Source organism: Hyaena hyaena, unplaced genomic scaffold (assembly GCF_003009895.1).
Source record: "Hyaena hyaena isolate Hyena2069 unplaced genomic scaffold, ASM300989v1 scaffold_24, whole genome shotgun sequence".
NCBI classification, from domain to species: Eukaryota; Metazoa; Chordata; class Mammalia; order Carnivora; family Hyaenidae; genus Hyaena; species Hyaena hyaena.
The window spans coordinates 3112387-3341726 of record NW_024080656.1 but is presented as its reverse complement, the minus strand read 5'-3'; the positions used below and the strand labels follow the sequence as shown (position 1 = coordinate 3341726).

The 229340-nt window shown below is 37.3% G+C and overlaps 1 protein-coding gene across 2 annotated transcripts; it reads left to right on the top strand.

The window, feature by feature from the left end:
- The first annotated feature begins 55777 nt into the window (after positions 1-55777).
- On the top strand, positions 55778-193806 carry PDS5A (PDS5 cohesin associated factor A). 2 transcript variants are annotated; one of them, XM_039226984.1, is made up of 33 exons: positions 55778-56223; positions 57082-57259; positions 102477-102680; positions 103737-103823; positions 104319-104416; positions 108858-108984; positions 111081-111161; positions 113120-113260; positions 116000-116115; positions 118601-118695; positions 119416-119561; positions 121715-121866; positions 123270-123383; positions 125822-125903; positions 127167-127215; positions 127392-127531; positions 134415-134530; positions 145362-145467; positions 147221-147381; positions 151141-151264; positions 152105-152263; positions 155219-155287; positions 156400-156536; positions 160365-160488; positions 160799-161003; positions 161513-161627; positions 173806-173938; positions 174556-174675; positions 177899-177961; positions 178691-178836; positions 180176-180284; positions 185339-185691; positions 191120-193806. In XM_039226984.1, the coding sequence occupies exons 2-33, from the start codon at positions 57122-57124 to the stop codon at positions 191121-191123; spliced, it is 4014 nt and encodes a 1337-aa protein (XP_039082915.1). In that variant the 5' UTR covers positions 55778-56223; positions 57082-57121; the 3' UTR covers positions 191124-193806. The 2 variants fall into 2 exon arrangements, with proteins under 2 accessions (XP_039082915.1, XP_039082916.1); XM_039226985.1 differs by lacking the exon at positions 55778-56223 and adding an exon at positions 56243-56262.
- Positions 193807-229340: the final 35534 nt, after the last annotated feature.

The following is a 229340-nucleotide window of genomic DNA, read 5'->3' as shown; positions in this document are numbered from 1 at the left end:
TCCTAATAAGATTAAAAAAAAAAAATCAGACACTTAACCAATTGAGGCACCCAGGTACCCCTGGTTTTTTTATACTGGCCATCCTACTGGGTATGAGGTAATAACTCAATGTGGTTTTGATTTCCTTTTCACTGATAATTAGTGATGCCAATAATCTTTTCATATGTGTATTGACCATTTGTATATTATCTTCAGAGAAATGTCTAGTCAAATTCTTTCTCCATTTTTTAATTGGATTATTTGACATTTTTATAGTTGAGTTGTAGGAGTTCTTTATATTTTTAAGACATTAATCTCTTATCAGATATATCAGATATATGATATGCAAATATTATTTCCCGTTTAGTAGGTTGCCTTTTCACTTTGTTGACTGTATCCTTTGATGCACAAAAGTGTTAGTTTGAAGTAGTCCCATTTGTCTATTTTTGCCATTTGTCTGTGCTTTTGCTGTCATAGCCAAGACTATTGTCAAGTTCAGTATCATGGAAGACTTTGACTCTTTTGAATCTTAAGAAAGAATGCTCTCCAGATACAGATTCTTCAAATTATCTATGATAAAAGCCTACTTTTTTCTTTGCAACCCATTGCCAACTAATAGTTTTATAAAATATGATAAGCATTAATTATTAGAAAATGAATTGAAAAACAGACATCAGAGGCACCTGCGTGGCTCAGTCAGTTTAGCGCCCCACTTTGGCTCAGGTCATGATCTTGTGGCTCATGGGTTTGAGTCCCAAGTAGGGTTCTGTACTGACAGCTTGAGGCCTGCTGCGGGTTCTCTGTCTCCCTCTCTCTTTCTGCCCCTCCCCTGCTCACATTCTCTCTTTCTCAATAATAAATAAATAAACATTTAAAAAACACAGACATCAAAATACAAGCTGACATTAAAAAATTTTTTAGTGTTTATTTTTGAGAGTGTGCATGCGAGTGAGGGAGGGGCAGAGAGAGAGAATCTGAAACAGGCTCCGCACTGTCAGTGCAAAGATGTGAGCCTCAAACCCACCACCTCGATCATGACCTGAGCCGCAATCTGTTCTTCAACTGACTGAGCCACCCAGGTGCTCCCAAGCTGCCATTTTCATTATTAAACTAAACAGACATAAGTTATTCTATCAAACTGCTATGAAAGTTTCTAAATGCTTGCTCTCAATTTCTACGATTATCTGGACACAGACAGGTAACACTAATTTAAGAACTAATTCTAGCCCATAGTGCATACTCTTAAGACTTTGAGTAGCAGTTCTCTAGACCTTCCTCAAGGTGTAATAAGGAAAGGTGAGGTAACCATCGTGCCTCTCTGGCTTACAGACAGAAATCCCAAAATAGTTATAATTTCCTATAAGCACACAAGGACTGAGGATGCCTTTGAAGGAGAGTGAAATATGCCACTCCAAAATCTGCCACTTCGGCACTTGGATCGTTTTGAGCTGAAGTCAGTTAAGACCCAGCAGACTCAAGAAAAACTTTTACCTTTTCCTTTAATTACCAAAAAGAATCTAAATAGGGGGCTTGGCCCAGAAAGAGACCTATTACCAGAAACAACTTTTTATCTGCAAGACTTATCTGGCAGGACAACACCTGATTACCAAACGTGCTTTTCTTATCTCCTGAGAATCCCCCTCCTCTCCTTTGAAGCCCCAGGCCACTATCCCATTCCTTAGCTGAGGGTGGCATACAAACATCAGCTATCTGACATGCTCTTGAGTCTCATATCTTTGGGGCTCTGGTATACAGGAAACTTAATTTGTTTTTGTCCTGTTAATCTGTCTTATGTCAATTTGATTATTAGACCAGCCAAAGAACTTACAAAGGAAGAATGGGATATTTTTCTACCTTTGCAGTTGGTGATCGTAAAGGGATTTTTCACAGATTGGACACTGCTCGCTCTGGGACTGCTCAGCTGAGAGATCCTAGGACCTCTGAAAAAAAGCCAGCAGAAGGTAAGAATTCTGACACTTCAGTCTCCCAAATCTCTACCTGCAGGATATGATGGAAGCAAGGCGGGTGAGAGTCCTTTTCTTTTTCTAAAAATAGATTAGCAGGAGGGGAGCGTGGGTGACTCAGTCGGTTGAGCATCGGATTCTTAATTTCTGCTCAGATCATGATCTTGCACCTCATGGGATCCAGCCCCATGTAGTGCTCCGAGCTAACAGCACCGAACCTGCCTGGGCTTCTCTCTCCTTCTCTCTCTCTGCCCCTCCCCGACTCACACTCTCTCTCTCTCTCTCTCTCTCTCTCTCTCAAATAAATAAACTTAAAAAAAAAAGGTTAGCAGGAGAAACGATCTGTATGAACTAAGTTCCTTGGGTATAGCGACCCTGGAAAAGATTTGGTATGAGTACTGTTGATCCCTATTGATCCCATTCCTCCCAGAGATGGTCATTGCTCTTTTGTTTCTGCCATTGTGGGCTTGGCTTTATGACCAATGAGACTACTCTGTCTGGTTTCGATCAATTACAGGATGCATGCACCAGTATGCACCTGGCAGACAGCCAAATAGGCTGTGGCTCCAATATGAAAAACCGGACTGGTTCCGAGTTGAGCTGGACTAGGTCCAGTGTGAGGCAGCATTCCCTTTGTCTAACTGTGCCAGCTCTTAGAAGACTTTGTTATAAGGAGTCCAGTCTGTAAAGGGCCTTTCTCGTCTTCATTGCCTTGGTCGTGCTAAAAGTCCTATTCTGGTGTCATCTGCCTGGTGTCACAGAGGCACCCCTGTGAATGGGGGCATCTCACATTCTTGTGGGAAAACAAGGAACTGTGTTTACTCTATCATTCTTATCACCTCTGACAATGGGTGCTTCTGCTTCCTTAGGCTAACTCTGGGAGTGAACTTACTGGATCTTGCGAGGGACTCATCTTTTGCACTGTCCTTTGAAATGTCTCTTTTGTTCTTGGTTGAGCCATAAAAAGGCATATTGGTTTGAATCACTATTGAGATTAATATAAGATTCTATTTGTCAATGGCCATATGATGTAATGGATCTCTTGAATTGGCTATTTTTTTTACATTTTCCTTCTTAATGTTCTATTTACCTCCGAGAGAGAAACAGTGTGAGCAGGGGAGGGTCAGAGAGAGAGGGAGACACAGAATGTGAAGAAGGCTCCAGTCTCTGAGCTAGCTGTCAGCACAGAGCCCGACACGGGACTCCAACCCATGAACCATGAGATCATGACCTGAGCTAAAGTCAGACGCTCAACTGACTGAGCCACCCAGACGCCCCTGAATTAGCTATTTTTGAAAGAAAAAAATTTTAAAGAGCTCTCATCCTAAGCAATTGTCTTTTTGGTACTAATGGAAGCACCAAATTAAAGAGAGGACACAAAGGAGTATCACAGCCAGTTTTAGAGACTCCCTTAACAAGATGAAAGAACAGAAATTGGACTTAGAACAAAAATTAATGTTCACATCCAATGTAAATTCCCCTTCTTAAAAATCTGGCCCCATTTGCCTATTGTAGCTTCCCTCTTCCCACAAGATTTGCAGAGAGCACTCCAGGTTAATCTTCAGGCCCAATGCATATAAGTTACTCATGTAAATGCTGAAAGCCTGGAATTGAATTTAGCAGAAATACCTGAAACAGGCAATAGGGCTCACTTTGATGTTTCCTGTAACTTCTACTTCCCAGAGCTCTGTAATCTGGCTCTGCCAGCTTCAGGCCTTCCTATGCAATGTCCTTTGTGGATTTATCCTGGACCCCTACTACAAAGATTCATGTTCTATGTACAGCAGCAGACCTTTTAAAATATAAAGTATAAAGCCATGTTATCTCCACTTTCAAAAGCTCATACCAAATTTAGAGAAGAGCTAGAAAGATCAGTGGCCATTTACAATTCCACTCACAGCCACCTTGATTATCTGCTAAGGGATGTCCTTCCCATCCACAGTTATATGTAGTCAGAAGAAATCAGACTGCTCCCTGAAGAAATCACCCACCCTCACCATTAACAGAGGAAACAGATAACCAGAATTTCTCCTGGGACTTCCTACAAGTGATCAGCTGAAGGTCAATGTTTAGGGGCCGACAGAAGCAATAATAGAGGCTCTTCCCGCTAAGGTAAAGTGGTACAAGGTTAAATTGTGAAGCAAATCAAAGGTAACATAGTTAAATGGATAAATCAACCTACAATGTCATTTAGGCTGCAACCCAACTGTTTGAAGAATTGAGACCAACTGTCCTTCTCTTACAAAATTTTGCAAAACTACAAATGCAGCTCTAGAAGCAGTTCAAAGTTCACCTATTCCTTTTTATCAATTCCCAAATCTCTCCAATTTATATCAAAGGCTTTATAAATATTGGCCTCAGAAAACCAAAGTCCTTCTTGGAGAAGTGTATATTCTTTCTCTATGCCTTTGTGATGTAAATGTTAATTTATCTAGGCCATTTCTATAAAGTACAAACTTCAGGGAAGTAATTCTTACCAGATGAAGAATGAAAGAGGGAAAGGTCATATGAAACTTAGACAAATGAAAAAATTCTTAAAGTGCCTTCTCCATAAATATTTAGGTTTTTTAAAATGTTTATTTATTTTTGAAAGAGAGAGAGAGGAAGGGAGGGAGAGAGAGAGAATCTCACGTAGACTCCATGCTGAGCATGGAGCCTGAGGTCGTACTTGATCTCACCACCCTGAGTTCAGGACCTGAGCCAAAATCAAAAGTCAGATATTTAACTGACTGAAACATACAGGTGCTCCTCATGACAATAATTTTAAAACAGAAGCTATAACATCTCTGTTTCTGTCTGTTTGTCTATATATACATGTGCTATAAATATACGGCATTTTCCTACCTCCAGATGGTATACAAAAATTAACTTGTAAAAGACTTCTAATTGAGTTAGAGAATTTTTTTATATAAATTAAGTATTACTAAAAATTTCAGAAATAGAATAGAAAGTAACCCAAACACTTTTGAGGTTCATGTAATCTGGGAAAATAAACTTAAGCCAGTTTGAGTTGATTGGTTTAATTAAAATATGTACATCTTTAGGCTTACCAGCATTAAATAAAATATTTTTATTCTACCTAGGGTTACTAAAGGTCAAATGAGTTCATGTTATCTCTTAGAAAATTTATCAGCAAGAAAAATAGATTAGTATGATGGATGCCTTTTGTCTAATGTCTCAGGAAGTTTGTGTGGGTAGCCTAAGCATTATTGTTGTTAAGAACAAGTAAATTAAATGGATATAAGTAGGATTGAAAGGTTTTAGGTGAACTTTTTAAGTAGTTTCCCCAAGTCTTTTTGGTAACTTGAAGCCTTAAATTTTGCTATGATAAGTTAAAGAATGAGTTACATTCATTAACTATCCTGATCATTTCCAAATAAGATAAAATATTGAAACATTAATAACTGAGCATAGGCTTATCCACTTTTTGCTTCCTTTTACAGAGGAACTAAAGATAATTGGATGTATTAGTAAACATGTTTTGTGTCATGCTAAGAAATTTGCCATGAGAAATCACATTTCAAAAAATTATAAAGTGTTCATTAATTTGCCAAGCTGCAGAATGCTAATATAAAAGGAAGTTCATAATAGTTTAGTTCTTTATTTTCACTAAAAATGAAGGTTATTAAGGGTTAAAATTTTTTTTTTTTAACATTTATTTATTTTTGAGACAGAGAGAGACAGAGCACGAGCTGGGGAGGAGCAGAGAGAGGGAGACAATGAATCTGAAACAGGCTCCAGGCTCTGAGCTGTCAGCACAGAGACTGATGGGGGGCTCGAACCCACAGACTCCAAGATCATGACCTGAGCCAAAGTTGGCCACTTAACCGACTGAGCCACCCAGGCACCCCTCTTTTTTTTTTTTAATGTTTATTTTTGAGAGAGAGAGACAGAGTGTGAGCAGGGGAGGGGCAGAGAGAAGGAGACACAGAATCTGAAGCAGGCTCCAGGCTTTGAGCTGTCAGCACAGAGCCCAACTCAGGGCTTGAATTCACAAACTGTGAGATCATGACCTGAGCTGAAGTTGGACACTTAACCAATTGAGCCACCCAGGCACCCCAAAAGGTTAAAAAATATTCCAATGTATGTATTCGGCCAAACATTTAAGGAAGACTTAATAACTATTCTCAAACTATTACAAAAAGAGAAGAGAAAGAAAAGCTTACAAATTCATTCTATAAAGCCAACATTACCCTGATACCAAAACAAGATAGACACTACAAAAAAAGAACTACAGGCCAATATCCCTGATGAACATAGATTCAAATATCCTCAACAAAATATTGGCAAACTGAAAAAAATATATTGGCAAACTGAATCCAATAATACATTTAAAAAATCATTCACCATGATCAAGTAGGATTTATTCCCGGAATGCAAGTGTGGTTCAATATTCACAATCAATCAATGTGGTACATCACATCAACAAGAGAAAGGATAAAAAACATATGATCATTTCAATTGTGCATAAAAAGCATCTTACAGAATATAATGTCCATTCATGATAAAAACCCTCAACAAAGTAGGTTTAGAGGAAATACACTTCAACACAATAAAGACCATATATGAAAAACCCACAGCTAACATCATATTCAATGGTGAAGAACTGAGAGCTTTTGCCCTATGATTAAGAACAAGATAAGGATGTCCACTCTTACCTCTTTTATTCAGCATAGTGCTGGAAGTCCTAGCCACAGCAATCAGACAAGGGAAAAATGGTATCCGATTGGTAAGGAAGAAGTGAAACTCTCACTATTTATAGATGACATGATACTATATATAGAAAACCCTGAAGACTCCACCCAAAAACTACTAGAACTGATAAATGAATTCAGTAAATTTGCAGAATACAAAATCAATGTACAGAAATCTGCTACATTTCTATATACTAATAACAAAGTAGCAGAAAGTGAAATTAAGAAAACAATTCATTTAGGGGCACTTGGGTGGCTCAGTCAGTTAAGCATCCAACTTTTGATTTTAGTTCAAGTCATGATCTTGCTGTCGTAGGATTAAGCCCTGCATCAGGCTCCCTGCTGAGCATGGAGCCTGCTTGGGATTCTCTCTCCCTCTCTCTCTTTCTTCTCTCCCTTTCCCTGCTGGTGCCCTCTCTCTCTCTCAAAATACATAAATTAACTTAGAAAGAAAGAAAGAAAGAAAGAAAGAAAGAAAGAAAGAAAGAAAGAAAGAAAGAAAGAAAGAAAACAATCCCATTTACAATTGGATCAAAAATTAATAAAAAATAGCTAGGAGTAAATAAAAGAGATAAAGGCCTCTACTCTGAAAACTACAAAATACTGAGGAAAGAAATTCAAGATGACACAAATAAATGGAAAGATATTTCATGCTCATGGACTGAAAGAAAAAATATTGTTAAAATGTCCACACTACCCAAAGCAATCTATACATTTAATGCAATACCTATCAGAATACCAACAGCTTTTTCACAGAACCAGAGAAAATGATCCTAAAATCTGTATAGAACTGCAAAAGACGCGAAATAGCCAAAGCAATCTTGAAAAAGGAAAACAAAAGTGGAGATATCACAATCCCAGATTTCAAGTTATACTACAAAGCTATAGTAATCAAAACAGTGTGGTACTGGCACAAAAGTAGACACATAAATCAATAGAACAGAATAGAGAGCCCAGAAATAACCATGAATATATGGTCAATTAATCTTCAGCAAAAGAGGCAAGAATATGTAATGGGGAAAAAGAAAGTCTCTTCAACAAATGGTGTTGAGAAAACTGGACAGCTAAGTGCAAAAGAATGAAAATGGACCACTTTCTTGCATCACACACAAAGATAAACTCACATTGGATTAAGGACTTTAATGTGAGACCCAAAACCATAAAAACCCTAGAAGACAGCCCAAACAGTAATTTCTCTGACATTAGTCATTTTTCTAGATATATCTCTTGAGTGAGAAAAACAAAAATAAACTATTGGGATTACATCAAAATAAAAAAGCTTTTGCACAGCAAACCAAACAAATAAAGAACAATCAACAAAACTAAAGGACAACCTACTGAATGGGAGAAAATATTTGCAAATGACTTATCTGATAAAGGGTTAGTATCCAAAATATATAAAGAATTTATACAAATCAATACCCAAAAAACAAAGAATCTAATTAAAAATTAGCAGAAGAGGGGCACCTGGGTGGCTCAGTCAGTTAAGCATCTGACTTCGGCCCTGGTCATGATCTTACAGTTTGTGAGTTCAAGCCCCACGCTGGGCTCTGTGCTGACAGACAGAGCTAGGAGCCTTCTTTGGATTCTGTGTTTTCCCCTCTCTCTCTCTCTCTCTGACCCTCCCCTGCTTGCACTCTGTCTCTCTCTCTCAAAAATAAATAAACATTAAAAAAAAAAAAAGAGCAGAAGACATGAACATTTTTCCAAAGAAGATATAAAAATAGCCAACAGGCACATGAAAAGATCACTCATCATCAGGAAAATGCAAATCAAAACTACAGTGAGGTATCACCTCATACCTGTCAGAATGGCTAAAATCAAAAAACACAAGAAGTAACAAATGTTGGGAAGGATGTGGAGGAAAAAGAACCCTTCTGCACTGTTTAGGAGAATGCAAACTGGTGCAGCCACTGTGAAAAACAGAATGGTGGTTTCTCAAAAAATTAAAAACAGAACTACCATATGACCCAGTAATTCTACTATTGGGTATTAACCCAAAGAAGATGAAAACAGTAATTAAAAAAGATATATGCACCTTATGTTTATTGCAGCATTATTTACAATAGCCAAGATATGGAGGCAGCCCAGTGTCCATCAATAAATGAACAGATAAAAAAGAGGTGGTATACATATACACAGGAATATTACTCAGCCATAGAAAAGAATAAAATCTTGCCATTTGCAACAACTTGGATGGATCTAGAGAGTATAATGGGAAGCAAAATAAGTCAGTCAGAGACAAATATCATGATTTCACTCATATGTGGAATTTAGGAAATGAAACAAATGAACAAAGAAAAAAAAGACAAACAAAAAACAGACTCTCAAATATAGGAAACAAACTGTTGGTTACCAGAGTGGAGTCAGGTGGGGGGAGGGATGAAATTGGTGATGGGGATTAAAGAATATACTTACTATGATAAGCACTGAGTAATGTATAGAATTGTTGAATCACTATATTGTACACCTGAAACTAATATAACACTGTATGTTATCTATACTGGACTTAAAACTTTTTTTAATGTTATCTCTTCATACAAAAAAACATTCTAATATATATAATTAAGCCTATTGGAAATAATAGGGCAAACATCTAAGGATCCAGGGAAAGTCGAATGTGTGTTTTCAAAAAAAGAGTTATGAGGAAAAGAAATGCATTTTTGATAAGGGAAAAGAAGGTAATTTTGCCCTAAAGTGAGACTAATTATTTCAAAATTGGGAAGAGGGAAAAACATAAGACAAAATCTGAAAATTATGCAAGGTTTGTGGAAAAGGAATCTTTAGAAAGGAATTTTATGCATGGTCAGGACTGACTGAGATTGAAAATTTAATTAGATGTATCAATTTTAATATGAAAAGTAAGCTGGTGCAAAATTAAAATTGAGTTTTCTATCTGTTCAAAGGACAATGTTTTCTTAGACTATTGGTCTGCTCTTAATAGATTATAAAATGTTTTTCTTCACCTGTTAAAGTAATCTGCCTAGAAAACAAAGATTCCTTTTGCCAAAATAATGTTCTTGTGCTGTCATTATCCAACCTTTGCTTAAGAAAGCTGAATCTTGTGACGCCTGACTGGCTAAGTCAGGGACAGGATTCAACTCTTGCTCTTGGGGTTGTAAATTTGAGCCCCAAACTGAGTGTAGAAATTACTTACAAATAAAATCTTCTAGAAAAAAAAAAGAAATCTAAATCTCCTCTATTAAAAGAGCTAAGGTTTTTTTTTCTTAACAACTACTTAACTTTCTGTATTTGCCTATAAAATCCTTGTCACTATGGTAAACTGGATAATCAAGTTTTGCTTCACAGTAACCTATAATCCTACTTGACCAAATGTTTGAAAACTTTTTGTTATTTTTTACAAACTTCCAAAAATCGAATTCTAAATGACCTCCAACTAAGTTTTTTCGAGGTCTTTTTGACCTCCAACTAACTTTAGGATTTTCCAGTGAGTTCCTGAAACATCTCAAAGGTTTGTTCTCTTATTACAGGAGAGCTATTACAGGAATTAGGCTTATTTGCTATGTTAAATTTATTTTTTTAAAACTTTTTAAAAAATGTTTTTATTTATTTCTGAGAGAGAGAGGCATGAGCAGGGGAGGGTCAGAGACAGAGGGAAACACAGAATCTGAAACAAGCTCCAGGCTCTGAGCTAGCTGTCAGCACAGAGCCGGACACGGGGCTTGAGCCCATGAACAGTGAGATCATGACCTGAGCTGAAGTCGGACACTTAACCGACTGAGCCACCCAGGTTCCCCTTTGCTATGTTAAATTTAATAGGAAGCATTGTCAGATAACTGATTCTAAAGCTTCTTAGAGTAGATTTGTGTGGATATGTTATTAATATAAGTGTTCTTGGTATTGTATGAAATGCCTAGAAAAATTGATATGTCCTGGTACAATCTTTTTTTTTTTGTCCTGGTACAATCTTATCAGTCACAATTCTAGTTAATTACCTTAAAATATATGTCACATAAACAGAGTTCCTTGTCAATTGCATTTTAATGAAATCTCATCAGATCTTTAACCATGGCCATTTTTAGGTCTTTTGTCATTGACAGTTATTGTTTTACTCTGATGCTTTTATAAAAGTCTTCCTGCATCTGCTTCATCTTCAAGGAGATTCATAGAAAGAACCTGGACAAATACAGGTTTCTGATAACTTTTTGGTCACAAAATGCATTGGATGAGAATTTCCAGAACTGATGAAAACACTGGATTCAAACAGACCAAATATTAATTCAATGGGACTGAATGAACTGAGGAGGTGATTATAATTTTTATGGCTTTTTGTCTGAAACATTGCTGTTTACTCAATGTTTTGTTTTTTTCAGATTTAAGGAAACCTTTTCTCTTATGGTATCTATGACTTACAGCAATTTGGTTAAATATACCTTTGTAAACAAAGATGAAACATTTACCTACCTTTTCTCGCTAACTGATCGCCGACCCTCCCAACCCTGCTCAAACTCTTGACTCCTCTTTTCATGGCAATATAGTTATTTGCATAAGTTCAGTAAGAGTCTGTTGTCCTTGTAACAGGACACAATCAGACACACATTGCTCCTATTACCAAGGCTTTGGCGGGAATGTCTATTTGGAGAATGTGCATAGAATCAGATATGACCAGACAGCTTTAAGGGACTAAGGTTGGCTTTATGGAGCCAACAAAGCCTGTTGGAAAGATCGGCCTGGTAACTTGCTTACAGAGCTCCTGATAGCCTTACCAAGTGAGTAAGGAAGGCTACTTCCTGGTAGGCTCAGAAACCTTAGAATAGTTTTGGGGACCTTGAAAGACAGAAATTTACTCCAGTCTGTAAGCACTGCCAGTGAAGACAGATGGTGAGTACTTGGCTTGGCTTCCTAGCCTCAAGGGCTTTTAAAAATCCAATCTGAGATTCCTTATGAAGAGTCTCAAGAAAGCAGATTTAAAAGAGCCTATTTTATCAATCACTATTCTTTCTGCACTTATATAAATAATCAGGCCAAGTTTGTTGAACCTAGACTTAATTTGGAAACAAATCAGTCTTACTGTGGTTATCTTTGATAAAAGTAGGAGTGATTATGGACAGAAAAATTATGTTTCAGTAATATACCTTTGTGGATATAAAATTCTAGGGTTATTAATTGTTTTTGAGGTTTTGTTTTCTACCTGTACGCTGGACTAGATACTGAATTCTTTTAGTTCCCTCCAATATGTGGCTACAAGTCTTCAAACTAACATTTTCAAATTTCTCCCACCCTTCTGACTTGGAATCATTGAAAACTAAAACTGCTTTTTTCCCGAAGCCAAGTAGTCTAATGCTGGACAACTTGTTATAAACTTTGAAGAAATCACCACAATAGTTCATTTATGGACAATCTTCATGAGCTGTGTCAGAAAAATTACTAGAGAAGTCAAACTACAAACCAGCAAAGTCTTTCAGATTGCCACTGTCAGCCCTCAACTCCATCTGAAGATGCTTCAAGCCCAGCATCTAGAAAGTTTCTTGATTGGCTGCCTTCAGAACCCAGAAACTGAGATTATAATCTGCTCCAATTATTTTTTTACGTTTATTTATTTTTGAGACAGAGTGAGAGACAGAATACGAGCAGGGGAGGGGCAGAGAGAGAAGGAGACACAGAATCTGAAGCAGGCTGCAGGCTCCAAGCTGTCAGCACAGAGTCTGCCGCGGGGCTTGACCTCATCAACCCCCAAATCATGACCTGAACTGAAGTTGGAGGCTTAACCAACTGAGTCACCCAGGTGCCCCTCTTCAGGTATTTCTATACCTACTATTAAATATGGGCAAGTGTCAGAAAAGGATCCACCCTTCTTAATTACAAGAGTTTTGTTGGCTAAGGGGGAGATGGAGGAGAAAGTGTTTTGGCTGCTGTGGGGCACTATGATGCAATGAGAGTGAATTTTTTTTTTATTCTTTCGAATTCTTGTTTTACTTAGCTATGGTGATATAGGTGCTTCTTGTAGACCACTGTGCTTTACCACATGATGAACAGTTGTGTTAAAGGTGTAGGGACTGAAAAGTTTTGCCTTCTTCCCTTTTATACTCTTTGGCTTGTCTGATAATTAAATTGACATAAGACAGATTAACAGGACAAAAACAAGTTAAGTTTCTTATATACCAGAGCCCCAAAGATATGAGACTCAAGAGCATGTCAGATAGTTGAGGCTTATATGCCATCCTCAGTTAAGGAATGGGATAGTGCCCTAGGGCTTCAAAGGGGAGGAGGGTAATTCTCAGGAGATAAGAAAAAAGCATGTTTGGTAATCTGGTGTTGTCCTGCCACACAGATAAGTCTTGCAGATAAAAAGTTGTCTCTGGTAGTAGGTCTCTTTCTGGGCCAGGTCCTCTATTTAAATTCTTTTTGGTAATTTAGGAAGAGGTAAAAGTTTTTCTTGAGTCTGCTGGGTCTTGATTGACGTCAGCTCAAAGTGGTCCACATGCCAAAGTGGCATATTTTGACATAGCATATTCTGCTCTCTTCAGTCCTGCCTCTGAAACTTTCCCAAGAAGTTGCATGGTTTAGAAGCTGAGTTGGTAGATCACTTCATTTCGTCGAACTAGTCTTTTAGTCCTGAGGGTAGGTCAGTTCACTTAAAAAGTTGTGTTTCATTTCAGGAAGTGGAGATGGGGAGAGCTCCTGAAGTTCGAACTATGGTTCAAACAATCAAGTATTTAATACAAAGCATTTCTGGGTCCCCTGGGTGGCTCAGTCAGTTAAGCGTCCAACTCTTAATTTTGGCTCACGTCATGATCTCACAGTTCATGGGATTGGGCCGGGCCCCTCATCGGGCTCTGTGCTGTCAGTGTGGAGCCTGTTTGGGATTCTCTCTCTCCCTCTCTTTCCGCCTCTCCCCTGCTTGCATGCATATTCGTGCACTTTATCTTAAAAGTAATATAAAAAATTAAAATAAAAAAGAAATACCTGAATAATTTCTTTCTTTTACTTCCTCTCAAGGTTTTTAGCAAAAAAAAAAAAAAAAATCAACACTAGAAGAATTTAGAAGATGTGCTTCTGATTCTGTCGCTGTCATGGCCTCTTAGTAAAAAAAAGCTATGGACCTGATTCTTATGGCAGCGCCATGCCTGTCCTTTTACAATTTGCAACACGTATCAATAAAACTCTGATATCTCAGGGCGCCTGGATGGCTCAGTTAGTTGAGCATCTGACTTCAGCTCAAGTCACAATCTCGAGGTTTGTGAGTTAGAGCCCCACATTGGGCTCGCTGGTGTCAGTGCAGAGCCCACTTAAGATCCTCAGTCCCTCACTCTCTGCTCTTCCCCTGCTCGTACTCACTCTCTCTCAAAAATAAGTAAACATTCAAAAAAAAGTTTTAAAATTCTGACATCTCAAACATACTGGGAAGAACTCACTTTGACACATCCTATATTTCCTAGAAGAGACCAACTACTGCTATGAACAGAGGAGAAGACTGAAGAATATCCATGTGGAGTTCATAAGAAGGCAAACTGATGAAAAGGTAACTGTGGGATTTGTCTTGAAGCTTAAAGTTTGCATAGCAAGCAGGCTGCTTTCACTTAGATTATATGTTTATATGCAATGGTTTATAGTGGGGAGGGCAGTTGATGAAGAATGTGATTCTGCTCTGCCCCTCCACCCTGGGATTAGGATTAGAACGAAGCAAGTAAATCACTCAACTAGGATGTAAAATTTTTAAACTCCACAATCAAGACAAATAATACTTTAATGCAGTATTTTGAAAATTCAAATTTCATGCAAAAACCTCTGTAATGAACAAACTATCAAAACTTAAAATAAAGATACGATTAGTATTATTAGTTTTCTCCTTTGTCTCAGGCACAACACTGCGTGGCACTGCCACTGAGCAAAAAGTAAATGCAGACAGGACAGGTAAGTAAGTAAACAAGTAAGTTTGGATAGTGGTGATCAAGGCAGATGCTGGGATGTCACCTCCACAATTTCCAGAATCAAGATGGCTGAGCATTGACCCTTCTAAACTCTTCTTTTGAAAGTCTCCTCCAAACACAATCAGAATGAGAAAACAGAAACACAAACCCCATCTTCAACAAAACTAGAAATATCTGTACTCCGAACCCAGTCTTTATGAAGACCAAAAGGCAGGCGGAGGAATGGTAACTAAATAAGCAGAGAATAAAAAGGCCAAACTTTGTTGGAGAATGCTCTCAAGAAGCAAGACAGCTCACTCCAGAAAGCTTTAGCAGTCGAAGCCTGTATCCTGGAAGGCAGTCGTGGGAATGGGGCACTGAAAGCAATGAAGGGTGTCTGAAAAGGTTGAAAAGAAGCAGTTAGCCCTACAAGCCCTTCCTCCACTCCCATCAGTCAGGCACCCCTCCCCCATTCCCACAAGTACTTTATTGGGGAGAAACAATTTGAGAGGCCTTGGGGGAGCATCAGGCAGGAAGAGGGCAGGGGTGAGGATTTAATAAAAGTCTTCATACTGACCTGTGAGATTCCTCAGTCCCTTACCTCGCCCTGTGGTACAGCACCAGCAGCCAGGCTTATCCTTCTCAGGCAGCAGATTAGAGGCTCTCTCTAGATAAACTAAGTTGCTACAGAGAAAACACCTACACACACTGACATTTGGGGGACCACACCCACACCCACACCCACAAGCTGGCTGACTACCTCCTCAATCTAAAAATAAGCCCACAAACTGACAAGACCTGCCCACTCACACAGTTTCCAATCAGCTTTGCAGTGATTCATTTAAAAACCTGAACAAACTTCCAAGGATCACCAGATCTTCAGGAAAGCTTCCAACAGTAAAGACAGAGGCCAAAACAAATAAACCAAAGGGGGAGAAAAAGAACTCAGAGGAAACAGATAATGCAGATGGTAGAAGAAAATTTCAAAAAGTAAATTAATATTCTCAGGGAGATTAGATTTTAAGCCCATGAAATAAGACTGAAATTCTCTTGGAAGGAAGGAAGGAAGGAAGGAAGGAAAGAAAAGAAAGAAAGAGAGAGAGAGAGAGAGAAAGAAAGAAAGAAAGAAAGAAAGAAAGAAAGAAAGAAAGAAAGAGAAAGAAAAAGAAAGAAAGGAAGAAAAAGAGAGAGAAATGAATGGTGGAGGGAGAAAATTTAGAAACGAAAGGTGCTTTGGGAAATAAAAAATGAGGGTAAAGTAAAAATGATAATAAAATTAAAGTATTATTCCAAGAGTTTCAATATCTAAGTAAAAAAAGAGTTCTCCAAGTAAAGAACAATGGGAACAAAATTATTAAAGAAGTAGCACAAGCACATTTCCCAGAAATAAAGTCCAAGTCTCTAGTTTAAAAGAGCAGATTGAAAGGCTCTTGGGTGTCTCGGTTGGTTAGGCATCTGACTCCTGATTTTGGCTCAGGTCATGATCTCATGGTCATGAGACTGAGTCCGACGTCAGGCTCAGCACAAACCCTGCTTGGGATTCTCTCTCTCTCTCTCTCTCTCTCTCCCTCTTGTGCCCTCACTTTCTCTCTCTCATAATAAATAAATAAACTTTAAAATAATAACAAAATAAAAGAGCATTGAATGTACAATTATGTGATCCTTACAACTAAAGCTAACATAATGTTATGTGTCAGTTGTATCTCACTTCGAAAGAGCGTACTGAGTGTTCAATATAATAAATTTAAAAAATACCAACACAAAGACATGTCAACTTGAAATTTCAGAACACCAGAAAAGAGATGATGCTAGAAGCTTCCAAAGAAAAATATATCACATAAAGAAATTGGGAGTTAGAATAGTATTAAATTTCTCCACAACACTGGATGCTAGAAGATGATGGATCATTGCCCTCAAAATTCAGAATTAAGAATTGTTTTTTAACTTAGGTATATTCAGATATTTTCAGACATGCATATATCAAAATGTTAAATTTTCACTCTTTGTCAGGATACCATTAAAGGATACACTCCCTCAAAGTACAACAGTAAACCAAGAAATAGTAAGTCATCAGATCCAGGAAACTGGGTAGTCCAAGCATAACTACTATGTAGTAGGTCTAGAAAGAAATCAGTACAGATCCAAGTAGGAAGACAAACACCTCCAGAAGGGAGATCTACCTGGGAAAGAAACGGCAATGATATCGTGGAAAATGGAATTCATAAGCATTTTACAGAGGTCAGAGATTCAAAGAAAACTAAACAGAAGGAAAAAAGGACAGGGGTTAAACATCATTATTCTATACTTTCAGGCTCAGCGGTAAACAATATTTACATGCTAGTAAATATTGGAAAATCCTGAAAAAACTTGTAGGCATAAAAATATCCTTTACAGTAATTAATTATAAAATCAAATATAATTTAAATGTCCAATCAGAGAACAGTTAAATAAATTATGATATATCACTTGATGGAATTTAGATTAATAGCATTATACCCTTTTCCGCTTACCAAGGACTCATTTGAGAACCTGCCTGGAGAGCAGCTTGTTACATTGAAAGGAATTGAGAAAAGGAGATTGAAAGTTGCTTGTGTGTTACTGTTGTGGGAAACTAAAACTAAATGCCTTGTAGAAACGTCAATCAAGTACATCCAACAAAAGGCAGCCTCAGAGCCCCATGTTGTTAGTTTTTAGTATCATCAGTATGAAGTAGGAAACAGAAGGTAAATGTTTAGGTACACCTGTCTCCATTGGCTTTGGGAAGAAAGATGCAAGGCTTAGTGGACATGATCTCAAAGTGGTAGAGCCTAGAAAGAGACAGATGACTGTGGCATAGCTGACCTACTGCAGGAGGGACTGATTCACTGTGCAATAGGAAATAAGTCAGGAAAGATCTTGAACATAGCCAAGAACAGAGGGTTCACATTCCCCTCTTCCCAAGACAAGATCCTTGGCCAACCAAAGAAACTGCCCTATACGTAAGCAGCTCCAGGCATGAAGTCCTGGCTGCTTCTGAACAGGGTCAGTGAGGCAAGGAGGCAGGGATCCCTGGAAAGCCTACCGGTGACTCTAAGCCCCAGAGGCTTCAAAGTCATTACCAGAACTCTGAGCCTTTTATGCAATAGACCTATTAGATGATATCAACAGAAATGCCCCAAGTGCTTGAAAATCTGATCAACTTTGGCTCTACATTACCTACAAACCCACAAAATAAGGCAAACAAAAACACAGTATGAGAAGTATCAGAGTCTATATTACATTTTCTTAGTTAAGACTGTTTTGAAACAGAAACTGTTCCAGCTCCCTTCAGAAAAAAAATTGCCATAATGATACAGGGGAATCTCTTGAACCCACGGGTTGGAAACATAGCTGGGAAACCTGGAGTAGAAAACTGTCACCAACAGTGACAAATGCTCTTTTAGTATCTACTCTGTTTCTCTGCCTCTCTCCCTTTCTTCCCTTTCCCCCGCTTTGTCTTTCCCTACCTTCCTCCATCTCTCCCTCATCCTTCCTCTTTTTCTGCTTTCCCTCCCCCTTTCCCTCCTCCCCTCATGGACTCTCCCTCTACCTGGGTCTGCCTCATTCTTTTTCCTCTCCTGCCCATTGAACCCTGAGAGGTAGTTTATCTTCAGCTCGGGCTCCTTTAAGAGAAATGTACGCCTTCCATATGCTCTCCCTAATTATGTTGAATAAAATTCTCTGTGGTTTATCTAATCAACCACTTTTGATCAATATTTTGAATTCACTGGTTCAATGGTCCTTCTCTGGCACCAGTCTGGCAAAAAAATCCCAGCCCTGGATCAATCCAACATTTCATATTATCTGTGCTGCTGTGGATACCTGGAGAAAATCATTCTGGGCAGATTGGTATGATTGGAACTATGAATTTATGGTCTCCAGTGTCCACTGGGTCCTCAACATTGTCCAGGGATTCTTTGGCTCCCCTATTCTGTTCACATACCTATTCTTCACAACTCTTCTCTGCTCTTCTCCCATCTCTAATTCTGCTGCTTCTCCCTCATGACTACCAAATCCCCCCATCTCTTACTTTAAAAAGAAAAGGAAAGGATGCCTGGGTGGCTCGGTTAAGTATCTGACTCTTGATTTTTTCTCAGGTCATGATTTCATGGATTGTGGGATGGAGTCCCACATAAGTCTCCACACCATCAGCATGGAGCCTACTTGGGATACTCTCTCTCCCTCACTCTCTACCTACTCCCTTTCTCTCTCTCTCAAAATAAATAAACTTAAAAAAAAAGGAAGTAGTAGTAAAAATACAAGATTATTAGAAATAATAATAGAAGAATAATATAACAATAATAGAACTCTGTTAACTCTCACCAACTAACCAATCTTCGATCTTTTTCCTGTTAAATAGACAAGGCACTTCTTCCCCTACCTGAAGCTAATCCCTTCAGAGTATTTCTTCAACCTCTTCAGGGATCTCACTCCACTGATAATTCATCTTACATATTACATGCTGAAAACTCACATCCTCAGTACTTCAATTCTTACCAGCTAACACCCTTTTACATTTTTAACTTAAAATTTTTAAAGTATGGTTTAAGCACAAGCTATTTTAGACTGTGTGCTGGAGGATATTGCAGTGACCTAGACAGATGTGGTCCGTGTGAACTTTCCAGCCCAGGAGACAGACTTTGAGTAAAGAATCCTAAGTTTGATTTGTGTTACTTAATGGGAAGTACAGGATGCTGTGGAAATATATAGCAAGGAAGTTTAACCTTATCAAGGAAGTCCGGTAAGGCCTTCTTGAGGCAGGTAAAATTTAAAGCTGTTGCTTAACAAATGTATACAAATTCAATAGGAAGAAAGAGGTTTAAATTCCATGCAGGCCCAACCAAATCCTATCAGATTTTCATGAAACCTGGCAAGTGTATTCTAAAATTGAAATGAAAAATGGGGTGCTTTGCTGGCTCAGTCAGTAGACTGTGGTGACTCTTGATCTTGGCATGGTGAGTTTGGGCCCCACATTGGGCATAAATAAATAAATAAATAAATAGAATAAGGTTAAGAAGCACCAACACAATCTGAAGAGGAATGAAGATGGAGGAACCTGTTCTATCAAGACCTATTACAAAGCTATAGTAATTAAGGGGCGCCTGGGTGGCTTAGTCGGTTAAGCGTCTGACTTTCGCTTAGGTCATGATCTCGCGGTTTGTGGGTTCGAGCCCCGCATCGGGCTCTGTGCTGACTGCCAGCTCAGAGCCTGGAGCCTGTTTCAGAGTCTGTGACTCCCTCTCTCTCTGACCCTCCCCTGCTCACGCTGTCTCTCTCTCTCTCTCCTAGAAATAAATAAAACATTTTAAAAAATTTTAAAAAAAAGCTATAGTAATTAAGACAGTATGGTCTTGGTAGAGAAATAAAATTAGAGCAATGAAACTATGCTTGTGCTTTCCTACTCATCTTTAGGACATGACATGAATTATTACTGCCCCCAGGAAATCTCTGGATGTCCCCTCTCTCAAAATCTTGACTAGGTTCCATCTCATGGTGCTTCCATAGCACCTTACTTCCCCAATGTAGAACTTAACACATTTCCTCTAATATCTGCTTTCCCCACTCGTTAACTATTAGTATAGAGATCATTACTCTTTTTCACTGCCTACTGGCATTCCTTAAAGGGAAGACATAAAGTACTTCTTTAAAGCCACTATGAAGATACTGCTATCCTACCCCACCTCTGCCCATTTCTTGCTACTGTCGACTTCTCAGCTACTTTCTCTCATTTATTGGAGACTTTAGTGATTTTGACCACAGCCATATTCTCATAAAGCCAGCCAATTTTCCAGGTTTTAACATCTACAAAGACAATCCATCCAAAATTTGTCTTTGCAGTTTCTTGACATCCTCATCTTTTAGTAGATTCACTCTACCTCGGCTTTTCACTTGAAGGGTCATTAAGTCTATCTTCCAAATAATGAATTCAACCTTTTTACTGCAGACATAAAGGACGGTCACCCAAACAAGAACAGAGGTTATTTATTCAGAGCTTCCTATAGCAAAAGAGTCAGCCACTATCACTTGCTTTTGGGACTCAAAGGCAAGCAGGAAAGCTTTATAGTAGAAAGAGAGAGAGAGAGAGAGAAGGCTTCAGGTATTCTATGATTAGTGGTTGTTGGCATGAGGAAGCTGGAGGTATGATAGCTAGAAGTGAGGCCATCTTATATAATTGCTTTAGTAAGTACATTTAGTTCTCTCTTGTTCTGGGTTGGAAGGGAGGGTGAATAAATAAATAAATAAATAAGGAGACCATCAGTCATTGGCCAAGTCCTGATCATTCCATGACTGTTGCTGCAGAAGCTGTATTAGGAATTCTATTGCCATACATGGTTTGGCCATTGTCCATTTCTATATTCAGTCTTTTGCTACTCGTTAATCATAACCTTTAATCTTTTCAATTTACCTGTCATTATTCCCTCTTTGATGATTCTTCACCTTACATTTATACTAGTTGCTGTCTCTTACTGGATTTTCAACTTCTCTCTACTGGATATTTTCCTTCAATAGCCAAGAGTTGTAGTCTTTTCCAACATAAAAAATAAAAACAAACAGCAAACCATCTGAACTCCATCTTTCCATCTACCAACATTCTACTACCTTTTGCAACCAAACTTCTCAATTTTTCTTAATTTTTGGATTCACCAAAAGCCTCATTCCCATCTCTCTACTTTCTTGAGGCAGTCATATTTCTAAAATTGATGTGTTATTACCTGTGGGGAATAAGTTTAGGAATTCCCTGAGACTGCAGTGATGGGTTAACAAGCCAAAAACATTACAAAGCCATAGGATGCTCACACCCAAGTTTTGGTAAATCAGATTAGGTAAATAAGTATAGAGAGGGTGGGGCAAAGTCCCCCAGGATAGAGAGAGTGGGGCAAAGGCCCCAATACAAAGGTATATGAGGTAAACAAGATTAGGTATTCAAGGCAAAAATGAAAACACCCCTCAATTTAGTACTATAACAGAAAGCTGCTTTCATAGGAAGGAAGGACCAAATTAGGTAATCAGGTAAATAGGGCTATAGGCGGCTGAAGGGTGAAGTTGCCCAGAGCAGAGCTAATTAGCAAAAGAAAGGTGCCTTGTTGACCCTGAGGTTACAGGCTCGCTGTGTCTTAACCCTTAGGCTAGCTAAGATAAACACACTGCATCTCTTGTCTGCCATTAACAACCACCTGCCCAGTCCCAGGATTTTGTTTTATATTGACCTGAACCCCTAACACCATATATCTTGAAAACCCCCTTTCCCTCATGCCCATGAGTTCACAGATATATTGTTTCTTTGTGCATGCCCATCATGTTTGTAATCCTTCTGACCTTAATAAATACAGAGCAAGGACTCTTATTTGGGGCTCTTGTCTTCCTGGACACTAGCCATCTCTTGTATTTTAATCCTGCGTCCGCTCTCTTGCTGGACAAGAGAGAACTTTATACCCAGAGTCTGTAACAATGACCATCTTGCATGTATTTGAATTTTACCATTAGGTTGAACTACACAAAGTTTTAATATCTGATCTTTTTGAAGTATAAAAGAAATAATTTCATTTCATTCAAGCAGATGTAAATGTACATAAACCTACTCTTTTTGTTAAAATTTCACAGAATTTTATATTTAAAAGCTTGCTTCTTATGCATCATTGTATTTAATTTTTTTTATTTTGAAATAATTATACAGTCACAGGAGGTTGCCAAGATAGTATAGAGGGATCCTGTGAACCCTTCATCCAGTTTCCAACGGTTACATTTTATATAACTATTGCACAGTTTCAAAACCAGAAAATTGACATTGTTACAATGTATGTGTTTAGTTTTATATTACTTTATTATGTGTAACCACCAGTTCAATTGAAACACAGAACTATTCCATTACGATAGCCATACATACACACTCTACAAACTCTGACAACCACTAAATTATTTTTCATTTCTATAATGTTGTCAGTTGTAGAAAGTTATAGACATGGAATCATGCAGTATCCTTTTGGGATTGGAATGCCCTTGGGATCCATCTAAGTTGTTACACATATCACTAGTTTGCTCCTTTTTATTACTAAGTGTTTCACGGTATGGATATTCCACAGTTTATCATTTATTTATTTATTTATTTTTTAGAGGGAGAGTGATTGAGTGAGTGGGTGACAGAGAGACAGAAAGAGAGAGAGAGCAGGTTCTGCACACTCAGTGCCAAGCCCAACATGGGGCTCAATCCCACAACCCTGGCTGGGATCATGACCTGAGCCAAAATCAAGAGTCAGACACTCAACCGATTGAGCCACCCAGGTCCCCCAGATATTCCAGCTTATTTAACCATTCACCTATGGAGGAACATTGTGGTGATTTTTAGGTTAGAATAATTACAAATAAAGCTACTATGAACATTCATATACAGTTTACATGTGGACATAAATTTTCATTTCTTTAGAATAAATGCCTAGTGTGCAAGTGCTGAGTTGTGTGGTTAGTTTATGTATACTTAGGGTTTTTTTTTAAGTCTATTTATTTATTTTGAGAGAGAGAGTTAGAGAGTGTATGTGCGCGTACATGTGCATATGTGAGTGGTGGCAGAGAGAGAGGGAGAGAGAGAATCCCAAGCAGGCCCCATGCTGTCAACACAGAGTCAAACATGGGACTCAGTTTCACAAAACCTGAGCTGATACCAAAAGTCTGACACTTAACCAACTGAGACACCCAGGCAACTCTATGTATGTTTAGCTTTTAAGAAATTGCCAAGTTTGGGGTGCCTGGGTGGCTTAGTCGGTTAAACGTCTGACTTTTGCTTAGGTCATGATCTCGCAGTTAGTGGGTTCGAGCCCCGTGTCGGGCTCTGTGCTGACTGCCAGCTCAGAGCCTGGAGCCTATTTCAGAGTCTGTGTCTCCCTCTCTCTCTGACCCTCCCCTGCTCACACTGTCTCTCTCCCTCTTTCCTAGAAATAAATAAAAAAATATTAAAAAAAAAAAAAGAAATTGCCAAGTTTTTTTCCAGTGTGCTTATACCATTGTACGTTCCCACAAGCAATGTATGAGCAGTCTAGTTTCTCTACATTCTCCCCAGCATTAGCTATTGTCACTACTTTTTATTTATTATGACTTTTCTAATAGATGTGTAGTAGTATCGCACTATGGCCTTAATTTTCATTTCACTAATGGCTGATGAAGTTGAACGTCTCATTTGCATCAGTCATTGTATATTTTCTTTGGTAAAAAGTCTCTTCATGTCTTTTAATCATTTTCTAATTGGATGTTTTTAATGTTGATGTTTCTTTTTATATCCTAGATATAAGTCCTTTATCAGTTTATAGTTTTACATTTTGCTTTTTTTCATTTTGGTTTTGAATCTGTATTCTGTTTTAAGTTAATAATTACATTTATCCATGTTGATAACTGTAGTTTAGTCCATTTATTTTGATAACTTTTTAGAATTCCATTATATGACTAAATCACAGGGTATCTATCCTTTCCTATAAATGGGACAGCCAAGTTATTCCCATAAACAGTGATTATCCTTTTCATTTTATTTGATAGGATATCATTTTGTACACTATTCACTTAACTCATCTCAAGAACTTATTTTGCTAATTTTAATCAATGTTTTTAAATGTTTTGTCATCTTACTTGATCACTCAAAAACTACTTTTTTGACAGCTTTTCAGTGAAACCTTTTTTCCCTTGAATTTCTATTACAATGCTCATTTCTGGTTTTCCTCCTACTTCTTGGGTCACTACTTTTCAGCTTTCCATTGGAATTTCCTTACCCAGCCTTTCAACATTGGAGTCTTGGGGCGCCTGGGTGGCTCAGCCGGTAAAGTGTCCAACTTGGGCTCAGGTCATGATCTTGAGATTTGTGAGTTCAAGTCCCATTTAGGACTCTCTGCTGTTAGTGCAGAGCCCTCTTCAGATCCTCTCTCCCTCTCTCTCCGTCCCTCTCTCCGTCTCTCTCTCTCTCTCTGAAAAATAAACAAACATTAAACCCACACGTGCATGCGCGCGCGCGCACACACACACACACACACACATACATTGGGGTCTCCCAGGCTCAGTGATTAGCCTTCTCTTCTTGACACTTTATACATTCTTCTTTCCACTGTACATTCCATCCATTTCCATAGTTTCAAATACCAAATTAATTTCTTTACAGAAGACTTTTCTTCTGAGCTCCAACTGCCTATCTCTGACTCCTTATTCAACATTTCCACTCAGATGTCACATATTTGATTATCTTGAAATTTAACATTGCCAAAACGTCAGTATATCCATAGCCATCTTCTTATAACTTAAATATAATTTTGTGTAACTTTCCAAGTTCCCCCATGCCTTTGAGCCTTTGTATATGTCATTTTTCTCTGCCCAGAATGCTCTCCTCTTTTTCTTTATATAGCTAATTTTTCTACTCATTCATCAAGCTTCATTTTATTTTTTTAATGTTTATTTATTTTTGAAAGACAGAGCATAAATGGAGGAAGGGCAGGGAGCAAGAGGGAGACAGAGGATCCCAAGTGGGCTCCATGCTGACAACAGAGAACCTGATGTGGAGCTCTAACTCAAGAACTGGGAGATCATGACTTGAGCTGAGCTGAAGTTGGATGCTCAACTGACTGAGCCACCCAGGTACTCCTCATCAAGACTCAATTTAAATATAATTTCCTCAGCAATATCTTCACTAATCATCTCCAAACCAGGGTCATATTTCCCTTCACTTTTCCTTCATAGACCCTATCAAAATTATAACTCAAATATTTTATTTATATAATTATTAACATCCATCTCCCCCACTATGTATTTTTTTTTAATTTTTAAAAGTTTATTTATTTATTTTGAGAGAAAGAGAGAGAGTACAAGCAGGGGAGGGGCAGAAAGAAGAAGAGACAGAATCCCAAGCGGATTCCACACCATCAGTGCAGAACCCGATGTGGGACTTGAACTCACAAACTGTGAGATCATGACATGTGCCGAGATTAAGAGTCAGATGCTTAACCAACTGTGCCACCCAGGCACCCCTTACTCCATATCTTGCTTACTGTTATATTTCAAACCCTCAGCACAGTGTTTGGCACATGACAATTGTCTAATAAATATTTGTAGAAAGAATTCATAATTTTTAGGGCCTCTTGGATGGCTCAGTCAATTAAGCATCCAATTCTTGATTTTGGCTCAAGTCTTGATCTCACACTGGTGAGACTGAGCCCTGTGTTGGGCTCTGTGCTCAGGATGGAGCGTGCTTGGGATTTTACCCCTCTCTCTCTTTCAAGAGAAAGAAAGAAGGAAAAAAATTTTAATGAATATTTTAGTAGCTGAATGAGTAAATATTTGAATGAAACATCTCAGGAATCTTAAAAATATTTATATTATTGATTCACTAATCATTCTTCTGGGACTTATTCTATGCAAATGATACTAAATAAAGGCAAAGCTTTATGTATAAAACCATTTTTATTAAAGCCTTCTTATAACAACAAAATGTACAGATAATCCAAATATCCTACAAAAGGAAACCAAAGTATATTAAAATTTATTTCCAAATTTATTTATTTCCAAATCTAGCTGGTTATCAGAATCCCCTGAGAGACTTTTATAAAAATAAGGATTTCTGGGTCTCAATTTGGACCTACAAAATTAAGCTCTCTGTGAATGGACACAGGAAAAAAATTCCTTAGATTCTTCTGATGATTAGCCAGGTTTTGGAATCACTTGGTTTAGTGGGAAGAATATAGGTTCTGAATTAAGACTATCCTTGCTGCTTATCAGCTCTATAACCTTAGGGAAGTAAATTTTTGGACTTCCATGAGGCAGTCTCCTCATCTGTAAGATACCAATCCCTGGAGCTGCTGAGGAAAGAATGCAATGATGTATATAAAGTATTTTACATGCATGGTAAATAATTTGCAATTAGTGCTAAAGTACATTGGCATTATAGAATATTCTACTGTTGCCAGGGCACCTGGGTGGCTTAGTTGGTTAAGCATCTGACTTTCGCTTAGGTCATGATCTCTCGGTTCGTGGGTTCGAGCCCCGCGTCGGGCTCTGTGCTGACTGCCAGCTCAGAGCCTGGAGCCTGTTTCAGTCTGTGACTCCCTCTCTCTATGACCCTCCCCTGCTCATGCTGTCTCTCTCTCTGTCTCCTAGAAATAAATAAAACATTAAAAAAAAAAAAGAATATTCTACAGTTGCCAAAATAATCTTCCTGAAAAATTCTTATCCTTCTATGTCTTAGTCAAAGCCCTAGAAGAAAGGACATGGTACACTCAAACTGAGTGATTTGAAGAGATTTAATAAAGGGATTATTTACCAAAGTTTTAGAGAAACCAGTAAGGATTATTGCAGGACTTTGGGTCTTTCAACAGCTGCTACCATTCCTAAGCCTGAAGGAGAAGCCCCAGAAAACTAGCTCTATGGAGAGAGAGGCTCTGACAGGAGCTGGGACCTTTAGTACAGAGACAAATCCAAGCCACAACAGCAATCCCTCAAAGAAGGAGATGGAACTAAGTATTTTGGCCTGGTGTTCCCTATTGGTCAAATCCATATAGAACCCAGTAGAACTTACTGAAGAAGTCCTTACTGGTCCACCTACATACAGAAGGGAACAGAGTGGATTTGGACTAAAGCAGGATAAGAATAATATACATAAGTATTTCAACTGTGTAAAATATCAATAGCATACAGATTGTAAGTAAATACATCAGCATTTTAATATTGGTTGTTTTGGGGATGTGGGATTATAGATTACCTTTCCTTACTCTTTTTTAATTTTTTGGATTTTCTAAAAGTTTCAACCATAAATAATGATAGTTTACATTTATTGAACACTTACTGTTTAGGTTTCTTTTAAGATTCAGTTTTAAGTAATCTCTACATCCAATATGGGGCTCAAACTTACAATCCTGAGAGCAAGAGTCACATGCTCTACTGACAGAGCCAGCCAACAGCCCATGAGTACTTGCATATAAGTATATGTGCTTATGTGTATTACTACATATCATCTTTGCAGCAACCCTGTAAGTTAGGTGCTATTACTATTCTCATTTACAAGTGAAGAATTACAGCTAGAGAGGTTAAGTGACTTATCAGAAGTTACACAGCCACAGGAAGTAAACTATGGAGCCATGATATAAATACTGTCATTCTACTCTAGATCCCATGCCTTCAAAAACTTACTATGGTATATTCACAGTGGGCAACAGGAAAGACTTTTACAAAAAAAATGAACAAGCTTTAATTTGTTTTAAGAAAAAACATTTTATAGGACTTTTTACTGGTATTCAATTAAAATTAAAATATAATATATGTAATACACATCTTATTTAAACTATATATATTAATAAACAGTTTGTTGTAAATATAGTATAATAATATAATAAAATAACAAGATTTATATATTTGATTCACTAATCTCACTTCTTTATTAGTAATAAAATCTCTGATTTTCTTCTGGACATGAGAATAATGTCACCCAGAATAATGACTACATTTTCCAAATCCTCATGTATCTAAATGTGGTCATGTCTAAATTCTAGATGATATGATATAAGTAGAAGTTATGTGTGCATCATTTAGAAACTATCTTTGAAGGGAGAAAGTAAGCACTTCTTTCCTTTGTTCTTTCTGGTGGGTGGAATGAGGACAGGATGATTGAAGATTAAGCAGCCATTTTGAATCATGAGGTTAAAACCGCATCTTAAGTTTTACTAATTAGCAAGATAAGAAGAATTTGTACTCAAGAGGATGTGGAGAAAAAGGAACCTTTGTGCACTCTCGGTAGGAATGCAAACTGGGGTAGCCACTGTGGAAAAACAGTATGGAGATTCCTCAAAAAGTTAAAAATAGATCTATTCTATGATCAGGGGTAATTACACTAGTTGATGTCTACCAGAAAAACCCAAAAACTCTAATTCAAAGAAATACGTGCACCCCTATGTTTATAGCAGCATTATTTATAATAGCCAAATTATGAAAACAGCCCTAGTGTTCATCAATATATGAATGAATAAAGATGTTATAGGGGCACCTGTGTGGCTGAGTTGATTGAGCATCCAACTTTGGCTCAGGTCATTATCTCGTGGTTTGTGGGTTCGAGCCCCATGTTGGTCTCTGTGATGACAACTCAGCGTCTGGAGCCTGCTTCAGATTCTGTGTCTCTTTCTCTGCCCCTCCCCTGCTCATGTTCTGTCTCTCTCTGTCTCTCAAAAATAAATAAACATTAAAAAAATGTTAGTATGTTATATAGATACATACATATGTATACATATACATATATATGGAAATGTCATATATATAAATATGAATATTATTCAGCCATAAAAAAGAATGAATCTTGCCATTTGCAATGACATGGATGGAGAGCTAAAGAATATAATGCTAAGCAAAGTAAGTCAGTCAGAGAAAGGTAAATACCATATGATTTCACTCATATATGGAATTTAAGAAACAAAAGAAATGAGCAAAGGAAAAAAAAGAGAGCAAGACAAAAAAACCCCAGATTTTTAATTATAGAGAACAAACTGATGGTTAGCAGAAGGGGGGTGAGTGGGAGTAAAATAGGTGATGGAAATTAAGGAGTGCACTTGTCATGATGAGCACAGGGTGATGTATGGAACTGTTGAATTGTATTGTACATCTGAAACTAATATAACATATGTTAACCAAATGGAATTAAATGTATGTTAACTAACTGGAATTAAATTAAAATTTTTAAAAAAGGGCTCTTTGAACAGATGGCACAATTCTAGTTTCTAAAATATATTTACTTGTATAATTATTAAAATGTTAAATATTTCTTGGAGTCTAAAGATTTTAAGAGTATGCACATCAAAATCCTCTGTGAAGATTAATTACTTTATAATGAAATATTGCGGACATAAAGAAATGTATAATTAATAATATAAAGATTACCCATGTACCCCCCTACTCAGCTTAAGAAATAAATTATTAAAGTGTTGAAACCCTTGGGATGTTTTTCCCTATTCTTAGTTCCTCCCACTCTATAAAAGGCACCCTCTATCATGAAATTAATGATTGTTATTGCCATATACATCTTTATATTTTTACTACATGCATATATGATGCTAAAGAATAATTATTATTGTTTTTGCCTACTTTTAAGTTATATATGATTTATATAAATGACAAATTTCTTGGATTTTTCTGCAACTGGGTTTTCAAAAAATTTTTTTGTTTATTGCAGTTTCTGAGATATACTCATGTTGGTTCATGTAGCTATACTGCATGCCACTTACCTGTATTTTTAAAAACCTTAGCATCTCTGGAAACCAACTTGGCAATAAACTATTCAAAAAAAAGTCTTACATCTCATAAGTTTAAAAAAACATTAATAAAAAATAAAAAATCTTAGCATCTCATAACTAACTATTATAGTGATAGAAATCAGAAGAATGGTTGCCTCTGGTTGTCTGGAGCAGACTGGACTGAACATAAGGGAATTTGAGGATGAATGAAATGTTCTATATCTTGTTTTGGGTAGTGATTACTGATGTCTGTAATTGTCAAAATTTATTTGAACTGAACATTCAAGATTTATGAGTTTCATTGTATGCAAATTTATCTCCGCAAAATGATTAAAAGCCAACAAGCAAAAATAACAAAAAGAAACTCTAGTCTCAGACATTCTAATTCAGTAGTTCTGTGCTGGGGATCAATGTGTATTTTTTAAAATAAAGTTCTAGGTAATTCTGAGGGGCACCCTCAACTGAGCAGAACTGCCCTAGAATGACACAAAATTGAGGCAAGAATTAGGAAGAAAAGTCATCTGTCAAAGATCTAGAAAATATCTCATGGCATTGTATGACCTCCCTAGACTTCTTATAGTATAGTTAGCATATTTTACAAGAGCAGAAATAGCAGCGTTTCACCCCAAATCGAGCATTAATGGCAGCTAGGCCTGAATACAATAAAGCTAAGATTTTTACAAGTTAGTAATGAACAACTTAATTGAATTTTAAAAATTTTAATGTTTACTCATTTTTGAGAGAAGGAGAGAGAGAAAGAGAGAGAGAGAGAAAGAGAGAGAAGGGGAGGGGCAGAGAGAGAAGACACAGAATCCAAAGCAGGCTCAAAGGCTCCAAGCTGTCAGCACAGAACCTGATTCAGGGTTCTAACCCAGGAACTGAGATCATGACTTGAGCCTAAGTTGGATGTTTACCCTACTGAGCCACCCAGGCACCCCTTAATTGAATTTTTTTAATAAATGTGTTTTTTTTATGTTTATTTATTTTTGAGAGAGAGAAAGACAGAGTGCCAGTGGGGGAGGGGCACAGAGAGAGGGAGACACAGAATCTGAAGCAGTCTCCAGGCTCTGAGCTGTCAGCACAGAACCCGATGCGGGGCTTGAACTCACGACTGTGAGGTCATGACCTGAGCTGAAGTTGAACGCTTAACCAACTGAGCCACTCAGGCGACCCCCTTTTATTTAAAGTTAGTTAGTTAGTTTGTTTGTTTGTTTATTTTAGAGATTTGAGTTCTATTTCTCCCTTCTTTTCAAAAAAATTTTTTTAATGTTTTATTTCTGAGAGAGAGACAGACAGACAGACAGACAGAGAGACAGTGTGAGCAGGGGAGGGTCAGAGAGAGAGGGAGACACACAGTCTGAAACAGGCTCCAGGCTCTGAGCTGGCAGTCAGCACAGAGCCTAACGCGGGGCTTGAACCCACGAACCGTGAGATCATGACTTGAGCTGAAGTCAGACAGACGCTTAACCTGACTGAGCCACCCAGCTACCTCTGTTTATTTATTTTAAAGTAATCCCTACACCCAATGTGGGGCTCACACTTACAACCTCAAGATCAAGAGTTGCTTACTCTTCTGACCAAGCCAACCTGTTGCCCCACAACTTAATTGAATTTAATTATTTCTCATACATTGGTAGAGGCCCTACTAGGAAGATATCTACACCTTACAGTAGGTGCTAAGCCTCTTTAAATTATCTAGTCTCCCTCCCACCTCCTTTTTTATCTTTTGTCTTTGTTCTCCCTTCTTGTGTTCCTTTCAGAGTTGAGGAAGGGACCTCTCAGTTCACTCCTTGTATAAAAGTTGATTTGTTTTAAATATAATTTTCAATGGACATTTTGAGAAGCTCTGTTGTGCAGAGTAGCATCTTAAAGATGATGTGCCTACCCATAAATTCAGAGAGAGTTACCTCTTCAATGATGCCAATTCAGGGATTAAATTCAACTTCAGTTGGATGCACTCTCTGGAGAGGCCCCTAATGTGGCATTCCTTGTGTGCATTTTGTCAGTGTTCTGGTCAGAGTTTTCTATCTCTCATCTCTCATGTTCTCACTTCATTATTAAAGCCCTCTTCAAATTTCAGTTCTTCTGTAATAGGTGAATGTGAAGATTCTCACTGTGCTCAAAAACAGTTGCCCGAAGAACAATTGATTAAATTGGAATCTATTTATATTTCCATTGTAGAAAACATTTTTTCTCATCATAAAAGCAATACATGTGTGCATCAATTAGGAGTCTATTATTGCAAGCAGCATAACACAAATTTGGGTAACTTAAGCAAAAAAAAAGTTATCAGAAATTTGTCAGAGTAGTTCACAAAATAAAAATAATAATAATAATAATAATAATAATAAACTGAAAATCTGAAAAGATGGGTACAAGGGCAGGACCAGGAATCCAGAAGTAATGACCAGTCTTTTCATGGGGCACTTTTCCACAAATATTAGCTGAGTTCCAAACACATGTCTGGTACCACCCCGGGCACAGTTCAATCAGACATAGGAGGGAAAGAAAAGGGGAGAGTGAAGTAAGAGTTTACCAAAGATGAAATGCTTGAAATAGGTCTGAGAGTTTCCAGGTGGCCAAGGGAGAAAACAGCATGGATAAACATACAAAGATGTCAAAAAGGACAGATGGCAAGTAGGGGGAGGGAAAATGGTGAATAAATCAGGGAAGGATACCAGAGGACTTTAGGTCTAGTCCCAAATTTTAAGTGAAACTGGGGTGTAGAGGTGGGGCTGAGGAGAAGAGAGAGGAATTCTATCTAAATTGTACCCAGACAGTATTGACTGATGAGAATGCCTCTATCTGAAGCTTCAAAAACACCAAAATCACATAAGAATGTGAAATTGGGCAAGGGGGCACCTGGGTGGCTCAGTTGATTGAGTGTCCAGTTTTGGCTCAGGTCATGATCTTGTAGTTCATGAGCTCGAGTCTCACATCCGACTCACTGTCGTCAGTACAGAGCCTGCTTCAGATTCTCTGTCCCCACTCTCTCTCTGCCCTTAGCCTGCTTGTGCTCTCTCAAAAATAAATAAACATTAAAAAAAAAAAGAAAAGAAAAGAAAACAGAATGTGAAATTAGGATGCATGCATGGCTCAGTTGGTTGAGCATTCAGCTCTTGATTTCAGCTCAGGTCATGATCTCATAGCCCCATGTAGGGCTCCTCACAGAGTGTGGAGCATGCTTGGGATTTTCTCTTCCTCCACTTGCCCCTTTCCCCCACTTGTGCACTCTCTCTCTCTCTCTCTCTCTCTCAAATTAAAAAAAAAAAAAGAATGTGAAATTAAAATCAAGTGGGGTTGGCCTGAGATTAGTTGGGTGGTAAGATGATTCCAAATTGGTCAGAAAGACCCAGAAGTCTGTATCAATTTGATATGTAAAAAGTCAAATGATCAAAATGCTTGGACAACAAGAAAAAGAATGTTCTGGGTAAATACCAGAGACAGGAGTTTAATGCTCATAGGCAAACTATGTGTGAAACAGCCAGCTCTACTTTAAGAGCTAGAGATGTTATAGACCCATTTATTCACAAAATATTCAGATTTAACCATAGGTAATTAGGAAGAAGAAAGGAGGAAAAGGAGACACCAATATGTTTAGTATTTATCTACTAATGCCAGGCTTTGTTTTAGGAGCTTTATGCACATTATATACTTTAATCCTCAAAATAATATTATAAGATAGAAGCTGTTATTTATCTCTGTTTTATGGGAAAGGAAACAAAAGGTCAGAAATCCTAAGTAGCTAAGAAGCTATAGAACCAGAGTTTACTGGCCTTAAAACTCTGACTCTAAATCACTATGAAATGACTTTAATCAGGAGAACATTATCATTTTTGAGATGTAGAAAGATCCCTCTGGTAACAGCTAAAAGGAGTTCAAGAGAGTAAGGATTTGGTAGAGACAAGGAGTTAAGCAGGGCAGTGTGAATGATGAATGAAGCCTGGAAGACTAATTAGGAGTCTATTGTGGTAGTCAGGATAAGAGATGTTTAGGATCAGAGCCCTGGTGGTCGCAGAAGGGATGAAACACAGAGCACAAATTAAAAGGGGCAAAAAAGGAAATAGAATTATTAGGATTTAGTGACCAAAATCCTGGCCCTGGAAGCATGTCATGGAGAGAGGGGCTGGCTCTGTGCTTTGTGTGTGTGTGAAGAACTAAGTGTTGGGATTCTGGGTGTGTGGTGATTTGGGTCAAGTACGGTGAAGAGCCAAAGAGACTTCTCATTTTGTGGCCAACCTTTGTTGTATATGCAGGGTCATTCAGGAAATGCACAGGGTGTTTGTGGAGAGCAGCTATTGAGATTGTGGGAGGACTAGAAGTGGTGGCACATCCCTGGGCACAGGCCCAGGCAAACGCCATACTGAGCCTTCAGTGTCTTCTTGCTATAGCGGTAGAGAGGTAGCTACGGCAGTGGTAGCATACCATGTTTTAAAGGTAGACATTTGAACTTTAGTCCACAAGGTTCCTTGGCAAATTCAGTCATCAGGGTCTTGCCATGGTTGACCCAGAAATCCATAAAGAGCAAATGGAACAGACTCTCTGGTTTCTTTGAGGTCATTATCTACAAGCCTGAGTAAATGCCTGGGGTTATTGGATTTATTATGAGTAAAGAAACACTTGGAAGAAAATAACCTGTCCTTTAGCCACAAAATGGAGACTCCAGCTACTTAATCAGAATAGCGAGGGGGAAATGTGAACTGATGTATAGTGGCACATCAATTAAGCATTTTATTTTAGATAGAGGAACAGCATGTATAAAGTTCAGGGTGCAAGAAAAAAACACTAATTCAAACTGGATTACACAAACAACATTCTGCTATTTCCACAAGCAAGCTCCTCTTCCTCTTGTATTATTTATCCTAGCTAATGAGTGAAGTATAAAATTAAAGGAGTGATGACAAAAAAAAATTTTAAGTTTAAGAAGGGCTATCATTTGGGGTCCTGTAAGCCACATTACTCTTTGTTCATTGTCATCCATTGATTTTGGAAAATGCTGAGTCATTATCTCTTTGGGTATTCCATTTTCTTCTATTATTTGCTTCTGAATCACTATTAGGAATATTTTAGATCTTCTTGCTGTATTCTCCATATCTCTTAACTTGTAATATTTTTCATTTCTTTATCTCTATAGTCTATGTATTTTCCTTAGATAAATATTCCAATTCCTTAACTCTCTCTTTTGCTTGTTTAATCAGCTATTACACCTGACCATAATTTCTAAAATTTCAAGGATTACATTTTCCTTTTTAGAAATTATATTTATGAAGTAATTATATTTCTTCTTCCTCTTTTTGGAGGAAAGAGTGTTTTCAAAGCCCTGGACTTCTTTATGCTCTGAAATTTTCAAGTACTTATTATATCTCTTAATTAGTGTTTGTATATTTTAAGTATATATCAATAAGTATATAATAATTATATTTTATACTCTCTACTGAATAGTTATCTGTCATCCTTGAGTGTCTCATTTGGATGATTATTGTGTCCCTTTATTGATGGAAGCTAGAGTTTCCCTTTATGTTTTGAAATTTTTGTATCGTAACCTCATATTTGGCTGGGTTTTATCTTTGAGAATCTTGTGAAGCTGGAGTTAAGAGTATGTCTCTCCAGAGAAGTTTTTACTGACACCAAGCCATTTTTTTTCATCAGCTTTGTTTAGGTATAATATACATTCAATAAAATTCACTAACTTTAAGTGTACAATTCAATGAGTTTTGATAAGTATAAACAGATATGAAACTGCCACCATCATTAAGATACAGACTATATTGGCACACCTGGGTGGCTCAGAAGGTTAAGTATCCAAGTCTTGATTTTGGCTCAGGTCATGATCTTGTGGTTTGAGAGATTAAACTGTGCTCACAGTGCAGAGCCTACTTGGGATTCTCCCTCTCTCCCTTTCTTTCTGCCCCTCCCCTCCCCATGGCTTACTGTCTGTCTCTCTCTCTTTCTCTCTCTCTCTCTCTCTCTTAAAATAAATAAATAAACTTTAAAAAAATACAGAACATTTCTATCAGCCTAAAAAGTTCCTTTATGCCTCCTTGTAGTTAATCTTCCTCTCTCATCCCAGGCAAATGTTGATTTGTTTTACGTCATTATACTTTTGATTCCTGTGGAATTTCATATAAATGGAATTATACAATATGTAGTCTTATTTCTGATCCTTTAACTTGGCATAATTCTTCCAGTATTCTTCTATGTTAAGTGTATCAGTCATTTACTTATTCTATTGCTACACTACAATCAATGTAACTATTCATCAATCAGTGGACATTTAGAGTCTTTTCCAGTTTTTGAATACTGTGAATAAAACTGCCATGAATATAGGGTGCCTGGGTGGTTCAGTTGGTTGAGCGTCCAACTTCGGCTCAGGTCATGATCTCATGGTTGGTGGGTTTGAGCCCTGCGTTGGGCTCTGTGCTGACAGCTCGGAGCCTGAAGCCTGCTTAGGATTCTATGTCTCTCTCTGTCTGCCCCTTCCTGCTCGCACTCTGTCTTTCTCTCTCTCTCTCAAAAATTAATAAACATTAAGAAAAACTTTTTTTAAAAAACTGCCACAAATATTTGTGTACAAGTGTTTGTATAAACTTTTGTTGTCACTTCTCTCTGGTAAACACCTAGAAATGGGATCTATGATAAATGCATGTTTACCTTTATAAGAAATTGTCAAACTTTTCCAAAGTAGTTATTTGGAAACTGCCAAACTTTTCCAATATGAACATTTGCACTCCCGCCACCAATATATGAGAGTTAAGTTGGTCCATAACCTTACTACCACTTGGTATTATCACTCTTTAATTTTAGCCAATCTAGTATAATGGTATCTCATTTTGATTTTAATTTGCTTTTCCCTAAAGATTAATGATGTTAAGCATATTTTCATACATTCATATATATTCATATATATTCTTTCATATATATGCCAGCTCCCACCTTTTGCCAATATTTTTTTAAATCATACTGTTTGTTTTCTTTTTATTGAGTGTAAGAATTTTTTTTTTAAATGTATTCTAGGGGCTCCTGGGTGGCTCAGTCAGTTAAGTGACCAACTCTTGATTTCAGCTCAGGTCATGATCTCACAGTTCATGATATCAAGCCCTGTACTGTCTGCCCAGAGCCTGCTTAGATTCTCTCTTCCCTCTACTGCTCACAGGCACACACATGTGCTCTTCCTCTCTCTCTCAAAATAAATAAACATTTAAAAAAACAAAAAATATGGAGTGCCTGGGTGGCTCAGTCAGTTAAACAACTGATTCTTGGTTTCGGCTCACATCATGATCTCTTGGTTTATGGGTTCGAGCCCTGCTTTGTGGCTTGCAGAGCCTGGTTGGGATTCTCTCTCCCTCTCTCTCTTTCTGGCCCTCACCTGCTAGTTCTCTGTCTCTTTCTCAAAATAAAAATAAATATACTTTTAAAAATAAAAAATAAAAAATGTATTCTAGATACCTGTTCTTTACCAGATAAATGTTTTGCAAATATTTTCAGTATGCAGTTTGTCTTTCATTTTTTTAACAGTGTTTTTCAAAGAGCAATCATATTTAATTTTTTTTAATGCTTATTTACTTTCAAGGAGGGGAGAAGGGCAGAGAGAGATGGAGACACAGAATCCAAAGCAAGCTCCAGGCTCTGGACTGTCAGCACAGAGCTGGACATGAGGCTCAAACTCACGAACTGTGAGGTGAAGTTGGACAGTTAACTGAGCCACCCAGGTGTCCTTCAAATTTATTTTTTTTTAATATTTTTATTTATTTCTAGGAGAGAGAGAGAGAGAGACAGCGTGAGCAGGGGAGGGTCAGAGAGAGAGGGAGTCACAGACTGAAACAGGCTGCAGGCTCTGAGCTGGCAGTCAGCACAGGGCCCGACGCGGGGCTCGAACCCATGAACTGCGAGATCATGACCTAAGCGAAAGCCGGACGCTTAACCGACTAAGCCACCCAGGCGCCCCTCAAATTTAATTTTTATATCAATTATTTTTTATTTCTTGGGTTATGCTTTTTGTGGCCTATGTAAGAATTCTTTTCCCAACCCAGTTTTGTTTTTTAAAAAACTTAGGTTTAGGTCTATGCACCATTTAAAGGTAAAATTTCTTTATGATATGATGATAAAGCTATATTTTTGCTTATGGATATCTAAATGTACCAACACTCTTTGTTGAAAAGATTACCCTGTCTCCCATTAAATTATCTTGGGAGATTGACCATATATATGTGGGTCTACCCCTGGACTCTCTATTCTGTTCTATTGATCTATATATGTCAATCCTATGCCAATATCACACTCTCTTGATTACAATAGCTTTATAGTAAATCTTAAAATCAGGTTGCATGCATTCTTTCAACTCTGTTCTTTTATACGATTGTTTTGGCTGTTAAGGGTCCTTCGTATTTCTATATACATTTTAAAACTTGTTTATCAGTTTATGCAAAAATTCTGCTGAGATTTTCTTTAATATTACATTGAATGTATAGATCAATCTGTGGAAAATTAACGTCTTAACAATATTGAGTTTTCCAATCCCTTAATGCAGTATCTCTCTCTATTTACTCAGGTAATCAATTTTTCTCAGAATAGTTTTGTAATTTTCACTGTACAGGTCTTGCACATACTTTGTTAAATTTGTTTCTATTTCGTGGTTTTTGGTTCTACTGCAAATGGTGTTTAAATTTTTTAATTTCCAATTGTTTATTGCTAATGTGAACTACAACTGACTTTGTGTATAGACCTCATATCTTGAGAGTTTGTTGACATCACTTATAGAATTAGGACTTCTTTGTAGATTCCTTAGGATTTTTTATATAGATGATTGTGTCACCCACAGACCATTTTTTATGTAAATTCTAACTGGGAGTTCCCAGACTGATAGTAATAGACTGATGGTATACATTCAAATTCCAAATTTAAGTGTGGACAGATTAGGTTAGTAGCTATAAATTCGAACAGAATACTTCCTTTTTACTGTCTAGATCCTAGGCAAAGGCAGACAAGCTTTCTTGTCCTTTCCCTATGCCAAGAAGCAGAGCTTTTCTTAGTTTACCTGTCACCTAGAGTAGCCTTTGAAAGTCTTGACTTTCTTAAGGGGACTTTACCTCAGCTTCCTACCTCATGAGATGTCAAAGCCTTGTTAAAACCCTAAGCCCCATGGTTAGCAAGATGGGAAAACTCCACCAAGCCTTGGTCCAGGGGTACCTGAATGAGAGGTCACTTGACTACTGCTCTGGTTTTACCTTTTTTGGTTTGGGCTCTCAAGTAACACTTACCCATTACTATAAATGAACTAATATGTCTCTTCATTTGGCTGGTCCTGATTAGTATCCTTTACAACAAAACTGTCATTGTAAGTACAGCAGTGTTCTGAGTTCCACAGTCATACTAATGAATTATTGAACCAGATTGGGAGGAGTCATGGGAACCACCCCTCCCCTGATTTTATAGATAGTTGGTCAGAAACGCAGATAGATAGGGGACTTCACTTGCAACTAGCATCCACTTTAGAAAGTGAGGCAGTCTTGTTGGAGATTATGCCCTTTAATCCATAGATTTAACTCCAGATAGTCAGCATTAGAATAGAGTTGTATTGCAGCACATTGGTTGGTGTTAGAAATCAAGGGCAGTCCAGGTTTAAAAGGTGAGGGAAGTAGGCTATCTCTTGAGACAAGTAGGAGAACAGTCACACAAAGGGACATGCATATTGGAATGGGAGGAATTTGTGGCCATTACACAAGTTTATTACATCTACCTTCTTGCTAGCTTAGCTCTTCATTTCAAATAATGTTTGGGGGCACTTGGGTGGCTCAGCTGGTTAAGCATCCAAGTTTGGTTCAGGTCAAGGTCTTGAGTTCCATGGGTTCCAGCTCTGTGTGCGGCTTTGTGCTGACAACTTAGAACCTGGAGCGTGCTTCAGATCCTGTGTCTCCCTCTCTTTCTGCCCCTCCCTGCTCATGCTCTGTGTCTGTCTCTCTCTCAAAAATGAATAAGCATCAAAAAAAATCTTTTTTAGGGGCACCTGGGGGCTCAGTTGGTTGAGCATCCATCTTTGGCTCAGGTTACAATCTCACAGTTCCTTAGTTCAAGGCCCACATCTGGCTCACTTTTGTCAGCATAGAGCCAACTTCAGATCCCTCTCCCTCTCCCTATGCTCCTCCCTGGTTGTGCTCTCTCAAAAATAAATAAAGCAAGGAAACAATCCATAAAACTAACAGGCAACTGACAGAATGGGAAAAGATAGTTGCAAACGACATATCAGATAAAGGGTTAATATCCAGAATCTATAAGGAACTCACCAAACTCCACACCCAAAAGACAAACAACCCAGTGAAGAAATGGGCAGAAGATATGAACAGACACTTCTCCAAAGAGGGCATCCAGATGGTCAACAGACAAATGAAACAATGCTCAGCATCTCTCCTCATCAGGGAAATACAAATCAAAACCACACTGAGATACCACCTCACACCAGTCAGAGTGGCTAAAATGAGCAAATCAGAGAACTCTAGATGCTGGTGAAGATGTGGAGAAATGGGCACCCTCCTACACTGTTGGTGGGAAGGTAAACTGGTGCAGCCCCTCTGGAAAAGAGTGTGGAGGGTCCTCAAAAATTTAATGATAGAACTCCCCTATGACCCAGCAATAGCACTGCTAGGAATTTACCCAAGGGATACAGGAGTGCTGATGCATAGAGGCACATGTACCCCAATGTTCATAGCAGCACTCTCCACAATAGCCAAAACATGGAAAGACCCTAAGTGTCCATTAACGGACGAATGGATCAAGAAGATGTGGTTTATCTATACGATGGAATACTAGGTGGCAATGAGAAAGAATGAAATCTGGCCATGTGTAGCACCATGGATGGACCTTGAGGGTGTTATGCTGAGTGAAATAAGTCAGGCAGAGAAGGACAAATATCATATGTTTGCATGTATAGGAGGATTAGGAGGAACTTAACAGAGGACCATGGGGGAGAAGAAGGGGGAAAATAGTGGGAGAGAGGGAGAGAGGCAAACCATGAGAGACTCTTGAATGCTGAAAACAAACTGAGGACTGATGGATGTGGGGGGGAGGGGGGGATGGGCATGGAGGAGGGCACTTGTGGGGATGAGCACTGGGTGTTATATGGAAACCAACTTGACAATAAACTATTTGTAAAAAAATAAAATAAAATAAAAAATAAATAAAAATAATAAATAAATAAATAAATAAAGCATTAAATTAAAAAAAAATTTAAGCCACCTGTATGCATCAGTCGCTTGAGCTATGGACTCTTTATTTCTGCTCAGGTCATGATCCCAGGGTCATGGGATCCAGTTGTGCATCAGGCTTAGCATGGAGCCTGCTTAAGACTCTCTCTCTGTCTCTCTCTGTCTCTCTCTCTCTTTCCCTTTGCTCCTCTCTCCAGCTCTGTGCTCTCTCTAAAAATATTTAAAAATAAAAAATTGATTTAAAAATTATTTATTTTTTCAATAAATAAAAATATAAATAAAAATTATTGAAAATAATTTTTATTTATTATAATTATATTTTTAATAAAATAAGATAATGTTTGTTATATTTTATGCATCTCTTCAACATATTTTGTAGGGAGGTTTTTCGAGTTAACAGTTCACAGTATTACCAGATAAAGAAGCTCTCCTTATTACTTAGTATACTAAAGTGGGTAGTTAGAGGCTAAGAAGGAAAGGCTGAAAGGAAAAACACTGCCAGTACCCCAGAAAGATCCACTTGAGGGAAATCTAGGGAACAGAGAAGATGAAAAGATAGGCAGCACTACTTAAATGTGTAAAAACAATGAATTATCTAGGAGGCTGAGGTGAGATATTGACTTTGAGCTAACAACAACAACAAAAAAAGCATAAAATATAGAAGCAATCCAGCAGAAACAAAAAGAATGTAAAATATTAAAAGGGTATAGAAATCCTCTCTGGAAAGAAAATTCCTGCAAGAAAGATAAGTTTCTTCTCAAATGAAAAAACAGTGCTTCCAAATACCATTTTTGGGGCACCTGGGTGGTTCAATCGGTTAAGCATCTGACCTTGCCTCAGGTCATGATCTTGGGTTCATAAGTTCAAGCTCCTTGTTGGGTTCTGTGCTGACAGCTCAGAGGCTGGAGCCTGCTTCGGATTCTGTGTTTCCCTCTCTCTCTGCCCCTATCCTGCTCATGCCCGGCCTCTCTCTGTCTCTCAAAAAATAAATAAACTTAAAAAAATTTTTAAATACCATCTTTGTTTACCTACAGAAATAAAAAATTACCCCAAACTGATATTCTTAATATTGTTGTGCTTGTACAGTGTTGTACTTCAATTTAAAGTCACAGATACAGTGGCTAAAATTGGAGCAATCAGAGAGAGAAGCACAAGGGAGTAGCAGTTGGCTTTGCATAGCAGGCTCTTCACAGGAATTGTTTTATTGCCAGGACTGCTTCTGCTGAATATGCAGATACACTAAAAGTACCAAGGGGTTATACAGAAAAGCTAGAGTTACAGAGCATGGCTATCAGGTCAGTCCTTTAGGTGAAATAAGAAAGGGACAAGGGGAAGTAAGATTAAATCACTTGGCAGGGGATAAATAGTCTCTTAGGTAGTTACGTATTCCTGTTTAGACTAGAGGGTGTGTAGACAAGAGCGGTCCCCCACCTTCAGGCACCATTAAGAATACTTTCCAATCTGGACATTCTCCCTCTCAAAGTATGGTTCATGTATCAGATGTTGTAAATGTGGAACTCGGGCCAGGCGGCTCCCATGTCCGTGTTGAATTACCTGACCCAGATCTTCTTATCTGTAGACTCTAGACCCCAAGCACCTACATGAGGTCAACAAAAGGAACAGGTGGGTATTGAACTGTGCTTTCCACTTTCACTAAAACTTTTGCGCAACACACGGCATATTCTTGGGTCTATACTGCAGTGAGGTGGGAAAAACAGTAGGCTAAAAATATCACATCTCTTATACAAAAATGTTCAGAGCAGCTCTCTTCTTAATGAACAAAACCTATAAATAACTCAAATGTCCATCAAGAGGTAAATGGATAACTTGTAGTATATCCTTACAGCAGAATAATCTTCAGCAACAGACACAAATATATGCGACAGCATGGATTAAATTTAAAAACCTCATGCTGAGTTAAAGAAGTCATATAAGAAGCCATATATGAAAATTAGAGTAAATTTAGGATATACTTTAAATTTCATTCATGTGAAGTTTTAGAACAGGCAAAGCAATCTGTTGGACTCATTCACCACTTTGCCCACTAATATGACAAGCTAGCTACACTGGTTCCTTTGACATCAACAAATACTGTACGTTTCCACCTCAGGGCCCTTGTTGCTATTCTTCCCCTTGAGTAGAATATTCTTTCTTCCCCCTTTACTCTGGATTATTCCTACAGTTTTCATACTCTTTTTTTCCAAGGAAACCTCCCCTAAAACCCAAGACTTAGGTTAGCTTTCAGAACATCTGGCCCTTCTCTTTATCACAATTATCCTAATTATAAACAAATAATTATTGATATTAATACTTGTAAGGGACTTCTCCACCTTCGACTTATGACTATCTCAATGTCGGGGACAATTTATGTGTGCTCTCTGTTCTATTCCCAGCCCCCATCACCATTCTTGAAAATATAGCAGGCAAATCATAAATATTTGTGGAGTAACAAACAGCCAAATGAATGAATCTCTCCATATTTCCATGTTCTCATTTTCAAAACACTTGGTGATCTTTGACCACCTTTTTATATGACAATGGTTTTGTAATATTATTTCCCTTTTTAAGTTTTAGTTTATTTTATTTATTTTTTAAATTTATTTCTGAGAGAGAGAGAGAGACAGCATGAGCAAGGGGAGGGTCAGAGAGAGGGAGACACAGAATCTGAAGCAGGCTCCAAGCTCTGAGCTGTCAGCACTGAGCCCGACGCAGGGCTTGAGCCCATGAATCCTGAGATCATGACCTGAGCCGAAGTTGGAAGCTTAACCGGCTGAGCCACCCAGGCCCCCCTTTAAGTTTTAATTTTAATTCAGTTAGTGTACATACAGTGTTCTATTAGTTTCAGGTGTACAATATAGTGATTTAACAATTCCTTACGTCACCTGGTGTTCATCAGGTTTGTAATATTATTTTCTTTTTTTAAATATCTTTTAAGTATATTTATTGATTTCTGAGAGAGAGAGAGAATGCACACACACACACACACACACACACACACACACACACACACAAAGTTGGGCAGGGAGGGCGAGGCAGAGAGAGAGGGAGCCAGAGAATCAAAGCAGGCTCCAGGCTCTGTGCTGTCAGCAGAGAGCCTGACTCAGGGCTCAAACTCACAAACCATGAGATCATAACCTGAGCCAAAGGTGTTGCTTAACTGACTGAGTCACCCAAATGCCCCTGTAACATTATTTTCTACACAGGGAATGAAAAAGTAATCTTCTAGTCTTCTCTCTAATTTGGTTATTCAAAAAATTTTTCCTATTTGTCATTTTAAAATATTTATTTTGGCTCTACAACTGTTTCTGGTAATGACATATAAAGTTTTAGAATCGTTATTACATTTGGGAAATCCCCGTCAAGTTTCTTTCGTGTATGAGGTACAAGATTACGTGGCATCTGAAGATCTCTTGTGCAGTGACAAATCTTAAATACTCTGCATTGTCAACATTCATTAACAGTGTGCAGTAGGAGAATTCCTGGAAGCCATTCCTACATTGAGGCAACTGACAATAACTTAACACAAAAGTGATTTCAAAGTACATAAATGCATTCCACTAAATCTAAACTAAATGTATCCAAACTAAGCTGGATTCCAAAAATGCCTAAGGACACACCAGTGCCTCCCCACATGAAGGAGATACTAAAGAGGGTAGTCAGAGTGGATAGTGAAGTAGTCTTAATCCATTGTTATAAATTTTGCAACAAAATCTTATAACTGTATGAATCTGCTAAGGTCCTTCTCAGGCGGTGCTGAAACTTGAACTTCATTAGTTTCATGGTAAATCCATCTCTGCCTACCTCATGGGGTTGTTGATGGCATTGAACAATATACTGGATGGGAAAGTACTTTTTAAACTATAAAGAATTACACAGAGGGTAAGATAGTGATAATGATGATGGGTTCCCAGCCTCAGTCCAAGTTTTGTCCACTGTATATATGTGTGGAGATACCTAGTAAACTGGCGGGAAAAGTTAAAGGAATCCTTTTTTGCAAGAAAGTGAAAGGAGCTCCTGGTGAGAAAGTTTATCCTAAGAGGACAGACAGGATTGACACATCTGAGTCAGTAACAAACCCTTGGTAGATACAGTAAGAGATTTTTTTTTTCAAGTCAAACCCTCCATGAAACGTCTCTCATCCTTCTGTGGGGGTGCATTATGAACAAACACTAAAATAACCATTTCGTTGCAATAACCTTATAAGTTATTAGGCCAAGGAAATTTTGTTGGAAAACTCCAAAACTCCACTCCAGAGCTTCTTAGAGTTTCAGAGAAACTCTAAGTGATAGACTTAATAGACTCAAACCTTAAAACAGTTCAGTTGACTGAATAATAAAATACCCCTGATCCTGTCTATGTAATTTCATATTCAAATATAATAAAAGTTATTTATTTACCTACATTGCTATATTCTTATGCATAATGAAAGCTATGGTATTTAAAAAAATTTTTTATTAATGTTTTTTATTTATTTCTGAGAGAGAGAGAGAGAGAGACAGCATGAGCAGGGGAGGGTCAGAGAGAGAGGGAGATACAGAATCAGAAGCAGACTCCAGGCTTTGAGCTAGCTGTCAGCACAGAGCCCGACACAGGGCTCGAACCCACAAACCGTGAGATCATGATCTGAGCCGAAGTCAGACGCTCAACCGACTGAGCCACCCAAGTGCCCCTAAAGCTTATTTAAAGTCAGTATATAACACTCTCCTATTTCTCCTGGGTCTTCGGCCAAGCCAGTCCATTTCAGAGTTGATATGATTGGATAAATAATGTAAAAAGGGGAGAAGAGAGCAGTAAATTCTACACTTAAATTTTTTCTATATTAAAAAAATGTTAAGTAATATTGAGAAAATATAATGTTACCCCATGTTGGCCCTAATTTTTCCTATGTCTGGAATGGAGCCAAGGAAAATAACAGTGAAAGTCTAAAATTACAACTGGTTGTAAAGTATCTCCTTCCTCTCCTTAGTACATCATTTGATAAATGTACTAGTTCATTTCTTTTGTTTGTTTGTTTGTTTGTTTTTAATGCACAGAATGAGCAAGAGAGGGGCAGACAGAGAGGAAGACACAGAATCCGAAGCAGGCTCCAGGCTGCAAGCTGTCAACACAGAGTCTGACATGGGGCTTGAACTCATAAACTGTGAGATCATTATCTGAGCTGATGTTGGACACTTAACCAACTGAGCCACCCAGGTGCCCCTGTACTAGTTCATTTCTAGTGAAATACCAGAACTATACCTTGAATAGGGAAAGCAGAAGAGGTATATCCAATATCAAACAACCATATTGTTAGCCAGTCACACATACACACATAGTTCAGGAGGTTTTGATTCAATTGAACAAATATTTATTGAGTGCCTATAGGAGCCAGGCACTGTTCTAGGTGTTTCACACACAGCTGTGAACAAAAAAGTATCCCTGCACTCACACAATTTATATTGTAGCAGAATATGTACAACAGTGCTTTGCTTCAAGCTAGTGTTGGATCTCCTAACTCAAGAGTCACAAGGGAGTTAGGCTTTAGAAAGGGTTCCTCTAGTGTTTTTTTTGTTTTGTTTTGTTGTTTTTAGAGAGAGAGAACAAAGAGCAGAGGGGAGTCAGAGGTAGAGGGAGAGAGAGAATCTTAACCAGGTTTCACACCGAGTGCAGGGCCAATGCAGAGCCTGACACAGGGCTCCATCTCACAACTGAGAGATAATGACCTGAGCCAAAATCGAGAGTCTGATGCTTAACTGAGCCACTCCGGCACCCCATCTTCTCCTTTTTTCCTATCAGCCTCCCCAACCATCAATGGGCAGGGGTCCTGCCATCTAGGCCCACTGTGCTGCCCTAGTTGGCTACCCCTTTCACTGCTAACAAAGAAAATGCATCTTCACCTTTGGCCCTTCCCTTTCTTTCCTTCTCTCTCCCTGCACCTGCACCCTTTCCCCAGGATTCTATCTCTTCTTCACCGGTGGCACAAGCTGTGAGCCAGACAGCTCTATGCTACTTTAGATGAGACCTGGGGTGTATGAGACCCTATCAGTGGAGTACAGACAATCAGACTTTCCACATTACAAGACTGACCTCTCCCAATGTGTTAATATTCCAAGAGGGTTTCTGTCTCTTTCTTGGCATTCAGTCACATCATTGCCAAATGCCCTTCTGTTCCCCATGCGATGTGCTATGCCCTAGTAAGGGAACAGCATAGAGAGAGGAAAAGAATGTCTGTCCTGCTACACTAGGAGTGAGACAAACAGGGAGGCAGATCAGGGACAAAAATGGAGTTTCTTGTAGATAACAGCTTTCTGTTTCATTTTATGAAAAAATACTGTTATAATTTTGAACTTATTAATATATATTAATATTATTTATTAAAATGTGAATAATCTATTCATATTTTAAGATTAAAGAAGTCAAAACTCTGAAAATTACGTTTAAATAATTGAATTCAATACTAATGGAGATTTTTTTTATAGATTGGTGGGTACATTGGGAACTTTGCATTTGTGTGTGTGTAAATATAAAGAACATTATTGTGGCACTACTTTAAGAGAGGTAAAACTTTGGTGGAGATCTTTTGGAGGGTATGCCTAGTCCATGATCCAGTGATCCTTCCTTAACTCTAGAAATAAATTGATATTGGTCTCCCAGTTCATTAGTAGTGGCTCACCTAAAGGTACATTTTATTTTATTTTATTTTTATTTTTATTTATTACTATTAGATTTTAATTGACATCCAAGTTAGTTAGCATATAGTGCTGTAATGATTTCAGGAGTAGAATCCAGTGATTCATTCTCGACATATAACAGCCTGTGCTCATCCCAGCAAGTGTCCTCTTTAATGCCCCTTGCCCATTTAGCCCATCCCCCACTCACAACCCTCCAACAACCCTGTTTGTTCTCTATATTTAAGAGTTTCTTATGTTTTGTCCACCTCCTTGTTTTTATATTATTTTTGCTTCCCTTCCCTTATGTTCATCTGTTTTATATCTTAAATTCCACATATGAATGAAGACATAATGATATTTGTCTTTCTCTGACTAATTTCACTTAACATAATACACTCTAGTTCCATCCACACTGTTGCAAATGGCAAGATTTCATTCTTTTTGATTGCTGAGTAATACTCCATTGTATGTATACCACATCCTCTTTATCCATTCATCTGTCAGTGGACATTTGGGTTATTTCCATATTTTGGCTATTGTCGATATTGCTATTATAAACGTTGGGGTGCATATGTTCCTTCACAACAGCACAACTATATTAAAGGTCCATTTTAGACATGACCCTGCCCATCTAGCTCCAGCTGATTAGACCAGACATGGGCACCTAGAAAGACAAACCATAAACAATAAAAAATAATAAATAAATAAATAATTTAGTTTGCTTGATGATAAATGCTATGGGAAAAAGAAAACAGAATTAAATCTGTTGTATTTAGCATTTGGGATTTGGACTAAGAAATTCTAGTATAGTCTGGGCTGATCTAAGATGAAGAGATCTAGAATCAGAAGATGAGGGATGGTTCTTTTCTGCATCCCAGGTAAACTGAAAAGCAAAGAAAGGTATCTCTTCAAAGAGCAAGAATGCAGCAAGTGTTCAGAAAAAAGTAGACTGTATCCTGATGATTTTCAGTTTTTACTTCCATTCCTTTCTTGCGGCATAGCTGTAATTCTGCTCTTGGGTTCCCTAAGATACTACCTTGTTTATCTATCTATTGATCTATTTATCATTCTATCTATCATCAATTAGTCTATCTATCTGAACAAACTTTTTCAGAAAGCTTGGAAAGTACATGAGGTTATGGGATATATGCTTTTGCCTTTCTTCACACTTTCATGTACTTGAAAGTTGTGAACAACTTGAAAAAGTTGTTCAGAAAAAATGGTTCCAAAATATTTAAGTTAGGAAAACAAACTTATTTTTTAATGTGACAGAAAAAAATCTACATCTAATGAGATAAAGTACCTAAAGTGCTTAGCATAGTCCCTGGCACCTAGTAGGGGCTTAAAAAATATTGGCTACAATTGTTATTATTATAATTATTGATGTTAGTTCCCTTTGATTGCAAGGAAGAGAGGAAACTAACACTAACTTAAGAGATAGATAGATAGATGATAGATAATGATAATGTTACCATGAAAACACAATAAAACTTCAAATTGCCTGTTGCATTCAGGGACAATATCTTGTCCATCTCTGCATCCTCAACATTTATCTGCCAGATAGTAAGTGCTAAGTAGTTTAATGTATCAAAACCCAAAGGTTCTTAACATGTATTTTAAAATACATGTAGAGACAAAAGTAACTTCCATGGAAAGTTCTAGTCTCAGCATGTGTTTAGCTCAATCAATCACTGATTCTATACCAATAATTTTGAAATTTATTTATTCATTTATACTTTTTTAAAAAATATTTTTATTTATTTCTAGGAGAGAGAGAGACAGCGTGAGCAGGGGAGGGTCAGAGAGAGGGAGACACAGAATCTGAAGCAGGATCCAGGCTCTGAGCTAGCTGTCAACACAGAGCCTGAAGCGGGGCTCAAACCCACGAACCGTGAGATCATGACCTGTGGCTTAATCGACTGAGCCACCCAGGCATCCCACCAATAGTTTTGAAATTTAAAGTGGCTTTCAGATTGACAGCCTTGAGGCATTGGGTACATTCAAACACCAAAGATTCTTCCATTGTGTTCACTATCCTTTTTAAAGACTAAAAAGATAACTGATATATTCCAGAAATATTTTCAATGGAGTGGACAGAAAAGTTTTCTGGTTGAGTTTCAATTTGTCAAAGAATTCAATTAACAGGAAACTTCCTGTCCCCTGAAAATCATGATGAATCTCAGTTATGATTAGATGGTGAAACAGCTCTTATTATGTTTCCTGCAGATTCACTGCTTAATTTTCTTTAGTGTCTGGTTAGGTCTACGCATAATTGAACTCTGAAGAGTTTTTTTTTCAAAACAGTATCTATCTAGGTAGCCTATAGTCCAAGAACTATTCAGTTTCTGGAATTACTTGAAGAAATTCAGAAGGCAAAAGTTGTGTAAATTCTTGGCACATTCCTTGGACAAGTCAGATAGTGCTGGCTACCAGTTCTAATGTGGTTACATTTCCACTTTAACCAGAAATTTGAAGTTCTGCTATTTCTTCTTACAATCTGCCATGGTTATTATTATAATGACATTTGATGGTTAGAAGTCATAGAAAATATTGCACTTAGAATTACTTGATTCTACACAACCTTGTTTAGTACGTTATACATTCTCATTTCTTTTTTTTTTTTTTTTATTTCTAGGAGAGAGAGAGAGAGAGACAGCGCGAGCAGGGGAGGGTCAGAGAGAGAGGGAGTCACAGACTGAAACAGGCTCCAGGCTCTGAGCTGGCAGTCAGCACAGAGCCCGATGCGGGGCTCGAACCCACGAACCGTGAGATCATGACCGGAGCGAAAGTCGGACGCTTAACCGACTAAGTCACCCAGGTGCCCCTATACATTCTCATTTCTAAACTGCTTTCAAAATTCCACTTTTGGACTTTTGCAGATGAGCCAACAAATGAGTACTTGGTGAAGCTGGTTGCCAACCAACAGTTCCATTTTTGCAGTTTCTCCATCATAGTTGTATATTTATTTAAATATTTGCTTGCATATTGTTCTTATTTTGTAAGAATGTGAGAAAATGGAAAATGAAAATGCAGATTCTATAGATTAATTGAGGCTCACAAACTTAGTACAATTGAGGAAAATGTAGAAATAAGATAAACTATTGGTCACAGCTTTATAAATGTTCTACAGGTCTCTTTCAAAAGCAAAGGATTAGATCCAAAAATGAGGGTGATGAAATTTGTCTCTCAGAAGGTAAAATACTAACCAATCTCCTTTAAGGTAAATTTTACACATGGCTGGTATATTAGTTTCCTAGAGCTGCTGTAACAAAGTACCACAAACACAGAGGCTGAAAAGAATATAAATTCATTCTCTTACTGTTTTGGAGGCCAGAAGTCCAAAATTAAGATGTCAGCAAGGCCGTAATCCCTCTGAAGACTCAAGGGAAGTATCCTTCCTTGCCTCTTTCTTTGCTTCCTGTGTTCGCTGGTCATCCTAAGCATTCCTTGGCTTGTAGCTATATCATGCCAATCTCTATTGTCACCTGGCCTTCTTCTCTGCATATCTTCTTATAAAAATACCAGTCATTGGATTTAGGGGCCACTGTAATCTAGTATTACTTCATTTTAACTAACTATACCTGCAAAGAACCTACTTCCAAATAAGATTATACTTTGAGGTTCCAGGTGGACATGGATTTGGGTGGGTACTATTTGATTCAGTAAAGCTAGGTTCATGGATCATGATTAAGATTCCATGAAGTCCAATTATTAATTCTAAATCAGGTCATATTTGGTGGTGAAAGATCAGAAATTTACTCAAATTACCTCAAGTTAAATAAATTTTACTGTAAGGAAACAATTCTTGGGGGGAGTCCAAGAAAACAGAACAATGAAGACAAAAATTAGGACAAGTTAGGTTTCCTTAGCCCACACTTATGTAGAGAGCTAAAGATTGTTACTGTTTTCAATGATATAATTCACAGCTTGTCTCATGATATTTTGTTTGGCTCAACTCATTCTACAGACTACATTTTCTTGGTTCAGGTGTCACTGTGTGCTCAGTCAGCTCTGTGTGTGTGTGTGTGTGTGTGTGAGAGAGAGAGAGAGAGAGAGAGAGAGAGAGAGAGAGAGAGAGAGAAAGACGTAGGGCTGGGATAGGAACTGCTCTCTTAAGTTTGCAGTTTGCAGGAGGGGAGGTAATATTAGTCTCTCTCTCTAATACATTTCAATAAATGAATCTCTTCTGCCTTTACTGTAGTGAAGAAGTATTTGTCATAAGTTTACTTTTTTATTTTAATCATATAAAACACAGGAGTCTGACATCCCAAGCTTCATAATAAAAATATACTGCAATGTGATTGTTCAAAGTTTAATTGCCCTGAAAATTCGTTCAGTCCTATAATCATTTTTTGTACTAATACTAGGAACTTGAGGAAGGAAGAAATTTGAGAAAATAGAACTCCAAATAATTTCTCATATTACTACCACAATTGGGAAAAAAACGATCAGGGGTGCAGAATTTTTTTGACTTTGGGGGCTATCATTTTCAAAAATATTAAATTATAATATAAACATTTTTTGAAATTTCTTGAGTTTATCTTCTTACTTTTTTTCTCTTCTGAAACTCAGATGCCCTGAATTCGTTTAATCATAATCCTTGGGTTAAAAACACATCCCTCATTGGTACAAGGATTGTCTTTATTCATTCATACATTCATTCACTTATCATATAATGAACATATGTGAAGCCACCACTCTGCCTAAGACTAAAGCTTCAACAGGAATATATCTACCTGTGTATTCATTCTCCCATCTTGTCCCCCAGGGTTCTCTGCTTCCCTTTGTACTTCAGGGGTAACCACTACCTTGAGCTTTGCTTTTGAACATTACAAACAAGTTGTCATATTATGTCACTAAGATTTACTCATTTTGTTTAGTTTCTTTCATATTTTGAAAACATTTAGTTTTAGTTTGTTATCCCTGCTAGTTAAATAATATTTAATTTTGATTATACAACTTTAAGGAAGCTAATATAACTAATGATGATGCAGATTAGCCTTCATAGCTTAAACTGAAGAGGGATGTGCATGGAGACTAGATATTAGACAAAATTCAAAGGAAGTCTTTAAATTACTATGATAAACAAGTTAACCATTAACATCTCGGTCATACTAGATCAAAATGATTCAGACTTCATATTTTTTGTCTTTATCAGTCATCCGTGAAACATATCAAACCTATTTAGTTCACCATAGATATGTTATTATTGTATGCTAAATTATTAAATTTTAGCAAATCTAAGCCAAGATGTCAGTGACATCTAGAAAAACACTAAAATAAAGCACCATTTTTTTCAAGTTTCATAGTGATTATGCAGATAGTTAATATCTATGTGACCAGAGGTACAGGGATGATTCATATTTATAACTTGTGAAATTACTCAGGACAGATTTAGCTAGTTACATTTCAAATTGAAAAGCAAATAAGTAATTTCAAGTAAATGGATTAAACATATTTTTAAAACTGCTTTAAATGTCTTAAATACTTTTATCTTTGATTATATTTTTACCTTAGTCCACTTTCACTTTGCACGGCTTTAGTCTCTTATTACCTCAATTCATCCGTTTAAACTATCATCTTGCTCAACATCTGTAGCATTCAGTATGAACAGTTTATTTTCCACCCTCATCTTCTGTCACTTTTCTGAACTCTACTCTAGAACCGTATTGACCAATAGTAACTAGCCATATGTGGCTATTTTGATTTTAAAATTAAATTAAATTAAAAATTCAGTTCCCTGGTTGCAGTAGCCACTTTTCAAATGTTGTATAGTCACATTTTTCATCATCTTCACTGTTATTTTCTGGCCCTAATTACCATCTCTCCTTGGGATTTTTGTAGTTGTCTTATACTTGGCTACTCTACTTCTACACTTGCATCTCTATGTTGTTTCCAACCCAGTAGCTAGAATGATTCTTTCATTATATATATACATACAAAAATTATGTTCAGCTTAGTATGTACCAGTTACTATGCTAGGCACTTTACAAATGTCAACTTATTTATTGCTCATAAAGATCCTCTGAGATAGAAACTATTATCCCTCTTTTACAGATGAGGAAAATACAGCACAGAAAGACTAAGTAATTTGTCCAAGATTGCCTGGCTCATGAAACATAAATCATATCATGTCACTTCTCTGTTTAAAACACTTCAATAATTCCCCATGTCAGTTATAGTACAAGCCACAGTCCTTCCAAAGACCAAAAGGCCTAAAAGGCTAGATGTGATCTGCATTCTTCCTATACTCATTTTCTTCCCATTGCAACTTATTTATACTCTTGTCTATCTCTCCCCAAATGAATTAAGCTCCGCCAGGGAAGGCAGAGATTTTGGTCCCCTCTCCATTATCAATTTTTTTCTCAGTGTCCAAAACAAAGACTTGCTAGTAGGCACTTTAAATAATTACTGCACAAATAAACGTATCCCTTCTCATTTATTCCAAGAGAAACAATGTTTAAGGAAAGAGGTTAAATGCAGAGATTTCAGAATTCCCGAATTTTAGAATTATATAAATTCAATTCATTTATGGGTTGTAATACTTAGGACTTACTATCTTGTGAGAGTTCATAAAGTCAAACAATATTAACAAAGTCATAAGTTGTGTAAAATTAAAATTTATGAGCATATACAAAACTCCTAATAATGGGTAAATTCTTTCAGAGAAAGAATAAAAATGAAAAGCACCACTTTTTTTTTTTATATCTTTTATGTTTATTTATTTTTGAGAGACAGAATAAGACAGAGCGTGAGCAGGGGAGGGGCAGAGAGAGAAGGAGACACAGAATCCGAAACAGTTCCAGGCTCTGAGCAAGCATTCAGCACAGAGCCTGACGCAGGGATCGAACCCAGAGCCCAAAGATCACGACCTGAGCCAAAGTCAGATGCTCAACCGACTGAGCCACTCAGGTGCCCCTAAAAGTGCCATTCTTTTGACATTTAAATGTGACAGGGTTAAAAAACCCCACAAAAACAAAAACAAAAAAAACCGCCTTGAGAGGGAGCACCTATAAGAGAGTAGATTTTGGAATTTTGAACTATTTAATGATTTGGATAAGATGAACTTCAGTGGATTGTCTGCTACTCTAAATGTCCAAGAACAAAGCACTGTCCTAGCAAGTCAGCAACTGTGGCGGGTTCCATTCCAAGATGATCAACCCCTTGGGTAATATATCTGAAAAACAATTCAGTGAGTACAGTAGCTTTAGTATTTTTCAGATCGAGTAAAGGGTGTGGAAAAGACCAATGGATATTCGTCAGGAACAATAATGGAAAATAATTGTAAACTTTGGTAGTGGTCAGTTTCAAGAGCTGAATGCTATTTCATATTATTGTATTCTTTTTTCAACTTTGTCTTCTGTTATATGTTCATCTGAGGTTCATTTGCTTCCTTTTTTTATTTTTTTTTATTTTTTTTTTAAACTGCTCAAACCCGCAGCATTGGGTTTTCCTTTGTATGGCAGAAAAAGTTATGCTGGGTATACTTAGAACATTTTTAAAAATTTTATTTTTCCCCATATTCACAAGAACCATCTAGCTAATTTGTAAACATGCTCACTTCTGTGTGCCACTCTCAGAGATCCTTATTCTCTAGATTTGAGAGTGGAGTCCGGAAACCTAACGTGTCAGACCCTTCTTTGAGAACTACTAGACTCGATGCTATTTTCGTATTTTGCAACTTTTAGTTTTAGAAATCCAAAGAGGGGAGGGCAAACTTCGTTGGCTGTCAGAAGGAGCAAGACTGAGTAGCTTATGTTGTGCCATACTGTAAAAACTTTTCCTCAGTTTGCAGATATTCCGTCCCTGGGGAGGAAATCCGTTCGTTTTCACGGAGTAATTAACAATCTTTCCACCAGTTCCGTCAAGTCTCTCAGGATGCCCAAAAGTCATGAACTCACCTCCGCGGCGTAACGTAAACCTCCTTTCGTCCCGTGTGCCCTCACAGGACCGCCCGGGACCGGGTTCACTTCCCGCCACAGGGGCCCCTCCTCTGCTTGCCCTTTGGGTTCAATCCTCCCAGGGGCGCTCGGCGCGGCAAGTCTTGGCGCCAACCGGGTGGCGGCGCTGTCCGCCCCGCGCGCGGCCGCCTCGGGCCCGAGGGAGGCGGAGGCACGGCCGGCGGAGGAAGGGGAGGGAGCGAGGCGCGCTCCCTGCTCTCGCGTGCTCTCGCACCGCTCGCGTGACCGGCTGGTGTGTGAGCGAAGCGCCAGCTTCTGGGGGCACGGACGGCCGGGCGCGCGCCGCTGCAAGGGGCGTCCGGGTCCGGGTCGGCGGACCCGGCCGGGTCTAGGTGCGGACGGGTGGGCCGCGGGGGTCCCGGGCGGACACAGGCGCACACGCTCCCGGAGGAGCCTTCTCTGAGGCTGCTCTTCCTCGGCCAGACGGAGAGCGGCAGTGTCTCCCCGCCCAGCGCACACTCGCCCCGCGTCTCCCCCCGCGGCGGCTGCTCCTCCTCGGCACCGCCAGCCCCAGCGCCGCTCCGGGGCGGGCGGCGGCGGCGGCGGGACCCGCGGAGCCGCTTTGTGTGCAGCCCGACGAGGGGCGGCGGCGCAACCACCTGACAGAGGCCCGGGCGCTCGATGTACCTTCCGCCCGCATGAGGAGGAGGAGGTAAAGGCGGCGGCGGCGGCAGCTCGCCTCCCGCCCTCGGTTGGTGGAGGGAGAGGACGGAAGGGGAGACCGGAGGGGGGGGGGGGGCGCAGGACCTAGGCCCGGCGGGGCTGCCGGGAGGTGCCCGTAAGGCCTCGGCAGCGCCGGACGGCGCCGAGCAGTCGGGACCGAGAGAAGCCGCCAGGGTCCCTCAGCCGAAGTTGAAGGAACAAAATGTGAAGTGCGGAGCCGCGTCAGCCGCTTCCTGGCGTGGGGTTTGGGGTGGAGGGCGGCTTGTTTTCCCCTCCCGCGGGACAAGGGAGGGGCGGGAGCGTGGCGGGGACGCCCGGGGTCCCGAAGCTCGGCCCGGCAAAGGCGTTCGTCTCCCGGATCCGCCGTTGCGTGTGGGTCCGTTTGGGTCCCTAGTTTTGCGGCCTAAGCCGAGCCCTATAGGCCTCGCGTCTTCTTTCCTGGAGGGGACCGGCCGGGCGGGGACTCAGGGTTTCTCTCCCACCGAGCCGGGGCCTTGGGGGCCTCGCCGGGCTCGGGGGGTTCCCAAACTTCAGACCTCGGTGCTCGGGGTTGGATTTCATTGTGAAGGGTGGAATGGGAAACTCCTGGCGCTGCTCGGTGCTTCCCGCGGCCGCGGCGGCTGGTGCCAGAGAGCCCCGTGGGCCCGGGGCTGGCGGGGCCCGCATGAGTGGGGGCGGCGGGGCGGCTGCCGGGCTCCAGGCACCGGGGGGATCGAGCGGCGGAGCCGCCGCGGAGTCTTCGGCCTCCCTAGAGAAAGCGCCCTTTGCAGATTAGAGATTTTTGAAATGAAAAAAGAGGTTACAAAGTCTCCCCTTTCTCGCTGAACTTTTGTTTTCTGACCGATAGAGGCCGGTAGAGGACTGTGAAAGAAAAGTTGTCCCCCAGGATGGACTTCACCGCGCAGCCCAAGCCTGCCACTGCCCTCTGTGGCGTCGTGAGTGCAGATGGGAAAATCGCTTACCCTCCGGGGGTAAAGGAGATCACCGACAAGATCACCACGGATGAAATGATCAAGCGACTGAAGGTAAGCATCTAGACACAGTGTTCACACTTCAGACCTCTGTGGTGGGAGGTGCTCTCTCCTGTGTTATTACTGCACTACTAGACCTGGCCTTTACAGTGTCACCTACCAGGTTTTCTTAGGTATCTTATAGTCTCCTTTTTTTACTCTCTCTGAAAAGGATTGTTCTATCTTGGCTATATCTTTGAGTAGTGAGTTCTGGAGAAACATAATCATTATGGGAAATTAAAAGGAGTGTGCCTGCTTTTTCAAACATAAAAATATAAGTGTTTTTATAACTTTTTTTTCCTAGAAATATTCATGAGAATATTGCTCGGAGTGGCTTACAACCTTAAATGTAGGCAGTAGTTTGCCTAGGAAGGTTCCTATTTGCATCAGTTTCTGAGGAGATTGATTTAATCACAGGGGCATTTTTATTAAATTGCCACAATTTTCTAATATCCAGAACCTTAAATATGTATTTAGTGTGGTTAAGCTTTGACAAAATGTACTGACTTCAGAATTCAGACTTGAAATAAAGTTATGATTTAGGTCCACATGTTCAGAGGGGGTTCAAGAGAGAGTATTTAGCTCTCTTTAATAAAATTATCTTATTTAAAGCATGTTGATCCTAAGATTAAGGTTGTAAATTTCAGCTTTACATTGGTCAGTTTTTTGCTTTCTGTTGCACAGACATAGATTGTGCCCACAGTCTTACACGATACATGCTATTCTTGTTAAGGGATCAACTTGATGCAGTGGTTCTCAACCAGGGCATCTTTGACACGCCACCCCCACTCCCACCCTGGAGACATTTGTCAGTGCTGAAGACATTTTGGTTGTCATATGTGGGGCTAGGTTGGAGCAAGGAAAGAGAAGGATTTGAGGCAGGGAGTCCTGTTAGGAAACTTAATAGTAATATAGGTGAAAGATGTTGAAATCTTGAAGTAGGGCTATGGTAGTGGGTAAAGAAGTAGAGAAGGATCCAAAAAATGTTTACTAGTTAGAAATCAATTAGACATGGTGGGAGAAGAAGGAAGAAACAATGTAGATAGTATTTCTACCTTGGACAACTTGATAAAATTTATTTTTAGGGAATGATCTTGCCCATTTGTTCTTAGCGCTTAGTGTAGTGTGCCTAGTAAATGTTTACAATGTGAGTGTTTAATGAATATTTGAAGTATTCCTGTAGCTTAGTTTTTAAAATCTAATTAGATTCTGCAATTTGTTGCCTCTTGGGAAGGAAGAGGACACAATAGCTTCCATTAAAACAAACTTGATACTAGGTATATGTGAAGTGAGGTGCTTGATTGATGCTTTTTAAGGTTATATTGAATGTTTAGAGATACTGAAAAATTATGAAATACAAAGCTGTTTGCTACAAGTAAACAACTTGTAGACCTTTTAATTTTTATTTTCATATTAAGAATATTGAAATCTTGATTGGTAGTGATGGATAATCTGGTTAATAAAGAGTCACCACAAGTGTCCGTTTTGGCTCAGGTCATGATCTTGCGGTCTGTGCATTCGATCCCCATGTTGGGCTCTGTGCTGACTGCTCAGAGCCTGGAGCCTGTTTCAGATTTTGTGTGTGTCTCTCTCTGCCCTTCTCCCACTTGCATTCTGTCTCTTTCTCTCTCAAAAATCGATAAACATTTAAAAAAAAATTAAAAAGAGTTACAATTGTATGTACTTTTTGTGCTTGAAGATAGATTATCAGAAATACTGTTATGTAAATGGGCATATGGCCAAGTTTAGAATGAACATTGGGTTAGGATATTTTTCTTTTCTTTTTTAATGTTTATTTTTGAGAGAGAGCAACCATGAGCAGGGAAGGGGCAGAGAGGGAGGGAGACAGTATTCTGGCTCCATGCTGTCAGCACAAAGCCCAACATGGAGCTCAAACCCAGCAAACCGAAGTCCGATGCTCAACCCGAGCCGCTCAGGCACCACTGGGTTAGGATATCTATTTCTTATGAGTTCTTTTGGAAGTTAAAATTGACATACATACTAACCATTTTGAACGTCCTGCTAAAATTTTGCTTTTCTCAAGTGCCTGGGTGGCTCAGTTGGTTAAATGTCCATCCACTCTTGGTGGTTCAGGTCACCATCTTGCAGGTTTGTGAGTTCGAGACCTGTGTCAGGCTCTAGCTCAGAGCCTGGAGCCTGCTTTGGATTCTGTGTCTCCCTCTCTCTCTGCGCGTCACCCATTCTCTCTCTCTCTCTCTCTCAAAGTAAATAAACATTAAAAAATATTCTTAAAAGAATTCTTTTTAATTTTCTAAGACTCTTATGATTTTGTTTTCCTCCTGTTTTTCTAAATCTGTCTTGACTTTGTACTTCCTAGAGATCCCTGGTTGGCTAAAGTAGTACTGTCTCATAGGAAGTATAGATTTTTAACAATGTTTAACTATTTTTGATAATTTTTGTATTGATTAGACCCTTAATTACGTACCAATATTGTAAATTCAGTAGGTTTTTTTTTTTTTATAGCAACAGTGTTCAAAATCTGTATAAATACAAACAGGGCTTAAAGGCAGTTAAAGTCTTGGTCAATGGAATTCAGAGATGTTTGGTCCATTCTCTTCAGTATTCAAGAATGGAACAAGCATTTTTACAATAGAATCATAATTTTAGAGTTAAAAGGATGTTAAAATAAGTTTTGGAACTCCCCATATTTCACAGAAGAGAAAATTTAGGCCCAAAGTTGCCGAGTAACATGTACCAAGATTAGTCATAGAGGTGCTCAGTGGCAGAGCCAGGGCACTAGCATCATATTTATTTTCATTCTTACAGCTGATTTCCTTCAAAGGAATCTAAACTAAGAATAACTAAGAAGTTGTGATTTTTATTATGCATTTGAAAATGGTAAAGTGAAAAGAGAAAGAAATCTGAGTTAAGATGTAGTATAGCATTTTTTTAACATTAGAAACTACTGTGATGCTTTGAACTTTCTTGAAAGCAGTTCTTAGAGTAGGTCTTTGGAACTGCTAAAACACTTTTATGTATTAGAAATTTTAATTTCAGGGGTGCCTGCGTGGCTCAGTCATTTGAGCATCCAACTCTGATTTTGGCTCAGGTCATAATCTCACCATCAGATCAAGCCCTGCTTTGGGCTTTAGGCTATGTGCTGAGCATGGAGCCTGTTTAAGATTCTCTCTCTGCCTCTCACCCTCTCCCACTTGCTGGAGCATGTGCTCTTTCTCTCTCTCAAAAAAAAGAAATTTTAATTTAAGCTTCTAAGGAATTATTTCACATATTCTCTTCTTTTCTTTTTTTTTTTTTTTTTTAACATTTATTTATTTGAGAGAGAGAGGTGGGGGAGGGGCAGGGGGAGAAGGAAACACAGAATCCGAAGCAGGCTCCAGGCTCTGAGCTGTCAGCACAGAGCCCAACATGGGGCTTGAACCCACAAGTGGTGAGATCATGACCTGAGCTGAAGTTGGACGCTTAACCAACTGAGCCACCCAGGTGCTTCCACATATTCTTATGTCCAATTACACTGGCCTTCTGTCAGTTTCTTGTACATGTCATGTTCATTTCTAGACTGATTCCACATTATGTGATCCATATGTGTACCTGTCTCAACTCCATGTGTCATTCATTTGTTCTTTTGTTACTTACTTGTTCTTCTTAGAGGAGGTCTCTTAGATTTCACATTACATATTCTTTTAATTCTTTCATATCACTTAATTCAGTTATGATATACATTTATGCATATGTGTGTTTGGTTTGTTTCCCCAATTTCTGTGTAAGCTTTGTGAATACAGGTACCATGTCTCTGTTTACTTTTGTACCCTACCAGCTCCAAGTTTAATGCCTGGAGCGTAGTTAGGTGTCCAACAGTTATTTGTTCAGTGAATGACTGTTGGTTTAGAAAAGATAATGTTGGAGTAGATAAATATTTTCATTTTTGTAATAGAAGGATAATTTGAAAATATTTGTGAATGGCAACTAACTCTTTATCTGAGATTGTATACCAGAGATGGTAGTGTAGATATGTAGAATTTTAGAACCAAAAGGTAGCTTAGAGGTTATTTGGTATTGTCCTAATTTTCCAGTTGAAGAAATGGAGTCTGAGATCTTGTGACCAACCCTAGTTAGAGAAAGCTGAAAATGATCATTAACAGTTTTGTTACTTAGGGTTGCCTGGTAGGCTCAGTTGGTAGAGCATGCAACTCTTTTTTTTTTTAGTGTTTTATTTATTTTTCAGAGAGAGAGACAGAATGTGAGTGGGAGAGGGGCAGAGAGAGAGGGAGACACAGAATTCAAAGCAGGCTCCAGGCCCTGAGCTGTCACTACAGAGCCTGAAGCGGGGTTCGAACCTGCAAATGGTGAGATCATGACCTGAACTGAAGTTGGATACCTAACTAACTGAGCCACCCAGCACACCAGAATATGCAACTTTAAAGAAAAAAACAACAACCTTTTTTTTTAAACGTTTGTTTATTTTTGAGAGAGAGGGAGACAGAGCATGAGCAGGGGAGGGGCAGAGCGACCGGGAGACACAGAATCTGAGGTAGGCTCCAGGCTCTGCACTGTCAGCACAGAACCCGACGTGGGATTCGAACTCACAAACTCTGAGATCATGACCTGAGCTGAAGTCTTGACGCTCAGCCAACCGACTGAGCCACCCTGGTTCCCCTACATGCAACTCTTGACCTCAGGGTTGTGAATTCAAGCCCCATGTTGGGTGTGACGCCTACTTTAAAAAAATAATAATATACAGTTTTGTTGTTTACATACATTACAAGTTTACATTAATTAGGGTATATTAAAGGGCATACAAAAGGTAGTTTTCTGTTGGAAAGGATAGCAGATAGTTTACTACTAATGTTACATTAAGCATCAAGATCCATAGTTCACAAATAGCCTTCCTTCTATATAGTTAAGGATTCTGAAACTAATGTAGCAGTCATGTCTGATAACTTTTATAACACATTCAAAATACACCTAGAGGGACGCGTGGGTGGCTCAGTCAACTCAGGTCATGATCTCATGGGTTGTGGGTTCAAGTTTCGTGTCGGGCTCTATGCTGACAGCTAGCTCAGAGCCTGGAGCCTGTCTTTGGATTTTGTATCTCCTCTCTCTGACCCTCCCCTGCTCATGCTGTCTCTCTCTCTCTCAGAAATAAAACATTAAAAAAAATACACTTATAAACAGTGTTGTACAAAGTTCTATTAAGTGCTTCTGCCTATAGTCTATAGTCATCATGTATTACTACAGAACTACCTGCTATTCACATTTTGTTCGTTCCTTGCTATTTTGGAAGTGGGAAGTCCGTGATAAGCCTTGATTTTTAGAGAGAGGGATGGGCAGGTTAAAGATGGTTTCTTTTTATTTTTTTATTTTTTATTTTTAAGTATGTATGTATTTATTTAAGAAATCTCTACTCACAACCCCAAGATCAAGAGTCCCATGCTTCTCTGACTGTGCCAGCCAGCAGCCCCAAAGATTGTTTCTTATATCCACTTCTTATTACCTGGTCTCAGAGCTCAGTACCCCCAGACAGTTCTCTGGCTATTAACTCCCTACCCAAATCTGTCATAATCATTTTGTCACAGAAATCAAAATTCCTATTACTTTGGTGCTAAGAATTAGGAAAGATTAAATAATAGGGTTTTATTGTTCTGAATATGTCCCCCATTTTTCTCCCACCAGGTGTTATTTCTGTGTTTTTTTTGTATTTTTTCTGTCATGTTTCTCTATGTGTCCACCATTCTCCTCTGTCCCATGCTCTCACTTTTGCTTTCTATAATATGCCTTGTTTGATATAGTTAGGAATTAGGATATAGTGTGCTTGATTAAGGTAGAGCAGATGTCTCATCAGATGTAGGTTGGGAAAGGGAAGGAATAGATAAGAGGCAGGAAAGCCATGAAATCTTTCCCTTTCTTTTCCTCCAGGTGAACCCCAGAAATATGTACTTTGTTATAATTCTTTTTACTTCCATGAAAGGATTTTATTTATCCCTACATGCCACATAGATGCTGATTTTACATACAATTCAGTATGTAACTTCTAGTCTAAATTCTGTTCATATATCTTATTTTAATATTTTTTTAATGAAAAAGATTCTGCTGAGAAATTAAAAAATTAAAAGGCAGGGCGCCTAGTGGCGCAATCAGCTAAGTGTCTTGACTCCTTTGATTTCGGCTCAGGTCATGATCTCACCATTTGTGAGATAAAGCTCCGTATCAGGCCCTGCGCTGATAGCAAAGATCCTGCTTGGGATTCTCTCCCTCCTCTCTCTCTGCTCCTCCCCTGCTTGTGCATTTGCTCTCTCAAAATAAGTAAATAAACATTAAAAAAATAGGCAAGATTTCTTAAAATTAAGCCCTAAAATATAGTCAATGTGTATTTGTGAAGTAATACTAACTGTTGCACAGTTCTTATTTTAGACTTCCATTTGCTTAGAGGAACTATTCTGGTCATTTGTTGCAGTGTAACAAACTACCCCAAACCTAGTGACTCTCTGATTCTCCCTTCCCCCAGCTTAGGCAACCACCTTTCTACTTTGTGTCTTTGAATTTAACTGCTCTAAGAGCCTCGTATAAGAATCATACATTTGTCCTTTTGTGACTAGCTTATTTCACTTAGGATAATGTCGTCAAAGTTTATCCACATTGTGTATGTCAGAATTTACTTTTTAAGGCTGGATAATATTCCACTGTGGTTATGTGTGTGTGTGTGTGTGAGAGAGAGAGAGAGAGACAGAGAATGAAACCGCTTCTGTTTATTCATTCGTCTATGGACAGTTGGGTTGCTTCTACCTTTTGACATCTTTGAGCAACTTTTCTTCTTATCTCACAATTTTGTGAATCAGCAGTTTGGGTAAGGCTTGGCTTAGCTTGAATCTTTTTCATTAAAAAAAGTTTGATACATTGCTTACTGTGCTGCTCATTCAGTGGTATTCAGCTGGTGTCTAGACCTGTCTAGAAGATCTGCACTGACTTCTCTCTAACAGTTGGTGTCTTGGAAGGAACACCTGTAAAGCTGAACTCAGCTGGGCTCTTTTTCCTATGTATGATGTAATATTTGGGCTTCTCTGCATGGTCTCAGGGCTCTAAGACACTGTGAAGGAAGCTGCCAGTACTTTATGAAGGCTTGGTTCAGAACTGGCAATATCATGTCTCTGTTACTTTAATGGTTAAAGTAGTCATGGCCCAATCCACATTCAACAGGAGAAAAAAATGACTACTTCTCAATGGAAGAAGAAAGGAATTTGTAGCCATCTTTAATCTACTACAGGAGCTCTTATGACAAATTAGAGTATACTAACTACAGACTTTGTAGCTGTAGTCATAAATTTGGAAAACACTTAATTTCAAAAACAATAGTATATATTTGCATCCAACTTGCTAGATTTGTAAAGTTTATTTTAAAAATCATAGGAAAAATTTGTAAGAATTTTTTTTTTTTTTTAATAAAGGAGGGGCATCTGGGTGGCTCAGTCAATTGAGTATCTGACTTCAGCTCAGGCATGATTTCATGGTTTGTGAGTTTGAGCCCCACATTGGGCTTTGCACTGACAGTGCCAAGTCTGCTTCATTCAGATTCTCTGTTTCTCCCTCTCTCTGCCCCTCTCATGTTCATGTTCTCTCTCAAAAATAAAACATTTTTAAAAATTAGAAGTTTTTATGTGCTAGTTAGGGGAAAATTATGGGAAAGTCTCATGATTTGATTTTAGAGTCATGTTTCTTTTATTTGAATTTTTACTGGAGAGTATTGCTGGCTAATTACGATGATGATTTTTCCAGTACTACAGTACCCCTTTTTAAGAATTATCTAAACAGGGGCGCCTGGGTGGCTTAGTCGGTTAAGCGTCCGACTTTCGCTTAGGTCATGATCTCGCGGTTCGTGGGTTCAAGCCCCGCATCGGGCTCTGTGCTGACTGCCAGCTCAGAGCCTGGAGCCAATTTCAGAGTCTGTATCTCCCTCTCTCTCTGACCCTCCCCTGTTCACGCTGTCTCTCTCTCTCCTAGAAATAAATAAAAAATATTTAAAAAATTAAAAAAAAAAGAATTATCTAAACAAAAAAAAGTTATCTCAATTTTTTGGGGGGTGCCTGGGTGGCTTGAGTGTCCCACTTTTGATTTTGGCTCAGGTCATGATCCCAGGGTCATGGAATTGAGCCCCAGGTTGGACTCTGCACTGAGCATGAGCCCTGCTTAAGATTCTCTTTCACCCTCTTTTCACCCCTCTCTCCCACTTGGCACTCTCTCTCTTCTCTCTCTTTTTAAAAACAAAAAAAGAAAAAGATTTATCTCAACTTATTTTGAGACATTTCAGACTTCTGGAAAGTTGGAAAAAATTGTACCTTCAACAACCATATCCCTTCACTTAGATTTACCAATTGTTAACGTTTTGTTACCTTGTTTGCTTTTATGTTTCTACACATACACAGACACACACACACACATAGAGAGAGGGAGAGAGAGAGACAGACAGACAGACCTACAAGTTTTTGTTTGAGAGCTACTTGCAGACATCATGACATTCTGTCTGTGAATGCTTCAGCATTCTTTGAATAATGATCATTATCACACTTAAATGCTGTATTGGTACACTGTTATCTGTTTAACTGTCCGTAATAAAATTCTCCCAGTTGCCCCAAAAATTACGACTTGGGTTTTTTCCTCTATCCAAGTTTCAGTATAGGATCATTTGCATTTGTAATATTTTTTTAGTCTCCTTTAATCTAGAAAGCTCTGTCACCATTTTTGGAATAAGGAGTCATTTATGATGTGACATTTTTGAAGCGTTTGCCTTATAGGAATTCCATAATCTGTTTTTGTCTCATTGCCTCATGCTTAGATTCAGGTTGATCTTTTTTTGGCAAGCACTTTACCATGCAAGTAGTAATGTATAGTTAGTTGCATCATCAGGAGGAGCAAAATATCATTTTGTCCAGTTGGTTTATGCTAAATTTGATCACTTGGTTACAGTTGGTCAACTCTTTATGTTGTAACCCCACTTTGCAATTAGTAAGTAATGTTTAAGTTGGCAGTTTTATTTATTTTCCAGCAATTACTTAACAATTAGTTAGCTGTTTTAGCATCTACTATGGTGGTTATGAAACATTGCCTTTTTTGATTCTGTCATCACTTCTACATGTGTTAGCTGGCATTCCTCTGTAGAGAAGAAGCTACCCCCCTCTCCCTTTTAATTACTCATGAAGGCGTCTGGGAGGCTCAGTCCATTAAGTGTCCAACTCTTGATTTCAGCTCAGGTTAAGATCTCACGGTTTGTGAGATTGAGCCCTGCATCGGGCTCTGTACTGACAGTGTAGAATCTGCTTGGATTCTCTCTCTCCCTCTCTCTGCCCTTCGCCTGCAGTCTCTCTCTCGCTCTGTCTTTCTCTTTCTGTCTCTAAATAAATAAATAAACATTAAATATTTTTTTTAAAATTACTCATGGATTCTTCAGTGCATTATAATATATTACTATCTTTATTCCCTTTGAGAGTCAGATTATCCCAAAATGAGCATGCTGGCTTTGGTGTCCTTTTGAAACATCTAGCGTCTTTTTGACATGTCTCTGTGAGTCTTTCAGCACTCCATTTTTTTCTGGTACAGGATGTTCACCTGTGCTTTCTTGCCCCAGATTTGGATAGCTCATTTTTTTCCTGAGAGGCCTATTTCCATTTTCATTAGAGAGTGGTGTAGAGAGTGGTGTTTAAAACCACGGTCTAGGGATCAGCGTTGTGTTCACATTGGTAGTAGGATTTAATTTTTCCAGGCCCTTTCAGTGTGAAAAGCTGGGTAATGTACATAAATACTTTAAATAATGTGTTCATTCTGTTCAATTACAATCCAACACTACAGAGGCTCTTGGCTGTAGAGCATGCAACTTTCTTTTTTTTTTCTTTCTTTTTCAGTTCATTTTGAGAGAGAGAGCACACAAGCAAGTGGGGGAGAGGCAGAGACAGAGAGAGAGAGAGAGAGAGAGAGAGAAAAGAGCAGGGGAGGCAGGGAGGGAGAGAGTTCCAAGCAGGCTCTGCACTGTCATTGTGGAGCTTGGTGGGGAACTCGAACTTAATGAACCATGAGATCATGACCTGAGCTAAAGTTGTGCACCTAACCAACTGAGCCACCCAGGCACCCTTAGAGCATGCAATTTTTGATATTGGGATTGTGAGTTCAAGCCCATGTTGGGTGCAGAGCTTACTTAAGAAAGAAAAAGTAAAAAACAGCACCACAGAGTTTTTCTTAAACTTCTCCATTCCCTGCTTATGTCATCCTTCTCCTGCAGTATAAACCCTGTTTTTTCATAACTTGATAAATTTGTTTCTTTGTACTACCCTAATGTAAACTCAAGAAAAAATTCAATACTAGTATCCCTTGCGGGATTTTTTTCTACAGTTTTTTTGTCTTCTAAGGTTATACAGAGTACCATATTTGTTAGTTACTTGAATTTGAATTCTTTTGTCTAATTATGTTATCAGTTTTATATACACTTGGTTTCTGTTTATATTCAGTTTTTATTTTAGGAGAGAGAGCACAAGCAGGGGAAGGGCAGAGGGAGAGGGAAAGGGAATCTTAAGCAGGCTCTATGATTGTATTTGTTTCTTTGGATAAAGAGATAACCATGAATTTTGATGGTTAAGAAAAGTTTCGTGGAGAAGTTGACAGTTAGACTGTGATTTGAAGGCTCGGGCTTTGGTAGACAAATAGGTGGTAAAACATTCCAGACAAACAAACAGCAGGGACAAAGACTGAGAGGCAGAAACACGGTTGGTGTGTTTGAGGAAAATGAGTAGAATGGTATTGCCAATGCTAATGCATGTTAGAGTAGTTGGGAGGAAAAAAAAAGAGTAAGGTACTTCTTGAAATTGTTAAAGTCCTTAAATACCAAAGAAAGGAATCTGAATTGAAAAAAAAGAACAAAAAAATCCAGGGTGCCTGCATGGCTCAGTCTGGCTCAGGTCACGATCTCGAAGTCTGTGAGTTCAAGCCCCACATCAGGCTCTGTGGTAACAGCTCAGAGTCTGGAGCCTGTTTTGGATTCTGTGTCTCCATCTCTGTCTGCCCCTTCCCCACTTGTGCTCTGTCTCACTCTCTCTCAAAAATAAACATTAAAAAAGTTTTTTTAAACCTGTAAACAAAACAAAAACCCTCTCACTAATTTGAGCTGAGGAGCACTGTGTCTAAGTCATAGTTTTGCATGATTAACAAAGCTAAGTGATCAAGCAGTTTCTTGAGACATGAATACCACCCTTTGTGGCTCATTTCCAGACTGACAGCATCTTTGATTGAATAGTAATCCATTTCTAATTGATACTGCCTGAATAAATCTGTTAGTTGGTGAGTGTGTAGTCATATGATACTAATTGTGAAGTCTGTGGATGAGTAAAATTTTGAAAGAGTGGTTGGTAGAATTATGTGTACTAGATTATTGTAGGAATTGAATTTTTATCACCTGTGTTTTTTCAGATTTCTTAAATCATTTGTATGGTTGGGATTCTAAGTAAATGTTAATAATAAACTGATGCCAAAATGTTAAATTTAATACTTGAAAAGTAAGTTCAGTGGCTATGTATAATTGTCCTATAATTTCGAATGTCTGAGTTAAATATTCTTTATCTAGACATTATAAAATAAGTAGAGGTAAGTTTTTTCATTGTACAGAAAGAAAATCATTGAATAAAAATGTTTAAGGACGAGTCAGCATGTATTAGAAGACTAGTTTTTTTTTCCAGAAGCTTAGAAATTGGTTTTCTTCTTGAAGCATACCTAACTGGCTTTGGAAAAAGTGGTAGAAATCATCAGGCAGTAATAAAATGAAATTTATTTTAGATCTCTTGAAGTAATGTTAAATAATTTTGTTTACTATATTCATTTCTCATCTTTTAGATGATATCAGATTTTTTAGATTATAACATGCTGTTGCTGTTTCAATTTTTTATATTTTTCTGTACTTTTTTATTAATTACCTAATTTTTTTTTTTAAAGAGACTATTTTTTTAGAGCCGTTTTAGTTCATAGCAAAATTAAGTAGGAAGTACAGAGTTGGGTGGCCCAGTTAGTTGAGCGTTCCACTGTGGTTCCGGTTATGATCTCATAGTTCGTGTGTTCAAGCCCCACATCAGGCTTACTGTTGTCAGTGCACAGCCCACTTTGGATCCTCTGTCCCCCTTTATCTCTGCCCCTCCCCTGCTCTTGTGAGTGTGTGCCTGTGCTCTCTCTCTCTCTATCAAAAATAAACAAACATAAAAAAACTAGAGAGTTCCCAACAATTTCATCTGCCCTCCTACCTCACCCCCCTTTTCTCCACCTCCCTCCTCTCCATTGTATCTAGCACCAGAGTAGTATGATTTGTTATAGCCAGTGGACAGTAACACATCATCATCATCCAAAGTCCATATTCCTTTTAAAAATTTTTTTGAATATTTTCATTATACTGTAATTGTATTATTTTCATTATCATTGAATAATATAGAATGAGTATATCCATATCATAAAATAATCCTTTAAAACATGATTTTTTAAAAGAATTTATTTTTTAGAGCAATTTTTGTTTCACATCAAAATTGATGGAAGGGAAGATACAGAGATTCCCATATAGAGTAAATCCAGTAAAACCTTGAATTTCAAGTAAATTGTTTTGTGTGTGTTCTGCAAGACAAGCAGACATTTCTAATAAATTTTAACATGATAAACGAGGGATGTCTTGCAATACGAGTGTCACATGATCACAACTGAGCAATGGTTCTTGAAATTCGCTTTTGATATACTGGTGCTTTGGATTACAAGCATGTTTCTGGAATGAATTATGCTCACAAACCAAGCTTTTACTGTACCTCCTTCCCCCCACATGCATGGCCTCCCCCATTATCAGTATCACTCATCAGAATGGTACATTTGTTACCAACAGTGAACCCATGTTGACACATCATAGCCGCCTAAAGTCCTCAGATTTATTCTTAGCCTTGCACATTCTTTGGGTTTGGACAAATATATATTGAAAAGTATTCATCTTTACAATAACATCTAGAGTATTTTCAGTGCCCTAAAAATTGTGCTCCGTTTATATATCCCTCCCTCCTTCGTATGTATTTTTTACCATGCAAAATCTCAAATGTTTATTTATGTATTACTTACATTTTTCATGTAAGTTAAATTGTTCTCTTAATATTCCTAATTTTGACTTCTCTTACTTGTCCAAAATGGAACTCTTAAGTGTCAGATTTACTGATTTTGACTGGGTGCAGAAAGAGAGGGCATAAGTGAGCAAGGGGGAGAGAGAGAGTCCCATAGGGGGCAGAGGGAGAGAGAAGTGGGACTCAACCTGAAGCAGGGCTCATGCTCACCTGAAATGGGGTGGATGCAGAAGATTTTAAATCTTGGAGATAATAGGGGTGTCTGGGTGGCTCAGTCAGTAATCATCTGACTTTGGCTCAGGTCATGATCTCACAGTTCGTGGGTTTGAGCCCCGCATCGGGCTCTGTGCTGACAGCTAGCTCAGAGCCTGGAGCCTGTTTCAGATTCTGTGTCTCCCTCTCTCTCCTGCTCATGCTGTCTCTCTCTCTCTCTCTCTCTCTCTCTCTCTCAGAAATAAATAAAAAACATTTTAAAAAAATAAATAAATCTTGGAGATAATATCATGCTTTAATCTACATTAGTGGTTCTCAGATTTTTTAGAGTTCTTAAATATCACCTGGTGCTTTTAAGAATTAGTTACCTGGGGCACCTGGGTCACTTGGGTATCCATCTCTTTTTTTTTTTTTAATATTTTTTTATTTTTGAGAGAGAGGGAGAGAGAGAGAGACTGACAAAGTGTAAGTGGGGGAGGGGCAGAGAGCGAGGGAGACAAAATATGAAACAGGCTCCAGGCTCTGAGCTGTCAGCACAGAGCCCCACACGCAGCGATGAGATCATGACCTGAGCTGAAGTTGGACACTTAACTGACTGAGCCACCTAGGCGCCCCGGGTGTCCAGCTCTTGATTTTGGTTCAGGTCATGATCTCACCACTGTTAGTGGGATCCAGCCCCACATGAGGCTTTGTGCTGACAGCAAGGAGCCTGCTTGGGATTCTCTCTCTTTCTCTCTCCCTGTCTCTCTCCTGTCTCGTGTATGTGTGTACACATGCACGCCATCCCCAAAAAAAAATATTTAAAAAAATTGTTTAAAGTGAATCTTACTCTCTCTCAAAATAAATAAATAAACATTAAAAAAATTAGATACTTGGTTTTAAAGCGAATTAGAGGAGCATCTGGGTGGCTCAGCAGTTAAGCTTCTGACTCCTGATTTCTGCTCAGGTCATGATTTCACAGTCCATGAGTTTGAGCCCCACCTTGTCGTGCTCCACACTGACCTTGCTCCAGCCTGCTTTGGAGTCTTTCTTTCTGCCCCTCCCTCTCTCTCTGCTCCTCCCTCACACCAAGTATATAAATAAACTTTTAAAAAATTAGATACGTGGTAATTTCCCACCCTCCACCTCCAATTTAGTAGTTTAGACTAGGTGGGCTCAATTTTTGCATTTTTCCCCCTGCATTTTCATTACGTCCCTCCAGTGTTCTTGATAAAGAGAATATACACTGAGAACGTCAGAAATATACTTTACTTATTGCTAAATTTCATTCTAACTATTCTCAAAAATTTTATCTAAAAAGGATTTTTAAAATTAGTTCTAGGATTTTTACATTAAGTTGAATTCCGCCGAAAAACAAACTTTACTCCTTAATTATTTTAAATTTAGCTCTATCCTGAAAACCTTTGAATTTATTTGGAAGGCACACAGCTATGTATACTATGACCTCTTTTACCTTATCTGGTGGCAGTCTATTGTTTAGAACTCTATTAATCTACAGTTTGTTACACAGTTTTACTAGTAGTTACACAAATTTAATTTAGCAAAAACAATCCCTAAAGGTAATTAGCTTACAAGCTCATTTGATGGGGCTATTTACTTATGAAAGCAGACATTCTGGGTTTCCAAATGAAATCTCATTCCAACCTAGTCTTTCTAATTTGAGCTGATGGTTACAAATATAGCATGTTGGAATTTTTTTTTTAATTCAAGTTAAATTGGTAATTTGTATATATTTTACTAATGAAAGTTCTACTTTTTCCAAAATAGAGGGGTCAGTAAGCATTGATCTGTTTTGCATATTCAATAATTTGTAGCATTCCAAAACTAATCGTTCATATTTACATATTTGATATGATTCCAGTGGGACTTTTTTCTTTTTCCTATGGGATTTCTAAATCATCAAAAATGCAATGTTTATGGCTTTATTACTTACCACTCCACTTTAATTATTTGCAAATTGGCAGTGCTTGAAATATATGATAGTAATTAAATAAAACATTTCAAATAGCAAATTGCCCTATCCTTTAGTAAGAGGGCTGCCCTTGGGATTTTTTTTCTTTTTCTGACTGTTATGTATCCTTTATGCATTTCTTTATACTTATGTGGTATAGGGTTCTCTGAGTTTCTTGGATGTATAGTTTATCTTTTATTATTATTGAAAAATATTCAACTATTATCTCTTGAAATATTTCTTCACTTTTTTTCCCTTTTCTTACTGTGCCTCCAGTCTGTTTAATAATGTTCAGCAATTTGATATGGTTTTGTTTACATGCTGAAATTCCCCATTTTTAATGCACCTTTTCTACTGTATCTTTGAACATATTATAATTATTTTAAAGTACCTGTCTGATAGTTTTAGCATTTGGACCTTTTCTAGGTATGCTTCTGCTATTTTATTTATCTCTTGACAATGGGTCTATCTCCCTACCCCCCATCTATTTTTGGTTGAATGCTGGACATTATGTGTAAAAAAACAGACTGAGGTAAATAATATTTATGCACAGAAGTAAACATATCTCTTCTTTTGTCAGGTTGTTAGTGTGAGAGATTGAATCAGTTCTTATCTAGTTGAACTAGATTTGCTATATATTGCTTTATTGTGTGTTTGTGTTGTGTGAATACATCTGTCTATCTATCTCTTTTTAAATATATTTCAGGGGCGCCTGGGTGGCTTAGTCGGTTGAGCGTCCGACTTTCGCTTGGGTCATGATCTCGCGGTTCATGGGTTCGAGCCCCGCGTCGGGCTCTGTGCTGACTGCCAGCTCAGAGCCTGGAGCCTGTTTCAGTCTGTGACTCCCTCTCTCTCTGACCCTCCCTTGTTCACGCTGTCTCTCTCTCTCTCCTAGAAATAAATAAAACATTAAAAAAAAATTTTTTTTTAAATAAATATATTTCAAAGTGAGTTGCATTCATCATATACTGTATCCCTAAACACCTTAGCATGAATATCATTAAATTCATGGTTAGTATAATTTTTTTTGTGTGAGAGGAAAATATACATATTTTAATTGTACTATTTGACGAGTTTTGATAGATGCTTGCTTATTCATGTATAGCCCAGATTCTTTTTTTTTTCTTTTGAGAGAAAAAAAAGAGAGGGAACACACACGTAAGCAGGGAAGGGGCAGAGGGAGAAAGTCTTAAGCATACTCCATGCCCAGCACAGAGCCCAACGTGGGGCTTGATCTGCACAACCTTGAGATCATGACCTTAGCCAAAATCAGGAGTCCAGTGCTTAACTGAGCCACGGAGGCACTCTAACCCAAACTCTTAATGGAACATTAACATCACCCCAGAAAGTTCCCTCATGCTCCCTTTTAGTTCCCTGCTCCTCTGCCACCCCCAAAGGAGTAACCACACTTAATAGTTTTTTAAACTAGATTAATTTTGCTTCTTCTGAAACTTCATATAAGTAGAACTATACAGTATGTGGTTACACTTGTACAAGGCCTTTTTCATACATTGTAATGTTTGAGATTCATCCATGTTGTTGCATGTATCATTAGGTTGTACCTTTTCATAGCTCCATACTACTCCATTGTATGAATATTCCAATTTGTTTTACCATTCTTGTATTGATGGAAATTTGGACTGTTTATACTTTAGGCGATTGTGAATAAAGGTGCTATAAACATTTTTGTACAAAGCTTCTATTGGACATACTCTTTTATTTATATTGGGTAAGGACCTATGAGTGCAGTCATTGGATCATAAGATAGGTTATGTTTAATTTAGTAAGCAACTGCTAGTCTTTTTCTCAGAGTGGTTGGTACTGTTTTACAGTTTCACCGACAATGTATGGTAATACTGTATTTTGTCCATTTCTTCTAAGTTATCTGGCCACATGAAGTTGATATTTATAATATTATCCTTCTAAGGGCTTTGTAATGATAACTCCCCTGTTGCATTCCTTATGTTGGTTCTCTATTTATTTTTTTTTTTTAAAGTTCTTGATTATTTTATTTTATTTTTTTTAATTTTTTTTTTTTTTAAGGTTTTTATTTATTTCTAGGAGAGAGAGAGACAGCATGAGCAGGGGAGGGTCAGAGAGAGAGGGAGTCACAGACCGAAACAGGCTCCAGGCTCTGAGCTGGCAGTCAGCACAGAGCCCGACGCGGGGCTCGAACCCACGAACCGCGAGATCATGACCTAAGCGAAAGTCGGACGCTCAACCGACTAAGCCACCCAGGCACCCCTGTTGGTTCTCTCTTTAAAATTGATAGGTCTTAGAAGAGATTTGTTAAATCTGTTACTCTTTTTAAAGATCTCACTTTTGGTTTTCCTGATTTTCTTTTTTGCTTGTTTTCTGTTGATTTCTGTTCTTTTTTCTATATAGATTGGGTTTTCTAACAGGGTTTTCTCAACCTCTACACTCTTGACACTTTAGGGCAGGTAATTCTTTGTTTGGAGGGGCTGTCTTGTGCATTGTAGGATGTTTACAAAAGTACCCACTAGATAACAGTTGCAGGCCCTTTCCTCCCGGTGATCACATCCAAAAATGTTTCCAGACATTGCCAAATGTCTCCTTGGGAGTTGGGGGGACACCAGTTGGTTTGAGAACCACTTTCCTAATGTAAGCTTTTTAAAGCTATACATTTCTTGCAAAACACTGTTTCAATTGCATTTCACTAGTTTTGATGTTTTCATTCGCATTTAGTTAGAAATATTTTCTCATTTTCTTTGTGATTTTTTTCTTTGATCTAGTTCTTTTGATTTAATTTCCAAATATTTCAAGTATTTATAAATATCTGATTGTTAATGATTTCTAATTTCTATGTCAGTAATATGGCTTCTCTTGGCAAGCATATCATATGCACCTGGGAAGAATGTGTATTTTGTTTGTGGGACATAGTGTTCTATAAGGTCAGTTAGTGTTCTTTTGGTCAGGGGATTGAAATGGTTATTCATCATCTAAATCTTTACTGTTTTTTACAAATTTTGGCCTGGTTCTGCTTCTGAGAGTGATAAAGCCTCAACCCATGATTGGGGAATTGTATACTTCTCCCTTAATTCTGTTGATTATTTTTTTATTTTTAATTCCATTCTAAGGTACAGATTGTTGAGTTTATGATTGTTAGAACTTCCTAATAAGTTGATATTTTAGCATTATGAAATGTTCTTGATGTCTAAACACCTTTTTTTTATAAGTTTTTGTCTGCATTATATATCTTTCCACTTTTTTTTTTTAACCTATGTGTTTTTATATTTAAAATGCATCCAGCATATGATTGGGTCATGCTTTTTAAAATTTTTAAACTGCTATATCCATTGTAGCAATTTTTACATTTAAATTGGAGTGAGTGAGTCATTTACATTTAATTGATGTGGTTAGATATATATGTATCATATTGTACTGATTCTGTGTATCTGTTTTTCCCCTTCTTTCCTTTCTTCTATCTTAATTTGCTGTTTTTTAGAATTCCATTTTAATTATCTGTTGGCTTTATAGGCATACTTTTGTGCTCTCCATCTATTGTTGCACAGGTATTGTAGTACACATTTTTAATTTTTTTAGTCTATTGACTTTTATTTTTATACTGCCTCATGTAAAATATAATAACCTTTTATCAGTATGGGTCTATTCCCTTCCTTTACACTACAGATATATTTGTAAACCCCACATTAAACAGTTCTATGTATTTTATTTTATTTTTTAATGTTTTCTTTTTTTTTGAGAGAGAGAGGGCGCATCTGTGAGCATGAGCTGGGGAGGCACAGCGAGTTGTGGGGGACAGAGGATCTGAAGCAGGCTCTGTGCTGACAGCGGAGAGCCTGATGTGGGGCTCGAACTCATGAACCAATCATGAGATTGTGACCTGAGCCGAAGTCAGATGTTTAACCAACTGCTAAGTTGGATGCTTAATCACCTAGGCGCCCCAGCAGTTCTGTGTATTTAAAAAAAAATTCTTTTTAATGTTTATTTTTGAGAGAGAGAGAGAGGGAGGGAAGGGGGGGGAAGAGGGAGACAGAATTCAAAGCAGGCTCCACCCTGTCAGTGCAGAGAGAGAGGGAGAGAAAATTCAAAGAAGGCTCCACCCTGTCAGTGCAAAGCCTGACATGGGGCTCAAACCCACAAAGTGTGAAATTATGACCTGAGCTGAAGTTGGATTTTCAACCAACTGAACCACCTAGGTGCCCCAACAGTTCTGTGTATTACAGGGGAAATAGACTTTTATATTTTTGCACTTACTTCATTCCTTGGGTTTTTCATTTCCTTCTCAAATATTGGATTTTCCATCTGATGATAATATCCCTTCAGTTTGAGGAATTTTCCTTTAGTGTATATTTGAGTGAGGATTTGCTGAGGTAATTTTACATAGTTTTTTTTTTTTTGTCTGAAAATGTCTATTTAGCCTTCATTTTTGAAGGATATTTTTTTGGATATAAAATTCTGGGTTGAGCGTTCTAGTACTTTAAAAATAGAATTCCACTGTGTTGTGTTCTCTAGTGTTTCCAATGAGAAGTCAGTGATTATTTGTATTTTTTGTTCCTTGTATATAATCTGCAGTTTCTAGCTACTTTCAAGGTGCTTCTATTCTTTGATTTTCAGCAGCTTTCACTGTGATGTCTCAGAGGGTGTGTTTCTTCCATACTTGTCCTGACTTGATAACACTGAGCTTCCTGGATCTGTAAATTTCTGTCTTTAAGCAGATGTAGAAAATTTTGGAGGGCACCCGGGTGGCTCAGTTGGTTAAGCGTCTAACATTGGCTCAGGTCATGATCTTGCAGTTCAGAGTTCAAGCCCCACGTCAGGCTCTGTGCGGAAAGCTCGGAGCCTGGAGCCTGCTTTGGATTCTGTGTCTCCCTCTCTCTCTGCCCTTTCCTTGCTCATGCTTGCTCTCTCTCCAAAATAAAATTAACGTCTAAAATAAAAACGGTTTTGGTCATTTCTCTTTTGTAGAATCCAATTACACAAGTTAGATTTTTTAAATATTGTCCTCAGATCACTGGAGCTCTGTTTTTTCTCAGTTATTTCTGTCTGTGTTCTTCAAATTTGATAATTCCTATTGATTTAGTTTCAAGTTTACCTACTTTTCCTTATGTCCTCTTCAATCATATGTACAGCCTGAAAAATGTAAAGTTGCAGGGACTTGGGAGATAATCGGTGTGGCATTAGCATGTGTCTTCCTCTTTTTAAAAATATATGTATATAATTTATATAAAGTGTGTAAACCTTAAGTATAATATTCTGTTAAGTTTTATATGTGTATTTATGCACAATCATTATCCAGGCAAAAATGCAGAACATTTCTGGCACCACAGCAGGCTGACTAATGTTTCCTCCCCAGAGATAGACACTCTTCTGATCTCCATCAAAATACATTAGTTTTGCCATCAAACTTGGTACAAATGGAATCATGCAGTATGTACTCTTTTATGCTGGGCCGGTTTACTAAATATCATGCCTGAGATTCAACCTTATTGTTATGGAGTGCAGTAATTTCTCTTATTTATCCATACTGTTGTTGATAGGTGTTTGGGTTAATAGTTTTTTGCTCTTCTGAATAATAATACTTAAACATTGTATGTTGTTTTTGGGTAGAGGCAAGGACTCATTTATCTAGGGTACGTAGACTTTTTGTTTTTTTTTTTTGTTTTAAATTTTTTTAAGGTTTTTTTATTTATTTCTAGGAGAGAGAGAGAGAGAGACAGCGTGAGCAGGGGAGGGTCAGAGAGAGAGGGAGTCACAGACTGAAACAGGCTCCAGGCTCTGAGCTGGCAGTCAGCACAGAGCCTGATGCGGGGCTTGAACCCACGAACTGCGAGATCATGACCTAAGCGAAAGTCGGACGCTTAACCGACTAAGCCACCCAGGCGCCCCTAGGGTACGTAGACTTTTTGAAGGGCCAGGTAGTGAATGTTTTATGCTTTGGGAATCAAGAGGATACTCTGTAGGTACTTATACAATAAGAGAGGACAAATATCCACAGTTTTTTAAATAATAAATTTATTTGTAAATTTACCTCCAAGTTAGTTAGCATATAGTGCAACAGTGATTTCAGGAGTAGGTTCCTTTGCCCATTACCCATTTAGCCCATCCCCCCTCCCACGGCCCCTCCAGCAACCCTGTTTTCTATATTTAAGAGTCTCTTATGTTTTGTCCCCCTCCCTGTTTTTATATTATTTTTCCTTCCCTTCCCTTATATGCATCCGTTTTGTATCTTAAAGTCTTCATATGAATGAAGTCAGATGATATTAGTCTTTCTCTGACTAATTTGGCTTAGCATAATATCCTCTAGTTCCATCCATGTAGCTGCAAATGGCAAAATTTCATTCTTTTTGACTGCTGAGTAATCCTCCATTGCACACATATACATACCACCTCTTCTTTATCCATTCATCTCTCAATGGACATTTGGACTCTTTCCATACTTTGGCTATTGTTGATAGCACTGCTGTAAACACTGGGTGCATGTGCCCTTTGAAACAGCACACTGTATCCCTTGGATAAATACCTAGTAGTGCAATTGCTGAGTTATAGGGTAGTTATATTTTTAATTTTTTGAGGAACCTCCATACTGTTTTCCGGAGTGGCTGCACCAGTTTGCATTCCCACCAGCAGTAGAAAAGAAATCCCCTTTCTCTACATCCTTGCCAACATCTGTTGTTGCCTGAGTTGTTAATGTTAGCTATTCTGACAAGTGTGAGGTGGTATCTCATTGTGGTTTTGATTTGTATTTCCCTGATGATGAGTGATGTTGAGCATTTTTTCATGTGTTGGTAGGCCATCTGGATGTCTTCTTTGGAGAAGTGTTTATGTCTTTTGCCCATTTCTTCACTGGATTATTTGTTTTTTGGGTGTTGAATTTGGGAAGTTCTTTATAGATTTTGGATCTAACCCTTTATCTGGTATTTCGTTTGCAAATATCTTCTCCCATTCCGTCAATTGCCTTTTAGATTTGCTGATTATTTCCTTCTCTGTGCAGAAGCTTTTTATTTTGATAAGGTCCCAATAGTTGATTTTTGCTTCTGTTTCCCTTGCCTCCCAAGACTGTTGAGAAAGAAGTTGCTGGGGCTGAGGTCAAAGAGGTTTTTGCCTGCCTTCTCCTCTAGGATTTTGATGGCTTCCTGTCTTACATTTAGGTCTTTCATCCATCTTGAGTGTATATTTGTGTGTGGTGTAAGAAAGTGGTCCAGGTTCATTCTTCATGTTGCCGTCCAGTTTTCCCAGCACCATTTGCTGAAGACTGTCTTTTTTTCCATTGGATACTCTTTCCTGCTTTGTCAAAGATTAGTTGACCGTGTATTTGTGGGACAATTTCTGGGTTCTCTATTCCGTTCCATTGATCTGAGTGTCTGTTTTTGTGCCAGTACCATACGGTCTTGATGATTACAGCTTTGTAATACAGCTTGAAGCCTGGATTGTGATGCCTCCTGCTTTGGTTTTCTTTTTCAAGATTGCTTTGGCTATTCTGGGTCTTTTCTGGTTCCATACAGCATTAGGACTGTGGGTTCTAGCTCTGTGAAGAATGCTGGTGTTATTTTGATAGGGATTGCTCCACAATTTTTTTTTACAAATTCAAACATAATAATAATTCGGTACATTTTTTTGTAACACAAGTCTATTAATGAGAAGAATGGAATTGTTGGAGAGAGGGAGTGAAACTAACATTTTACTTAATTGAGGTCCAAAGTTTGTGTTACTTATCACCAAATTTGATTTCAGATGTTCACCTATTAATGTTAATCTATAATGCAGTTTTGTGTATTTCATTTGAAAGCGTTTTTTCACAGAGCTAGACATTCCGAAATATTGATTGATATCTTTATGAGCATATGATTTAATTGAATGTGTTCATTGCTTGGGAGGCATTTATAGAATTCTTTTATATTTTCCTCTGGATAATTGTCTTTTAGCATGTCATTGTATTAATTGCTTCCACTTGAAGGGTAGCTGGAAGCTCCTCAATTGCAATTTGAAATGAGCTTTGAAATGTGGAAATTTCCAGTGCATGTGCACTACAGTCCTAAAAATGCTGCTGGAATTGGAATTTGAGCCTGGATATAGAGATCTCACTTTTTGTTAAAAACTTTTGGCAGTTACAGGAAGAAGGAGCTTGACATTTCTTGTGATTCAGCTGATGTTAGTTGTTGATCATGGTCCCAGAGTTCTCGCCCCACACCCGGCTGTCTGTTGTCAGCAAGGAGACTGCTTTGGATCCTCGGTCCTCCTCCTCTCTCTCCCTTCCCTGCTCTCTCTCTGTCTCAAAAAATAAAAATAAACATTTTAAAAATTAAAAAATAAAAATGCTAATAACAAATACTACTATACAAATAGAACTAAGGGCTACTGAGTTCTGAAAGAAGCTGAAGACTACTGGAGTGACATTGGCAGGAATAGCAAGAAACATAAGAAGAAAGTCCTTTTTCTTTTGTTCCTGCCCTCTTATCACTTTGCTTCCTGTCAAAAGAAGTCTGTGCAGTGCATTTTTCAGAATCCTAGTCTCATCATCAGAGAGTATAGGATAGAAGGGTGGATTTGGAGTTGAGAGACATTATGTAAATAATTAGCACACTGTTCTATTGATGTTTGAATTCCTACAGAACAAGAATAATTATTTTCATGTTTTCATTTAAAAGGTACAACTTCTATAAAGAAATGAGGATGCTGTCATCTCTTTCCAGATGCTCTCAGTAGTCACATTAGCCAATCTCGGGGTGATAACGTACCCAATTCTGGGTGTTAATTGCTTTTCTAGGTAAAACACTAATCCACGTATATAGTCTAACTAAAGGGTTAGTCATACTTAACCTGGTGCTTATTTTTATAGACTTAGAAGCAAAGAATTGTTGGGGCACCTGGGTGGCTTAGTCAGTTAAGCGTCCGACTTTCACTTAGGTCATGATCTCGCGGTTTGTGGGTTCGAGCCCCGCGTCGGGCTCTGTGCTGACTGCCAGCTCAGAGCCTGGAGCCTGTTTCAGTCTGTGACTCCCTCTCTCTCTGACCCTCCCCTGCTCACGCTGTCTCTCTCTCTCTCTCTCCTAGAAATAAATAAAACATTAAAAAAAATTAAAAAAAAAGTAAATAAAAATAATAAAGTAATTAGATAGAAAAGAAAAATAAATTAGTTAAAATACCAACACACAGATCTTACCAAGCATAACACCAGAATTGCATAGCCGTTTACAGCCCTTATTTTTGTACTGGTCATAGGGCCTTAGTTTACAACCTTCTACATACAACCCATTCTGTTTCTTTTGCCTTCACCCTGAAGGTGATCTGACTGAATCCCTTGACTTTATTAGGGCACTGTAGTTTCCTATGAACTTTTAATATTGCATGCAGAAATCCTAAGGGGCACCTGGGTGGCTCAGTCAGTTAAGTGTCTGACTCTTGATTTCAGGTCAGGTCATGATCTCATGCTTTGCAGGTTCAAGCTCCACGTTGGGCTCTGCAATGACCATGTAGGACCTGCTTGGGATCTTTCCTCTATCTCTCTGCCCCTCCCCTGCTCGTTCACATGCATTCTCTCTCTCTCTCTCTCCTCCCCAAATATAAATAAACATTAAAAAAAATTTTTTTTAATCCTAAAAAGTATCTTAGCTGTTGAGATTATGGTACCACTGCACAACAGGATAAGATCAGAAATTGAGGGTAAACGTTTAGAAACATTGATAGGCAATTTTCTGTTGCTGCAACATCTAAGTGTATTATTTTGTATTTTACAGTTGTATTGGAATTTTTTAAAGAGCCACAACTGATTGGTGTTTCACACCACTGGTTGGAGAACACTGTCCTCGCCCATCTGCTTAATTTCAAACCTTTTTCTCCCTGCTCCCAATTGCCATAGTAGCAACCTAATTTTCCCAAAGTAACTTCTTTACCTGTTGTTTTAGTGGCTTCAATAGCCCAAATGCAGGTGGCAATCTCAGCTTTAGTTTAGTGTAACCATTCTCTCCTATAATAGAAGTATTCTTATGGAAACCAAAATCTCCAACTAGCAAACCAGAAGTTTTAGGGATGGGTGTAAAAATTCTTTGAAAGTAGGGTATTAGGTATAATAGAGGAGGCACTCTGATTTCCAGCCTTCAAATTCCAGGCCCATGTACTATAAGAGAAATAGCATAATTTTTTTTTTTTTTTAATGTTTTTTTTTTTTTTTTTATTTATTTCTAGGAGAGAGAGAGACAGACAGCGTGAACAGGGGAGGGTCAGAGAGAGAGGGAGTCACAGACTGAAACAGGCTCCAGGCTCCGAGCTGGCAGTCAGCACAGAGCCCGACGCGGGGCTCGAACCCACGAACCGTGAGATCATGACCTAAGCGAAAGTCGGACGCTTAACCGACTAAGCCACCCAGGCGCCCCGAGAAATAGCATAATTTATTGGTCACAAATTTAGAGCATATGTCACATTTTATAAAAGAGAACCTCACCTTTTCAGGTCATTGTTTTCTCAAATGGTATTATAACAGCAAACCATTTCACTGCACTATCAAGCTAGCTGTTAGAGATAGGACAGGTGGAAGACAGGTCAATTCCATGAATATGAGCCTACTGTCAAAAAAAGATTACCAATTAAATTATGATCTGTTGATCTTTTAACAGCAAGAAATTTTTATCTTATTGAAAGAGCTCATGTAGGGGCGCCTGGGTGGCTCAGTTGGTTAAGTGTCCGACTTTGGCTTAGGTCATGATCTCACGGTTGGTGGGTTCGAGCCCCGCGTTGGGCTCCGTGCTGACAGCCTAGAGGGAAAGCACTCTGCCTTGCTGAAGAGTGTCCTGTCTTTGAGCCTTCGCAGACTCCTGGAGGTACTCTAAGTGACTATTGTCTCCCCCCCACCACCCCCCCCCGCTCCATTTGTTTAGAGCTTGTTAGGGGGAAGAGTGATATATGGTATAGGTGTCAGTCTCCATAGGAAAAGTCATGGTTAGCTTGTTTGGCTTACATAGTCTAGAGGAATTATGGTTTTTCCCTTCTAGTTACTCTTTTTCCTAATGTTAGAAGATGGCTTATGAATCATAGTTTTGCCAGTTGAACCTTTTTCATTGCCTTAAAGGAACTATACATTTAACATTTAAAAGAATATTTTTGTAGAAAAATATGAGGATTTTAGGAGATCTCCATTTATATGGATCTATATTTTCTTTTTCTTTTTTTACTATATATTTAAAAAAAATTTTTAATGTATTATTTATTTCTGAGAGAGAGAGAGAGAGAGAGAGAGAGAGAGAGACAGCGTGAGCAGGGGAGGGTCAGAGAGAGAGAGAGGGAGATACAGAATCTGAAGTAGGCTCCAGGCTCTGAGCTAGCTGTCAGCAGAGCCCAACGTGGTGCTCGAACCCACGAAACCATGAGATCATGACCTGAGCCGAAGTCGGATGCTTAACCGACTGAGCGACTCAGGCACCCCTATTTTTTTTTTTTTTAACATTTATTCATTTTTAAGAGTGAGAGAGCCAGAGCATGAGTGGGGGAGGGACAGAGAGAGTGGGAGAAACAGAATCAGAGGCAGGCAAGGCTCTGAGCTCTCAGCACAGAGCTTGATGCTGGCCTCAAACTCACGGACCGTGAGATCATGACCTGAGATGAAGTTGGATGCTTAACTGACTGAGCCACCCAGGCACCCCTATTTTCTTTCTTTTTTTTTTTTTTTTAAACAGTTTTATTGAGATATAGTTCACATAGAAGCCACCCATTTAAAGTGTACAGTCACTAGTTTTAGGTTTAGATATCTGCCACCATCACCATAGTCCATTTTAGAGCAATTTGATCGCCTCAGAAACCTTGTATCCTTTAGCTGTTGCTTCCATATGCCTCTCCAGCCCTAAGCAGTAACTAATTTACTTTCTGTCTCTGTACCTTCCCTGTCTGGATATTTCATATAATCAGAATCATATAACATGTGGTCTCTCATAACTGATCTCTTTAACTTAGCATAATGTTTTCAAGGTTCCCCCATTTTGTAGCATCAGTACATTGTTTCTTTTTTTAAGGCCAAATAATAATTATATTGTATGTTTGTATCAAATCTTGTTTATCTATTTGTCAGTTGATGGACATTTGGAGTGATTCCACCTTTTGTCTATTATGAATAATGCTGCTAAACGGGGGCCTGGGTAACTCAGTCAGTTAAGCATCCGACTCTTGGTTTCAGCTTAGGTCATGATCTCATGGTTCATGAGTTCAGGCCCTGCATCTGGCTCCATGCTGACAGCACAGAGCCTGCTTGGGATTCTCTCTCCCCCACCCCCTTTCTTTCGGCCCCTCCTGTGCACGTGCACACTCTCTCTCCCTCCCTCTCTCTCAAAATAAAAAAATAAACTTTGAAAAAGGAATAATGCTGCTATAAACATTTGTGTAAAAGTCATTGTATGGCCGTACATCTTGTTTTGCTTTTAAAAGTGTAATTATGGCATAACTGTTTAGTCATTTTGAGGAGATGACAAAGATTTCCAAACTGTGTGTACCATTTTATATTTTTACCAGTATATGAGGCTTCTAATTTCTCCACATTCTTTTCAACACTTATAATTATCTGAAGTGGTATCTCATGTAGTCTTGATTGCATTTTCTTGATAACTAATGATATCAGTCTTTTCATGTGCTTATTAGCCATTCATGTATCTTCTTTGGAGAGATATCTATTCAAATCCTATTCCCTTTTTTAGATTGGGTTGTCTTTTTTATTACTGAATTATAAGAGTGCTTTATATATATTCTGGATATAGGCTCCTTATCAGGTATATGATTTGCAGAAATTTTCTCCTGTTCTGTGGGTTGCCTTTAAACTTTCTTGATGGTGTATTTTGAAGTACAAATATTTCCTCTTGATGAAGTCTAATTTATCTTTTTTTTTTTTCCTTTTGTCACTTACACTTTTGGTGTTATATCTAAAAACGATTGTCTAAACTAAGGTCACAATGATATATGCCGTTTTTTTTCCTAAGAAATTTAGTGTTAGCTCTTACATTTAGGTCTTTGATCTGTTTCTATCAAAGTCCTCAAAAATTGAAATTGATAAAGAATTGTTAATTCTTGCATATTGTGTGAGGATCCACATTCATTCTTTTGCATGTGAATGTTCAGTTATCCCAGCACCATTTATTGAAAATGCTATTTTTCCCCATTGGATGGCTTCAGCACCCTTGTTGAAAATTAGTTGCTCATTGATGTATGGGTTTATTTCTGCACTCTAATTCTGTTCCGTTGATTTGTGTGTCTGTCCTTGTGCCAGTACCACACTGCCTCCCACCCTCTCCCAGTTTTATTGAAATATAATTTAGGTACAATACTGTATAAATTTGAGGTATACTATGTAATAACTAGATTTACACATGTCATGAAATTATTACTACAGTAAATTTGGTTAACATCCATCATCTTGTGTAGATATTAAAATGTTTTTTTCCTTGTGATAAAAACTTTATATACCATTAGGATTACTGTTGTTTTATAGTAAGTTTTGAAATCAGGAAATGTGAATCCTCCTACTTAGTTCTTCTTCAGCATTGTTTTAGGTACTCCATAAGAATTTCAGAGTCAGCATGTCAGTTTCTGCAAAGAGATCAGCTTGAATTCTGATGAGAAATTGCATTGAATGTACGTATCTGGGAACTCCAGCCATTTTAACAGTGCTGTTTTCCCATCTATGAACATATGATGTTTCTCCATTTGTTTAGACCTTTAATTTCTTTCAACCATATTTTGTAGTTTTTAGAGTATAAGTTTTACATTTCCTTTGTTAAATTCTAAATATAATTTATCTTTTGATACTACTGTAAGTGGAATTGTTTTCTTAATTTCATTTTCAGATTGTTTTTTCCCCAAGTATTTAGAAATTTGATTGATTTTTGTTTACTGACCTTGGATCCTGTAATTTTGCAAGAGTTACTTAGTCAAATTGGTTTTAATGAATTTCTTAGGGATTTTTGTATATAAGATCATGTAATTTGTGAATAAAGGTAACTGTACTTCTTCTCTAATCTGGATACTTTCATGTCTTTATTTTGTGTCCTGTCTAGAACCTTCAGTATAATGTTAAATAGAAGTGGTAAAAACAGACATCCTTGCCTTGTTCCTAATCTTAGTGGGAAAGCATCCAGTTTTCCACCATTAAAACTCATATTGGCTGTGTGTTTTTTATAAATGCTCTTTATCATGTTGAGGAATTTCCCTTCTAATTATGTGAGTATTTTTATCATCAAAGGGTGTTGGATTTTGTGAAATATTTTTTCTGCATCTACTAAGATGACCGTGCGATTTTTGTTTTTTATTCTATTGATATGATGTAGTACATTAAGTGATTTTTCAAATGTTAGACCAACCTTGTATTCCTGGCATAAATCCCACTTGATTTTTTTTTTTTTTTTTTACAAATAGTTTATTGTCAAATTAGTTTCCACATAACACCCAGTGCTCATCCCCACAAGTGCCCTCCTCCATGCCCATCCCTCCCCCCCCCCACATCCATCAGTCCTCAGTTTTTGTCAGCATTCAAGAGTCTCTCATGGTTTGCCTCTCTCCCTTTCCCCCACCATTTCCCCCCTTATTCTCCCCCTTGTTCCTCCGTTAAGTTCCTCCTAATCCTCCTATACGTGCAAACATATGATATTTGTCCTTCTCTGCCTGACTTATTTAGCTCAGCATAACGCCCTCAAGGTCCATCCATGTTGCTACACATGGCCAGATTGCATTGTTTCTCATTGCCATGTAGTATTCCATGGTATAGATAAACCACATCTTGATCCATTTGTCCGTTGATGGACATTTAGGCTCTTTCCACGTTTTAGCTATTGTTGAGAGTGCTGCTATGAACAAATCCCACTTGATTTTTATATGTTGCTGGATTTTGTTTGCTGGTATTTTTTGAAGATTTTTGTATCCATACTTTTTTTAATATTTTTATTTCTAGGAGAGAGAGAGAGAGAGACAGCGTGAGCAGGGGAGGGTCAGAGAGAGAGGGAGACACAGACTCTGAAATAGGCTCCATGCTCTGAGCTGGCAGTCAGCACAGAGCCCGACGCGGGGCACGAACCCACAAACCGCGAGATCATGACCAAAGCGAAAGTCGGACGCTTAACCGACTAAGCCACCCAGGCTTCCCTGTATCCATATTTTTTAAGGGATACTGGTCTAATAGTTTTCTTGTGATATCTTTGTCTAGTTTGGGAGTTAGGTTAATACTGAATTCATAAAATGAGTTGGAATTGTTTCACCATCTTTTATACTTTGTAAGAGTTGGGGGAAAATTAGTGTTAAATATTTAAATGTTCAGTAGAACTTAGCAATAAAGCCACCTGGGCCTGAGCTTTTCTTTGTAGTTTTTGATTGGTATTTCAGTCTCTTCATTTGTTAAAGATTTATTCAGATTTTCTATTTTTTCTTGAGTAGTTTGTGTTTTTCTAGGAATTTATGCATTGCATCTAAGTAATCTAATTCATTAGCATACGGTTCATCACAGTATTCCTTTATAATCCTTTTTATTTCAGTAAGGTCAATAGTAATATCTCCTCTTTTGTTTCTGATTCCAGTAATTTGAGTCTTCTCTCTTTTTTCTTGGTCAGTCTAGCTAAAAGGTTGTCCATTTCATTGATCTTTTCTGAGAACCAGCTTTTGATTTTCCATTTCAGTAGCAATCATCAAGTTCTTCTGGGCAGAAGTATTTTTTTGGCAACTGATATAGGGAACTTTTGCCCAGTTCTGCTTCCCTGCCACTGTCTACTCTTTCCCACCATTCGCTTTTCATCTTGCCCTTGGAGAATTTCCCTGTACTTGCTATTCCTTATCCTCTGGCTTTCACTGCTTGTACCATAATTAATTCCATCTGTTTTTTCCCCACATATATACATTTGTCTGCTTGAACCTCATTTTTCTTTTCCTTCTTTCTTCCAAATTGTAATCCACTTAACCTTAAGATAAGCCAGCTGCTTTTCATTGCATTTTTGAGTAGAAAGATCTTGAATAATAACTGATCATTTTAAGAGTAGGGCAAATAATCCACCTTTAGGAAAAGGAAAGTTAGAAAGCTTGAAGTTAAATTAATTCATTAATGACCTCTATTAAGCTGCCATGTGCCTCCATCTAAATTATTTACTGTAGTTTTCATCTAATTACACCGAGAAAAGCAGGCTTTTAGAGGTGGCCTGGAAACATAACCATTTAGTATTTATAGCACTGTAACAGTATAGGTTCTATAGTATACTTGCTATATGTATAAATATTTTATTTTTCTGTAGCCTTTGTGGATAACCACACATCCTGCCCGCCATACTATACTATACAATATATAGGATAAGTGGTAGGAGGTACATGACCGTGATAAGCCATACTGCCTGGACTTGAATTTTTATGCTGTTGAGCAAGTTACCTAGCCTTTTTCTTCATCTGTTAAGTGCAGGTGCTAATGCCCTTCCATAAAGCAATCATAGTATTAGAGGAGTTAATAGTACATTTCAGTTACTTGATAGGCACTGGGTCAGTTAAACATCCAACTCTTGAGATCAGCTTGGGTCATGACCTCACAGTTTATGAGTTCGAGCCCCACACTGGGCTCTGAGCTGACAACACGGAACCCGTTTAGGATCCTCTGTCTCTCTCTCTGTCTGCCCCTCCCACCTCTATCAGTGAATGAATGAATGAAAAAATAAATAACTTGAAATATGAAATATACCTTCACATAGCAAAAACTCAACAAATGATAGCTATTAGTACTATTACAGATACTCTATCTATAAAAAATATGCTTTCACTGAGAATTTTCTCTATTATATGAAGGTCACACTGTAAAAGAATTACTTGGTTTATATAATGTTGCCTTCACTCATTTTGTCTTCAGCCTCACAAGTACCCTAAGCTAGAGAACATCTAAAATTATATTTTTTGTTTTTTTATTTCAAAAAACATTTTTTAATGTTTGTTTATTTTTGAGAGAGTGAGCGAGCAGGGGTGGGGCAGGGAAAAGAGGAAGACACAGAATCTGAAACAGGCTCCAGGCTCTGAGCTCTCAGCACCGAGCCCAACATAGGGCTCAAACTCACAGACTGCAAGTCGTGACCTGAGCCGAAGTGCAATGCTTAGCAGACTGAGCCACCCAGGTGCCCCTTTATTTATTTTTGAGAGAGACAGAGACAGCTCGAGCAGGGGAGGAGCATAGAGAGAGAGGAAAAGAAAGAATTGACACAGGGTTTAGACTCAGGAAATCATGAGATCTTGACCTGAGACTAAACTGGATGCTTAACCAACTGAGCCACCCAGGAGCTCCTCTAAGATTATGTTAAAGCCAAAGTCAAAACTTCTGAAGCCTCAATACAAGTATGAGACTCTCAGCTTTAAGGCTACTCATATTTGAGGACCTTGTGAATTTCCCTTGAAGCTAAAATAGCTTCTGTGATGACTGTCTCTGTTACAGTCAGTATCCAGGAGTTTTTAGAATCCTAGGAGTACTAGGTTACCTTTTAAAGGTGGAAATAAATGCAGTAAAACATGTCCTCTATTTTTTTTAATTAAAAAAATTATTTTAATGTTTGTTTATTTTTGAGAGAGAGGGACAGAGCATGAGCAAAGGAGGGGCAGAGAGAGAGGAAGACACAAAATCTGAAGCAGGCTCCAGGCTCGGAGCTGTCAGCAGAGAGTTTGACACGCGGCTCGAACTCAAAAACCATGAGATCATGACCTGAGTCAAAGTCAGAAGCTTAACTGACTAAGCCACCCAGGCGCCCCACATGTCCTCTAATTTAGAAACTTGCAGGAATCATTAGTAATTTTGTAGTATATGCTTATTAAATGGCTTGAGACTGATAGAATGAATCTTTAGAATGGGTTTGGGTCTGGAGTCCAGGAAGAGGATAGTGGGATATGTAGCATCTAACTTTTCTATACCACACAATTTAGGCATGAGCTGATAACCTTACTTCAATTAAAAAATGCTAACATTGGGGCATGTGGGTGGCCCAGTCGATTGAGTGTCTCACTTTTGATTTCAACTTAGGTCATGATCTCACAGTTGGTGGGACAGCACAGAACCTGCTTGGGATTCTCTCTCCTCCTTTTCTCTCTGTCCCTCCTCTGCTCATGCTCTCTCTCTTTCAAAATAAATATATATATTTAAAATGTTAACATTAAGGGGCACCTGGGTGGCTTAGTCGGTTAAGCGTCCGACTTTCGCTTAGGTCATGATCTCGCGGTTCGTGGGTTCGAGCCCCCCATCGGCCTCTGTGCTGACTGCCAGCTCAGAGCCTGGAGCCTATTTCAGTCTGTGACTCCCTCTCTCTCTGACCCTCCCCTGCTCACGCTGTCTCTCTCTCTCCTAGAAATAAATAAAACATTAAAAAAAAAATTTTAAATGTTAACATTAAGTAAACATATTAGTAACAAAACAAACTTAGTAAAACCTACAAAATCTAGGAAGACTACTTACTGCATTTTCCCCAAAGAACAAGTTAATTTGTTGAAATTGAATGAAATAGCTATATTGATACTTTGTTGTTGTTTGTTGTGGGATTTTTTTTTCCCTCTTGCCCAGGTGCAGGGTTTCTTTCCTTTCCTTTTTAATTATAAATTATTCAACTTACTTAAACTAAGAAATTAAACATTTACCCATTTTTCCCACCCCACACACCCTATCTCTGGGCAACCACCAGTTTGTTCTCTGTGTCTATGAGCTTGGTGTTTTGTTTTTTTAAGATCCCACATAAAAGAGAGATCATACAGTATTTGTCTTTCTCAGACTTATTTCAGATAGCATAACACCCTTGAGGTTCATCCATGATGTTGCAACTGGCAAGATTTCATACTTTTTTATAGCTGAATAATACTCTGGTGTGAGTGAGGATGTGTGTGTGTGTGTAAAACTCAATTTCTTTATCCATTCTTCTATGGACACTTAAGTTGTTTTCATATTTTGGGTGTTGTAAATAATGCTGCAGTGAACATGAAGGTGTAGGTATTTTTTCATGTTAGTGTTTTGTTTTCTTCAGATAAATACTCAGAAGTAGAATTGATGAATCATATGGTAGTTCTATTTTTATTTTTTGGTTTTATCTTAATATTACCACTTAGTCTTGAAATGTATTTGACTGTACAGTTAATGACAAATCAGAATTTCAGAGAGATCTCCATTCTCAGACTTGGTCCACCACTAAAGTCTAGAGCACATCAAGATTATTTTAGTACATTTCATTCCTTCAGAAAATATTATGCATTTATATCTTTCTTTATAAGACCAATGTAGAATACGTACAACACGTACAACATGGTCCTTGGCCTTAAGGAATCAAAATTATCTTAAGGATACATGGTTTTTACATTAATAACCATTGCAAGGTGACACTGTAAGATAATTGCTTTGTAACCAGTATAGTATTTTCAGCTCAAAGGAGTCAGTGATCCTTTCAGAATAAATTGGGCTTCAAGAAGAGGAAGTAGAATTTGGGCAGAAACTTTAAGAGCAGATAATATTTTAATCAAAGGTGTATTTTTTTTTAAATTTTTTTTTTTAATGTTTTATTTATTTCTAGGAGAGAGAGACAGCGTGAGCAGGGGAGGGTCAGAGAGAGAGGGAGACACAGACTCTGAAATAGGCTCCAGGCTCCGAGCTGGCAGTCAGCACAGAGCCCGACGCGGGGCTCGAACCCACGAACCGCGAGATCATGACCTAAGCGAAAGTCGGACGCTTAACCGACTAAGCCACCCAGGCGCCCCTCAAAGGTGTATTTTGAGGTGAGGCGTATAGTTAGGGGTAGAAGCAGCTTTAGGATGTTTTCATATTATTTCTTCACTAAGTTTTGAGCTCTATGAGCTCTTTTTTCTGTGTAAAGCCATAAAGATGCTCAGGATGTTTTTGGAAGGTTATGAGCAATCCTAGTTTGACCAGAGCGAAGAGTTGAAATCAATATACACTTTATATTTACACGTATATTTATATACATATGTGTATACACACATGTATACTTACAGGTATATATACACGCATATAAGTAAGATAAAAGGATAAATTATATTTTAAATATCATAAGATGTTGGTTGGTGGGAACCATGGTTAGAATTGTGGTAACATTAAAATAGATATTTAAAAACAACTTAGAAGCACTGAGTTTGATTTTGAGAATTAGACTAAAATAGGGTATAATGTAAGAAGGATGTAGGAAGGAATGTAAGGGGCACCTGGGTGGCTCAGTCGGCTAAGCGTCCGACTTCGGCTCAGGTCATGATCTCACAGTTTGTAGGTTCGAGCCTCGCATCCAGCTCTGTGCTAATAGCTCAGAGCCTGGAGCCTGCTTTGGATTCTGTGTCTCGCTCTTTCTGCCTGTCCCCTGCTTGCTCTCTCTCTCTCTCAAAAATAAATAAACATTAAAAAAATTAAAGAAGGAATGTAAATTTTATAAACTGTATTCAGTGTGAAAGTAACTCACTTTTTTAATGTTTATTTTTGAGAGAGAGAGCGCACACGCAGGGGAGGGGCAGAGAGGGAGACAGATTCCGAAGCAGGCTCCAGGCTCCCAGCTGTCAGCACAGAGCCCTATGTGGGGCCCAAACCCACAAACCAGGAGACCATGACCCAAGCCAGAGTCAGACACTCAACAACCTGAGCCCCCCAGGCTCCCTGAAAGTAACTCACTTTTGAGATAACTAGTTGGGACTCTTAAGAATACAGAAGTTTTCAGGGTGCCTGAGTGGTTCAGTTGGTTGAGTATCTGACTTTGGCTCGGGTCATGGTCTCATGGTTCGTGAGTTTGAGCTCTGTACGTTTTGAGCCCTGTGTCAGGCTCTGTGCTGACAGCTAGGAGCCTGGAGCCTGCTTCAGATTCTGTGTCTCCCTCTTTCTCTGCCCCTCCTCTGCTCGCGCTCTGTCTCTCTCAAAAAAAATAAATAATAAACATTTAAAAAATTTTAAAACAAAAGAATATTAAAGTTTTTTTGAAATAGATTTAGAATCTAGGTACAATGAAAAGACAATAATAATGTGATAAATTTGGTGACTGTGTCACTTGAACTTTGAGCTTTAGGCCCAAAAGCTGCTCTAATCTGTTGAACTCTGAAATTAGAATGTTCATTAGATAGACTTATTTTTGTAGTTCTTATGGTTTATGCATTAACTTGTGTTCCTGCCTCACTTGCTTCTCTCACGTTTCACCTCAGCTGTGTATTAGATACAAGGATTTATATTACAAATAATCACGTGAAACTAGAAAAGGGGTACTTACTGACAAACAGCTCAGTGCTATTCTGATCTGGCAGTCCATGTATATATTCAGTGAATGGGCCGCCACCATTTTAATTAAAAATTATAAGTTTTATTTAATTCCTGTGCTTACATGTTTTCACCTCTGAAAGGTGGCTTTTGCTGTTGTTTAAAAATTAATATATGTGTAGAGGTTGTCTGAACTAGTTGTTACATTCAGAATTCAACAAGTAGAGTGCTGTGTATTAGTATAGTTTTATAGATTCTGGACTACACATATGAATTTTATTGCCGTTGTAGAATTTAAAAGTCCTAGTGCAGGAAAGACAGAGAATAATGAAAGTAAAATGAAGAAAATTTTGAGAACTTAAAATCCTGGCATGTAAGAGTTAAAACGGTGTTTACAGAAAAGTATTAGATTAATAATCTTGAGATGCAGGTTTTAGTTTTTAGTCCTGGACCTACCATTAACTCATAACATTTCTTCAGTTAATAGCTCTAGTTCTCCATTTCTCTCTGTACCTCTTCCTCTTCCCCTTCTCCCACTTCTTCCGACTAAGTCGCCTAGGCGCTGCTCCCTTCCCTTATTTTTAAGTGGAGTTGACATTTTTTTTAAATGTTTATTTCTGAGAGAGAATGTGAGCATGAGCAGGGGAGGGGCAGGGAGAGAGAGAATCCCAAGGAGGCATTGTCAGCACGGAACCTGATGTGGGACTCGATCTCACAAACTGGGAGATCATGACCTGAGCCTAAATCATAAATTGGATGCCCAACCAACTAAGCCACCCAAGGTTAGTTGAAATTTTTGAAGTCTTTACATTATCTAAAAGGTGATTAGGTGAGTTGCTTTAGAGGAAATCTGAAGGGTGCCTTCATTTTGTGAATTTTATTTTATTTTTTTTTAAAGTATATGCCCACTTTGTGGCAGTCACTGTTCTAACCATTAAGGATATAGATGTTAACAGACAAAACTTACTTTCCTGACAAAACTTAGGCAAAAGAAACATGCAATTTATTTTTTAAAGGTTTTTTTAATGTTTATTTTTGAGAGAAATATACACACAGTGAGAGTGGGGGAGGGGGCAGAGAGTGAGGGAGACACAAAATCTGAAGCAGGGTCTGGACTCTGAGCTGTCAGCATAGACCCTGATGCAGAGCTCAAACCCACAAACAGTGAAATCATGACTTGAGCTGAAGTTGGACACCTAACTAACTGGGCCACCCAAACACCCTTATTTTTTAAAGTTTTAAAAGTAGACTTAGAATACTTTGTAAATGTGATTATATTTGCATATCTAACATTTCTATGTCAAGCTAATAATGCAATGATACATATGTTCTGTTAAAAATCAAACTTTTTTTTTTTTTCAGAGAAGTCTTGTTTGGTGAAACTTTTACCTCAACTGTTAATATATGTGTGCTCTATATTTTATGGTAAATATTCTTTTTTTATTTTAGATTTTTATTTTTTTTATTTTTTTAATGTTTTATTTATTTTTGAGAGAGATATAGAGACAACGTGAGCAGGGGAGGGTCAGAGAGAGAGGGAGACACAGAATCCGAAGACAGGCTCCAGGCTCTGAGCTGGCTGTCAGCACAGAGCCCAAGGCAGGGCTTGAACCGATGAACTGTGAGTTCATGACCTGAGCCAAAGTCAGACGCTTAACCAACCTGAGCCACCCAGGCACCTGTAGATTTTTATTTTGATATAATTTCAGACTTGGAAAAGCAGCAAGAATCGTAAAAAGAGCCTACTTTGTTCTCCAGATGTTAACTTTTTCCATTTTGATTCCTCTTTTCCTCTCTCCCTACTCCCATGCCCTATATGAGCACAGAGCCACTTATAAAAAAAACACTATATTCAGTTCTTTAAGATGCCATTCTTGATGTTTGTATTTGAGCTCATAGGGACAGTGATGTACAGTCATCCACGTCTGTGTTCTTGCCAGGTTAGATCATTCATGTTGTTCTTGTCTGCATTTGAAGACAGTGTATATGGTAGCATTCCTCTCTGAACATTAGTTATTCCGAAGGACCTAATGTTCTTTTGTGTTTCTATTTTTTTTATTATACTGTTATTCCTTCTTCCAGAACTTTATATTTTTAACACCCATTTTGATATATTTGTGTTAACTTCACTTGGTTGTAACATTAACATCTAGCTGAGAAAAATATTTCTCCAGTTTTAGAAGTCATTTGTACTAATTTTTAAAATTGTGGCAAAATATACATAAATAAAATTTACAGTTTAGCCATTTTTAACATACAATTGAGTGGCATCAAATACATTCACATTGTTATGCAACAATGCAACAATACATCAATCTCCAGAACTTTCTCATTATCCCTAACTGAAACTCTGTACCCATTAAACACTAAGTCCTCATTCCCTCCTCCCTCTAAACACTAATTAATTATTATTGTTATATTTTCTGTCTCTATCAATTTGGCTACTCTAGGTACTTCATATAAGTTAATCATACGTGGGGCATGTGGGTGGTTCAGTCAGTTAAATGTCTGACTTTGGCTCAGGTCATGATCTTGCAGTTTGTGGGTTTGGACTGTGTGTCAGGCTCTGTGCTGACAGCTCAGAGCCTGGTGCCTGACTCGAATTCTGTGTCCCCGTCCCTCTCTTTGCCTTTCCCTGCTCATTCTTTCTGTCTCTTTCTCTCTCTGCCTCTCTCTCTCTCAAAAATAAGTAAAAATATTTACAAATAAAAGGTAACTCATACATTAGTCCAAACAGGGTATAAGATATTGGCAAGGAAGTAATATATAAGCATTATCATAGCTTTCAAAAAATACTTTTTGCTACAACCTACATTAAGAAATACTTTATATTGTGCTCCCCAGTTCAAACAGCCATGTATGTGATATTAATCTGAAACCAGATTTGAACTAAATAATTACCTTATCATATGTGATGTGCTGTAATATTTTCTTTATTTTCTTCTTTCCCTTCCCTCTGTGCTGGCATTGATCTTGTTTTGGGACTCTGTGATCCAAGGCAAATTACAAGTGCACAACTTACCTTATCCATGAACTTAGATGATAATAGTACCTACTTGGAAATACTGTCATAAGTACACCTTTGCCATAATGATTGTTCTAAAGCCTCACACACCTAATAGTTCAGCACCGACACAAAATAGATGCACCCTTCGTGTCTCTCTTCAAAGCTTAATATTTCTGCTGCTACTATACACCACAAAATGCCTTTACTCCACACTTGCCAGCCAAAGGGGAAAAAAATAGTAGAAGCAACAGTAACAACTTCTTCCACACTTCCACTTACAAAATCATGAAAAGTACTTCTGATTGGCTAAATCAGAATGACAACTGCAACCCTATTGTATGGGAACCTAGGATATGTAGTTTTTAGCTTTTCTGCCTCTACAGTACAGAAAGGCATATTTTAAAAAACTGCAGAATGGATACGTTTCAGTTAATTTTTGTTTTGTAAAAACCTAGTGGGTTAAATTTACTTATTCTCACAGTTCTGTGATTTGACTGTTCCATGTAGTATCAGGTGAGGTTACTCTTACAAGCTAAATTTAGCTGGGAGTTCAGCGAGGGCTCTGAGTTCTCTACGTGGTCTGCATATTTGTATGTTGTCTCATCTTTCAGGTTTCTGTGCATGATCTCTTCTTTCTTGGATAGTCTGGTCTTCGTAAGTGTGGCCACTAGGTTCCTGTAGGGACCAATTCCAGCCTTGGTATGCAAGTGTTTATTAGGCCTATCCTTGCATTATGTTTGCTAATGTCCCCTTGGTCAAAATAAGCCATGAGATCAAACCCAGAGTCTTTGTGAGAGAGGACCAAACAAGATGTAAATATTAGGAGACAAGATGTAAATATTAATATGGTAGTTAGCATCCAAGATGGCCCTGAATGATCTTCCTTTCCTTATATTCCAGCTGAATAGGATTCTTCTGAGTAATTAATAGACTACTGTGGAAATGAAAGTATATGCTTTTTGAGGGTAGGTCATTGCCATTTATGGGGCACCTAGGTGGCTCAGTTGGTTGAGTGTCCCACTTTGGCTCAGGTCATGATCTCCCGGTTCATGGGTTTGAGCCCTGCGTAGGGCTCTGTGCTGACAGCTCAGAGCCTGGAACCTGCTTCAATTCTAGGTCTCCCTCTCCCTCTGTCCCTCCCCAACTTGCGCTGTCTCTGTCTCTCAAAAATGAATAAATGGCAAAGAAAAATTAAAAAAAAAAAAAAAAGATTGCCATCTACAACTTGCACTCTTGGGTCACTCACTGGGAGAAAGCTAGCTACCATTCCATGAGGACACTTAGGCAGCTGTCCAGAGAGCCCCTATAGAGAGGAACTGATGCCTTTTGCCAAAAACTAGTGCCCACTTAACCAATCCTGTGAATGAGCTGCCTTCAAAGCAAATCCTCTGGGTCTGTCAGGCCTTCAGATGATTGTAGCTTTGACAGACTACAGTTTCATGAGAGAGTTCAAGCAAAACCACCTAGCTAAGTCACTCTCTGATTTTGCTTCTACAGAAACTGTGTGACAAATAAATGTTTATTGTTTTAAGGCATGAAGTTTGGGGGTATTTTGTCTAATAGCAGTAGATGACAAATGCATATAGTTTTTTACTGACATTTTTTGATGACTCCCATTTCCTATGTAATAAAATTTAAAACGCTTTAGTTACAGCATTTGGGAGTACAGTTTGCCTTTTTTACTGTAACTCTCACCTGCAACTGAATTTGCTCAGATTGCTTCAGAATACTTAGGAAGATAACTGTAATGACTTCAAAGTTTGGCTGAATTAGCTTTCATGGAATCATCAACCTTGTGAGTGAGACATTCATTTACTAGCTACCTCTTTTTTTTTTTTTAATGTATGTTTATTTTTGAGAGAGCACGAGTGGGAAAGGGGCAGAGAGAGAGGGGGACAGAGGATCCAAAGCAGGCTCTGGAGCTGACAGCACAGAGCCCAGTGTGAGGCAGGACTCAAATTCAAGAATTGTGAGATCGTGACCTGTGCTGAAGTCAGATGCTGAAGTCTGAAGAAGTCCGAGGCTTAAGCGACTAAGCCACTGAAGCACCCTGACTAGTCCTGTTTCTATGTAAAGAAACTGAATCTGAAATTAAAACCTTTCCACAGGGGGTTCCTGGGTGGCTCAGTCAGTTGGGTGTCCAACTCATGATTTTGGCTCAGGTCATGATCTCAAGCCTGCTTGGGATTCCCCAAGTCTTCCTTCCACACCCCCACCTCCTGTACCCCCCTTCCCCCTCCATGGATGTACTTACTTTCTGTCTCAAAAATAAATAAGTAAAACTTTAAAAAAAGAAAACAGGATTATTCAGATAATGTATTTCATGTGACAGCCCTCCCCCCATGTATTATTATTATTAGAATGGATAATATAAATGTCCTCTTTTTTCTTTCTTAATACTGGTAATTTGTGACTTCTCTCTGTCTTCAATTTATTCCTGTAGAGGCATGTCAATTCTATCAGTCTTTTCAACAGTCGGCATTTCACATTGTTTGGTTTTTCTCTTTTGTATGTTTGTTTTCCGATTCATTTGTGTCCTTAATTTTTCCTCTTTTGATTCTATCTTTATTTAATTTGGTATTTTTCTAACTGCTTGATGGATGTGTAGATCACTGATTTTTCATTCTTCTTATGTAGTGTATACTTTGGGGCTATAAATTTCCTGTAAGTACAGCTTAAATTGCACCCCACAAGTATTGACAGTTTATATTTTCAATATAATAGTCAATATTCAATGTATATTTCATTCAGTTCAGAATATTTTCTATATTCCTTTATGATTCCTTCTTTGATCAGTTGAACTTCACTAAATATTTAAGGAAGAAAGATAAAAACCAGTCTTACAAACTTTCCATATTGTAGAAGAGAAAGAATCACTTCTTAGTTTGTTTTTAAGCCAGTACAGCCTCATTTCTAAAATGGACAAGGTTCTCTTAAAGAAAGTTATAGGGTCAATTTCTTTCATGACTGAAATGCAAAAATTGAAATAATATAATAGCATCTCAAATCTAGAAATATACAGATATTATGACCTAGTTGGCTTTATTTTAAAATGGAAGCTTGGACTAAAATTAGATTTTAGGAATGGAAACTTGGATTAAAATTAGAAGACTAGTCAGTGGGATTTAGTTTCACAGAAGTAGGTGTGAAATATGTCGGTGCAGAAAAAAATGATAAAATTCAATATATATGAAAAAGTCATCTTCTGTGTGATTTATTTCACTTAGTATAGTACCCTGCAGATTCATCTGTGTCATGAATAGAAAGATTTTATTCTTTTAATGGTTGAGTAATATTCTTGTATGTGTATGTATCACCTTTATCTATTTATCTATTGGTGGACATTTAGGTTGCTTCCATATCTTGGCTGTTGTAAATAATGGTGCAGTAAACATCAGGGTGCATCCATCTTTTTAAATTAGTGTTCTTATTTTCTTCAGGTAAATACCCAGAAGTGGAATTACTGGGGCTTATGGTATTTCTATTTTTAATTTCTTGAGGAACCTCAACATTGTTCCACATTGGCTGCACCAGTTTATTCCCACCAACAGTGCACAAAGATCCCCTATTTCTCACATCCTCTCCAACACTTGTTACTTCTTGTCTTTTTGATACTAACCATTTATTTCTGGGTGGTATGAGTTGATAATGCATTGTGGTTTGGGTTTGCATTTTCCTGATGATGAGTGAGGTGAGCATCTTTTCATGTGTCTCTTGGCCATCTGTTTATATTTGGGAAAATGTCTATTCAGCTCCTCTGCCCATTTTAAAAATTGGATTATTTGGGGGTTTTAGTGTTGAGTTGCATGAGTTCTTTATATATTTTGGATTTTAACCCCTTGTGTGTTACTTGCAAATATCTTTTCCTGTTCAGTAGGTTGCCTTTTGTTTTACTGATGGTTTCCTTTGCTGTGGAAAAGCTTTTTAGTTTAATATAGTCCCAGTAATTTATTATTGCTTTTGTTTCCCTTGCCTATGGAGACAGATCCTGAAAAATATTTTTTAAGGTTGATGTCTAAGAGATTACTGCTTTTTCTATAGGAGTTTTATAGTTTCAGGTATTACATTTAGGTTTTTAATCCATTTTATTTTTGTGTATGGTGTTAGAAAGTGGTCCAGTTTATTTTGCATGTAGCTGTCCAGTTTTCCCAGCACCATTTACTGAAGACACTGTCATTTCCCCATTGTATATTCTTGCCTCCTTTGTGGTAGATTAATTGACCATATAAGCATGGGGGCATGGGTTGATTTCTGGGGTATTTTGTTACATTAATCTATGTGTTTTGTGCCAATACCATAGCAGGTGTTTTTTTTCTTTTATAGTTGACACACAGCGTTACATTAATTTCAGGTGTACAAACATAGTGATTCCACAGATGTGTATACATTATGCTGTGCTCATCATAAGTGTAGCTGCCATCTTTCACCATAAACATTACAATACCACTGATTATATTCCTTGTGCTGTACATTTCATCCCCATATTTATTCATTCCATAACTGGGAGCCTGTTACCTCCAACTCCCCTTCACCCATTTTGTCCACCTCCCGGTAACCATACTGTTTTGATTCTGTAGCGTTGTAGTATAGCTTGAAATCTAGGACTGTGATACCTCCAGTTTTCTTTTTCAAGATTGCTTTGACAAGTCAGGTTTCTTTGTGGTTCCATACAAATTTTAAGATTCTTTATTCTAGTTCTGTGAGAAAATGCTATTGGTATTTTGATAGAGATTGCATTGAATCTGTAGATTGCTTTGTGTGATATAGACACTGTAACAATATTCTTCCAATCCATGAACATGGATTTTTTTGTTTTGTTTTAGATTGATTCAAAATGTACATTTGTTAATTTTGTAACTATAAATAACAACAGAAGTTATTTTATAATTATAGCTTTTAATCAGAAGTATAACTGCATAAAAATACTTAAGCATGATTTTCTTTTGTGAAATGCAAAACCTATTAAAGTGTGAAATGAGATAATTCAGAAGAGCCGAAATTAGGGTACCTGAGTGCCTCAGTCAGTTAAGTGTCTGACTCTTGATTTTGGTTCAGGTCATGATATCCCAGTTTGTGAGGCTTGAGCCTTGTGTCAGGCTCTACGCTGAGACTGCAGAGCCTGCTTGAGATTCTCTTTTTTCCCTCCCTTGCTTGCATGCAAGCACCCACACAATCTCTGTCTCTTTTTCAAAATAAATAAATAAACTTAAAAACAAGAAAAAGTGCTTGGGTGGCTCAGTCAGTTAAGCATCTGACTCTTGATTTCTGCTCAGGTCATCATCTCATGGTTCTAAGTTTGAGCCCTGCATGGACCTCCATGCTGACAGTGCAGAGCCTGCTTGGGATTCTCTTTTTCTCTTTGCCCCCCCCACCCCCTCTCCCTGACCATCCCCTGCTCATGTCTTCTCTCGCTCTCTAAGAATAAATAATTTTTTTAAACTTAAAAATAAAAGAGCCTAAGCGAAGACAGCTTTTATAGTAAAATATAAAAGAAACGTAATTGATGATGTTACAAAATATTATATGAATTTGGTTATTCATATGAAGCTAAGAACTTTTTACCTGGGCTAGGTGGAAAATGATGCCAGTCTTAAATGAAGACTCTCATGAAGAAGCCAGGCTCAAGGATTGGAAGAATATTGTTGAAGTGTCCATACTACACTTGATTATGAATCCTTTGATAGTGATTACTAGTTTGTGTTGTAACAGACATGAGTTTTAAAATATGTATATCTTCTAATTTCTAAATATTAGGAGTTGAGTATTTTTTTCCTTTCATGTATTTTTTTCAGATGGTAGTAAAAACTTTTATGGATATGGATCAGGACTCAGAAGATGAAAAACAGCAGTATCTCCCACTAGCCTTGCATCTTGCATCTGAATTTTTCCTCAGGAATCCCAATAAAGATGTGCGACTCCTTGTAGCATGTTGTTTGGCTGACATCTTTCGAATCTATGCCCCAGAAGCTCCATATACTTCCCACGATAAACTTAAGGTAAATATACTCTTTACAGAATTAGTTTTTATTATTATCATCATAAGAAGATGTCATCATAAGAAAATCCTAGCCTAAGTTATAAAGCAAATTATTCATTCAGTTAAAATTCTTTGTGTATCCACAAAAATGACCAGCATTTTTACGAGGCCTTTAGGGTTTAGATCAAAACTAGTCCCTGTCTCCTCATCTGTAACTTTCATGATAACCCATCACAAAGCTCAAATGGCTGAATTATAGGATAAATAATGGATTAATGACACTTTTTAAAACAGTAGTAACAGAATTTACATATTCAAATGATTATTTCCCCCTGTAAGTTACATGCAAAGTTTTGGAGATTTCTGCTTTTGTTTGAAATGTTTGAGGAACTCTTTTAAATTCCTCCTGAGCTCACTTCATATTCTGAATAATTTTATTCTTGACAAATTTTAATATTTTCAACTGCTTTTTAATATTTCTGAAGTCAGTTTTTTGCATATTGCTTCTATTTTGGGTTAAACTTGTAAAGAAAGCTTATTAAAAAATGGCACACTATTGTCATGAAAAGTAAAACCCTTAACCTAGTCTATTATTATTTTCATTCCACAGAAGTTTGTAGTTGCACATCAGATTCAAGCTCAATACTGAAAATTACTATTTACATGTAGGAAATAGTAATGGAAAGACTCTTGTCCAGATTCTTAAAAAGAAGATGGTTGTTTGGCATAATGCAAGATGAAGATCATAAGTAGAAGTTCTGTAGTCAAAGAAAGGGTCATAATAATAAGATACAGAACTTATGGTTCTCCTAGAATGAAAAAGCCTAAAGATTTATGGCAGTAGTAAACTTTTTTTAATCATTTCTAAAGGGTATAATTTTATATCATTTGCTCTATTCTCATTATTTGGAATAATGGACTAAACCAGTCTCAAGGCATTCAGCTAAAGGAGAATTTTGTTTTATTATAGCATGTAATAGAGTATATATATACAGATTATTATTAGCATATTGTGAAAGAATGTTAAGTATTTGTATCTAAGCTAATGTATTTTATCTTTTTTTTTTTTTAACAGGACATATTTTTGTTTATTACCAGACAATTAAAAGGTTTGGAGGATACAAAGAGTCCACAGTTTAATAGATACTTTTATTTATTAGAGGTAAAACATTTTTTTAATAAGTATCACTCTATTCATGTAATACAAAATTCTTTATAGTAACTTTATCATGTAAAATGAATTTTTTTGTTTTATACAAATCCCCCTTAATAAAATATCTTTCTTAAGTTAAAGTATATTCTGCTGGAAAATCTGTTCTATTTGAAACTCTTTTTTCATCTATTTTTATTCTTTTCTGATCTGAAGAGGGATTAAGTTGAATTAATTTTCACTGCTCCTTATATATAATATGTATATATGTCTACTAATATCTAACAGTTTAGTATTTTTCAGTTAAAGGATAATACTAACAGATACAGGTCTTTTAAAGGTCACAGTATATGAAGAACTAAAGTTAACAATTTTAATTTTATATAGTTGTAATTTCATAAGCTTTAATATAGTTTTGTAATTCTAAAAATTAAATTTTAGTAATGAGTTTGCTTTTATGTAATTATTCTGTGCATGTGTAAATAATCATTTATTTATTTATTTAAGAACTTAGCTTGGGTTAAATCATATAACATCTGCTTCGAATTGGAAGATTGCAATGAAATTTTTATTCAGCTTTTTAGGACTCTCTTCTCAGTGATCAAGTAAGTTATTTTTTAAGCATTTTTGTTTGTCCTTTTTCTTGCTGTGCATATATTGAAGTACTGTGTGCTGTGCCTATAACTAAGATCTTTTAGATTTTTAATGAGATGATTTCCTTAGAAGACGTGACATGAAGGAGAAAATAAGCAAATCTGTTGTCTGAAAGCTGCTTTTGCTCTCATACTACCATTTTAAGTTACAGTACCAGTTATTTTGGTTGAATCTTATAAAACAAATGGTGTGAGACCTTATATAATGAAATACTAAGTTATGAGGTAGAAATTATAAGTATTTAAGTACTATTAGTGAGTGCTGGAAGTCACTAGTCAGTGTGACTGACTCCTCATTTTTGAGCTAGAAAAAAGTTTTAAGCATTGCTCTTTACAGAAGTAGTGATAGTAATGCACTGGCAAAGAAGTGTGGTAGCTTGCTCAAGGACACATCACTGAACAGGATAGCCCAAGCTCTGATTTTAGTCCAGTGCTGTGTTGTGTTTTGTTGTTTTGGTTTTTTGTACTGTAAAGCAAGCATTGTTATGAGATGTGTTCTACAGCATTGTACTGTATACAAACATATCTCACATATATTTTAAGAAATTTTTATAAAGTTTATTTTGAGAGAAAGAGAGAGCACATGCACAAGTGGGGGAGGAGCAGAAAGAGAGAATCTCAAGCAGGCTCTACACCATCAGTTTGGAGCCTGATGCGGGGCTCAAACTCATGAACCATGAGATCATGACCTGAGCCTAAATCAAGACTTGCATGCTTAACCAGTTGAGCCACCTGGGCACCCTAAATTTAAAATTTTCTAGTAACCACATTTAGAAAGGTAAAAAGAAACAAATGAAATTTATTTTGATAATATACTTTATCCCACAATATCCAAAAGCATTTTTAAAAATTATTTATTTATTTATTTATTTTTGAGAGAGAGAGAGAGAGAGAGAGTAAAAGCAGGGAAGAGGCAGAGAGAGAGGGAGACAGAAAATCTGAAGCAGTTTCTGTGCTCTGAGCTGTCAGCAAACAGCCTGCCACAAGGCTCGAACTATGAGTCATGTGATCATGACCTGAGCTGAAGTCAGACACTTAACCAATTGAGCCACCCAAGCACCCCTCCAAAAGCATATTGTTTCAACACATGGTTCTGTTTATACTACAAGTGTTTAATAGCCAAGTGGCTATTAGCTACTGGCTTCCATATTGGATAGCACATTTCTAGAGTTTTCTGTAGATTTTTTATGAATACTATCATGTTTTCCATTTCCTTAGATAGAATGGTAGGAATAGAATTTAACCTGGAATAATCAGGAAAGGACTGGACTGAACTGGTATAGAAATAGAAGCTTATAAAGAGACTGCATGAGAAAAAAGCTTCCTGTGGCAACTAACTGAAGGCCTATAAATAAATGGTAAAATATGTAAACTTTACCTTTTGTGTTAGTTAGCTTTTGCTGCATAACAAAACAACCCAAAACTTGATAGCTTAAAATAGCCCCTATTTTATTTAGCTTATGATTCTGCTTGGCAGTTCTTTTTTGTTTGGGCTGGTCTCACTTGTGTGTTTGCAGTCAGTTGGCAAGACATCTGGCAGCTGGCTGAGGTAATAGGACAGCCAGGTCATGTGTCTCTCATCATCCAGCCAGTTAGCTCAGGCCTCTTCAGATGCTGATTGTTTCAAAAGTAGCAAGAAAAAGCATGATTTATCTACCTCACAAGCACTTTTTGAATCTTTGCTCACTTCATATTTACTTACATTTTATTGGCCAACCAAAGCACATAATCAAGCCCAGATACAGAGGTTGGTTAGACTCTATATCTTAATGGAAGGAATAGCGTTTCAAAGGCATATGAATACAGAGATGAGAATAATTTGTGGACATTTTGTGCATCCTGTCACATTTTTGCAACTTCTTCTTTTAAAATTAAAATCAACAAAATTTAAAAACTGAAATTAATTATCATTTTGCCCATCTTGTTGACCTTAACTATCCACTTAAGTCCATTTCTCACTCTGGCATTATACTTCTTTCCTCTCAAAATTATTTGTACATATACACACCTTTCTATGATCCATTAGTATTTTTATTTCTTGAATCTAAATATCTAAGTTTATTGTTGACCTCATTATGTACTTAATTCACAATGAGGTATGAGTAAAAGATTTCCTTTGGAATGAGGAGCTCATTGATTTGTATTTACTGACACATTTACCATTTGTCTGGTGGTGCTCATTTCTTGTGTTTATGCAGATTTCTGTGTGCTGTTGTTTTTCTTCATTCTGAAAGACTTCCGTTAATGTGTCCTATAGTTCAGGTCTGGTGCTGATAGAATTCTTTTAGTTTTTATGTGTCTGAATATCTTTTTTCCACTTTCCTTTTTGAAAGTTATTTTCATGATAAGTGTTCTAAGTTCATAGGCTTTTGTCTTTTTCTTTTTTTCTCTTTCAGTACTTTTAGAGATATCGCTCCATCTTTTTCTGGTTTTCATTGTTTCTAATGAGGAGTTTTTGTCATTTTTAATTTTGTTCCCCTGTACATAATGTATCTTTTTTTTTTCTCTACTCCTTTGTTACTGGTTTTAAGCAATTTGATTATGATGTACCGTCATGAAGTTTTCTTTCTTTTTCTTGTGCTTTGGGACTCATTGAGGCTTGGATATGTAGGTTTAGCCTCTTGACTATGAGATGCCCTGTGAATTGTGAGAGTTTTCCATTGTGATTGGATCATGCACTATTCTAAGATCTTTGTAAGCAAAGAAGCTTACAAAGATTACAAAGCTTTCTCTGCTTACAAAGATTACTTCCTCTGCTCCTTTCAGGTGGTATCTTCCCTAAACTCGAGAAATTTCTTCACATGTATGTGCTGGTCTCAGAGTACTTGAAGACTCAGGGGATACCCTTTACAAGTCTGCTTTCTGAGTAGGTCTCTCCCATTTGATATTCTAGTCTTACCCACGCAAACTTTAGTCTTTCCAGACTCAGGAAATCCAGTAGGCTCTGTCAGGATCTTCCCTCCCCAAACTGGAAACTTCTAGTCAGTAAGCTGGGAAAATTGTCTCCCTCTCTCAGAAACATGTGTGTGATGTTCAGTGTCTGAAAACTGTTGTTTCATATATTTTGTTTGGTTTCTTAGTTGTTTCAGGTAGTAGGGTAAATCCTATCCCAGTTATTGCATCTTGACTAAAACCTATCGAAACTATTTTAAGTGTGTATTTCTCTCTCGTTAGTCCTTTTCTATCCCAAATTATATATTGGTCTGAGAGTTATATACTCTCTTCATTGTTTTTTGCATCAATCTGATTATTTATGTTTTTTTTTTTTATCCCCTATACACACTCCCCCTAATCTATATAGTTGATCCATCATGATCTAATATCCTTTATTAGACAGCATATTTAGAAGAGGGCATGCAGTGGGATATTTTTTTAAAAGTTGTATGAAATGGTGTATCTAATGTGACAATTTTTCTACCAACTTAAGAAATTTTCATCTTTGCATTTCACCATCAAGTGCTCCTATACAATATTTCACGTTATTTTTTAAATTAAGATATGTAAATAATATTAAAATTTGGTCTTGATTTAAACTTCCCTATATATAGTAGTATAACTAAATTATATCATTTCTCTTGATTTGTCCTTACATATATATCTGATAAATGTGAAAGTAGACAGGTCAGGTCTTTAGCTAAGATGCAGTCAGAAGGAGAGAAAACTAGGTGTTCTACCACTTCAGTTTTATAGCCAGTCTTTTTAGATGAGCACTGTATCAGCAGTAGAGGCATTTATTGAGGAGGCCTACATTTGACTCTTCACTGGCTAAAAAAGTAGGAGTAAAAGTGATTCTAGGCTTGATTTTTCATTTATTTGAAATTCTTTGAGAGATACCGAACTGACATTTCAGAACCTTCTAGTCATAAATTCTGGTAAACATTTGATATCAGACTTTTGATTTTAGTATTGGTATACTAAAATCTTAGTGACAAAGATTTATAGCAAAAATTACTTGTATTAGTTGAGGCTGTTTTTGGTATTTATATAAAGTTTTATTTTGGGAAATGTATTAAGATCTAAAAGGATACAAAGGATGAAAGACTCTACTTTCATTATCTTGTACTTTTTTTCCTTAATTAAAATTCTATCACCTTTTAGAATCTGGGTACATGTAAGCAAGGATGTCCTTTCTTTGAAATTGATGTTTTTGTTTGGTTGAATTTAACTCTTTGAATCCTAATTGTGTAGTGACTTAATTCATTTTAAAGGCTTTTGGTTTTGTAAAATACCTTACAGCTGAGGGAGAAAGTAAATAGAGCAGTCAAAATTTCTTTGCCATTATTGGCATGGTTCCCTCAAGTGAAAAATTCTTTTATATTTGAGATCATTGTTTTAAACTGGGAAATGTAATTTTCTTTTTATATGCCTGATTTTTTTTTCTTTTTTTTTTAAGCAATAGCCACAATAAAAAGGTACAAATGCACATGCTAGACTTGATGAGTTCTATCATCATGGAAGGTGATGGAGTTACTCAAGAATTATTGGACTCCATTCTTATTAACCTCATTCCTGCACATAAGGTTTGTATAGTATGAAAGTAGTAAAGGTTAATGTTTAAAAATAGCACTACACATATGAAAATTGTTTTTCACCAATTGCAATTTAGTGTAATTATTCCCACTATCATTCTCCAGTCCAAATAAAATGTAACACACATCAGTCTTGTAGCTATTGTTTTTAGAAGATTTGTTGATTAACATATTATATTATAGAAGATTTTCATTCAGTGAGGTGCTGCCTAATTTCTGGAAAATAAAAATCTTCTGCATTTCACCACTCATATCTAATGTGGGAGTTAAAAGTAGTGAGAGTATGGTCTTGGTTAGGTTTTTGTTGGTTTTTGGGTTTTTTGTGGGGTTTTTTTTGGAAAAAAATATTTCCTCCTTTGTAACATAGATGTGGAACATAGGAATTGTATTTCTTTTCAGAATCCATATCCTACATTTTTCTTGGCCATTTTCAGAAAAAGGTTTGGGTAGAAGCAGGAACTATACGGTTAATGTTAGAAGAGATGATTCAGAGCTGTATATTTCTCCCTGTGGTTCCTTTTTCTGTTTCTTTCTGCTAAGTCTTCTTTTTTTTTTTTAATGTTTTTTATTTATTTCTAGGAGAGAGAGAGAGACAGCGTAAGCAGGGGAGGGTCAGAGAGAGAGGGAGTCACAGACTGAAACGGGCTCCAGGCTCTGAGCTGGCAGTCAGCACAGAGCCCGACGCGGGGCTCGAACCCACGAACTGCGAGATCATGACCTAAGCGAAAGTCAGACGCTTAACCGACTAAGCCACCCAGGCGCCCCTCTTTCTGCTAAGTCTTCTTAAGGAACTGAAGGACATAGCTTTCTACAAGCTCTATCACGGGGCCATCCTCAGTCTACCTTACTAATAATATTCACCTTCTTGCTTTTTTCAGTGATCTGTTATCAGATATAGATGAAAAGGGTATCTAATTACACTTCTCAAATAATGCAGTTAATTATTGTAAGTTCTTCTGCCTCTAAATATGATTTGCATTTTATTAATTCAAATAAATCTTTAATTGGCCAAAATTTTGAGAGCATGGCAAACGGGCAGGTATATGTCAGGCAAAATAAGAGAGGAAAAGCTGAGGAATAGATAGCATATTTGGTGTTTATATTCTGGTTAATATTTTTATGATGGAGAAATATACACCCTTTTAGGAAATAGAAAGTTTGCCTTAATTTTGAGGTAATTTTATCCTTTTGCCAATACAATAAAATCTTGGAGCAAGGATCAAGAGTCTGTGGTTTGTGAACCAAATCTAGCCTATTGCCTATTTATGTAAATAAAATTTTATTTGAACACAACTCATTCATTTTCATTTTGCCTATGGCTGTGCTCAGTAGCAGTATTGCGTAGTTGCGGTAATAACTGTATGACTTAAAAAGTCTAAAATATTTACCATCTAGCCCTTTGCATAAAAAGTTTCCTAGCCTCTTTTTGGGAGAGGTGCAGGATGATGTTGAATGAATCTCAGTTTGGTCCAAAACTCCAAAGTGCAGAGATCTTGATAGGGACTTTTAAAATGAGAAATTCATTTCAAGTACGTTTTTTAAAAATTAAATGTCTTTTCTGTGATCTTTCTCAGACCCTTTTAATTGTTACAGGGCACAGGGAATCGTAAGGAGCAAACACAGTATTCAGCAGTTCACAAGTATAAATGACCAACTGTTTTTCTTGGAATACTTTGCAGGTGTACTCTTTTGTAGAGGACATATTGGTTAGATAATGAACTACTTAGGAAGGATGGGTTAGACAGGGTGTGTGTGTATTCATTTAGATTCTGGGGTAGAATCGACAGTTCAAGCTGGTTAACAAACAAACCCCAAAACCCTTTCCATTTTCTGTCTAATAAAACTAAGCATAATATAGGGTTGGGAGTTTGGCCGACTAATGTATGTTTGTTTTTGAATTATAGTGCTTTTGCAACTTCTGCCTTTAAGACCACTTGTCTAGAGAATATTGGGTAAAACCTTGAATGAGATCCAGTAATGTTTGTTGCTTTATAGTTTGTGGATTTGAAGATTATAGTGTTATCATGGTGCTATCTCATAAATTCACAAACCCTTTTGTAACTGTGCATATTCTTATTGTGTTTCAGAACTTAAATAAACAGTCCTTTGACCTTGCAAAAGTCCTGTTGAAAAGGACAGTCCAGACTATTGAGGCATGCATTGCCAATGTATGTATTTCTGTTTGTATTTACTCTCTAATTGTATAATTCTTAATCCATTGTATTAATTTATTAGGACCTTTCACGTATAGTTTTATTTAGCCTATAAACGGTTTCATCTATTTAAAACAAATACATAAAAGAACCAAATACAAAATATATATATAAGCTTTGACATACTTAAATGGCATAAGATAGAGGATATTTTATAAAAACTGCAACTCCCACATTGTTTACTGCTTTTGTATTTATATTTATCTTTTTATCTCCTCAATATGCTGATCTCTTTTACTTTTCTCCTTTCTTTACCTTTGTCTCTCTGTGTCCATTTATGTTTCTTTATGTGTCTCGGTTATTCCTCTGAACTGTTTTGTTTCTGTCTTAAATAGTTGTTACATATTAATAAGAATACTTTTTTACTTTATTGAATGGGATTTTTTTTTACCTAAAAACATCAATTGTGTAGAATATAATGTACTCACACTCCTTTTTTTCCACATATGCTATATAAAATTTCGAATTGTGTGTATATTTTTAAATTATCATATTTATAATGTAAATGACTATAAATGTTTTTTGAATTGATATATACCTATAATTTACCTAACCATTTCCTTATTATCTTGCATTTAGATTTTGTTCAATATTTTCTTTTTAGTAATTAATTATCTTTGTGAATGTAGCAATTCTATATTGTTGAGTTCTTTTCCACATAAAAACACCCAAGTGGGAGTATATTAATTCAGTAGTATGGATTACTAGTATTGTTTATATTACTAAATTAATATTTAAACATGGTAAAAGTAAGATTCTTTTCAGAAAAAAATATACAGTGAAAAGTGAATATACACTCTCTTCCTAAATACCTTAGTTCTCAGAAATAACCATTACCAGTAGACTTTCATATATCCTTACAGAATTAGTGTTCTATGCTTATTCATTTTTGCATATGTGTATATTTTAGTCTTGTTAAAACTATTTTTTAATTTTTTTCTGTGGTCTGTATATTAAGTATGAATATTTCCTAACTTTTAATATGTGTTGCTTTTCAAAGGATATATGTTATTTGATATTACCAGAAATATACTTAGGTCAGTTGTGTAACTTCCTTTTTAGCATTTTTAAATATAATATGTTTTTTTAAGTGTTATGTATGTTGGCAGAGAGTGGAGGTGTCTTTTAATTTGTACTTTTGATAGTCTTTGTTTCTTCCTAGCATTCTTTTAAATTACCAGTTAGCTTTTATATCATCATCATTTCTTTCTCTGAGTATTAAAAAAAAAAAAAATTCAGAGCACCTGGGTGGCTCAGATGGTTTTAGCTCAGGTCATGATCTCACAATTTGTGAGATCAAGCCCTATGACAGCCAGCATTACCCTTTCTACCCAAGGATCAGAGAAAGAGGGAGAGAGACTCCCAGGTGCCGACAGCGCTGAGCCCGCCACGAGGCTTGATTCCATGAGCAGTGAGATCATGACTTGAGCCAAAATCAGGAGTCAGACTCTGAACTGACTGAGCCACTCAGGTGCCCCTAAATATTCTTTATTATTAAACTCATGGTAAAATTAGTCAGACTTAAATAAAAAGCAAAAAGACTGGTTTTAAAATTTTTCTCTGTTATAAGGAAATTTCTCTATAAAATTATTCATAATGAGTTACATAAACCTTCAAATTTATTTTGTTTTCATGAAAGTTAAAATTCCTAGAAATGCCATCTTAATTTGGAAGAAAGCTAACAACAGAATTCTTTTTTACCTTTCTCCCTGGACATCCCTGATTTGATATTTAGAAGTTTATCTGTTTTAGTGACTGTTTTATCATATATTAGTAATTGAAGTATCTGTTTTGTTTCATCCCCTTCAGTTGTATATATAATGCCTAATTATATCTTTTTTTAGACACACGTTTATAAAATGTGTCCAGATTTATAAATGAAATGGATATTTTTTGTTTAATATCTCCTGTAGTTTTTCAATCAAGTCCTGGTGCTGGGAAGATCGTCAGTAAGTGATTTGTCAGAACATGTATTTGATCTGATTCAGGAACTTTTTGCAATAGATCCACATTTATTATTATCTGTCATGCCGCAGCTTGAATTCAAACTAAAGGTAGGACTGACTATAATTTTTAAGCCCTTTAAGCTTTAAGAGAAAAATTTATATATAATTGTAAAAGATAGTTTTTCTCTATAGAAGAATAAAATGTGAGTTCAACTTATTAGATTTAGTTAAGGTATATGTTTTTTAATCATTTCAGTAAAACAGTCTCTCTCATCTGGGTGTCATAGGAGAATTATATTGAAAAATTACAACCCTCTAGTTGCTAAATATCTGATAAACACAATGACACAGTAGATATGAAAAATAGTATCCGTTTCAATACATGTTATTAAATAATATTTATTATTATTTAGTATTTATTTATTATATAGGTATGTTTTAGAACATCAAAAAGATTTCAAACTGAGTGCTCAAAGGGTCTTGATTACAACTGTATGAACCTTCTGTAGTATATATCAAGTATAAAAACTTTCCTGTATGACTTGGGGCATACCCTTTTTATATAGCCAACTCAACAAGGAATTCACAAGTCCTCAGATATATGAAAAACTTGACACCCACTCTCCTATCCCAATCAAACTACAGGAGATAACAGCTTATATCTGCTTAATATTCTGGACTTTTTGAAAGGCTTTATATCCAGTATCTTATTTGATCCTTAAATCAAATTGTGGTATAGTTAGAATCAGCATTATGGTTTTGATTTTTGAAATGAAAACCTTAGGATGAAATATTTTGCCGAGTTACACAGTTGAAACGGATTTGAGGGGCACCTGGGTGGCTCGATTGGTTAAGTGTCCACCTTTACCTTAAGTCATGATCTTATAGTTTGTGTATTTGAGCCCCACTTTGGGCTCTGTGCTGACAGCTCAGAGCCTGGAGCCTGCTTTAGATTCTGTTCTCCCTCTTTCTGCCCCTCTCCCACTCATGCTCTGTCTCTCTCAAAAATAAAATAAACATTAAAAAAATTTAAAAGCAGATTTGGGATCAGAACTCTAATTTGCAGACTCTTTAACATGTATACATGATAATTAAGAATTGTCCAAAGTGTCTTTATTATAAACATTATTTATAGTATAAAAGGATATTGTACTAAGCTTCTAAGAAACTCTTATATATGGAGGGGCTGGGGGAAGGGAGGTAAATAAAAAATAAATAAAAAGAAACTCTTTTATGTCAAAAATATCATATGGAGACCAAGGTTTTATTTTTTAATATTGAAGAGTTTAATAACAGCCTAAAGATGCTTCCATACCAAATTATTTCTAGGTATAAGGCATTAAAATTTTTTCTCTCAATCTCTTCATAGAGTCTGAATATGAAAAGTCATGCCTCTTCAATCCTTAAACAAGATTGCCATGATAGATGGTGGGAAGGAATTAAGAACTAGATTTCTAGGTTTCTTTGTGTGGACTTAAATTGAGGGAAACACCAAATGATTTTTGCACCAAAAAAAAATTTTACCATCACTATAACCATATTCCAACTTCACTCAAGGAACAGATTTTAAATTTTAAAAAGGTAGGGGGGCAAGTTTCCATTCAGTTTCAGTAGTTAAAATTATAGATAGGAAATGTCACATCATTTGAAATAATTACTACACTACTGAAGTAGTCACTTACCAGTAGAATAAAACTTCCACTTATTTTAGTTTTTGACATTTAAGAGATAGATTGATTTTCTTTAAAAAAATAAATCATGTTGATTAGTTGATCGGGCTTACTAAAAGATCCTAATCTGTATTGTTGTCACATTGCTTGAGAAAAACTTTATCAAAAAAAATCATTTTTATAATCCTAAATGTTAAGCTTGATATAGTTTTCATTTTTACATCTGTTTGATAAGTGTGCCTCTCTTAACCCACAAAACCCTTGTTCCTGAAAGATAAGCCATTCATAACAAAGACCATATCCCATGGCCTTTATTTTTTTTAACTTAGTGTCTTTTTCCATGAATATTTCTTTATTTGATTTCTGGTATTAACTCTAGACATGCATTGTATTTGAATGTTTGAAAAACATTAGCAGTTGCTTTTAGCTATTGTCTATTTTCCTAGTGAATATGTGATTTTTAATGTTCATGTACCATATGGTTTCAGAATAATTTAATTTCTATTAAGATGTGACATCACTAGTGAAACTGGAACAGAATTCATAACATACATTGATTTAGGATAAGAAATTTGGAGGCCCTTATCAAAAAAAAAACTTCAAACTAAGTTTTGATGTAGCATTCAGTTCACCTGACCTTTTAAATCTTCTTAAAATTCTTGCTCTTCCATTAAAATGAGTTTTCCTGAATCATAACATTCTCAGTGTCCTGTTCTCCAGTAAGTTAGGGTATCCTTTAAATTTTTATATATCAAAATTTTAATTGATATGAATTTACCCTGGAGCTCAAAATGGCAGGAAAGATTTCTTATAAGAAAACTTACGAGGGTGGGAATTATTTGCAGCTTTGCCCTTTACAGAATTTTTTCTCAGACTCTTAGGGAATGTTAGAATTAAATGATTATCATCATATTTCTACATTGTAGATTGCAAACAAGCAGTTGGAGGAGGCATAAATTAGTAGTTGGAGGGTGTGTGAAATAAGAGCAAAGAACCCAATGTCCTAACATGAAGTCACATCAATTTCTACATTACTAGTAAATGAGAGCATTTGATATTTTAAAATTCTCATCATTGTAAGCAGAAATATGAAATTATAGCTTCTTGGGAATATATCCTGTTGTTTTCTATAATCTGATGAATAAACCTTGGCTTCATTTATTTTCTTTTTTCTTAGAGCAATGATGGAGAGGAGCGATTAGCTGTTGTTCGACTTTTAGCTAAACTGTTTGGTTCTAAAGATTCTGATTTGGCAACACAGAATCGTCCTCTTTGGCAGTGTTTTCTTGGACGGTAAGAGAACATACAGTTCTATAGATTTAACTTCTATGTTTCAGAGGCCAGTCAGTATGATCTGCTTGATTAAAACCATACATTTCAAAACATTAATTGATATGTTTGTTTTCTAGTGTCTATGTTGCTGTCTTTCTTGGAGAACAAATTGTAGATCAGATATTTTATGAAGAAGCTTATTATTTAGCACATAACATGTCTTAATCTTTCTGTGCTAAAATAATGTCATTAGAATAGGCAACATATAAGAATGTTCAGTCTTAAGATTTTTAAAGCATGAGACTGAAGACCTAATGATCCAGTCCTTGCCATTCCTCAGCCCAGCAATGTATTTATTTACTAGTTTTTATCTTTTAGGTTTGTAGTTACTGTAGTTGAGTGATGTATGTTGTGAACTAATGCAGTATTGTATGATTTTGAAATTAAAAATATCATTGCTCTTCATTCCAATAGCCTTTTTTTTTAAAGTTTATTTATTTATTTTTAGAGAGAGAGTGCACAAGCAGGGGAGGGGCAGAGAGAGAGATGGTGAAAGAGAATCCAAAGCAGGCTCTGTGCTATCAGCTCAGAAGCCAGATGTGGGGCTCGAACTCACGAACCGTGAGATCATGACCTGAGCCAAAATCAAGAGTTGGACACTTAAGTGACTGAGCCAGCCAGGCGCCCAATACATATAGCCTTTAATGTTTCTTCTCAAGAATCTAGAATTATTAGGTTCTTTTCAATATGATGGTAAGGTTGAAAAATACGAAATTTATCAAATTCCCTTTTGCATTCCATGTACATGTTTCTTTGCTTCAAATCATGAAAAGTCCATTTTTATTGTTAGTATTCTGGAGAACATTTTAGATTCATCATTATTCAGCTGGTTCAGAAGGTGGGCTTAGAAATTATGTTAAGATAAATTAAAATATAACTAACAAATCTCTTGACACTGACATAATGATCATCTTAAGTTACTTGCTCAGAATAGACCACTTTGAAGGTCTTTAAATGCTGACTATTTTGAATAAACTTGTTATTATGAAAACTTAGAATGGAGGTAATAAAGTAACTATACTTGTCCTAGTAACCAGAAGAGTGATTTTGTCCTTGTGATTGCCTCAGTGTTTATAGCAAAACAATTACTTGTAAAAACTAAATAAGCTATGGGGCGCCTGGGTGGCTTAGTCGGTTAAGCGTCCGACTTTCGCTTAGGTCATGATCTCGCGGTTCGTGGGTTCGAGCCCCGCGTCGGGCTCTGTGCTGACTGCCAGCTCAGAGCCTGGAGCCTGTTTCAGTCTGTGATTCTCTCTCTCTCTGACCCTCCCCTGGTCACACTGTCTCTCTCTCTCCTAGAAATAAATAAAAATATTTAAAAAAAAAAAAAAAACTAAACTAAATAAGCTGTAAGCAGCTTCTCATATTCATAATTTTACATTCACTGCTATTTCTAATAATCAGTCTCTGATTCATAGAAACAAAGTAGTATTACCAGTTTTATTGTGTTATTTTCCTTAGCTATTTAGCATGTTTTGATACTTTGTAATTTACTTGATCATAAATGGTAATGTTTTCATTTTTCTCTGGCAGTTAGAAAATTATAAATCCTAGGGGCACCTAGGTTTCTCAGTCAATTAAGCATGGGTCTCATGATCTTATGGTTTATGAGATGGAGCCCTGAATGGAGCCTTCTTAGGGTGTTCTCTCTCCCTGTCTCTCTGCAGCCCCCCCCCACTCCCTATCTCTCTCTCTCAAAATAAATAAATATTTTAAAGTATTTTAAAAATAAAATTATAAATCCTAAATGCTTTATTTATTAAAGTAAAATTATTGTTAAGTTTAAAGAAGTAAAAGATATAAAATGTTTATTAAATAGCTTTAATTGGTTATTTTATGAGGTTACTTAAAAATAAAAATATTGCTATTTAAAATCACATTATTTATAATTAATAAATGTTTTTTAAATTGCCCATAATAAATTTTAAATTTGAGAGTTGCCGAGCTTAACTCTGTTATGTGCAGTTGTGGATTTACATGAAGTGTTTTATATTTATTGCAAATTTACAATACATTAGACCTTTAAAAGAGCATTTAAATACAAGTTCGTCACAAGGTTTGAAAATTTTTGTTGAAAGGCAGCATGACACATACATTTTATAAAATCATCTTTGAACTTACTGCTTTCTACCTCCTCTAATATTTTCCCTCTATAAACTTTTTTCAGGTAGATTTTGTAGTTTTAAATATTTTTGTTTTGTATCATTTTAGGTTGTTAAATTTAGGGCACAAGAAAGTTAGATAGTTTGAGTTGAGGGATGTGTTTATACTTTTGTTTGTTTTGGTGTGGTAAACATTCTGTTTTCAAAAATGTTTTTGTGAAAATATGTATCTCTTTATATTCTACCTTCAGAACCCAGTAACTATATTATATAGTGTAGATATACCTTATTTGACAATAATTATGTTGCCTTACAGCTAATCTTTAACAACTTTTTCCATGTAGATTTAATGACATTCATGTTCCTGTGAGATTAGAAAGTGTGAAATTTGCCAGCCACTGTTTAATGAATCACCCAGATTTAGCAAAGGATCTCACAGGTAAGCTGGCTGATTTGTTACAAACATGGGAGTAATAACACAAATAAATTTTAGATAGGAGCTTTCACCTTAAGTTTGGTTTCTGAAAAGGTTTTAACTCTGGCACTATTTCAGATTTCTGTCAGTCATGAACTAGTAAGTGATTTTGTGTTTATACAATAAAATTATATTTGAAATGTTCATATTGTAATCCTTGGAATTTTTTGGAAATCATGGTTTGAGGAAGGAGACCATTGGGTTTGGGTACAAATCATTATACCTATCTGATAATTAAATATAGTAACATATCTGATAGTGGGAAAGTGATTATCTTCTACAGTAGAGTAGAATTTCTCATTCTTCACTTGAACTTAGAGCATTTGAACTCACTTATTTGGTGTTAGCAAATAAATGCTTTTATCAAAAGGCTGTTTACCAAAGAAGATATTGTAACTTAAGTTTTGAACTATATAAATCAGATATTGCTTTGTGATTTGACTTTTCCAGAATATTTGAGGTAAAATAACATTATTTATTAAGATATGACTCTGGAGTAATAGCTAGTGTGTCTAGTTTATTTTGTGATTATGTAGAGTATTGCCACCTCGAAAACAAAATGATTTTAATTTTACAAACATGGTGCCACTATGGATAGAAATAAAGCAGTGGTTTTTCTGTCATTCTGAATGTGACAAATATCATAGCTAACATTTAGCTTTAGATTTTTTTCTTATATTACAGAATATTTGAAAGTTAGATCACATGATCCAGAAGAGGCAATTCGTCATGATGTCATTGTTACTATAATAACAGCCGCCAAAAGAGACCTTGCCTTAGTAAATGATCAACTACTTGGATTTGTAAGGGAAAGAACACTGGATAAACGGGTAAGATCTGAGGAATTTTATTCTTTTGTAATTTACTATACTTAAAGTGTTTGCTAAATACAATAGAAATTATTCTTAGTATACCTAAAACTTTTCTGTGTGAAGTTCAAATCAATACAGTACTAAGTAAAAGTCTATAAATTTGTATATATTTTGTGTATCTTTTAATTACATTTACAAAGAAATACATTGGATTCTATAGCTTTTCAGATATTAGGCATGGGTTTGTCTTCTAGCCTACCTTTATGAAGAGAGCAGCTAAATGGAAGTTTTATTTTACCTTTTCACCTATGAGATGAGTTCCAGAAGAATAGTGATTGATCACCTCTTTTTTATCTTATAGTTAGCATTTTCAAAATTGACTGTGTTATATAAACATAGATGGATCTGTCATTCATCAAACTGAAAGAATATATTACTTTATATGAAAGTAATATTTCTATATTGTTTTGCTAAGCTAAGGGCAGAAATGATAGTTGTTATAGTTACTTTTTTTGGTGATTTCCTCTCTCTGGTTACAGTTAAAAACATGGGTTGAAAAAAAAATTGGTTGATAAGAGTAGTACTAAGAACAACAAAAGCAGTTGCTAAGGAATAGTGTCAACTGTAAGCAAGAAACAGACATGCAAGGCCGACTGATTAGACATGCTTCTTACTAACATCTTTAATAGAGGTTGCCTTTGCAGTGTGCTGTTTTATTAGATACATAGTTGAAAACAAAGTGTCTTCCTGAAACCAGTGTCATTTAGCTATAATTTCAGAGTAAAACTATATTTCTTGGTGGTGAAATATAGCAAGAGGCATTTACTCTTTCTTTTAAAATAGTTAGAAGAAGTAAATATGTAAAGTGGGCACTGTTGAACATGTTCAACTGTATCAGTAATTCTAACTTTGAACAAATTTTTTCCTTTGGCTTTAATTAAAATGAAATGGCACTCTACCTAGTGGTTAGCTGGTAACTCCCTCCGCACCCCCATACACACATTTACCATTTCTATTATTTCCTCCTTTTAAAAACATTTCGTTCCTGCTCCTGTCAATATTATACTTTCTGAAAGAATTAAATTAATTAATCTTCCTGAGGGTGCATGATTTTGTCATAATAGTATCTACTAGACATTTTAGGACCTGGATTTTGGTGTAATAAATTAGATTGCCTTGGGTATACCCTTTCTGAAATTTGTTTTCTCCTTTATAAAATGTGAGGACAGGACTTAATCTTAAATTTCACTGCTTACATTCTTTGGTTTCATGTGAGAAATGTCACACATCTGTTACCTGTTATATTGGGACAGAGTTTCATTCATCTACTAAATAGCCTAAAAATGCAGAAATTGTGCACAAAATTATAAAGAAAAATATTAATGTAAATAAACCAAAGATAATAAATATGTTCTGACAATTTATTGAGATAATTATCTTTTTTGGTTTTTGGGTTTTTGTCGTTGTTTCTTACTACATCTCACTATCATGGTTCTAACCGTAGGTTTTTATAGTCTCCTTTTGTATCTACCTTCCTCTTATCGCCTTTCTTTCCTCCTAGTAAACCATTCCAGTCTCTAGAAGTCCCAAAGAGTCTTCCACTAACTAGTAGTAGTATGTGGCTAGGTAAATCATTTGTCCATTTAATCTATAAAATAAGGAAGTTCACTTAATATGATCACTAAGGTACTTTCCAACTTTGTAATTCTAAGATCTTAATACTAAATTTTGCTCTTCTTATTCTGAGTTAATATCAAAAGGAATGTAATTAGGATACAGCATTCCAGATGATAGGGCTTTTGGTAAATCACACACTTTCTCTTTTGCTTTTTAATCACTTCTAAAACTTGGGCAAAGTTTTTTAGATAGAATCTAATAAAATCATCTGTAAGAGTTACTACTGAAGGCGTGGCTGTGAGGGAAATAAAAAGAAATTGGTAGGTGACTTGGTAGTATCTGCATTAGACAGTTTTTAAAGCAGTCAGATTTATAAATAAGATCCAATTCGGTGTTGGTAAAGCGATTTGTTGCTTCTTAAGAAAATAAATACTGTGCCAGTTTATATACATAGAAGTCTGATTGTACAGCCTAGTTGAAGAAGTGGATATTTTTACAGATTAGCATACTAAAGTTTGGTATCTCACTCATTCAGTAAACTTTATACTTTTTAGTGGCGAGTAAGAAAAGAAGCTATGATGGGTCTTGCTCAGCTTTATAAGAAGTACTGTCTTCATGGTGAAGCAGGAAAAGAAGCTGCAGAGAAAGTCAGCTGGATAAAGGACAAGCTTTTGCATATTTATTATCAGAATAGCATCGATGACAAGTGAGTCTAATATGTTGGTAGAATCGTTGAATATAAAAGTGCTTTCAATTTTTTAACGTATAATTTACTTCTATTTTATAATTATTTTTAAATTTAGAAATCACTTTTGTTTATACATACTAGGAAAAATTGTCAAGTAGCATAATTAGTGAAATAGGCATGGGCTTCAGAGTCAGACCAGAGGCCAGATGTTCATTCTGCCCCTTATTAGACGTGTACCTTTTCACAGCTGTCTTCTGTACATCTTGGTTTTATCCCAAAAAAGGAGTAACAATAAAGCTTTCCATACAAGATTGTAATGTAGATTAAATAAAAAATTAACATAAAGCACTCTAAGCCCAATGCCTGGCAATACAGCACTATTCAGTAACTGCTCTGTTTCCTTTTTTGCAACACTGTAAATATCAATAGAGGTAGTACCGTGGTGTTTTTTTTTTTAATTGAGGTATAATTGATATATAGCATACTAGTTTCACGTGTATGACAAGATTCTATATTTGTATATATTGGGAAAAGATCACCTCAATATGTCAACTTAGTTACAAAAATTTTTGTGTGATAAGGACTTAGGTTTTCATTTTTTGAGCTTTCCTTGTAATTCTATTTTGAATTATAGTGATGGTTTTGGTTTTTGCAAAATATTTTGCAGTGTTTTGTTGTATTAGACTGACTACTTTGGCATCATTGGCTATGTATTTCATTGATAAATGATGATCTCTTGTATTTTCTTATTCTAATGATATTGAATAATAAATACAAGCTTAGCAAGAAAGTTACTGCAGTATTGGTAAGGAATTTAGACTGTGGAGAGAAGAGAGATCAGATTTGCACAGGAAAAGCTAAATTTTCAGGAAGCGATATGAAGAAAGATCCCTCTGATTTTATTAAATGACACCACTGGAAAGAAGTTGAACTAAACTAGAGGAGATTAATGTTTTCTTTTGGTTTTGGGGAATTCACTGTCCTTGATTGTTAGCTTTTTATGTAGTGTTAGGTAACTTACTATTATAGCTCAGGACTGATGAAGAATAGGTGGAACAGCCTAGCACCCTGTGCTTAGGAATAACATATAACCATTTTAGAACAAATGTTCCATACTACAAAAAGTCAAGTCACAAATCGCAGTTCTAGCTCTAAATTTAAAAATAACTATACTCCAGGGTGCCTGGCTGGCTCGGTCAGTAGAACATGTGACTTGAACTCATGAGCTCCATACTCAAACAAACAAACAAAAACCCAACCCACAACTGTAATCCAAGGAAAGGAACCAGTCACACACATAGGCCTCACCGTTTGCACACATAGATCTGGTATTTTTTCCTGAGATGGTTAAAATATAAAATGCCTGTTGCTTCTAAAAAATAGAATAATTATGTTATTGGTGGGTATTTTTTGTTTCATAGACTGTTGGTAGAGAAAATCTTTGCTCAGTATCTTGTCCCCCACAACCTGGAAACAGAAGAGAGAATGAAATGCTTGTATTATTTATATGCTAGTTTGGATCCAAATGCTGTCAAGTAAGTTACTTTTTAAATGAATGTTTGGAGTTAAAGATTTTATAAAATTACTTCACCTTATTTAATTGATGTTGATGGGGTTGTTGCTTCTTCTAGTTGAATCAAGAACTTCAGGTAAATATTTATAGAGAAAAATGTTAGAAGTTCAGATAAATTAAAAGCAAAAATATTCCTATTTGCACAGATGTATTTTGGCAACTGAGTCTATTATATATATATAGTTTCTGGGATTCAAAGAAATCCCCATGTCGAAAAGTACTTTTGCCTGCCAGTTGACTGGAGTCTAAATTACACTATTGGAGCTTTATAATATTATGTCTAAAAACTAAGTACTGCTTCATCAGGAAAACATATCTAGATCACCTCTATGTAGAATGACCATATGATTGGTAGTCTGAACTGGGATATTTTTGAGACTTAACCGCACTATTAATATTTTTTGGTCAAACAATTGACATAAACTTTAACTGTCCTAGGCCAACTAGGCTGTGTGGTTACTCCACTGTAATAAAGCTTTTTAAAAAGTAAACCAGTCCTGTTGAGAAATCTGGTTCTTCTGGAAAGAACCTCAGCGTGTGTGTGTGTGTGTGTGTGTGTGTATTACAGTATGTGTATACTATATATTGTATATTTGTCTTTTAACTTTCATATAATTTCAAGCTTAAAGAAAGACTGCAGGAATTGTACACAGCATTATGATATCCCTTAGACCCAGATTCATCATTTGCTTAATCATTTGCCATTTGCATATACTTCTTTATCTTTACATAAATATTTTCTTCTGAACCATCTGAGAGTATTTGCAGATATTAGATTCCACTACCCCTAAATATTTCAGTGTGCGTTGCCTAAGAACAGGATATAACCAGAGTATTCTTACCAAATCAAGAGATTTAGCATTGATACAATACTATTGTCTAATCTAATGTGTATTTAAATTTCCTCAATTGTCTCAATAATGTGCTTTATGGATTTTTTTTTCCTTTCTAGGATTACAGATTGCATATTTGATTGTCATATGTCTAGTCTTTTAACTTGGAGCCATTGCTCGCTCACTCTTTGTTTTCTAGGACTTTGATGACTATTTGTACTGCATAGTCCAGTCCAGTTATTCTGTAGAATACTCCCTTAATTTGGGTTCATCTAATGTTTCCTCATTATTAGATTGAGTTTATACATTTTCAGAAGAATTCTACAGAGGTAACGTAGTATCCTTAGTGCATCATATTAAGAGGCATTAGCCATCATTTGTTTTTAATTTGTGAGTGATTCTTAATGTTCACTCTAGGTAGTAAATTCCTGGCCTAAGGTTTAGTCTCTGATTATATTTCAGAATACTGGCAAACAATACTCCAAGATAGATAATACCTCAGAGGTCCTAGACAGCTGGAATTATGGACTGTGTTTGTGATAGAAGAAAATCTGCTTTCATGGAGAGAAAGGAGTCTAGAATAAACACACTCAAGTTAAATTTGGTTCCTTGAATCTACATCATTTCTAAGAAGTTCATTTCTACAGCCTTTACAACCTGATCCTTTTCTACAGTATGTTCCAGCTTCCTGATGCTACTCCACTCATGCTCTGTGTTCCAAATCTGTAAATTTTTTTGTTTCCTTTGTTGTAGGCATTTTGATAACATTTTATCTTTCATGCCAGAACATTCTAGCTTCCTCTGCTTAGAAAGCCTTTTGGTCCCTTCATTTACCTAGAAAGATCTTATTCATCCTTCTAAACTTCTCAGGTATCTTTTCTCGTAAGAAGGTTTATATTTACCATTTTAAACTAATCTGTTTGGGACGCCTGGGTGGCTTAGTCATGAGCCATCAGTCTTGATTTTGGCTTGGGTCATGGTCTCCCAGGTTGTGGGTTCGAGCCCCACATCGGGCTCTGTGCTCACAGAGTGGAGCAGGGAGCACAGAGCCTCATTGGGATTCTCTCTTTCCTCTCTCTCTGCCCATCCCCTTCTCTCTTGGCACGTGCAAATAAATAAGTTGTTTAAAAAAAAGTTTAACCTGGGGCGCCTGGGTGGCTTAGTTGGTTAAGTGTCCGACTTTTGCTTAGGTCATGATCTGGCGGTTCGTGGGTTCGAGCCCTGCATCAGGCTCTGTGCTGACTGCCAGCTCAGAGCCTGGAGCCTGTTTCAGTCTGTGACTCCCTCTCTCTCTGACCCTCCCCTGCTCACACTCTCTCTCTCTCTCTCTCCTAGAAATAAATTAAAAAAAAAATTTTTTTTTAAATAAAGTTACTTTATAAAAAAAAAAAAGTTTAACCTGTCTTAATTCTAATAAATAAATGTCAGTGCTGGTGCTTAAATTTTTAGGTAGATATACAAGCATGGTGTGTTTATACAAGGCAACAAGAAAAGTAGTACAGTTGAGTAGTTATCAGAATTGTTATATTATGTTACCTTTTTTTCATGCTTATAACTTTATCAACAGAGCTCTCAATGAAATGTGGAAGTGTCAGAACATGCTTAGAAGTCATGTACGAGAACTGTTGGATTTGCACAAGCAACCTACAGTAGGTTCATGATTTGTTTAAATTAATAGTTTTTTATGGTCATTGTTTAGTTTTTCTCTAGTTACATATAATGAATCAAGCAAAAAGTATTTTGAGTGTTTTCCAAATGTCAGTTATGCACAATTTCTGTAGTTTTCTAAACAAAATTTTCACTGTAAATGAATATAACAAAATTTTATTTTCTAGCATGAGCAAAGAAATACTGGTGTCTACTTTATCACTTTAGATACCAAGAGTTTATACATAGTTCATCAATTTTCAAATAATTAGAATTAAACCTCAAGATAAAGTTCTATATAAAGTCATGATTTTTTTTACTCCATGATGTTTTTGTCCTTCAGTGTAGAGTAGTATCAGATCTGGTGCCAATCCTAGAAATATGCCAAAGTCAAATTAACAAAAAAAAAAAAATCTGCCCAATGTCTTCTAGAAGATGGAGGAAAGAAACTTGAATAATTTCTTAATATATTTCTAAATGTGTTTGCTGGAATAGGTGTTCTTAACTAGGGAGTCATAGAGACCCCTTAAGGATCTGTTGATGCTAAAGCAAGGGTTGGGAGATTTTTTTTTTTTTTTTTTTTGTAACTGATCAGATTGTAAAAATTTAGGCTTTGCCAGCCATAAAGTCTTGGTGAACTTCTCAACTCTGCCTTTATAAAATTGCAAAAGCAGTCATAGACAGTATGTAAATAAACAGTGTATGTTTCAGCAAACCTTTAATGAAAACAAGTGGTCCATAGGACCATAGTTTACCAATTTCTGATCTGAATTACTCAAACTTCATACTTTATTGTGTTGGACGATACAGAAGTACTTTTTGTAGATGTGCTGCCTAAGTGAGCACCAGAAGTACTTTTTGGAAGGGACATGATTTACTTACTTTAGTAATAGGCCATAAAATAGATAATAGAACTATTCAGGAAGAATTTTTTTCCACTCTTCACATTTTTAGTTAATTTTCTTTGATGTATGGTTTCATAGTAATTTTGTTATGATAATTGTTTCTGTTATCTTCAGTCTTCTGGCAAGAAGTTTTCCCTATGGAAATTGTATATTCCTTTGTTAATTTAAAATACCTACCTTTTGACATCACCTTTCCTTCCAACATAATAGTGGTTGCTACTCCACAATTTTTTGTTAACTTATGGTATAGATTTTCTAGTGGCTGATGATTTTTTAACTTAAAAAAAATGTATAATACTGTTTGGATTTTCTTACAGAAATTTGTTAGCTCATATGATATCTTTTTGTTTTAAATTTCAGTCAGAGGCTAACTGTTCTGCCATGTTTGGAAAACTGATGACCATAGCAAGTGAGTTTGTTTATTCACTCCATATATAATATAATAAACATCAAAACAGACAAATAATTTACCCAATGGGACAATTTATACTAAGTAAGAAAATAACTCTACATAATTTTTAGGAGAGCTTGCTCTTAGTTTAGTAGTTTTTCTTTTATAATACTGATTCTCTTCCATTTTTATAGAGAATTTGCCTGACCCTGGGAAAGCACAAGATTTTGTGAAGAAATTTAACCAAGTTCTTGGTGATGATGAGAAATTGCGGTCTCAGCTGGAATTATTAATTAGTCCAACCTGTTCATGCAAACAGGCAGATGTTTGTGTGGTTAGTAAATTATACTTGTACATTTGTGCTTTTAGCTTTGCTTACTAAAATTTATATTTCATTAGAATCTCCTTTACATAAGTTATTTGTGTTAATTTAACTATATTTTGAGCTCTAAATTACTCAGTAGTATATCTGTGATCCGCTTAGTTGTCTTACCATTGTTCAGCCAAATTCAAGGAAAAGCACTAGAGAACTAAGCCAGGGAGATTGGTCCTAGGAATTGAGCAAGACAGTATGCCTTGTATTTAATAGACGTTTGTTAATGTAAACAGAATTCCTAAATCCTTGTGTGTGCATACATTTTCTTCATTCCTGTATTAGGATGGAAATAACTCTTGTCAACAAGTTGGCGATAGTTACTTTGTCATATATCCATTTATAAATAAGGTAGTTTCCTATTTAGGCTTTGTCTTCATTCTATTCCTGGATTCTTTATTTTATTTTATTTTATTTATTTATTTTTTTTTCTGGATTCTTTATTTTATAGAAAACCAGTATTCATTGAAAATATCAGGAAGGAACTTCACCCATTCATTTATTCAGCATTTTATGAGTTTTGTGTTTGAATTTCAGCTATACCATTTACTACCAGTGTGACCTTTAGTAAGTTCTTCAATAATTTGTAGCCTCATTTTTCTCATCTATATATGTTAAAAACCTCACAGGACTGTTAAACGATTGTGTGTGTTTGTGTGTGTGTGTGTGTGTGTGTGAGTGTGTGTGAGAGAGAGAGAGAGAGAGCACGCGCGCTAGCGAGAGAGAGGGAGAGAATATGTGTGTATCCTAATACATGGTCCTTTAGGATTTAAATAAATTGTATTTCTGTGGTATAGTACATATATTACAACTGTTATGTTTGGGACTAGGCTTACAGAGATGAATGAGAGAAAAAATTACTTCAGATATTTATGTCTAGCTTTGTTCTAGAAAGAGTTAGAGTGGGATAATTATGTAATAAAGGGATGAGGACTATGATACATGTGTATACAAAATGGTATGAGAGCATTGAATAGGTATTTTTTATTCATTCTAGAGATACTGGGTCTCTGAGTTGATCTAAAGAGACCAGGAATTAGGAAGAGATGAGGGGAAGTTAAGTTAGACAAGAGAACAGTGGACTCTTCTTTAGGGCCTAGGGATATGGATATACCAACCACCCAGACTACCTCAACCTTTGCACTTCTGAACTGAGTGGTTTGCCGAAAACATTTAAAGTTTCATTTATTTCTTTGGGATTTAGAAGTCTAGTTCCAGAGTGCTGTGTCCTGTAGGACGTCAACTAATATGATTGGCTCATAGAATGAAATAGCTTGAAAAGGCCTTAAAAATAGTTGATTTTAGCATTTCATTTTACAAATAAAGACACTGAATTTTAAAGTTTCTCATCCACTATTTTACATCTGGTGATAGTGGCTAAGTTTCAGGTAGAGTCTAGATCCCATAAGTCCACAATAGTATTCTTTCTGTACATTCCATCGTTTGCAGAAGAGCCCATTCAAATGAGTACTGCTCAACAAATGTTGACCTTGAGAAAGAACAGTCAAGTGGTGTTTTTGGTCTGAGAAAAAAACAGAACTTAAGCTTGAGTTTGAAAAAATGGCAATAACATGAATTCCTACTATTTGTCAGACCATAAATATTTAAGAGTTTCTAAATCCAAAAAGTATCTGCAAAACAGATGTTTTTAACCAAAATATCTCAGGATGAATACCACAGCCATGCAGTGTAGCCAGTCAGTGCTTCTGATTTTAGCAACCAGGGAAGTAGAGATGAGGACTGCAGTTGCACTAGAAAGAGCAAAGTAATGATACTTTTTTGGAGGGGAGATTATTCTGAAGATATTTTAAGTAATGGTCTATAGAATAGCTCTTCTAGAAGAAAACATTTCTACTCTTCACATTTTTTAGTTTGTTTTCTTTGGTGAATGGTTTTGCAGTAATTTCCTTTCTTGATTTTACATGAGCACTGTGTATTCTCTAAGCACATTATCTGACTTATCTGTATATTGAGTATAAAATAAGACTTATAATACTCTTTAAACATGCAGGAAAACACCACTGTCAGTTTTTGCCATTTTCCAGAATATTTATATCCTTTTGTTCTTCTCCCCAAGGGTTACTGATATTAGTTATATATGTCTTCTATTATCACATTCTTTTTTTCCTCCTGCTTTCATTCTGAAGTAGAAGAAAAGAATAAAGAAGAAATAAATATACAAACAAAATTTAGTTTCTGTCATTCTATGTAGTTTTCATTCTTATCTCTGAGAATTCCTCTCTATCCGCTGCCAATGTGTATATAGCACCACTTTGTTTTTTTATTCTAAATGACAATCACTTCATTTCAAGAAGTGAACATTACTCCGTAACAAGAGTTTTGTAGGAATGGAGATCTAATGCTTTGAGCAAGAAATAACAGACCCATACTATGGCTTAATACATACATACATGATACTGTAGTGAGAGAGGATGAGCAGTGGTATTGTAGTATATGCTCTTTAGATTTGCTTTCCGTTTGGACTGTACTTTTTAAGTCTTCACACCTTTGTTCTATAGAAGGATCATTGCCATAGCATGAGCTCTGCTTGCTTTTTGATGCTCTAGCATCTCCCTATGACCATAGTTCCTAAATTTCAAGATTTTCTAGGAAGCTTATTAATGGAGCATTTGAGACAGTCCTAGGTTTGAATTCCAGCTGTACCGTTTACTACCACTGTGACTGTTAAGTGAGTTACTCAGTATTTCTGAGCCTCCTTTTCTTCATCTATAAATATTATCAACCTCATGAAATTGTTAGAATAAGATAAAATGAAATTTTGGGCCGCCTGGGTGGCTCAGTTGGTTAAGCGTCCGACTTCAGCTCAGGTCATGATCTCACAGTCCATGGGTTTGAGCCCCGTGTCGGGCTCTGTGCTGACAGCTAGCTCAGAGCCTGGAGCCTGCTTCAGATTCTGTGTCTCCTTCTCTCTCTGCCCCTCCCCTGCCCTGTCTCTCAAAATAAAGACAATAAAAAAAATTTTTTTTAAAGAGTTGCTTTAAAAAAAAGATGAAATTTTGTGTGTGGCCTAATGTAAGACCCCTTGCACTGCCCTGTAAGATGTAAATAAATGATAATTTTTGTCATACTACATATACATGACACACTAGCAATTCTTTAAATAAGTAGAGAGGGACCATGACTCTCTATGTTTTTAAGGGTCTCAAGTGATTCTGTTAGAGTACACACCTTAAAAACCCTTCTCTACAGGGTTATCAAAATATGCATTGTATCTTCTGAAGGCCAAATTTTGGGTTGTCCCTTGATCAAGTCTACACCATTATAATTCACTGCATAATTTAGTGAATTGTATTATACATAGTCTCTCACTGAGGTTGCAGTTTAGGTGACAGAGACAGGCAAATATTTCAGTAGAGAATACAACGTGGTAAGTGTTCTGATAGAATCCTGTCCTTTGTAACACAAAAGAACAGCTCCCATTCCAGGCCAGGATGGAAATTGGAATAGCTTATTCTAGAATAAGCGATTGCCAGATTGAATCTTAAAAGTATGTAAGTAGGGATTAGACCACTACATCAAGAATGATTGCTGTATTTCTAGCCTGAGTAACTGGATATTGGAGAAGGTATTTGAGGGATCAGAAAAGATAACAGTGTGTGGCTTCTCAGCAGTTGTGTTTAGAAGTCGAATTCAAGACTGGTTGGTATAGTTCCTGGAGGAGGTAAAGAAAAGAATGAAAAGGGAGAGAGATGCTAATGTATGCTATTTAGTAATAGTAATCAAATGTTTCCTGTTTTCTTTTAATTTAATCTGTCTATAGTTGGAATGATGTACATACAGGGGTGATGTGATTTATGGTAACCACATATTTGATCTTTGTCCCCCATTTTTGGCACAGAACTAAAACCCTTTAAATTTCCAAAGTACAGAAAGCCACATCAGTGTCTTTGGTTATGTTAATAAGGTACCTTTAGGAACTTGGCCTAAGGATGAGGACCGGATGCCTGTGGAACCAATTACATGATTAGAGGATTGGAACTTTCAGCCCTACCCTCTGACCTCTGGGGAGAGGAGAGGGGTTGAAAATTGAGTTCAATCACCAATGGCCAATGATTTGATCAGTCAAACCTATGTAATAAAGCCTCCATAAAAACTAAAAAAGACAAAATTCAGAGAGCTTCTGGGTTGGTGGACATGTAGAGATTTGGGGAGAGTGGCAGACTCACAGAAGAAATGGAAGCTCTTTGTCCTTTCCACATACTTCGCCCTATGCATCTCTTCCATCTGGCTGTTCCTTAATTATATATCCTTTTATAATAAACCAATAATCTGGTAAGTAAATATTGCTCTGAGTTCTGTGAGCCACTTCTAGCAAGTTAATCAGACCCATGGAAGGAGGGGGTTATGTATGGGAAATAAGATTTACAGGCAGTAAGTCAGAGTATAGGTAACAACCTGGGCTTACACCTGGTGAGGGGTGGGGACAGAGGTGGGAGACAGTCCCTTAAGTCTGAACCCTTAACCTGTGGGAATGGATGTTATCTTGGATAGACAGTATCAGAATTGAATTGAATTGTAGGATACCTTACTGATGTTTGGAGAATTGCTTCTTGGTTGGGGAAGTCCTCGCCCCAACCTGACCTGCCCCCCCCACATTGGAATTGTGTTTAGGAACTGAAAAGAACAGGTCACTGTAACATGAAAGTTAAACCTTTAAAAACCACTTCTTGTGGAAAATTACTTTATCTAGTTTACTGATTCTAGCTATGAAAATTATTGATAATGTTAAATCCTCTTAGGAGACATTTTGATTAGGAAAACATCAAAGTATATGAGAGGAAATACTGTGTATGTGAAAGAGTACAATTTTTTTAAAAAAAATTTTTTTATTGTCAAAATGAGAAAAAGTGTGAAAAACAAAGGAGATATATAAATGCAGAATTTTTAAGCTCTTAGTTTTGCAATAATAGGATTAATAAATTATAAGCTTTTTGAGAATAGGGACTATTTGATATTCTTTAAGAGTGCTTAATATACAGAACAATTTCTACAACTAGTAAATATGTATCAATAGTAGTATCAATCTGCAGTGTCGGCATAGTTGATGAGAAATTTTGGAAACACTGTCAGAGATGCAGAAAGATTCATTTTATTTATTTTTTTCTGCTGTCATTTCCTAAAATGATTACATATGATTACTTCTGTTTGAAGCTTTGTCAGTTATGAAATTTCTTTTTTGTCTTAGATGTTTCTGTTTGTGCACTGGAAGTATGTGTGGGTATTTTTTTTCCTTAATTGCATAAAGAAAACAAACTGTTTATTTGTTGCTACAAACTAGTTGGTTCTTGCCACAAACTAATTTGGCTTGCTGCATATGTCCAGTATCACTTAAGACTATCATATACAATAATTGTTAGAGAGTAAGTATTACATACATAAAATATTGTTATGAGGGATTACTTAATGTAAGATTATATTGGAATATAAAAACATTAGGTTTTAAAAATTAATTGTATCTAGTATTGTTTATGTACATAGGTATATATTATATATTATTACTGGGTTTATATAATTGTGAATTATTTTTGTTCCATTTAGCATTTCCTTTTTCTATGCTTGTGGCTAGTACCATCACTGTCTCTCCTGGTGCCTAGTTTTTTACTTTTTTAGTAACATATTCCAAAGTACTGACTAGTAGAGTTTGCCTAGCAATTTCCCAGTAGATTTATTTGTTACTAAGTGATCATTGACATTATCTTAATTTAAAGCAATTAAATTTTATGCTAGGGATAAAAAGAAGTCCCCTTTTGGGGAGACCTGCACAAAACAAATTTGATTTCAAAAGATAGAATTTAAATTCAGATTTAAAATGTATACCTGTGGGTTACAGCAAAGTATATAAAGACTGAGCACTGACTAAAATATTTTTATTTTCTCAAATGCTGAAATCTTACTAAGTTAATTACAGCTTGCAAAATAAACCAAGTATCTCTTATAACTAATCAGTTTTCCTGAGACTTACACTCTAATGACAAACATGGAGGGTATCCAATTTAATATTGTCTTTATAAAATTAAGTCAAGGTATCACTGAAATTACTATAGAAATTTTTTCCTTTCTCCCTTGTCCCCCTAAATATATATTTTCCATGGGAAAAAAGCATATAAAGTGACTATTATTTGTTACTACTTTATAGTTTGGAAAGTACTTTTAATACACGTTATCTTTTCACCCAAAATGTACATTTACTCATCAGAAATACTCAGTTAGCTGCGTTGTGATTAAACTTCTTCCCCTAGTCCTAGCACTTTGTGAATTTAACCTTGTCTTTGGGAAAATCAACGTCTCTAATAATTAAGTCCCAGTATATTCTTTAGAAACTCCGGCAGTAATGTGTTTTCTTTGTAGGAACTGTTTTATGTATTGCCACCATCTTTGGAATCATCTATGTTATCCAGAACTAAAAAATCTTATAATTAATTACATACTTATGAATCTCTCCCTCTTTAAAAAGACACATCATTAACTTAAAATAAAACATAATATTCTGTCAAATTACAAAATAAGCTAATAAATCATATCCATGAATGTATTGTTAACTTTTTGAAAAAGCATTAGAAAGGATTGTTTAGTAAGGAGTAATTTCATGGGAGAAATATGAGACAAAAGGCATATGTCATCCCCTTTCTGTCCTCCACAGTCCAGATTTTGCAATGATAACCTAATGAGTATATAATTTTAGTCAGGGTCTAAAGCAGAAATTTAGGTCTAAAGCAGACCTGCTGGTTTTGAATCTTTAAATGCTTTTGATACCTATAATCATTTTTATTTTGAAAAATATGAAAGTGAATCATACTTATGGTAAAATCTTTCCTTTCTATAGAGAGAAATAGCTCGAAAACTTGCAAATCCTAAGCAGCCGACAAACCCTTTTCTAGAGATGGTCAAATTTCTGTTGGAAAGAATTGCACCTGTGCACATTGATTCAGAAGCCATAAGGTAAGCCAGGAAATTTATTCATTCAAAAATAGAATATGATCTGAAACCACTGTGTGGTAAGTTTAAATCCTGGGTCCCTAAGAAAACCTAAAATGTTTAACTGTATACCTTTTTAATATATCATTCAAATTGAAAGAAGGGCCTACTCATTTTTGAGTCTTTGGCTTACTTCAGTGATTTTAATTTTCTTTTATAGTTCTCGTGTTTTATTCTTAGCCTGTATGTGTTCATTAAAGAAAACCGTAGAACACTAAAAATGGAAAAAGAAGAAACTTTTAAATCTATAGGCTGTCAATCAGTCTTTGAGTTTTCTTAACCATTTTGATGTCCACACAACATTCCTGTAGTATGTATTGTTATCATTGTTCAGTTGAGATATGTGAAAACAGAATAGTATTTTGAAAAGAGAATAAGTTGCCATTAGACTAAAACAGTCACAACATGTGTCTGCTACATACCAGTTTTGTGTCTTTGGAAGAAACCTGGTAGTCTTGAGTTTTTCATTTTATTTTTAACTTTAATATGTGTATAACATCTCTTTGTCATATGATTGTGAAAATTAGAGATAACATAAAACTAAGCAGCCTGGCATAATAGATACTGACAGCTATTTTTTTAATTGTTTTCCATAATTACATGCATTTCCATTGTTTCTGATGATTTCGGTTGTAAATTTCTGTGAATACTTTTTCCTGGCACTAGTCATTTTTCCAGTAGACAAGCTATATATCTTCCCTTTTCATGTTGGGTTACTATATAGTACTTACTGGTTCTCTCTCTGTCTGTTTTGTTGTTTTGTTTTTATTGGTTCTCTCTCTCTCTTTTTTAATGTTTTTTTATTTTTGAGAGAAAGAGAGAGTGGTTGAGGGAGGGGCAGAAAGAAAGAGGGAGACACAGAAGCTGAAGCAGGCTCCAGTCTGCAAGCTGTTAACACCGATCCCAACGCAGGACTCAAACTCCTGAACCACAAGATCATGACCTGAGCTGAAGTTGGACACTTAACCAACTTAGCCACCCAGGCGACCTTTATTTTTTTGTTTTAAACAGCCTTGAGACCTGATTCTGGCAATTAGTTATTTCACCCTATGTGAATTACTGCTTTAGTTGTATTAAAATGCCAATTGTATTAGTTTTCTAGGGCTGCCATAACAAAATACCACAGACTGAGTGACTTTAACAACAGAAATTAATTTTCTCACAGTTCTGGAGGCTAGAGGTCAAAGATCAAAGTGCCATCAAGTTTGATTTCTTCTGAAGTGTCTCTTCTTGACTTGCAGATGGCCTCCTTCTCACTGTCTCCTTACAGGGTTTTACCTTATCTGTGTTCTAATCTTTTCTTCATAGAAAATAATAATTATATTGGATAACGACCCACACATTTCACCTCATTTTACCTTAATTATCTCTTGTAAAGCCCTATGTTCAAATACAATCACGTTATTAGATACTGGATATTAGACTTCAACTTGTGAATTTGGGGATACACAGTTCAGCTCATAACACCAGTATCTGTCGTCGTCGTCGTCTTTTTTTTTTTTTTTTCCTGAGAGAGAGAGAGAGAGAGACAGCATGAGCAAGGGAGGGTCAGAGAGAGAGGGAGACACAAAATCTGAAGCAGGCTCCAGGCTCTGAGCTGGCTGTCAGCACAGAGCTCGACGCGGGGCTTAAGCCCACAAACCGTGAGATCGTGACCCAGCCAAAGTTGGACGCTTAACCAGCTGAGCCACCCAGGCGCCCCTTCTTTTTTTTTTTTTTTTTTTAATGTTTGTTTATTTTTGAGAGAGAGAGAGAGTGAGTGAGGTAGATGCAAAAAGAGGCAGACAGAGGATCCGAAGTGGACTCTGCGCTGACAGCAGAGAGCTTCATACGGGGCTCAAACTCACCAACCACAAGATCATGACCTGAGCCAAAATCAGGAGTTGGAGCTTAACCAGCTGAGCCACTCAGGTGCCCCTACTTTTTTTCTTTTTGACTAAGATTTCCTCATTATTTAGTATCCTTACTTGCAAATAAGAAAAGTAAGGTTTTTAGAGAGTAAGTGGTTTGTTCATAGCTAGGTAATGACAGAAACCATAGATTTACTTAATTTTTCCAAAGGATGGCAGTAATTTTCCTTTAATGTTTTAAATTTATTTTTATTTATTTATTTTTTAATTGGCTTCTCACCCAGTGCAAAGCCCAGTGCAGGGCTTGAGTCCACAACCCCAAGTCAAGACCTGCATTGAGATCAAGAGTCAGACATTTAACCAACTGAGCCACCCAGGCACCCCTGTTGTAGTTTTGTTTGTTTTTGTTTTTTTGTTTTGTTTTGGGTATAGTTAAACAAAATGTTACATTAATTTCAGGTGTACAACATAGGGGCTTGAACCTACAGCCCTGAGGTCGAGTCCTGAGCTGAGATCAAGAGTTGGACGCTTAACCTACTGAGTCACCCAAGCACCCCGTTTTAATTTTTTTTTTATGTGGGTATATTTCAGACACCGTGTTAATTAGTTTCAGGTGTACAGCATAGTGATTTGGCATCTCTATACCTTATGCTATGGCTTGCCACAAATATAGTTACAATCTGTCACTGTACAACACTATTACAGTAGCATTAATTATATCCCCTGTGCTGTACCTTTATTCCAATGACTTATTCCAAAGCTAGAAGCCTTTATCTCCCATTCTTCTTCACCCCTATTGCCTATCCCTCCAGCCCCCTTCCCTCTGGCAGCTATCATTTCTCTGTATTTATAGGTCTGATTCTGCTTTTAGTTTATTCATTTGTTTTTTTTAGATTCCACATATGAGTAAATCATATGGTATTTGTCTTTCTCTGACTTATTTCATTTAGCATAATATCCTCTAGGTCTGTCCATGTGGTTGCAAATGACAAGACCTCGTCCCTTTTTATGGCTGCATAATATTCCTGTGTGTGTGGGTGCACATACATGCGTATATACATACACACACCACGTCTTTATCCATTCACCTATCATTGGACACTTAGGTTGCTTCCTTGTCTTGACTATTATAAATAATGCTGCAGTAAACATAGGGGTGCATATTATCTTTTCAAATTAGCATTTTCATTTTCTTTGGGTAAATACCCAGTAGTGGAATTACTGGATCATATATTTCTATTTTGAATTTGTTTGAGGAACGTCCATATTTTCCACAGTGGCTGTACCATTTATTTATACAATAAATTTATTTTTTGTATATAAATATATAATTTTTTATGTCAGTGTCCTTTCCTCTATGCCATTTGATCTTAATGAGGTAAATCAAGGATATAGTACATGTAGATAGTACTCTTGCCTTTGCATATTCACTTTGAAAGAGACATACAATGGCATTTGCTGTTTGTCTCCATGAGGCTTCAAAGGGTTTCATTACTTTAGTAAATTAAGTAAGCTAGTGCTTGATCTCCAATCTTAAAAGACCAAAAACTCAGTTTTTTCAGTAACGGTGTTTGGGCTCAGAGAGATCAACTTATTTTTATGGTTAGGGTTTCTTAGAGACTACTTTTATTCAAAATTCTAATTTATTAATTTTAATGAGAAATATATGTCACATAATATTTTTTCTGTGTAACCAAATCTTCATGGACTTTTGGCAAATAGAGGGTTTATTTCTTCATTTAACGTACATTTAATGGAACAATTTGTAAAATATATTGGGTAACTGGGGAAGGGTGGTTATATAACCCAAATTATGTGGGAAGGATTTGTTGTTAGAGCAGGCTCTTAAGTAGATCACAAGTAAAATGGGTAGTGAAAGATGAGTAGGAATTATGGAGAGTAGCCAGGTAGAGATTGCAGGGGAAGAATAGTCCAGGCCACTGGCCCTGTGTCCTTGGGTAGATTATTTAAGCTGCTCTGAGCTGTAATTTTCTTACCTTTAAAATAAGGATAATAACACGTTACAATACAGTAACAATACACTGCAATAAAATAACTGGAATTGTTGAGAGGCTTAAATAACATGGATATAAAAACACTTAGTACAGTGCCTTGCACATAGTAATTACCAAATGAATATTAGTAGCTATTCTAGGAGGAAAAAATAGACAAAACAAAGGCACAGGGAATCAAGAGGTAGTTACAAAATTGCATGTACTTTAACCATAATGAAGGATTTTGGAAGAAAGGCATAAGGATAGTAGAAAACCATCCTAGATATAACCAATTTTTCTTTAGTATATTTTCCCCAGACTTGTGCTTATACAAATATACATGCTCCAGTTATTTCCTTATAGATAGTGGTTGAAAGTGGAGTAGTGATTGTAATAATGGGAGAGAGGAGTAAAATTTTACTCTCCTCAGGGAGAGGGTAAAATTTTAAAAGAAAAAGGTTGAGGACTGAATCCTAAGAAAAATTAATTAAGAGGTTGGCAGAAGATAAGGAATTCATTAAGTTTAAAAAATTTGGGGGGCACCTGGGTGGCTCAGTCACCTGAGCGTCCGACTTCAGTGCAGGTCCTGATCTCACAGTTTGTGGGTTTGGGCCCCACGTCAGGCTCTGTGCTGACAGCTTGCTCAGAGCCTGGAGCCTGCTTTGGATTTTGTGTCTCCTCTCTCTGCCCCTCCCCTGTTCGTGCTCTCTCTCTCTGTCTCTCAAGAATAAAATAAATGTAAAAGGAAAAAGATTTTTTAATTTTTAACAACATGGTAGGGTGACAGATGGTAACTAGACTTATTGTGACCATTTCATAGTTTATAAATATCAAATCACCTGCTCTATCCCTGAAACTAATATAAGATTATATGTCAATTCTTCAATTAAAAAAAAATTTTAAGGAGGCATAGTCAAAAGTGGAAAATCAGGAAAGAGTGGTAATACAGAAGCCAAAGAGGGTCTAAGCGGTGGAGAGGTCAGATGCTAACCAGAAGTAAAATAGATACTAAAAAGCATCCATTGGATTCAGAAAAAGGAGAAATGTCACAATGGCCAGGAAAGTTTCTTTGCAGTATCAAGGGCAAAACCAGTTTACCAAGGATTGACAAGAGCATAAGATAGTCCTTCCCAACATCCACATCATGGTACACAGAGAAAGTGATAAAAACTGAGCAGAGAAGACTGCTCAAGCCCAGAGGTGATTGACTTAGCTCAACAGGATCCCAGTAGGTTCCAGTCTGCAGCCTTGAGGTAGGAGAAAATCCAAGGGATAAATACCTTGTCACACTTCCAAACTCTGCTTTAGGAGATAAATTGGGATGTAGGACAGCCACAGTGGACAGTTTAGCTATAAAAAGTTGAAGAGAAAAATGAGATAATGGAAAGAGAATAAGCCTGAGGAAGGGTCTTTTGTTGTTTTTAATTAAGAAATTTTGAGTATTTAAATATCTTTGAGAGGTGCTAATAGAAAAGAAGAGGTTGAAGATGGGGGGAGGAATATCATAGAAGTATGATAATGCAACATTCCTAAAGAAGATAACAGGAAGAAGGAAATCTTCCCCATGACATGAAAAAATGATACAAATTAGAGGAATTTTTTAAAAATAAAATGTTTAATGTTTTATTTATTTCTGAGAAAGAGAGAGACAGATAGCATGAGCAGGGGAGGGTCAGAGAGAGAAGGAGATACAGAATCTGAAATAGGCTCCAGGCTCTGAGCTAGCTGTCAGCACAGAGCCTGATGTGGGGCTCGAACCCACGAACCGTGAGAGATCATGACCTGAGCCAAAGTCAGACACTTAACCGACTGAGCCACCCAGGAGCCCTGTAGAAGAATTTAGAAGATAGGGTATAGAAAATTAGTTTTCACTCAAGGCCTCCATTATTTTCTGTTAGGTTAATAGTAATGTAGGTAGTCTGCTCAGTGGAAGAATTAAACCTGAATTAGAATGGTGAAGATTTATAACAGTTGTTATACAGTATAAAGAGAAAGGGACACATAGAAGACTTCCCAAGCAGCTTTGAACAGGCATTTGAATTGGTGATAATCTTCTGCTTCATGATACCCCTGTGAAGCACATGGAGTATTATTTCTCTAATTTAGAAATGAAAATACTTTTATAAGAGAAAGGACTACATTCCTGGATTAAAGACTTGGGTCTGTCTCTTAGATAGCTTCTTGACTCATAATGGTGATCCATCCACATTATAATGAAAACAGAGATTATGCCTGTCTTGCTTTGCACTGTAATTCCAGGATAGACCCTAAGACTTGGCCCATAATAGATGGTCAGTTAATACTTACTAAATAAAAGCATGTATGACTTCTTATAAATAATCAGATACATTCATAAATCTTTTCAAATATATTTGTAATCTTGTTAAATTCATTTACGATTTTGTAGGATTTCCTCCAAATAGAAAGCACAAGTCAGAATATCCTTCTCAAATTGGAAATAACTTTTTTTTTTTTTTTTTTTAATATATGTCAGAGCTAAAACTTCTAGAGCAAAATACTGGGTAAACAAGGTATCTTACTTAAATAGGACATAAAGGGGCACCTGGGTGGCTCTGTCGGTTAAGCGTTCAGCTTTGGCTCAGGTCATGACCTCACGGTTCATGGGTTCAAACCCCATGTCAGGCTCTGTGCTGACAGCTACCTCAGAGTGTGGACCCTGTTTCAGATTCTGTGTCTCCTCTCTCTCTGACCCTCCCCTGTTCATGCCATCTGTCTGTATGTCTGTCTCTGTCTCTCTTTCTCTCTCTCTCTCTCTCTCTCTCTCTCTCTCTCTCTCTCTCTCTCAGGAATTTAAAAAAAAATAGGACATAAAAAGCACAAACAGTGATGGAGCACCTGGGTGACACAGCCAGTTAAGCATCCTGCTCAGTAAACGATCCAGTTTAAAAAAAGTGGACAGAAGATTTGAACAGACTTCACCAAATAAGATATACAAGTAGGAAATAAGCACAGGAAAAGACAGTCAACATTATTACCCATTAAGGAAATATAATTTCAGATTGCAGTGAGAAGTACCACTGCATAGTCATTTGAATGGATAAAATTAAAGATATTGTCCATAACCAAGTATTGATGAGATTTTAGACTGACTAAACCAAGTGTTGATATAGGAGATAGTTTGTTATAACATTAAGTGTACATATAATATTACTGTACAACTCAGGAATCCCAATACTACATATTTGCCTACAAAAAAAAAATAAAGCATAACTCCTAAAGACTTAAACCTTGCTTGTAGCAGCTTTATTTATATCTTTAAACTAGAATACCCTCCAAGTTCATCTGTTGGTAATTAGACAGACATACTGTGATAAATCCATGCAATGTAATACTTCTCAGCAATAGAACAAACTACTGATTCTACACAACAATGTGGAGGAATCTCCAGAGAATTATGTCACATAAAAGATGTCAAACACAAAATATGTGAAATTCTAGAAAAGGTAAAATTATAGTGGCAGAAGCCAGATCAGTGATTGCTGGTGTGGAAAAGAGATTGACCACACAGGGGAGCATAAGGCAGTTTTTTGGGGAGATGGGAATGTTTTTAGATATATATATATTCACAGTGAAGTACCACTTTATACCCACTAGTAGGGCTATAATAAAAAAGGTGAGTTGGAGAAGACACCGGGAAATTGTTACCCTCATATACTGCTGGTGGGAATGTAAAATGATGGAGCTTCTTTGGAAAAGAGTTAGGCAGTTCCTTAATGAGTTAAAACATAGAGGGGTGCCTGAGTGTTTCATTCGGTTAAGTGTCTGACTTTGGCTCAGGTTGTGATCTCGCAGTTTGTGAGTTAGAACCCTGTATCCGGCTCTCTGCTGTCAGTGCCAAGCCCACTTTGGATCCTCTGTCCCCCTCTCTGTCTGCCCTACCCCGACTTGTGAGCACTTGGCACCCACTCACGCGCACTTGTGCTCTTTCTCTCTCTTTCAAAAATAAACATTTGTGGTGCCTGGGTGGCTCAGTTGGTTAAGTGTCCAACTCTTGATCTCAGCTCTGGTTATGATCTCACAGTTTGAGGGTTCAGGCCCCACATTGTGCTTTGTGCTGACAACACAGAGATTGCTTGAGATTCTCTCTCTCCTTCTCTCTGCTCCTTCCCCACTTACTCTCGCTCTCTGTCTCTCTCAAAATAAATACACTTTAAAAAATAAATATTTTTTTAAAAAAACAGAGTTACTATATGACCCAGCAATTCCACTCCTAAATATATGCCCAAGAGAAGTGAAAATATATGTCCATACCTAGATATGAATGTTTACAGAAACATTATTCATAATAGCAAAAAAAAAAAAAAAAAAAAAGGAAACAACCCAAATGTCCATCAACTGATAAACAGATAAGCTCTCTTATATGCATATACTGGAAGATTATTCAGGATTAAAGTAAATGAAATGCCAATACATAGTACAACATGGATGAGAATCTGTTTATATGAAATATTCAGAATAGGCAAATGTCCCGCCGCAGAAAGCAGATTAGTAAATGACTAGGGCTAGAGAAGGTACGAGTGAATAGCAGTGACTCCTACTGGAAAAGGGGTTTTTTGAGGGATGGGGTAAAATCTAAAATTAGATTATGAACCTGTGAATATACACTAAAAACCACTGAATTATACATTTTAAATAGGTGAGTTGTATGGTATATAAATTATATTCCTAGCTAATGTTTATATACACTCCTAATTTGTTTTCAAAAAAAAATGTTTTATCAATTGAACATAGGAAGTTTTTAAATTCTTGTAATGTTAAAAGAGAAATAAAAGTACTAAAAGTGGTTTAAATTATATAGAAGATGCATCTGTGTACCTTATGTATTTTGTACATAATTTTTTTTTAGTAGTTTGACTAAAATATGCATATTTTGGGGCACCTAGGTGGCTCAGTCAGTTAAATGTCCGACTTCAGCTCAGGTCATGATCTCGCGGTTCGTGGGTTCAAGCCCCACATCAAGCTCTGTGCTGACAGCTAGCTCAGAGCCTGGAGCCTCTCTTCCGATTCTGTGTCTCCCTCTCTCTCTCTGACCCTCCTCCGCTTGTCCTGTCTCTGTCTCTCAAAAATATATAAATTTTTAAAAAACATTTAAAAATGCATATTTTCCAAGGGAAAAATTTTAACCTAAAAATTATGATTAATTCCCATTTGTTAAATATTTGCTGTTTACTAGGCCATTTGCTCTAATAATTTAATGTCTCCAAAATAAGGTATTTTTTTTTTCAGTTCACTGATGAGGAAACAGTCTCAAACCAAAAGTCACATGTATTGCAATGACATGGATGGAGCTAGAATATATTATGCAAAGTGAAATAAGTCCATCAGAAAAAGACAAATATATATAATTTCACTCATGTGGAATTTAAGAAACAAAACAGATGAAAATAGGGGAAGGGGCGGAAAAGACGGAGAAAGGGAAACCACAAGAGACTCCTAAGAATAGAGAGCAAACTGAAGGCTGATGGAGGGACATGGGTAGGGGGATGGGCTAGATGGGTGCTGGGTATTAAGAAGGGCGTTTGTTGTGATGAGTACTGAGTGTTGTATGTAAGTGATGAGTCATTGAATTCTACTGAAACCAATATTGCACTAATTAATTAACTAATTAAACTTAAAAATAAATAAAAATTAAGGATTAAAAAAAATCATACTTGTTTTTACCTAAAATAGTACCGTGTTGGGGTGCCTGGATGGCTCAGTCGGTTAAGCCTCTGACTTTTAATTTTGGCTCAAGTCATGATCCTCACAGTTTGTGAGTTAAAGCCCTGCGGCAGGCTTCATGCTGAGCATGAGCTTGCTTGGGATCCTCTGTCTCCCTCTCTTTCTGCCCCTCCCCTGCGTGTGTGCATGGGCTCACGCGTGCTCTCTCTCTCTTTCAAAATAAATAAACATTTTTAAAAACAAAAAACAGGCGCCTGGGTGGCTCCGTCAGTTAAGTGTCCAACTTCATCTCAGGTCATGATCTTGTGGTTCATGAGTTCTAGCCCTGTGTCTGGCTCTGTGCAGTTAGCTCGGAGCCTGGAGCCTGCTTTGGATTCTGTTGCCCCCTCTCTCTCTGCCCCTTCCCCACTTGTGCTCTGTCTCTGTCTTTCAAGAATAAAGAAACATTGGGTAAAAAAAAGTTCACCTTGTTAAAAAATAAATAAATGTAAGTACTGTGTTGCTACAAGTCTGATTTTTATTGACAAGTAATGTTCTGTTTTGTCGTGGTTAGGTATGTTTGAAACACTAATTTCATAATGTTGGACAATTAAATGTTTTCTAATTGATGGATCTGTTTATCAATATAACAGGGTGCTTCTAATGAACTGCTTCTTTTCTCTAAATTTTTACGAATAGAATTACTGACTCCGTGAATTAATTACCAAGGATTAATTTAAACTCTTTTGTCCGTGTATTTGTCTTTTACTTTGAATTGTCATTTGTCCATTTAGCAACTGCCATCTATTGTTTTTCTCCAATTGTAAACAGTCTCTTTATATATAGAGATCAATGTTAAATTATATTTCCAGTAGGTATCATTTAATTTTAGTTTTGTTGTTTTTCAGTACGTGGAGTTTGGGTGAGGTTGTGGGGAAATAAAAATAATCTCAGCTGTCAAATAGAGAGCAATGTTTAAAAAGTCATGAAATGAGGGTGGCTCAGTCTGTTAAGCATTCTGCTCTTGATTTCAGCTTGGGTAATGCTCTGAACAGTTCGTGGGATGAAGCCATTGGATTCTCTCTTTTCCTCTCTCTCTCCGCCCCTTCCCCACTCAGGCACAAGCTCTCTTTCAAAATAAATAAACTTTCTTTCCTAGTCTCAAAATAACTTTTTCCTCCAGGAACATACTTGTAGCTAATGTTTAGATTCCGTATGTGTTCTACCACAATACAATTAGGAATTACTAATCTACTAAGGTTGCTAATTTAGATTTTCTTGTTTTAATAGTGCACTGGTAAAACTGATGAATAAATCAATAGAGGGAACAGCAGATGATGAGGAGGAGGGTGTAAGTCCAGATACAGCTATTCGTTCAGGACTTGAACTTCTTAAGGTACTTTTGAAATATTTCTGTCTCCATGAATTTCCACAGTCTTAATTCGGAATCTCCTAAGGACATGCAAGGGTGGGGCTTTATTTCATTGGAAACTATTTGAAAAATTAAAACATGTGTGGTAGAAATCATATTTTATAAAAATGTATGTCTTTTATATTACAATAATGTAATTGTTTTACAATATAAAATAATGTTTTGAGGATTTGCTATTTCATTCATCATTTGCATACATGTATTTAACAACATGTACTTGTGACAGTATATTCTAAATGATCTAGTCTTTTCATCTGGAGTAGTAGGACTGCTCACAGGAATTATGAGAGCATCTGTCTTATCAGGAAATTTTTAAACAGTTGCTGCTCATATTTATATTCTTATGCCAGAGAATTCAGAGAATAGAGCAATTAGTAAGAGCCAGATCAGGCAAGACTTTGTGGACAAGATATGGCTTAATCTAGGGGTAACACAGCATCATGAAAGATAGTAGTTCTTGGCACATTTTAGGGAATATTGGGAGTCTAGCCTAACTAGAAAAAAAGATTATTTTGGGGAGTAATGGGAGACAGGATTGGTTTTAGATTGTGGAATGCTCTTGGAGCAGAATGGTATTATCAGGGTCTTTGATTCTGGCTTTCAGTATGGCATAGCACTTAACAGAGCTCTCATCAGAGTAAAGAGGAAATTGAAGGCAGATATTTAGATCACTACAATATATAGACTAAAGGAGAAGAGACAAGCCAGTGCAATGGACATTAGATAGAAAAGAGAGTGATGGGATTGTATTGGAATGGTTTCAAATTTAATTTCATGTAAAGATTTGATAAGATGCTTCATGAGAAAGATTTTATATTTTTGATAATGAGCTTATATTTTTAAATAGTTTTAAGAGTGAAATCTTTAAGATAAACATTTTTCATTGGTTGTTTGATTCATTTTTTCAAATTTGATCCTCCATTTTTCTTTAAAATTTACAAGGTTTTTTAAATCAACTTATTACTAACATGTCAACATACTGTCTAAATATTATCAGCAAGAATCTCACCAAATGAGACCATCTCTTTACTTTATAACCTATTAAATAAATGCTTATTGAAAAAGTTAATGAAATCTGCATGCTCCATCCCCTGTCCACGCCTCTCCACTTTTAGCCTTATTTCTGATATTATGCTAACTAAATTGTTTCCACTTCATGGAAAGTAAACTTTGTAGACATGTTATGTCCAACTTGCTGTAAACTCCTTAGATAGACTGGGACTTATGTAGTAATAAGTAAGGGAATAGTTATGTATATGTTTTTAATCATGATTAAAAGTTGACAGTTATGGCTTCTTTGTTTATAGTTATGACAAGTAAACATTTTGTTGGATGGATTTCAGTTAAAATATTCTTTTTAGAGTATTATTTTGTCAGTTGAAATAAAGCTCTGTTTTAACATTTTGTACACATCACAGTATCACAGTCCTTAAAAAAAGAGCCATATTTTCTGCATTCCCAGTTTCAGAATAGACTGAGAGGTGAAGAAGAAAATAGGGCAAAGGCTATATATCAACACTCTTGGAGTCTACTGCACAGTATTTCTTTTAATGTGTCATTAAACACAACAAATTACAAAGGAGACTATGAAATAAAATATTCTGTATAGCTAGCATATGCAGCCCATAATTTTGAATTATATTTAGAGTATAAAATAATTATTTTCTTTTAATGAAAACCATTGTCTATACTTCTAAAGTTCTATCTGTTCCTCCAGGTTCTGTCTTTCACACATCCTACCTCGTTCCACTCTGCAGAGACATATGAGTCCCTGTTACAGTGCCTCAGAATGGAAGATGACAAGGTAGCAGAAGCTGCTATACAAATTTTTAGAAATACAGGCCACAAAATAGAAACAGACCTACCCCAGATACGATCGTGAGTATATTTTTTCTTATGGTAAACACAAAAGTTTTTAAGTGTAGGAGCCCAACAGTCATTTTTCCTTTCATGTAGGAAGAGAAGAGAGAGGAGAGAGGAAAGACAACTTTTATTTAGCAACTTTTGTGTATCCTTTGTTTATCTTTTCTCTGCCTCATACTCCCCCCCCGCCCCCCCCACTACTGGAAGAACAAACTGAAAAAGAAATTAAAAGAATCCACTGAAACTTTGTTTATAACAAGATTATTTTTGAATATTAATATTAATAAAAAGTTATCACAGAATTATAATTTGTGGTTAATAGATTTTCCTTCTCTATGTACATTTTTTCCCCCTCCAACTGGTTTAATTCAATAGCTGCTACTGATCTGTCTCACCAAAGAATGGGATAACCAAGTAGTGTGTTTAATGGCATATCTTATTAGTTGCTTGGTTTTTGGCAGTGGTGGTTTTATAATTTTGATCTCTCCCTCAAGATTACCTTTTCTCTTTGATCATAAGAGTGAAATAAATTTTGATATTTTTACTTTGACATCTTAAAGAGGTTGCCTTAGGATCAAACTTGTGCTGAGAGTTTATATTTAGACAAAAGATGTGGGAGATATCTTTTGGAGGAAAAACACATTGCTGATAGCAGTTGAGTCACATGTTCAGGGTATATGCAAATAGTTTCGGATATATCCAGATCAAACCGTTTTTCCTTACAGGGCAATAATAGGACAAGAGGACTCCTGACTCCTAAAGTTTTTTGGGTGGTTTTTTTTTTTTTTTATGTTTTGTTTATTTTTGAGACAAAGAGACAGAGCATGAGCAGGGGAAGGGCAGAGAGATAGGGAGACACAGAATTTGAAGTAGGCTCCCTACTTCCTCTGTGCTGACAGCACAGAGCCATCGCAGAGCTTGAACCCACAAATCATGAGATCATGACCTGTGCCAAAGTTGGACACCTAACCGACTGAGCCATCCAGGCATTCCCTGACTCCTAAAGTTTTTATTAAATTTGTAAGCTAATAGTTTAATTTGAGAAATAAATCAATATTTATTGTACATTCTTTTTAATCTCAGAACTGTACTAGTATAAAAGAATTACCACATTTAGTCCCTGGACTCAAGGTGTGTATAGTCTAGAAATGATAATCTTTGTACTTGTACATTGGGGAAAAAAATCATTGACACAGTAGGATAAAGCTTCTGGTGAGTTTTTCAAGATAGGAAAGCCTATTTTAAGGTAAAGGATTTCTTCTTAAAGGAATTCTGTCCCATCGGAAGCAGTGGAAAATGGGGGTAGGTAAAATAGTTAACTTTGGACATAAGGTCTAAAACCTGTTGTTCTTTAGACTAATGAGGAAGGAAGGAGAGAGTAACTGAAAAGCAGAGAAGCAAAACGATGCAGGCCTCAATAACAACCCTGATGGCATCATTGGATTATAGCACACTAGAAAAAAGCAGAAGAAAAGGTTAAATTTGATTTATGTGTCATCATTTCATTAGGCTAAGAAGAATTAATAACACATTTAACAACAATTTGATCAACACTATGTCTTCCTTTGTTACTTGTGTTATTTATAAGAACCGCTACTCTGGTAAATGAGTTTGTGAGAGAAAGACTTAAACAGTGTAGAGTTAAGGAGGCTACTGGGCCATGGAAATTTCTATCTTATAATTCTAAACCTGTATATAGAGAAATGTGTCATATTCATAAATGTCAAATCAGATTTATACTGATTAGCATATATTCTAGTTTTTTGATTGAGGTACATGACCTGGTATCTGGGGTAATGCTCTTAATGTCTAGCCTCCCATTTTCATAAGAGCACCTTTTGTCACCATTGTATTTGAGATCACTGACCTTATAATCTATAAAAACAGAACCACTGCATTAAATGTATGAAAAGTGCCTTTACTTAAAATTATTTTTGCCTCAAATAGATTTTCTTATTAAAAGAATACTTAAATGTTCATTGTAAAAAGCTAAAACTTGGGGCACCTGGATGGCTCAGTTGTTTAAGTGGCCAACTCATGATTTTGGCTCAGGTTATGATCTCAGGCTCATGAGATCAAGCCTCCCATTGGGCCCTGTACTGAGCATGGAACCTGCTTAAGATTCTCTCTCCCTCTCTCTGCTCCTCCCCTGCTCATTCTCTCTTTCTCCCTTTCTCAAAAATAAATAAATAAATCTGAAACTTTTAGGAAATATAGAGAAAGAGTCATTATCCATACTTTGATATTTCTTTGAGTATTTTGTCTACTTGATGTGTATACCTATTCTTTTATAGGTTGATATTTACATGCTGTTTTCTTCATATAATGTTTTCATATATCGTCAACACTTAATGCTTTAAGACTGTAATGTGTTATTTCCATATTGTCCTTTGGGAAGATTGTTTTACTTTGACCAGTGTCAGTATGGAGGTTAAGTGTGTGGATTTTGGAACAGAAGTACACATCTTCACATGCTAACTCCACCATTTCCTAGCTCCATCACCTTAAGAAACTTAAGAAATAAAACAATATTTTTGAGCTTCGGTTTTCTCATCTCTTTAATAAATGTAATTAATAATCCTCTTTGGGTGACTATGAGGATTAATTGAAACAATCCACATAAAAACACTTAGAATGGTGCTTGGTACAAGTACTCAATAATTGTTAGATGTTTTTATTACTCCTCTACCAGTATATATGTGTCGTTTTCGTTGCATACTTTGTTATACTGCTGTCATTTCAGCCTTTTAATAAAACGTGGCCTTTTGTTCCTTTTTGTGCATGGCTACTTTAAAGTTTATTTACTTACTTTGAGAGATAGAAAGAGTATGAGCAGGGGAGGGGCAGAGAGAAGAGGGAGTGAGAGAATCCCAAGCAGGCTCTGTAATTTGCACGGAGCCCAGCAGAGGGATCGATCTCATGACCATGAGACCATGACCTGAGCCAAAATCAAGAGTCACACATTTAACTAACTGAGTCACCCATGTGCCTTCCATGGCTGCTTTAAAGTAACCAAATGGGAGGAGCGCCCAGGTGGCTCAGTCCATTAAGCATCCGACTTCAGCTCATGTCATGATCTCGTACCCTGTGTCAGGGTCTGTGCTAACAACTCAGAGCCTGGAGCCTGCTTCAGATTCTGTGTCTCCTTCTCTCTCTGCACCCCTCCCCCCATGCTCTGCCTCTCTCTCTCTCCCTTTCTCTCTCTCTCTTTCTCTGTCTCTCAAAATGAAAAAACATTGTAAAAATTATTTTTTAAAAACTGAAGGGATTGTGAAAGGGAAGTGGAAAATTAGGAATATGTACTTGGAAGGTAAATATAAAAATAATGGCATGGGGCAAGTTTTAGATTATAAATTAAGGGCTGGCTTATTTCTCTATATTCATGAGGTGGCTTTAAAACAAAAGTTGTCTCCTGCAGTAGCCTTTTTCTTGAGACATTGCGTTTCTTGGATTATAGACAAGGAGCTTTAAGCCTTTCTGCAAATGAGATAATTTTTAAGAGTCTTCTCAGGGTTTCTGGCTGGCTCAGTTGATGAAGTATGCAGCTCTTAATCTCGGGTCATGAGTTTGAGCTCCACATTGGATGTAGAGATTACATGCATTTATACGTACATACATACATACATACATACATGCAGCTTAAAAAATAAGAAAGGCTTCTATACCAGCATACATCCAAGCAGTTATGGGAGAGGAAGTAGGAGACAACCAAAAGAACTATTTGTAGTGTATGGGCTTTTTTTTTTTTTAACTATGGTATTATTTATTTTGCAGGACCTTAATTCCCATTTTACATCAGAAAGCAAAGAGAGGTACTCCACACCAAGCAAAACAGGCTGTTCATTGTATACATGCCATATTCACAAACAAAGAAGTCCAGCTTGCACAGATTTTTGAGGTATATATATATATATGTATGTATGTATATAGGATGTGTTTATGTTGATATTTATTCTTATGCTGTGTGTTTCGATGAAGACAGAAGGTAACTTTTTTTGGCTATTTAGTTTCACCCTAGTTATATATTCCATGGGAGCAGGGACACTCTTTTTCAGCACTGTATTCACAGCCTTTAGATCAGATTATATGTTCAAATACTCTTTTGAAGAATATTTTGTGTGTTTGTTTTAGAACATTTTAATTTTCACTCTATTCCCTCGGTGGTCCACTTATCCTCAGAAAGTAATAGTAGATGACTTCTAACCACCCAGTTTAAAGTACCTGTCAACCCTACCTGAAAATTAATCCTGTTTGCCTTTTCTTATGTGTGATCCTTGGCCTGATTCCACTACTAGAAAAGTACTCTTGTTTTTGTAAATTGGATATAGTATCTACAGAACCCACTGAACCCTTATTTTTTATGGTCCATGGTCATTTAAAATGTCCCTACAGGATAAGAAATCCACCAACATAACAAGCCTATCATTGTAAATGACTTGAAAATAATTCTGACTTGATGATAGAGAAATGTTCTTGTTTTTACTTCTGCCTTTTACGTGGGCTTTTTTTTTCTTTTGTGTTTTTTTTTTTTTTTTGTATCCTTTCATCATATTAAATTTCAGTAAGTACAATAAGAATCAAGTGTGTGATATGGTTGAAGTTACTTTTGTTCATATCATTAGAATAGATTTGCTTGGGCACAATAAATTCAGGATGGTCAGGAGCATTTACTATTTCCATAGAATGTCTAGATATTTATAAAACAAAACTGGTAATTTTGACTGTTTTATTTTTATAGCCACTCAGTAGGAGTCTGAATGCTGATGTACCAGAACAACTTATAACTCCATTAGTTTCATTGGGCCACATTTCTATGTTAGCACCAGATCAGTTCGCTTCCCCAATGAAATCTGTAGTAGCAAATTTTATTGTGAAAGATCTGCTAATGAATGACAGGGTAAGTTTCTAATTTAATTAAATTTAGAATAATGAGACTAAAACTATTTATATCTTCATCACAGAAACATTTCTGCTTCTCTGTTTAATTTTCTTTTCCTTTTAAATTATTGTGTGTTTTCTCTCTTTATTTATTTACTAAAATTTCCAAATGACATTCTGACTTCAGTATAGCTATTACCAGAACTTAACATTTAGGAAAGAAAAATTGAGAACATGGGATGAATGAATCATTAAGTAAAAAATATAAATCAAATGCTATCATCCTAACATTTGTAGGACATTTTACTGGATGCTAGAATTTTGTTTTATCAAATGTTAAAAATATAAATAGATATGTATTTAGTGTTTTGATTTAACTGGCATTTCAGAATATAATTACATTGCACTTTTGGCACTAGACTTGTATTCTGTTCCAGTTACGGAAATGTGTAGGTGAATGGGTGCTCACGTGTATGTGCGCACATGCTAATTTATTAGCTCTGGGCTGGAACCCAGGAATGTATAGCTTGAAAAGTCTCCCCAAGCGATTCCTGAAAACACATACCTGATTAAGAATTCAATTTACAAAGTGAATCTAAATTAAAAAGATGTTAAATGGTGACCAATCCATTTTATCTGCTGGATCCTTGTTGATGACTTTCAGGGAAGTGCTGTTTTATCCAATTTACCTATTCTTTCCACTTGATCCAATAGTCTTGGAGCCTTCGATATCCAAACTTAAAAAGATAGACATTTTAGTGCATTTCTTTCTCTTTCCCTTCCTCCATTTAGATGTAATAGACAAGGATAGAAGAACATAGCCAAAGTGTCATTTCCCACTTAACACATTCAGGCTGTTTATTGCACTATTGACAGATGTGGCTGGCAACCAGTGTAAAATTTAAGATACCTCTTAAATGACTTGATTGTTGATAGATTGTAGTTTAAGGTGACTCTTTTTTGTTGTTTGTGTGGTAAAATATGCATGATTTAAACTTTGGCAGTTTTGCCATTTTTAAGTGTACAATTCACTTATGTTATATACACCAACATTCTTGTTTTTGTTGTTGGGTTGGTATTTTTGTTTTGTTTTTTAAAAAACAAGTTTAGGGTAAAACATTAAAAAAAAAAACAAGTTTAGGGGCACTTGGGTGGCTCAGTCGGTTAAGCATCCAACTCGGTTTTGGCTCATGAGTTCAAGTCCCATGTCAGGCTCTGCTGATAATATAGAGCCTACTTGGGATTCTGTCTTTCTTTTCCTCTCTCTGCCCCTTCTTTGTTCATTTGTGCTCGCTCGCTCTCAAATAAACACTTAAAAAAAAAATTTTAATACCATGTATGCCGTCTCTGTACATGGAAGTACCCAGGAAAGCCAAATAACTCTCCAAAATGACACAAGCCACCACCTAAAATATGTACCTACATTCTTGTGTAACTGTCACCACTGTTTCCAGAACTTTTTATTTTTTTTAATTTTTTTTTCTTTTTTTTAATTTATTTCTGAGAGAGAGAGACAACGTGAGCAGGGAAGGGTCAGAGAGAGAGGGGGACACAGAATCTGAAACAGCCTCCAGTTTCTGAGCTAGGTGTCAGCACAGAGCCTGACGCAGGGCTCGAACCCACGAACTGTGAGATCATGACCTGAGCTGAAGTCGGATGCTTAACCAACTGAGCCACCCAGGCACCCCCAGACCTTTTTAATCTCCAACAAAAACTCTGCATTCATTAACCAGTAACCCCCACAGAGTCTGGTCACCTCTATTGTACTTTCTTCTGACTCTGAATTTCCCTGTTCTAGATACCTCTTATCATACAATATTTGTCGTTTTGTGCCTGGCATATTTCACTAGCATAATGATTTCAAGATTCATTGTGTTATGTATCAGAAGTTCATTCATATTATGCCAGAAAAATATTGTATGTGTAGCCTACATTTTTGTTTGTTGATGGACAGTTGGATTTTTTCCCACCTTTTGACTTTTGTGAATAATGATGATATGAACATTTGCATCCCTGTTTTGAAGTCTTTTTGGATATATGCTAGGAATGGAATTGCTGGGTCACATGATCATTCTATGTTGTACTTTTTGAGGCACTGACAAACTGTTTTCCACAGCGTCTATAGCATTTTGCATTCCCACCATCAATACACAAGGCTTCCGATTTCTTCACATCTTTGCCAACACTTATCTTTTCTGTATTTTTGATAATGGCCATTCTGGTGGGTGTAAAGTAGTATCTCATGGTTTTGCTTTGAGTTTCACTAATGATTTGATAGATGTGGCTGGCAACCAATGTGAAAACCCTCTAACAATGTAGAGGGTTGGTTTTTTTTTTTTTTTTTGTTTTTTTTTTTTTTTTTTTTTTTTTTCTTTTTTTTTTTTTTTTATTNTTTTTTTTTTTTTTTTTGGTTTTTTTTTTCATGTACTTTTGGCCATTTATGTATCTTTGAATATTTAAAGTCATTTGGACACTTTTAATTGGGTTGTTTATCATTGCTGAGTTCTAAGAATTTTTTATTAAACCCTTGTCGGGTATTGGCCAAATCAAACATCATGAAGATTTTCTCCTATATCTTCTTCCTAGAGTTTTATAGTTTTAACTCTTAAATTATGATCTTTGATCCATTTTGAGTTAATTTTTGTATATAAGGTAACAGTGCATCTTCATTTTTCTGCTTGTGGATGTCTAGTTTTTCTAGCACCATTTGTTGAAGTAATTGGTCTACCTTGTTAAAAATCAATTGACCATATATTTGAGTGTTTTCTGTGTTCCCTCTTTTGTTGCATTGGTATATGATTTGTAGTAAGGTTTGAAATCGGGAAGCTCAAGTCCTTCAACTCTGTTCTTCTTTTTCAAGCTCTGGTGACTTTTCTGTAGGATTCCTAGAGCACTGCATTGTTCAGCATGAAAAACTTAATGAAGGAAACTTTAAAATTCTTTCTAAGAATTAAATATATTCAATTGTCTATAGTCAACAGGTGAGAAGAATGGAAAATTATGGTCTCCAGATGAAGAGGTTTCCCCTGAAGTACTAGCAAAGGTAAATGTGTGTAGGCCTTGATAATTTTTATGAATGAAATAGATACGCTTTAACTGGACATTTAGTGAGTTTTTTAAATGAGGTATTTTATTTGTAAATCAAAAGTTGTGTTTCTCAAAGAAATTGTAGTCCTCATGTAGTTATTTACATATATCTATGTCAACATTTTCCACTGAACTGCTGAAGTAATTGCAGTGAGGCTGTTTTACACAGAAATTGTTTGTAGGGTGTTGATGCTCAGAAGCATCTCAGGTCTAGCCTTTACTACCACTCTCTACAAAAATATGAATATTAATTTGGCAAAAGTAGATAGCTGTCATCAAATTGGTAACTTTTGATACTTGCAAAATGTACCTCAGTAAAGCTCATTTTTAAAGTGGTAGTGTTGGGGTTGAAAACAAGTTATTATCTTCTTAAAATCTGTTTCACCTTTTGTAGCTTTATAGTTCTGTTCCATCAGTTCCTTTTTCCATTTTGTCAATAAATACGGTAAATAACACCTAGATCCTTTAGCTGATTTTTCCATGCTTATTGATAGCAATCTTTTGAGTGTAAACCTCTAAGTAATTATGACCACAATAATTAGGGAATCTCCTAGTTTTATTTATGAGGATAGTCAGACACAGACTTCTTGATTTCTTCAAAATAGTTTTTTCAGTACTACACAATATTAAAGTCTATCTGAATAGCTCATTTTAATCACTGTAATAGGTATAGTTTAAATAGTTATTTTTAAAAAATGTATTTTCAAATAATTTGAAGTTTCTGGGTAAGTGTGAAAAGTCTGAGTTCAAGAACCAGACTTTGGGCAAGTTATCTCTCATAGTAATGTGTCCCAGTTGCCTTATCTGTTGGAAATGAAAACACTTCCCTTGTAAAATTGTTTGGGACATCAAATAGGTTAAAACATTTATAGCTCCAGGAAAAGTGCTTATTATAGATTCAACAGGATAAATATTCTTATTGTTATTGTTACTATCCTACAGAGTTGTTTGATAAAACATTATCTACCAGCAATTAAGCAACCCCATTAATCTAATTAACATAAATAAATCTTCCCTTAATTGGAATTTTAAGTTCCTTTGTTTTTTTAGCATGTTAATATTTTATAGGTACAGGCAATTAAACTTCTGGTAAGGTGGCTGTTGGGTATGAAAAACAACCAGTCTAAATCTGCCAATTCAACTCTTCGATTATTATCAGCGATGTTGGTTAGTGAGGGTGACCTGACAGAGCAAAAGAGAATCAGGTGAGATTTTTCTTCCTTTCCAGTTTTTACAGCTCAAAGTGTTAGTAGAACTTACATAGGAATTATTTGCCTAATTAATATTGAATGTTGTAATTGTACAGTATGCTTTGGGATCAGAACTAATGTACTTGCTTAGGGTTTACATCTCAGTCATAATGGAATGTTTCTTTTCACTTCTCAAGACCAAATCTTTTCCAGGAAACTTTTAGTCATAATCACTATGTATTACACTTGACTTCAACATTTGGTTCACTTAAGCAAATACCTGTTGAAATACTGCTCTTTGCAAAACATGTGAAAAGCATTGCAGCAAAAACAAAAGATTCTGTTTCTACCTTTCACCCTATAGTATAGTGATGGAACAAGTGGAATGACAGTACCATGAAAGGAATACAAGTTTCAGTGGAGGTTCAGAGGAGGAAAAGTCACAGATCCCCTGGTGGTTTGCAGATTATATAAGGTTCTGCAAATGCTAAACAAAACAAAACCCAAAAAACCACACACACATTGTTTCCATTTCTACACATTTTTACTCCTTTGTGAAATCACCATTTCTTCTTTCTATTCCTTGTTTTGTGTTTTGTTTTGGGAGAGCACCAGCGGGGAAGAGGAGTGAAGGAAAGAGGGAACTTTATGCAGGCTCCACGCCCAGCATGGAGCCAGATGCGGCGCTCCATCCCACAATTATGAGATCATGACCTGAGCCACTGAGCCAACCATGTGCCCCATATTCCTTTTAAGATGAAAATAAAAGCCAAGGGGCGCCTGGGTGGCGAAGTCAGTTAAGTGACCGACTTTGGCTCAGGTCATGATCTCACAGTCCATGGGTTCGAGCCCCGCGTTGGGCTTTGTGCTGACAGCTCAGAGCCTGGAGCCTGCTTCGGATTCTGTGTCTGCCTCTCTCTGCCCTTCTCCCGCTCACTCTCTGTCTCTGTCTCAAAATAAAATAAAGACATAAAAAAAAATTCAGAAAAGAAAAGCCAAATTCTTCATGAACCTTGTTTGTTTCAAATTCTCAACTTACTACAGTCCAGGAATACCAACAGATAAAACTACAGAGTTCTATATGTGATGTGTTCCTACTTTAAAATGTATTATTATAGGACAAATTTAATTATTCATGTATGCATTGAGTATTTATTGAGTGCCATCATCCTAGGTACTGCTCTGCTTGTTTTAAAAGTATAAAATCCCTCCTTGTAAGGAATGCACGTTCTAGTGGCGGAGATAGGAAATGAGCAATTACAGTATAGATGCTGTAAGCTTTGATAAACTGAAGAAAACTATGAAAAATTATCTTTATCATAGAATAAGCCAAGGGTAGCTTTGTAGGAACAGATTAGAAGATTAGAGCTGAGTTAGGAATAATGATAAGTTTTAAATTGGGTGGAACTGTCCAGTGTATGGCAAAGGCTTAATAATGAGCTCTTTATAAATTAGTGATAAATAAGAGGATCCCCAATAGAGATGAAGACCACAAATTATCAGTTTACCTTTTTAAAAATATTTAACATTAGGGCTTCTGGATGGCTCAGTCGGTTAAGCATCCGACTCTTAATATCTGCTCAGGTCATGACCTCACAGTTTGTGGGATGGAGCCCCACGCCAGACTCTGCACAGACAGTGTGGAGCCTGCTTGGGATTCTGATACCTCTCTTTTCCCTTCCCCCTACCTCAAAAATAAATAAAACATTTTCTTTAAAGAATCATTTATACTTACAAGGAAAAACGACATTTCTCTTTTCTATTTCCCCACCCTTTCCTTTTTTCTCTACATTCAAATAACATGAACGAAACGTTTTTTAAAAAAATAAATGTTTAACATCACTAAGTACAATAAATGCAGCTTAAACACAGTGAGGTCCTGTGTCAAATCAAAAAAGTTTTTTTTCCTTTTTTTTTTTAAATTTTTTTTTATTTTCAAGTTTTATTTTTTTATTTATTTATTTATTTATTTTTACAGATAGTTTATTGTCAAATTGGTTTCCATATAACACCCAGTGCTCATCCCCACAAGTGCCCTCCTCCATGCCCATCTCCCTCCTCCCTCAAATCAAAAAATTTTTAAAGCAATCCGTGCTTCACGAGATCAGGGAAATGGGTTCCATCCTTACTCCTGTGAATATAAATTGGCACAGTCTTGGTAGGACAGTTGGGCATTTTGTGTATAGATCCCTATAAATGTTATCCTTTGACTATTTTTTTGTCATCACAGAAAATAGGGGAATGGTTAACTGGAACACAGATGTCATGATATATTAGGCAGATCTTAATTAGGTATTACCCCATGGTTTAGCTTGGTCTCTAGAATCAGAAACTTATACAACTCTATACTGCATTACTAGCTGTGTGAACTTGTATAAATAAATTTTATAAGCCTTGGTTGTCTCATCTTATAGAGTGAAAATTAAATGAAATAAAGCCTGTGAAGTGTTCACTCACTGCCTAACACAGAGTTAAGCACCCAGATGGTAGTCGTTTGTGTATTTTTTAATTCCTGAGTCATTTGAGTCAGAATCCATTTGAAGTTTTCTCAAAAAATGTTTGGGACACTTGCCTCAGTCGGTTGAGTGTCCAGCTCTTGGCTTTGGCTCAGGTCATGATCCTAGGGTCATGGAATCGAACCCTCCATCAGTCTTCGTGCCGAGGGTGGAGCCAGCTTAAGATTCTCACTCCCCCTTCCTCTGCCCCTCTCCCCAGCCCTCTCTCTTTCTCTCTCTCTTTCTCAAAAAAAAATAATAATAGTAATAATAATACCACTGTTCACTGTCCTCTTGTCCAAAAAGTGTGATGTTTTCTCTTGTATGCTAATAACAGACTCAGCTTTCCACATTTCCTAAAGTCTTTAAAATGTCATAACCATGCTATGTTTCACATAGAAGTTGAAATAAGAGTGTCCTTTCAGGGGCGCCTGGGTGGCTTAGTCGGTTAAGCATCCAACTTTCGCTTAGGTCATGATCTCGCGGTTCACGGGTTCGAGCCCCGCGTCAGGCTCTGTGCTGACTGCCAGCTCAGAGCCTGGAGCCTGTTTCGGTCTGTGACTCCCTCTCTCTCTGACCCTCCCCTGCTCACACTGTCTCTCTCTCTCTCTCTCCTAGAAATAAAAATAAAACATTAAAAAAAAAAAAAAAAAAGAGCGTCCTTTCATCCTATCCTTTGTCATATTTTACCACGTAGGAAATAAAAAGCTACTGTGTTGCATGGGAGTGTTCGACCTCCTGGGTTTTTTTGCTACAAAAGGAAGTCTGCCCCAGAGACTAGTACCCCAAATAGACACTGACTCTCAGCTCATATCCTTTCCCTTATCTCTTGCCTCCCCTTCCATCCCCTTCTAAATCACCTACTAATGGCTAGCCTTCCATTTCATCAGATGTGTAAGCTTAAGCTTGATCTCTGTTACATGCGTGTATATATATGTACATGCATTTAAAAAACTGTGGGAAATAGATTTAATATGATAGGTGGTTTAATCAGTTTCTACAGTGAAGGTGTATTTCTCTTAAAATGAGGAATACTGTTCTGATGTAAAAGGTTCTTCCTAACATTACACTTCGTGTAGTTTTGATCATAAGCAGGGCTGCTTGTCTATGTACAGTAGCTAGAGCATAACTAAAAATGAAGGCACATAAGTTTATCATTAGTCACAATGATTTGAGCCTTTTCCCTGTGTTGAGTTCAAGGACTAAAAGTAGCTTTCCCATATTTATACATTATGTTATTTTAAGCATAAGTTCTACTAAAGATCTTTACACTCAGAAAGGGACCAAAGCATTGTTATGAATGATAATGGTTATAGGAAATGTTTATTTCTTTTTTGTTTGTTTATAGTAAATCTGATATGTCTCGCTTGCGATTAGCTGCTGGTAGTGCCATAATGAAGCTTGCTCAGGAACCTTGTTACCATGAAATTATAACCCCAGAACAGTTTCAGCTCTGTGCACTTGTTATTAATGTAAGTAATCATTTTATTTTTGTCAATAACTTGCCCTTCAAAGTTAAATACATTTACTTCATATGGATACAGATCCATTTACTGTGTGCAGAAACGGAATTGCTATTATAACTATTCTAACTAAATATCTTCTAAATATTGTTATTTATTTCCCCAAATATAATTTTCATTTTTTTTAAATGAAGGCATTCAAAATAAACTGCTCTTTGGTAAATGCCAATTTTTTCCTTAACAAAACTAGGTTATTTTGTCATAGTTTTAAAGGTACTAATATTTTTATTTAAGTATTTTTGGTTTTGTGCTGCTGTAGGATGAGTGCTACCAAGTAAGGCAGATATTTGCTCAGAAGTTGCATAAGGCACTTGTGAAGTTACTACTCCCATTGGAGTATATGGCGATCTTTGCCTTGTGTGCCAAAGATCCTGTGAAGGAGAGAAGAGCACATGCACGACAGTGTTTACTGAAAAATATCAGTATACGCAGGGAGTACATTAAGCAGAATCCCATGGCTACTGGTAAGTAGTTTTGAAAGCTCTCAGTGTGCAAACATATCTTGTCAATGTACCAATTTGGAGGGGAAGGGAGGGTTATTTCCTGTAGTTTTACTGTACTTAATAATACCACTAGGATTTTTATAGAATGCTGTCACTGTAGTTGTGATGTACTTAACATACTAAATCCTGGTTTGTAGGTCCTGTTTATAATGTATGAAACTGTTTAGGGGAATTGCATTTTTTTATGGGATCAGCATTGTGGCTTGATTTAAACACATTGCTCGGATGTCAGAGAGTAAAGAATTATTTTCCTAGCTTTACCAAGGACTCACTGTATAATCTCAAATTATCCTTTTGGCTTTAATAGCTTTCAACATTGAAATAAAAGTGTTTCAGTATCCTCTAGATAACATGTTGCCTCTAATTTTAAAATAACTGAGGAAAAAGATGGAAATCACTAGAATGCAAACTAGAGAGGGATTTTATAAAAGCTGTTATTGCTGTTGTTGATAATAATGTTTTCACTTTAGAGAAGTTATTATCACTGTTGCCTGAATATGTAGTTCCATACATGATTCACCTGCTAGCCCATGATCCAGATTTTACAAGATCACAAGATGTTGACCAGCTTCGTGATATTAAAGAGTAAGTCATGTTGATTTTCAAGAATTCCAAAGCTATTTTTACTTACTAAAAATATTATTGCATTTCTTTCCCTGTTACTGTTACTATTAGAATAAGAACTTCTCTGTGGTTTTATTTATTATAAATTGTAAAGTTCATCTTATAAAATTTTTCCCATCTAACAAGCTCTTTTTGGTTCTTTTGTTTGTTTCCTATTTGCTGTCAGCTGTGTCTTTAAAATAGACTGGTTTGTGGGCACCTGGGTGGCTCAGTCGGTTAAGCACCCAACTTCAGCTCAGTTCATGATCTCACAGTTTGTGAGTTCTAGCCCCGCTCTGTGCTGACAGCTCAAAGCCTGGAGCCTACTTTGGATTCTGTGTCTCCCACTCTGCTCCTACCCTGCTCACTCTCTCAAAATAAACATTAAAAAAAATTTTTTTAAATAAAATAGGTTGGTTTAGTTATTTTGCTTTTTATATTATATTATTTTTACTATTTGTATTAAGATGGGTTTCAGTTACCTCAGTTCGATAATTTAGAAAATAATGAAGTGAAAATTGCTCTCCTTAAAACTGTACTTCCAAACTCATAAGATAATGCCTTAAAAAATGTGCATGCACACCTGAAATATTCTGTGGCAAGATTATTGTAATACAAAATTAGGTTTGTTACACCAGTTACACTTGTTGAAGTATTATTTATATAAAATAGAACTTTGTATACGATGCAGGGTGAAAGAGTGAGAAGCTGGCCTAAGATCATCACCAAAGACCTACAGGAAACTATAAAGCAATATATACTTTCTCTCCTATTATGATTTTGCTTTGCATTCTTGAATTGGTACCTTCAACTTGTATTTAAAAGCATTATGATTTTGGGACGCCTGGGTGGCTCAGTCCATTGGGCATCCGACTTCAGCTCAGGTCATGATCTCACAGTTGGCGAGTTTGAGCCCTACATTGGGCTCTATACTGATAGCTCAGAACTTGAAGCCTGCTTCGGATTCTGTGTCTCCCTCTCTTTCTGTTGTTCCCCTGCTAGCACTGTCTCTCTCAAAAATAAACATTAAAAAAATTTTTTAATACAGTGTTAGGATTTGGGGGTATCTGCTCAGTCAGCTCTCTCTCTCTCAAAGATAAATAAACATTTAAAAAACTTTTTTTTTTTTTTTTTTTTGAGGGATGCCTGGGTGGCTCAGTTGGGTGAGCATCTGACTCTTGACTTTTGCACAGGTCATGATCTAACAGTTTGTGAGTTCAAGCCCCACATTGGGTTCCATGCTGACAATGAGGAGCCTGCTTGGGATTCTCTCTCGCCCCTCCCCTGGTCTCTCCCTTCCTCTCTCTCTCTCAAATATACATTAAAAAAATATAATGATAAAAGTATTATGATTTTTGTATGTATGACATTAAACCTTATCCCTAATATTATTTAAGGTTGTAATCAACATTTGTCTCTGCCTCCTATAGCTTTTGTCACTGAAATTGTGTCAGTATCTTAATTGGAAGAGATGTTATCTGTCCAACATTACTGTTAAGCATTGGACTATGAGCTCCTTAACATTTTGAAGGCTTGTCATTTCACTCTTCTTACTCCCAACACATCATTCCAGTAATACCGTTTTCCTGTTTCAAATGCTTGAATATAGTCTATATTAATAAACTTTTTTTAGGGTTTTTAGTTGGTCTATATTTTTAAGAAGCCACATAATTAGGTTTCAGGGGACTTCAGTTCTAGTGCCAGCTATGTAACTAAAAACTTCTCTGGCCTTCAATTGCCTTATTCATAAAATGAAGCAGATAAAATAGATAATTCCTAAAATGTATTACAATTCTAACTTCTGTTTATTTTTTAATTGTTTACATTTGTATTTATAATTTTTTCTCTTTAAAATCTTTTAGTTTGGAGTTTCCCAGAAAACACTTCCATAAAATTAAAACCTGTTGTATGTGTTTGCCTAGAACATGAGGTCTGTGTTAGAGGACATTTTAACTTTATTTCAATTGCAAAGCAGTCATGTGGAAGAAGGATTAGACTTAAGAGAAGAAGCTATGATATGGGAAGGAGAGGACTGACGTACAAGAAGTCATTGGAGTTAGAATTGAAATCACTGGCACTTTTTGTTGTTGTCGTTCTGTCTAGCATGCAACATTTTTTAATATCTTTAAGCAGTTATTTTAAGTTACCATGTAATTTGAAATGTTAAATAATATGTTTTTCAAACTGTGATTATTTAATTTTGTGGAAATTATTAACTTATTGTGTCACTATTTGCTTTGGCTATTCAGGGCCTTTTATGGTTTCACAAAAATTTTAGAATTATTCTAATTCTGTGAAAAATGCCATTGGAACATTGACAAGGATTGTATTGAATCTGTAGGTTGCATTGAATAGTTTGGACATTTAAAATTTTTTTTTTAATGTTTTTATTTATTTTTGAGAGAGAGAGAGACAGTATGAGTGGGGGAGGAACAGAGAGGGAGAGGGAGACATAGAGTCTGGAGCAGGCTCCAGGCTCTGACCTGTCAGTACAGAGCCCGATGTGGGACTTAAACTCACAAACTGTGAGATCATGACCTGAGCTGAAGTCAGATACTTAACTGACTGAACCACTCAGGCGCCCCTAGTTTGGATATTTTAACAATATTCTTCCAGTCCATGAACATGGAATATCTTTCCATTTACTTGTGCATTCTTCAATATCTTTTATTAGTGTTTTCTGGTTTTCAGTATGGGTGAGAAGTATGACTGTAGTCAAGAAAAGATAGTTCTATAACATGAGAAATTGAAGGGGTTGCATTGTCTATCAAAACTACTTTTTTATTCCCTTTATAAATGGTTCTCTTTACCAAAATGATATATAGTCGTACTTTAAAATACATAGAATTAAATTCAGTCTATCAGTAGCCATTATACTACCTTGAGTAACAGGAGTGTTTATCTCTTTATGGACTCCTAAGAATTAATTGAATCAGAAAGATTTAATTATAAAAGACAGTTTAAGTTTTTCATTTGCTGTATTTTAGTTATAATATATTTAAAGTTAACATTAGAAGTTTCAGTTCCTTGGCATTACTTTTTTTTTTTTTTTAATGTTTATTCATTTTTGAATAGTGGCATAGAAAGAAAGGGAGACACAGGATCCTAAGTAGGCTTCAAGCTCTGAGCTGTCAGCACAGAGCCTGACACAGGGCTCAAACTCACAAACCGTGAAGTCATGACCTGAGGCTTAACCAGAGGCTTAACTGACTAAGCCACTTAGGCAACCAGCATTACTATTATTTTACTTTGAAAATGATCCCTAGCCACCTCCTTATCCCTAAAAAAAAGAGTGAGAGAATTTCCTGATGTTGTACATTGTGTGGGATTTAGTTGGGAGAATTTTATGTATTATAATTGGAATTGTATTAATTCACTCTTTTTTTTTTTTTTTTGAGATTCTTCAGTTGCCATATTAAAGAAATGCAGTATTATATAGTGATTTGACCTTGGATTGTGTCACCAGATAGATTTGTGTGCAGATTCTACTGTTTTTCCAGTTGTGTGAACTTACTCCATGTGACTTAATTTCTCTGTGCTTTGATGTTCATATTTGTAAAATTATAATAAGTTGTGAGGATTGATTGAAGGAGATAGTATGTATAAAATAATCAAACGGTGGTTGGCATATAAAAAAAAATCACCTCCTTGGCTAACTATACTCCTGGATGTTACTCTTTTTGATGTAATTATAAATGGGAATATTTTCTTAATTTCTCTAATAATTATTAGTATAAAAAGTTCAACAGATTTTTGTGTATTGATTTTGTATTCTGCAACTTTAATTTGTTCTAACAGTTTTTTTGATAGAATCTTTATGGATTTTTATGTATAATATCCTCTCATCAGCAGCTAATGACAGTTTTACTTCTTCTTTTCCAGTTGGATGCCTTTTATTTCTTTTTTTTTTTTTTGCCTAATTGTTCTGGCTAGGACTTCCAAATACTTTGTAAATCAGAGTGGTGAAGACATCTTTGTCTTGTTCCTAATTTTATGAGGAAAAACTTTCAGCTTTTCACCATTCAGTATGAAGTTATATATGGTCTTTATTATGTTGTAGTATGTTTCTTCTATAACCATGTTTTGAGAGTTTTTATCATAAATGGATGTTGAATTTTGTGAAGAACTTTTTCTGTATCAATTAGAGATGATCATGATTTGTAGCCTTTATTTTGTTAATGTGGTATACCACATTGATTCATTTGTGGATGTTGAACCATCCTTGCATCCCTGGAATAAATCTCACTCAGTCATGGTGTATGATCCTTTTAACATATTGTTAAATTCAGTTTGCTAATATATTTTTGAGGATTTTTGCATCTATGCTCATCAGGAATATTGGCCTGTAGTTTCTTTTCTTGTGGCATCCTTGTCTAGTTTTGGTATCAGGATAGTGCTGGCCTCATAAAATGATTTTAGGAAGAAATTCCTCCTCTTCTCTTTTTTGGACATATTTCAGAAGGATTGGTATTAATTCTTCCTTGAACGTTTGGTAGAATTCACCAGTGAAGCTCTGTGGTCCCAAATTTTTGCTTGTTGGAGGTTTTCAATTACTAATCCAGTTTCCTTTCTAGTAATTGCTCTTTCAGATTTTGTTTCTTCATGATTTAGTCTTGTTAAGTTGTACATACATTTCTTCTAGGTTGTCCAGTTTGTTAGCATATAATTTTTAGTAGCATTCTCTCATGATTCTTTGTATTTCTGTGGTATCAGTCATAAATCTCCTTTCATTTCTGATTCTGAGTCTTGTTTTTTCTTGGTCAGTCTAGCTAAAGGTTTTTCAATTTTGTTTACCTTTTTTTGTTTTTTTTTTTTTAAATGTTTTAGTTACTGGGAGGGGGGGGTGGCAGAGAAAGGGAGACACAGAATCTGAAGCAGGCTCCAGGCTCCAGACTGTCAGCACAGAGCCCAATACAGGGCTCTAACCCATGAACTGTGAGATCATGACCTGAGCCAAAGTCGGACACTCAACTGACTGAGCCGCCCAGGTACCCCAATTTTATTCATCTTTTCACAGAACCAGCTCTTAGTCTCATCCAATATTTTCTGTTGTCATTTTATCTATTTCAGTTATTTTTGTTCTAATTTTTGTTATTTCCTTACTTCTACTAACTTTGGGCTTTGTTTTTTCTTTTTTTCCCCCCTGCTTCTTTGAGATGTAAAATTAGTTGTTTTTGTAACTTTTTATGTTTCTTGAGGTGTAGGCATTTATTGCTAGGAACTTCTCTGTTAGAACTGCTTTTGCTGCATCCCAGAAATTTTGATATGTTATATTTCCATTTTGTTGGTCTCAAGGTATATTTTTTATTTCTCTTTTTATTTCTTCTTTGACTCACTGGCTGTTCAATAGCATGTTGTTGAATCTGTACATAAGTGTGAATTTTTCAGTTTTCTTAGTGTAATTTTGTGGTTTCAAACCATTGTAATCAGAAATGATGCTTGATGTCATTTCAGTCTTAAACTCATTAAGACTTGTTTTCTGTTGGGGTGCATAAGTAGCTTAGGTGGTTGAGCATTTTACTTTGGCTCAGGTCATGACCTTACAGTTGGTGAGTTTGAGCCCCACATCGGGCTTACTGCTGTCAGAACAGAGCCCTGCTTTGGATCCTCTGTCTCCCTGTCTCTCTGATCCACCCCACTCGCACTCTCTCGCACTCTCTCTCTGAAAAATAAACATTAAGAAAAAAAGAGACTTGCTTTGTAGTCTAATATAATCTATCTTGGAAAATGTTCCATGTGCACATAAGAAAAAAATGTGTATTGCTTTTTGTATGGAATATTCTGTAAGTATCTGTTAAGACCATCTGGTCTAACATGTCATTTAAGACTGATATCTTCTTATTGTTACTAATTAGGGTCCTTTGTTTTCTGCTTATAGAAGTCCCTTTAACATTTCTTCCACTACCAGTTGAGTGGTGATGACCTCCTTTTAGCTTTTACTTTTCTGGAAAACTCTTTCTCTCTCCTTCCATTCCAAAAGATAATCTTGGCAGGTAGAATATTCTTGGTTGGAAGTTGTTTTCTTTCAGCATTTTGAATATGTCATGTCACTTCCTCCTTGCCTGTAAAGTTTGTGCTGAAAAACTTGTTGATAGTCTTTTGGGGGTTCCCTTATATGTAACTGTTAAGTTTATTTATTTTGAGAGAGAGTGTACATGCATAGGAGGGGCACAAAGAGAGAGAGAGAGAGAGAGAGAGAGAGAGAGAGAGAATGCCAAACAGGCTCTGCACTGTCAGCCCAATGTGGTGTTCCAGTTCACAATCCATGAGATCGTGACCTGAGGCAAAACCAAGCGTTGGATGCCCAACTAACTGAGTCATGCAGGCACCCCTGTTTTATTGTTTTGGTTTTTTTTTAAGAGAGAATATGAGTGCTTTTAAGTAGGGGAGGGAAAGAGGGAGGGAGAAAGAATCTGAAGCAGGCTCCATGCCTAGTACAGAGCCCAATGTGGGGATTGATCTCAGGACCATAAGATCATGACCTGAGCCAAAATTAAGAGTCAGACATTTAACCAACTAAGCCACCCAGGTTCCTCAAAACTTTTTAATTTAAAAAAATTTTTTTAAGAGAGCACACAGGGCAGGGAAAGAGAGAGTCCTAAGCAGACTCCACACTCAGTGCTGAACCCAGTGCAGGGCTCCATTCCATGACCCTGGCATCAAGACCTGAGCCATAATCAAGAGCTAGATGCTTAACCAACTGAGCCACGTAGGCACAGTCATATTAATTGTAATGTGTCTTGGTGTAAGCCTCTTTGGGTTCAGATATTTTTAGAACTCTCTAGGCTTCCTGGATCTGGTGTCTGTTTTCTATTTATATTCAGGAAGTTTTCAGCCATATTTCTTCAGAACAGATTTCTGCCTTTCTTTCCTCTTTTTTTGGAAGGTCTGCAATGCAAATATTAGTCCATTTGATATCCTTTAATTTTCTTAAGCAGTTTTCACTTTTTTTTCTCATTTATTTTTCTTTTTGCTCTTTGGATGGGCTGCATTCCACTTCATCTTTAGATTGACCCATATTTTCTGTTTTATATCTAGTGTGCTATTGAACCCCTTTATTGTGTTTTTCAGTTCCTTTATTCTTCAGCTCTGATTTCTGTTTAGTACTTTGTTAAAATTTCATCCCTATTAAAGTTCTCACTGTTCATCCATGCTGCTCCCCAGTTTGGTGAGCATTTTATGACCATTACTTTGAACTCTTTGAAATCAGTTACTTCTTTTCCTTTTGTTAAGACTTTTGATGAGGTTTTATCTTACTCTTTCATTTGGAACATATTCCTGTGTTTCTTCATTTTGCTTGACCCTCTGTATTGGCTTCTGTACAGTAGATGAAACAATGTTTCTTCCAGTTTTGAAGGAAGGACCTTGTGGAGGAATTGAGCCTTTTCATTCAGCTCTACCCCAGATCTTGATCATCTCTCAAAACTTTGTGCTTGTCCAAGCAGCCTGTTATATTTTGAATAGCTCCCAGTAGTTAAGGATGTGCCAAGAGCTGTCAGTGTCCCATAATGGAGGATCTCTATACCTAGATTCAGACTGACTGGAAGCCAGACCTTCAGGCAGCTGCTTTTAAAAGTATGCAGATATAGAGCCATCTGGGTGGCATAGTCAGCTAAGCATCTGACTCTTGATCTCAGCTCAGATCTTGATCTCAGGGTCGTGAGTTCAGGCCCTGTATTGGGCTCTGCACTGAGCGAGAAGCATACATACATACATACATAATTAAATAAAATTGAATGAATGAATGTGTGCAAATATATCCAGTCCTGAGGGGCCACAAGCATAAAACTCACCACCAGAGCCAGTCAGTCCTGAGGTCTGTCCCTTAGGTGGCAGTCACAAAAAATTGGGGCTCTAGACGAGTATATGAGCACCTTTCTGGGAGATACCAACAAGATTGGAGAAGAACTGAGAGCACCAGGATGTCATTTATAGCCTAAGTTCCTTTGGAAACACCGGAGGGCACTAACTGTATACCAGACCTGAGTCCTGCGCTTAGTCCAAAGCTCCAGGACAGGCAAAGTGGCCTCTTCACAGAAAAACTGAGGGTATGCCTCAGTCTGCTGCCTCTGCAGTGTCCTGAGGGTGCTAACCAGCCAAGAATGGTCCCTCCAATTACCACAGTCCCTTGGGACCTAAAAATGCAAGCCCTTCCAGCCCAAACAGAGCCAGGTGATTAAGGCGTGTCCCCTTAACATCAGGCACCAGACTCAAAGCTCTCCCTTGCAGGAGACATTGGTAAGGAGTGAGCCTAAAGATAGTGTCTGCCCTCTGAGGTCTCTGGAAAGGATTTCAGTTAGTCTCTAGCTGATTGCTTTATTTAGAGGCCTGCCCCTTAGGCCACAATTATGATGATTAGCTAATAGGCCTACTTCTCAGAAAGACTCAGCTCCTTGGTCAGTTGCCTCTTGCTGTGCCTGTGGGGTGTTAGCTGGTAGCTGTTTTGGAACTCTTAGTGCATTGGTTAATGCACCTTTGGGACTTGTGAACAGAAGCCCCACTGGACACCAGAGTCAGGTGAGATAGAGGTGTCCCTTGGCAGCAGTCACAAAAATTGGGGCACCAGTAAAGGTTATGAACTTCTTTCTGGGAGATCATTATATTCCCCTGTGACCAGAAACACCAGCTCCTCTGTTCTCTAGAGCCAGGTATTCAAGAGATGTCCCCCCTGGCAGCACTCAAAAAAGTCACAAGACACATGTAAAAGTTCCTTTCTGGGAGCTACTGGTCCTCTGGAGCGTAGCAAAGGGAGAATGCAAAGATGACAGTTACCAGTCTCCATCCCTGGAGAGTGTTCCAGCGGCCACCTATATATGTAAGGTACATTAGATGCCTGCCCCTCAGGTCGAGGCTATAAGCAGATTAGCTTTCTCTACTCTAAGCTGCCTGTGTGAGCTGGGCCCTGGGACGGGTCCATTCCAGCACACAAACTCTTTAAGAAGCATTTCTCAGATTGCTGCAGACTTGTGGGTCCCACTATGGAATATTTTGGGGACTCCTCTCTGAAGTTCATGTCTTAGGAGTTGGGTGCCCAGTGTGGGGTTTTAACATTTCACTCCTCAGAAAGAAGCTCCATTCCATTACAGTTGTGGGTCACAACAACAGGGGTGGGGTTTCTCATGAGACTTGTGTCCCAGCCTCTCGTCCCCACTTAGCTATGTTTTTATCTGTTGTTTGCCTGATGTGTAGTCATCACTCAGTCAGCCTTTTAAATTCTTTAAGAGGAAATTGGTTCCATATGTAGCTACAGACATAATATATTCCTAAAAGGAGATGAGTTCAGGGTCTTACTATGTCACCACCTTGAACCAGACCAACTTCTCTGTTTCTTATTGATCTCTGCTTTTTCTGGTCATTATTGAAAATAAAGCATTGAAATCTCTGATTATTACTGCAGAATTATCTATTTCTCTCATCAGTTCTGTCAGTTTTAGTGTTGTAAAATTTGGGGACTCTGTTAGATTTGTGTTTGATGATAGTCTTCTACTGGATTGAACTTTTTATCAATGTAGTACTTCCAGCTCTGTTATCTTTTTTTACTTTATTATTATTATTATTTTAGTTTGTTTATTTTTGAGAGAGCCTGTGCGCTCAAGCAAGGGAGGGGCAGAAGGAGAAGGGGAAAGAGGATCCAAAGCAGGCTCTGCGCTGACAGCAGTGAGCTTGATGTGGGGCTCAAATTCATGAACCATGAGATCATGACCTGAGCTGAAGATGGTTGCTCAACCAACTGAACCACTCGGGCACCCCTTATAATCCTTATTTTTACTTTAAATCTATTTTGTCTGATCATAAAACAGCTACTAGCCCTCATTTGGTTACTATTTGCATGAAAAAAATTTTTAATCCTTTTTTTCAGATGCTCAGTCATTTGAGTCCATTTCTGATTCTGGCTCAGGTCATGATCTCATGGTTCACGGAGTTGAGCCCTGCATTGGGCTCTGCGCTGAGCAGTGCATAGTCTGCTTGAGACTTCTCTTCCTGTCTCTCTGTCCCTCCCCTGCTCATGCACATGCATCCCCTCTGTCCAAAAAGAATAAATTTTTTTAATGTTTTATTTATTTCTGAGAGAGAGAGAGACAGCGTGAGCAGGGGAGGGTCAGAGAGAGAGAGAGAGGTACAGAATCTGAAGACAGGCTCCAGGCTCTGGGCTGGCTGTCAGCACAGAGTCTGACATGGGGCTCAAACCCACCAACTGTGAGATCATGACCTGAGCCAAAGTTGGGAGCTTAACCGACTGAGCCACCCAGGTGCCCCAAAATGTTTAAAGTGAATCTCTTATAGATAGATGTGGGTGGATTTTTTTTTCTATTCTGCTTATCTCTGCTTTTTAATTGAGAGATTTAATCTGTTTTCATTTGAAGTCATTACCGATAAAGTTATTTTTGCCATATAGCTATTTGTTTTCTCTGTCTTACGTATGTTGTTACTTAATTTCCTTCACTACTGCTTCTCTTTTTTGTATTTAGTTGTTTTTTGTAGTGAACCTTTTTTACTCCCTTTTTTTCTGTGAAGTTTTAGTTGTTTTCCTAGAGATTCCAAATAGTATTTGTAACAACCTAGTTTGAATAATGGCAACTTAGCTTCAATAGTATTCAAACCCTGTGGTCCTATAATCTCTATCCCTCTCCCTTTAATATTGTTATTGATAGGAATTTTCTTTTACATTATTTCCATTTACATAGATGTGATTGTTACTCTATGCATTTAATGCCTTTAAAGTCTTAATGTAAAGGGGTGCCTGAGTGACTCATTTGATTGAGCGTCTGACTTCAGCTCAGGTCATGATCTCACGGTTTGCGGGTTCGAGCTCAACCCCTGTGGCGGTCTCTGTGCTGGCAGCTCAGAGCCTGGAGCCTACTTTGGATTCTTTGCCTCTTTCTCTTCTCTGCTCCTCCCCTGCTCGCTTGCGCGCGCTGTCTCTCTCTCTTTCTCTCAAAAAACATATGTTAAAAAAATTTTTTAATAAATAAAGTCACATGAAAAAGGAGTTACAAACTGAAAGTATAGTGATGCTGGCTTTTGTGTTTACTTATGTGGTTGTGTTTACTAGTGTTCTTTATTTTTACAGCTTTAAGTTACTATCTGGTAACTTTTTATTTCAGCCTGAAGGACTCAGTTTAATAGTTCTTTCAAACAGGTCTACTAAAAGTGAACTCAATTAACCTAGTGCTAAACTGTCCCCTTCTGGGGCACCTGGGTGGCTTAGTCAGTTAAGCGTCTGACTTAGGCTCAGGTCATGATCTCACGGTTTGTGGATTCGAGCCCCGCGTCGGGCTCTGTGCTGACAGCTAGCTCAGAGCCTGGAGCCCGTTTCAGATTCTGTATCTCCCCCTCTCTCTGACCCTCCCCTGCTCACGCTGTCTCTTTTTCTCTCTCAGAAAGAAATAAAAACATTTTAAAAAATAATAAATAAAATAAAATGAATTTAAACTTTCCCCTTCTAGTAGTCTCTTAAAATATTTACATAGAATATAGGCAAAGAAGTATGCATACATTATCATCATATGATTTCCTCCCTATTAATGCAGTAAAGCAGCAGATCCCATGGCTGCTTGAGAATCATCCTAGGAACTTATTACAAACAGGCCTTACCCTAGATGTTGGTTTAGGCTCCCCAGGGATTCTATTATTCATCCTGATTTGGGATTCACACTTACTTAGAAATTTGGGTGTTCCCTTCAGATATTTTGTGTATTAAATGAGTATACAGTAACAAGTGGAAAACAGCAAAAAGAGTTTGAGATGTGACTGCTTAGCTGAATGCCTGGTTACTGTGCACATCAGCCTCATAGCACATGCAATTCAGATGCATGTCACAGCAGAATTACATACAAATCCTAGACCTCCATAGTTTGCAAATAGTCAAAATGGGAAGGCTTTGCTGTCAGCTGGTTTCCTCATCATTGCTGGGCAATGATACATGTCAGATCATCTAAATCTTTATTGATTACCTATAGAATGGATCTTTACATGCCTCATGAAACTATCAGACTTTATCATATTAAGTTATGTTTTCATTTTTAATGTTTTATGGTTTATTTATATTCTACTCTTATTTTGTTATATTCAGACAACAGACCTTCCCAGTAAGATATTTAGTCCATTAAACAAAACACCTATGCTTAGTCTCTTTAATAGATAAATGTTTATCATTTAGGTGCCTATGGTTCATGCTTGAAGTTTTAATGACAAAGAATGAAAACAATAGCCATGCCTTTATGAAGAAAATGGCTGAGAACATCAAGTTAACAAAAGATGCCCAATCTCCAGATGAATCCAAGACAAATGAAGTAAGATGTGTTAGGCCAGTGGGTATTTAGATTATTATAGGAAAAAATATTATGGTCCTTGTCCCATTTGTTTTTCTTTTTACATAATATATGTTAGAATGTTTTATGAAAATATATATTTATGGTCAGTTTTATTATGTTCTACTACAGTTGAGTTCTATTATTTGAGGAATGTTTATTACCCTGAAAAAGGACATTAAAACTTCTACAAAGCAGGGAGATAAGAACTAATAAAACTTACTACTCTGCTATTGTGTGAACGTTTACTAAAGGCACAGACAAGTAGATATTCCTTTTCCTTTGGTTTGGCTTGTTGTATTTGGGTTTTTTTATTTGTTTAAGTCCAAGTTAGTTAACATATAGTATAATAATGTTTTCAGGAGGTTTACTTGTTTTTAATGCATACTCGGCATTCATGTTATTTAAGGTAAAGGGTTTTATTGTTTGTTTACCAGGAGGCTACATACGAAGTGGAAACACATACGTGAAATGTTGAAGGAATAAATAATACCCACATATTCCTCTTTTGATTTCATTTTGTACATTGGCTAGAATTGGTGCTTATGGTTGTTTTATAATACTGAAAGTGACATATGATGTTTTTCTTTCCTCCCTAGAAACTTTATACAGTATGTGATGTGGCTCTGTGTGTTATAAATAGTAAAAGTGCTTTGTGCAATGCAGACTCACCAAAGGATCCAGTCCTTCCAATGAAATTTTTTACACAACCTGAAAAGGTAATTTTTTTTCTCTTCATTGTTTTACCACACTAAGCTGATATTTTTTAATGTTTATTTATTTTTGAGAGAGAAAGAGACAGAGGGAGGGAAGGAGACAGAACCTGAAGCAGGCTCCTGGTGCGGAGCTGTCAGCAAAGACCCTGATGTAGGGCTTGAAGCCGCAAACCATGAAATCAAGACCTGAGCTGAAGTCGAGTGCTTAACCAACTGAGCCACCCAGGTGCCCTCACACTAAACTGATTTAAATTTCAGTTACCATCAACTCTAGTGGCATATACTGGATTGTCTTGAGTGTAGCATATACACTTGATCTTAGCCAAAAGGCCGAGAAGCAACTTGAGTGTAGCATATAAAAAATACCTTTTTGGGGGCGTCTGGGTGCTCAGTCGGTTAAGTGTCTGACTTCGGCTCAGGTCATGATCTCATGGTTTGTGGGTTCAAGCCCCACGTCAGGCTCTGTGCTGACAGCTAGCTCAGAGCCTGAAGCCTGTTTCAGATTCTGTACCTCCCTCTCTCTCTGACCCTCCCCTGCTCACACTGTTTCTCTCTCAGAAATAAATAAAATGTTAAAAAAATTTTTAAAAAAACAAAACAAAACAAAAAAATACCTCTTTGTATCTGTATCAAGGAATGGGGGATTGTCTTCCAAAGCCCTGAGTATTCTAATCAACTGCTTCTAACTTGAAGGACTTTAGACAGGTTAACTCTTCTAAGCCTCAATTTCTTTCTCTAAATTACAGGTGATAAGGGGCACCTAGGTGGCTCAGTCGGTTAAAATGCAGGTGATAATACCTATGATTATTATCGCATCTAGGTTTTTAAGAGTTTGTCAAATAGTAAACATTTGCTAAATAATAATAATGAATACATAGTATATTCTGCTATCAACAAAATAAGTTTTCCATGTAAGTAAATTTTCCAGCTAACTATAAAGCTCTTTATAGTTTTTGTAAATAATCGGAATTTAAAAACTTTTTTTTAACACTTCTATTTCTCTCTCTCTCTCTCTCTCTTTTTTTTTTTTTTTCTTGAGAGAGAGAGAGAGAGACAGACAGCGTGAGCAGGGAAGGGCCATAGAGAGAGAGACACACACAGAATCCAAAACAGGCTCCAGACTCTGAGCTAGCTGTCAGCACAGAGCCCAATGTGGGGCTCGAACCCACCAACCATGAGATCGTGACCTGAACCGAAGTCAGACACTCAACTGACTGACCCACCGAGGCGCCCCTATTTATCGCTTTCTTTAAGGAAGTATTTTGAAGTTTTAACTTTCCTGTGCTTTGTTTAAAAAACAGAATCCTAATTTTTTTTTAATTAAGCAAGCTCCATGCTCATTGTGGAGCTTGAATTCACAACCCTGAGATTAAGAGTCACATGCTCTACCAACTGAGACAGTCAGTTGGGCCCAGAATCCTAAGTATTTTTAATTGGAAAAAATATGGTATTTAAAATTTTTTCATACATTTTCGAACCTGAAGATCTGCTTTAAGAGTATTCAGGGTAATACCGTCCCTATGAGCATTTTACAGAAGACTATACCAGGAAATGCAGCTTCCTACTTTGAATGCCATACTTTGACAAATATTTTAAGTAGATTTTCTTTAATGATTTAGTGTTCAGCATTTACTGTGCCTGGTTTTTGTTAGGAATAATAAAGATTGCAGTTATTTGACCTCTAATTGAATTTACTGGTCTTTATAAAGAGTAAGGGGTGCCTGGGTGGCTCAGTTGGTTAAGCTCAGGTCATACATATCTCACGGTTTGTAAGTTTTAAACACACATCAGGCTCTCTGCTGTCAGCGCAGGGCCCACTTCAGATCTTCTGTCCACCTCTATCTCTACCTCTCTCTCTCTTTCTCTGTCTCTCTCTCAAATAAAAATTTAAAAATATAATGACATAAAATAAAACTTCAAAAAATAATCTTATGTGAGCTCTTGAAGATAGAATCTTCATACATTATCCATCCCATGACCAAGGATTCAATTGTTGTGTGGCACCTGGCTGGCTCATTCAGTAGAGCCTGCAACTCTGGATCTGAGGGACTCTTGATCTCTCAGGGCCATGAGTTTAAGCCTCAAGTTGGGCGTGATGCTTACCTTAAAAAAAAAAAAGTGAGAATAGGACACCTGGGTGGCTCAGCTGGTTAAGTTTTAGCTCAGGTCATGATTTCATCATTCATTAGGTTGAGCCCTTTTTTTTTTTTTTTTTTTAAATAAATAAATAAATAAATATTAAATGGGCGCCTGGGGGACTCCGTCAGTTGTGTCTGATTTGGCTCAGGTCATGATCTCACAGTTGGAGGGGGAGGGTTCTCTTCTTTAAGAGAAGCATCAAAGGATTCTTAAGTTTTATGAGATAAAACTTTCAACAGTTCATCAGTGTCCACATTAGGTTTGATTTATTTGTTAGCTAGTAAATATCACTGCCTTCAAAGAACATTATAATTCACTGAATTATATTTTTGACAGTATATTTACCTTTGTGATTTGAACAGTCTTCTTATGGTTCTAAGAAACACAGTAGTTTAAAGTGACGGATTTTTTTTTTTTTCAATGAGGATAACCTCCTTGAGATCCAGGGTGGAGTTATTTTAGTCAATATTAAGTGCCTAATATATGCACTGTACCATTTTGGATGCTTTCGGATCCCAAAAGAAGTCAATTTTATAATAGAGTGGAGGAAATAGTTCAATTAATAAACTGGAGACTGTTTGCCCAGGACTATATGAAAAAAAATAGTGTTTTATTTAAAATATGATTTAAGAGGGGCGCCTGGGTGGCTTAGTCGGTTAAGCGTCCGACTTTCGCTTGGGTCATGATCTCGCGGTTCGTGGGTTCGAGCCCCGCGTCGGGCTCTGTGCTGGCTGCCAGCTCAGAGCCTGGAGCCTGTTTCAGTCTGTGACTCCCTCTCTCTCTGACCCTCCCCTGCTCACGCTCTCTCTCTCTCCTAGAAATAAATAAAACATTAAAAAAAAAAAAAAAATATGATTTAAGTAACTGAGCTCTGATATTTGCTAGTTCTTAATATTCCACTGAGTTAAAGCTAGACTTAATGATGTTGTTCATTTAATATGCTTTATTTGAAGAACTGATATATATGCTAGCCCAAATGTAATTGTTATTGTAAGACACAATGCCTGAGAAGTCGTATTTGGACAGTAAAAATAGACGTGTTCACTTTGGTTTTTTTTGTTTTGTTTGTTTTGTTTTGTTTTGATAGGACTTCTGTAATGACAAGAGTTATATTTCAGAAGAGACCAGAGTACTTCTGTTAACAGGAAAGGTATTATGTAGTAGATAATTTAGAAATCTTTATTTCATGTGTATATTATTTCTGCTAAGTAACCTTTAAATGTCCCATGGATTTTTATATTCCTGATTCTTAGGGATCGTATTGTGGATTATAGCATCTAAAGCATTTGTACTCTCAGGCTTTCTTCTGCCATAAATGACCCTTTTGAATTAAGGCCCTGTATTCTCATCAGTACTAGTAGGCTTCAAGTTACTTAGAATTCACAAAGCAGATTTTCTTGAAAAGTGTCATAATAAATTTAGATGTGTAAGATTAAGAAATAATTTTAAAATATTAATGAATTAGACAACATTCTATAAAAGCATGACACCTAAAATAAAAGAGCAAAAAATTTAGTTTTTGATAAAAACAATGTCTAAACTATTACTATATGCATTTAATAGTTTATTTCTAAGATATTTCATTCTTTCTTATTTATTATGAACTTCGCTGTGTTTCAGGAGTACTTTTATTTTGATTGAGTAAAAAGGAATAATTAAATAATTGCCCAGTTACTTTTAAGTAGAAGTAATGCTTGTGACTTGTATTCAAACAAACTCAATTTGGCTAAATTATCATTTCTAATAAATTTGGGATTTAACTTTCCAAAGTAACAACAATTCCTTGGCTTAGGCTAAACAGTATCTTTTACGTGTGTCTAAATTTATATGAATTCCTTACAGTAAGGTATAAAATAACATGCATATGTGTAATTTTTAGCCAAAACCTGCTGGAGTACTAGGTGCAGTAAACAAGCCTTTATCAGCAACAGGAAGGAAACCATATGTTAGAAGCACCGGAGCTGAGACTGGAAGTAACATTAATGTAAATTCAGAGCTGAATCCTTCAACCGGAAACCGATCAAGGCAAGTGTTTTCTCCAGTGGTTTGTGTTACTGTCACTCACTACTTGGTTCATCTTTTAATTTTTACCTAAAGCACTATATCACAAAAATGGACTTTAAGAAACATTGTGGTATAAAATAATGGCCCTGAGTTTTAGTGTAATTAATGATGGAAATTCAGAGTGTACTATTACATTGTGAATCCATATAACATTCTAAATGTACAAAGTTAAATGGAGCCAATGTAAGAATTTCTAATATATTATTACTAATTTATATGGAAATGTTTATATAAGAAAACATTGGAAAATTATGAATACATAACTTTTAATAAGAATATTCCATTTTTATTTTAACATTTCAAATTTTTACCATGTTAGCTACTGCATAAAAATTTCCACCACACCCTACTCCTAACAACACTAAAAACTGAGGCTTTTAAATATTTTATTCTTACTCTTGAAATTTTAAGAATAAACTCAGTTGGTGGTGTTTTAAACACATATTTAGCAGTGGAACCCCAAAATATAAAGTGAATTGGGGCACCTGGGTGGCTCAGTCGGTTAAGCATCCGACTTCAGCTCTGGTCATGATCTCACGGTTTGTGCGTTCAAGCCCCAGGTCGGGCTCTGTGCTGACAGCTAGCTCAGAGCCTAGAGACCGTCTTCTGATTCTGTATCTCCCTCTCTCTTTGACCCTCCCCTGGTGTCCCTCTCTCTCTCTCAAAAAATAAATTAAAAAAAAAATTAAAGAATATATATATATATATATATATATATATATATATATATATATATATAAATAAAGCAAATTAACACGGAACATCTGTGGTTTACAGAAGAGGTGGGTCTCCAAACACCCCTGCTGTGGCCTCTTCTTCCAGCCCCCTTCCCTTGCAGAGCATTAAGGACACAGACCAGAGGGTCACCTGTCTGACTCTTGATCTCAGGGTTGTAAGTTTCAGCCCCACAGTGGGTGTAGAGATTATTTAAAAATAAAATCTTAAAAAGAAAAAAACAGAAACAGAGACTGGAAATTACTATATACTCCTCTATAACGGTATTTTTGTTTTGTTTAGGGTTTCCCAACCCCTAGAGAAAGTCTTAGAATAGTTGTGTTATTTTATTTCTTGACAACTAATCTTTCAGGTGGTTTTAGGCAGTCATTTGTGTTTTTCATTAGTAAGGTTAAATGGCATCTATAACACAATATAATAGAGCAGTAGTCTATAACCACAGAAGATCTGAATCTTGCTAATGTTGCTTCACTTGACTGAGCTTCTGTTTATTGGTATAGTGAGAGGGTAAACCTTCTGTCCAAGTGGTGAAATAAAGAAGCTTTGGTTTATTTTTCTTCAACAGGGAACAGAGTTCAGAGGCAGTAGAAACTGGAGTTAGTGAAAATGAAGAGAACCCTGTGAGAATTATTTCTGTCACTCCTGTAAAGAATATTGATCCGGTAAAGAATAAGGTAAATTTTAAAATTGAACAAATGGATTTCTCTCAGAGATTCTTATTACAGTTTCATGGTAGAGGTTAAGAAACCCATACTGAACAAGTTAATATATCTACAGATTCTACATTTGTATATTGCCACCTCTTACTGTGCTTCACTCTCCAGAAAATGAGTCTTCCTACATCTATTCATTTCAGGAGTTTATGTGGTCACCCATAACAGTATCCTTCTCCCACACTTCTGCTCTCAAAACTTGAAAGGAATTGAGAGTTTTTGAGATCTTACTTTCCGAGAGTTTGTTGGCTCCTGTGATGAGTGTGTATACACTATTAACAGCTGCATTCTTCACTGATGACTTTATAAGTAGGGCACTCAATTTTCCTAACAGTTTTGTGGCAGGAGAGAATCAGACCTGGCTCTGCCACTCACTGGCTGTGTGATTACTTAGGCAGATTGCTTGACTTCTCTAAGCTTCCATTTAACTGTAGAATGAAACTGGTAACTTACCTCAGTAGGAATGGCATGGAAATACTATTATTTCTTTTCCCATAGAATCATATTCTTGACACATTTATCTTTTTATTGCCCACCATATATAATATGGCATTCTTCAAATGTTTTAGGAATCCCTCTCAGGTACATAAAATACAGGGCTGTACAGTTATTCCACAATAACTGAACTATCCAACTCAAACTGAATAGATGAGGATACATTTTTATATCAGTCACTATTCAACCTCTTGCTGTTTATTATCAGAACTTCAGTATGTCCGTAGATTCAGATAACAGGGAGCCTCTCACCGTCAAAACTCTTGGAATCCAGAAACCAATAGACTTGAATATTATGGGAATCTTACATAAAAAGTCTTGATGTAAGCAAACTTAGATGCAAAAGTGCATATTGCCACCGACATTCATTTAAGCATACTTACCATGTGTATTAAGAAGTAGTATAGGGATAAATGTTTATTTTTAAGTTTATTTATTTATTTTTGAGAGAAGGAGAGAGAGCACAAATAGGGAAGGAGCAGAGAGAGAGAGGGAGACACAGAATCTGAAGCAGGCTCCAAGCTCTGAGCTATCAGCACAGAGCCTGACACGGGGCTTGAACTCGCAAACTGTGAGATAATGATCTGAGCTGAAGTTGAACACTTAAGCAATAAGCCACCTAGGCATCCTGATATAAAATTCTATGTAATATACAAATTGATGTTATATGTGAATTACATTTTAATAATGGAAAAGATAGGGTTGCCTAGGTGGGTCAGTCAATTAAGTGTCCAACTTCAGCTCACTCAGGTCATGATCTCATGGTTCACTGGTTCGAGCCTGCATCAAGCTCTCTGTTGTCAGCACAGAGCCTGCTTCACATCCTCTGTCCCCGCCTCTCTCTACCCCTCTCCCATTTGCATGTGCCCATGTGCTCTCAAAAATAAACATTTAGGGGTGCCTGGGTGACCTGTCAGCTAAGCATCCGACTCTTGATTTCATTCAGCTCAGTTCATGATCTCACAGTTCATGAATTCAAGACCCACATCAGGCTCCGCACTGACAGCACGGTGCCTGCTTGGGATTCTCTCTTTCCCTTTCTCTGCCCCTCTCCTTCTCTCTATCTTTCTCTCAAAGATTAAAAGAAAATTTTAATAAGTAAACATTTTTTTAAATAATAGAAAAGATAAACATTTAAATTCTAATTTTTCAGAAGCCAAAATACTGCTTTCTGATTAATCTGTAATACTGTATTGTTCCAAACTGTTATTTTAACTTTTTCACACTTCCAAAGAATGTTTTAACAAATTTGCTGTTGCCTTGAACACACAGGGCTTGTATTTTGACAAAACTTAATCACTTCCCAGCAGATCTCCCATAAGTTGTTGTTATTTCTTTCCAGGGTCTGAGTCAAAAGTCTCTAAAAACTATCTTGTTGGGGGGTGCCTGGATGGCTCAGTCGGTTAAGCGTCCAACTTTGGCTCAGGTCATAATCTCACAGTTTATGGGTTTGAGCCCCACGTCAGGCTCTGCTGAAAGCTCAGAGCCTGGAGCCTGTCTTCAGATTCTGTGTCTCCCTCTCTCTCTGACCCTCCCCTGCTCATGCTATCTCTCTCTCTCTCAAAGATAAATAAAACATTTAAAAAAAAAAAAAAACCCTATTTTGTTGGTATGCTAAAAGATAAAAATCTAAAGAGTTTCTTGCTAACCAATTTTTCAAGAAATTATTGCATAAACCAATTTATTATGTATAGAAAAATCATCCAGCAAACTAAATATGCATATTAACAAATCAGGATATTCTCTCCTGTTGTTTACTCTGTGAGAGAAATCAAATTTTAATACGAAGGATGAGTAAGGGAGGTGGTTAAAAGAAGTAAGACTCGGGGCACCTGGGTGGCTCAGTTGGTTAAGCCTCCAACTTCAGCTCAGGTCATAATTTCGCAATTCATGAGTTTGAGCCCTGCATTGGGCTCTATGCTGACTGCCAGCTCAGAGCCTGGAGTCTGTTTCAGATTCTGTATCTCTCTCTCTCTCTGACCCTCCCCTGCTCACACTGTCCCTCTCTCTCTCTCTCTCTCTCAGAAATAAATAAAACATTAAAAAAAGAAAAAGGGGGGGGAGTAACACTCATCCCATGGATTCAGATTCAGGCAGGCAATGCTGCCGGTGTTTCCCTTTAGGAATCTTCATTTTCTATGTATCTGTGGCTGACCAATGGTTTTCTCTTTCATTGGACTTTTATATGAGTTCTTTAGACATATGTATGTAATGTTCATAAGTATGTAAAACAGTCTTGTAAGAGTCATGTAGTTATGAGAGAGTGCGGGAAAGCAGAGAGGAGGAGAGAGAATCCCAAGCAGACTCTGCACCAGCAGTGCAGAGCCCAGTGCAGGGTTCAAACTCACACACTGTGAGGTCATGACCTAAGCCAAAATCAAGAGCCAGTCGCTTAACCAACTGAGCCAACAGGCGCCCCAAGTCATGTACATGATTTTTACTGCAATCTTTGTTTCCTTTTAAAAAGGCTAATCTGAGTTCATTTTTTTCTCGTCTTATCATTCTCATGTGTGTATACACCTTAAATTTTTCCTTTCCCCTTTTTTTGCCACTGCAGTGTTGTCTTAAATAGTAAATGTACATCATATATTTACTGGTGGTTTTCATGTCTGTGGGCTTAATTCCTAGTAGTGGGATTGCTGAGTCAAAGAGTAAAACGTATTATAGATTCGATATTTCCATACTGCTTCCTTGAAAGAGTGGAACACTTGACATTGCTACCCAGCAGGGTTGACCTAACTCAACTTTTGATACTGTAGTAGTTTTACCTTCTTGTTAGTATTCTTGCTCCCTTCCAGTCCAATCACCGTACAGCAGACAATTTGATCTTTTTACAACGTAATTTGAATTATGTTTGTACAGTCTTGAAAGTCCTTCAGTGACTTTGATTAACACTTAGAATGAAATCATATTTCTTCACCTGCCCTGTAAGGCATTTGTGATCTGGTCTGTGCTTGCTTCCCCTACCTTATCCCACACCACTCTCCCATCACTCCTTAAGTTCCAAGTTCCGTATATCTTCTATGCTCTTTCCCTCTTTCAGGTACTTTATGTTCCTCTTTTCTCTGTGTACAATCCTTACTTTTCACTTGATGAATGTCCTGCTTTAATACTGTTTTAAAAATATTAAAGGGGTGGGGTTCCTGGCTGCCTCAGTTGGTTGAGTGTTTCACTTTGGCTCAGGTTGTGATCTTATGGTCTGGGAGTTTGACTCCTGCATCAGGCCTTCTGCTCTCAGGACAGATCTTGCTTCAGATCTTCTGTCCCTCTCTTGTCTTTCCCTCACTCCCTGTCTCTCTCTCTCAAAAATAAAATTAAAATACATTTAAAATGGAATTTTATTACTTTGACATTTCAGATGACAGCATATATATTTGGTATACGAAGAGAAAAAAATGTTCAGAAAAATGTAGAAGGTTAATGATTGCAGCAAAAGTGACAAAAATTAGAATGTGTAAGTGGAGTGAGAAATTGAAGAACTTCCTGTCACAGAACTACAGAAATTATAGTGAGGTGCATCGTAAAGAAAATAGTGTATTCACTTATGAAAACATGCTCTCCTTTTTAAAAAGTGATAAATTTAGAACATACCATTGATTGGGGTGCCTGGGTGGGTCAGCAGGTTAAGTGGCTAACTAGGGCTCAGGTCATGACATGAAGTTAATGAGTTCAAACCCCACATTGGACTCTCTGCTTTCTGAAAGCTCAGAGTCCACTTTGAATCCTCTGTCGTCTTCTTTCTCTGCCCCTCCCCCGCTCATTTTCTCTCTCTCTCTCTCTCTCTCTGCCCCTGCCCCCTGCAAATAAACAAGCAAACTTAAAAACATACCACTGATTAAAAATGCCTTTTTGGGGTGCCTGGGTGGCTCAGTTGGTTAAGTGTCCGACTTTGGCTCAGGTCATGATCTCATGGTCCGTGAATTCGAACCCTGCATCAGGCTCTATGCTGACAGCCCAGAGCCTGGAACTTGCTCCAAATTCTGTGTCTCCCTCTCTCTCTGCCCCTACCTCACTTCCACTCACTCACTCGCTCGCTCGCTCTCTCTTTCTCTCTCTGAAATATTTTTTAAAAATGTTAAGGCCTTTTCACTTAAAATGAGGGCAATAGCAAAACCAAGTAGATTTTCTCTGCTTTATATATACCATCTCTGCATTTTAGTAAGCATTTATTGTATACATTATATGTGCCAAGCACCATGATGGACACTGCTCTCAGGTCCTACCCTCAAGGAGTTTACATTCCTCAAGGGATATAAATAATGAATTTAGAAGCCCTAGAATTAAGGGTGGCTCAGCCGATGAAGCATCCAACTCTTGATCTCAGCTCAGGTCTTGATCTCAGGGTGATGAGGCTGATCCCTGCGTTGGGCTCCACACTGGATATGGAGCCTACTTTAAAAAAAAAAAAAAAAAATGTGGACTTCCAACTCCTTTTAAATACTTTCAGAATATTTCTTTCTAGTACAGATCATTGATATTTAAGGAACTTGTGTTTATAGAATTGTCTTGTGCTCTTTTAGGAAATTAATTCTGATCAGACTACCCAGGGCAACATCAGTAGTGACCGAGGAAAGAAGAGAACAGTAACTGCAGCTGGTGCAGAGAATATTCAACAAAAAACAGATGAGAAAGTAGATGAATCAGGACCACCTGCCCCTTCAAAACCCAGGAGAGGACGTCGACCGAAGTCTGAATCTCAGGGCAATGCAACCAAAAATGATGACATAAATAAACCTCTTGGCAAAGGAAGAAAGAGAGCTGCGGTCGGTCAGGAGAGCCCTGGGGGTCTGGAAGCAGGTAATGCCAAAGCACCCAAACTGCAAGACATAGCCAAAAAGGCAACACCAGCAGAGAGACAGATTGACTTACAAAGGTAATGTATACCACTGTTTCTGAACTTTGAATTTAGACATTTTATTTTATTCTTACTTAGTATGTGCCCACTACCCCCAAACACCTAGGCCCTTGGGAGTGAAAACTGTCCTTGGTTTTCCTGACTGCATTTGGTTTTATCTCATAACCTCCAGGACACCAATTTGAAGAGATATCTCCTTTTTCCATTTGGTTAATTAAAAAAAAATTTTTTTTTAATGTTTATTCTTGAGAGAGAGCCTGTGTGTGGGAGAGACAGGGAGACCGAGGATCCAGAGCAGGCTCCTTACTGACTAGAGAGAGTGAGGCCCACAAACTGTGATATTATGAGCTGAGCCGAAGTTGATACTTTTGTTTTTGTTTTTTAAATTTATTTATTTTGAGAGAGACAGGGACAATGTGAGTGGGGGAGGGGCAGAGAGAGGAATCCCAAGCAGGCTCTGTCCTGCTAGCACAGAGCTGGATGGTCCCACAAAATCATGAGATCGTGGCGTGGACCGAAACCAAGAGTCGGACACTTAACCACTGAGCCACCCCAGCACCCAGTGTGTTTTTGGGTTTTTTGTTTTTGTTTTTTTACTGTTTGTTTATTTTTAGAGAGAGAGTGTGAGCGGGGGCTGGGGAGTAAGAAGGACTGGCAGAAAGGGAAAGAGAGAGAATCCCAGGTAGGCTCCACATCCAGCCAGATGCAGGGCTCAGTCTCATCACCTAGAGATTATGACCTGAGCCAAAATCAAGAGTTGGACACTTAACCGACTGAGCCACCCAGGTACCCCCCCCCTTTGGTTAATTAGTAATTAGGATATCACGTTTTGATATTTCTTATTAGCAAGGACAATATTAAGCTTTGCTTGGTATCCTTCACATCACTACATGGGCTTTACTTAATATAAAGGGCTGCCTTTTGGGTAAGAAGGTCTCAGAATGGAGAAGACAGAAGTCATGACATACAAGCAGGTATATCCTGCTCTTTAATTCCTCTTATTACAGTTAATTTTACTATAAGTCAACAACTTACCTTTTCTTTCACTCTCCACTGAAACAGCCTCCTAGCTGTTCATCTTTGCTCATTCTTGGGCTGGGACTTCAGCTTTTCTACCCTGTGATGGTGGTATTTCAGCTGGAGATCTAAAAGTTGGTCCTGTCGTATTTGGCATCCTGTTAGAACTTAGCCCTACCTCCCCTTTTTTCCTTGTATACTGGTACCTAACTCCCCGCCCCTTGAATTAGATGTAAGCATCTTAATTCCTTCTAGGAAAGAGACAGTTTTGATCATTTCAGGATATGCTACCATCCCGCTTCAGTATTTTTATAAAGTACCATATTGCCTGCAACATACGTGTTTACAAGTACATTGTTTAAATTTACGAAATTTGAGGTTTGGAGCTGTTAAATTTTCTTACATTTTAAGTGTCTCTAGATACCTTCTACAACAGCATGTCCTGGTAGCAGACCCAGGCCCAAACCTGATCGAAGTAATGAGTATTTCTTCTACTCATTTTTAGTTTTATGGACTAATAAATATAGTAGTGAAAGATACTGTGGACAGGTTTAGCATTTTCCTCCTCAGATCTGCATCTTTGACCTAGAACATCAAGTTTATTAACCTCAGCATCTTCATTGTCACCAGTAAGACAGGATAATAATACCTTCTTCAAAGGACTGTCCTAAGAATTAAATAGATTTTAATATGGAAACCAACTTGACAATAAACTATTTGTAAAAAAAAAAAATAAAAATAAAAAGAATTTAAAAAGAATTGAATAGATTTTAAAAAAGAATTAAATAGATTAATATATATAAAGCACTTAGCAAAGTGCCTTTCATAGTGAGTAAATGCTCAGTAATTGTTGTAACCATTTTTAGTTATTTAATTCTAGTTTCTCTATCCCTTACTATTCAGTCATATAAAAGTTGAACAGTTTTCTCCAAGACTGCCAGAATTTTCTGAAGGTTTTCTAAAATTCTATTCTAGCTCTTCTATAAGTATTGATCTTCACACACAGGCCACTTGAGACACCTGGCCTTACCTGTCATTAACCATCCGTTTGCCTTCTAACCAAAACATCCAGGTACACATTTAGTCCCTGAAAACACTGTCAGTAGGACCCAGACCTTGTCTCTGATTAGTGCATTGTAAAACCCATTGTTATACTTTTGCTGCACCATGTGCCCCAACATCATTAAACAAACCAACAAAAATGGCTTATTTGCCAGAAACTAGTCTTGATTAAAAAATAGTATTGAGCCTTATTCAAAATCTAAAAATGTCTTGAGTGATAAAGCACCTTAGAAGTCTCAAGTATGCTGGTTTAGGGGCGCCTGGGTGGCTTAGTCGGTTGGGCGTCCGACTTTCGCTTAGGTCATGATCTTGCGGTTTGTGGGTTCGAGCCCCGCTTCAGGCTCCGTGCTGACTGCCAGCTCAGAGCCTGGAGCCTCTTTCAGTCTGTGACTCCCTCTCTCTCTGACCCTCCCCTGCTCACGCTGTCTCTCTCTCTCTCCCTCTCTCTCTCTCTCTCTCTCTCTCTCTCCTAGAAATAAATAAAACATTAAAAAAAATTTTTTTTAAATATATATATTAAAAAAAAAAGTATGCTGGTTTAGTAGGTCACAGGGGTCATGTGTTAGCCAAAACACAGAGTTCTGTGATGATTTTATATTCTCAGTGAAGTTAGATGGTTAAATTAGATGTTCATGTTCATTGTACTGTTAGTACGGTAGATCAAATATTTTGCACACGTATCTGAGAAACTTCTGATTAGACCGTTCACACTAATTTAACAAAATATAGAGGTACATTTGGAAACATTCTCCCAAGCTTCCTTTTGTCTTTCCCCAAACCTAATACACAACTCTGGAATTAAGCTTGGAATCCTGATGTATTCTTCAGTGAAACCTCACAGAAACTATACTGCTCATGATACCCTCCTGCGTAGAATTCAGTGCCTTATAGGCCCATCAGCATTGCTCCTGGTACTTTTCATTTGTTCTTTTAACAAATACTTAACTAATAAGAGTGGTAAAGCAGCATCCTGGCTGTTGGCAATAGAAATGTCTCCAATATGGATAGGTTCTTGCCCTCAAAGAACCTGTATTTTCTTAGCTTGTCAACTCCAGAAGAGAGCAGAAGACTTTGACATTCAGTCTGTTGACTGACACAGTAAAAGTGTAAGAGGGTTTTTTTTTGTATAGTTTACTACGTAAAACAGAAAGAAATTCCAACACGGGCTACAATGTGGATGAACCTTGAGGACATTATGCTAAGTGAAAAAAGTCAGACCCCAAATAACAAATAACTGTATGATTCCATTTATATGAGGTACCTAGACTCATCACATCTATAGAGACCGAAAGAGTGGTGGTTGCTGAGGAGGAGGAGGAAGGAGTAAGTGGGCATTAGTGTTCAGTGTGCAGAGTTTCATTTGGGGAAGATGAAAACACTCTAGAAATGAAAGGCTGTGATTGTACAACAGTGTGAATATACTTAATGCCTCTGAACTGTGTACTTAAAAATGGTTAAAATGGCAAATACTAGGTCATAAAAATTTTACTACAATAAAAAAATCACTATATAGGAATAATAGCTAACACTAATATAGTACTGATTATGAGGCAGGCTCATTTCTAAACTCTTTGTTAACCTTTCAGATCTTTAGAACGTTTTTATGTGGTAAGTACTATCATCATCCCTAGCGTACAAGAGGAGGAAACCCAGGCATAGAGGCCCCATGCAGCTTTTGGTGTCTTTCCTTGTATAAATAGTGGCGCCAGGGTTAAACTCATGCAGCGTCACTCCAGAGTTTGTAACTACCATGCTATATTGTACTTTTAAGGTAAAATTAAGTCTTAATTCTAAGGCACTACGTATGCGTACAAAACTGGTATAACAGAGTGCTTTGAAAATACTTGCATATTGGAGTGCCTGGGTGGCTCAGTTGTCAGTTAAGTGTCCAACTCTTGATCTCAGCTCAGGTCATGATCCCAGGGTTGTGGGATGGAACCCCACATTGGGCTCTACACTCAGCATGGGATTCTCTCTCTCTCTCTCTGGCCCTCTGGCCCTCTCCCCCCACCCCCAAATAAAAATAATTTTTAAAAAATTTGTGAGAACAGGGGCTTTATGGATGGCTCAGTTGGTTAAGCATCCAAATCTTGATCTCAGCTCCGGTCGTGATGTCGGTTGTGAGTTCAAGCCCCATGTTGGACTCCACGCTGGGCATAGAGCCTTAGACTTTTTTTTTTTTTATCTGTGAGAACAGCCAGGAGAATACTGCGGACTCAGAGCTAGTACAAGGACACTTCCTGAAGGTGCAGCAGGTAGCTTGTAGAGGATTCTTTGATATCACATTATTAAATCTGTTTTGTATATTATAACAAATTAATAGTCTCTAAGAATCTCAAGCACTTCTTGAAGCATTATCTTCATAAAATGTATATGTAGTGGAATATAAGTAAACAACTCCCTTAATCTTTCTTTCCCAAGTTTGGAATCATTGAGAAAGAGACACAGTTTTAATCCTAATATGGCTGATTAAAATGTGGAAATCACAGGCCAGATGGCTGGCTCCTAATGCCTTGCCTCTAAATTGAACAAACACAACCCAAGCCAACCAGAATGGCTCTTTTGGAGGCAAATCTAGAAGAGAAGCCCAGCATGCTCAGCTCCTCCCACCCTGCCCCTTACCTATCAGATGGGTTCTTCCTCTGAAGGAGGGGTTAGGTGAGAGAAAAAGCTCTTGCTTCCATCGATAAGAATGTCTTTCCTTACTAGAGCATTGGGAGCGGTGGGGATTCGACTCCTCTAATCTCTTAACAGAATTAACCTAAATCTTTCTCCTTGTTTTTTAGTATACTCAACTGTAAGTGTTCTCCCAGTTCAGAAGTCAGAACTTACTTCGCTGCTTATAAATTCATTTTGCCATAGTACCCGGTAACTTTTCTTCTGTAATCCATTTTGAAATAACACTAATAACAAATTACAGTTATTTCACTTGTTTTTAATGTTTATTTTTGAGAGAAAGAGTGGGCACAAGCAGGAGAGAGGCAGAGAGAGAGGAAGAGACAGAATCCCAAGCCAGGGCTGGAACTCACAAACCGCGAGGTCATGACCTGAACTGAAGTGTGACACTTAACCGACTGAGCCACCCAGGCGCCCCATGCAGTTATTTCAAATAAATAGCTTTTATTGTTTTATTATTGTAAGCAAATCCGCCATTGGGTAACAGCACCTAATGACTGAAAATTAAAATGTCTTCATTGGTATTTTGTGTTTATATAGTTTATAGAAAGATTTCTTAAAACAAGTGTCAGGTGAAAAATGGGGAAAGAAAATACTGAGATTTTTAGATAATATAGAAGTGAAATAATTCTGGTTTATTTTCCTATTTACATCTTTTCTAACTTTGGTTTCTTCTACTCCCATCCCCAAGGTAAAAAGAAAACAACTCCTTTGCAAAGGGAGAAAATGAAGGCCAAACAGAAGCAGACTCCAGCTTCTGCAAAAACTTGGATTCAAAATGTCCCTGAACAGAAAATGAAGTTAACTTCAGAACACACTTTCTGCCTTGAAAACTGAAAGAAACTATTACTTCCTTTTCACATGACCACAAGTCCTTTGATGGAAATGTACAGCAGAAACTCTTGAGAGAGAGGCTAAAAGCAACTCTACCCTGCCCTCCCCTCAGACTTTTCTTAGGAGAAGTCAATAATTAAGCAAATTGCTTAACACTTGGTTCCAGTTCCTGCATATCTGGAGTTTAAAGGCATAATACACCATTAATTTCCATGCTGCAGTTTTTATTTTAAAGAAAGTAACAGGATGTCCTTACACTGACACTGAAAATTCATCAATTTTAGAGCCAGGAATTCCCGTGTTACACAAGAAAAAAAAAAAAAATAGAAGTCTACTGAATTAATTTTTTAGAAGAAAAGAGATCAGATTTAATATTTCTTTGTTTTTCCTTTTGGAAACTTTTATGTATAATTCTTTCTGCCTGCCTACTTTTCTGCAAAAATGAGATGTACAGATTTCAGTTCCCTGCTATGAAAAGTGATGTGGTGGCAATTTTATAAATGTTGCTTTCTGATTTTTATCAGAGTGAGAAGATAATTAAAATTATTATTGATTTCATATCACTTCATATTTTGATTTCCCCTCCATTTTAGTTTAATATAATTTGCAATAAATGTACATATTGTTGTTTGTTTCGTAAATCATATCACTTTAAAATGGTTTTTACTCCTGTGATTATGTTGGAATATTTGGAATTTTAAAGGAGTAAAGACTGCCCAGCATTTGGTTTTATAATGTTTGTCACCAGATTTTTATTATTGATGTAAAGAAAAAGTCAGTTTTTTAAAATAGTTGGACTTTGGCAGCTTTGTAAGGAAAGTTGGAGGTGTTCAGGATTGCTATCAATTTTCAGCATTGTGCTGTTGGGAAAGAAGTATTTTGCTTTTGTCTGCCGGTCTGGGCTCAGTTTTTATGTTTATTTTTAGAAGACGACTGTTGCATCAATATATTGTTTCTTGGCATATTGTTCAGCATAGGTAGTGTGTGCACTCTTTGTGTACACATCATCATATTTAAGTTTTTGCATAAAATAAATGCTTCTAGATGTCATATGGTAGTCTTTTAATCATTTTATCATATTGTGAGTTTCTTTTTATGTGAAAGGGCTAAAGTCATAAACATGTTACAGTCAACTCTCCATTATCTATATAAAATAGTGACTATGCCTCAGGTTTTGAATTTTGCAGTCATAACAACAATTTAAATCATAAACTTAAAATAATGAAGGCAAGTATACTACAAGAGCTAATTCAGGAGGAACTTGAAATTTGTCCTTTTCACGTGCAGAGTTGTAGTTGCCCCCATTCTGTACTTTAGGCTCTTTCCCAGAACCCTGACTGAATGTGCTCATTCGGTTTCCTTGCACATTCCTAGTGAGGGTTAGAGGACATTAAACGACATTTGCATTAGAACTTGGTCTTTGATGGCCTCTGAGGGATGTACAACAGTGAAAGTGAACTGTGTCCAAATAAAGAATGATTATGTTAAATGTGAAATTTGCTGGTAGTAAATGTCACTTATGATCTCCTTAGATAATCAAGAGTTGGCTGTATATTGACCCAGTAGACGATGGGTCATTCTTTCAAATATGCATGTACACACATTTAGGTATCGGATGATGGTTAGGGAACAATGAATACAAGTGATAGAAAACAATACCTTTTAAAAGGGCAGGAAAAGCCCTCTCTTCCTTATTGCCTCTTCATAACCCTTTAGAAGGAAAGTATAAAATACTGCCTCCAACATGCTGAATATCTATGCATAAGCATCAGAGAAGTCCCTCAAGGAAACAGTGGACATACATATTTAGAAAGATTTTAAAGTGCTCTTAGCATCAGACAACTTGATTCTTAAGGCCACCAATCTTGTCACCAATAAAAAGCACACTGGTAGGGGACCTTCTTTCTCCTTTTGGTTACTCAGCATCACAGCCAACTAGATTATCTAGTTAATTCATATTTAACATAATGCAGCAGAACCATTTGCATCTGTTTGTGGCTGCTCAGATTTTTGCAGGAGAGGAGTTAGCTACAAGGATCTGGTCGGCAGGTGTATGTAAATGCCCCCCCCTCACCCCCCTCAATTTCGTAATGTTATGCAAGCAAGTGTCTGGCACTAAGGGAAGGGAGAGTAGGGTGATAAGATTAAGATGCTGGGGAGGGACGTAAGGGACATTTGTCAGTTTTCCTTTGAAAAAGGAAAGAGCTAAATCCCTTAGGAATTTGATATTCACATCTCAGAGAAATACAACACAAAGTGCAGACTTATATTTGAGAATTAATGTTAACCCTTTGTGTCTAGTTTGAAGCTTCTTGTATTTGTCTAAAACTACAAGCCAGAATTTTGTATCTCCTTTGATAAAAAGTGTGTATAATGTAAAGTAGTTTTGCATATTCTTGTGCTGCACATGGGCTGGATTTTTAAAAAATTTTTTAAAGACTTGAAGCAGAACCTTGTAATTTGTGTAAATGATGAGTGTAAAATCCTACCATAAAATGCTAAAAATATGCATTGTTTCAAATAAAACCAAGAAATGCAGCATTATATAGTAGTGTGGAACCCTGAATATTCATGTACCCCCTGTTATGTCAAGCTGATAAAATATCTTTGCACATTTTCTGTTTGGATTATGGAGTCTGCATATCCTTATAAGAAATTGAATGTACTCATAATGAAATCAAATCAAAAAAATCCAACCTCCTGGCTACGTACTCTGATCTGACCTATAGTGTCTGAGGGAGAACATAATAGATGATAAATTCTGATAGACATTTGGAAAACTTCAGAAGTTGCTTTTTAACCTGAGAACTTAAGAAGTGGCCTTTCCTTTATACTATGATACATCTATTTATTGCAGATTTTGGATATGCACATTTAGTTTAAGAACTACGTGATGGAGAAAAAGCAGATTACATGTATCTGGAATAAGATGCCTGGTTCTGTATTTTACTCTCAGTGGGATTATCATTCTACACCTTGATATTTGTATTGTCAAGACTTTTCTGTCTTCACCATTCATATGGATAAACTGTTCAGAGAAACCACTGGAGACAAGTCTCTAACAGTCTGACAACAAGCTTTGCATCCTGCCTAAATAATGCATTGCTCACAAGAAGTTAAAAGTTGGCTATAAACCAGCAACAGTGTAGAACAATGGACATAAGTGTGCATAATCACACACCTCCTTAACCTGGAAATCAGACTTCTAATTTTTCACTTCCATATGAGTAATAAACCTTTATTTCATTTTGTGTCTTATTTGAAAGGCCAACAGGAACATGTACAAGGTCCCATTTCTAAGGAATCTGGGCCAGGCTGGTGATCGGGATTTCAATTTGGGGGTATTTCTCAAATAACATTTATCAATATTGTCAGCTTACAGCATTTTCCTCCCTCCTTTTCTCCAGGAAAGACCATGCATTCTGAATAAAATCCATTCCTTTTAGGAAACAGCACTATATCCATTCTCCTGGGAGAAGCTTGGAAAGCAATCAGTGGGGTCACTTATACATGTAAGGAGCAAGGTCCAAGTCTGTAGAAGCCAATAAGAAAAAGGATAAGTGGTAGTGATTTTCCTCATTACAAGTATTTATTTACTCTGTACGGCCTAGGCACAATGCCAGGGGCAGACATTAAAAACACTAAGTTGGGGGCCTTAGAAGGACTAGCAGTATAAAGCAAATAGCACAACACAGGCAGATATGATTGTTTCAGGTCATTGTCTGGACTTCAGACCCCTGATACATGCTGTAGAAGCAGAAAATCTACCTTTTCAATAGAAGTGCAATTCTTAAGAAGTGTTAGGAGATGGAGGTTCCTAAAAAAGTGGACAGAGCAAACCCCTGCCTCAGGAAGAGCTGGACCTGATGCAGGAGGTGGCTCTCCAAGTTGAGAACCCCCTGGGCAGAGGTGATCTTAAGGGAGGGCAAACTCCCCCACTGGGGAAGGACCAGAAAGAAGCCTGCTACTTCAGCAGTGCAAACACTCCCTGAGCACTTCCCGTGCATGAATCAGTACTCCCTCTGCAAACTCTGGAAGACCAGGTCCCAACCCCCAATCTTGCTCACCGACTATCCTGAATGCACTCCCTTCTCAAGCACAAATTTGAGTGTGCTGGCAATTCCTGTGCCTTCTTTGCACAAACTACACAAAGCTCTTTCCAAGAAGCAAATTCTGATGGAGACCCAAGCATGTCCCCCTGAAGCACCCCTTTTAGTTTTGATCTCGTTTTTTTTAGAAGACTCACCCTAGTGGCCATACACCCTCTCCCTATCCCCAAAACGTCCCTAATACCATTTTCCTCAAACAAGTTTGGTAATTTTGCCATCTGATGTCACCTGGCTTACAATGGAGTATACCCTTCAAGAGAAAGGTCGGCCTCAAAACACAAGAGGACCCTGCCCTTTTGCAACCTACCTCAGGCTAAGAACTGAAAAGCAAAAGGCTGGTACTACTAGAACTACCTTAGTTGTAACCATTTTACAGAGGTTCTTTTAATTTTTTTTAATTATTTATTTTGAGAGCACAAGTGAGGGAGGGGCAGAGAGAAAGAATCCAAGCAGGCTTCGCACTATCAGTGCAGAGCCAGACACAGGGCTCCAACTCATGAACCCGCGAGATCATGACCTGAGCCAAACCAGAAGTCAGATGCTTAACCAACTGTGCCACCAGGTGCCCCATTTTCAATGTCATATGTAGAATAGGCCCAGGAGGTAAGTGAGGGTTTGCATGTATTGACCATCTGGCACTGGCAACTTGGTCTGCCCATGGAATCTTACAATTATGAACAGCAGGGCCTGCCTCTTTTTAGAAACCATAGCTCATTGGGATCAAAACTAGACAGATCCCATTGTTTTCTGTCTCCATACATACAACTAAAATCTTTTACTGATCACAAGGCATCCACCATGCCCTGGGAGTCAAGCAGATCCCAGTCTCCAAAGCTGATTCAGAGGAAAACTGTTTAACAAGGATTTTGTAAACCAAATATTACATCATCTCTACTCGCTTGCTGATTGCACCTTTTCGTGACCATGACAACATAAATGGCAACAAAGTGTTTGCTGTCCAAACATCTGATCTTCACTGATGCATTTCTATCTTACTGATAATTTTGGCATTGCATTTCGAGGGTAACAACTACCTAAATATTACAGTCCGATGGAAGCATGAAGGAATTACAAATATCCCATAACAATGAGTGTAGACAGGAAGAAAGCCATTGTGCACACATGGCCTTCACTGCCATTTGGCTTTGAGGAGAATTGGGTTCTGAATGTGGGAAGGAAGAGATTAGAAGGATTTCTGCCTGAGTTCACTTCCATTTTAATATCCCTGCTTGTGATTAATATTTATCAGCAGTAATAGTTGAGCAAAGAGTCTCAGAAAGGACTGCCATTGCAACGAGAATCGTTGTCCCTTAGGAAAGCTGAATCATGAGAGAATGGATTGCTGAGAAGCAAAGTTTTTTGCTCTGTAAATTCAGGCAGGAACCCTAGAAGGCTTGGGTTGAGTACCTCACAGCAGCAACAAGGTAACAACAAAGTAGTGATGGAAATGTGCCTTAAAGTAATACAGGGGGTGTGAGTCCTGGGTTGGCTCAGTCCATTAAGCATCGGACTCTTTAAATATTTTTTTAATGTCTATTTTTTTTTTAATGTTTTATTTATTTCTAGGAGAGAGAGAGAGAGAGAGACAGCTTGAGCAGGGGAGGGTCAGAGAGAGAGGGAGTCACAGACTGAAACAGGCTCCAGGCTCTGAGCTGGCAGTCAGCACAGAGCCTGACGCGGGGCTCGAACCCACGAACCGCGAGATCATGACCTAAGCGAAAGTCAGACGCTTAACCGACTAAGCCACCCAGGCGCCCCTTAATGTCTATTTATTTTTAAGGGAGAGAGAGGAGGAGAGAGCACAAGTTGGGGAGAGGAAGAGAGAGAGGGAGACACAGAATCTGAAGCAGGCTCCAGGATCTGAGCTGTCCGCACAGAGCCAGACGCAGGGCTCAAACTCACAAACCATGAGATCATGACCTGAGCCGAAGTCGGACACTTAACCAAATGAGCAACCCAGGCCCCCCCCCCGGCCTTGTACTCTTGATTATGGCTCACGTCATGATCTCATGCTTCGTGAGTTCAAGCCCTGCACTGGGCTCTGTGCTGACAGCGCAAAGCCTACTTGGGATTCTCTCTTCCTCTCTCTGGCCCTCCCCAGCTTGCACACATGCACACACTCTTTCTCATAAACTTTAAGGAAAAAAAAAAAAAGGCAGGGGCACCTGGGTGGCTCAGTTGGTCAAGCGTCTGACTCCTGATCTCAGTTCAGGTCGTGATCACAGTGTTTTGAGTTCAAGCCCTGCATTGGGCTCCTGGGCTCTGTGCTGAGTGTGAAGCCTACTTTAAAAAACAAAACAAAACAAAAAAATGCAGAGGTAAGGAGGGCAAACCTGGCTCTGCTGGACAATGGGCCTCCTCCGAAGTATCAGCACCTCTCCTAGATACTCAGAAGAGCAAGTGCCCCCAAGGGAAGCCCAGTCAAGGAACTCTAGAGGCTATGAAGAGGCCTTGTACTGTAGGATCTCAGCCTGGCATACAGGTCTTCATTTGTGTTAGAATTTGGTTGTATGGAGGAAACCAGAATGTTTTCCTAGTTAGGAAAGCACCACTGAAATGGCTTCTCATTTTCCTGATTTTTTCTTCCTGAAGCGAGGATAAGTCGCATTTCTTGAAAATGGCCACTAAGCACTTTTTCTACACTAACCAACAGATCAGACACTGCTGGTCCTTGTGTGCCTCGTCTTCCCTGCCTCTGTTTTAACTATGAAGAAAATAAGTCACAGAAGAGATTTGTTCTACCTAAGATCTAGTCCCCTATCCCACACTCAAAGCTAATAAAAATAATTTTTATCAAAAGCTTATCCACTGTAGGGTCACCTGTGTGGCACACCTGGTTGAGCATCCAACTTTTTTTTTTAACATATATTTATTTTTTGAGAGACAGAAACAGGGTGTGAGTGGCGGAGGGGCAGAGAGAGGGGACACAGAATCTGAAGCAGGCTCCAGGCTCCAAGCCATCAGCACAGAGCCCGATGTGGGGCTCAAACTCATGAACTGCAAGATCATGACCTGAGCCAAAGTTGGACGCTTAACTGACTGAGCCACCCAGGCGACCCAAGCATCTGACTCTTAATTTCAGCTCAGGTCTTTATCTCATGGTTCATGGGATCAAGCCCTGTGTTGGGCTCTGCACTGACAGTGCCGAGCCTACTTGGGATTCTCTCTCTCTCCCTCATTCTCTGACTCTCACCCTCTCTGTCTCCCTCAAAAAAAAAAATAAACTTAAAAAAGAAAAGCTTAGCAGGGTACCTGGGTAATTCAGTTGGTTGAGCATCTTACTTTGGCTCAGGTCATAATCTCATGGTTTATGAGTTCAAACCCCACATCAGGCTAGCTGCTGTCAGATCCCTGCTTGGGATCCTCCGTACCCCACTCTCTCTGCCCCTCCCCTGCTCGTGCTCTGTCTCAAAAATAAACATTAAAAAAAATAAGCTTAGCACTGCACATATACTGGCATATTTAATCCTCACAATAAAACCATAAAGTATCTACTATGTTCATCTCTATTTTATATATGCCATGAAGTTAAACAGAGAAGTTAAACAATAAGCCCAAGACTCCTCAGGAGTTTGGAGCACCTGGGTGGCTCAGTCAGTTAAACGTCTAACTCGGTTTTGGCCCCGATCATGATCTCACATTTCCTGAGTTCTTTGTGAGTTCAAGCCCCATGTAGGGCTCTGCGTGCTGACAGTGCAGAGCCTGGTTGGGATTCTCTCCCTCTGTCTCTGCTCCTCCCTCACTTGTGTGTGTTCTCTCTCTCAAAATAAATAAAATTTTTTAAAAAATAAAAAATTAATATATAAGAAAATAGAAGTTTAAAACCAAATAGTCTGACTACATAGCTCAGTGACTTTTGTTTTTTAAAGTAAATTCTGTGCTCAGTGTGGGGCTTGAACTTACAACCCCAAGATCAAGAGCTGCATGCTCTACCTACTGCCTGAGCCAGCCAGGCACCCCTCTGTGCTTCTGGCTTAGGTTTTTCCACCAGATTCCTAAGTGGCCAAAAGTCTCTCTGGAACTTGATGACAACTGAAATATAGGCAGAAAAGGAAACAGATAATAAATATAAGACAGTGGGGAGAAGTTGAGATGAGACTACCTATTGGATTCCATTGCCTCCATGCACACCTTCAGCAAACAATATCATGTGCAGATGAAGATAAACATGACTCCATCAGCTGGTGAGTGGATAAACAAAATATGATCTATACAAATATATCAAATATATAAACAAAAGGTGTATATACAATGGACTACTAAGAAATAAAAAAGAAGAAAATACTAATCATGCTACAACATAGATGAATCCCAGAAATATTATGCTAAGTGAAAAAAAAGCCAGACACAAAGAACTACATATCATATGCTTCTGTTTATATGAAGTATCCAGGGCACCTGGGTGGCTCAGTCAGTTGGGCGACCAACTTCAGCTCAGGTCATGATTTCACAGTTCGTGGGTTCAAGCTCCGCGTTGGGCTCTGTGCTGACAGCTTAGAGCCTGGAGCCTGCTTTGGATTCTGTGTCTCCCTCTCTCTCTGACCCTCCCCTGCTCATGCTGCCTCTATCTCTCAGAAATAAAAAATTAATTAACTAATTAAAACTGGATTGGAATGATGGTTGCACAACTCAATAAATTTACTAAAAACCACTCAATTACATATTTAAGATAACTTATACCTCAATAAAGTTTAAGAAAAATGAGACGTGGGGCACCTGGCTAGCTGTCAATACAGCATGTGACTCTTGATCTCAGGGTCACGAGTTTGAGGCCCATACTGGATGTAGAGATCACTTAAAAGAAAAAAAAAGATGAGACATCTTCCAAAAAATCTTTAACTATGCAAAACAATGTAGTATCTACTTAAGTAACAGACTGTCAAATCCATACCATGTCAAAAAGACCATTATTAAAAAACAAAACACACCACTATTAATAATTGAATTTACAGGCAAAGCTCTCTTCCCATTGGTGGGCTCCACTTCTCACAGGGTTACTTGCTGGAGTCAGTCTGGTTCTCAGGTAGGCGGGTCTAGAAACCGTTTTCTCCTTCAGGGCCATAGCCACAGCTGACCTTATTAACCAAGGACACAAAAGACTATGTGTAAACCAGAGCCCAACACATTCATCATGACTGGTCAGTTCCTTCTGAGTTCCTGTCCTTATGAAATATCAGAGAACTCACTTGTGCACGCTCTCTCCACCTGCACACATGGAGAAAAGGCCACATGAGGACACAGTGAGAAGATCCAGGAAGGGAGGACTCACTAGAAAATGAATCTGCTACTAGAAAACCATTGACGGGGGGCTCCTGTGTGGCTCAGTCAGTTAAGTGTCTGCCTTTGGTTCTGGTCCTGATCTCACAGTTAGTGAGTACAAGCCCTGCATCTGTGTCTCTGCTGACAGCAAGGGGCCTGCTTTGGATCCTCTCTCTCCTTCTCTCTCCTCCCTTCCCCTATACTCACTGGCTCTCTCAAAAAAATAAATAAACATTAAAAAGAAAAAAAGACAAGAAAAGAAAATCGTAAGGGATGGGCTTCTTCAGTGATCGTGACCTCTCCCCAGCAGTAGGAGCCTCTAACTGTCTGATTCCAGGATGGTTTTCTCCCCCTTCCCCATGGAACAGGGATTTCTTTTTCTTTCCCCAATCTTATCTGATCTTCACCTATACACTGAAGTTAAGAGTTGCTTTCCTTCCCCAGCAGCTACAAGTTTTGTTTCTTACAGAAGAAGAGTCCAGGCAGGGCTTGATTTCTTTTGCACAGAGGCAGCTGCTCACCTTCCTAGGCCTGCACTACCAAGAAAGGCTGATCTCTGGTCTCCACCTGTGCCCAGTAGTCCTCGTGAGTGTTAATGAATCCATGTAGAAGCACCTATGAGTAGATGAAAGTTCCCCTTATGTATGAAGCACTTTTGTTTACATTTCAGGCCATTTGGTTACTTCAATTATCTGATGGGTTCAAGAAAACTTCTGAATTTGTAGATTATCTGGCTTTTTCCTTTTTTTAATGTTTATTATATGAAGAATTTTTTAAATTATTATTATTTTAGAGAGAGAGTGTGAGCAGGAGAGAAGGGCAGAGGGGAAGAGAAAATCCGAAGTAGGCTCCATGCTTAGCCTAGAACCCAACACAGGGCTCAATTCCATGACCCTGGGCCCATTACCTGAGCCGAAATCAAGATTATACGCTTAACCAATTGAACCACCTAGATGCCCCTGGCTTTTTCGTGTTAGAGTAGTAACCACCCTCTTTAAGGCTTTCTTCACATTCTAGGCAGAAGACAGAAGCTTCTAGATTCAAAATAATCAGATAAACTGATAAGTCTCATTTACTTCAGCTTTGTCATCCTTGATGAAAACTTGGGAGTTTTTGTGTTTGAAGTTTTCTCTACTGAAATTGCCAGAATCAATCCTGAAAAGCAAAAACACTTGACAGTATTGCAATTTCTGGAATATACTGTGACATGGGGACTTTCTGAAATTTTGACATGCAATAACTTTAAACTTTATGCTTAAGACTTTTTCTACAATTTGTTGATCTCTTTGCAATACTTTTCAAAATAAAAAAATAAATTTTAAAAAATTTAAAATAGTGTTCTTCACTTAACTGAGTGAGGATAGATGACAAATCTGGATATAGACTCTTTTTGAACAATATAAAAGATTTTGACAATATCATTAATAAATTTGAAGAATTTAAGGCTCAAAAAACAGATATTGAGGGGCACCTTGGTGGCTCAGTCAGTTAAGCATCTGACTTTGGCTCAGGTCGTGAACTCGCTGTTCCCAAGTTCGAGCCCCGTGTCAGCCTCTGTGCTGACAGCTTGGAGCCTGGAGCCTATTTCAGATTCTGTGTCTCCCTCTCTGTGCCCCTCCCCACTCACACTTTCTCTCTCTCAAAAATAAACATTAAAAAAAAAATTTGAGAACTTCAGGGAAGATGGCACAGTAGGAGGCTCCTAAGCTCCCCTTGTCCCACATAGGCACCTAGATAACACCCAGTAAGTGTAAATAACCCAGAAAATGAACTGAAGATTGGCAGAACACATTCAGCACAGCTAAATGTAAAGAAGAGACCACATTAAAGAGAGTAGGAAGGGTGGAAACAGTTTCCAAATGGACCTGGAACTGTGTGTGGGAGGGAGGGAAGGACTCTGGGAAGGTAAAGAGGGTAGAGGAGCCAACCCCACATCAGCCACCCCAAGGCATGAGAAACTCGCACTGTGAAAACAGAACTCTATAACATTCGTCTTTGTAAAACCTAGGGGCCTAACTGCATGAGTGCTACAGGAAGTAGGGCTTAAACCTGGATTTTTTTTTAAGTTTATTTATTTATTTTGAGAGAGAGAGAGAGAGAAAGAATCCCAAGCAGGCTCCCCACCATTAGTTCGCACGGAGCCCATGTGGGGCTCAATCTCACAAGCAGTGAGATCATGACCTGAGCTGAAATCAAGAGTCAGACCCAAGTGTTTCAACACCTAGAATTTTAAAATCACTGGTTTTGGCTCTGGGAGGGGCGCTTCTGTTGCTTAGTCACTTAAGCATCAGACTTCTGCTCAGGTCACAATCTCAAAGCTTATGACTTTGAGCCCTGAGTTGGGTTCTGTGCTGACAGCTCAGAGCCTGGAGCCTGCTTCAGATTCTGTCTCCATCTTTCTCTGCCCTTCCCCTGCTCATGCTCTGTCTCTCAAATTTAAAAAAAAAAAAAATTTGAAAAAAAATTTTTAATTAAAAAAATCATGGGTTTGGCTCTGGGAGAGACAGGAGGGTGAGAGGAAACTGAGTCTCCACCCTGAAAGAGACAACACAACAAAACCCTCACTGAGATACAGCTACAAGCTGCAGTTTGAAAAACTCCTGGGGTATATGAGATTTATTGACTAATCTCATAGCAAGTGCTGGAGGGGCAGGGATCTTTGGGGGACTCCTCCAAGAACAAAATAGCTGGCAGGTGCCATTTTCCTCTCATATCTCCCAGCCTAGATACATGGACACTATAGAAACCAGCACAGCACAAACATTCTCCACCTAGCTTGTTAACAGTGCATCCTGCCCTATGTTCTCCTGTGGACATGTCACCTCCATCCCAGCCTGGGCACTTATCCCAGACAGCTGCAAGCCCTCTCCCACAGCAGACCAACGAGGACCTTGAAAGTACCATGCACCCTGCCCCCCACGTTCCCCTGACAATCTGCCCCCACAACATGTCTTTGGCAGGAATCCATCCAAAGTGGTGCCACAAGTCTAGCAATGTGTAAGCAGCCTAAGCAGTAGTCAAGACTACTCCACAGTGACTCCCTCCCCAGGGAGAAAGGAAGATAGCCACTCACACCAGACAGACTATAGCTGCAGCGGCAGCTGGAGGCAAACATCTGGTCTGACTGCATGCCTCACCCACCAACTGAAGCTTCTCAAGGGACAACAGAGGAAGGGCGCCTTGCAGTTTAGTGCTATCAAAGCTTGGCAAATGACTGGTCTGACCAACTCAAGCCCACTAACAACAGAGGGACCAAAACCTGCCCAAAAAGGCAAAGAGAGCCATTGTAAATGACTGGACTGAGGCAAATGTGGCTCAGCCACAATAGTAGGGTGCACACAACACACATAGGAGACACCCCTGAAGTGCTGGGTTCTGGTGAACAAGGGAAAATGCCCTGGAGGGCACTATAGGATCTCCTCTTCATAAGGTCACTTTTTTTTTCCTGAGAGAGTAAGAGAGCACAAGTAGGGGAGGAGCAGAGAAAGAAAGAGAATTTTAAGCAGGCTCCACATCCACTGTGGAGCCCAATGTGGGGCTCAATCTCACAACTGTGAGATCATGACCTGAGCCAAAATTAAGAGTTAGTTGTACGTTTAACCTACTGAGACATCCAGTTGCCTTAGGCCACTACTTTCATGAGCAGGAGATGTATTTGACTTTCCTAACACATAGAAACAAAGAGAATTAGACAGAATGAGAAGACAAAGGAATATGTTCCAAATAAAAGAATAGGAAAAAATCACAAGAGAGCTACATGAAACAGAGATAAATAATACGCCTAACAGAGAATTTAAATTAATGGTCATAATGGGGCACTTGAGTGGCTCAATTGGTTCAGCAGCCAACTTCAGTTCAGGTCATGACCTCATGGTTCATGTATTCAAGCCCCACATCAAGTTCACTGTTGTCAGCACAGGGCCCACTTCAGATTCTCTGTCCCCCTCTCTGCTCTGCTCTTGCTCCCGCTCTCTCAAAAATAAATAAGACATAAAATATTTAAAAATTAATGGTCATAAAGATACTCACTGTCCTGGGAGTAGCATGGTAAGTAGAGGACCTCAGCAAGACTATCAGCAAAGAGATAGAAAACATAAAAAACATCAAATATGAAGAATAACTAAAATGAAAAATATGCTATAGAGCACTTGAGTGCCTTAGTCAGTAGAGCATGTGACTTTTGATTTCGGAGTTGTGAGTTTGTGCCCCAAGTTGGGTACAGAAATAACTTATTTTAAAATGGGGAGAAAAAGAATCATCAAAAATACACTTGTGTGGATAAATAGTAGACTACAGTAAGCAGAAGAAGGGATCAACATCCTGGAGGACAAAATAATCGAAAGTGATTGAGTTGAAGAGGACAAAGAAAAAATATTTAAAAACGAAAAAGGAACTCAGCAATACCATCAAGCATAACATTCACAGTATAGGAATCCCAGAAGAGAAAAGAGGGACAGAAAATTTACTGAAGAAATAATAGCTGAAAACTTCCCAAATCATGAAGAAAACAGAAATACAGATGCAGGAGGCACAGAGAGCCCCGCAATAAAATCAACCCAAGGAAGTCCACACCAACATACACAGGAATTAAAATGACAAAAGGCAATGACAAAGAGAAAACTTTATTTAAAAATTTTTTTAATGTTTCATTTATTTCTGAGAGAGAGAGAGGCAGCTTGAGCAGGGGAGGGTCAGAAAGAGAGGGAGACACAGAATCCGAAGCAGACTCCAGGCTCTGAGCTAGCAGTCAGCACAGAGCCCAACACGGGGCTCAAACCCACGAACTGTGAGATCATGACCGGAGCTGAAGTCGGACACTGAACCAACTGAGCGACTCAGGTGCCCCAAAGAGAAAATTTTAAATGCAGCAAGAGATGGATGCCTGAGTTTTATTTAATTTAATTTTTAAATTTACATTCAGGTTAGTTAGCATATAGTGCAACAATGATTTCAGGAATAGATTCCTTAATGCTCTTTACCCATTTAGCCCATCAAGCATCTAACTCTTGATTTCAGATCAGGTCATGATCTCAGGGTTGTGGGATCAAGCCCTATGTCAAGCTCCATGCTAAGCATGGAGCCTGCTTTTCTGTCTCTCTCCCTCCATCCCTCTACCTTGCTCATGTATCTCTCTCTAAAATTAAAAAAAAAAAAAAAAAAAAAAAAAAAGGAATGCCTGGGTGGCTCAGTCAGTTAAGTGTCCGACTTCGGCTCAGATCATGATCTCATGGTTTGTGAGTTTGAGCCCAGCATCAGGCTTTCTGCTGTTAGCACAGAGCCTGCTTCAGATCCTCTGCCTCCACTCTCGAAAATAAAAATTAAAAAAAAATTAAACTTATTAAAAAAAATAAAACCACAGTCTGCTATCTTATTTGCTGTTGTTATTTGTTTTGAGAGAAATAAAATGAGATCATGAGATCTCATTGAGATCATGACCTAAGCTGAAACCAAGAATTGGTTAACCAACTGAGCCACCCAGGCACCCCTGCTTTTCCTTTTTTGTATTGCAAAATTTTAAAACATGATTACATATAAATATATGACGTCAATAAAATAAAATTTTCAGGTTTTTTTGTATATATCTCATGATTACTGAAAACAATTTTGTAGCATAAAAGGTGTTCAAAAATGATTCCCCCTAGGTGTTAAATACACTGGGTATGTCCGCTGATAGAAAAATGTTACGGTATTGATTGGGGTGAATGATCTATATTACCTATAGGGAAATACATTACTGTTCCACAATAGTGGCAACAAGGGATGTGGGGGAACCAGGGGAAACTAGTAATCTATTAAAAAAAACCCAAAAAACTCAGGGCACCTGGGTGACTCAGTCAGTTGAGTTTCTTCGGCTCAGGTCATGATCTCATGGTTCATGAGTTTGAGCCCTGCAGTGGGCTCTATGCTGACAGCTCAGAGCTTGGAGTGTGATTTGGATTCTGTGTCTCTCTCTCTGCCCACTCTCCACTCACACTCCATCTCTCTCTTTCTCTCAAAAATAAAACATTTAAAAAAAGGGATTAGCTAATGGAAATTGAATCTGTAATAAAGAGAAATCCTAATGGTGACACTTATCAGCTACTGCATCATGACCAGTTGCAGGTATAAGAAGCAGCAATGAACTACAGGTTTTTGCTATATGATTTCAATAACATTTATATATTTCTGTAATTTATATAAAATTTATATAATGTATAAATAATAAATATATTTTTAAGTTATTTTCCACTTTTCTGCACTATTTTATATAGAGTATGTTTTGCAGTTACGTTTTCAAGTTAGTTGATATCTAGACAGGATTAGAGTAAGAAGAGCAACAGACATTACCCAGAGATCCCAGACTTTGCCCAGGACACAGTGCTAATGGTATTTGATTTGGCCCCTTTGAGAGAGCATAAACACTTTGGGATGTATAACAATTTCATGCTTGCATAGGCTTCTAGTCATTTGGTCTTCACTCTTTATTTCTCTTCTCCTTGGACCTAATACAATTATTTTACTTATAATTAATTCTACATGCTCTTAAAAAGTGCCTCAGGGTGCCTCTGTGGCTTAGTCAGCTGGGTATCCAATTTCAGCTGAGGTCTCTATCACACAGTTCATGAGTTTGAGCCCCACGTCAGGATCAGGGTCCATACTGACAGCTCAGAGCCTGGAGCCTCCTTTGGATTCTGTGTGTGTCTCTCTCTCTGTCTGTCCCTCCCCTGCTCACAGTCTGTCTCTCTCTCTCTCAAAATAAACATTAAAAATAAATTAAAAATTTGAAAAAATTGCACCAAATCTTTTTTTATACTTGTAAAGGTATGGATAAGAAATATGAGAAGGGGGTAAAGTAGGAATAGACCCTTAAAAGAAAAATTACAAAGAAAAACAAAAGAAAAATTATAAACAAAGCTTTCAATTCACATTCCTTTTTTTCCAATTCATTCTTAGAATAGCCCTTAGCCAGTTTTTACAGAGGCTTCAAACTCCAATCACTAGAATTACCCAAGTCCTTTGGGACTTTTGAGCTGAAACACCTTACATTTCTGTTTGGCTATTTAGATGCCTTATGCTTCCAAAATTTTGTTAATAAGCATGACTCTTGATCTCTTTGGCATGGTTTATAAATAGCAGCTGTGGGACTATTTCCACAGATCAAAATGATCCATAATAAGAATTCCAATCTGAAGACATTGTTAGGACCAGTTCTCTGCCAGTCTTTGAACTTAGGGAATAAAGTAAAAAAAGACAGGATTCCAGTCCTTAAAGGGGAAATGGCTGACATGACAGCAAATTGTACTAATGCAGTGGGATGTATGCTATATAATAATAGTTTACACAAAAAATATGAGTCAAGAAAAAATTTATTGCACCTGAGAGGGAGTTCAAAGAAACTTAAAAGGTTTCAGAAAAGTGACATTTAGTTAAATAGGATTCAACAAGAAGCAGACATGTATTTTAAACTGGGTAGGGAAACAAGGAGACCATAGACTTGGAAAGAACTCAAATCCCAGCTACATGATTCATTAACAGTGTATAGATGACCTTAGCCAAATGACAATTCAGTTTGAATTTCTCACCAGCAAAATGAGATTTACCTGAAAGATTTCTATGTTTCCTCCTACTGACAGGGTATATTTGCAGCCTTCTAACTCCAGACAATAATCCCTTCAAAATAGAAACAATACACTTAAATTTAAAAATATATTAAATCCCATTTTATATCCATTTTTATAGTTTTTAAAAAAAATATTTTAGGGGAGCCTGAGTGGCTTAGTCGGTTAAGCGTCCAACTTTCACTTAGGTCATGATCTCATGGTTCGTGGGTTCGAGCCCCGCGTCGGGCTCTGTGCTGACTGCCAGCTCAGAGCCTGGAGCCTGTTTCAGTCTGTGACTCCCTCTCTCTCTGACCCTCCCCTGCTCACGCTGTCTCTCTCTATCTCTCCTAGAAATAAAAAAAAAAAACATTAAAAAAAATTTTTTTAAGTAACCTCTATACCCAATTATGGGCTCAAACTCACAAACCTGAGATCAAGTTGCATGCTCTACCAAGTGAGCCAGCTAGGCACTCCTTTATATATATTTATTGATTATACATGTCCTATATCCCACTTTTCTGACCAAAAGGTTATTTTCCATCTTCCCAGCATCTTCAATTTTTCCCTCCCCAGTGGCTTTTCTCCTTTTGTCACAAAATGTGCCCATGCACAAGTTTCTCTTACCTTGGAAAGCAAACTTTTACCTGACTCTACTTGGTAATTATTTTAGTTCCCTTTTTAACAGCCAAACTTTTTCATTTTAGCTCACCATTCTCTAACTTATCTTTGTATACATAATTTTTCAAAACTTTTTTGAGAGAGAGAGCAAATCAGGGAGGGGCAGAGAAAGAGAGGGAGAGAGAAATCCCAAGCAGGATCCGTGCTGTCAGTGCAGAGCCAAATGTGGGCTCAAACTCAGGAACCGTGAGATCATGACCTGAGCCAAAAACAAGAGTCAGATGCTTAGCTGACTGAGCCACCCAGGCACCCCACCATTTTCTAATTTATAAATTGTTAATCCCATCAGTTGATCAAAACTGCTCAGATTACTAGAAGAAAACTAACAAAATGCTGAAACTATTGACAATATGCAATGACTAGCTCTCATCTGCTCCATCATTCTGATGCCATTAATGTTGGTAGTAGTGCCATTTTTAGTCCCCTTTCCTCTGTTCCTTTTGATATTTCTTCAATGCACACTTGACATTTATTAAGCACAAAGATTGTGTTTAAGGAGTTCACAACCAACTAGGGTAAACAACTAGCAAGAACATAGAGCAGATTGGATATATGTACTGAAATACTTAAAAAGTTCCTCTGGGAAGCACCTGGGTGGCTCAGCAGGTTAAGTGTTCGACTCTTAATTTAGGCTCAGGTCATGATCTCACAGTCGTGAGATTGGGACCTGAGTTGAGTTCACGGCTGCTTCAGATTCTATCTCTCTCATAATCTCTATCAAAATAAGCATTCTTCACAGAGCTAGAACAAACAATCCTAAAATTTGTATGGAACCAGTAAAGAACCCAAGTAGCCAAAGCAATCCTGAAAAAGAAAACCAAAGCTGGAGGCATCACAATTTCAGACTTCAAGCTGTATTACAAAGCTGTAATCATCAAGACAGTATGGTAGTAACACAGAAACAGACACTCAGACCAATGGAACAGAATAGAGAACCCAGAAATGGTCCCACAAATGTATGGTCAACTAATTTTTGACAAAGCAGGAAAGAATATCCAATGGAAAAAAAAGACAGTCTCTTCAGCAAATGGTGTTGGGAAAACTGGATGGCGACATGCAGGAGAATGAACCTGGACCACTTGCTTTACACTACACACAAAAATAAACTAAAAATGGATGAAATACCTAAATGTCAGACAGGAAGCCATCAAAATCCTAGGGGAGAAAGCAGGAAAAAACCTCTTTGACCTTGGCTACACCAATTTCTTACTCAACATATCTTCAGAGGCAAGGGAAACAAAAGCAAAAATGAATTATTGGGACCTCATCAATATAAAAAGCTTCTGCATGGTGAAGGAAACAATCAGCAAAACTAAAAGGCAACCAACAAAATAGGAGAAGATAATTTGCAAATGACATATCAGATAAAGGGTTAGTATCCAAAATCTATAAATAACTTTCCAAATTCAACACCCCCAAAAATCAAAGAATCCAGTGAAGAAATGAGCAAAAGACCCGAATAGACACTTTCTCAAAGAAGACATCCAAATGGGTAACAGACACATGAAAAAATGCTCAACATCACTCATCATCAGGGAAATACAAATCAAAACCACAATGAGATACTACCCCATAACTGTCAAAATAGCTAAAATTAACAACTCTGGCAACAAAAGATGTTGGGGAGGATGCATAGAAAGAGGAACCTTTGTGTACTGCTGGGGGGAATGCAAACTGGTGCAGCCACTCTGGAAAATAGTATGGAGGTTCCTCAAAGTATTAAAAATAGAACTACCCTACGACCCAGCAATTGCACTACGAGGTATTTATCCAAAGGATATAGGAGTGGGGCGTCTGGGTTAAGCATCTGACTTCGGCTCGGGTCATGATCTCCTGGTTCATAGGTTTGAGCCCTGCATCAGGCTCTGTGCTGACAGCGCGGAGCCTGGAGCTTGCTTTGGATTTGTGTCTCCCTCTCTCTCTGTCCCTTTCCTGTTCTCTCTCAAAAATAAATAAACATTAAAAAAATTTTTTAAAAAGATACAGGACTGCTAATTCAAAGGGGCACATGCACCCCAATGTTTACAGCAGCACTGTCAACAATAGCCAAAGTATGTAAAGAGCCCAAATGTCCATCGACTGATGAATGGATAAAGATGTAGTATCTATCTATATCTATATCTATATCTATATCTATATCTATATCTATCTATCTATCTACAATGGAATATTACTCAGTGATCAGAAAGAATGAAATCTTTCCATCTGCAACAACCAAATGGAACTAGAGTGTATTCACTCTAGTGAAGTAAATCAGAAAAGGACACACGTGATTTCAGTCATTTGTGGAATTTAAGATACAAAACAGATAAATATAAGGGAAGGGAAGCAAAAAAATAATATAAAAACAGATAAGGAGACAAACTGTAAGAGACTTTTAAATACAGAGAACAAGATGAGGGTTGCTGGCAGGCTGTTGCATAGAGGTAAGGGCTAAAGGTTGTGAGGGGGAATAAAGAGGACCCTTGTTGGGATGAGCACTGGGTGTTATATATAAGTGATGAATCACTAAATTCTATTCCTGAAATTATTATACATGTTAGCTAACTTGAATTTAAATTTTTAAAAAATTAATAAAAAAAATTCTCTCTCCCTCTCTGCCCATTCCCCTCACGTGGAAGGAAGGGAGAGAGATGAAGAGAGGGAAGGAAGGGTTCTTCTGAGAGACTTGGGAAGGTTCTTGGAGGTGACAGCATTTGGGGGTACACTTGAAGGATAAGATTTTAATGTATAGAAATAGAATGAGAAAATATGCAAAATATGCAAAAGAAGAAACTAACTTTAGACACATAGAGGCAGTAAGCACAATGTGTACTTAGAAACTTTTAGGAAATTAAAGATATTGTAATATAAACTGTTTCTTCAGAGTAGTGGTGTTTTTAAATAATATGCTTTGAATATTATTTCTTAGTTAATAAATTCAGGATATATCTACAATCTGCTCTAAAAGATAAATGAAAATGTGGCACTCTTAGAGCTCCCCCCAACTTGCAATATAGATATATCACTACATTTCATTAAATTGATTATCAAGTATTTATTGCCTTGCAAGTGTTTTGGGTCATGAAGAGCTAAGTCGTGTATTTTAATTACGTTTCTTCTCTTAGGTGGACCTGCAGAATATTAGTTAAGAGTATCAGCTGTACAGCTATTCTGAAGTTCAAACTCTGAATATGGCACTTTCTAGCTGTGTTAACTTCGAGCAAATTATTTAATCTTTCTGTCCATTTACCTGTAAAATGAGGACAGGATCTTACAGGATTGTTGTAAAATCCAAATAAATGAGCTAATACATGTAAAAAAGTACTCAGAACAATTATGGGTACTTAGTATGAGGGAGGGAGGGAGAAAGGGAGGGAGAAAGGAAGGAAGAAACAAGGGGGGAGAGAGAGAGAGAAATATGGAGGGAGAGAAGGAGAAAGAGAGAAAGGAAGAGAGGGAGGGAGAGAGGAAGAAAGAACTATTCCTATTACTGTAGAGTCTTGTCCTAAAGTTTACAATGGTCTTTCTCTTATGCATTTCCAGTTGCTTCATCCACACAGGACATGAACTGTACAACTGCAAGGGCCTCACTCACATGGTAATAAATGAGATTATGCAATAAGGCAATCTGTTACCATATCAAGTATTTTATCAAGTCCTCTTTTCTAAGAGTCCTCTCACCCAAAGCCCCCATCGCTCTAATAAAGCTTGGGGCTTCGTATGTTGTTACCATGCGCTCTTCCTATATTGCTCTTCTGGATTAGGTCCTATTTCTTTGAGTCCAAGTATCTTTATTTCTTGATATACTCCATTTTCCTACAGCAAAATATCAACAAGCAACTTCTTAAGATGATGTGTACAAGTAATATTTTTGAATCTTTGCATATTAAAAAAAAGTTTTATTCCATCTTATTACATGATTGATGAATGAAAATTTATATGGAGGGGTGCCTGGGTGACTCAATCAGTTAAGTGACCAGCTCTTGATTTCAGCTCATGTCATGATCCCAGGGTTGTGGGATTGAGCCTTGCGTTAGTCCACATGCCAAGTTTGGGATTCTCTCTCTCTTTTCCTCTGTCCTTCCTTCCCTGCTTGCATTCTCTTTAAAAAATGATAATAATAATGAAAATAATTTTAAAATAAAAGAATTTTTTTAAAAAGAAAACTTAGGTGGAAAATGATTTTATCAGCACTTAAAAATTGTTATACTGTCTTCTAGAATACAGTAAGTTTTTAAGAAATCTGATGCTATTGATTCTCGCTCTTTTCTTTCAAGGGACATTTTAGGATCCCTGTTTCTCCTCAGTGCTCTTAAAATCTGACAAAGATATATGTCTTTTTTCATGGGTTGCACTGAGCTGGTAAATCTTTCAATCTGGAAATTGAAGTCCAGATTTAGAGTCCTTCAGCTCTAAAATGTTCTTGTACTATTTATTTGGCAATATAATCTCACATTTTTTTCTGTTATCAGTTGATAGTTTATTCTCTTTCTGGGATTAGCTGCTGAACTTCTGGGTTGATTCAGTACATTCCTCATATTCTTGCTTCTATTTTCTACCTTTTTTACCCTCATTGAGATAGCTTCTACTTTACTTACTACCCTTTTATTCATTTGTTCAACAAATATTTACTGGTGACTGACTTACTATATTTTTCTATGTTCCAGGCAATGTTCTAGGCATTGGAGATAAAGTAGTGAATAAAACAAATCTCAGTCCTCATGTTAGACAAAATTAAAAAGTAGGTTAGGGGAACCTGGATGGCTCAGTCAGTTAAGCATCTGACTCTTAATTTCGGCTTGGCTCATGATTTCACAGTTCATGAGTTCAAGCCCATGTCAGGTTTTGCACTAATAGTAAGGAGCCTGCTTGGGATTCTCTCTCTCGTCTCTCTGTCCCTCCTCCACGTACACACACACTCTCTCTCTCTCAAAATAAATAGACTTTAAAACAAACATAAAAAGTTTAATAGTCTACACCATAAAAAATTAACAAGTAGAGGGACAGGTGAATGGAAGCAGATGTTGTTTTAGTTAGTATGATCAGGAAAGGCCTGACATTTGAACTTCAACATGAATAAAAAGATTGAGCAAGATATGTGAAGATCTGGGAGAAGACCGTTCTTGACAGATAGAACAGGCTATTCAAAGGATCAGAGCTTGCAAGAAGCATGAAGTGCTTGACAAATATCATGAGGCTAGTATGTCTAGTAGAGGGTGAGCAAGGGAATGAAGGGATAAACCTGGCAGAATAGTCAGGAGCAGAGCAGTAATAAGGTAACACAATGTACTGTGGCCATGGTTTAAAAAAATAGACTTTATTCTAAATTTAGTTAAAAGTCATTTTGAGCTGAAAGTATCACTTTAAAAAAATAACATTCTGGCTGCTATATGGCAGATGGACAATAGAAGCTCAAGAGTGAAAGGACAGAGGATGTTTAAAAATCAAAGCAGGGGCACCTGGGTGGCTCTGTCGGTTAAGTGTCTGACTTCGGCCCAGGTCATGATCTCATGGTTTGTGGGTTCGAGCCCCACATCAGGCTCTGAGCTGTCAGCACAGCTGACAGCTGACAGCTGGAGCCTGTTTTGGATTCTGTGTCTCCCTCTCTCTGACCCTCCTCTGCTCATGTTGTCTCTCTCAGAAATAAATAAAACATTAAAAAAAATTAAAAATCAAAGCAAATGTGAAAGTGGCTTGCTTAGGCAGGTAGTGACAGCAGTAAGTGGAAATCAGAATCAGAACACTTGACCTTTGAATTTTTTTTTTAATGTTTTATTTATTTCTAGGAGAGAGAGAGAGACAGCATGAGCAGGGGAGGGTCAGAGAGAGAGGGAGTCACAGACTGAAACAGGCTCCAGACTCTGAGCTGGCAGTCAGCACAGAGCCCGACGCGGGGCTCGAACCCACGAACCGTGAGATCATGACCTAAGCGAAAGTCGGACGCTCAACCGACTAAGCCACCCAGGCGCCCCTGGAACAGTTGACCTTTGAACAATGTGATGGGTGGAGGCACCAAACCTATGGGCAGTTGAAAATTCATATACACCTTTTGACTTAACTTCTAGTAGCCTACTACTGGCCAGAAGCCTTACAGATGACATAATGAGTTGATTAACACATATTTTATATGGTATATGTATTATAAACTGTATTCTTATAATTAAGGTAGAGAAAAGAATGTTAAGAAAATCATAAGAGAAAATGCATGTACGGTACTTGTACTGTATTCACGGAAAAAAAAAATCCACATAGAGTGAACCTACACAGTTTGAAGCTGTGCTGATCAAAGGTCAACTACATACTTAAAGGTTGAGCTAATAGGAGTTGCTAATGAATATGAGCCATTAGGCAAAGACTGGAGTGAAGGATGGGGTGTCTGTGGAGGGGGGAGGGTAATTGGCTTGAGCAACAGGATAAATAATACCTTTCAAATACTTAAGGAAAGATAGAAGAAGCAACAGGTTTGGGTGGAAGAGAGAGCAAAGATTCTTTTTTTTTAAAACCTAAGTTTGAAATGTTCTGCACAGGGGTTAGAAGCATGGAGACAATCTGCCTGAGTTCAAATCCTGGACTGGATACGTTATGGAGCCTATAAAGGTTTCCTTTTTCTCTTCAAGATGGAAATATTACAAGTTTCCAGAATGAAGTAGAAAGGGAGAAACAAACAATGTAAGAGAAAAAGATGGGGGGGAAATCTGAAAACAGATAAGACAGAAGATATTATCTAATAGATACTGGTAGACAGCTACACTTGATAATGAAAAGATGCAGTTCTCTTTGCTTGTATCTCTCAATAATATCAGAAATTAGTTCAGGGTGCCTGGGTGGCTCAGTTGGTTGAGCATCAGACTTCAGCACAGGTCATGATCTAATGGTTTGTGAGTTCAAGCCCTGCACTGGGTTTGCTGCTATCAGCATGGAGCCCACTTTGGATTCTCTGTCCACCTCTCTCTCTGCACCACCCCAACTTGTGCTCTTTATCTTTTTCTTTTAATTTTTTTTAATGTTTTATTTATTTCTGAGAGAGAGAGAGAGAGAGAGCGTGAGCAGGGAAGGGTCAGAGGGAGAGGGATACACAGAATCTGAAGCAGGCTCCAGGCTCTGAGCTAATCGTCAGCACAGAGCCTGACGTGGGGCTGGAACCCACGAATCATGAGATCATGACCTGAGCCGAAGTTGAACACTTAACCGACTGAGCCACCCAGGCACCCCTCTTTCTCTCTCTCAAAAATAAAAAACATCAAAAAAAAAAATTAGTTCATTAGCTGTGAGGAATTCGAAGTAGCTGTTGCAGATTTGAAGCAAGTAAGCAGTACAATAGTCACATCAGAGAAAGGAAAACTGAAATGATCAAGGAGATATAACATTAAAACTAAGTGCTAAAAGCACAGTTGAAAATAGTGGTTATCAGCTTAAAGAGAGAACATTCAGCATAACTCTATGTGTTTTTCTCCAGGTAAATTCTGCTATGTAGGTATAGCAATTTAGTAGACAAACAGATGAGACTTTTCAAGAAAGATCAGGAAACAAGGGACAGGGAATAATTGTGATGGTTCATAGAATCTAAGTTGGGTAAAGAAGAAGGTGAATAACAAGGAGTAAGCATGTCTAAACTTCAGGAATTGGGCTGTGAAATTTTATTTTACTTTTATTTTTTTTTAATGTTTTATTTATTTCTAGGAGAGAGAGAAACAGTGTGAGCAGGGGAGGGTCAGAGAGAGAAGGTCACAGACTGAAACAGGCTCCAGGCTCTGAGCTGGCAGTCAGCACAGAGCCCGACGCGGGGCTCGAACCCACGAACCGTGAGATCATGACCTAAGCGAAAGTCGGACGCTCAATGGACTAAGCCACCCAGGCGCCCCTGGGCTGTGAAATTTTAAAAAGCTACTGAGAATTTTATTTATTTCTGAGAGAAAGAGAGATCTACTGAGAATTTTAAATCAACCATTATCAATGATCCCTTTTTAATTTAAAAAAAAAAATTTTTTTTTGAGAGACAGAGTATGAGCAGGGAGGGTCAGAGAGAGAGGGAAACCCAGAATCCATGAAGCAGGCTCCAGGCTCTGAGCTGTCAGCACAGAGCTCAATGCAGGGCTTGAACACATGAATCACGAGATCACGACCTCAACTGAAGTCAGATGCTCAACCGGCTAAGCCACCCAGGAGTCCCAATCATCACTTTAGACATAAATGGTCTAAACACACAAATTAAAAGAAATTGTAAATAAAATCTTTAAAAAGGGGGGAGTGCCTAGCTGTTGCAGTCGGTGAAACATGTGATTTTGGAAGTTCAAGCCCTTCACTGGGTATAGAGATTACTTTTTTAAAAATCTTAAAAATAAATAGGGGTGCCTGAGTTGTTCAGTTGGTTAAGCATCTGACTTCAGCTCAGGTCATGATCTCATGGTCTGTGAGTTCACTCCCCATGTCAGGCTCTGTGTTGAAAGCTCAGAGCCTGGAGCCTGCTTTGGATTCTTTGTCTCCCTCTCTCCCTGCCCCTCCCCCACTCACACTGCCATTCTCCGTCTCTGAAAAATGAATAAACCTTAAAAAATAAAAAATATGGTGCGCCTGGGTGGCTCAGTGGGTCAAGTGTCCGACTTTGGCTCAGGTCATGATCTCACAGTCCATGGGTTTGAGCCCTGCATCGGGCTCTGTGCTGACAGCTAGCTCAGAGCCTGGAGCCTGTATCGAATTCTGTGTCTCCCTCTCTCTCTGACTCTCTCCTGCTCATGCTGACTCTCTCTCTCTCTCAGAAATAAAAAACATTAAAAAAAAATTTTAAATAAAAGACTGTTAGACTGGATTAAAAAGCAAAATCCAACTGTATATATAATTACAAGAAATCTACTTTAAAAATAAAGACACAGATATGGTAAAAGTAAAAGGATAGAGAGAGATATATCATGTAAACACTAGCCAAAAAAAAGCTGGAATATATATAATTAATTTCAGATAAACAGACTTCAGAACTAGGAATACTATCAGAGATAAAGAAGGACATTAGAAAATGATAGCTGTCAATTCTCTAACACAGGTCACCTAAAATAACTGAACTTCATATACACAAGGCAAAAATAGATATGAAAATAAAAGTATATAAAATATAAAACCATAAATATGATTGGAGACGTCAACATTCTGCTCTCACTAATTGCTAAATAGGCAGAAAATTGGTAAGGAGAGAGATGACCTAAGCAATACTATCAACTAACTTGACCTGACATTCAGAATATTCTCCCCAAAAATGTCAGATTATATATTCTTTCCAAGTATACATGGAATAGTTACCAATATGGACCATATTCTGGGCCATATGGCAAATCTTAACAACTTTAAGTAACAAAAATCTGAAAAATACGTTCTCAGACTATAAGAGAACTAAATTAGAAATCAACTAGTAGAAATATTTAGAAAATCCCTAGATATTTGGAATTAAACAATAAACTAGTCCTTAGATCAAAGAGGAAGTCTCAAGAGAATTTAAAAAATAATTTAGTCTGGAAGAAAATGAAATACAACATAGTAAGATTTTTGAGATAGATCTAAAGCAATGCTTAGAGGAAAATTTTTAGCCATTAAATGTTTACATTAGAAAAAAAAAAGATCTAAAATCAGTACCTTATTAAGTCTTCACTTTAAGAAAAAAGAGCAAAATTTAAACTCAAAGCAAACATAAGTAAACAATAAAGATGAAAGGGAAATTAATGGAAGTTAAAAAAATAGTAAAAATATAAATGAAATCAAAAGCTGATTTTTTCATAAAGCAATGATTGATAAACCTCTAGCCAGAATGACTAAGAAAAAAATGGAGAAGATATAAATTACCAATATCAGGAATGAAACAGAAGATATCACTAGATATCCTATAGACATTAAAATAACAATAAGGGAATACTACAGAAACATCTATACCCATAAATCTAACATTCTAGATGAAATGGACCACTTCCTTGAAAAGCATAAAACCTACTCAAAAGAGACAACCTGAATAGTTCTGTATCTATTAAAAACATTGAATTTGTACCCAAAACTCTTCCAAAAAAGAAAACCCCAGGTCCAGATGGTTTCATAGCCAAATTATATTAAACATTTAAGGAAGAAATAATACTAATATTACAAAATGTCTTCAAGAAATGAAACAGGAGGGAAACTTTCTCAATTCATTTTATGAGACCATCATCAGCCAAACCAAAGACATGACAAGGAAACTACAAAGCAGTATCAGAGCAATATCCCTCATGAGCACAGATGCAAAAACTATCAACAAAATATATTAATAACTTGTGGGCACCTGGGTGGCTCAGTCAGTTGAGCATCCAACTTTGGCTCAGGTTGTGATCTCCTGGTTTGTGAGTTCGAGACCCATGTTGTCAGTGCAGAGCCTGCTTTGGATCCTCTGTCCCCTCCTCTCACTGCCCCTCCCCTGCTCATGCTCTCTCTTTCAAAAATAAATAGACATTTAAAAATATATATTAGTAACTTGTTTTTTTTTTATTTTTAAATGTTCTTTTAAATTTATTTTTGAGAATCAGAGACAGTGCGAGTAGGGGAGGGCCAGAGAGAGAGGGAGATACAGAATCCAAAGACAGGTTCCAGGCTCTGAGCTAGCTGTCAGCACAGAGCCCGACATTGGGCTCAAACCCAGGAAATGTGAGATCATGACCTAGAGCTAAGTTGGACACTTAACTGACTGAGCCACCCAGGCGCCCCTATTATTAGTAACTTGAACCCGACATCATATCACAAGGATAATATATCATGACCAAGTGGGGTTCATTCCAAGAAGATGAGGCTAGTTCAACATTTGAAAATTAGGGGCGCCTGGGTGGCTCAGTCAGTTAAGTGTCTGACTTCGACTCAGGTCATGATCTCATGGTTCGTGGGTTCGAGCCCCGCGTTGAGCTCTGTGCTGACAGCTAGCTCAGAGTCTGGAGCCTGTCTTCAGATTCTGTATCTCCCTCTCTCTCTGACTCTCCCCTGCTCACGCTATCTCTATCTCTCTCTCAAAAATAAATAAAACATTTAAAAAATGTTTAAAAACATTTGAAAATTTATCACATCAAAACACAAAATAAGAAAAACCACATGATCATTTCAATAAATGTGGTAAAGGCATATAACGAAACTCAGTATCCATTCCTAATAAGCAGTCTCAGTTAACTGGGAATAGAAAGGTTTTCTTAACCTCATAAAGGTGATCTATTAAAAACTGCTGCAGCTAACATAATTAATGCTAAGAGATTAAATGCTTTTCCTATAAGATTGGGAACAATTAATTCGAGGATAGCCTCTCTCAACACTCATTCAACATTACACTAAGAACAATTAGGCAATCATACACAGAATTCAAGTTGGAAACTAAGTATAACTTTCTATTCAAAGATAGCATGATAAAACAAAAAATATAAACACCAGTTGAAGAGACTAGGGGAAACAGTGGCCTCAGGAGTTAATCAAGATTCAATTTTGTTCCTGGCAATCCTAAGAATTAGGGCATGGTGGAAGGAGAGAGGGAAGTGAAGGCCAGTTAGTAAGATTGGGTTATATCACACAATAGCTTTACAGGGTTAAAAGTCTAGGTGTTGTCAAATAACTTTAAGAATCTTGAATTGGGCAAATAAAGTAAACCAAGATTGAAAGCATAATTGAGGTGGGATTCCTGGGTGGCTCAGTTGGCTGAGCTTCTAACTCTTGATTTTGGCTCCGGTCATGATCCCAGGGTCATGGGATGTGCAGGGCCCCATGTTGAGTGTGCAGCCAGTCAAGATTCATTCTTTTACTCTCTCCGTCTCTCTCACCCCCGCCCCCCCTCCTTTGCTGTTTAGGTGCATGTTCTTTCTCTCAAAAATAAACACACCATGACAGTTAGGCCTTGCAAAGTTTTAGAGGTTTAAGTAATCAGTTAAGATTAGAGCTTCCTTCTTGGGACAGGTTTCTTAATCAGTTTGTTGTGATAAAGTGGGTGTTTGATGTAGTTTTGAAAATAACTAAGAAGTCTCTTAACAGGATGGTAAAATAAGAACATAGGTTTGGATGTGAGAAATGTTTAAGTTTGATACCTGGTTCGGTTAGGTTACTATTCATTGAGTCCTGGTCTGTTGCCCATCCTGTTTCTTCAATTGTAAAATAAATAAATTTAAAAAGTGTATCTTAAGAAGTATTCTAATTTCTTAAGAAATAATTAAGACGCCAAAACTCAAGTGAACAAGGGACCTGAACAGAGAGGCATATCAATACAAATCAGCCCTTGTAAGGTGCCCAATCACACTGTATCTTTTTTTTTTTAATTTTCATTTATTAAAAAAATTTTAATTTTATTTTTGAGAGTGAGAGAGAGAGAGAGAGAGAGAGAGAACACACAGGCAGGGGATGGGCAGACAGAGAGGAAGACACAGAATCTGAAGCAGGTTCCAGGCTCTGAGACGTCAGCACAGAGCCTAACACGGGGCTTGAACTCAAGAACCACAAGACCATGACCTGAGCCAAAGTCAGACACTGAACCGACTGAGCTCCCCAGGTGCCCCCAACACATCTTAAAAATAAACCCACATTTCTTGCATGTTCACATAAGTATTTTTTTAATGTTTTTTATTTATTTCTGAGAGAGAGAGAGACAGACAGCATGAACAGGGGAGGGTCAGAGAGAGAGAGGGAGATACAGAGTCTGAAACAGGCTCCAGGCTCTGAGCTAGCTGTCAGCACAGAGCCCGACATGGGGCTTGAACCCACGAACCGTGAGATCATGACCTGAGCCGAAGTTGGATGCTTAACTGACTGAGCCACCCAGGCGCCCCACATGTAAGTATTTTTTAAAATGAATTCATTAATTTCAGCAAGAGTGGGGTGACACTTTCATGTGTGTTAGTGATAATATTAGCATGACATCACAGGAAAGTATTTTAGCAATAAAGCAAACCTCTGTAGGTTGTCTTTAATTAAGGGAAAAAAATGTAGTTTGATACCTTTTTTATTTTATCAAAGTAAAAAGTATACATTTTAAGTCAACTATTACTAAAAGCTTTAAAAAAATTTTTTTTAATGCTTTTGAGAGAGAGAAAAAGAGGGATGGGGGGAAGGGCAGAGACAAACACAGAGTCCGAAGCAGGCTCCAGGATCTGAGCTGTCAGCAGAGCCCAACATGGGATGCAAACTCACCAATTGCGAGATTGTGACCCGAGCCGAAGTCAGACGCCTATCCAACTGAACTACCCAGGTGCCTCTAAAAGCTTTTTTTTTTTTTTAAGTAGGCTTCACTCCCAGTGCAGAGCCCAAAGTGGGGCTTGAACTCATGACCCTGAGATCATGACCTGAGATGAGATCTAGAGTCCAACACTTAACTGACTAAACCACCCAGGAACTCCTAAAAAATTATTACTTTTTAAAGTTTATTCATTTATTTTTGAGAGAAAGAGAGTGCAGGGTAGGGGCAGAGAGGGAGAGAGAGAACCCCAAGCAGGCTCCACTGTCAGCAAAGAGCCTAATACAGGGCTCAAACCCATGAACCATAGGATCATGACTGGAGCAGAAATCAACAGTTAGATGTCCAGCCAAGTGAGCCACCCAGGTGCCCCCTAAAAGATTGTTAAAAAAAAACACATGACTAGTAAAGACTGCAGAGTTTTGGTTTGGGTTAATGAAAATGGACTAAAATCGAGCTAAAAGATGCATAACTCTGAATATACTACAAGCCACTGAACTGTACATTTTAAATGGGTGAATGATATGGTGTGTGATTACATCTCAGTAAGTCCGTTAAAAACACATAGCATATCTTGACACATATTTCATTCTATAAAACCAATTATTTTCAAAATAATATGAAAACTTATTCTACTATATTTCTATTCATTGATTTAAAACAAAGACAGATCATTTCCTTTCATGTCTTAGTACTTGGCAACTCTGATAAAATAGTTTACATTAGAACTATATGGTTATTGGGGCACCTGGGTGGCTCAGTTGGTTAAGGATCCGACTTTGGCTCAGGTCATGACCTCACAGTCTGTGGGTTTGAGCCGCATGTGGGGCTCTGTGCTGACAGTTCAGAGTCTGGAGCCTGCTCCAGATTCTGTCTCCCTCTCTCTCTGCCCCTCCTCTGCTCGCTCTCTCTCTCAAACTAAAGACCTTAAAAAAAGGCTTTTTAAAGAACTATATGGTTATTGATTGCCAAATGAGTATACTTTTTTTTTGTATCTTTGTTTTCCTAGAACAGTTATGCCTTTTTTTTTTTTAACTACTTTTCTGTGTACCTAATAGTGTCAACTTTTTCCTTGCATTCCAATTAATTGTAGTGTAATTTTATACGTGGTAAAAATATATTAGATACTATATCAGTTCCTTTCATTTTGTTGATCTTCTCCAGACTATTTCTTCCTTCTAGTCCTTTATGTAGTGGAATGACTGCTGAAGCTTGCTGCACAGCTTACGTTCTGGATTTCTCTTCACTTATTCCAGACATAACCAGCTGCTATGCTGTAGCAGTCTTTTGCATGGCTTATTCCTCCATTTTGGGGAGTGTATCTATCATTTAGGTGCTTCCCAGGAAAAAAACAATGAAAGAAGAGAATGTTGAGACCTTCAATATATGAAAATATCTTTAGTCTACACAGACACCTCAGCTGGGAATACTTAGAAATAATTTTTGACTCAGGGAGCCTCAGTGGCTCAGTAAGTTAGGCATCTTGATTTCAGCTCAGGTCATGATGCAAAGTCCTGCTCTGCACTGACAGCACAGAGCCTGCTTGGGATTGTCTTCTTCTCTCTGCCCCTTCCCCTGTTCACGGTCTCTCTCAAAATAAAGATTAAAAAATAATTTTGACTCAAAACCTCTAAGTCACTGCTTCATTGTCCTAGCTTCCCATATCATTGTTAGGAAACTTGATGAAATCCGTATCCCCAATTCCATTTTTTGGACTGTCTCATTTTCTTAATGTTCTGAAACAAAATATGCCCCACTGTGCATCTTTTCTAATTCAACGCATTGGGTGTGTGCAGCAGGCTTTTTCGAAGTAGAGGAGTCTCTGTAAAAGCCCCTGATTTTCTATTTTGGAGAGGTGGAGAGAGGTGGAGAGAGGTGGAGAGAGGGTGGAGAGAGAGAGAGAGAGAGAGAGAGAGAGAGAGGGAGAGAGAGAGAGAATCCCAACAGGTTCCACAGTCAGCACAGAACCCAGCATGGGGCTCAAACCATGAGATCATGACCTGAGTTGATGTCAGACATTTAACCACTGAGCCACCCAGGAACCCCTCCCTGATTATTAATTTTTTAATAATTTGCCTCATTGCATTTTAAGAAGTCCCATTAGCCAGATGTTGAACCTTGTCAAGTAGTCTTGTAATTTTAAACATTCTGTATTTTTACCTTTGTATTTTACTTCTTAAATGTCAAATGCTTTAACTAAATTTTATGTGAATTATAATTTATAAAATCTACTTTATAAGGATTTCTGTGCTTTTCTCATGGATGCAATATCTTATCTTTGAAGACAGTTATATATTCAGATTTTCTTCTCCCTGTATTGATCCTGTTTTGGTCTTGGTCCTTACTGGTGGAACAATCTTCAAAGATCTGGTGATTCTTGAGGGGTGCCTGGGTGGCTCAGTCAGTTACGACTTCAGCTCAGGTCATGATCTCATGGCTTGTGAGTTTGAGCCCCATATCAGGCTCTGCTGACAGTTCAGAGCCTGGAGCCTGCTTCAGATTCTCTGTCTCCCTCTCTCAAAAATAAACAAACATTAAAATTTCTTTTTTTTTAATCTGTTGATTCTTGAGTTAGTTCATACTTTGAGGTTCACTGGGTAGGGAACTCTGCTTTCTCACTGGAAAATCTCCACATGTCTGAATCTCTTTGAAGGAGATGATGGAGTTTCTACAGAAAAGGATCCTGCCTCCTTTTCCCTGAGACTTAACTGTCAGCATTCTAGAAACTAGGAATCTACCATTCAAACATGCAGAATCTTAATTGATCTCCATTTCCAATCTATAACTGGTATCTCAGTCTGAAGACTTGTTTTAAATTCTCAAGAGTACTTCTACTTCCATGGTAAGAGTAGAGTAGTAACCTAGCTACTTACTTACCTTACTGGCTAGAAAGAAATACATTTTCAACCAATCCCCACTCCTAGCCCAACATCTCATACCCACATCCTGCAAGGTCTGTTTTCTCCTAGCTCTAGGTCTGTGAGTCTTAAGGAACAAATCATTTTGCATCTAAAATAAACACTCCTGTAGACAATTAGGTTTGAACTACATATGCTATACTACAAAATTAGTTTCTATTTCTCTGTATGGTTTCCATCTCCCATTAAGTATTCTGGCATTATTTCCTTTTCCATTCTTTGTCTCTATAGATTCCTACTTTTAGCCCATGCAGCATTATGTGTAACAGAGAAAAATCCAAAACAATCTACACATTCAGTAGGGTAACAGATATGTAAAACATGGTAACCCTACTCAATGGTCTTTCTATAGCCATTCAAAAATATTTACATAAAAAGTTTTTAAAGAGCTGTGATTATCAATTTTAAAAAGCTGAATATTGACAAGTATTGGCTTAGCTGTATAAAAAGTACATTAAAGAATACTTCAGAATATTATGTGAATTCTAAGAAGTAGGATTAGGACTTAGTTAAGTCTAAGTTTCCTTAATGAGTACATTTTTATCTCTCTCACACACACACAATGCTTTTAAAAATAAAAGATTTTGGTTAGAAAACTCATATTCTCAATTTGACAATGCCAGTCATCATGTTACCTCTGGACAAGTGTTCATTTTTTTGTTATCTGTAATTTGAAGGGCTGCAGAGTTTTCAGACCAATTTTCATATTATGATAGAAGCCAGGGTCAAATTGTGAGAAAAGGTGAAGGAAGCAAACTATTCAGGAAGCAGCATTTGGTAAGTATAACAGAAAGTGAAATAGGCAGAAGTGAAAATAAAAGCATAAACAGTTTAATGGAAAGAGGTACTGGGAAAAAGAAAGAACTGCCAGATGATGTGAAAAAAGTCTAAATAAGACCTATAGAAAGTAATAAAGAGCATTAAGGGAGAAGAAACAGCTCCTCAACGGCCCAGTGAACAAAGTTAATCTACTGAAGATGAAAGAGCTGGGGATAGAAGGTTAACTTGGGCACATTAAAAGGATTAACATTTAGGGACAAGGATTTTGGTTGCACTCCCTTCATGGATGTGTTCCCACACAGCACTCTTTTCCCTTCCTATCCTGCCCTTCTCAGGTTTATAACCTTGATCTTTTTGCCTTTTCATCATTTTGCCTTTCCTTCCTTTTCACAGTCTCTCCCTTATACCTTCACCTTCTATAACTTCCTTGTTTTCAGTTTACTTTTTCCTTAATTCTACATCAGTTCCAAAGCAATTTGTTCAAGTAGGTGCCCCTTACCTATACATATCCTGTCTCCAAAGTCACTCTACTTTCTCAATGGCTTCATGTATGCCCTGAACCTAAATCCGATTACAGATCTTCTTCAAGTTACAATGGAGTTATGTACGAAAAAATAATAGTAAGTTGAAAATACCATAAATTGAAAATTCACTTCATATACCTAACATTACATCTTAGCCTGTTTTAAACATGCTCCAAACACTTACATTGGCCTACAGTTGGGCCAAATCGTCTAACACAAAGTCAATTTTATAATACAGTGTTGAATATTTCATGTAATTTATTGTACAGAATGGTTCTAAGTGTATCATTATTTACTCTTGTGATCATGTGGCTAACTGTGAGCTGCAGCTCACTTCTACTGCCTAGCACCCCAAGAGAATATCATACTGCATACCACTAACCCAGGAAAAGATCAAAATTCAAAGTACAGTTTCTAATGAATGCATATTGCTTTTACACAGCATCATAAAGTTAAAAAAAAAATGTAGATCAGTCCATTCTAAGTCAGGGACCATCTGTACTCAATGAAGTTAAAGGTTAGGGATGAAAGTAGGAAAGTCAAGAAATACTAGGTATAATTGTTGGAACAGAACTGTAATTAACTTGGTGTTAACAACAAAGCCTAGAGTTATTTACAGAAAGGTGAGTACATGGCTTAAGTAAAAACAAAAACCAGAAACATTTAGGGGCTCCTAATGCTGGTTCAGTTGGAAGAGCATGCAACTCTTGATCTTGAAGTCCTGAGTTCGAGCCCCACATTGGGGGCAGAAGTTACTTATTTTCCACTATGAACTGTCCCATACTACTGGTTGTTAAAATTATACATCTATCATGTGGAAACATTTTTTAAGGAAAATCAACCATGTTAATAATCACCTCAGCAGACTATAATCCTGAATTCATTTTTCCTTCTCTTTGGGGGGGGGGAGGGGGAGTAGTAAGTTCTATGCCCAGTATAGGACTTGTACTCACAACCCCATGATCAAAACCTGCATGCTCTACCAACTGAGCCAGCAAGGTGCTCCAAATTTGTTCCTTTATGAACTACAGCTATCCTCATATACAGAGAAGTATGACATGCAATTATGTAACTGTGGTGGAATAAAATATTAAAATAAAAAATTTGATAAATGAAATGGTTAAGGTAAATTAGATTCTATGGTTTAAAAGGTCATTTTCTATGGGTTTGATAAACAAAGAACACTGCTATTTATTCTCTTATTCCAAATCAGAAAAAAAGTATGTTTGCTGCATGTAAAGCAACATCAGCAGAAATCATGGAACCTTAAATACAGTTGAAATTAGTTTACCAAAACGTTCTGTTTAATTCATACCATTGGTTTGACTGGTTTGGGTACACTTTCCTTGAAGACCTTACTCCCACCTGAACTGGTTTTCCTTTTCATGCTTGCAAATGATCCCTCCATATTCCCTATTTTTAAGGGAAACAAGAATAGCATTATAGGTCTTAAAATGCTACCTAGTAAGGACATATAAATAACAATATGATGGGGTTTACAACAAAACCCCCATGTCTCTGGATATTGAACTCATTTAATTACATATATATAAAGGAGCAAGACTAAGGTCACCCTTTCTCCTTAAAATCCTAGAAATCTATATTGTTAGAAGAATACCAGTGCAATGTCAATGTCATTACTCTTATTCCTCAATATTGCTCAAGACACAAGGTATTCATCTAATGCAGATAATGCTTACCAAAAAGCATATACAAATTTCACATATTAAAAATGAACTGGAGAAACAAATACAATAACTAAACAGCTATATGTTAGATCTGTTAGTGACAAAAAGGCACTGCTACTTGCCCTTAAATCAAGGTAGGTATATTCTGCATATGCAGCAAAGCTTTTATGCTGTAAGTGAAAAACACAGTATTAGGTATATGAACTCCGTAAGAATGAAAATATACTTTGGGTTTCTCAAATGTCTAGTTTTATAGTACTTGTCTTGCTTTGCCTATGTATACTTTTTTTTTTAAAGGCTCTACAAATATCGTCCAGAGTATTTAAACAGCTTTGCTTTTCATTCTGTATATTAAAAGATAATTTACAGTAGGAAAATTAAGTAGAGTTAAGTTGTGCTTTAATGTCTTTTTAATGAAATTAAATACGGTAAAATGAACATCACATGAATCCATTAGCAGATAGTATATTACTGTATACTCCTAAAACATCAGAGAATTTCATGCTATTTCACTGAAAAATTTTCTTTGATGATTAAAACAAAACATGTACCAAGTGTTTACTACCCATTAAACCTGACCATCCTTTCCTAGGGTTATGAGAGCTCACTTGAATCCATCTGTTATTGTTGACTTAATATGTAAAGATTCAGCTTGCTCCATGAAAAGAGCACTTCATGCTGGTATTCCAGCCAGAAGCAATTCCATCTTCAGGCTACAGAAAAGTCACAGGTCTGCTGAAAGCTGGTTATGAATGCCCTGGAGATATAAAGTAACAATCAGATTTGCCATGTGAAAGAACTCTTACAAACTCTAGCCAACACAGCCTCTTCTAATTATCATAATTGGAGGCAGGGGGTAATCCAAGGATAGTAACCCAGGACTTTTTTTTTTAACCCAGGACTTTCTGAAACAATTCAGCTTTTCATGGTAACAGGCACCCTCATTTCCAGAATGATTTTTGTGCATATATGAAAAAATAATAAACAGTACTTTCAGTAACAACTCACTCTGGATGATTCTAAACTTTAGGATTCAAACATAACTAAATAATGTTCTATTTTCAAATAAGTAACTTTAGAATTCAACAGCTTCAACTCATTTTTAAATTCAAAGACCCAATATAGTTTATTCCATTTATCATCATATGTTCATCCCTATGAACCTTGTTTAGGACACCTATCTACTTGGTTTCTCTTGCTCAAAGTAATGTGGAAGTATAACTGCCTACCCCTAGAGGAGTACCCAGAAAGAAGATATATAACCATTTTCAGGGGAAAACATGCATGCATTTATTTTAAAAAATTCCCAGTAATGGGGGAAAAAAAATTCAACATCTTTAAAAATGTGTTTATTTTTTA

Excerpts from the sequence above, each read along its gene's own strand:
- PDS5A (XM_039226984.1), top strand. The coding sequence starts at position 57,122 with ATGGACTTCACCGCGCAGCCCAAGCCTGCCACTGCCCTCTGTGGCGTC. Across the intron at positions 119,562-121,714 it reads AAAGAACACTGGATAAACGG|TGGCGAGTAAGAAAAGAAGC; the intron begins GTAAGATCTGAG and ends TATACTTTTTAG. Across the intron at positions 156,537-160,364 it reads ACAGAGCAAAAGAGAATCAG|TAAATCTGATATGTCTCGCT; the intron begins GTGAGATTTTTC and ends GTTTGTTTATAG.